The 230985-nt window shown below is 46.0% G+C and overlaps 5 protein-coding genes across 15 annotated transcripts; 4 read left to right on the forward strand and 1 right to left on the reverse strand.

The window, feature by feature from the left end:
- Positions 1 to 86067: 86067 nt before the first annotated feature.
- SMPD4 (sphingomyelin phosphodiesterase 4) lies at positions 86068 to 136822 on the forward strand. 2 transcript variants are annotated; one of them, XM_087705934.1, is made up of 19 exons: positions 86068 to 86216; positions 88873 to 88959; positions 90341 to 90483; positions 90728 to 90803; positions 91860 to 91968; positions 92840 to 92892; positions 93613 to 93764; positions 94385 to 94517; positions 95019 to 95090; positions 97135 to 97215; positions 99188 to 99333; positions 114272 to 114362; positions 115622 to 115722; positions 116185 to 116348; positions 116601 to 116806; positions 132027 to 132260; positions 132631 to 132762; positions 135876 to 136004; positions 136322 to 136822. In XM_087705934.1, exons 1-19 carry the CDS (start codon positions 86142 to 86144, stop codon positions 136640 to 136642), a joined length of 2505 nt encoding a protein of 834 aa, XP_087562060.1. In that variant the 5' UTR covers positions 86068 to 86141; the 3' UTR covers positions 136643 to 136822. The 2 variants fall into 2 exon arrangements, with proteins under 2 accessions (XP_087562060.1, XP_087562061.1); XM_087705935.1 differs by lacking the exon at positions 97135 to 97215.
- A 1545-nt stretch (positions 136823 to 138367) lies between these two features.
- Positions 138368 to 144955, forward strand: CCDC74B (coiled-coil domain containing 74B). Of its 3 annotated transcripts, none has more exons than XM_014060616.2 (8): positions 138368 to 138753; positions 138831 to 138875; positions 138954 to 139049; positions 139512 to 139650; positions 142403 to 142619; positions 142704 to 142786; positions 143769 to 143819; positions 144446 to 144955. In XM_014060616.2, exons 1-8 carry the CDS (start codon positions 138504 to 138506, stop codon positions 144600 to 144602), a joined length of 1038 nt encoding a protein of 345 aa, XP_013916091.2. In that variant the 5' UTR covers positions 138368 to 138503; the 3' UTR covers positions 144603 to 144955. The 3 variants fall into 3 exon arrangements, with proteins under 3 accessions (XP_013916091.2, XP_087562067.1, XP_087562066.1); XM_087705940.1 differs by having other exon boundaries at positions 138374 to 138753; positions 144464 to 144955; XM_087705941.1 differs by lacking the exon at positions 138954 to 139049 and having other exon boundaries at positions 138370 to 138753.
- MED15 (mediator complex subunit 15) lies at positions 144907 to 182824 on the reverse strand. Of its 4 annotated transcripts, XM_087705937.1 has the most exons (19): positions 182685 to 182807; positions 181349 to 181437; positions 177604 to 177691; positions 176757 to 176808; positions 176137 to 176166; positions 175612 to 175827; positions 166493 to 166752; positions 160387 to 160692; positions 158713 to 158850; positions 153982 to 154101; positions 151600 to 151742; positions 151386 to 151513; positions 150514 to 150648; positions 148563 to 148626; positions 147705 to 147771; positions 147250 to 147410; positions 146322 to 146488; positions 146044 to 146142; positions 144907 to 145622 (listed from the first exon to the last, which is right to left on the reverse strand). In XM_087705937.1, the coding sequence occupies exons 3-19, from the start codon at positions 177679 to 177681 to the stop codon at positions 145486 to 145488; spliced, it is 2301 nt and encodes a 766-aa protein (XP_087562063.1). In that variant the 5' UTR covers positions 177682 to 177691; positions 181349 to 181437; positions 182685 to 182807; the 3' UTR covers positions 144907 to 145485. The 4 variants fall into 4 exon arrangements, with proteins under 4 accessions (XP_087562063.1, XP_087562062.1, XP_087562064.1 ...); XM_087705936.1 differs by lacking the exon at positions 181349 to 181437 and having other exon boundaries at positions 182685 to 182824; XM_087705938.1 differs by lacking the exon at positions 181349 to 181437 and having other exon boundaries at positions 177604 to 177686; positions 182685 to 182801.
- A 47-nt stretch (positions 182825 to 182871) lies between these two features.
- Positions 182872 to 212868, forward strand: KLHL22 (kelch like family member 22). Of its 5 annotated transcripts, none has more exons than XM_087705943.1 (7): positions 182872 to 182941; positions 183370 to 183733; positions 185220 to 185385; positions 198406 to 199124; positions 203285 to 203477; positions 209915 to 210148; positions 211504 to 212868. In XM_087705943.1, exons 2-7 carry the CDS (start codon positions 183507 to 183509, stop codon positions 211879 to 211881), a joined length of 1917 nt encoding a protein of 638 aa, XP_087562069.1. In that variant the 5' UTR covers positions 182872 to 182941; positions 183370 to 183506; the 3' UTR covers positions 211882 to 212868. The 5 variants fall into 5 exon arrangements, 4 of the variants coding, with proteins under 4 accessions (XP_087562069.1, XP_087562070.1, XP_013928216.2 ...); XM_087705944.1 differs by lacking the exon at positions 182872 to 182941 and having other exon boundaries at positions 183008 to 183733; positions 211504 to 211816; positions 212486 to 212868; XR_015695549.1 differs by lacking the exon at positions 182872 to 182941 and having other exon boundaries at positions 183009 to 183733; positions 211504 to 212004; positions 212486 to 212868.
- A 467-nt stretch (positions 212869 to 213335) lies between these two features.
- CRKL (CRK like proto-oncogene, adaptor protein) lies at positions 213336 to 229847 on the forward strand. The gene is made up of 3 exons (XM_014072740.2): positions 213336 to 213768; positions 218461 to 218920; positions 226496 to 229847. The coding sequence occupies exons 1-3, from the start codon at positions 213428 to 213430 to the stop codon at positions 226628 to 226630; spliced, it is 936 nt and encodes a 311-aa protein (XP_013928215.1). The 5' UTR covers positions 213336 to 213427; the 3' UTR covers positions 226631 to 229847.
- Positions 229848 to 230985: the final 1138 nt, after the last annotated feature.

Below are 230985 nucleotides of genomic sequence, written 5' to 3' on the forward strand. Positions count from 1 at the left end.
TAATTTTATTACAATTTATTAGAATATTCAGACAAAAGGGATGCCTCATTCAAAGAGGGAACCCCGATTTTTAGCTGCATCCCCTTTTATAGTTAACATAACAAAGAAACCTGAAAGAGGAAAGTTGATTGGATGGGATAATAGCATACATTGTAAGGAGAAAGGTTGTTTAGGGTTCACAAGAGATAAGCCAGACCCCAATTTGTACTAACAAACTTTTCATATCAGGAACTAGTCTCCAGCTTGTTTATCAGTTTAGGAATGTTAAAGGCTAATAAATCTTGAACATCACTTTAAAAGAAAGAATATAAATCAGATTAAAATACAAACTAACTATGTGAGTTAACAAATAACAAAATTATTTTCCCCTCAGCGCTCACTATTGCAGTGCATTAGTTGCCAAGAATCCATTGGCAATTGTGGTGAGATACAATTTGATGGATAAATAGATAGTAACCAGCATTGGCAGGAACAGCCTTCCGAGAGTGTCTCACCATGGCCAACTTACCACAGCCAATTTGCCATGGCCAAATCAGTGCAGGACAACTCACCATAGCCAACTCACCGCAGAACAACTCATTCCGGGAAAAGAGTTACACAAATATCAAAGAAATAGTGGAATAAAATCATTAAGGAAATGATGCAAAATGAGGGACAGAATGAAACATGCATGGCAAAAATTAAACTAGTTTTTATTTATTTTAAATAATTAAATAAAATTGTTCAATTGTCCCTCTGGGAGTTGTCCCATGGCGAGTTGTCCCATTCCATTCCAGGATCCTGGCTGGCTGTGCCCAGAATAAAAGACTCTGAGGGGCAGGGGGGGGTAGTCCTTCCAGCAGCAGGACTCTTGGGGGGCGGCTCTGGTTATACCCTCGACCGAAAGCAGGAGTTCCAGGGCAGAGACCGGAGAGGCTGGCCAGCCTGCCTTTCCCTCCCAATCATACAGAAGACAGAAGATCAGACCCACCAAAGGAAAGAAAGTGTGACAGATTTGCTAGGGTCTAAAAAATAACCTTTTAAGCAGGAACTGAGATTGACCTGAACTGTCTGGAAGAATGATGCAGCTGGTCAGCTGGAGATAGAAGGGAAGTATAACCAGAACTGACAGGTGCCAATCAGACCTCTAAGGAGAAAACTCGCTGGAGACCATTTTAGGGCTCCTTGGAGCACAGATTTGGAAGAGGAGAGCTTTCATCTTGGACTGATCCTTTGGACTGGCAAATCTACCTGGGAAAGATGGAATCTACACAAGGATGCCCAAGAGTTCAAGTTTTAAAAATTAGACAGGGAGGAAGGAAGGACTCAGGAAGGAAGGAAAGATTCAGCCTAATCTTCCTTTGCAAAAAGAAAGAACAGATGAAATGCCAGAAGAAGGCAAAGATTTATGTCTTTATTGGCTTTATGTTCTGCCTGCCCTTTAACAGCACAAGGCAGAGAATGGCTCTCCATCTGCATCTCCCCCACACACCTCACCCTGGCAACAGTCCTGCAGAGTAGATTGGTCTAAACTCAGACAATGAACTTCCATAGTGGAGGCTCAATTCAAAAGTATATTTTCCTGCTCCTGGGTCAACACCCTACCCATTACACCATACTACCTTAAGAGAACAACAGACATCCAGCGTATGACAGGCTGCTCAGTTTGAATGCAACACCTAGAAAGTTTCCAGGGCTGATCATTAAACCCCCCCCTACCCTACCCTCCAGCTTATAAGGACATGGGTGGAATTGTAATTACTAGAAGTCAGTGTCAGTTGTCAAGATGGAAAAAACTATTTTGTGGTCTTCTGCATCAGCCTGGAGGTCGGGCCAGGGAATGGGTGGGGTGTCAGGGCCTTTCTCTCTGAAGTGGCAGCTGTGATTGCTTCTCTTCCATTGGGTCACAGGACAAGATAGAGGTCTGGTTGCCCATCACCTTATCTGGGGGCTTGCTCTGGTGGAGCCCCCTAGCCAGCCTAGTGCCCTGAGGAGTTTCTTGGTCTACTGAGAGCCTCTGGGAGGAGAAGCAGCAGAAGGAATGGCACAACCTAGCATAGCCAACTCGCTGCAGGACAACTCGCCACAGGAGAACTTGCTGTGGGTCCATTGAACAATTCTATTTAATTATTTAAAATAGATAAAAAATATTTTAATTTTTGCCATTCACATTTCATTCTATTCCTCCTTTTGCATCCTGTAATGATTCTCTTTCACCATTTCTTTGATATTAGTGTAACTCTTGTCCCATAGAGAGTTGTGCATGGCGAGTTGGCTGTGGCAAGTTGTCCTAGATGCAACAAAAATGTCTTAGCCATCATTTTGGACAGTTATAGGAGAGGCAAGTTGTCCTGCAGTGAGTTGGCCAGATGAATTGTCATAAGCCCAATCGGCAGAAGCCATGCCTAGCATGATGGGGTGGGGGCAAACCCATCCCCCAAACAAGCAGGACTATGTACTCTGTCCCTCTTCATCCTTCTTAGTTTTATTTTAATAGAATTTTAAACTTATAATCCTTATTTATTATTTTAATATTTTATAGTGCACTTTATTGAATGTCAGTAAGCCACCTGAAGTTGTCTCTGGCAAGATGGGCAGCACACAAGTTGAGCCAATAAACAAAGAAGAGATTCCCACCAGTGGAAAGGAGGAAAATGTCCAGAGAGCAACTTCTCCTCGACTGGGCTCTGCCTCCATTCCTGACTTTGTGGAGCTTTAATATGAGGAAGAAGCAAAAGGGAGAAAGAAACATCCAAGCAAGGAAAGGCACAAAACCCACAAGGCAACCGGAGGCTGACCACTCCCCTTCAGCCCTTCCTTGGAGGAGCCCAATTCACTCTTAGACTGGTTGCTCCAATGAGGTACTCTAAACCAAAGGGTGTTGCCATCAGAAATAAGGAAAGTGGGGCTGGCTGTCCCCCACTGGCTGCAAATTTGGAAATTAGTTTTGGGATCATTCCATTCACTTTCTTTGGATTTGATTATAGAATCCTTAAAAGTTGACTTTTCAGTTCTGCTGAACAAACAGTAGATGCTGTTGCCAATTCCTGTTTATTTACCGCTCAATCATAACAGTCTTATACAGATTAATGGCAATTTCTGAGGAACAGAGAAATGTTGTTACAGGATGTTAGTAAGAGAAACCAGAAGGGTTGTGGTAGCTCCTCCCAACTTTGCTCTGACACAGGTGACCAGGCAGAGCAGAGACCCAGCTGCCCAAATGATTTCAGAATGACTTCCTCCCACATTGCACAGGACAAGAATTCTCAACCAAGAATGCTTTGCCACCTAAGCCAATTTGGCTAACAGGCCCTATGGTGGTGAGGGCACTGGAAAAACAAGCAAGCCATCTTCTCACTCTCTCTCGGGTTTTATGTTGTCCTCTGCAGAATATCAATTTCTCTCATGATGAAACTCTTCCCAGCAGATCACCTACCAAAAGACTTTGGATTAGGGGACTGGAGGCTAAAACATTTGAAGAACAATGGCAGGTATGTCTAGTTTAATGAAGAGAAGGACTAGGGGAGACATGATAGCAGTCTTCCGCTATCCGAGGGGCTGCAACAAAGAAGAGGGAGTCCTTCAGAAGTGTCAGTGTATATAGTTCATGAACTGGGATAGACATGGCAACAGGTCAGCCATTGGGGACTGGCTGGAATAGGACATAGTAACAAGGTCAGCCAATGTATAGGCATTGCAATTAAGTAAGCCAAGGAGGGCTGTTTGGAAACTGAAACAGTTTGGAGCCAGGGCATGGCTTAGCACTGCAACTCTGAGTCTGTGCTGAGAACCAAACTAGTCTAGTCTGCTCTCTGAACTGAAACTGAAAACTGTTCTCTGCCTGTTGGTATTGTATATTTACTTATGTGTTATTATCAGGGGTGGGTTCTGCTTTCTGTTACTGCCGGTTCACTCAGGGACATGCTTTGGATGTGCATGCTTGATGTGCGCTATGCACACATGTGCAGTAGTAAAAAATTGCTTCTGTGCATACGCAGAAGCTAAAAACAAGATTGCGCCCCCTAAGCCACCATCAATAGAACCAGTTCAGGAGCCAAATCGGTCCGAACCGGTAAGAACCCACCTCTTGTTATTATGTATATAAAGAGAAGTTATGAATCCTGCTGAATCAATTACCTGTGTGTACTTTCTGGATTTGATTGCTGCAACAAACTCTGACAAGAAGCAATAAATGGAAACTAATCAAGGGAAGAATGAACCTAGAACTTCATTTTCTTCTTGTGCCATATCCATCATCGGACGATGGCGATCGTGTTGGTGATCCTATTTTTATCAACATGAAAAAGTGCTGCTGGTTTTTATCCAAACCGGTTCCTTAGGTTTTGAAGCCATGATGTTCTTGTTCTGCTTGGAACTAAACCTAGAACTAAAGAGAAATTTCCTGAAACAATTGACCAGTGGAACTGCTTGCCTCCAGAAGTTGTGGGTGTTCCATCAATGGAGATTTTTAAGTAGAGATTGGACAGCCATTTGTCCAGAATGGTATAGGGTAAGGTGACCAGACATCCCAATTTCAGCGGGACAGTCACGATTTTTAACAATTTGTCCCGTGTCCTGGGGTGTTTTCAAAAAGTCCCGATTTTCTGGCTTCATGTTGAAAGCCCAGTGGATTTGCTTAAAAATCCTAACCGGGGCAAGACAAAAGACACCCTGTCTAATCCCTCTCTCTGTCTCAGTACTTTCATTGAAGATATTAAAACATTAAAGCAAGAAAACGGACCCCCCCCCGCCCCTTTTACCTCATTTTATAAGAAAAGATGACCAAGTACCATAGAGCTCCAGGAAATACTTGGCTAGAGAGGTAGCAAGTGTTCCTTCCTGGATTTTCCAGAGAGGAGGGGCACAGAGGTTGGAGGTCGGCTCATGTGGAAAAAATGGTGGCAAAGTTTCTTTGAAAAATATTTCCCTGACTAATTTCACAATTTTAATTTGCTTAGTTCTTTGTATTAACATCTACATCATTCTGGATTGACTTGGAGTGCTCACTTGTGCCTGCTGTAAGTGAGCTGGGTTTTTTTCTTTTATTTTTTTAATGTATTTTAAAATAATATTTTATTTATTGTGCATAGGATTTTTAAAAATTTATTCTGTGTGGATTCTTTTTTTAAATTGTCTTAGACTATTTAAAAAAAGATTCTATCCAAAATAAATTGAAGTGAAACCATTTTTAAAAATTCTATGCACAATACTTGGAAATATACTGTGCATAGAAAGAATAGTTTGAAATGTTTTACTTCAATTTACTCTGTGTGGATTCTTTTTTTAAATTGTCTTAGGCTATTTAAAAGAAGATTCTATCCAAAATACAAAATACCAGCTACAGTTATTCACTTAAGAATGTGGCAAGAAAGGTGGTATAATGGGCTTAGTGACCAAAGTTACAATGGCATTGAAAAAAGTGACTGATGACCATTTTCACACTTAGCGACTGTTGCAGCATCCTCATGGCTACGCGATCAAAATTTTGATGTTTGGCAACAGATTTGTATTTATAATGGTTTCAATGTCCTGGGGTCATATAATCACTTTTTGACAAAGTCAAATGGGGAAACCAGATTCACTTATGTTACTAACTTATCAGCTGCAGTTATTCACTTAAGAACTGTGGCAAGAAAGGTGATATAATGGGCTCAGTGACCAAAGTTACAATGACATTGAAAAAAGTGACTGATGACAATTTTTCACACTTAGCGACCATTTTCACACTTAGCGACCATTGCAGCATCCTCATGGTCACGGGATCAAAATTTTGATGTTTGGCAACAGTTACAATGTATATTTGTAAATTGTAGTTATGTTGAAATAAAAAAAATATTACAATACTATTTTTGCGTTATATGAAAATTTTTGTTGCTCCGTATAAAATTTTTAATCAAACCCCCCCCCCCAATCAAAGGTGTCCCTCTTTACCAATCTGAAAATCTGGTCACTTTAGTATAGGGTCTCCTATTTGTGCAGGAAGTTGGACTAGAAGACCTCCCAGGTCTCTTCCAATTCTATTATTCTGTTATTCTGATTTTCTGCCACCAATTTACCATCCCGGTGCACCAATTATGAATGCCACCTTCTTTTTCAATATTTCCACAAAAGGAGCTTTCAGAATTTCCCTATAAAACTTTTCCCTCGGCAAGACGCCTTTGCTTGCTCCTGCTCTGGGAAAGCAGCAAATTCAGCACTAAAGAGAGTTTCTCAAGGTCTATGAGGAGTCAAGGTGGGAGATAAGAAGCCATAAGAAGCCCTGCTGGGAAAGATAAGATGCTCAGCCTTGAGAGGCCATCTTTGCTGACTCATTAAGAACCCTGCTGATTTATCACTTCGGAGAGCAGAGAAAGGTTTCTTCACATTAGCATGTGAACATATGGGGCTGCAGAGGTACATCAACACGCTACATCAAAAACCTTGTGAAATGTCCAGCAAACTTGATGACTTTTAAAGACCAGAATAATCCAGAAAATGTCACCATAGCAAAGGTGACGTCTTTTTAATCCCAGAACTCTAAGATTTATGAAGCAAGGAAGATCCTTCCTTGTCTTGGATGAGAGAAAACAACAACAGAATAAAGAGTTGGAAGGAATCTTGGAGATCTTCTAGTCCAACTTCCTACTCAAGCAGGAGAGCCTGTATCATGTCAGAAAGTTTTAATTATATCAAGAAAAACTATTTGGCAGGCAGCAGGAGAAAGACAGATGGATCAGCAGATCCTCATGATCATCTCTTCCTGATCAGAACATAAGTCACTGCTCCTTCCTTCTTTCCTTCCAGGTTCCTGTAGGAGCCATCAGTTTTGGAAGGTCGCCCCACCAATTCAAGCTTGCCAATGACCTCAGGGCATCCCTTTGAGGAACGTTCTGTGGCTGCCAATGACAAAAGATCAATCCCTCCTAAGATTGTTTCTTTCTGCAGAGCTTCCTGCATCCAAACCCCAGAGGTGGGTTGCTTCCAGTTTGGACCAGTTCGGGCAAGCCAGTAGTGGTAATTGGGCCTGGGTCGCCCAACCAGTAGTGACAATTAGCTGGCCACGCCCCCGAACTCACCCTGCCTCGCCTTCGCCATGTGCATCCACAGAATTGCCTCCTGCTGCCTACACACAGGTAAGGATTTGTGCTAGCCTAGCCCCCCCCCACCAGCCAGCATCTCCTGAAGCTGCCGCCATTGCAGCTGCGGTGGGGACGGGGGCAGCATGCTGAAGAGGGTGGCGGCACAGGAGAGGGCAGTGGCAGGAGAGGCCAGTGGTGGTGGGAAGAGAGGGCAGCAGTGGGAGGAGTGGGTGGCATCCCAAGTGCTGCAGTAAGAAACCGAAAGAGATGCCTCCCTTGCACTCCACTCACTCCCTGCTGGAAATGTCCAAGTTTAGTTTGGATCTAGGGCCCGCCAAGGAGCAACTCGGCTTCATCAAATTCCTGCAATGGGTAAGTTGAGCTGTGGTGACAGGAGGCGCCCAGCCAAGCAGGGCCCGGGTGGGCTGCGGAGTGCAAAGCCAGGATGCCGTGCAGGGCCCTCCCTCCCTCACTGCTTGCACAGTCCAGTGCCTCCACCTGCATTTGTTCCTATCTCCCATCCTTTCTTGCGTAGCATCTTGTCTCTATGCTCCGCAACCCACCTGGGCCCTGCTTGGCTGGGCGCCTCCCGTCATCACAGCTCAATTTACCCATTGCAGGAATTTGATGAAGCCGAGCGGCTCCTCTTCTCTACCCGAAGGCACAAAAACAGAACGCCAAAGGAGAAACCCAGGGGTGGAGGGTGGGGTCCACGTGTGACTGTAGGGCACAAGTCCGCATGTGCAATCCAGGCTCTGTGATTTCCCATGGCCCCCACCACGCCTGGGGTGTTTTGGGGGGTTGCAGCCAGTTCCTCCTCCCCCCTTGTCCTGAGCCAGGATCAGATGAACTTTCCTCCCTCCCTCCCTCCCTGCTTGCACAGTCCAGTGCCTCCACCCTTTCCTTCCCGTTGTTCTCTCCCCAGGATTTATAAACACAGGTGTGGCCTCCAAGCTGCAAAGTTGAATGCTTTGATTCCTTCTAGGAAACCTATGGCTTTTCCATACCCTAAATCCTCCAGTGATCTATTTTTGGGCGGTTTTCCCTTCTCTTCCCCCCCCCCCTTTCCCTGTCAGAATCCCAATTTTTTTGCCACCATTTCGGTAGGCGTGGCTTGTTGGTGGGGCCATGTGAGTTACGTCAAGTTGGCCATGCCCACTCAGTCACATGCCCCCCATCTAGCCATGCCCACAGAACCAGTAGTAAAAACATTTTTAGAACCCACCACTGCTGAACCCCCAGTGGAATTCCCATTCCAAAATAGAAAGAGGGAGGCTAGGAGGATTGCATGCAAGCAGTTGGTCACTGCAACCCCCTCCAAAAGTTCAGCACTTTTCTGGCGCATGATTGCATCTCATTCATGGCAGAAGCACCTCGGTTCAATTCCTGTAGCAGTTTAAGAAGAAGACCGGGCATTGTCAAGAATGAATCAGCCATTGTCATATTAGATTTGGATGTGGTCTCTGCTCCAGGGGATCCGGGAATCAGGACACAAACATCAGTCAGGAAAGTCAGCCTGCAATTCTGGCTTTGGTTTTTTTTGTTCATTGACTGGGCCACCCGTGTTCCTAAATTTGGGGAGAAGGGTAATAATATTTCAATTTATTTCTCACTTCAATTGTCTCACCTCAACAAAGGTGAAAGATAGCTGACCCCCCAAAACCAAATACTTAGCCATCTTAAGTATCAGCTGTAAGTCAGATGCTGGACCTCCGTATGAATGATGATTCTGAAAACCTTCTGCTAGTGTTACAATTTGGCTTTCACAAAGGCTTTGAATGGAACTATCTGGCAGAAAAGCCCACCACCAACCTAATCTACCTCTGTGTGGCATGAGTGTTGATTTTAGAACCACATGAGAATGGCCTGTGATCAGCAGCTACAAGGGGTTTTGTCAGTTTTAGTTCTCATCTGAATTTCAGTCACCTGAAATTAGAGAGACCAAAGATCTGGTAATTAAAGCATTTACGCCTCTCAAGAGTGAGTTGCTTACAATCTGCCCCCCCCCTTTCCCCTAAATAATCTTGCATGTTGTCTGCTATTATGCCTGTGATTAATTTAAGCCTTCTAGAGAAGAATGTTATTGTCTTATTGTTTCCTGGTATTGTCTTTTTATAACAGATAAGATCTGCCAGTTATTAACCAGTTGCTCACATCTCTTTTATGAATACTTCATTAAGATGTTTAGCTATAATTGTGTGGAAAGTTATCACCCAGCCCTCTCCCAGAGAAATGAAATATCCTAGGAAATGTTGAAAAGGCAGAATATTTTATTTCCCTGGATGTGAAAGGGAGAAACATTTTAAAGAGAAACTTCCTGCAGCTTCCTGCCTCCCCCCCCCCGCTTTTTGTCAATAGGCCATTAAGAAGGCCAAGCTAGTCCCTTTACATAATAAAGAGTTCTCCACCAGCTCCAGGGGGATGGGATTAAGGCATGATAATATCGTTACCCGACAAATGCGTGAATGACAAAAGCGTGCTGACAAAACCGCGGCACTAAAACCGCGATGTCAAAAGCGCGCCGACAACAGCGTGCCGACAGAAGCGCGATTTAAGTTAAGGTAAGGGTAAGGGTTAGGGTTAGGGTTAGGGTTAGGGTTAGGTTTAGGGTTAGGTTTAGGGTTAAGTTTAGGGTTAGGGTTAGGGTTAGGGTTACAGCGCGCTTCTGTCGGTGCGCTGTTGTCGGCGCGCTTCAGCGCTCATTCGTAGGCGCGGTTTTGTCAGTGTGGTTTTGTCACCGCGGTTTAGTCAGGCGCGCTTTTGTCATTCACGCATTTGTGGTGGAACCTGATAATATTGGCCCTTTACTCAACTGACCACCTGGCATCTGAGAACTCAACCAAACCTGGATTCAAAACGCAGCCTAGAGAGTTGCCTCTGCATGGCTCCATGGGAGTCTGACAACCAATCAGAATACAAGATCAAGATCAAAGGCCAGAGAGGGCATAAAACCAGGGACTCTCAGCATCTCAGCCCTTCTTTCTCTCCCTTCTCTTTTCTCCACCAACATTGAAGCATGTGATCACCTTTTCTGTTCAGGGCTCAAGCCATGTGGTCCTGTCCAGTTCCACCACAAAACCGCGCTCGACTAAACCGTGCACGACTAAACCGCATTGCTGACATCATCAACAGGGCGACAACAGCGCAGAGACAAAAGCACGCTGTAAACCCTAAACCTAAAATTAACCCCTAAACCTAAACCTAACCCCCCTAAACCTAATCCTAAACCTAACCCTAACCCTAAACCTAACCCTTAACCTAACCCTAAACCTAACCCTTAACCTAACCCTAAACCTAATCCTAACCCTTAACCTAACCCTAAACCTAACCCTAACCCTTAACCTAACCCTAATCCTAACCCTAACCCTAACCCTTAACCTAACCCTAAAGCTAACCCTAAACCTAACCCTTACCTTAAGTTGAATCGGCTTGCTTTCAAAGCGCTATTTAAAGCGCCCTTCTTTCTCCGCGCTGGCTGTTGTCGCCCTGTTGATGACGTCAGCGATGCGGTTTAATCGGGCGCGGCTTAGTCGAGCGCGGTTTTGACGGGTCACAGTCCTGTCCACCAATAAACCATCTTTCCAAGCAGCCTCCATGTCTCCAGTGTCTTTTTCCCCACTTGGAGCCGAACCCAGAAGGACATTTCTTTCATCAATTGGCGACCCAGATGGGACTCCAAGCTAGCCTAACCAATGAATATGGCCCAGGTAAGCCTCCCATGCCGGCACAGACCGCATTAAGTCTGTGGATGGACTTTATCTTGGCCTTAACCATTTGGATCTAGGTTTTAAAGGGGTTTTGAGTTTGAGCTCAAAGGCTGCCTGGAAAGAAGGTGAGTACCTCTAAAAAAATTTTTTTTGAATTTTTATTTTATACACATAAGCACATCAACAGAACACATCAACACATTAACAAAAATAACCACATGACTTAAAAACAACATAGGAACAGTAAGTTCCATCGTATATCATACAGCAGTTCCGAATCGGTTTCTTTGCAGTTAGTGTTTTCCCTTCTATACATTTCTATCTTGCATTCATAATCTCGTTATTCATTATCCATTTTTATATACATTTCTTTATTTATTTATACTTAGCTACTTATGATCAAGTATTATTTACCTATATTGTGCTTTATATTTTTACTGTCATTTATTCTCTTACATACAGTTCTAGGTATACATTCACATAGTTATTCTTTTTCTTTGCCATTCTTATATTATTATTATTCCATTTAAAAGGATATAAGGTATAATTTGGAATGTATTGTTTACCATCCTTCACACCTGCTATGACACCACCTTATTTTCTCTTTCTTTTCTTTTCTCCCTCCCTTCCTTCTCTACTTCCTTCCTTCCTCCTCCCCTTCCCCGTCTTCCTTCCCTTACTTCTCCCCTACTTCTCCCCTCTTTCTTCTCCTTCCTACCCTATCTCCTTCTCTTTTTCTCTCTTCCTCCCTCCTCTCCTTCTCTTTCTCTCCCTTCCACCCACCTCTTCTTACTTCTTTCTTCTTCCCCTACCTCTCCTCCACATTTCTTCTTCCTCTCCTTCTCTCTCTTCCACCCTCCACTTCTTTCCTTTCCTTCGTCCCTCCATTCCCTACTTCCTTCCTCCCCTCCTTTCCTTCTTCCCTTCCTTTCTTTTTCTATTGTTATAGGTGTCTCTTTCAAATCCAGTTTATGTTTTCTTGAGGGTGTTATTTCCACAAGTCCATTTTTTTTATATCATTTCCTTTTTTCTCTATCATTCTACGGTCTATATGCCAGCTATCATCCTGATTTGATTTCACCAATCATGACCCCTTTGTTTTACTCATAATTATTATTTTTGAGAGTTGTTCTATTCTTTCATTGCTTTTTATTTCTTTGCTCCAACCATCTATACCAATTAACTCATACTTTGAATTTCTTAGGACTATTAAACATCTGGGCTCTTTTTTTTTTAGTGCGTTCAGTCCATTCAAGTTTATCGACATAATTGTTATTTCTTAATCCATCTTTAGTTGAGATTGTTTCTTTTACTTCTAGTTTGTATCTGACTTTTCCCTCTCGCGCCTTCCTTCTCTGCTCTCTCTCTTTCTTGCTTCTGTTCTTTTCTCCTGCTTCTTCTGCTGTCTTCTAATGTTTCTTTCTCTTGACCTCTGCATTCTAGTTCCTCTTTGGTTCCTTGTTCTCTTTCCCTATTGCAGTGTTCTTCATAGAATTTGTGTGCTTCTTCTAAATTCTCTATCTTATATCTTTTTCCTTGCCAAGATACCAGAACCCCTTCTGGTACCAACCATCTGTACATTATTCTATTTTTATTTAACTTGTTTGTTAAGAATTGGTATTGATCTGTTTAAGGGTGGTCAGCTCTTTTCCCTGTAGTATAATCGTCTCTTCTCTAGTTTTTTTGTACACTTCATCTCTGGCAGTTTTCTTAGCAAACCTTACATGCACTTCTCTCAGGAGTCTATTTCTTCTTGCATAGTTAGTATTCACCCTGTAAGCCTCATCAATATTCCCTCTCACTTCCTGTTCTTTTTTTTTGCAGAAATTCAGTGAGGGTATTAATCATTTTTTTCTTTCACATCTTCCTCCTTCTCTCGTATGTTTTGAAATCTTAAGTAGAATGCCGCTTTTTCATTTTCAAGTCAGATTATTGATAATTCTAATTCCTTATTAAGTTGTCTATATTCTATTTCCATCTTTCCCATCTTCTGATCTGAGTGTTGTATTTTTTTCTTCCATACATTGAATTTTCTGTTCATTGATTGCTAAGGCATTCTGTATCTTTTCGACTTTATCATCTACATTCTTGATAGTTCCTTTCAATTCTCCCATTTCATTTTTTAATTCTTTATGATTCTTCCTTGACTCTTCTTGGCTTTTTGCCAAAGTCTCCTGTATCAATTGGAGCATTGATTGCATGTTCTGCATCGTTGGTGCTGGTCCCGCTGATTCTGCCATCTTTTCAGCTTTCTCCAACCACCACGCACTCTCGATTGACCTTTGGTTTGAGGGAGGAGGATGTTGCTGAACTCACATTGGGTATGGTCTTTTTCCCTAATTTTACTGAGGTTGCCATTTTTAACCCCCTATTTGTCCTTGCCCACAATTGGCTATAACTTTAACCTTGTTTATACTTTATCAGTAATATCAATAATATAAGTAATTGTATAATCCACTATTCAGCAACAATTCAACTATTAACTTTCCTTGATATCACCTTTCAATACTTAAAACATTACTATGTAGTATTCTATTTAATTAATTTGATTAATATATATTATAAATTTATATATCACACTCTTATCTTATATCAATAAATGTTTCTCAATTTTATTGGTTATACAAGTATTCACTTCTGATAATTAGTCTCTCTATGTTCTTTTACATCAAGCTTCACCATTCAAATTTACAGTTCACTAGGTGTCACTCTCTCCTTAGAATCACTGTTAATATCCACGAAGCAAAAGTCTATTTCCAGACAGTTCCAAGCTCCTAGTCAGATAAATATCAAATGCTTAAAATACTTAAAAGTTCAACACAGCAGCAGAAGGACTGGTGAGCAGAAAGAAAAGGGAACTCCGTTTACCAACCCGCCTATTAAGCAGTCACTTCTTTGAACCTTCCAACTCTTTTCAGCAACTTTTATCTTCTGGAGTCCATGTCAGGTTTTCGTTCTTACTGTGGCTGATCTTTAGGCTCTTCTGGCTGTCCCTTCCTGTCCGTTCTAACACAACGTCTCTGCTCCGCTCCTTCTCGGCAAAATTGTACTGTAAAAACAGCCTCTCTCCCGACTACTTCTTCTTCCAGCACACTCTCTCTGCCAGTTTCGTGTTGCACTCCTCTCTGGATTGTCAGCATCCGATTACAACTGCTTCTATCTCTGTTCTTCCTTCTATGCGGCCGCCATTGCTAAGGTCCTAACCAAAAGGTAGGATATTTCTTCGCCCGTTTAGGGGATTTCTCCTATCCGCAGGGAATTTGCCTTATAACCCCAGCGTCTACAGAGTATCCCCTTTGATCTGCTGATCTCTTCGGGATCAGCAGTGCTCCAAAAAAGAGCCCAAATGAAGAGGTTAGAGTTGGGGGTTAGGAGAGTTCCCTTACCCCACTCTAGGCACAATGACATCACCACCAGAAGTCCGAGTACCTCTAAATTTTAATTCTCTAAAATTTAATTTTAAAGCATGGCAAAGCATGGGAAATGTGTGTATGCCTGCATGTGTGTGAGTGATGAAAACTTTCTCCCAATCACAGCTGGATCTTGGTTCCTCTGTGTGTTTTACCAATAGAGCCTGGAAAGTATTAGGGAAAGAGCACAGGACCTTCTGTTAGTGTGTGAAAATGGATGGAAAAGTGAATGAAAATTTTGTTGTTGTTGCTTTTGTCCTGTGAAAGCAAAAAAAGCAAAGGCCCAAAAGAGTAGAAAAGAGTGGAAAACAGTAGAGGTGCCTGGTACTAACTGCAGAGGGGGATAGGTCCTCAAGGATTACTTTTTTGATCCGCAAAACCCAGGTGATTCCCTGAGAGGAGGGGCCGAATACTTCGTGGGGGAATCGAAGTCCTTCCCAGAATCTTTTTTTTTCCTGAAACTTACGGTGGGTGGCACCCAGCTAGGCCAAAGTGAGTCCTGCATGTAAAGGGTCATGGGAAGTGTTAGCTCATGGATGGTCAGAAGTACCCTCAGAGATTTCCTTAGATGCCAAGATTTTGGCTGACACAAGTAAAAAGAGAGTAAGGAAATTATGTGAGAAATGGGCTTTGCTGAAAGATGATACAGGAAAACTAATCTGGCTAAATAAAGGTACTTAAAAGAAAAGGGAAAATGTTGTGGTTTCTTTTTTCTCTTGTCTGTTTGTCTTTTTCTCTGTCTTCTATGCAACCACGTGGTTTGTTTGTTAAGATTTGTGCCTTCCCTAATTTAACAGATTTGTGCTGGGAATGACTAGGATGTGTAAACCTGAGAGTTCTCTCCCCCCCCTCTTATTTTCTCCTTGTTCTTGTGTAAATGTGTGTCGAAGTCTTTGTGTACCCTTAAGGTAATTGTAACTCAGATGTCTCCAATCCAAAAGACAAGAATTTTAAAGTGTTCAAAGAAAGAAAAGAGTAAACTGGCAGAAATTGCCTTCGCTCAGTTTGTTGGGCCCAGAGTAAAGAGAAGTTTTTTTTTCTATTCCTTCCTTCCCTATACCTTAAAGTAACAACCCAGGAAATGTTTTAAGTTCATTTATAAGAAAAGTTTCACCCTTGCATTTATTGTGTGTTTAAATGATTTTACCTGTTCATTTCTTTCCTGAAGCAAGTGAATCCAGACCCCATTTCTCATCTGTGATATCTCCATAATGTTACCAGTTTATCTGTTTAGTAACTGATGGTGAGTGCATCCTGATAAAACCTGATATGAGGAAAAAACTTAGCCAAGCCTGGGACAGACTCTACCAAGCCTGACTGACCATTCTTACCAGCAAGCCAAGCCTAATGCCATCCAGCAGACATGAAAGAAAGAACCCTAAAATGCACAAGAAAGACCAAAAGACTCTCTTCTATCCCCAGAGGACAGCTGTAAAGACTATGGGGGAGGGTGAAAATTGATTGTAAAGTTTTCTTTTTTTGCTTTCTTCAGAGAGATTCATTGTAAGGTTTTTTCTTGTCTCATTTATATTGTAATCACTTTAATGTATTCATGTAAGAATCATCTTTGAGAATGGCTAGCACAGCAAGTTCTGAACACCTTAGATTTCTGTCTAGTGGGAGGGAAAGTTTGTCCAAAATGTCTGTATTTTCTGTATTGTAGAAGCAACTACACAGAGAGAGAGAGAGAGGGAGAGAGAGACAGACAGAGATAGATAGAGAGATAGATAGATAGATAGATAGATAGATAGATAGATAGATAGATAGATAGATAGATAGAGAGAGAGAGAGAGAAAGGGGGAGAGGGAGAGAGAGAGAGAGAGAGAGAGAGACCTCATTCAGAATTAGATTGAAACTATCTCCTTGACTTAACTCCACACAAAGCTTTTCCTGGCAGAAAAGCCTAAGCAGTGATATCTCCCTTTTAATCCCATGGGAGAGGATCAATTCTCCTCAGATAATTCCCCCTGTCAAGGTGGCATCCCTCATTGACCAAGAAAGAAACCATTCAACTCCATTTTGCAGAATTAAGGGTACTTTTACTGGTCATGAGTAGATAGCAGCTAAGCAAAGCAAGATCTAAGGCAAAAGCATGCGTAATCATAGACATCATTATGTGACCCAGCCCCCTCCCCCTGGTAACCCCATCCCATAGTCCAATCCGCACATCCCACAGGTGTCATGTGGGAGACATCTTCAAAAATCATCATCAGGTTGGTATGCCAGACAGTTGGCCTTGGCGGCAAATCCTCTATCTGCAGCATGTGCAGTAGATGGTGAGAACAACTCCCTTTTAACAGTCACTCCTGCACTGAATATTTCCTCCACCCAAATATCATGCCCCCCTCCGTTTCAATGGCAGCCAAAAGCAAGCAGCAAAGCAGAGGCTGACATCTGGCCCTTCGTCAGGAAAGGAAGTCATCCCTGCAGGAAAACAAACAAACAAACATACGAAGAACACAAAACAGGAACAAGGAAAGGGTGAAATGTAAAAGTCAATTCGGGTCACGGCTTATCGGGATAGGCAGAGTAGAATTTAAGCAACAGTCTAGGAGCCCTAATGTGGGACTTATCGACCCATTCAGCTTGGGAGGGGGAAAAATGTTTCCAGGAGACTAGATATTGCATTCGATTTCTACATTTTCTAGAGTCAAAAATCTCCTTAATCTCAAAATGTTGCTCTCCTTCAATGAGAAGAGGGGCAGGTGGTGCAGGTAGAGGAACCCGCAAAGAGGAAGTGTGTTCTGGCTTTAAAAGGTTTACATGAAACACCGGGTAAACATGGTTAAGATACTTTGGTAGTTCCGATCGCACAGAAACAGGATTAATGATCTTCACAATAGGAAACGGACTGACGTAGTTAGGACCCAATTTCTTAGACTTATGGGTGGTTTGGAGAAACTTGGTAGACAAAAACTCTCGATCTCCAACTTTGTACTCTCTTTGTTTCGTTCTCTTCTTGTTGGCCTATTTCTTGTGTGCTTGATGAGCAGCATCCAAATGCCTTGTGGGTCAAAGGCCAGATTCGCCGGAGCTGGTCACTCCACTTGGAGAGGGACAAAACTTGTGGTTTTTCTCAGGGCAATTCTGGAATAGGTAAAAAAATCATGGCCAAACACTATCCTAAAAGGGGTGAAACCGGTGCTGCTGTGCACAGAGTTGTTGTAGGCCACTTCAGCATGTGGTAACAACTCAGCCCAATTATCCTGCTGATAATTAATGAAACACCAGAGATACTGTTCCAAAACAGAATTAGTCTGTTCACAAGCCCCATTATGTCAGCTCCTCTCCATTAGTTAATTAGGAAAGAATGACCATGAGACTCCATGCGTAGAAATCAAATGTACTTTTACTAATTAAAAATGGTTAAAGGCGAAAACAGTTGATATATAGAATAGCCCATTCCCCACCCCTTGGCATCATAGACCCAGTCCAATCATAAGTCTTCCAAATGTCAGGTGCAAGATAACTTCAAAAGGCATCACGAAGATGGAATGCCGGTGCCGTTAGAGCTGGCGGGAAACACCCACGCATGCGTAGTCCAATCAATCGGTAGACTCCAGAAACTTCCACCAGCACAATGAGTAACCCCTCCCAAATACCATGCCCTCCCTCCCCGTTTCATGGCAGCTGAAGCGATAGCAGAGCAGAAGCTGACATCCGGCCGTCCCCCGAAAAAAAGGCGATCAGGCCTGCAAAACGAACAAAACACAGACAGACAGACGAACAACAAACAAGAGAAGAAAAATCGGGGGGGGGGGGGGGTAGAGAGAAAATTAAGGCTTGTCAGGATAAGCAGCATAAAACTTCCGAAGTAGTCGGGGAGCACGAACATGGGACTTGTCAACCCATTCCGTGTGGGAGGGGGGAAAATGTTTCCAAGCAACCAAGTACTGGATGCGGTTACGCCGCCTGCGGGAGTCCAAAATCTCACAGACTTCAAAGTGTTGTTCACCATCAATCAACAATGGAGGAGGAGGAGGAGGAGGAGTATCAGGCGGACGTAAAGTTGAAACACGAACTGGCTTAATGAGGTTAACGTGGAACACGGGATGAACACGATTGAGATGTTTAGGCAGTTGCAAACGAACGGAAACAGGATTGATGATCTTGAGGATGGGGAAAGGACCAACATACTTAGGCCCCAATTTTTTGGATTTTTGAGTGGTCTGAAGGAACTTTGTGGACAAGTAGACCAAGTCACCCTCCTTGTACTGATAAGGCTGAGCACGCTTCTTATCAGCTTGTTTCTTATGAGCGCAATGAGCAGCATCCAACGTAGCAAGAGTCAAAGGCCAAACACGGCTGAGACGCTCACTCCAATCAGCGACGGAAGAAACTTGCGGCTGGTTACGAGGCAACTCAGGAATAGGAACAAAGTCCTGACCAAAAACAACCCGAAAAGGGGTAAAACCAGTGCTGGTATGAACAGAATTGTTGTAGGCCACTTCAGCGTGCGGCAACAAGTCCACCCAATCATCCTGCTGATAATTAATGAAACAACGTAAGTACTGTTCTAGAACAGAATTAGTCCTCTCACAGGCCCCGTTAGTCTGAGGGTGGTGGGTGGAGCTAAGGCCCTGGGCAGAGCCAATGCGTTTAAGATATTCCTTCCAGAAGGTTGAGGTGAATTGGACCCCTCTATCAGAAACGATACGATCAGGCACTCCATGCAACCGGTAAACGTGGGAGATGAAGAGTTTGGCGAGAGCCTTAGCAGAAGGAATCTTGTGGCAAGGTATAAAATGAACTTGTTTGGAAAATAAGTCCGTAACGACCCAAATGACAGTGTGTCCCTGGCTCTCAGGAAGCTCGACAATGAAGTCCATCGAAATTTCCTTCCAAGGGGCGACAGGTCGTGCCACAGACTGGAGCAGCCCCTGTGGTTTCCCGGGCGGCCTCTTTTTTTTAAAACAGAACTTTTTTATTTTTCTTTAAAAAAAAGAAACACAAATATGTCCTCATTTGTCAATCATTAAGACATTGAAATACATTTTTTTTGTTGTGTGTGCCCCTCCCTCCACCCCCCACCCCCCTCCTCCTTCTCCCCCCCCCCGACTTCCCAGAACCCGTACACGGTATGGATTTTTAACTAACACAGTCTAAAATCTATTGAGAAAAAAGAAATAAAGAAATTAATGACATTCTACATTGACCTTAGCTTCTTCTTACTGAACTGACTTTTAACAGTTTAAATCATTTCTGATCTTAAGCATAGGCTAACTGGAATTTCTTAGTCCCGTATTTATTTTGTATATAGTCAATCCATTTTTTCCAGTCTCGTTTATATATCTCATTTGAATGATCTTTGAGATATGCCGATATTTTCGCCATCTCGGCTAAGTTTGTTACTTTCAATGTCCATTCTTGGATTGTAGGCAAGTCTTCCTTCTTCCAATATTGCGCCACCAACAGTCTTGCTGCAGTTATCAGGTGCAGAATCAAATTGGTCTCTACCACTGTAAAGTCAGTACATATACCTAGTAAAAATAACTGAGGAATAAACTTTATCCTTCTTTTAAAAACATTTTGCATGACCCACCATATTTTTATCCAAAATGCCGTAACCTTTTGGCAGGTCCACCATATATGATAATATGTAGCATCGAGAGAACCACACCTCCAACATTTAGGCTGTACATTCGGATACATAGAAGCCAACTTTTTAGGATCTAAATGCCATCTATAGAACATCTTGTAAAAATTTTCTCTCAGATTTTGAGCTTGTGTAAATTTCACATTTCTTACCCAGATTCTTTCCCATGTATCCAACATTATTGGTTCCTCAATATTTTGAGCCCATTTTATCATACAATCTTTAACTAATTCTGTTTCCGAATCCATCTGTATTAATACATTATATATCCTCTTTATATGCATTAAGCTTTGATCTCTTATTTGTTTAAACAGATTATCCTCAACTTGGATAAAACCAATTTTTTGATCTATTTTCCACCTAGCCTGTAATTGCCCATACTGGAACCATGTTTGAACTACCTTCTCCTCTTTTAATACCTCTAAAGATTTTAATTGTAATACCCCCCTTTCCGAGGTAAGAAGCTGTCTGTAAGTAATTCTGTCCTGTTTTTGTGCTGTATTCATATTTTCAATTGCGTGTCTAGGAATTGCCCACATGGGTATCTTGTCATTTAATTTATATTGGTATTTTTTCCAAACCCGCAATAAAGCATTTCTTAAAATATGACTTTTAAAATTCTTATCCAATTTTTTGTTGAATAACAGGTAAGCATGCCAACCAAATACCAGATCGTGTCCCTCAATATTCAATATTCTATCATTGGTTAAATGAGTCCAATCACTAATTACAGATAAAGCCACTGCATCATAATATAGTTTTAAATTAGGTAGTTTCAATCCTCCTCTCTCACGTACATCTTGCATTATTTTCATCTTTACCCTCGGCTTCTTTCCTGCCCACACAAATTTGTTGATACCCTTCTGCCATTCTAAAAGGTTTGCATCTTTTTTAAGTATAGGTAACATTTGGAAAAGAAATAAAAATTTTGGTAAAATGTTCATTTTTACTGCCGCTATCCTACCCAGCAAAGATAAGTGCAATTTCTCCCATTTTTTCATCTCTGTCTGTATGCTATGCCAAAGTGGTTCATAATTATGCTTATATAATTTCCCATTTGAACTTGTTTGGAAAATAAGTCCGTAACGACCCAAATGACGGTGTGTCCCTGGCTCTCAGGAAGCTCGACAATGAAGTCCATCGAAATTTCCTTCCAAGGGGCGACAGGTCGTGCCACAGACTGGAGCAGCCCCTGTGGTTTCCCGGGCGGCCTCTTAGCGGCAGCACAAACCGGGAAACTGGCCACATAAAGTTCAATGTCCTTTTTCAAAGAGGGCCACCAGAATTGCCTCTTGACTAGATGTAAGGTTTTGACGAATCCAAAGTGACCCGCCAACTTGGAATCGTGAGCCCGTTGGAGAACGACGAGACGAAGAGAGGCGGGCACATAAAGCTTGGCGCCGATCCACGGTAGATCGTCCCTCACAGTGCACTCATCTTGATGTTTCTGGAACCAGTCGTCCTGGGGAAGGGCGCGTTTGAGGTCAGACAGAAAATCTTGAGGCACCTCCACTTTCGAACGTGCTTGCTGGCGAGTGACCACCGGAGCTGCCAGGCTGGAACTGGGAACAACAGGTTGAACAACACTCAGTTTGGAGCAGTTGTATTGGGGAAGTCTGGACAAAGCGTCAGCCATGAAATTTTTCCCTCCAGGGATGTACTTGAGCGTGAAATTGAAACGGTTGAAATGTTGGGCCCACCGCATTTGTTTAGGGGATAGACGGCGCGGGGTCCTCAACGCCTCCAAATTTTTGTGGTCAGTCCACACCTCAAAAGGGTGTTTAGCGCCCTCCAGAAAATGGCGCCATGTGGTCAGGGCCCATCGCACCGCAAACGCCTCCTTCTCCCAAACGGCCCAACGTCTCTCAGTGTCTGTGAGCTTGCGAGAGGTGTAGGCACATGGTTGTAAGTCACCGTGGTCATTGGCTTGTAGCAAGACGGCCCCAACGGCGACATCACTGGCATCAGCTTGGACGACGAAAGGCTTGTCCATGTCGGGATGTCTGAGGACAGGCTCCGCAGCGAACAGGCGATTTAGTCTTTCGAAAGCAGCTTGGCATTCCATGGTCCAATCCAGTGGTTTGCTAGGTTTAGGTCTAGGCCCACCCTTGGACTTCAACAAATTTGTGATAGGAAGTGCAATTTTGGCAAAAGAAGGAATGAACTGACGGTAGAAGTTAGCAAAACCCAAATTTTTTTGCAACTGCCTGCGTGTTCGGGGTGCTTCCCACTCAGTGACCGCTTTCACTTTTCCAGGGTCCATCTCAATGCCAGCGGGAGAGATGTGGTAACCGAGGTAGTCAATCTTAGCCTGGTGAAACTCACACTTAGACAATTTGGCATAAAGTTCCGCGGCCCTGAGTTTCTTCAAAACAGTGCACACCAGAGCGACGTGGTCGTCATAATTGTGAGAATAGATAAGGATATCGTCCAGATATACGATAACGCCTTTGTAAAGGTGGTCATGCAAGATTTCATTTATTAATTGCATGAAAACAGCAGGCGCCCCCTGCAGGCCAAACGGCATGACCCGGAATTGGAAGCAACCAAGAGGGCAGTTGAAAGCAGTTTTCCATTCATCCCCTTCCTTTATACGGACCCTGTAGTACGCCTCCCTGAGGTCCAGTTTAGTGAAGATGCAGCCCTTCCCCAAGTGGGCCAACATGTCCTTCATCAAAGGCAATGGGTATAAGTTTTGGGTTGAGATGGCGTTAAGGTTTTTAAAATTAACACATAATCTCAGAGAACCATCTTTCTTCTCACGGAAAAGCACAGGAGCAGCGACTTTAGGGCGGGCAGGTTCAATGAAACCCCGCTCCAAATTCTTATCTATGAATTTTCTCATCTCTTCCATCTCTCTAGGAGACATGGAATAAATCTGGGGTTTTGGCAACTTCACCCCAGGCAAAATGTCGATTGAACAATCAGTAGGCCTGTGGGGCGGAGGTTTGTCGGAAGATTTCTCACTAAAAACTCCCCTTAGGTCCCAATATACTTTCGGAATTCTGTCCTCTCCTTCTATCCGCTCCTGCCCTCTAGCGGCCAAATCAGAACTGCAGCCAACAGGGTCTAAAGAAGGTCCCTCCCCTTCCGGAGGTGTGGCCGTGCGAATCCGTAACCAACCCTCCCTCCAATTTATGCGAGGGTTCCATTTTCGAAGCCACGGGAGGCCCAAAATGAGTGGTCTGTCCATTCCAGGAGCCACAATAAAAGAGATTAGTTCTGTGTGGGATCCCATTTTCATCTCTAAGGGCTCAGTGAAGAAATGGGCGGGTCCCCCCCTGCAATGGACCCATCTATCTGGCAAAAAACAATAGGGTTTTCAAAGTTTTCAACTTGAGGCCCAGTTTTTCCACCATAGCAGGATTGATCATTGAGCGGGAACAGCCTGAGTCAAGGAGGGCGGGAAGGCTTTCGGACCCCCCATCGGGCAGAACTCTTAACTCTACGGGGATTAGCATAGGGCCTTTGTTTGAACTCACCCAGCGAGGCGAGGCGTCGTCATCGGAGCTGGTGGAGACATCAGAGGAGCTGGTGGAGACATCCGCTTCTCCCTCCAAAGCCTGGGCGAATTGGGGGGGGGGGTGGAATCAACGGCGAATGCAGCTTCTTTCTTTTTCTTATCTGAGGCCTTGGTGGGTTTTCCCTCCCATTTGGAAGGGGTTAGGGCGGCCGTGGGCAGCTGGGCGCGGCATTCAGGGGCGCGATGGCCGATTTTCCCACAACGAAAGCAAGCAAATGGTCTGGATTTCCCAGAGGGGCCTCCCCTTTCTTCGCCTCTGCTTCCGAAAGGGGTTTTGCGGCTTGGGGGGGAAGATTTCGCAGCTTTCTCTTTTTTCTTCTGCCTCTCCTCCCTAGCACATTTGAGTCTCATTAAATCCAGTTCAATGTCTGCCACGTTTTCAAACCAAACAGTCAAGCGTTTGGGAAGGTGGCGATTAACACATTGTTGATAAATATCTTCATCCAAGCCCAAAGCAAACTTGTCCAAAAGGGCTTCTTCTCCCCAACCTCTCATGTAATTACATAGGTGTTGAAACTCCTGAATGTACTCGGACACTGGCCTGTCCTCCTGCGCGAGGGTCATAAATTTCAGTTTGCCCCGTTTCTCAGTCAGGGGGTCATCAAAACGTCTCTTGAAAGCTCCCATAAACGCATTGAAATTCCTCAGGAGGGGGGAATTTGATTGGTGTAAGCCTGTGCCCCAGTCAGAGGCTTCTCCGTCTAATGCAAGTAAAACCATGCATATTCTCAAGGTATCTGATTCAAAATCGGGCCCATAGATTTCCATGTAATTATAAACCTGCATGATGAAAGACCCCAGCTTCTTAGGGTTTCCATCATATTTCACAGGTAATGGGGGAACTTTAGCCATTCTGCGTCTTCTGGGGAGGGGGGCTCCTGGCCTGGCAGCACCCCTGGCAGGGGGGGTGAAGCTGCTCGTGGGTTTTCTTGCTCCCATCCCCTCTCGGGCTCTTCACCTTCCCCAAATCTTTGCCCAGAGTACCTCCGTTCCAAGTAATCAGGTTGATCTCTCTCCTGGGGTCTTCGTTCGGCTCCCGCCTCGAACGGCCTTTCCTGGTGTCTTCTTGTGGTAACGGCCGCATCCCAGTTTGCCCCCTCCTCTCTTTGTCCCACCGACATAGACCAATGGGGGGGACTAGCAGGGCTCGATATCTCCAGCTGAGCCAATTCTTCAGGAAACAAGATATCAGTGGTTTCTTTGTCCTTTTCTCCATCACTAGCTGGTGAAGACATCTTTTTTTTTTCCTGTCTCCTTGAAATTTTGCACCTTCCACGGTAGATTATAGTCTCCTGGAAAGGTGTTTTGAGACTTCGCTACCTGCCAGCTCCTCTCCATTAGTTAATTAGGAAAGAATGACCATGAGACTCCATGCGTAGAAATCAAATGTACTTTTACTAATTAAAAATGGTTAAAGGCAATGCATAGCGAAGTCTGGTTAATTAGGCGCGAAAACAGTTGATATATAGAATAGCCCATTCCCCACCCCTTGGCATCATAGACCCAGTCCAATCATAAGTCTTCCAAATGTCAGGTGCAAGATAACTTCAAAAGGCATCACGAAGATGGAATGCCGGTGCCGTTAGAGCTGGCAGGAAACACCCACGCATGCGTAGTCCAATCAATCGGTAGACTCCAGAAACTTCCACCAGCACAATGAGTAACCCCTCCCAAATACCATGCCCTCCCTCCCCATTTCATGGCAGCTGAAGCGATAGCAGAGCAGAAGCTGACACATTAGTTTGAAGATGGTGGGTGGAGCTTAGCCCCTGGGCAGAGCCAATCAACTTCAAAAATTCCTTCCAGAACAGGGAAGTGAATTGGACCCCCCTATCCGAAATTACGCGTTCCAATACACCATGTAGATGGTATACATGCATAATAAATAATTTAGCCAAGGATTTAGCTGACGGGATCTTGGAACAAGTGAACTTGTTTAGAAAACAGGTCCGTAATGACCCAAATCACGGTATTTCCTTGACTTTCTGGCAATTCAACAATTAAATCCATTGATATCTCCTTCCATGGAGCTTCAGGATGGGTCACACCTTGGAGCAGGCCCTGGGGTTTTCCTGGTGGGCACTTGGTGGCAGCACATATGGGGCAACTGGCCACATAGGACTCAATGTCTTTTTTCAATGAAGGCCACCAAAATTGTCTTTTAATGAGATGTAGAGTCTTCACAAACCCAAAATGGCCTGCCATTCGCGAATCATGGGCCCGCTGTAGAACAAAAGCCCTCATGCTAGCAGGAACATACACTTTAGCCCCTATCCAAGCTAGATCATCTTTCATGGTACATTCATTTGAATGTTGTTTAAACCAGTCATTGGAGTCAAGGCCTTCCTTGAGTTTGCAGACGAGGTCCATCATGACCTCAAAATTAGAGTTGCTTTGGCTTCTGGTAACCATCAGAGCCGCAAGACTCTTCGCTGGGATAACTGGGTGAACCACACTAAGCTTTGAGCTGTTGTATTGTGGGAGTCTGGATAAAGCATCTGCCATAAAGTTCCTCCCTCCCAGGATGTACTTCAGGGTGAAATTGAACTGGTTGAAATGTTGCGCCCACCTCATCTGTTTAGGAGATAGTTTTCGAGGGGTTTTCAACACCTCCAAATTCTTGTGATCAGTCCATACTTCAAAAGGGTGTTTAGCCCCCTCCAGGAAATGTTGCCAGGTCATCAAAGCCCACCTGACAACAAAAGCCTCCTTTTCCCATATAGCCCATTGTCTTTCTGTCTCAGTTGGTTTTCGAGAGGTATAAGCGCAAGGCTGCAGGTTTCCATCAGTGTTCGTTTGTAGTAACATTGCTTCCACTGCTACATCACTAGCATCAGCTTGGATGATAAATGGTGAATCCATGTCTGGGTGTTTCAAAACTGGTTCAGCAGCAAAGAGTCGCTTCAGTTTTTCAAACACGGCTTGACATTCCATAGTCCAATTTACTGGCTTCCCCAGTTTGGGTTTGGCCTCCCCTTTAGACTTTCGTAATGGGTAGGGCAATGCTGGTGAACAAGGGAATAAATTGACAATAAAAATTTGCAAATCCCAAAAAACTTTGTAATTGTCTGTGGGTGCGGGGGGGGGGGAAGCCCATCAGTGACAGCTTGGACCTTTGCTGGGTCCATCTCAATGCCATCATGGGAGATGCAATACCCAAGGTAATCAATTTTCCCCTGATGAAATTCACATTTAGACAGTTTGGCATACAGTTCCGCTGCTCGGAGTTTCTTGAGCACTGAACACACCAATTTCATATGTTCTTCATGTGTTTTCGTGTAAATAAGGATGTCATCAAGATAGACCATCACACCCTTGTACAGGTGCTCATGCAAAACTTCATTTATCAGTTGCATGAAAACAGCTGGTGCCCCCTGTAAGCCAAATGGGAGTACTCGGAATTGGAAACAACCAAGTGGGCAGTTGAAAGCAGTTTTCCATTCATCTCCCTCTTTAATTCTGACTCTGTAATAGGCTTCTCTTAGGTCCAATTTGGGGAAATCTTCCCTTTACCCAATTGGGCCAACATATCCTTCATTAAAGGTAGGGGGTAGACATTTTGTATACATACAGCATTCAGGTTCTTGTAATTAACACAGAGATGAAAGGAGCCATCCTTCTTTTCTCGGAACAACACTGGAACAGCCACTCGGGGGCTAGCAGGTTCAATAAACCCACTTTGCAAATTTTTGTCAATAAACTTTCATAATTCATCCATTTCACGGGGGAGGGGGGTGTCATCAAATAGATCTGAGGTTTTGGAAGTTTTACCCCAGGGAGGATATCAATGCTGCAATCAGTGGAATGGTGTGTGGGTAATTTATCAGAGGATTTTTCACTGAAAACATTTCTTAGGTCCCAATATTCTTTTGGAATTTTTTCCTCCCCCTCAATTTTCTCTTGCCCTGTGGCTGCTAGGTTAGAGTCAGTGTTATTATGTTTGGGAGCCTCCCCTCTCCCTCAGGGGGTGTAGCAGATTGGATGTGCAACCATCCTTTCCTCCAATTGATGCTTGGGTTCCATTTACGTAACCGGGGTAAGCCTAATATAAGAGGCCGGTCCATCCCTGGAGCTACAATAAAACTTATTGTCTCTTGGTGAGTTCCCATCCACTTGTCTATTGGCTCAGTTACAAAATGGGCAGGGCTCCCTCCAGCTATTGAGCTGTCCAGCTGGCAAAAAGCAATTGGGACTTTGAAAGTTTTCAGTTTCAGGCCCAATTTTTCCACTACTTTGGGGCTAACGATGCAACCCGAATCTAAAAGGGCCAGCATTTTTTCTTGCGCTCCAGTAGAGGGCACTTTAAGTTCAACTGGGATAGTCATAGGGCCCGATTGGGAACTTACCAGATGTTTGTCATCAGATTCTCTGTCTTTCTCTCCCCCCTAGCAGAGGGCTTTGGGCTCATCTTGGTGCAGCATTTTGCTGCTTGGTGCCCCTCCTTCCCGCAACAGAAACAGATGATCGGCCTGGCTTTGCTTGCAGACCCACTTTTCCCTCCTTTAGGAGCTCCTTGGGGGTGGGTGGGAGGGGTAGCCTTCTCTTTTTCACTATCTTCACGGTAATTGTCTCGGGCTAAATCAATCTCCACATACCAAGGCTGCAATCTGCGGGGGACCCCCCTGTTTACACAGTTCTGGTATAAATCTTTATTTAACCCATCCATAAATCCGTCCATCAAAGCTTATTCGGACCAATCCCGCATGTAAACAGACAATTCACGAAATTCTTGTATATATTAAACAACTGGCCTGTTCACCTGGGTAAGGGTTTTAAATTTAGTTCTTGCTTTTCGCTCTATGAGTGGATCATCAAAGCGTTTTCTCAGGGTGGCCATAAATCTATTATAGTCTCTCAGTAGGGGGGAGTCAGCATTATGCAGGGCCACCATCCAAGCAGCTGCCTTATTTTCCAACGCCATCGTAATTATTGGCGATGGAGTTGGCATCCTCAGTTGGTAGATCGTCTCCGAACTGTTGCATGTAATTCCATACTTGAACGAGGAAAAAACCTAAATCTTTAGATTCTTCCCCAAACTTCACGCCCAATGGGGTAACTTTAGCCATCCAGCATCTGCAGGGGGGGGCTCCTCCCCCTCTTGGGATGTTTCTGGCGGCTGCTGCTGCTGGGGTCAGGGCTGGGTCATCTTGATCAGTTCCACCTTCTGCCCCCCCCCCCCCCGGTTCCTCTCAGGCAGAACAGGCACTGTTCCCTCTAAGGTGCATGATTGCGCGGCCGCTCACATGGCTGCAATACCCTGCGCAGTAGTTTCTAATTGTCGTGCAGAGGCACGTGAGGCACGTTAGGTATCTGGACACGAACTACAGAGTGATCGCAATCAAAACCTCCTCCAGCTGAACCTTTTCTACTGCAGTACATTGCCGCCCGACTTCAGGATTCTCTAATCAGTGTAGGTTGAAAAGAAAAAAGGGAAAGGGGAGCTTAAAGATTTAAAACACTGGAGCAAATGCTTCAGAGGCAACAGTTTTCACGGGGAATTAGAACAGTCAGAGAGCCCTGCCTGGAGTTTTGCTCCCCCCCCCCCCCCCCAACTTCAGACCTGCTGCAAGATCAGCTAATTTGCTATTGCCTGGGCTGGCTCTCCCCGGTTACATTTAGCAAAAATGTAGCTCTTTTGAGCTCTTTTTCTCCCTCCTCGCTTCTCGGGGCTCCACCAATGGGGGAGCAAAGCCCAGCGCCAGGCTTTGGGCTAACACAGGGGTCTGCAAAGTTGGCTGTTTTAAGACTGGTGGACTTCAACTCTCAAAATTCTGGAAGTTGAAGTCCACCAGTCTTAAAAGAGCCAGCTTTGCAGATCCCTTGGCTAACATGATTGATGCCCTCGGAGTTGGAAAGAGGCGAGAGAGCCCGGTCACATGAGTCATGACACGACATCAGCTTTGTGACCACATTGCTGAGTAATAAAAATTCCAGTCCCACGTTGTAATGAAGGAGTACCTATATTTGATAACTCATTGGGATTTTCAAAGTCATTGAGAATATTTTTGCTTTTAATCTAATTAAATTTCCTATCTGACAGTTTAAAATAGTGACTTCTATAGAGCAAACTAAAACCACTATTTTATAAACAAAAGGAAGGTGTTTTTTTCCTCTTATTTGGTTATGGTAGAGCCATTTTAACAATCTATTTATATTTGCAAGTAGTATACAGTTTAGAAATTAGTTTTGCAGTAGTAGTAGGTTACTGAAACCCTCTGTACAGAGAGGAGCAAATTCCCACAAATTTTTAAACAATCAACAAGCATTGTTGAACATGCAGGCAATAAATACTTGAGTTTACAAATTAATGATGGAAGAACACTCTTAGATGTGAATGAGACTTTAATTATGGTGATTTTAATAATTTTACTCATTTAAAATAGCAAATTGCATATAATACATTCACAGAAGCATACAGTGTATAGACAACTTTTGCAATTGAATGTTAACTCATTAAAATGAAGTATATCAAGTGAAATTCATTAAAATGAAGTATATCAAACATTTACTATTTTAATATTAGTGGTATTAAGTGCCATTTATATATTCATTTCAAAGCTCTTTTTTATTTAATCCAAAATGAATTTGAAAAGATAATTGTAATAATTGATAAACCCTAACCCTATAGGTACATCATCAGTCAGTGCTGATGTCAAAACGTAAAGCTGGAGTAAATGTTGTTACGAAGAAAAAGTGCAGCTGGAAGTTTAAACTAGAATGGTTGGGACTCAGGCATGAAAATGTGCCGCTCAAACACTATACTTTTCCGCCCACACTGAAAGAAAAATAGAGGGAACATTGCCCCTCAGATATTGGAACATTGCTATCATGTCCCCCCCTAGTCCTTCTTTTCATTAGACTAGGCATGCCCAATTTCTACAGCATTCATATGTTTTAGCCTCTAGACTCCAGTCCCCTAATCATTCTAGTTGCTCTTCTCTGCACTCTTTCCAGAGTCTCAACATCTTTGTTATATTGGGGTGACCAGACTTGGATCCATTGTTTTCCCTAGTGGTGGAGGCAGCATCCAGACTGGGTTAACCTTCATCCACTCATCTCGAGGACTGGGTCTGATAACGTTGTTTAACCACGTCCCTGCTAGGTAGACCAGCTTTAGCCCTCGATGAGGGTGGCTGCGTCATCGCTTTCTCCGGTCTTTAAACAACGTTGGATGTGGATTGAAAAGAGTTGGAGGCTCAATTAAGGCGTTTGTGAGTAATAGGGAGTGCCAGAAAGTGACCCCAGTATCAAAGCCCCTCGTGGGACAGTGGATTTGGAGGGGTCAGAGCCTCAAAACCCTGTCAGGATAGATAGACTGTCGCTTGGGCAGAAGCGACTCAAACGGCGTTAATCAGCTTCCAGCACTTTGTGACAGCCCACTGGCTGTCAGCTTCGCTTTCCCTATTTAAAACGCTTATCTTCAGAAAAGAAACTATTTGGCTTCCTGCTGGGAACACGCTCCGCCACAAGCAGTTGAGAGGCCAACCGCGACAGCCTGTGGCTATATAAATACAAAACCAGAGGGAGTGTTTCTGAGTAAGAATAAAAGGGCAAAAAGCCGCTAGTGTGGCTGAGCCTCAGGGCGAATTTTACCTTACTGTTTAGCGCGCGCTTCGTGACAGTTTAGAAAAGGCGCGAATCGCCATTTTGAACGCCTGTCAGTTGCTGTCAGTTGCTGTCAGTTGGTGACCTGGAGGCTGCGCTTAGTGCAGAAATCTCCATACCGGCTCCTGAATTTCCTGCGGAGGCTCAAGTATCCAACACACCTGAAGCAGCCTCAGTGCCTCATTCCTCCCCGCAGCCCTCTACTTCTGATGGCAGGGAAGCAGCCAGGGCTAGCAAAAAGACAGCACAAGCCTCAGTTAAAGAGAAAAAAAAATCAAAGAAATCTTCCAAGCCCAGTTCAGGCTATGAGAAACAGAAGGACAAAGCCTTAGAGAGAATTCCTAAGAAGGTAGCCAGTAAAAAGGCTTCTTCTTCTACTCTGCCATCTGATCAGACACCTCCAGCTCAGAGCCACCTTTCACTGATGCTTTCCCCAGGAGGCAGGCAAAACAGAGAGCCTTTTGCTAAGCCAATATGATGTCTCAAATATCTGGTGTCTACCTCAGGGGCCCCAAGCCCCTCTACCTGTTAAAGATGACATACTTCCACCAGCTGTCCAAAGGATGGATGCAGCTATTATGGGGCAGACAGATCCTATGTATTTGCCTAACCTTCAAGATATTATTGCCAGTGCCATCTCACAGGGCATCACAGCAGGGTTGCAGCAAAGGGATGCCCTGACACAAAGGCAGGCCTCTGCCCCTGCAACAATACCACCAGCTCAGGCTCCAATAGCGCCCTCTGCAGGGCAAGTGACATCTGATCAGGAAGAACAGGGTGACTCCTCTGAATCAGAGGAGGGTGAACTTAAGGAGGATGAGCTTTCAGAGGATGAGGGCAGGGAGACGAGCAAAAAACCTTCTCAGGCCTCTTCCCTCTGACTCTTTTCCAATCCCTGCTCTACAAGGCCAAAGTAGTCTCAAAGATTGAGTCTCAGCCAACGGCTTGAACCCCCAGGACAACAATTATCTGCACTGAATCTTTGTATTCAGAGCAATCTCTTCCAGCAGAAACAGTACCTATGCCAAAAATATTCGTGGACTTAATTCAATGTCAATGGGCAAGTCCCACATCTGGGCCAAGGCCTTCAGCTTTAGATTAAAATGTTTCAATGTAGCTAATGAATTGGCTCAGTTCATGTCCACCCCTTTGATTGACGCTCCTGTAATTGCACTATACACTCCAGCTCAGATGCCAGGAGCCCCAGAGGATGTCCTGAAGCCAGAAGAGAAGAAAGCAGACCTCACACTGCAGAGAGGACATCAGGCTGCTGCTTCTATCACAGCCTCCTTTTTCACCTGCCCTTGTCTTCTTTGGCTTCGTGACCTTCAGTAGTGTATCCCAGTCGCGGATATACGTGCGCACCAGGATATTGTGAAGCTAGTGGCAGTGGTGCAATTCGCCTGTCATCTGCAAGATTTACAGCTAGTGTCATGGCCTCATTGGTGGCATCACGCAGACTGCTGTGGCTGCGGCAGTGGCAGGCCGATGTGCGCCATAAGCGGAGACTGGCTTCTGCTCCGTTTAAAGGCAGTTCCCTCTTTGGCGATGCATTGGATCCCTACCTGGTGGAGAATAAGGAGAAGAGGAAGGTCCTCCCTACCGCACCTAAAAAAGGCTTCAATCGTCCAGCTCTTTATCCCAGGCGTCCATCCTTTCGAGGGCAAGACCTTGGTTCGTCCTTTCGTAACCAGGACTATGGTTCTTCCTTTCGGGGGGACTATGGAAACCAGGGATATAGGCAGCAGGGAGGATACTCTGGGCAATATTCCCTCTAAGGTGCACCGCTGCGCACGTGGCAAGAAAACACCATGCTTTCTAATGTCACAGGGTCCGGAAGCTGAGGGGCCTCAGATTTTCTGCCCTGGTTAGGGTTAGCGGGGGGGGGAGCGGTGGCAGGAGCTTACGGCACGGGCAGTCTCCTAGGATGTCCTAGGTGCCGGCCACGCTCACTCAAACTACCACCAGTTGCCCCGTGTTCAGCAAAGCAAGCCCGGGGAGGTCCTTTGTGGGTGGTCAGTCCTAGCCTGGATCTGCTCCATCTTTGATTTTTTGACCGGGGGCAGGGCCGCCGCTGAAGTGAAAACCCAAAGCCCCCGCCACCACCGGAATATCTGCTGCCGCCTCCTCCTCCTCCAATAGCACTGCTGGATTTGCCTCCCAAGGCTGCAGTTGAGGTGAAGCCGCCAAAGCTCCTGCCGGTGGCCCCACCCATAGCAGCGACGCCTCCCCCACCACTCGGAGCACCTGAGCTGGGCACCGCGTTACCCCTGCCCCCTCCTCCTCCGCCGTGCTTTTGAGGAGCCATGAGGCGTTTTTTTTCCCTGCAGGGCGGGAGCTGGACGGCAGGTGTGGACCGGGAGGGGAAAAGGGTGCCAGAGCGCTGGCAAAGGTGAGGTGGCGAGGAGGAACCCGACGGTGGCGCCATCGCGGGAGCCAGTAGGAAGGGGGCGAAGGGGGCGGGAGCAGGAAAAAAAGGCCCCATGGCTTCTCAAAAGCACGGCGGAGGAGGAGGCGATGGCAGGGGTAACGCGGTGCCCAGCTCAGGTGCTTCAAGTGGAGGGGGGAGGCGCCGCCCCAGCGCCGGGCAGCAAATGCGGTGGTGCTGTTGGAGGAGTCCTTCGGGATTGGGCGGCATACAAATCTATTAAAAGTTGAAAGTTAAAAAGGTGGAGGCGGCAGCAGTTATTCTGCTGGCGGGGTCTCATCGGCATCTTCAGCGGCGGCCCTCCCCTGGTGAAAAAACTGAAGATGGAGCAGATCCAGGCTGATGACGTCGCCGCAGCTGCCAGGTCCCGACGGAGGTAGCCAGAGGCGAAAGAGCAACATGAGTGGAGGAGGAATTTTGGGAGTTGAAGTCCAGAAGTCTGAAAGCTGTCAAGTTTGAACACCCCTGGGGGTTTTTGTTTCTAAAGGGTTAGGGGTGCAAGGGTCTTGACAGCTTTAAGACTTGCATGCTTCAAATGCCAGAGTTTCTGAGCCAACATTTTGGTTGCTAAGCAGGAGCATTGTTAAGTGATAGATATTATATAACACTTTTAATTAAGCGGGTCCCTTGAATAAACATAACTTTGAGTTTCAAATAATACTGATTTTGTTGTTGTCTTAGGTGACATCTGTGAAAAAAATTCAGGTGCTCAGGCATGAAAATGGAAGGATCGCCTCTCCCAAGCCTCTTGAAAGAGTTTCATAGCCTGGGACATCATAAGGTTCTCCTCATCTGCCTCCTGCCAAGCAGCTGCTGGTCGTCTCTGCCTCCTCGTGGTAACTCCAGCTGGAGTTTCCTCAGGGTCATACTTCTGTCCCACTCCCAACGTCCATGTGGGGCGAACGGATCGTTCTTCCATTCGCTCCGTTTCCAAAGGGCACGAGGGCACAGCTGCTCCCATATCTTCCTCCTGTTCGCTGCCTTGGTAGGACATTCTTCAGGGATTTTGGATTTTGTTGCACTCCCCTTGGAAGTTGTTAGCTCTGGGATGAGCGTGAAACTGAGATCTTGCTTAATGTCTAGGCAGCCTCCCTCAGTGACCAAGAAAGAAACCATTCAACTCCATTTTGCAGAATTAAGAGTACTTTACTGGTCATGAGTAGATAGCAGCTAAGCAAAGCAAGATCTAAGGCAAAAGCGCGCGTAATCATAGATATCAATATGTGACCCAACCCCCTCCCCCTGGTAACCCCATCCCATAGTCCAATCCGCATATCGCACAGGTGTCATATGGGAGACATCTTCAAAAAGCATCATCAGGTGGGTATTTATTTATTTATTTATTTATTTATTTATTTATTTATTTATTTATTTATTTATTTATTTATTTATTTATACGATTTATAGGCCACCCAATCCTGGAGGACTCCGGGTGGCTTACAATGAGGGGGGGAAAAAGAAATAGTAAAAAATTGAAAATAAAACAGGTTAAAATCAACACACATACATTTGTTTTGATCGGTGCTGGACCTCAACAATGAGGTCAACAGCCCCAGGCCTGCCGGAATAGCCAGGTTTTAACAGCTTTTCTGAAGGCCAGGAGAGTGGGTAAGGTCCGGGTTTCTGGGGGTAGCTCATTCCAAAGGGTCAGAGCAGCAATAGAGAAGGCTCTCCTCCGGGGAGCCGCCAGCTGGCATGGTCTGGCTGATGGCATCTGAAGGAGGCCCACCCTGTGGGATCTTACCGGCCATTGTGAGGAATGTGGCAGTAGGCGGTCTCACAGGTATGCTGGCCCTAAGCCATGTAGGGCTTTAAAGGTAATAACCAACACCTTGAATTGCATCCGGAGACCAATAGGTAGCCAGTGCAGCTCGCGGAGGATAGGTGTAACATAGGTGTACCTAGGTATACCCAATATCGCTCGCACGGCTGCATTCTGGACTAGTTGCAGTCTCCAAACACTTTTCAAGGGTAGCCCCATGTAGAGCGCATTGCAGTAATCCAGCCTTGAGGTGACTAAGGCATGAGTGACTGTTTGGAGTGCCTCCCGATCCAAGTAGGGCCGTAATTGATGCACCAGGTGAACCTGGGCAAAGGCCCCCCTGGTCACAGCCGACAAGTGGTGTTCCAGTGTCAGCTGTGAATCCAGGAGGACCCCCAAATTGCGGGCCCTCTCTGAGGGGTTTAAGTTTTCACCCTCCAGGATCAGGGATGGACTGTCTGGACTGTCCTTCGGGGGCAACATCCACAGCCACTCAGTCTTGTCGGGATTGAGTACGAGTTTGTTTACCCTCATCCAGATCCTAACAGCTTCCAGGCATCGGCACATCACATCCGCCGCTACACTGAGCTGGCACGGGGAGAGAGATACAATTGTGAATCATCAGCATACTGATGGTACTTAACCCTGGGCTGTCGAATGATCTCGCCCAGCGGCTTCATGTAGATGTTAAATAGGAGGGGGGACAAGACCGAGCCCTGCAGCACACCACATTTAAGGGGCCTAGCGGTCGACCTTTGTCCCCCGACCAACACCGACTGCGACCTGTCAGAGAGGTAAGAGGAGAACCAACATAAAACGGTGCCTCTCACTCCCACCTCCTCCAACCGTCGCAGAAGGATACCGTGGTTGATGGTATCAAAGGCTGCTGAGAGGTCAAGAAGCACCAGGATAGAGGAATGTCCTCTATCCCTGACCCGCCAGAGATCATCGGTCAGTGCGACCAAAGTGGTTTCTGTGCTGTACCCAGGCCTGAAACCAGACTGAAAGGAGTCTAGATAATCTGCTTCATTCAAGGTCCGTCGGAGTTGAAGCGCCACCACCTTCTCAACAACCTTTCCCAAAAAAGGAAGGTTGGAGACAGGACGATAGTTCTTAAGAATAGCTGGGTCCAGAGAAGGCTTCTTAAGGAGGGGCCTTACCACCACTTCCTTTAATGGTTGCAGGAAAGACCCCTCCTGTAAAGATGCATTCGTAATCATCTGGAGCCAGCCTCGTGTTACCTCCCTGCTGGTCGAAACCAGCCAGGAGGGGCACGGGTCCAGTAAACAGGTGGAGGCACTCATCGCTCCCATGGCCTTTCCACTTCCTCAGGGGTGACAAACTCGAACTCATCCCAGCAAATCTGACTAAGACTCTCCCTCGGCATCTCAGCTAGTGCTGCCCAAGTAGAGTCCAGGTCTGCCCGAATCTGAGTGATTTTATCCGACAGAAACTAAACGAATTCCTCAGCTCTTCCCTGCAGGGGTTCCCCCACGCCCTCACCTTTCAGGAGGGAGTGGGTCACCCTGAACAGGGTGGCTGGGCGGGATTCTGCGGATGCAATAAGAGCGGAAAAATGCGTGTATTTTGCTGCCCGTATCGCCACTAGGTAAGTCCTAATAAAGGCTCTTAGTAGTGTTCGATCAGATTCAGAGTTACTAGTCCTCCAACGTTGCTCTAGGCGTCTCTTTTGGCGTTTCATCTCCCGGAGTTCCTCGGTAAACCAAGGTGCCCTCCTGGATCCACTGATGTGGAAAGGCCTCAAACGCGCAATCTGGTCCAGTGCCTCAGTCGCCGCAACATTCCAGGCAGCGACTAAGAATTCGGTCAGATTGCGGGCAAGGGAGTCAGGTATCTCTCCAAGCTCCCTCTGAAATCCCATCGGGTCCATCAGGCGCCTGGGGTGGAACCACTTAATCGGTTCCACCTCCCTGCAGTGAGGGAGTAGTGTCCTGAAGTCAAACCTCAGCAAGCAGTGATCTGACTAGGACAAGGGTGAGGTCTCTATTCCCCTTAATTCCAGATCACGTCTCCACTGCCCCGAGAGAAATACAAGGTCGAGTGTGTGTCCCGCTCTATGAGTTGGACCCTGAACTACTTGGGTCAAGTGCATGGTTGTCATGGAAGCCATGAACTCCTGCGCCCCATCAGAGTGTTCACCTAGGAATGGCAGGTTAAAGTCCCCCAGTACCATTAGATTTAGATTTAGATTTAGAAGGTTTATTTATATGCCGCCCTTTTCCCTGGGGGGACTCAGGGTGGCTCACAATCCAAAGGAAAGGGGGGGAAACAGACTTTTTACATATAAGACAATACATAATTAAAACACAACATTCATACCATTCGGGCGGGTTACAATCTTAGCCCCAGGCCTGACGGGATAGCCAGATTCTGAGGGCTGTGCAGAAGGTCTGGAGGGTGGTGAGGGTATGAATCTCCATGGGGAGATCGTTCCATAGGGTCAGAGCTACCACCGAGAAGGCTCTCCTCCGCGTGGTTGCCAGTCGGCATTGACCAGCAGATGGAACTCGGAGGAGGCCTAATCGATGAGATCTAATAGGTTGTGTGGAGGTAATTGGCAGTAGGCGGTCTCTCAAGTACCCAGATCCACTACCATGGAGGGCTTTATGGGTGACAAGTAGCACCTTGAAGCATACCCGGAGATCGACAGGTAGCCAGTGCAGCTCGCGGAGGATAGGTGTTATGTGGGTGAAGCGAGGTGCACCCACAATCGCTCACGCGGCTGCATTCTGGACTAGCTGAAGTTGCCAAATACTCCTCAAGGGCAGCCCCATGTAGAGCACATTGCAGTACTCCAGCCTAGAGGTCACAAGGGCACGAGTGACTGTTGTGAGAGCCTCCCAGTTCAGGTAGGGGCGCAACTGGTGCACCAGGCGAACCTGGGCAAATGCCCCCCTGGTCACAGCTGACAAATGGTGTTCAAAAGTCAGCTGTGGGTCCAGGAGGACTCCCAAGTTGCAGACCCTGTCTGAGGGGTGTAATGTTTGACCCCCCAGCCTGAGCGATGGAATACTTGCCAAATTGGTGGGAGGGAAACACAACAGCCACTCGGTCTTATCTGGGTTGAGCACGAGTTTGTTAGCCCTCATCCAGTCCCTAACAGCTTCAAGTCCCTGGTTCATCACGTCCACCGCTTCATTGAGTTGGCACGGGGCGGACAGATACAACTGAGTATCGTCCGCATACTGGTGGTATTTTATCCCGTGCCGCCGAATGATCTCGCCCAGCGGTTTCATGTAGATGTTGAAAAGTAGGGGGGACAAGACCGAACCCTGCGGCACCCCATATGTTAGGGGCCTAGGGGTGGATCTCTGCCCTCCAACTAACACCGACTGCGACCTGTCCAAGAGGTAAGAGGAGAACCACTGCAAAACAGTGCCTCCCACCCCCACCTCTCGCAGTCGTCGCAGAAGGATACCATGGTTGATGGTATCGAAAGCCGCTGAGAGGTCAAGGAGAACCAGGATGGAGGCATAGCCTCCGTCCCTGGCTCTCCAGAGGTCATCGGTCAATGCGACCAAAGCGGTTTCTGTGCTGTAGCCAGGCCTGAAGCCGGACTGGAATGGGTCAAGATAGCTAGCTTCCTCCAAGGACCGCTGGAGCTGAAAGGCCACCACCTTCTCAACAACCTTCCCCACAAAGGGGAGGTTGGAGACTGGACGATAATTGTTAAGAACGGCTGGATCCAAAGATGGTTTCTTCAGGAGGGGTCTCACCACCGCCGCTTTAAGTGTAGGGGGAAAGACCCCCTCCCGAAGGGAGGTGGTAACAACCGCCTGGATCCAGCCCTGTGTCACCTCCTTGCTGTTAACAACCAGCCAGGAGGGGCACGGGTCCAGTACACATGTGGAGGCACTCACAGCTCTCATGGCCTTGTCTACGTCCCCAGGGGCAACATCTTGAAACTCAACCCAGCGGTGGTCTACCAGATTATCCCCTTGTGCCTCGGCTGGATCTGCAGAATCGGAGTCCAACTCCGACCGAAACCGAGCAACTTTGTCCGCTAGGAACTGGACGTAATCCTCAGCCCTACCCTGCAGGGGATCCCCCGTATCCCTCCTATTTAGGAGGGAACGGGTTATCCTAAACAGGGCGGCTGGGCGCGACTCAGCGGAGGCGATCAAGGTGGCAATATAAGTTCTTTTTGCCGTCCTAATTGCCCTGATGTAATCCTTGATGCACGATGTTAGAAGTGCTCGGCTCGATTCGGATTTGTTGGATCTCCACAAGTGCTCTAGGCGTCTCTTCCGGTGCTTCCTCTCCCGGAGTTCCTCGGTGAACCAAGGGGGCCTCCTGGATCCACAGCCTCGGAGCGGCCGTAGTGGCGCAATCCGGTCAAGAGACTCCGTCGCTGCCGAATTCCAGGCAGCAACCAGGGTCTCCACCAGACTGTGGGCGAGAGTATCAGGAATAACCCCAAGCTCCGTCTGGAACCTCAAGGGGTCCATAAGTCACCTGGGGCGGAACCACCTGGTCAGTTCCTCCTCCCTACAGTGGAGGTTTGGCCTCCAAAAGTCAAGCCTCAGTAGGCAATGGTCTGACCACGACAGGGGTATGATCTCACTGCCCCTCAGACCAAGATCACAAGTCCACTGCTCCGAGAGAAATACGAGGTTGAGCGTGTGACCCGCTGAATGGGTTGGGCCCCGAATTACCTGGGTCAAGCCCATGGATGTCATGGAAGCCATGAACTCCTGCGCTCCGTCAGAGTGTTCACCGAGCGTAGGTAAATTGAAGTCCCCCAGAACCATAAGCCTGGGGAACTCAACTGCCAGCTCGGCTACTGACTCGAGGAGCGAGGGGAGGGCTGCTGCAACGCTGTTGGGAGGCAGGTACGTTAACAGCAAACCCACTTGACCCTTGAGGTCCAACTTCACCAGCAGGGACTCACACCCGACAAGCTCCGGAGCAGGGATCCTACGAGGTACTAGAGACTCTCGGATAACAATAGCCACACCTCCACCCCTTCCCTGGGCTCTCGGCTGATGGAGCACCTGAAAACCTTCTGGACACATCTCTACAAGGGGGACTCCTTCCTCCAGGCCCAGCCAGGTTTCAGTAATACATGCCAGGTCTGCCCTCTCATCTAAAATTAAGTCCCAGATGAGGGGAGCCTTGTGAACTACAGACCTGGCATTTAGCGACAACAGCCTGAGACCAGGGTCCTGATTACTCGTGCCATCTGGCCTTGGAGTGGGACTCATAGGGCCGGAAGGAGGGATCTCTGTGACATAGCGAGCCCTCCTTCCCTGGTAATGGCCAGCCCTAAAGTCCCCGCCATATCTGCCCCTCCCTGTTACGACCGTGATGCTCCGGCCCACTCCCGTGTCCGTGGTTCCCTCAACCACCCCTATGGCTCCCGCGTTCCCCGGCAGGCCCTCCGAATCAAACACACTCATTTGTTCACTCAGACAATCCCCACGTGATAGTTAAAACACATAAAATACAACAATAATGGAATAATAAAAAGTGGGCCATTCATTCAATCACAAGCAAATCCCATACACTCACCATACCAGTTAAAAATTGTGCAGTTGTAATGTGTAACAATGTGAAAAGGAGGGGGGGAGAGGTACTCCGCTCCTCTCCCTTCCTATGTCCTGGGGAGACGTCCTTGGCCACCAGATCAAAAGTGCGTAGTATATAAGGCGGCCGTATGCAGGCAGGATAAGATGTAAAAGTCTAATGTTCATCGGCGGCAACCGTTCAGTCTCACCCTTCCAATGAAGGTCAGCGGGCTGTATGCCTAGAAATCTCCTTCCTAAAGATGAGTAAGGGCCCCAATCTGGGGGGCCAAAGTTTGGAACTGACCTGAGCCACTCTAGCAGAGGAAGAGGGGAGTGCTGATGTTTTCGAAGCCCAGTCCTCGCCACTGCGACCGCCATCCTCTATTGCTCCCACGCCAACTCAGCCACAATCCTACTCCTCCTAATGGCTGGAGCAGGAGGCAAGGAGCAATGTCCGGAGGAGGCCACAATGACACAGGGCTCGGTTCAGGGCGTCGTCCTCTTCCCCACCCGAGCAAGTACACCAGTCAGTCAAGGACGGCCAGGTCTTTTCCTAGGGGCCGTAGGAGCAAGGCAACGGATAACAGGGTGAGCAGAAATAGAACCGGGGGGGGGGGCGTCTGGGGCGGCGGCAAACACAGCCATTCAATCTGCCGCTCCACGGTCTCAGTACAGCTTCCGACGACCCCCTTTTTCAAAATGGAAAGTTAAGTTGAAATTAAACCCTCCGGGCTCACCAGTCACCAGGGCTCACCAGTCACTCGGCGCAAGCAAGCTCAAGCAGGCTGGCCAGGGAAGAGGCGTCCAAGATGTAAAATGCTGCGGATCAGCTGTTTGGCGCCGCCATTTTTCCCTCCACGTTTTCCCTCCGATTTCAACCGCTGCCATTCCGCTGCTCAGGAGACGACTGCCAGGAACCAGGAGCCAACAGATGAACAGACGAATCCTTGTCAGGGGGCTCACCAGGTCGGGCGGGCAGCACCAGGGACACCCAGGCATCTGAGAATGCTAAAAAACGCCGACCGTCAGTGCGTCGCCGCCCTCACGCAGCCGGGTGGTTCAAGGCTGCTAAACGTTGCGAGGGCTAAAAGCCTCCGAAAGTGATAGCCCCCAGCTATCTGGATTCCTTCAGGTCCCGCAGATCTTAAGCTCTCCCAGGGACCCTTTCCAAAAGTTCTGCGGTCCATTTGGAAGGCTTCCCAGCGCTCTTTCGCCAAGTTTGAACGGAGCGAAAGAGCCCAGTCGCCATTCCAAACCCGCACATGCGTATTAGTCTGGGGAACTCCACCGCCAACCTGGCTACCGCCTCTAGGAGCGCAGGTTGGGCTGTTGTGACGCAGCTGGGAGATAGGTACGTCAGAAACAACCCCAATTGAACCCCTAGGTCCAACTTCAAGAGGAGAGACTCACACCCCATGATCTCTGGGGCAGGGATCCTGTGAGGAGCTAACGACCTTTGGATAATAACTGCCACTCCCCCACCCCTTTCTCTGGTGTCGTGGTTGGTGTAGCACCTGGAACCCATCTGGGCACATTTCTGAGAGGGGGACTCCTCCCTCTTGGCCCAGCCAGGTTTCAGTTATACATGGCAGGTCTGCCTCTCCGTCTAATATTAAGTACCGGACGGGGAGAGTTTTATTTACTACAGACCTGGCATTTAGCAGCAGCAACCTGAGACCAGGGTCTTGATCTCCTCTGCCACCAGGCCCTTGAGTTGAGCCAGCAGGGCCAGAACAAGAAATCACTATGATGTAGTGAGTCCTTCTTCTCTAGTAATGGCCAGCCTTACAGCTCCCATCATATCTTCCCCTCCCGGTCGTAACTGAAATGCTCCGACCCTCCCCCATCCCCGTAGACCCCCCCCTCCCATGGCCCCCATTCTTCCTGACAGGCTCCGCTCATCATTCATTCCAGGACGGGGGGCAAATCTGGGCCCCCATTCACTTCTGCATCTGCACTCAGTGGAGGGGGCTCCAGGTCGCACACCCGGTCCTATCATACACAACAAACAGACACTCCCCTCATACACACCCCACAATAATCATTAAAATACAAGATAATAGTATAAAAATTAATCAATTTAAAAGGTGGGAACATTCTCTCTCACATTCATACATACATACACTCAGCAAACAAGGTAACGCAGTTCTTAACCTGCAAAGGCGGTTAGCGCAAATTTGAAATGGGTGGAATTGGTAACAGTTTGAGAGAGGGGGGTTCCTCGCTGTCACTCTTCTCCCCTGCGGAGTCCAGAAGAATACAAGAAGTCTGAAAGTCTGAAGTGGCTGAGGGGCTTGACGCCAAGTTGGGGGGGCAGGCTCCCTGTCCCCGTCCTCCTCGTCCCCCGTCCTCTCTTTCTGCGAAGGTTGTGTATCACAGAATGAAACGCAAAGCTATCGGTGTGCCAAAGATCTCCATGGCCGCTGCAACAGCCGGAGTGTGGGGCAACAGAATGGCGAGCAGAGAAATCCCTCACGTCAGCATTGTCCAAAGATCGAAATGGAGGAGAAGAAGAGGGAGGGAGGGGCCGCACCAGAAACCAGGAATAGTGGCGGCGGAGGAAGACGGCTGCTTGATCTCAGGTGCCCCAGTTCCCCTCAGGATGGCAGCATTGAGGGCGATGGCGGCCGGAGGATGAGGGCGGCTGGAGAGCAATGTAGCCTGAAGAGGCATGCCCAAGACAGTGGCAGATGGCAGCGGCAAACAGCAGCGGGAAGCCGGTCATAGCGTCTAAGAAAAGCTGAGGTTGCAGAAGCCGTAGTGTGGGGCAAAAGAACGAAGGCCCGCAGCAGTGGTGGCAAAAAGGCAGAAAGGCCGTGATGGAGAAAGAGGGGGGTGCACCCGGGACAGCAGTGGCGGCGGTAAAGAAGACAGGCCGCCCAGTCCTACGACATCCCAACACCAACTGACCAACCCCCTGAGGCTGTAGAGGCTGTGGAGCACAAGTGAAGCTGAAGTCGATGCCCCAATACAAGCCCAGCAGCGCCCCGCAGTAGCGAGCCGCGGCAATCAGAGCTGGAACTGCCGTCCACGAGGAGCAGCAACACCGTCTGAGAGCCGTTCGGAGCAGCGTTCATCTAGGTAGTTGGCTTTCCGAAACCCTCTTGCCTTGGTCTTACACAATCTTCACTTTCGGCAGATTCTGGCTTTGGCACAGGTTAATTTTTTGGTCATTTCTTCTCTCTCAGAACCTGAGCGGCAAGCTCAGGCAGCCATCTTCCTTGGCGGCAAATCCTCTATCTGCAGCATGCGCAGTAGATGGTGAGAACAACTCTCTTTTAACAGTCACTCCTGACACCCCCACTTGAAGAGTAGCAGAAAGGATCTTCAAAACCTGAGCCCTGACTGACTCAAAAATGATGCTGTCCCATTGCCCAGTAAAGCAGGATATGTTGCACTGGTGGATCTCATGAGTAGGAGTCCCCAGGCTCATTGTGTGTAATTTTAAAAAATACTAAATAGCCTGGATTGCACACTAGCTAAACTCAATTTGTCCTCACAAAAATAAGCTAGGGCAGGTTCAAGAACCATCCCTTCGAAATGGGCAGCCTGTAACTTAAAGGGAAAGCATGGCTATTAAGAATTTTTGGATTTTTGCTTGCTTGAAACATGTCTGGAAGCTCACAGAAAGTGATATCTGATACTAATTGGCATGGAAAATTGGATACTGTAAAATTTTTTCCAGAAATTGTCCCCTGATAGCTAGACCTTCATGGTTGAAAGCTCTCTGGGAGCCACTGAAGAGATCATTTTGCTGTCTCTCTCAATGCCTTTCCATCAGAAAATTTAAGTCTCCCTGATCTGACCAACTTTAATCTTTTGTCAAGAACATGTGCGTTCCACTCACATGTTTTGAAAAAAAAAAAGGAGGGATTTTGGAAAGTTATCAACCAGCCCTCTTCCAGATAAATGAAATATCCTAGGAAATGTTGAAAAGGCAGAATATTGTATTTCCCTGGATGTGAAAGGGAGAGAAGGAAAACTTCCTGCAGCTTCCTGCCTCTCCCCACCCCTTTTGTCAATGGGCCATTAAGAAGGCCAAGCTAGCCCCTTTACATAATAAAGAGTTCTCCACTTCAGCTCCAGGGGGATGGGATTAAGGCATGATAATATTGGCCAACTGACCACATGGCATCTGAGAACTCAACCAAACCTGGATTCAAAATGCAGCCTAGAGAGTTGTCTCTACATGGCTCCATGGGAGTCTGATAACCAATCAGAATACAAGATCAAGATCAAAGGCCAGAGAGGGCATAAAACCAGGGACTTTCACCATCTCAGCCCTTCCTTCTCTTTTCTCCACCAACATTGAAGCATGTGATCACCTTTTCTGTTCAGGGCTCAAGCCATGTGGTCCTGTCCACCAATAAGCCATCTTTCTAAGCAGCCTCCATGTCTCCAGTGTCTTTTTCCCCACTTGGAGCCGAACCCAGAAGGACATTTCTTTCATCAATTGGATGTCAGGTATTTGAGCCAAAAGCCATTGATCATTTCCAGGAAATTCCAAGTTTTAATTCTTTTCACTTATTTTTTAATCATTTCTGTTGTTATTATATTAATACTATTAAATATTTTTTCTATTTGAGGTTACTAAATTCATTTTTAATCCAGCAGGTTTTTTTTATAGACGAGTTTCCCATAGATCTTTCTAAAGGATCTATGTTTCCTTGTTGTTTGACTGTGGAGATTCTCAGTCATCCAGGTCATGGTTGTCTGAATGATGGAAGGAGAACATGAAGATTCAGCATCTATTTTAACAGGCACATGTTTGATGTGGAAGCCCCCCGCCATCTCTGTACTGCAATAGTTCAAGGGGGGGATTAACATATGATAGCATTTTCCTGTATTTGAGGAGCTGTCACAGCAACCTAAGACTAAGCTGGCAGGACTAGCCAACACCCTAGCGGAGAGGCTCAAGATTCAGATGGATCTTGACAGACTGGAACACTGGGCCCTATTTAACAAAATGAAATTCAACTCAGCGAAAAGTACAGTCTTACACTCAAGCAAGAAAAACCAAAAGTACACATATAGATTGAGTGAAACTAGGCTTAATAGCAGTAATTGTGAGAGGGATCTTGGAGTGTTAGTGGACAACCAATTAAATATGATCCAATGGTGTGCAGCAGCAGCAGCCAAAAAAGTCAATGCAATCCTAAATTGCATTAACAGAGGAATACAGTCAAGATCAAGTGAGGTATTAATACCACTTTATAAAGCCTTAGTAAGACCACACCTAGTGTCAACTTGTAAAGTGTTTCCATGACTATTATCAAGTTGACATAGAAAAGGGAGGAGAATTCCATGCATACTTTCGACCAGAGTCAGAACTCATATTTCTGTAGCCGGTGTGTGTGGTGCAAAGTTCACAGCCTGATGAAGAACCTCGGTTGGTGGATATGATTTATGACACAGACTGAGGGTAGGGGAGACACAGGGGTAAAGTGCAAGACCATTAACTGGAATCAGTTTCGGCTCCGCAGAAGAACATACCAAAATGTTTATCCTAATAAATGACTGGATTTCTTTTGAGCTTTGTCTCGCGGCTCGTAAATTAATTAGGTCATCTTTTGGAAACTTCACACCTAGAATACTGCATCCAGTTTTGGTCACCAAACTATAAAAATGATGTTGAGACTCTAGAAACAGTGCAGAGAAGAGCAACCAGGATGATGAGGGGACTGGAGGCTAAAAAATACAATGAATGGTTGCAGGAATTGAGCATGGTGAATATGCGCCTAGTGAAATGTCTAGTGAAGAGAAGGAGCAGTGATGGGAAGATTCCCTTTCCACCTAACATTAGCATCCAGTGGAAAAGCAGCACCAGTTGATCATCTTAAAGTGTGGTGGAGGAGGGCGGAATATTGGCATTCCCCAGGTGCTCTGGGAAAGTATATGATGGCTTAGCTAATTCTCCCAAACAGCTGGAGTTTCATACTGATGACCTGGCTAGAAGATAATGTGTTGATTGCACGTAAGAACTTCCTTCCTTCCTTCCTTCCTTCCTTCCTTCCTTCCTTCCTTCCTCCCTCCCTCCCTCCCTCCCTCCCTTCCTTCCCTCCCAATTCAACAGCTTAGAAAATGCAGTCTCACATAGCCCCCTCTAGTCCCCTCTAGTCCCCCCCTTGATTTCTTGGTTTTTTAAGGTTTTTTTTACATTTATATATTAAGGTGACCAGATTTTCAGATTGGTAAAGAGAAACACCTTTGACCGGGGGGGGGGGGGGGCAGCTTGATTAAAATTTTTATACGGAGCAACAAAAAATTTTATACAATGCAAAAATAGTATTGTAATATTTTTTTATTTCAACATAACTACAATTTACAAATATAAATTGTAACTGTTGCCAAACATCAAAATTTTGATCACGTGACCATGAGAATGCTGCAATGGTCGCTAAGTGTGAAAATGGTCGCTAAGTGTGGAAAATGGTCATCAGTCACTTTTTTCAATGCCATTGTAACTTTGGTCACTACTAAACCCATTATACCACCTTTCTTGCCACAGTTCTTAAGTGAATAACTGCAGCTGGTATTTTGTATTTTGGATAGAATCTTTTTTTAAATAGTCTAAGAAAATTTAAAAAAAGAATCCACACAGAATAAATTGAAGTAAAACTATTTTTAAAAATCCTATGCACAATAAATAAAATATTATTTTAAAATACATTAAAAAATAAAAGAAAAAAACCTGGCTCACTTACCAGCAGGCAGGCACTCCAAGTCAATCCAGAATGATGTAGATGTTAATACAAAGAACTGAGTGAAATTTTTTCAAAGAAACCTTGATAATGAGAGGAGCCACCATTTTGCCCACACCAGCTGACCTCCAACCTCCGTGCCCCTCCCTCCAGGAAATCCAGGAAGGAACAGTCACTACTTCTCTAGCCAAAATATTTCCTGGAGCTCTATGGTATCAATGTTCCCTCTAATTTTTTTTCAGTGCCTGCGGAAAAGTATAGTATTTGAGCAGCACATTTTCATGCCTGAGCACCTGAATTTTTTTCACAGATGTTTCACAGAGCAATTGATTTATAGGATCTGAATTGGAATGGAGAAAAATGGTTTTGTGCGTGTGTGCGTGTGTGTGTGTGTGTGTTTGAGTGAGCGACGGATCCAGTAAGGGAACTGCGCCTATTTAGGAAAGAAGGTGAATTATTGCAAAAATGATCAATCGAAGATAAGTATGGGGACAGGTTGGGCAGTAGAGAGAAAGTGATAAAAGAGTGGGAGAGAGGAAGAAAAAAGAGGGAAGAGAGACAGAAAGAGACAGAGAAGGAGAGAGAAAGTGACAGAAGAATGAAAAAGAAGGAGAAAGAGAAGAGAAACAAAGAGAAAGAGGATGAGAGAGACAGAGAGAGAAGAGAGGAAGAGGAAAGAGTAAGAGAGAACATCTCATTTCAACCCTGAGGTGCAAATATTCTCTTTGATTGGTAATTTTATTTGTCCATTTGCTATCCAATACTCTCATTTCTCCTTAAGTTCATCAAGAATTCCCTTTTTTATTGAATTTATCACAATACCATGAGAACAACTTTTTCAGCATAGCTTTACAGCTATTTAAAATACATAGTAATTTAGGTCAGGTTTTCAGAACATTAGTCTATTTATGTCACTAAGTACAAAGAAACAGAATTCAGAAAGTTGGCTTCCCTTTTTGTAATTGCCTATTGCCTGCTTAATTTTCTACCTACATTTTTGATAACTGATACTCACTCTTCACCCAAGAAGCCCATCGTAGAAAGAAACCCTCCCTAAGACCTTTGTTGGGTTTCCATGGAATGAAGTTTGATCTTTTTCTCAACCATACAGTAGCATATTCTTTCTAAGGAGGATATAATCAAGATAGTCCATAATTGCCTATCAATCTAACAGGCGATTGACAATCTCTTTATATTTCAACTCTAACTCTTTCAGTCTTAAAAGGTTTGGGGAGGAGAAATCCAAAAATTCTTTTAAAGAGGAAAAAAATGCTTGCACAATTGCATCCATGGAGACATGTATATATACACAACACAGGGAGAAACAAACTTAACAAAGTGCTAAGCCTGCCCACCAACTAACTCTCATTAAGAGAGAGAGAGAGAAAGAGAGAGAGAGAGAGAGAGAGAGAGAGAGAGAGAGAGAGAGAGAGAGAGAGAGAGAGAGAGCATATCCCTCCTTCTTTCAGACCAACACTCTTGCTGGCATCCCGGCCAGATGAGAGGGACTGCAGAGGGTCTCCTCGAGTCTAGGCCAGCGAGTCACTCGATGGGAAACTTGCCTCTTGGAAGGACTGACCTGGCTTGGCTCCCACTTTCAATCTGCCGCCCAACAACCGAACAGAGAATTGAAGAGGCAGGAGAGACGAAGCGGGAGCCAAGCGGGTCATTCCTTCCAAGAGGCAATTTTCCCATCAAATGACTCGCTGCCCTAGACTCGAGGAGACCCTCTGCAGTCCCTCTCGCCTGGCCAGAATGCCAGCAAGAGTGTTGGGCTGAAGGAAGGAGGGATACACACACTCGCGTTCTCCCCCTCCCTCCCTCTCTCTCTCTCAAATGGCAAATCCGAGCAGCCGCTGCTGGGAACCCGTCCCATGCCTTCTCCCAATCCCCACACCCCTTCTCTCAGCTACTTTCTGTCTTGTGGTCCTAGAACAGATTGCTGTTTCCAGGCTGGCTCTCCTCTCCTATTATCCTGGAAGGCGTCTCACAAAAACCACTGGGCGGCAGTTGGAAACTGCTGTGCGGTGTTTTGTTGCCACGTGCGTGGCTGCGCACCCGCGCATCTTAGAGGGAACATTGTATGGTACTGGGTCATCTTTTCTTATAAAAGGAAGTAAAAGCTTTCAACATGAAGCCAGAAAATCGGGCCTTTTTAAAAACGCTATGGGATACGGGACAAATTGTTAGAAATCGAGAGTGTCCCACCAAAATCGGGACGTCTGGTCACCTTAATATATACTATTATGTATACTTTATATAGTTATCATTCTAGATATTTTTAAGTTTTTGTAACATTTTATTGTTATATACTAGTGTGGAAATTTACCACCAAGCCCTCTCCCAGAAAAATGAAATATCCTAGGAAATATTGAAATGGCAGAATATTATATTTCCCTGGATGTGAAAAGGAAGAAACATGTTTTAAAAAGACAGAGTAGCTCCCTGCAGCTTCCTGCCCCCCACCCCCTTTGTCAATGAGCCATTAAAGCCTGAGCTAGTCCACTTTACATAATAAAGTAGTATCAGCTTTTCACAGAAACTCACCACATGGCATCTGAGAACTCAACCAAACTTGGGATTCAAAACACAGCCTAGAGAGTTGCCCCTGCATGGCCCCATGGGAGTTTGACAACCAATCAGAATACAAGCTCAAGATCACTTCCTGGGGGAGGAGCCTGTCGCCGAAGGAGCTCAACGGAGCCCCTCTCAGAGTTCTGGTCTGTATATCTAATTAAGATCAATAGATATCACCCCTTTCTGGCAGAAAGGGGCAGGCAGAAGCTCAGGTGCTAGGATTTATTCGTAGTTCACAGCCCCCTTTCTTTTTTTTTTGGGCTGCGAACGGAGAAGAGATCCAGCGTAACTGAGCTCTTATCTCCAGCCAGTTCTTCGCAGCTGCCTTTTTGCAGCCCTAGACAGCGATCCCCCCCCTCAGGACAATGATAAATTGCTTAAAGCAACTTAAGGCTAACACGAGCGGGTCTTACTCCTGTGAAGTTTTTTTTTTTATAACTATCTAAACACCAGCCTTGTTTTTCCTTTGAAACTTCTTTGTGCAACCGGGCTACAAAATGGCGTTTTTACTGTGTTGGTGATTGATGATGTAATTAACCGGCTTTATCGCCCCGGAGACTGCTACTCATTAACAAGCAAAATCTACAAATAATTTATTGAGAACTGACCAGGCGAAGACACTGTTTATCTGTTTATTCTCAGCTTTTATCTATAATGCCTCCCAGGTCTAAGCAGGCAAAAAAATCCCCCCCGCATGTGCTTAAAGAACTTGTTAGTAAATCGCTGCCTTTGCCTCCTACACCCCCTACTGGAGATTCCTTGACACAGGAGCTTTTTTTTCAAATACTCAATGACTTTAAACAAGAAATCAAAGAATTTGTGCTGGATTTATGCGATAAAATACAGACTAAAATTGCCCAAATAAAGGCGGATATGTTTGAAGTTACGTCTACTTTGACAGATTATATCGAAGAAATGGAGACTAAACTGGAAACTTTGGAGGAGGCTAATTCTAATTTGACTTTCAACATCCAAGCATTACAACAAGAGATTAGAGATACTCAAACACAACTTATAATGATAAATTATAACAGAAAGGCGTTTGCAATAAGAGTCAGAGGACTGCCCGAAAAGAAAGGAGAGAACTTGAAACAGACGTTTGTAGAAGCTTTCAGCCAAGCGGTGGGAGGTCCGGGATTTAATTTTGATTGGAATATTCGAAAAATCTATCGCCAGAATTCGTGTGTAGCAGAACAACGACAGCTTCCAAGAGACATAATTATATACTTTTTCACAAGAGAATCCAGAAATGCGATCACCCAAAAGTTTTACAACAACAGGCTCTGAATCGATGGCCATGATTTGTTTGTCTTTAAAGAAATCCCGCTCCAGATGCTGCAAGCAAGGAGAGGCTATACTTTTTTAACCCAAGAACTTAGAAATCGTCAAATACAGTATAAATGGGAAGCTCCAGTTGGAATCACAGTTACACTCGAAAATCAAAGATTTCGTATTAATTCTGTTTCGGAAGCTCGGGACTTTTATTATAAAACTCTGAAGGCGGGGCTTCTTGACTCACCCGGAAATGCGGAAGGACAAGGTGAAGGAAAGACAAGCAGCAAGTCACTTGGTTACAAGAAGGAGGGAGTTGTTCTCCCCCTACTGGAGAGGCAGAAGAGCGGAAACTGAGGATTTAGTCATATTTTCAAAGCAGCGGGACACGTGGTTATAAGGCAGAGGGTTGCCTTCTCTTTCCGGAAGGGCAGAAGAGTAAAGAATATAGATCCAGCGATGTCTTTAAAATACTTTCTAAGCTCTTGGACTGATTAAAACTTTAGGATTTCTGTTTGGTATGAAATGGTAAAGCTGTGTACCGATGAGGAATGGAAAGAAGCATTGCTTATTTTGGACAGATATCTTACGGGACTTTTATAAGACTTATTTGAATCTCAATCCAAACTGCGCATGAATTGTTTTCTGTGAGGAAAGCGGGGACTAAGATTTATTTGAATTGCAGTTTGGGATGAATGGAGTCGGGAGGAGTGGGGCAGAAGGGAAGGTGGAGCGGGATATCGAGGAAGGGATCTTGGGATTGAATGAAGTGGTATGGATTTTGGGCACACATTTTACGGATTTACATGCTTGAAGTATAACATAAAAAGCTCAGGATTTTAAAGTGAAGAGCGAGATCCTAATCTTATGGAATTTGGGTTTGGGAGGAATGGAGATGAGAAACGAAGGGTAGGAAGATGAGTAGCGAAAGTATGATTAGACTGCTCTGTATTTGAAGATAAATTGATTTTTGTATAAACTAATATTTGAATATAAGGTTAAGAAAGGCTATCTGGAGAGTCTACAGGAAGATGGGGGTAAATATCAAAGAAGTAAGGGACAAGGATAAAATATAAATGGAATGATTTACACTGTTTAAATTTTAAGAATGATGGGAGGCTGAGCATAACGCAAAAGATTTTTTTATTTTTTTTTATTTACTTTTTCGTTTTTTTTCTTTTTCGGAGTGTTCTTTTTATTTTATTTTCATTATTATTGTTAATAAGATATTTTAGAAGGTGAATGGTATTGAACTGTGCCGGGTGTGGGACCTGGGAAGTCGGAGGGGATTAGGGAGGGGGGTTCATTGGGGGTGGGTGGGTGGGTGGAGATATAGTTTCAATATATAGAATAAGAAGAATACACTTGTATACTGTTGATCCTTATCTTTTCTTTTTATTTTTCTCTTTTTTTCTTTTTATTTTTTTCCCTTCTTTTTTCTTTTTAGCGTAACTGAATAGATTAAGGAATAGAGAAATCCACCATAGTGAGAAGTAGAGGAAAGGAAGAGGGAGAAGTAAGGAGGGAGGAAGAGGGGAATGTAAGGAGGATGAGAGGGGAAGGAGGGTGAGCAAGGCGAGAAAGGAAGATAGGAGGGGAAAGGGAAGTAAGAGGGGTGATCGTTGGAGGGAGAAAGGAAAGTTGGAGGGGGAGAAGAAGGGGTGTATGAAAGTGATAGGTTGGGTTTATGAGGTTGGGGTTTTTCTTTTCTTATTATTATATTATTATTATTGCAAATATTCAGTATATAAGTGGATGTACAAAATTGAAAATGAAAATGAATAAAACATTTAAACATCAAGAATACAAGCTCAAGATCAAAGGCCAGAGAGGGCATAAAACCAGGGACTTTCCGCATCTCAGCCCTTCCTTCTCTTCTTCTCCACCAACATTGAAGCATGTGATCACCTTTTCTGTTCAAGCCATGTGGTCCTGTCCACCATTAAACCATCTTTCCAAGCAGCCTCCATATCTCCAGTGTCTTTTCCCCCACTTGGAGCCAAACCCAGAAGACATTTCTCTTGATCCTACTCTATATAATACCCCTCAATTTCTTTGGTCTGCTCATAAACTTGTCATTGAAAAAAAACGTTCTTGGTGTGTTGATATCTCAAGAGAAAACCATTCTCCCATTCAGAAACATGCCCTTGTGTGGCCAATCTGAGGACCTTTTCAGCCAGAATGAGGCGTGTCCATAGCCTTTGATGCCAAGCTGAAGACCTAGCTTCCTTCCAGCCCTCCTACCTTTGATGCTTAACTTCCCTTGCGGGAGGCCCATAGAGGCTGCAACCTGCACCGGTCAGGTCTCCCAATTTTTGCCCCTGGCTGGCAGGGACTTGAAGCTCCTCCTCGCTTCACCCACCCCTCCCCGTGGTCCTTGGCAGTGGTGGTGGCAGCTGCTTCGTTGCCACCAGGAGCTTCCAGGCTGTTTCCTCATCCATGTTCGCTTGGATGGGCGCTGCTGGAACTTGGCTGGATTCCTGCCCTCCCTGGCTGCTTCTGGAAAGAGATGAATCATCTCCTTTTCCTGTCTGCCTTGTCCAGAATGTCTCTGTGTCTCTTGCGTGCCTTGTGACTTTCTCTTCTGAAGTTATTTTCACATTGGGCACATTGCCAGGACTGATGATCTGGTTAGCATGTGTGGATAAAGAGTGACAAAACTGACAAAACATATCAGTTTTGTGTTCCTGGAAGAGCCCCCCCCCTCCTATTGTACAAGCAATGCATCTGGGAGCAATTGTGTAAGCCTTGCAAATGCATTCCTCCAAATGGTGTCAGAAATCCTGAACTCTTCTGGTAAAACGTCTGACTTATTAGAGCTGCCTGCCAGTGGCTGCCAAAGAAATCTGATTAGCGTCTGGCATCATGGCAGCTCCCTGGCTAAAGTAGGGAGAATTCATGCCTTATCTTTCTTGAAGGATAGAACAAGATGAAATGAGCAGCAATTCCAACACAGATAGAAACACACATCAAAGCAATTTAGCAGATGCCTTCTGATTTCCCCATTGAGATAATCCACCCTCATTTGTTTCTTGCTGGTCTCTCACCCAAGAACAAAATAAATCTTGCAGCAACAGAAAACACTTCAGTGACGGTGCTGATTCGTTGTGTTATCTGCTGTCAGAAAAGAAGAATATAAGAAATAGGGCTGCAAACAGAGAGGCCAGCGTCACAATGCCCTCACATGGATCCCTGGTGCAACACATCTGGAACACTGTGTGCAGTTGTGGTTACCGCATCTCAGAAGGGGTCAGGTAGAGCTAGAGAAGGCCAAGAGGAGCAGAATTAAGGAGGCCAAGGGGTGGAGCGGCTTCCAATGTTCCCTCTAAGCTGCGCGGGTGCGTGGCCGCGCATGTGGCAGCAAAACACCGTGCAACAGTTTCCAACTGCTGCCCAGTGGTTTTTGTGAGATGCCTTCCAGGATAATAGGAGAGGAGAGCCAGCCTGGAAACAGCAATCTGTTCTAGGTCCACAAGACAGAAGGTAGCTGAGAGAAGGGGTGTGGGGGTTGGGAGAAGGCATGGGATGGGCTCAGAAGATGGCAGCAGGGACACTTGGGCACCCATCTTGTGTGCCAGCTGGCTTCCCAGTTTGATTCCAGGTGCTGGGTGTCCTTCAAAGACCTTTGTGGCTCGAGGCTGGCAACCACCTCTCTTGGTTGCTTCTGGACACCTGGCAGGACCTGGCATGGTCCAGCTCCCATCAGCAAAATGGGTGGGACTTCCATCTCTCCAGCCTTGAATGCTATTTAAGGAGAGCTTTAAACTTGGGCCAGGGTGATGGGTGATATTTCAGGCCTTCTGGCATTTTCCTGGTCTGCGTGGGAGGGAGGGAAGGAAGGGAGGGAGGGGTAGTGTTATATTTTTTGAGTTGATTGCAATTATGTGGGACTGACACGAAAGGAAGGGAAGTGGGGGGAGGGCGCTAACAGAGGGGGCCATCTGGGTGTTTTGGACAGCCTCCGTCCTCCACAAGTGACCCACAATGCTCCTGCTTCACTGGGCAGCCCCTCCTGCCCTCTGCACCAGAGGGTCTAGTTATCTGCAACATTTCCCTCCCCAACTCATATTAGGGAGGGGATGGGGGATTGATTCCCCATCCCAGTCTGCAAAACCAGCCATTGCTTTCCTTAGCAGGACCCTCCCCAAAATTCTCAGTCTTGCTGGCCTCCTTACTGAGATGGATTTGAGCTTTGCTGTTGGCACAGAGCAAGCAAACTCTGAGCATGGTTGAGGCCACATTGCAGCATGCAGAAATCATTTCTACAGCTGTCTGGATGGGCTCAGTGAGATCTATAGTAATCCTTGGCAGACCCACTTCACCTCCCCCCCACCCTTGCAGACAGCAGCTGAAAGAGACCAGGCTGCATTCAGATTATTGTAAGCTGGTTTTACAGTGTAAACAAAGATTTTTTTCTTCCTAGAATGGGGAAAGTAGGGGAAAAGATGGTTTGTAGTTTGGGGGACAGGGGATCATTTTCCTTCTCTTATTTCAAGGTTATTCTCAGCCTTGTAAAAATATAGTATATATTCTTTCACCAGAAGATGGCACCATTGCTTACAATTTCAACATTACACAAAATCTAACAGCTGATTACTGTTCTAATTTTCTTCAAGCAATTCCTTACAATAATCAACCAAATATTCCCAGCATTTTAAAATACCTTTTCAAAATATTACCAATAAAATATTCAAGTCCAATCTTTCTATATTTTTAAACTGTGTTCTCTCTTAGGTTTCACTTTTTTCAGGTCTTTCTCTCAGTGTTTATTTGCTGCTGCTTCACCACTTTAGAGAGTCTTTCTTTTGGAATTTCTTTTCTTTGGGATTGGATCTCTAGTATAGAAGTTGAAAATCACCTCATCCAGTTCCAGTCCACTGTTCACGAACCGCTCCAGCACATTTCTTTCTCCAGTTGTCCCAACTTCATGGTGGCCATAAGGCTACCTCTCCTCTTTGTTTTGGATGGTGGGGAGCCTCAGATCGAGGAGAAGAGCCGCTGCTGTCTGTGATCTGCAAGGCGCCCCTTCTTTCTTTGTCACACCTACAGGGTGACTTTAGCTCCTTAGGGGCTTCCAACAATGAGGATTTATCATGGGTTTATGGAGCCCCACTACCCACGACCGTCTCACAGCAACGTCAAACTGGACGTGATACAAAAAAAATGTTGAGACTCTGGAAAAAGTGCAGAGAAGAGCAACAAATATGATTAGTGGACTGGAGGCTAAAACATGCCAATCATTAGTGGCTCACAGACTCTGCAGGTTGGCAGCAAGGACAATTGCCTTTGATCAGCTTGGTCAGCTTTTTATCAGCAAGCACCTGAGTGCTCTCCAGAAGGGGATGGGCCTTCACTCTCTGGTCATCCAAGGACAAGAATGGAGATCTCATGTCATTCATCTACCCCTGTGTGGACTTTTTCCTGGACAAAATCAATGCTAGTCAGACTTAATTCCAACTAACACTCATCCTATGATGGATCTGCTGGCATTAAATATCCAGATTCTTTCACTATCAAATCTGGGATGAAATTCCCTCTAATCCAGTGGTGGGTTGCAGGCGGTATGCCCCAGTATGGGCATACCGGTGTCTGCCGGGAGCACTGGGTACTGTTCCGATACGGTGCTCTGGAGGGCCCACCTGCCCGCCCTCCTTATCTGTATTTGTACTCTTCGGCACTTCCACACACGTGCACGGAGTGTACGGCACCTACATGATGCTCCACCGAGCAGCTGGAGCATTGCAGGAGGTAAGGACACATGCACACGCTGCATGCATGCACGTGTGTGCTGCACACATTCATGTGGTGGACGTTGGGCCCCGTTGCACCGTACCGGTTGCAATGGGATCCAGAACCCACCACTGCTCTAATCCCTAGCCAGAAACCCCAATCCCGTGAACCAGCTAGGTTTAGTTTCTGGATGCTCAAGAACTGCCCAGGGAGCTTGCAAGTCCTGAGAGATTCACCCAACACAGGCGGCAGCAACACACTATGGCAGTGCTGGGTGTTGCATGGACACGAAGTGCAGCAGCCATTCTCCAGATGATCACGAGGTGCCTTCCTTCACAAAAGAGACAATCTCTCCTCCTTCACACTGAGGGATAAACCAACACTTGGCACCCCTAGTTTGCTTATAACTAGATTCTCATTGGAAAACAAGAGTATTTGCCAGAATTCTTGTGGTATTCACTGAACCTTCTTCTTAATAAATGTTACTAATTAGAGCTGGGAAGTTCTTTGGAATTAACTATAGGCAGCCCATGTTGCTACAAGCAGTCATCTCCACAAGAGGAGACTCGGGGAGGGGAAGTCAGACTCTGATGATGAAGCTGAGTACAAACAGAAATCAGGTAGATTGCAGGGAATGACACCTTCACACACACACTTTCATGCCCCAGTCTTTAATGCTTCTGACCTTGTCTCATCAGCCTGCCTTTCTTTTCAAGCAACCTATGGTCCTTGGCTCCAACGCAACACTCCTTTGGCTCTTGGCTCCTTCGACACTTGCTTTTTTATCATTGACAACTTCATAGGGTCCTTGCCAGAAGATATGACATCATCTGCTCTTGCTGAAGCCAGATGTTTGCCTATCCTGGACTGGGTCCTCCCATTCTGTTGGCAACATCTGCAAATCCAGTTTTCTGTTCAAGAGCTGGAACAACTGCCATGCTTCAGAGCCAACTTAGGCCCTCCTGGGATTTGTGGAACTCCACAGTCCACATTAGTCAGGAGTTGTACCCTGGGGGGTGAAGCTCTCATTGAAGCCATTAATCTTGTGCAGCTGCATTCTCGTATTATGACACCCACCCACCCTGATAAAGAGAGACTTATGTTGAACCCAAAAGGGCCACTCAGGAAGCAAACTGATGTTTCTACAGGGAGAACTGAGTTCTTCCCTGGGTTAACAATTACATGGTTACACTAGGGGTGGGTCCCCACGAACCGGTTGGTCGGAACAGCGAAGGGCCCACCCGCGCTCCTTACCCGGTTTTGATGAGTTCTGCGCTTCCACGCATGTGCAGGACACATACAGCGCCTGCGCGATCCTCCAGGAGCAGCTGGAGCATCGCACAGACGCTAGTACGCATGCGTGCACTGCGCGCGTGCACGAGGACACCGCCGGCCCCGTTCCAACCGAACCGGTTGGAACAGAGCGAGAAACCCACCCCTGGGTTACACCAACATTGTGCAACAAAGGAAAGCGGAGATGTTGCTTGAGTTCACCTTGAAGCTGATCCCTTTCTTAGTAGGAGACCAAAGATATCAGCAAGATGAGCCAATGTTTTTATTCCCACTCCTGGCTCTTAATCCCATTACCCAATTCTTGAGAAAAGAAACAATCATGTCAAGCCATCCATGACTTTCCAGGATCTTTGCCAAACAAAAGCTTGAATATCATCAGCCTTCCATTTGGACATCAATGCCAGAGAGCCTGGCAGATATTTTGCTCTGGCTCTAAAGATAGGACAAGATGTGGTCCTTTAAAATAGCACAAAGGGGAGAAACGGAGCTTCCCTCAGCCGGCCAGCCCTCACTCTGCCCCTGAAGGAGCTGCTAACGTCACAGTGGGGCACGAGGTTGGGATCTGGGGTGGAATCTAAGGTTCGGGTCACTGGGCCCTTGCAGTGATACTGGGAAGCCAGTCAACAGCCAGAGGAGAAGCTCTGGAGGAGGGGGGTGAAGGGCAGAATCCAAAGAGATGCTCCTTTTCATCTGGAAAGAAAGAGCAGAGTTGGTCTCCATAGGGCGTGCCTGGCCCTTGGCTGCCAAGGGGCCCAAGGGGCAATGCTGATGCTGCCCATCCACTCCTGTCCCATTGCTAGGATGTCCCATTGACCATCTTGGGACACACTTCTCTTTCCTGGGTGGGCAGTCTCCTTCCTCAACAGATCTTTGGTCTGCAGCCACCTCCGATTTTTATTTTTAACAAAGGATTTCTTGTTAAAAGGAAATGCCGGAGGCTAAATTTGGGGTTTGCTTTGCTATTTCCATTGGGACCGTTTTAAATTTTTCTTTTTCTTTTTAAAGAACTTAGGTCCATAATGTGCAAAACAACATGTTGTGATAAGAGTTGATCTCAAGAGGCTTAACTTCCAAAAGTCATAGACATCCCAGAGTCAGCAGTGCTGATAGCCAGTACTTTAAATCCTAAAAATTGGTTTGAAATTTAATTTAAAAAAATATTTTGGTTAAAGCAAAAGGCTCTCATGCCTTTAATGATACCCCCGCCCCTTGGTTGGCATAAGAAGTGACTGTGATAGCATCTTCCAAAGGAGCTGAAAGTCTCACGAAGGCTTTCAAGCACAGCAGGAAGCTTGCATGGTTCTGGTTTCAGCAGCTGGATCAACTGCAAAGCCATAGGAAGAACAGGTGGCCTCGCCCATCCTTTGCTGCTCTGGTAATCTCTGAGTTGGGCAGCTTTCACTGTGGCAGCCCTAAACAGTGAAGAATCCTCAGCTGGAGAGGCTGAAGGTGCTGAGAAGCTCAGCTCATGACATCAAAGAGGCTGACAGGCAACTCTCAAGAGAAGGAGAGGGAGCAAACATGGCAAACATTGAGTGGTCAGGAAAGGACTAGTTCCGTGATGGTAAACCTATGGCGCACATGTACCATCTCTGCGGACATGCGAGCTGTCGCCCAGGTCAGTTTTATTGTGCATGCGTACACACCTTCCTGTTTTGGGTCTTTGCTGGGAGAAGCGCATGCATGCATGGGGTGGGGGTGGTCATGCATGCAAGCATGGGAGTGGGGGAGATGCGCATACGTGGGGGGCACACACCCCATTTTTGGTTCTAGGAGGCTTCAGGGAGTTCTGTTAGCACCACAATGGTCGTGCATGCATGCGGGGGGGGCGGGGGGAGCATGTGGGTCACACAGGCATGTGCGGGGGTGGGGCCTGTGGGAGGTTTGTGTATGTAGCACACACATGCATTCCTTTCCCCAAATGCCTTTCACAGTGCTGAGTGTGATGCTCGGAACTGGGCAAAGAGCTTGATCAATGCAGACTAAATTGGATCTATCACTCATAATTTGGAAATTCTGCTGCAGCTAAACACAAGCTTTGTCTTTCTGGCCATTGTGTGACACTGACTCAGAGGTATTCTGAATTTAAGTGCAGACTGTAAAAAGTTTGGGAAAAGATGGATGGATAGTGCAGAAAACGTCCTGTTTTTGTAAATCCATGCTGACTTGGAGTGATGACTGGCACATGCTACTGTGGGGAGGAGTCATTACAAATAAAGCAGCAGAACAGAGGCAAAGGATTCCTCAAAGTTCCTATTTATTAAAAGAGCCATGTTGGCACATCACAGAGGCCAGTCAGCTTTAAACTTCATGCTTTAGGATTGGTGTCTCTCAGATCAATTTATTAACAGGAATTCTTAGTAGTAAACATACAGTTCGATATTAAGATACATCTGGCCTTGATCTGTCCATTGCGCGATGTGAAAAAATTATGCTTTTCCATTCCTCTGGTGAGGAAACATGCTTTTATCCCATTGTTCTCAATTAACACCAAAACTCTTCCCGGAGCGTCCGGTCATAAATCAATTTTCCCGGGGTGGGGAGAGGCCCGGTATCCAATCAGGGAACACAGATGTGGTCACATGTCATGGAACTACATTTCCCACAAGGCAGTTCTGTCTACATTTCCCATAAGGTAGTTGTATCTCCCATGAGGTACTTTCTTAAAGGAGACAGTTCTTAATTCTTATACTAGCTATATACAGTTGAATCAGCACACTCCCCACCTGGAATTATAAATTCCACTACTTACTAACTTTTAACTAAAGGCAAATAAAAACATGGCATAAAAAAAATGCAAACTTGACTATCTAATTAACTGAGTTTCACAATGGCATAGCATGACTATCTAATTAACTAAGATAATAAAGGCATAATATCAAACATGCAAACTTAGATAACTGGATAGCTGAGTTACACAAAGCATAATATCAAACATGTAACTAACTGACTAATTAACTGAGCATGCAAACCTAACTGACTGATTAACTGGGTTACACAAGGCATAGCAACAATGCAAACAATCATGTAAACACAAAGCATGCAAAGCTTAAGGTTCAATTTTCTAGTTCAGTCTTTTGTAGCAGCAGTTCTGGGTTGCTGATTGGTCTGATGTAGAGTTTCTTGGTGGAAATCTGCTTTGCGACCTGAGATTTCATCTGGCGAGCTAGTTCATCATTACTAGGTAGGGCTTGATGCACAAGTCCCATAGGCTGTGAGTTCCAGTGGACACAAGTCCCTTAGGCCATAAGTTCCAATACATGTCTTTGGGAACGAAGTACCCTGCTGGTGCTGGCCAGTCACCTGTCTTCTGGGTCAGCAAGGTGGCTGGGGTGAGGACAGTTGGTTTTTCAGAATCCAAAAACTCTGGAACCAAAACTTGAGAGTTGCTGACAGCTGCCCCCTCTGCCGCGAGGGTGGTGAAAAGAGAGTTGATGACGGCTGCCCCCTCTATCACGAGGATGGTGAAAATGATCACTGCTAAGCCCAGCCCGTCTGGAGAGGTGTTTGAAGTGAGTTGGTTCTTGGGACTGGTTGGCGGGTAGTTGTGGTGCTAGTTTCACCATTCCCATGATGAGACTGATGTTAACGTTGTTCTCCCCACAGTAGATGATGTGGGCATTGTTCTCCCTGCCGTAGTGAATGTTGTTCTCCCCGCCGTAGACAATGTGAACATTGTTCTCCCCGCCGTAGACCTTGATGTATCCTATGGCTGCTATTGCCTTCGTTGTGGCGGTAGGCAAGATGGGGACGTACTTGTGCTGGACAGGAACGCTTTGGAGACAACTCAGGGAGGCATGCCACATTTGCCATTCTTGCTTCCGTTGGTTGTGCTGTTTGTCATTGGACCACATGAAATATAGGTAGCTTTGATGGTCTTCTCAGATAAGGAATAAGTAGAACATCTTCTAGATGTTGTCCAGGATGGCTATGGCTTCCTTTCTGAAGTGATTGAGCATGCTGAGCAGACTGTTGGTGAGGTCAGGACCTTTGAGAAGCACTTTGTTCAGAGAGGGGCCTTGGGATTGCACTCTGGTATCAAAAACTGCTCGAATCTGGCCTGGCTCTTGTGGTTGCTACTTTTTAAAGGATGGCAGGTGCCAGCATTCCTCATCAATTCTCGGAGGTGGAGCAAGTTCTGTGTGTCCATTCTGGACTATGTTGTATGGGAACTCCACTAAATGAGCTTTCATGTTTATGATTTGTCTCAGATTGAAGAGGCGAAAGAGAGCTTGCTCATGGTTGTTTGGAAGCCATTGTCTTGGTATGCAAGAGGGTATTGGAGCCATCCAATTCTTGGTGGCCTCCTGTTGGAATTCCTTGACCATGAGCCTCAGAAATTCTTTGTTCTCTATCGACAAGATCAAGTTGTTGTCTTCTTTGCTGGTCTGAAACACTATTGTTCCTAGAACTAGTTTGACTGACAAAGTCGAGAAGTGTTCTTCACATGGTCTCGAGTGGGATGTTGTCCCATTACTAAGAGTAAAGGTTGTGAAGACACTTGCCTAGGTTACCCATAGCCTATCTACACATACTGTTCCAAAGATGACCCAACCAAGTCTTGTCTTCTGGGTGAATGGGGCATGCATTGGGCCCTCGACTACTTACTGCGGAAGAAAGGCTACAGAGACGTCTGCTCCCAGCAGGAGCAGGATTTTGGCTTCAGGATCTAGGGGGGAAGGCGATTGGCTATGTGTTTCAGGTGAGGTATGTTGTTCGCTAACTCTAAAAAGGCAGGGCTTAGCAGTGTAAAGATGGACTTTCAGGCTGCTCCTGAATGTCTATCTAAACCGGATCATCTGGATGGTTCTTTTTGGACCCAAGCTGTCCCGAAGAGACAGTGAAAAGTAGTGGTCCCAGAGACATCCGCAAAGTCTCTGGGGACCCAGGAAAAACTCTTTTTGCCAGTGACTTCCGGATTAGCCGCAAGGCTACTGAAACTGCTGACAGCCCTAAAGAGACTGGATAAGAACATGTTGTTTGGTGAGAGCTTTAAAATCTTTTTTTATTGGAAAGAGAACACTCTAAATTTGGAAACTTAGTTTAAAATAAGGCTGACTAGTGAGAAAAGCGGCAGGTATAAGCTTTGCCAATTGAAGGATTATTTTTTATTTTTTCTGTTTCTCTTTTTATCTTTGGAAACCGGGCTGGACTTTCTTGCAATTCAAATCGGCTTTCTGTGTTTTTCTTTTTACCGTTGATATCTTTAACTTTGGACCTTGTGGGGACATTGAATTTAAACTTAAAGTGCTTTGAAGATCTGTTTCTTTTTTTAGCTTTTTGGTTGTGTTTCAATAATTAGTAATTTTCTGTAAACAAAGAAGTTACAGAAGCTTTAATACTGAGTTAATGCAAGCTAACAAGTTAATACAAGCTAATACCATCTAGCAGACTTGAAATATTGTTACCAAAATTTCCCCTGTAATCTATCTGACTTTAAAAAAAATGAAGGCTTTATTTACACAGCTGCTGCTCTTCCTTATCTGGAGCTTTGTCTCAGACTAAATAACAAAGCAGCAAAGGAGGCTGAGAATGACCTTGGAAAGACTTTTATCTTAGGGGGGGGAAGTCTGAAAAGACTATTTGTTTTAGCTTGGTGGCATTTTTTTAAACACTACTTTCATATTATTCTGCTGGGGAGATATTAATATTGACTTTTTTCTTTTTTTATTATTATCCTTTTTGACTTTTTGACTACTTACATTCTTTTTCTTTTTTTGTGGCTTGAAGCATCCTTGTTTTTTTCTTTTTTGTGGGTTTTCTTTTCTTACCTTATGTCTTCTTTTTGCACTTTTTTTTGAAGACATTGGGACATCAATAGATGGATCACCTTAAATTTTGAGCAAACTAGTCTGAAGAGTCTCTTTTTTCTTTCTTTCTTTCTTTCTTTCTTTCTTTCCTTATGCTTTCACTAGCTCTCCCTTTTCTCTCTCCTTCTTTCATCCTCTTTCTTAAGTCAGATTTCCACTCTCCCCCCTTCTTCTGTCTCTTATGCCTTTTTCTCATCGTACTTATAATCTTACACCTTCCAAAACTTGCTGACCATGAGTAGAAAAGTAGCCCCTGTTGGCTCTACAACAACTTCCACCCCCTCACCTGCGGGAGGCCAGAGGACAATACAGCTAATGCTTCAGCAAGAAAAAGAGAAAGGAGCAAGCTTTGAGACAATCATGCAAGCAATACAGAAAATGCAAGCAGGACTTGACAGTAGGGATGACAAGCTAGACACCATTGTAAAGAAGTCTGAGAGTATGGAAAAAAGAATGGAGATAATGGAACAACAAAACCAAAGCATAGTACAAAAAGTTGATAAAATGGAAGGGAAAATTGAAAGTATGCATAACTGGATGATGAAATATGAAGACAGGATTAAAAAAATTGAAGATAAAATCCAAGAAGGAGAGAAGAAAACCGAGAAACTAGAGAGCAGACTAAGCGATGTTGAAAGAGAGAGTAGTGGAATACTAAGATGGGAGATGGATAGGTCTGAATTTTTCTTAAGATTTCAAAACATAAAAGAAGAAAAAGGAGATAACTTAGTACAGATAATATCCAAGATCCTGATAGATGTATCAGAGATATACAAAGATAAGATGATAGATATGATAGACGAAGACTTTCGAGTACATACAAGATATGCAATGAGAAATGCTCTTCCAAGGGAAGTGCATGTAAGATTTACTAAGAAAACAACCAAATTACAAATTTTACAGAAAGTGAGAGATAGAAAATTAGAATACAAAGGCAAGGAGATTGTAGTTCTCAAACAAATCCTGAGAGAGGTGAGAGAGAGGAGAAGAGAATACCAATTCCTGACCAAAGTTCTGATTAAAAAAGGTGTTAATTACAGATGGCTCATACCGGAAGGTCTACTATGTACATGGCAAGGACAAAGACACAGGATAGATACAACTGAGAAGGCAGAAGCTTTTTATGCAGAATTTTTTAGAGAAATGGCTGAGAAAACTGGGAAAGATGACTCTGTGGCACAACTACTGGAGTCACCTACAACTGCGACTGAAAAAATGGAAGGGAATTGAGAAAGAAGAAGGTGCGGTGGGGGATGTAAACTGTAGAGAAAAACGAGAACCCAGATCTACTAGAACTATAAATCCTGTATATAAAGTATAAACATGAAAGAAAGAAAAATGATTACAATTAACATTAATGGACTTAATTCGGTAACTAAAAGAAAGAAAACATTTCATAAATTAGAGAAGTTAAAACTTGACATAATTTGCCTACAAGAAGTACATATCCAAAAGAGATATGAACATCTACTAATTCAACCAAAGTTTGGGGAAATGTTTTCAACACTGGCAAACTGCAAGAAAAGAGGAGTGATCTTCTATATTAAAGGCAATATTCCAGCAAAACTAATTTATGCAGATGAAGAGGGAAGAATTCTGATGGTGGAAATTATGGATACTAAAAAAACACTCCTAATTGGAATTTATGCCCCCAATGAAAAACAAGACGAATTCTATAAAAAATTACATAAAAGAATTTTAGACTTAGACTATGTTGATATTTGTATGATGGGAGACTTTAATGGCATCGTGAACCAAAATATGGACTATAAAACACATAAAACAAAAAAGTTACATAGAAAGTTGCTGCCGAAATCCTTCTTAGGAGGATAGATGAAGTAAATCTAAAAGATATATGGAGAGAAAGAAATGTCAAAAAAGAACAATACACTTTTTATTCAAATAGACATTCATCATTTTCTAGAATAGATATGATATGGGCTTCAGCAGAGTTGAGCTGCAATGTACAAGAAATTGAGATTGGAGCAAGCACTTGGGTAGACCACAACCCAATTTCAATTAAATGGAAAGGCCAAAGGGCAAGATCCAGATGGACATTAAATAATACCATATTGATAGAAAAAGACTTTGTACAAAAAATGGGAAAAGAGTTAGTCCTTTTCTTTAAAGAAAACAGGAAAGAAGATACATCAATGCAGAATCTTTGGGACACAATGAAGGCTGTTACTAGAGGTCTGATAATAGACTATACAAGGAAGAGAAACCTAAAGAAAAGACAAATGCATAAAGCTTTAGATAATGATTATAAAATACTTGAAAGAGAATTACAGAGATCGCCACAAAAAAAAGATGTCAAGATAAAAATGGACATAATTAAACATAAAATGGACCTACTGGAAAAGAAAGAACTGGCGCAAAAAATTAGAGGTGCTAAACAGAACTATTTTGAAAATGCAAATAAACCAGGCAGGTGGTTGGCATATAAGCTGAAAAAAGAGAGAAAAAACAAAGAAAATATTCCAATTAAGAGATGAACAAGGACAAATTCAGTATGGAAATATTGAGAAAAAAAATATTATACAAGACTACTATGCTAAGCTCTACGAACAAGAGAAGGTGGAGGAGGGAGGAGTCAAAAAGTACTTACAGGATGCCAATCTTCCCCAGATATCAGATGAAATTAGAACAATGCTAGAAAGTAAAATAACAATGATGGAGCTAACAGATGCACTTAAAAAACAAAACAATGGGAAAGCCCCAGGATCGGATGGACTATCTGTGGAATTTTATAGAACATTTGAAGAAATTTTGATTCTCCCACTCCTACAAGTCATGAATGAAGTGATGTTTGAGAGCAAAATACCGAAGTCATGGTCAGAAGCATATATTACATTGCTACCCAAGAAAGAGACTGATCTAACACAAATTAAGAATTATAGACCAATTTCTTTATTAAATTCAGACTATAAGCTATTTGCATCTATACTAGCAGAGAGACTTTAAAAATATTTAAATGGCTTCATCCACTCAGATCAAAATGGCTTCTTACCTAAGAGACAAATTAAAGATAATATGAGAATGATTTTGAATACTTTGGACTATTATAAGGTTTACCCCGATGCGCAGAAGGCTTTTGACAATGTGAATTGGCAATTTAGGTTTTTACAACTGGAGCAGATGAACTTTGGTAAGAAATTTACTCAAACCATACGAATGATATTTCAGAAACAAGCAGCAAAGATAATGGTAAATGGAGAATTAACAGATCCTATTGAAATAAAGAGAGGTACGAGACAAGGCTGCCCATTATCACCATTACTCTTTGTCTTAACATTAGAGGTCTTAAACAGAAAGATCAGAGAAGAAGAAGAAATAAGAGGAATGAAAATTAAGAAAGAAGAATATAAGATACAAGCTTTTGCAGATGATCTAGTTTTTATTCTTTTATTCTTCATCTATCATTAGAAACAGCACCCAAACTGCTAGAAAGAATAGAGGAATATGGAAAAGTAGCAGGCTTGAAAATAAACAAAGACAAAACAAAGATTATGAAAAAGAATATGCCAGCAACACAAAAGGAAGAGTTGTCAGAAACTTTGCAGATTCAAATTACAAGTAAGGTTAAATATTTGGGGATATACTTATCACCTAGATGCAGTACTCTTAAGGAGGACAACTATACTAGACTAAAACAACATATAGCGACTGATCTGATGAAATGGGAAAATTTGCATCTATCAATGATGGGAAGAATTTCTACAATTAAAATGAACATTTTACCTAGAATTTTATACCTGTTCCAGACAATCCCAATCAGATTAGGTAAGGACTTTTTTCAAGATTTAAACAAAATAGTTTTGAAGTTTATTTGGCAAGGGAAAAAAGCTAGAATAAAACTTAAATTGTTACAAGATGCTAGAATTAGAGGAGGATTGGGCCTACCTGATTGGGAGCTATACTACCAAGCAACAAACTTGATGTGGATTAAGGAGTGGATATCATTAAAAAAATTCTAGATTATTGAATGTAGAAGGTCATGATTTACTGTTGGGATGGCATGCTTTCTTATGGTATAAGGAAACTAAAGCACATGAAGACATTATATAAGGGAGGCGTTGTTATTAAACTGGGAAAAGGTAAAAAGATTACACTACTTAAACATTCCAGTCTGGATATCAACAATTGAAGCATTTTCATATCCAATAATATATAAAAAGGAACAAACAGTTAGATATGTTGAAATATTGAATGCAGAGGGTGAACTCAAATCTATCCAAGAGTTGAAACAAGAAGGGATAGAAATGAACTGGTATTCATATGTACAGATACAATCTAGATATAATGAAGATAGAAAATCCAAAGGTTTTTACAATAAAATGACTGAGTTAGACAAAATTTTAACAGGTACTGATGAAAAAGTAATTAAAAAACTATACGGATATTTATTGGAGGTTAAATTACAAGAAGAACAAGTCAAAGAAACTATGATAACTTGGGGGGAAAATTTTAGGTATGGGATTGATTTAGAGAAATGGCAGAAACTGTGGTCTCAAAATTATAGATCCCTGAATTTTGTAATGAGAAGATGTGGCTTAGAGACCTAACAATGAGGAAGGAAAGAAAAAAGTTGAGCTGTGAATGACTGTCACCGCGGGGGGGGGGAGGGGAGGGGGGTTGTATGTTTAAAATTGTATTTGTATTTGTATGTTTTACTCTTTAAAAATGTATAACTAATAAAGATTACTTTAAAAAAATGATAAAATGACAATGTCTACTGCATAGAGAGAAAATTTGTATAAGATGTTCTACAGGTGGCATTTACCCTCAACCAGAATTGCAAGAATGTCCAAAAATAAATCAGAAAAGTGTTGAAAATGTCATCAGATACCGGGCTCATACTACCACATGTGGTGGACTTGCATTGAAGCTAAAAGATACTGGACTAAAATCCACATGTCGTTGGAGAAAATGACACACAAACAAATAGACTTTAAACCAGAGGTCTTTTTATTGGGGATCATACCAGAAATTTATAACAAAGACTTAAAATATCTGATTGTAAATGTGTTAACAGCAGCCAGAATCGTATTTGCAAAAAACTAGAAAAATGAAACAATACCAAAACAGGAAGAAGTTATTCGAAAATAATGGACTGTGCTGAAATGAGTAAATTGACACTTGAAATTAGAGAACAAGAGGATGAGCAATTTTATAAGATATGGGACTTGTTTTATCAGTGGCTGGGGAAAAAACTTGGAAATGAAAAATGTTTTATTCATGCTCTAACTGAAGGAGTTAAATGATAAAATAGCAGTAGCAGTAGACTTATATACCGCTTCATAGGCCTTTCAGGCCTCTCTAAGCGGTTTACAGAGAGTCAGCATATTGCCCCCAACAATCTGGGTCCTCATTTTACCCACCTCGGAAGGATGGAAGGCTGAGTCAACCCTGAGCCGGTGAGATTTGAACCGCTGACCTGCTGATCTAGCAGTAGCCTGCAGTGCTGCATTTAACCACTGCGCCACCTTGGCTCATATCATGCTGTGAAATAAATTAACAATGATACAGTGAAAAACTAATATATCTATGAATTGAATACTTTAGAATTTTTTGCTTTAAAAAGGATAAGGATAATAATGATTTTATGTATACTTGATAGAGGACTGGTGATATAATGTATAACGTTAAGAACATATTACAATGATATCTTGTTGTTGATAAATAATTTTAATAAGGGAATAATTGAAAATTGGTATATATATGTAGCGACTATTTAGAATATCTTGTTGAAAAATGAAGGAATAAGATTTCTGTTTGAATGTATGATGTATAAGGATAATAATGAACATAAGCATACCTGATAGTTGATTGGTGGAATTATGCATAATTGAAAATAGTGATATACAAAAATAAATGGTTGGTAAAAAAAAAATTCTATCACATGGGATTATATAAAGGTATACTGTTATCAAATAGACAATCAAAAATGTAAGGGAATCATGATTTACTGGAAAAAAAAATAATACTAATTGTAACTGAACATATACTGTACAATGAAAGTGAGGTATTTAGTTATACTAGATGAAAAATCTGAGATGGTAAATATTATTCGAGAATATGGATGTTAAAACACCTGTAACCAAACGACATGCTGTATGTGATGATGGTTTTTTTTTTTTTGTTTTTTTAATGTTGTGTGTATGTCTTGTCTATGTAATAAAAATAAAAATTTTAAAAAAAGGATCTGGGGGGGAAGGCGATTGGCTATGTGTTTCAGGCGAGGTATGTTGTTCGCTAACTCTGATGTCGCAATCTGGTTGTGATCATTTGGTAGGTCGTCCCATTCTAATAATGGCGGCAATGGGAACTGTGCGCTTCCGTCTAATGATTCTATGCAGAATCCATTGACTTCCCTCCCCAACATGCGCTGGGACCCAGTGCACACTGATATTGTGAATTCTCTATCTTCGCTTTGGACGTCAAAGAGATCAAAAAATGCTGACCTTGCTAACGACCTGGTGCTTTGCCCGTCCAGAATTACATACATCTTCACGGCCTGTTCTGGGTATGTTGCAGGATAGACTTTGGCTAGGCAGATCTTATGGCATGTGCGAGGGTTGGAGGAACCACCACGTACTGTGGTACACTTGTATTAGCTTCTGGGTGCGTTTCAGCATCTTGTGGAGAATTATTGTTCGGAGGAGGGTCAGCCGTTGATCAATGCGTCACCGTGGAGTTTGGATGCAGGGCGCCAGGGTATCTGTTACTCTTGCAAAGGTGACATTGCACCTTGGCTGTGCACGTTTTGGCTATGTGCTCTGTGGAATCACAACATTTAAAGCAGATTTGGTACTCCCTGATTAGAGCTTTCCTCTCTTCCATGGGCTTCATTCTGAACTCTCTACATTCGTTCAAAGAGTGGAAAGTTTCGTGGAATGGACAGAATGGGACTTTGTTTGTTGTTGATGGTTTAATTGGAACTGCCCTTGGTAGTAGCACATCTGGCGTGTTCCTGGTGGAGTTGAAGACTTGGGGTTTGTAGGCAGATGCAAAGGTTCTTTCTCTTGTGTCTCATATGGGACTGTTAATCGGTCCGTGGTTCGGAACACATTTTTTGCTTTCTGGGGACACTGGCCTTCTAAAAGCTTGAGTTTGGGAATCAGCATACATCATTGTTTGCTGTTGGACAAAATCTGCAACGACAGCAAAGGGGGATCTTGTCTTTGATTGTTCGCCTTGTAACGTGAATAAACGTTGATCCATTTTTCAATTAATGGTTCTGGTAACTTTCGAATGATATGTATTGATCGAGGCGTGACATACTGTTTAGTTTGGGGTCCTGTTGAGCTACCCATAGTTGCTTAATGAGTATGGAGAATGACCACAACTGGTCATGGTTGTGCCGACTGATATTAGGGAAATTGTTGATCTCCTTCAAGAGTGTTTCTTCGGTCATCGCAGATGTGCCATACCGCCGATCAAGTTCTTCCCAAGCCTCTTTACAGGCTGTGACCGGATCCTTCAGATAGGTGTGGTAGATACCTGTAACCATTTGTGCAGACTTTGGGCCTAGCCAGGCCATCATATGTATGATCTCTCCGTCTGGTTGTACATTTTCAGCACGAACAGCCCATAGGGAGATGTGCTTCCATATTCGATAGGGTTGGCCTGGCGTGTCAGAGAACTTCTGTGTTCCTTGAGATCCCAAGTCCACCTTCCTCTGGCAGGACTGCCATTCTACTCCGGTCTTGTATGCTGGGGGAGACAGTACGGTGTGCTCCAGGACTTTGATGGGTTCAGGACCAGCGGTGTGGACAGAGGTTGTTTTTGATGTTGCTCTGCCGGTTGTTTGTGTTGATTACTCTGTTGGTTGATGTTCAAGTTGCCTTGGAGTATTGGTTGGAAATCCTTTGCTTCGGCATTGAGCTACTTGCGGCTACTTGCGTGCCTACTGGTTGAGGATTATTCACCGTCGCTGGGGAATTGTTGTGGGTGCCTCGTGTGCCTGGATTTGTCGGGGTAAATTCTCCCATTACAAGGGATGGGTCGAGTGATGCAACTTGAACGATGTGATCCACCTCATTAGTTTGTTGTTTTGGTGATTGTCCCTGTTGTGCTGCACATTGGTCATCTACGTAAGCTTTCACACGTGTGTCAGGGGTTTCTTCCTCTAGATTTCCAGGATCAAAGTCAGGGAAGCCGCCATTAGCCTCAGCATGTAGAGCTTTGGCCCGTATTAGTCTTCCTTTCACTTCCCGCTCGCATTGAAGATATTCTAGTCGAACCTGAACTTTAGCTTTCTCAACCACCCTCTCTGCTTCCACAGCTGCTCTCTCTGCTTGAGATCTGGCTTCCAAGGTTGCCATCTCTTCCTTCAGCAGCTGCTCTTCTTTAGCTGTCTGTAGATCTACTTTGGCCAACTCAGCTTCCATTTGTGCTTCTGCAACTAGAGATGCCCATGACCTTTGATTGTAGTGGAAAGATTGCTGCGAGATGCTGCTAACCACTCGAGATTGGATTGATTTTGCTCAGAAAGATGAGGCTATTCTGGAAATGTGGGAGGAAGCTGCGTGAGACTGCCGTAGTGACCTGTGTGAATGATGAGATAATACAGATGTGGCCTCCTCTCCTTGTGTATCCTTGGGACTAGATGAGGATGCTTCCTTAGAAGCGTGAGAGGAGGCTTTATGTGACTGCTGAGATGATGCATGCGAAGGATGAGACACATCGGACTCAGCCTTCTTGCCCAGGATGGTCTCCCTCCTCAGGCTGGTTTGGATAAGGTCTTTGCTGTATCGAAACTGCTTTATTTTATTTATTTATCTATTTATTTATTTATTTATTTATTTATTTATTTGTCTTGTATGCCGCCCACTCCCGGAGGACTCCGGGCGGCTCACAAAAGACAAGGGAAAGGGGGGAACGAGACAAAGACAACATATTAAAAACAAAATCAACATTCACAATTTCCGTGGAGGTAGATGCTTCTCAGCTCCCCCCAGCCTGCTGGAACAGCCAGGACTTGGTGGCTTTGCGGAAGGCCGGGAGGGTAGTAAGGGTCCAGATCTCAACAGGGAGCTCGTTCCAGAGGGCCGGAGCTGCAACAGAGAAGGCTCTCCCCCGGGGAGTCGGCAGCGGACATTGGCTGGCAGATGGAATCCGGAGGAGACCTAACCTGTGCGATCTAATTGGTCTGAGAGAGGTAATCGGCAGGTACCCAGGTCCGATGCCATGTAGGGCTTTATAGGTAGCGATCAGCACCTTGAAGTGGATTCGGAGACTAATAGGTAGCCAGTGCAGCTCGTGTAGGATAGGTGTAATGTGGGTGTACCTTGGTGCACCCACAATCACTCGCGCGGCTGCATTCTGGACTAATTGGAGTCTTCGAACACTCTTCAAGGGCAGCCCCATGTAGAGCGCATTACAATAATCCAGTCTTGAGGTCACAAGGGTGTGAGTGACTGTCTGAAGGTCCTCCCAATCCAGGTAGGGTTGCAATTGGTGCACCAGGCAGACCTGGGCAAAGGTCCCCCTGGTCACAGCCGACAGATGGTGTTCTAGAGTCAGCTGTGGGTCCAGGAGGACTCCCAAATTGCGAACCCTCTCTGAGGGGCGTATAATTTCGCCCCCCAGCCTGAGAGATGGAACAGTTAGACAATCTTTGGGAGGGAACATCAGAAGCCACTCGGTCTTGTCTGGATTGAGTGCCAACTTGTTTGCTCCCATCCAGACTCTAACAGCCTCCAGGCACTGGCACATCACTTCTACTGCTTCGCTGAGTTGGCCCGGGGCAGACAGATACAGCTGCGTATTGTCTGCATATTGGTGATACTTAATCCCGTGCCGGCGTATGATCTCACCCAGCGGCTTCATGTAGATGTTAAATAGGAGGGGGGACAGGACCGAACCCTGCAGCACCCCATACTTGAGGGGCCTTGGGGTCGATCTCTGCCCTCCGACCAACACCGACTGCGACCTGTCCGAGAGGTAGGAGGAGAACCACCGCAAAACGGTGCCTCCCACCCCCACCTCTCGCAACTGTCACAGAAGGATACCATGGTCGATGGTATCGAAGGCTGCTGAGAGGTCAAGAAGCACAAGGATAGAGGGGTGACCCCTATCCCTGGCCCGCCAGAGATCATCGATCAGCGCGACCAAAGCAGTTTCCATGCTGTAACCAGGCCTGAAACCCGACTGAAAAGAGTCTAGATAATCGGCTTCATCCAAGGACCATCGGAGTTGCGAGGCCACCACTTTCTCAACAACCTTCCCTACAAAGGGAAGGTTGGAGACTGGACGATAGTTGCTCAAAATGACTGGGTCCAGAGACGGTTTCTTCAGGAGGGCACCGCATCCTTTAGGAGGGGTGGGAAGATTCCCTCCTGGAGAGAGGTGTTCACAATTGTCTGGATCCAGCCGCGTGTCACCTCCCTGCTGGTCGAGACCAGCCAGGAGGGACACGGGTCCAGTATACAAGTGGAGGCACTCACCGCTCCCATGGCCTTGTCCACTTCATCAGGAGAAGCCTGTTGAAACTCAATCCATAAAGCATGCTCAAGACCCTCCCCCGGTACCTCGGCTGGTATCGTGCAATTGGAGTCCAGCTCTGTCCGAATCCGAGCAACTTTATCCGTCAAATACTGAACAAATTCCTCAGCTCTACCCTGTAGAGGGTCACCCGCGTCCCTCCCTTTCAAGAGGGAGTGGGTTATTCTAAACAAGGCGGCTGGGTGCGATTCAGTGGATGCAATAAGGGCGGCAAAATGCGAACATTTTGCCGCCCGTATTGCCACGAGATAGGCTCTAATAAAGGCTCTCATCAGTGCTCGGTCTGACTCAGATTTACTGGCCCTCCAGTGGCGCTCTAGGCATCTCTTTTGGCGCTTCATCTCCCGGAGTTCCTCGGTGAACCAAGGAGCCCTCCTGGATCCGCCGCCTCGGAGAGGTCGCAAAGGGGCAATCCAGTTTAGAGCCCCCGCCGCCGCTGTATTCCAAGCAGCGACTAAGGACTCCACCGGATTGGGGACGATAGTGTCAGGTATTTCTCCAAGCGCCGTCTGAAACCCCATTGGGTCCATCAGGCGCCTGGGGCGGAACCACCTAATCGGTTCCTCCTCCCTACAGTGGGGGATTGGCTTCCGAAAGTCAAGCCTCAGCAGGAAGTGATCGGACCATGACAAGGGCAAGGGTTTAATGCCCTTCAACTCTAGATCACATCTCCACTGCTCCGAAAGAAATACAAGGTCAAGTGTGTGACCCGCTGAATGAGTCGAACCTCGAATTACTTGGGTCAAGTCCATGGCTGTCATGGTTCTCTTTAAGCCCCCTTATTCTTAAAGCAAATTCCATCTGCCTATACTGCAGCATTGTGATTTCATTTTCTGCATTGTAAATCTTGCTTTGGACCGCATCCATTTTAGTTTCCAAATTAATATTGGATTCATTAACATCTTCCACTTTATCGTCTAATGCAGATACATGGCCAGATAAGCATTTAAAGGCTTCTAAAATATCTTCTCTAATTTGTTGATTATGAATCTGCACCATCCCCAACACCACTTCTGAAATCTCCTTGAAAGCAGCAGAAATCTTTTCCTGCATTTTAATTTCCATCACAGCTGCATGGTCTTTTAAAGCATCATTTAAGACTCTTTGCAATATTTCTTGAGTCAGAGGTTCTCCAGCAGGAGGGGGTGTTGGGGGGGCAGCAAAGATTGTAATTTAGTTGTTGGAGCAGGGGAACTCCCTGCACTCTTTGAAGTTATAGTTGGTTTAGCTTGCTTTGAAGCCATTTTCTCAATAAAACTTATCTTGCACCCAATTAATAAGTCCAGACAGACCGCTTGTTCCAATTATTACTCTAATAAATCACTGCTGATTTAGTGATCTTTAAGTAATTTTTAACTCTGTGGTGTTTTATAACATTACTGCACAATCCCGCCTTCAAAGCTCTTTGGCGCCATCTTTTTCTTTCTGCCACGTAGTTTAATAGAAGGAATTTTTAGAAAAATGGAGTTAAAGTCTGTTAATACATACAATTGGAAGTTCTCTTGTATTCCTCTGCCTGTCTTGGATTCAGGTATAAATCAATCGTTGAACAAGATGTGTCTTTGTTTCTGCAAAAAGGCAGAATGAGTCCTGGACGCGGAGTTCGCTGAGTTACAGGGGGGTTCACACCTTCCACTCCCCAGATTTATCTCCTGGGGGAGGTTAGTGGAGCACTTCCCAAGCCCAGCTGCTCACCCCTCCTTCTTTGCCCGAAGAAGAGGTAATCAATCTGTTAAATAGCTGATGGATGCTGTTTAAACAGCTTAACGCAATCTCGGGGCTGGAGCTGCTGAAAAAAGCAGCTCTTCAGACGACACGTCCAAACCGGAAGCCACTTCCTGGTCCATCTTTAGATGGGGGTTGTTTTTTTTGTTGCTTCTGGTTTGTATCTGACTTTTCCCTCTCGCGCCTTCCTTTTCTGCTCTCTCTCTTTCTTGCCTCTGTTCTTCTCTCCTGTTTCTTTCCTTGTCTTCTGATGTTTCTTCCTCTTGACCTCTTCTTTCTAGGTGCTCTTTACTTTTTTGTTCTTCTTCCCCTTTGCAGTATTCTTCATAGAATTTCTGCACTTCTTCTATATTCTCTACCTTATATCTTTTTCCTTGCCAAGATACTAGTACCCCTTCTGATACCAACCATCCGTACATTATTCTGTTTTTATTTAACTGATTTGTTAAAAATTGGTATTGTCTATGTTGTTCACAAATTCTCCGTGGAATCTGTTTAAGTGTGATCAACTCTTTTCCCTGTAATTGTCCCTTCTCTGGTTTTTTTTTTACACTTCATCTCTAGTTGTTTTTTTAGCAAATCTTACGTGCACTTCTCTTGGGAGCCTATGTCTTCTGGCATAATTAGTATGCACATGGTAAGCTTCATCGATATCCCCTTTCAACTCTTGTTCTTTTCCATGTAAAATTTCGATTAAGATTTCAATCATTTTTCCTTTCAGATCTTCTTTCTCTTCTGGTATGTTTTGGAATCTTAGGTAGAATGCAGCCCTTTCATTTTCAAGTTGGATTATTGATAACTCTAATTCTTTATTAACTTGTCTATATTCCAGCTCCATTTTTTCCATCTTCTGATCTGTTTGTTCTATTTTTGTTTCGATGTTCTGGATTTTCATTGATTGCTAAGGCATTCTGTATCCTTTCAATTTTGTCATCCACGTTTTTGATATTTCCTTTCAATTCTCCCATTTCATTTAAAATAATATGTGTTGATTTTGTAAGTGTTGTAAACCCAGCTTACTGTAGTGTGATCCAAAATACTCCTTTTTTTGTTTGTTAAGAAAAATGTCATTTGGAACTTTGTCAAAACCTTTGTTGAAATCAAGGGAGAATACATCTTTGTCTACCACAATCAAAGGAACAAAAATTGTCTCCTGTGATTTGTTTTTGGCCAAGCCAGACTGACTATTTGAAGTTGTGACATTGTTTTCAGTATCCTTACAAATGTCCTGTTTCATTATCTGCTACAACATCTTCCCTGGGATTGAAGTTTGGCTCAAAGGTCAAGAATGATCAGGATCCTGTTTTTGCAAAGCAAGAAATTTGCCACTTTTGTTCTTCCTCATCCTTTGGCATATCTCCAGTTCTCCAGGACTCCGTGTTTCCAGGTCTTGCAATTTTCCGGAGATTTAGATTGCAATTCTAATATGTTAGACTGGGAAAAAGTGAAAGGATTTAGAGATATTTAACAGTGGTCAGAAGAAAATTGCAAAATTATTTCTCCAAAAATTGGAGGATTGGACAGGGTGAAATTCCATCTTTACAAGACTAGTGCTAGCTGTGCAATATGCTGCCGGGGATCAGTCAACAAAGCCAAATGAGAGATTTAAAGCTGAAGAAACAAAGGATGTCATTAGTCTGTAGAAGTCATTTTCACACAGCTTTTCGCACAACTTCAAAGTGGATTGCATAAAGGTGTAGAGAAGAGGCTGAAGAACTATTGGTGCTAGAGGCTCAAAATTAGTTCCAAGTGGAGGTCAAAGAAGATTCTCAGCATCCAGGTAGAATTGCCTGAAAGGTCAGTCATGGCAACTGGACTTTCCTTTTTTTATTTGAAACATTTCACTATGGATAGCAGCAAACATTTCAAACCCAAGAAACAGACGTTCCCTAGTCGGCAAGTCTCCAAATCCCATAATCATGACAGGCAAGAATTACAGGGGAGTCATAGGTCTTCGCTCCTCTTTATAAGCACCCTAGAAGCACCTGGATAGCCGCTGTGAAGAACAAAGCACCAGGCTTTGGACTGAACGGCAACCCATTGTCTCCTTGATAGAGCCCACTGTGCCTGTTGTTTTGGCAGAAATAGACATTAGACTTGTGGGATTTTTCTTTAAACCAACCAGAATATGTTTCTGTCTCATACAGCCAGCAATGGCTTCCTTTGTGCATTGAAAGTCTTTGCCTACAGAGGGCCACATTGTTCAGCTCATTTCAGAACTTATGGTTGTTAAGCAGTGCAGAATTGCAACATATTAACTTCCATTAGAGAACAAAATGTACAGATTACAGATGCCAAAGAAGGCTATTTCCCCAACTCATTTCAGCTGTTCTTCATTCAACTCTTGATTGATTGCAACCAATGGAGAGCTCTGCCAGTTCCTCATGTTCACAATGCACTTTTTTGGGATGTTCTGTCCTTACTGTTGGACCAGAGGGGCATTAAGATAGTGTTGGCATTGTGCCAGGATCTTGAGAAGGGCAAACAGGGTGCACTATTCTATTGGGGACCTGCGACATCTCATCTAGCACTTTCTGTATTTCCCCCTGCCAGTCTTCTTTCCTTTGTCTGCACCCAATCAGACGACCCACATGGTGAAGGCACTCTTCTTCTTCTGTGCTCAGCTGCCAGGCAGCTGGGGAACAACATGGGCAGCTGACTCCTTGCAATAAACCTAATGTTTGACACAGGCTGCTGCTTGAGCTGGCTGTTTTAAAACTGCATTTAGAAATATGCCCTTCCTTTCCATCCAGAGCAAAAGACAGCATTTTATATTTAGGTTCAGTATCCAGCTGCATCTCACCCCTTTCAACACCAGAACAGCCTGTCAGCTTCTGCTTTGCTATCACTTCAGCTGCCATGAAACAGGGAGGGAGGCATGGTATTTGGGAGGGGTTACTCATTGTGCTGGTGGAAGTTTCTGGAGTCTACCGATTTATTGGACTGTGCATGCGTGGGTGTTTCCCACCAGCTCTAACGGCACCGACATTCCATCTTCGTGATGCCTTTTGAAGTTATCTTGCACCTGACATTTGGAAGACTTATGATTGGACTGGGTCTATGATGCCAAGGGGTGGGGAATGGGCTATTCTATATATCAACTGTTTTCGTGCCTAATTAACCAGACTTCGCTATGCATTGCCTTTAACCATTTTTAATTAGTAAAAGTACATTTGATTTCTACGCATGGAGTCTCATGGTCATTCTTTCCTAATTAACTAATGGAGAGGAGCTGACAGGTAGCGAAGTCTCAAAAACACCTTTCCAGGAGACTACAATCTACCGTGGAAGGTGCAAAACTTCAAGGAGACAGAACAGAGAAAAAAATAATAATAATATGTCTTCGCCAGCCAGCGATGGAGAAAAGGACAAAGAAACCACTGATATCTTGTTTCCTGAAGAATTGGCTCAGCTGGAGATATCGAGCCCTGCTAGTCCCCCCCGTTGGTCTATGTCGGTGGGACAAAGAGAGGAGGGGGCAAACTGGGATGCGGCCGTTACCAGAAGAAGACACCAGGAAAGGCCGTTCGAGGCGGGAGCTCAACCTGATTACTTGGAACAGAGGTACTCTGGGCAAAGATTTGGGGAAGGTGAAGAGGCCGAGAGGGGATGGGAGCAAGAAAACCCACGAGCAGCTTCAACCCCCCCCTGCCAGGGGTGCTGCCAGACCAGGGGTCCCCCTCCCCAGAAGACGCAGAATGGCTAAAGTCCCCCCATTACCTGTGAAATATGATGGAAACCCTAAGAAGCTGGGGTCTTTCATCATGCAGGTTTATAATTACATGGAAATCTATGGGCCCGATTTTGAATCAGATACCTTGAGAATACGCATGGTTTTACTTGCATTAGACGGAGAGGCCTCTGACTGGGGAACAGGCTTACACCAATCGAATTCCCCCCTCCTGAGGAATTTCAATGCGTTTATGGGAGCTTTCAAGAGACGTTTTGATGACCCCCTGACTGAGAAACGGGGCAAACTGAAATTTATGACCCTCGCGCAGGAGGACAGGCCAGTGTCCGAGTACATTCAGGAGTTTCAACACCTATGTAATTACATGAGAGGTTGGGGTGAAGAAGCCCTTTTGGTCAAATTTGCTTTGGGCTTGGATGAAGATATTTATCAACAATTTGTTAATCGCCACCTTCCCAAACGCTTGACTGTTTGGTTTGAAAACGCGGCAGACGTTGAACTGGATTTAATGAGACTCAAATGTGCTAAGGAGGAGAGGCAGAAGAAAAAAGAGAAAGCTGCTAAATCTTCCCCCCCAAGCCGCAAAACGCCTTTTGGAAGCAGAAGCGAAGGGAGGGGAGGCCCCTCTGGGAAATCCAGACCATTTGCTTGCTTTCGTTGTGGGAAAATCGGCCATCGCGCCCCTGAATGCCGCGCCCAGCTGCCCACGGCCGCCCTAACCCCTTCCAAACGGGAGGGAAAACCCACCAAGGCCTCAGATAAGAAAAAGAAAGAAGCTGCATTCGCCGTTGATTCCACCCCCCCCCCCCCAATTCGCCCAGGCTTTGGAGGGAGAAGCGGATGTCTCCACCAGCTCCTCTGATGATTCCGATGACGACGCCTCGCCTCGCTGGGTGAGTTCAAACAAAGGCCCTATGCTAATCCCCGTAGAGTTAAGAGTTCTGCCCGATGGGGGGTCCGAAAGCCTTCCCGCCCTCCTTGACTCAGGCTGTTCCCGCTCAATGATCAATCCTGCTATGGTGGAAAAACTGGGCCTCAAGTTGAAAACTTTGAAAACCCCTATTGTTTTTTGCCAGATAGATGGGTCCATCGCAGGGGGGGAGGGACCCGCCCATTTCTTCACTGAGCCCTTAGAGATGAAAATGGGAGCCCACACAGAACTAATCTCTTTTATTGTGGCTCCTGGAATGGACAGACCACTCATTTTGGGCCTCCCGTGGCTTCGAAAATGGAACCCTCGCATAAATTGGAGGGAGGGTTGGTTACGGATTTGCACGGCCGCACCTCCGGAAGGGGAGGGACCTTCTTCAGACCCTGTTGGCTGCAGTTCTGATTTGGCCGCTAGAGGGCAGGAGCGGATAGAAGGAGAGGAAAAAATTCCGAAAGTATATTGGGACCTGAGGGGAGTTTTTAGTGAGAAATCTTCCGACAAACTTCCGCCCCACAGGCCTACTGATTGTTCAATCGACATTTTGCCCGGGGTGAAGTTGCCAAAACCCCAGATTTATTCCATGTCTCCTAGAGAGATGGAAGAGATGAGAAAATTCATAGATAAGAATTTGGAGCGGGGTTTCATTGAACCTGCCTGCCCTAAAGTTGCTGCTCCTGTGCTCTTCCGTGAGAAGAAAGATGGTTCTCTGAGATTATGTGTTAATTTTAAAAACCTTAACGCCATCTCGACCCAAAACTTATACCCATTGCCTTTGATGAAGGACATGTTGGCCCAATTGGGGAAGGGCCGCATCTTCACTAAACTGGACCTCAGGGAGGCGTACTACAGGGTCCGTATAAAGGAAGGGGATGAATGGAAAACTGCTTTCAACTGCCCTCTTGGTTGCTTCCAATTCCGGGTCATGCCTTTTGGCCTGCAGGGGGCGCCTGCTGTTTTCATGCAATTAATAAATGAAATCTTGCATGACCACCTTTACAAAGGCGTTATCGTATATCTGAACTTTATGCCAAATTGTCTAAGTGTGAGTTTCACCAGGCTAAGATTGACTACCTCGGTTATCGCATCTCTCCCGCTGGCATTGAGATGGACCCTGGAAAAGTGAAAGCGGTCACTGAGTGGGAAGCACCCCGAACACACAGGCAGTTGCAAAATTTTTGAAAAGTGAACAACACTTTGAATCCTGACAAGCCTTAATTTTCTCTCTACCACCCCCCCCCATTTTTCTTCTCTGTTTTGTTGTTCGTCTGTCTGTCTGTGTTTTTTTTTCGTTTTACAGGCCTGATCGCCTTTTTGGGGGGACGGCCGGATGTCAGCTTCTGCTTTGCTATCACTTCAGCTGCCATGAAACGGGGAGGGAGGGCATGGTATTTGGGAGGGGTTACTCATTGTGCTGGTGGAAGTTTCTGGAGTCTACCGATTGATTGGACTGCGCATGCGTGGGTGTTTCCCGCCAGCTCTAACGGCACCGACATTCCATCTTTGTGATGCCTTTTGAAGTTATCTTGCACCTGACATTTGGAAGACTTATGATTGGACTGGGTCTATGATGCCAAGGGGTGGGGAATGGGCTATTCTATATATCAACTGTTTTCGCGCCTAATTAACCAGACTTCGCTATGCATTGCCTTTAACCATTTTTAATTAGTAAAAAGTACATTTGATTTCTACGCATGGAGTCTCATGGTCATTCTTTTCTAATTAACTAATGGAGAGGAGCTGACACAGCCACTTCCTGCCTATATTTCAGTAGCAAAGGAGGAATATAGGAACAAGACAGAAGAGTAAGGGATTTCCCTCAATGGTAGCATCTCCCTCATAAAATGGCAATCACACTCAGATCTTGTTCAGTTCCTGTGTGTGCACATGGCTATTCTCTCATCCCCCTGCTCTCCTCAGAGATTTTGAATGGTATTGCTATGGAGCTATCACAGATATGTCAGTTATAATGGATCCCCTCTTGCTATTGTCTCTTAGCCAGATACATGTAAAGGCTAAGGTGACCAGATTTTCAGATTGGTAAAGAGGGACACCTTTGACCGGAGTGGGGTGGGGGCTTGATTAAAAATTTTATATGGAGCAACAAAAATTTTCATACAACGCAAAAATAGTATTGTAATATTTTTTTTATTTCAACATAACTACAATTTACAAATACAAATTGTAACTGTTGCCAAACATCAAAATTTTGATCACGTGACTATGAGGATGCTGCAATGATCGCTATGTGTGAAAATGGTCGCTAAGTGTGAAAAATGGTCATCAGTCACTTTTTTCAATGTCATTGTAACTTTGGTCACTACGCCCATTATACCACCTTTCTTGCCACAGTTCTTAAGTGAATAACTGCAACTGATAAGTTAGTAACATAAGTGAATCTGTTTTCCCCATTGGACTTTGTCAAAAGGTCACAAAAGGCTATTGCGTGACCCCAGGACACTGAAACCATCATAAATACGAATCTGTTGCCAAACATCAAAATTTTGATCGCGTGACCATGAGGATGCTGTAACGGTCGCTAAGTGTGAAAATGGTTGCTAAATGTGAAAAATGGTCATCAGTCACTTTTTTCAATGCCATTGTAACTTTGGTCACTAAACCCATTATACCACCTTTCTTGCCACAGTTCTTAAGTGAATAACTGCAGCTGGTATTTTGTATTTTGTATAGAATCTTTTTTTAAATAGTCTAAGACAATTTAAAAAAAGAATCCATACAGAATAAATTGAAGTAAAAAATTTCAAACTATTCCACACAGAATAAATTGAAATAAAACTATTTTTAAAAATTCTATGCACAATATATTTCAAAGTATTACGCATAGAATTTTTAAAATGGTTTATTTCAATTTATTTTGGATAGAATCTTTTTTAAATAGTCTAAGACAATTTAAAAAAAGAATCCACACAGAGTAAAACTATTTTAAAAAATCCTATGCACAATAAATAAAATATTATTTTAAAAATACATTAAAAAAGTAAAAGAAAAAAACCCGTCTCACTTACCATAAGGCAGGCACTCCAAGTCAATCCAGAATGATGTAGATGTTAATACAAAGAACTGAGCAAATTAAAATAGTGAAATTAGTCCCAGGGAAATATTTTTCAAAGAAATCTTGCCACCATTTTTCCCACTCGAGCCAACCTCCAACCTCCATGCCCCGCCCCTCCTGCAAATCCAGGAAGGAACAGTCGCTATTACTCTAGCCAAAGTATTTCCTGGAGCTCTATGGTACTGGGTCATTTTTTCTTATAAAAGTAAGTAAAAAGGGTGGGGGGTCCGTTTTCTTGCTTTAACGTTTTAATATCTTCAATGAAAGTACTGAGACAGAGAGAGAGGCTAGACAGAGTGTCTTTTGTCTTGCCCCGGTTAGGATTTCTTAAGCAAATCCACTGGGCTTTCAACATGAAGCCAGAGAATCGGGACTTTTTAAAAACACCCCAGGACATGGGACAAATTGTTAGAAATCGTGACTGTCCTGCCAAAATCAGGACATCTGGTCACCTTACTAAAGGCTCAATTGCAGAAGTGGGGAAAATGCTAGCCTGTTAATTTATTGCAGAAAACGACAAAGTTTAGACTTCTCAGGATACAGGAAAAGTTTATTTGGCAGTCAGGTTCAGGAAGTTAGCGAAATGGCTAACATTGCAAATTCTGAACAATCTTTATTATCGAAGCACGCATTCTTATACATTCTCAAAGGCAGCGTAACACGGAAACACTTAATTCATTTCTTATTGGTTACCTTGAGGAGAAAGCCTTATAAGGAGATGGGGTCTTACTTCTCCTTTTGTTACAGGTATGGACTACGTGTCATTAATGAACTTTATCTGAACCTTGTGGTTTGGACTTTTGACATAGGGACATTGGCTATAACATCTTGTGGTTAGAGAATGATGGCATTTCTTTTAAGCAAGTTTCTAACTATCCTAAGAGCCGAGGTGGCGCAGTGGTTAGGGTGCAGTACTGCAGGCCACTTCAGCTGACTGTTATCTGCAGTTCAACGGTTCTAATCTCACCGGCTCAAGGTTGACTCAGCCTTCCATCCTTCCGAGGTGGGTGAAACGAGGACCCAGACTGTGGGGACGATATGCTGACTCTGTAAACCGCTTAGAGAGGGCTGAAAGCCCTATGAAGCGGTATATAAGTCTAACTGCTATTGCTATTGCTATCCTTTTTATGCTATGTCTTCATTCTTATATTTTTAATCCATATTTTATTCTACTTTAAATTGGTACAAGTAAAAACCCTTTAAAGAATGAAGGTCACTTTCTTTACCTGGCCATCTTGATTTCCCTTCCTTTAAGAGAAGAAGTCTTGCCATTCCACCACTACTAGTGGCACAGACCTGCTGGATATTGGGAAAATGATTCTCTGGAGTGCAAGAGGGAGCAGAGAGAAACCCCAGAACAATAGATTTCCGGTAATTTGTGCGGTGATGGTCTGACACAGGCTTTTAACAAGGAGTGTGTCCAAAATTGCCTGTATATTTTATGCTTCTATTTTTTTTCTACAAGATGCCCCCTTTTAATCACTCCAGCCCTGGCCTCTCTCAAAGGCATTGTGGCACTGAAGCTTAGGCAGCCCAAGTTAGGATCTATTCTCTGAATTTGGGAGAAAGACTTTTACACCATTGCAAAGATGTTTTTTTAACCAAAATTAAAAATCAAGTAATCCAGGCAAAGCAAGAAGAGTTTATTAATGGGGATCAAGTCATTTTCCAGGGTACAGAAACAAATGATACAGACATTTGGTATGTACGATAGGTCAAAAAGCGAATTATTCAGGCACTGAGCAACAGAAAAACCCCATTCCAGTTCATAGCCTCTTTCTTAATTTTGTTGTCAGTGTATTCAGGGACTTCCGGAATACGCCCCCTACTGTTGCTGAACGGAGACTTTTCCATTTGTAAAAATGGCTTTGGTTAGTTACCAGTGTTTCTCAACCTTGGCGACTTGAAGTCCTGTGGACTTCAACTCCCAGAATTCCCAGACTTCAAGTCGCCAAGGTTGAGAAACACTGAGTTAGGCAAAAGGAAGATGTCCCGAACTTCAGAAGGAAACGCGGCCACCTGGCTGAAACGCCAACAGCTCGCTGAAGGGAAAAGGACCAGGCAGGCGGAGGCCCCAGCCGTCGACCCGCCCAACCCTGGGAATCCCTCTCCCCTCCCCTCCCCCCTCCCCTCCCGGCAACGGAAGCGGAGCGCGCGGGCAATTGACGTCACCGGGGCGCGCGGGCAGTGACGTTTCTCCAGTGCGCCGCAGAGGGCCAGGCGCCGTTCCTCCGCCATGAGGGTCGCGCCGAGCCGCGCCAAGAGCCCCGAGGCGGCCGCGCCGGCTTTCCCTATGTCTAGCTACCTGCTGGTAAGCCGCGCCCCAAGAGGCCCGGGGAGGCTCGTGGCCCTGTCCTCGCGGAAGCACCGGCTTCTCTTCGGCCGCGCCGCCGGTCCCGCCAGGCTGGCTTTGGTGGTGGGGGGCTTATGCAATGCAGGCTGGAGCCGGGAGAGCTGCCCGGGGCTGTTGCAGGCCGCTCTTGCCGCACCGAGTTGTGTCTCCGCCACCCGTTTCAGGCCTGCCCTCCTGGCCAAGAAAGGAATCCTCTCTGGCGTCTCCTCTCCGAGAAGGGCTCCTTCCGCCGCCTCTTTCTCGGTCCGGAGGGAGCCAGTTCCCTCCGCTGCTCTCCCCACGGTTCGGCATTTGCTCTTTCCAGCACAGACCAGTAGCCTCTTTCTCATTCACCCCAGTAGACCCGCAGCCTGGGACCCGCAAAAATATCCTTTCAAAATTCAGACATTAAAAATGAAGCAGAAGCCCTTTTCCTTCTTCACCTTAAAAATGCACCGAATAGAATTCATACATATAAAATACTAAAAAAAACTTACATGCAAAATAAAAGTTACCAGCTCATTCATTTCTTGTCTCAAGATATTGACAGCCTCTTTCCTTTTGTTTCTGATGCACCCCCCAAAATACTTTCTCACAAACCTTGGCTAATACAATTCCTATAACTTCTGGTAACCGCCTTGTGTTTTTCTTTTGTTATTCAGGCTGCCTTTTGTTGACATTTAGGTCTAGGATTTTGTAAATGAAGTTGTTAGGAGAGTAGAAAACTTCCTCAAACCTCAGACTCTTGGAATCAGAACTTGAAAGGAAACTTTTAGCTTTCTAGTCCAACCCCCTGCTCAAGCAGGAGACCATATACCATTTGGCAGAATTGGATTCCCAGCAGATGTTAGGAATATTGCAATCTAATTACATTTGGAAAATATTTGTAGCTCAGGGTTGAAATTGGGGGTTCTGAGTGTTCTCTGAGCTAGGTTGTTATCATGTAGATGTTTAATTACCCAAGCTAGGTAACACCATCAGTGCTAGTCCCAGAGAGCAAACCTCACTCCCTTTTACCACTGATGATGTTACCTAATTTGAGTAATGAAACGTCTGCAAGAAAACAGCCAAGCTCAAGAGAGAAGGAGTCCTCATACTAGAAACCCCCCCACGTGTCTCTTTGAAGGGTGATCATCCAAGAAAGGCCTTGCTTTCTATGGGCATTGCAACCCTGCCCCCTTCCCCCTTCCCTCTTTCTGCTAATCTTGTTTTTTAAGAAACAAATTGTAACCCTTGATGATTGTGTTCCAGTCAAGTGTCATATCAACAAGATTCAGTTAAAGCCCGCAACCTATTTGTTTCCTCTGTCAGGATTTCCAGTTCTCTCTGTTCTGCATATTGTCTATATTGCTGAAGAAACCTTTGAAATTGTGAGTAGTGGCCCCTGTGTATTTTTTTAAGTCTCCTCACACCCTCAGATTTCTCCCTTTGTCTCCTATGTTGTTAATCTCAGAACACAAAATGTTTGGCAATTGAGTTTGGCACCAGATTTGGGTCTGGGGTCTGACCATCCTTATTTTTTGCTCTGGTTTACTATCTATCTAGTGAAATTGGGGGAGCACTTGCTGATCCAGAACACTTTTCTGGTCTTTGTAAAGTGCAGCCTGTCCATTCATATAAGTAACACCACCCATAGTGAAGATGCAACCATTCTTGGCTGCACTGAGAAGTAATGCAACTGTGCAACCAGTTGTTACTTTCAAGATCTGGTCCTTCATAAGCTATTATTCACAACCGAAAGGATTGACAAAAACTGTCCTTGCGCTCTCAGTTCCCCCTCCTTGCCCAGGGCCTTGTTGTCTGTAAAGATCTGTGTGAGTCACCAGGAAGGTTTGAAGAGTTGAGGCAGCCTCTTACATCCTGGATGCAGACTTCAAAGACATGATTTCTCCGGTCAGGTCAGGTCTACAAGCTGTGGCATCATCTTGGGCACATTTCCCCCCTGAATTATATGCAGCTTTTTATTTGGCATCTAGATAAGCTAGCTAAAAAGCACTGCTTCTAGCAAAAGTTGTCTTGTGTCTCTCGCATAATATTAGGTCGCACTTCTTCCTTTACTTTCAGACAAAGTAAGCAGCACACTTTTCTCTGATGTCAAGTGTTTCTTTTCTACTTTGTAAAAAGGGGAGGCAGAAAGTTTATGCATTTGCTGGCTCACAAGGAGAGTGGACATGGGTCTCGGGCAGAGGATTATCGGCAGGACATTTTGACGTTTATGGTGTCCCCTACCCCTTTGCCAAGCTGTAGGTATGATTGCCTTAAACCAACCCCTCAATTAAGACTTAGGTTGTATTCCAACAGCATATTTAGGGTTTATTTACCAGAGCTTAAGTGGTTTCTTGTAGAAAAGTGGAATTAAAATATAATTCTCTGTAAAATTCTGTTTCAATTAAGAGAAATAGAATTGCTGCTACAGTTCTCAGTTGCAGGTTGCTTGCATGTTGAAATCAATATAGCAATTGTGTTGATATGAACGAAACCTTTACCAAAGATTTAAATAGTTTCATTGTTTTATCTTAGAAAGGTGAATTGATAGAGTCTCCTGCTTCAGCAGGGGGTTGGACTAGAAGACCTCCAAAGTCCCTTCTAGCTCTATTTTGATTGATTGATTGATATGCTTTTCTATTTGAAACAGGCTAATTTAAAGGCTGACTGTCTGAACAAGCCTTTTGCTCAGAGGTGCCATGATCTCATGACAATCATTGAAGATTTTCCTGCCAAGGTAGGAAGCCATGTTTGTTTTCCTACTTGAAAAAAACTCAGCATCTTTTTCTAAGAAGCACAAACTTTCAGCAGTTCTGGAAGGAGCAGTGAGTGGCAGTGCTTCAGTCAGCAGGAAAGGGCAATTGTTCATTAGGTGTAAGACTATAATTGTGTGTGGAAATCAGCTTGGACACCAGAGGCAGAACTGCAGACTTGACAGTGGTCAGGTAAGAGGCAGCTGAGCCTGCAGAAGTAGGGGAGGGGAGGTATGCCAGACATCTCAGAAGGGGCCCTTCCTAGGTTCTTGGACTATGAAGGCAAGAGGGGTGTGTGCAACTTTCAGACTTGCTTCTGTTAATGTAACCTTGCCAGTAAAGTTATTACTAGTTTCTCTTGGGGTGTTTCTTGTCTGGGCTACCTTACAAGGCAAACAAGAACAGAAACTGACCCTGCAAAAAATTCTCCATAAGTTAGGTTGATTCCTGCCCCCCCCCCGCCCCTCCCCCTCCATTGGCTTCTGAATAGTGTTCCCTGCAGGGAAGCAGGATCAGGGACTTGACCAAACAATTTCTAGAGCTTTCCACTGATGCGTGCAGAGACAAATGATACTGCAAAGAATCAGAAATAAGCTCAAGAGCCTGTAGGCTTAAGTGGTATTTTCATCCGCTCTTCCAGGCCATGAAAAAGAACCAGAAAGGGATTTTTTTTAAAAAAACTGTTTTTCAGAGGGTTGAGGAAATCACAAGGATCCTTCAAGTGATACTAAGGGGAAAGTTTCTGGCAGTGGAAGTAGCAGGAACTTTGAAGAAAAGGACATCCGTGGTGCTTTAGATCTTGCTTGTCAAAACAAATGGGAACAATATAAGCAGGTGACTTGGACTTCAAAAGACTGGATTTTAGCCAACTCAGAGCAGTAGGATCCTAGGGGAAAAGGGGCCCAGGGAATTCTCAAAGAAGAGGAGAAGAGGGAGGGCAGCAGAAAAAAGCCAAGAAAGAGCTTAGTGAAGTTCTGAAGACAAACATGGACCCATGCAGGGAGTCCTCATTATAATTTCCATCCCTAAACAATGTGGTTGTAAAACATGACATGTTGTAACATATCACTTAGCAACAGGATCCCAGCAGTCACCGTTGCTATGAACCAAATCCTGTCTGTCATTAAGTGAGGATCTTTGCATGTGTGTGTGATTATAATTATAAATAAAAATGAAGCCAGAGTTTGAAGTGACTGTCAGGATTTGTCTACCTTCTGCAATTGCTCTTCTGTCCACTAGCAAGGAGAGCCTGGATCTCCCTGGCGCAGGAAATGGTTCAGGGTATGAGAGGCAGGTCTGGGGAAGCCATCGTTGTTCTTCTGGTTCCAGCGGTGGCTTTTCTGACAGCTTTTCTCTTCCACAAAGGAACTGCATGCCGTCTTCCCTTGGCTGGTGGAGAACATTTTTGGCAGTTTAGATGGTGTCATTTCCGGGTGGAACCTCCGCTGCCTGCAAGGCAGAACAAACTACACCGAGTACAATGTGGCCCTGGACTTCCTGTCCCCTGGGTGAGTTGGCTCAGCCCTGTCACCTTGTCTGTCAGCCTGTTTGCCGTTTGGAGCCCCTTCTGGAGAATTGGGCACTAATTTATTACATCTGTGACTGAAATCATCCACTGGTTTGATTAGGTGACAATGCTAGTTGAAAAGACACCAATGTCCATGTGGAACAGTAACAACATTAAAAGAAACATCATTGTGGGAGATCCCCAGGGATCCATTTGACTTTCTTCTTTCCTTTCTTTCTTTGCAGAGGCCCCATGATGAAGCTGGTCTACAAGCTCCAAGCGGAGGAATACAGATACGAGTTCCCCGTCTCCCACCTTCCTGTTAGTATCTGGAAAGGAGGTGATGTTAGAGGGAGGCTGAGCTGAGTACAGCCAGTCTTCGGCTTACTACCCCAATTGAGCCCAAAGTTTCTGTTGCTAAGTGAGACATTTGTTAAGTGTGTTCTGCCCCACTTTACGACTTTTCCTGCCACAGATGTTAAGTGTATCACTGCAGCCCTTAAGTTAGTACCATGGTTCTTAAGTAATCTGGCTTCCCTGTTGACTTTGCTTGTCGGAAGGTCACAAAACTGGGAAACTGTGACCGTCATAAATGTGAGTCAGTTGCCAGTTTGGCTCACATGACCATGGGGATGCTGTAAAGGTTGTAAATGTGAAAAATGGTCGTATGCCACATTTTTCAGTAATGTAACTTTGAATAGTCACTGAATGAACTGTTGTAAGTCGAGGACTAGCTGTACAGAGGTTTGAGCTTGGCAGTCTTGAGTTCTTAATTCCTTGCATGGAAATTCTATTTGTCGATGAACTTTCTGAACTGCTCTTCAATTCCCCCACCCCTCCACCTACCTATCTCCCATCCCCCATTTGGCCACTCTGCACAGTGCCACTGGGCAACAGTGGTGATGCCAGCAGTACTGGGGCTGAAGTAGCAGCCCAGAGCCTTCAGCAGCCTCAGCCAGCCACTGTCCCCTGGGCTGCTATTCCAGTGCTGGCACAGCCACAGCTGCTGAAGAGAGAGGCTGTGCAGGGCAGGCAAAAGGGCAGAGATAAGGCAAGTCAGGGAATTCAAGAGGGGGCAGCCCCATCCCAAGGCTCGGAGGGACCACACCAAGAACGGTAGGATCAGAGCTGGTCCTCCCCTCACAGCCAGTGCCATAGGATTAATAACAGGAAGTGCTGGGATTGCCATCATTAAGTGGTGGGGTCTCACATAACATTGTGCTTTGTGACTGCTTTGCTTAGTAGAAATACTGGTCCCAAGTACCACCGTTAACTGGAGACTACCAGTACAACTAAGGGCGATCCTTAGCCTGTACATTATGTATTTTCATTATATTGCATCTTAGGAGGCGTGTGTGTAATTGTTTACCCTTTCAGGGCCCAGTGAAAACTTCAATTCAAGAACGGATTTTACCAGAATGTTCATTATATCACAACAAAGTCCAGTTCCCTCCCACTGGGGGCCTGAATTTGAACCTGATTCTTAGTATCCTTTGGCCTTGTGAGTGTGGAGCAGTTTCCCTGCATGGCAGTGAGTGAGCCAGTGTGGTGATAAGTTGGAGGGGGCAGCGGCTGCTGCCCGTAATAGAGGAGAAGCCATCCCCTTTCTCCCCAGATGCCTAAACTTTGCTGGCACCACCCATTTGTGCGCCATGCTTCTCTCGCTGCTGCTTTGACCAGGGAGCTTAGCAGCCACTTGGCTCTTGCACGGATGTAACTTGCAGACAAGGGAGTTGCATGCTGGGACTAGGAAGACAATTGGCAGCTGCTTTTAACCACAAAGCAAGTTCCCTCAAAGTCTTTAAGGGAAAGGGGATTATCCCACAGCAATCTTGCAACTCTTTAGCACTTAATTTTTTCTAAGCTTATAATGTTGATGAGTTGTGACACTTCCTTGATGCTAACTACCTGCTAATGCATTGGGTGATGGCTGCCTGCTTTTCTGATAAAGGAAGACTGTCCTGTGTTTGCAACAACCAGCAGATCCCTGTGCTGTTCCTGCTTTAGGGAAGGCCATTGTGTTGCGTTCCCTGCTATGAGGCCACTAGAATTCTCTCTCCCCTCTGAATAGGCAGAGAGCCTTTCTCCTTCCCTGCTTTCATGGGGAAGGGAGTTCTTTGGGTGGGCACGGCTTGCAAGCCACAAAGTTTCCTGCGGGTCAAGATGTGGCAAGCAAGATCAGCTCTCTTGGAGGTTCCTCCTGCTACTTAAGGTGCGTGTGAATCTTTTGCACTACAAATGAAGTCGCCGTGATCTGAAGGACTGTGTAAAACTGGGGTCCGTCAAATAAAATAGCAGCTGGCCTGCTTTTCCCTTCTTGCTTAGAGGAAGTTGCTCCTTTGACTCTCTCCTGCCAGATCCGTATGAATATTACATGTTCTGCTTTGCCATCAGCCTCCTTACCCAGAGGGTGAGTACATGTCGGCCTTCCTTGATAAGGCCGCTCTTCTTCTTGATAGAGTAAAGGAGGGGAGAAGAAGCCGGAGCACCGTTGATTTACCTGGGGGGGCTTTTAAATCACTTCATTATTATATCAGCTCTATTTTCTTGTGGGAAAGCCAGTAGGTCTCTTCTAAAGCAGGGCTCCCCAACACCCAGTCTGCAGCCAGGTACTGGTCTGCGGCCTCTTGGAAACTGGGTTGCGCACGCACTATGTGTGCACGGAAAACCATTCCCTCTCCCCCACCTCCCCCCGCCAGTCTGCAGAGCTGGAAAGTTGGGGGCTACTGTTCTAAAGTGCCGGAAATATTGCACCCACTCAGGTCTGTGATTGTTTCATGGCTCAGCCAAAACCTCTGTGGTATTTCCAGTTTGAATAAATTATTCTGCTCATCAAAGGGAAGTTTGCATTTTGTTAATCTGCAGGAGTCCATCACTTTCAGCACTGGCCTGTGGTTTCTCAAAGTTGCCATTTGGTGATTGTTGGTGAATACCAGGTGGGGTTATAAACTTGTGCATGCAGTGGGTCATTTTACATGGAGATGAAATAGTGGCTTGTTGTTCCAGGTGGAAAGTTACCTGCCCGATCCTAGGTGTCAAGGAAGCTTAAAGCACCTTGAGTTTTGGCCTCCTGTAGATTGGACTGTGGAACCCCTTAAGCCCAAGACGACTCTTTCTGTTTGTACTTCAGGGCATCTCCAGCACCTGCCCCATCAGCATGTCGAACAGCGCTTACTTCATCCTAGTGGACCGGTACCTGAAGTGGTTCTTGCCCATAGAAGGGAGTGTCCCTCCCATCCCTTCCTCAGAGCCTGGAGGGGTGGTCCCTTCACCTGCTCCCCGGTGGGTGTTTGCTGTCCTGCTGGTTTCAGCTGTAGAACAGGCAGTTCTGGGGGGAGAGGGGGATATGTGGAATGAGGTTGCAGATTAGGACTTCACTCTGCAAAGAAAAGGCCTCCAGTGGCTTTCAGGATGCTAGTAGGAATTTGCAAGGTGGGATGCTGACAGTTGGCGAAAGGCTACAAGTGCACCAAGTGTGTTATGTGTGTCTGCCATCTTCAGTTACCAATAAAGTAATAAAAATGGGATTAAGTGACAGCAACAGGAACAGTGCTACAAAAGGCCATTTCTGAAATAGTTCCTGTTTTTATTTTCTGCAAATAGGAATAAATAAATTGACTAAAATGTATTCAAGGAACGATGGAGATTTAGCAGCACACTGAACATGCTCTTTGGCCTTTTTCAATAGTGCCGACTAGAATATTTAGCAAATAATTTCTAAAATTGGGAGCCAAAGTCAGTGTATTCTTCAGTGGGTAAAACTGGAGGGGAATCAGCTGTTCTGTTACGTGTCAGAAGAGCCGTTCCCAATCGGTTTGAGAACTGCTTGCTTGCCCCGGCCTTGAATTTCCTCCCGCTGGTGTGTCTGGATGCTCTCTTGACCTGCCTTCTCCTTTTCAAAGCTCTCCCACAATGCCTTTCACCTCCTACGGGATGCATCCCACCAGTCTTCTGAAAAGGCATGTCGCTCACCAGACTTCGGTGAACGCAGACCCTGCTTCCCAAGAGATCTGGAGGTCGGAAACATTGCTTCAGGTGAGTGGCCTCAAGAGTGGCCGTGGGGCTCTTTTCTTGGCCCAGGAGAGCAGAGGGAGCTGCCCCCTCATAGCGACTGCGCCTGGGGCCACAGGGCCCCTAGTGCTGGTTACATGGCCTTTCTTTTAGAGCTGAGGGCCCCTTTGCGCTTCATGGAGAGTTAATCCTAGTCGTACCGGGCCCACAAATTGAAACACAGCTATCCTTCATTCTATATATTTTCGGCGGGTATGATTCGGCTTATTAGGGCCAATAATTGGGGCAAATTATACTTACATTGGGGGGAAAAGCCAAACAAAAACCATGTTAATGGCAAGTGTTGCCTACTTGCATAAAAACTGAAGTGTGCCTTAAATTGTATGATTAATAAGGAATGCAATAAACAATCATAGGCTTGGAAAGATGGGGAATGATGTGGCAGATCGGTCCCTCTTTGTCCCTCCCTGGGGTGGCTTGTTTTGGGGTTCCCTTCAGCTCCTGATTGAGTCCCTTCTTCCTCAGGTCTTTGTGGAGATGTGGCTCCACCACTATTCGCTGGACATGTATCAGAAGATGCAGTCTCCCCACATCAAGGTAAGCAGAGGGACAGGGCTTCCTTTGGGGGGGTGGGAGGGAAGGAGCTGCCAGACCTGGCCAGAGTCAGGGGATGGAGGGAGCTCTTCTCTGCAGGGGAGTGAGAAATTGCGCCCCCTTCATGAGGCAGAGATTTTCCTGGAATTAGGAAATGATTTGGTAAGGCTGGGTGGCACGAGTTGCTCAAAGGAAGGGCTTTGGTTGCTGTAACCACTGGAGTTCACTGCCAGACCCACTGGAAGGGCTTCAAAAGGGGCCCTACAGAGTCATGGGGGAGGAGAACCTTCTGACTGCCAGCAGCCATCCCAGGGCCAAGAGGCCTGTCAGCCTTTGGCCAGGAGAGCAGATGGTCTCTGGCAGTCCTGCTTTCCACCTGTTTGACCGTGGGGAAGAGTGCCAACCTTGGGCATCTGACAGGGCTGCAGGCCTCCAGGTTAACATGTGGGCCTCCTTTCACCTCCTTGGACCTTGCAGAGCCGTTAGTAGCAGGAAGTGCAGGCAGAGCCACTGTGGTTCCTGCTCAGCCTTTTCATGCAACCCGAACCCTGGGCTAGATAGAGGCCGGTGGAAAGCGTCGGAGGGATAGACCCACTAGTGCCAAGCCGATGTTTGGAAAACTCTAAAGAGAGTTGGCAATTGCAAGCTGAGATGTTACAGGAATTGGACAGCGTGGCATTTCTATAATCTTTCTATTAAATTTGAGTTAAAATAGGACTGCTCAGTGAAAGCCTGGCGAATGGAATTGCCTCCAAGTTTCCTGAAATAGAAGAACATTTGCCTCTTTCTTGCTAATAAGAAACAGAATTTTCCTTGCACTTTGGGGTTCAGCAGGATCAGCTCTTGTAATAACCCATAGGGCTATATGTTCTTATCCATAGCCTGCAATGGGGGCTGAGAAAATGAGTCTCTCTCTTGATCCATATAACAGCAACAAAGAACAAAGAGATTTCAGATCGCAGGACATTCCCATCAAACACGTTGAAATACTCCTAGAAATACAGAATTATTTAGAGTCTCACCTTGTTCCTCAGTCCTAGGCTTTCCCAGCCAGCAACTCCTGTTGTGTATGTTGTCATGCTAAGACTCCTCTGGAATTGAGGACATGAAGAGGAGGAAATGGCTTGTTCGGGACTGAAGCTGAGCAGGATCAAAGGGCGTTTGTCCCAGTGAAGCCCCTCAACAGTTGTTCCCCGCTAGATGCTTCCCCTCTCCTTGCCTACTGAAAGAGGGAGAGGGAGATGACTTTGCTGGAGGAATCAGAGCTGCCTGGGAAGCTTTGAGGTTTGCAGCACTGCTCTACAGGGCTGTGGCCCTTATGGCCCTTTCTAAGAAAATAGGAGCTTTTGAAAGATCTGCTCCCTTCTGTGCCTGGGCTCCTGCACAGTCCGCTTGCTTCTAGTTAGTGGTTTCAGCTGATTGCTGCAACGGGTTGTTTTGCTTGTTCTTCATTAGGCTTTTGTGCTGCCCCAGCTTCTGTCCCCCACTGCCTTCCGTGACTGGCGGCCCTGGTGCTCTGGGAGGCTTGCGTCACTGAGACAATCTGCCAGCTCAGAATCCCAGAGAGATTCACTTCTTTTCTATGTAGTCACACAGTTAACTGAAGGAAGGCTTCACATGATTGTAGATGCATTTTCTCCTGCAAGAAATCCTTGGAGGGATCCAGTGATTTTCCCAATCCCACCAAGAAACCCACCCTCGTGTGTGACCTCCAGAAATCTCCTTCCTTCTTTGTAACAGTTCTGCCTCCTGCCTGTTTTGAATATTCAGAGGCAAGAAGCAAGCTAGGATTAACTTCCAGGCCAGGACGGTGCAAATTGAACATGGTTAGGGCTGGTTATGATAGGAACGTGGGTGTGTCAGAGTTTTCCTTTACAGGCACAGCTGCCACAGTGCTCTGGCTTTGTAATGGTTGACTCCATGGGACTCATCCCTTGTCTTTCATCCCATCTGCCTGAGTCCATTCTCACTTTTGTTTCTTTGTTTCTTTCCTTTTTCATCTCCCTCCCCTCCCCGCTTTCCCCTCCCTTCTTCTGTTGTCTCTCAGCTGGAGGTTCTCCACTACCGGCTCTCTTTATCCAGCATCCATCCTGTCCAATCCAGCCACCAGGCCCTCCATACATATCAAGTATTTCCACCTTTTCATTTCATTTTCTTTGTAAAACACCTGTTGAAATGGAGGCCCCTAAAACCTGCAAGGCAGAAAGGAGGCAAATAACTCTCCCCTTTCCCCATGGCAGCAGCAATAACTGGGGGGTCGCTCTCCAGAGACTCTCAGGAACATGAGATAGTGCCAAGGGTCTGCAGCCTCCACTGCACTGATAGTTGCTGCTGTGGTGTTAGATAACCACCCAGCCAGATTAAAGGCCAGGAGAATTAGGGTGGTATGGAGGCAGCCCAGCCACAACAAGAAGTCTCTGGAATCGCCACAGCTTAGGAGAAGCTCAGAGCAAGAAATGGGCCCTGCCAGCCTTTGTTTGGCTGAAGGCACCACATGCCCCCACCCCTCGAGGCTCCAGGGAAGAGAAGGCGAGCAGCCCAGGCCTCTGGGCTCAAGAGATGTCTCCATGGGAGGGATACCAGTTCACTTCTAGCCAAAGCCAGCTGCTCACAGCTAACAATCCTATCCCATCCTAATTGGTGTGATTCTGAGGAAGAAGCCCTGTGAATGCACAGACGATCCTGCTGGGATCAGATTCTCTGCATCCTTTAGTTCTTCCTTTGTAACATCTGTGGCCAACATCTGTGGTTGTCTTGAGAAAGAGCATTTTATCTACCACTCGGTGCCATGAACTCTGATTTATGGCTTGTACTAGAGTGGGCTCTGTCCCCTCACCTGCCACAGTTTTCAAGCCACATTGCTGTTTACACTAAGCCCAAACCAAACCAAATTCATTTTCCCCCAGTCTGGTAGGTGAGCCCAGCCATTCTGAATGCTGGATACCTTTTATTCTTTATGCCAGAGTCTCTGCGGCTCAGAAGTAGGGACAGCAGCCCTCCTTGTGATATGCCCCAATTGATAGTAACAAGCTAGCAGTGATGGTAATAGCACATAGACTTATATACCGCTTCACGGTTCTTTACAGCTCTCTCTAAGCGGTTTACAGAGTCAGCATATTTCCCTCAATAATCTAGATCCTCATTTTTCTGAACTCGGAAGGCTGGAAAGCTGATCCAAACCATTTAGGGTATGTTCTATGTGATTGAGTCACGGAGATGGTTAGCTAGCTCAAGTCAAAGAGGTTTGATAACATTTTACATCTTGATTGTATATTTAAAAGAAAAGGTGTACCTCAAACTCCCCATGTGTTAGGGTGTGGCTGTATGATAGCAGTAATCCATAAGCCTGAACTTATCTGACCCAGAGGTCCCTTGTTCTCCTGTGTGAACTATTCAAAACCCCAAACTTCTTTGCAAAGTCCTGTGAATTCCTCACATGGTAAATTTCCCCTCCTAAAAATTAGTTTGTAGGTACAATATTTTGATCCAGGAGAAGGTATCCAAATGAATTCAGTCGGTTGGCTTTTGCTAATTGGCCAAATTCCAAGGCCCCAAGGAGAGGCTGGGAGGGTGGGGGTCATTTGCATGAGGTACCTTGAGCCCTCTTCCTCCTGGCCATTGGCTTTCAAGCTCATGTTCAAACAGAAGGTGGGTGAGAGCCAAGAGAAGGTGCTCGTGAGGAGACGTAGAAGACCTCTTCCTTGTATTTGCTCTACAGAGATTTACTTGGTCCTTCCCAGCGACCCTCCTTGTCTGTTCATCCACTGGGGCTTGTGTGTCCAGGAAGTAGAGAGAGCTGGCCAAATCCACTCTCCCTTGGCCAAAAATTGCTCCCTCCTTAGTAGCAGCCAATTTTTCTTTCTGAGCTCAAATTTTTGGAATCAGTTTGCCCCAGATGAGGTTCAAGTATGTGTGTGCATGCATGTTCTTGGTTCGGGTGCATTTTCTGTGCCACTTCTGGACTACCTTTGTGGTGGGGACCTAACTTTATTTTCCTCCTCCTCCTCCTCCTCCTCCTCCTCCTCCTCCTCCTCCTCCTCCTCCTCCTCCTCCTCCTCCTCCTCCTCTGTCTTTGTCTCCTGCTGTTGCTTTCAATCTAGGAGTCTTTCAAGCCCACCGAGGAGCACGTCTTGGTTATCCGGTTGCTTCTGAAGCACCTACACGCCTTCAGCAACAGCGTAAAGTCAGAGCCGATTTCTCCTTCAGGGCATTCCCACACCGCCAGTCCACTAGAGGAATTCAAAAGGTCTGTACTTAACAGAGAAAATAAAACCTGGGTTTGTTGGGAGATTGGCTAGAACAATGTTTCTCAACCTCATTAGGCTGGTGGAATTCTGGCAGTTGAAGTCTTTAAGCTGCCACGGCTTAGAAACACTGGGCCAGAAACAGTATTGATTTTCCTGAGCTTTGAATAAAAGATGTTTAAATTCAACAAAAAACAGTTTTCTGTACTGCCAAGTCCCTCCACTTGTTCTCATGTAGGTGCCTCTTCTTCAGTGGTGTGATGGCAAATGTGCTTAATGATGTGAAAGCTAAAATGTCCAGATTTTGTATATTACGCTGTACTTCAGCAAGCATAGTTTACGTCTGTGCAGCCAGACCACTTTACCAATTTTATGTGCATTGGGAAATTTCAGGAAAAAATTAATTTCAGGAAAAAAATCAGTTTGAAAATATAAATTTACTGCAAGCTGAGCCTACAAATTAACAACAACAACAAAAATAATAATAATAATAATAGCAGCTCATCAAACAGAATAGAGCTGGAAGGGACCTTGGAGGTCTTCTATTCCAACCTCCTATACCATTCGGACAAATGGCTGTCCAATCTGTTCTTAGAAACCTCCAGATTTAACCAATTTAAAGAGTTGGAAGGGACCTTGGAGGTCATCTAGTCCAACCGCCCCTGCTCAAGCAGGAGACCCTAGACCATTTCTGACAAATGGCAGTCCAGTCTCTTCTTGAAAGTCTCAAGTGATGAAGCCCCCACAGCTTCTGAGGGCAAGCTGTTCCATTGGTTGATTATTCTCACTGTCAGAAAGTTCCTCCTTATTTCTATTTGAATCTCTCCTTGCTCAGTTTTTTAGATGCTTGATTAGCTCTTAGGTCCTTGATTAGAACTTGAACTGTTAAGTTTTTACCCGTCCCAGACTGAATCAAATTGAAGATTAAATCAATAACTAATAGTAATAATAATAATAAAACTAAAAAATAAACTAGGAACAAAATATATTTTAAGAAGGTACTTGGTTGATACCTAGGACTCTGGCAGCAACTCGTATCAACCATTAGTCAATGGTATTTGTGACATCTTTAAATGTTCACTTGACTGAATTTCATGTTTAATGAATAAAAGAAATAATAATAACCTGATCCTGCCTTCCGAATACTAAAGGGAAGTTGGACTCCTGTGGCTGGGCCTGGACTGCTATCCGGTGCGATCCCTATGATTATGGGATTACCGCCTTCGGATCAGTAATGGCTTAGCCTCCGTGAACCAATGCAGGCACCTACCATCACCAATGATAAGAAGAAAACAATGAAATTCCACACCGGATCGGTTGTCGCCTGGGTCAACAAGGGCTGCATCAGATACTATGGTCCTGGACATCTGTCAAAAAATGGGCTACAGGGCTCAGTTGTTACTACTGGGGAACCGGGGCATACAACTGTAAAGTGACTGGAACAAAAGCACAAAACTTGGACAACCAAAGAAAATCAAGAAATCATCAAATCATCAGGCAAAACCAACAGCCTGGAGATTTAAAAAAAGAATGATGCAACTGTGGAAGGAAAAGCATCTTGAAAGTGACAAACAACAATTAATGGATTAAAGATGTTTCATTATCCATAATAAAGTTTTTACAGATAGGGAAATGCAACATCTAGAAACATTGCCTAAAAAGAAAACAAGTAATGGTGAACAGACAGAAGAAATTCTTCCAACACCTGAACAAATTGACCAACCAGTGGAAGAAACCAACATACAGGATGAAGATCCTCCTGTGCAACAACCCGAAAGTGTAGAGCTAAGTGATCTAGCGAAAATGCTGAAAGAAAAGATTGAAAACCACATCAAAGAAAAAAAAAGACTGCCTGCCATTCACGAAGTGCATAGCAAAGGAATGAAAGATCTACTAACTGCTGTGAACAACATTTTAACTTCCATCCCATCCAGCACACTATATGAAACCAACCAGCTAATGAAGGAGGAGCTGACGTCGCAACGACACGACGTGTGATCTTGGAGCTCCAAGTCAATATGAAGAGACGGTGACAGGGAAGAGTACGTCCTGCTGACCTCAGGGACACTGCAAAGTCCCTGATTGATTCAGGAGAATCTTTTTTTTGCCGGCGACAGAAGCGCAGCCATTGAAGCTGCTGACGTTGGGACAGCTCCAGAACGGGAGGAAAATGGAAAGAGAAAGTGTATCCATCTAGTGAGGAAATCTTATTATTATAAAAGAGACTACCCCCCAAAAAATTAAAGCTAAATTAAATTTGAAAACAGAAGAGAACAAGCGGTGAAATTAAGCTACATTAGACAGTGTGTTATCTTTTTTTTAAAATAAAGAATATCCTATTCTTTAAATTGAATGGATTAGTTTTTCTTCTTCTACTTTTTATATTCTTTTTTTATACCTATGGATTAAAATCCTTTTCTTTATTTTTATAATGCTGGATTGGATGGTGGGTTTTTTTGTGTGCTCCATTTAAGAATTTTGTTTTCTTTAGGCCTGGAATATAAAGAAGATATAAAAGGAATACAAAGAGGGCTGTAATAACAGGGAAAGAAAGTAACACTGCCATTTGGAGGTTGGAAGCTTGGAAGGCTTGGAAATATTGTCTTTTCTTTTTTCTCTTTGATCATTTGACTTTGCATTTCAAGATTCCTCAGCTTGTTTACAGAGAGTGATAGTGAGAAGAGCATGGGTTGTTTATGCAGGTGCTCTTCAGCAGCTGGAGTGGAGTGAAAACAAAGCCTTGTCTTGAAAGATTATAAATGAACTTGCTTTAAATTTAATAAAAAGTTTTGAATGCCAGAGTCGCAGTGTTAACAAGTTGGAAGAATGGCGCAACATGAAAAAGAAACCTTAACATTGTAAAAGATTATGTTTGAAATTCAAAAATTATTAGAAGTAACAGAGAAAATTGAGAAGAGATTGGAGAACGTAGATCGTAGAACAGTAAAATTTGATGGAAAAATTGAGGATGTTCATCAAATGAAGAAAGAGGAGGTCAGAGTTCTAAAAACTGAAGGAAAAAATAAAGAGACAAGAAAATTGTTGATACTGACAGTGAACTGAGCATGGTTGGAAATGGAAAGAGTGGAATATGGAAAGGGGAGATAGATGGACTGGAGCTCTATCCCAGATTTCAAAGTATAGAAGAAGAAAAGAGAGAAGAATTGATGGAACTAAGGAGAGATTTTGTCAGATGCACTAGTGATAACCAAAGATAAGCTGATCGAAGAAGCAGATGGAGGGTTTTGAGCTTATACAAAATATGCAATAAGCAATAAGTTGCGAAGAGAAGTCCATACAAAACTTACTAAGGAAATAATCAGAATGCTAATGCCACAAATGGCAAGAGGCATAAGACTGCACTATTACTGGAAAGACATAGTTTGATGTAATGAAAGCTTATAATAAAAGATTAAGTCAAATTTAGTTAAATTTAGAGCATTATGTATAAAATGAAGTGATAATGGGTACAGTTAAATAATTGATAATGATAATAATGCATATATATGTATTGGTTTGATAAGAGGAAATTTGATATAAATTGCAAATGGTGATTACGAAAGGAGGTTTAGAAACTCTGTTATAAAATATAACCAATTTTTATTTGGAACATATTATAAAGATGTAATGTTACTGGATGATATTGGGAAGAGCTAATGGAATGCCATTATGTGGTGTTGCTTTAAATCTGAAATATTTTATGTAAAAACAATTATAGTCAAATGAAGGTTGAGGTATGATGATAGTAATATATATAAATATATTTGATTTAAAATATATGATTTGATATGAATTGTAGGTGATGACTGTGGAAGAGATGCATGGAAGTTTGTGTAACCAATCGACACACTTTCTACAATTTGTAATGGAAGATGGTTTTGTGGGTTTTTTTGTGTGGGTTTTGTTTGTGTTTATTTAAAAATTTAAAAAAATCTTTATAAAAAAAAGAAACCAACAAACTAATGTATAGCACAGCCGCTGTTATAACTAGAACTGGGTTATAAAATGCCAAAAAAGAAACACACTGAAACACCAAAGTGTTTGACTTGAAAATAAAATCAAGAAACTAATGTATAGTAATAGGATAGGATAGGGATAGATAGGGATAGGATAGGATAGGATAGCCTTTATTGTCATTGTTCTGGACCCATTGTTCTCAATTAACACAGAAAACTCTTCAAGGAGCGTCTGGTAATAAATCACTTTTCCCGGGCAGAGTACCTCGCTGCCCAATCGGGGAACACAGATGTGGTCACATGTTATGGAATTACATTTCCCACAAGGCAGTTCTGCCTACATTTCCCATGAGGTAGTTTCTTAAAGAAGACAGTTCTTAATTCTTATACTAGCTATATACTGTTGAGTCAGTACACTCCCCGCCTGGAATTATAAATTCCTCTGCCTACTAACTTTTAACTAAAGGTAAACAAAGATATGACATAAACAATGCAAACTTGACTATCTAATTAACTGAGTTACACAGGCATGACTATCTGATTAATGCATAACATCACACATGTAACTAACTGACTGATTAACTGGGTTACACAAAGCATAGCATCAAACAGTGCAAACAATTATGTAAACACAAAGCATGCAAAGCTTGAGGGTCAGTCTTCTAGTTCAGTCTTCTGTAACAGCAGTTCTGGGTCGCTGACTGATCTGGTGTAGAGCTTCTTGGTGGAAATCTGCTTTGCGACCTGAGCTTCCATCTGGCGAACTAGTTCATCATTACTAGGTAGGGCTTGATGCACAAGTCCCATAGGCTATGAGTTCCAGTGGACACAAGTCCCTTAGGCCATAAGTTCCAATACATGACTTTGGGAACAATGTTCCCTGCTGGTGCTGGCCAGTCACCTGTCTTCTGGGTCAGCAAGGTGGCTGGGGTGAGGACAGTTGGTTTTTCAGAATCCAAAAACAATATGTAGCTGTGTTGCGTATTGGTCAAGGCGTAACATATCGCTTAGTTCGGGTTCCTGTTGGGCTACCCATAATTGCTTATTGAGTATGAAGAATAACCACAACTGGTCATGGTCGTGCCGACCGATATTAGGGAAATTGTTAATCTGCTTCAAGAGTGTGTCTTCGGTTATCACAGATGTGAAAAAACTATCAAGTTTTTTGTCCGTCTGGCTGCACATTCTCGGCACAAACAGCCCATAGGAAGATGTGCTTCCATATTTGATAGGGTTGGCCTGGCATGTCAGAGAACTTCTGTGTTCCTTGAGATCCCAAGTCCACCTTCCTCCGGCAGGACTGCCATTCTACTCCGGTATTGTATGCTGGAGGAGACGGTACGGTGTGCTCCAGGACTTTGGTGGGTTCAGGAGCAGCGGTCTCCTGTTGGTTCAGGCCGTTGCAGTCTGTGGGTGTAGACACGGTTGCCGGCAACAGCTGATATTTTCCTTCAAAAAGGTTCTGTGTGGCTTCATCTTGCCACAGCGTGGGCAGAGGTTATCGATGTTGCTCTGCCGGTTGTTTGTGTTGATTACTCTGTTGGTTGATACTCAAGTTGCCTTGCAGTATTGGTTGGAAATCCTTTGCTTCTGCGTTGAGGTTGCTACTTGCGGCTACTTGCGTGCCTACTGGTTGAAGATTATTCACCGTCGCTGGGGAATTGTGGGCGCCTCGTGTGCCTGGATTTGTCAGGGTAAATTCTCCCATTCCAAGGGATGGGTCGAGTGATGCAACTTGAACGATGTGATCCACCTCATTAGTTTGTTGGTTTGGTGATTGTCCCTGTTGTGCTGCGCATTGGTCATCTACGTAAGCTTTCACACGTGTGTCAGGGGTTTTAGATTTCCAGGATCAAAGTCAGGGAAGCCGCCATTAGCCTCAGCATGTAGAGCTTTGGCCCGTATTAGTCTTCCTTTCACTTCCCGCTCGCATTGAAGATATTCTAGTCGAACCTGAACTTTAGCTTTCTCAACCACCCTCTCTGCTTCCACAGCTGCTCTCTCTGCTTGAGCTCTGGCTTCCAAGGTTGCCATCTCTTTCTTCAGCAGCTGCTCTTCTTTAGCTGTCTGTAGATCTGCTTTGGCCAATTCAGCTTCCATTTGTGCTTCTGCAACTAGAGATGCCGGTGACCTTTGACTGCAGCGGGAAGATTGCTGCGAGATGCTGCTACCTGCTCTGGATCGGATTGATTTTGCTTGGAACGATAAGGCTATTCTGGAGATGTAGGAGGAAGCTGCGTGAGACTGCTGTAGTGACCTGTGTGAACGATGAGATACCACAGATGTGGCCTCCCCTCCTTGTGTATCCTTGGGACTAGATGAGGACGCTTTCTTAGAAACGTGAGAGGAGGCTTTGTGTGACTGCATGTGAAGGATGAGGCACATCGGACTCAGCCGTCTTGCCCAGGGCAGTCTCCCTCCTCAGGCTGGTTTGGATAAGGTCTTTGCCGTGTCAAAACTCCTCTACGCATTCGTCTTTTAACGTTTGAATGAACAGCATTTTATCCTGGATTTCTTCATCATCCTTTAGTCGACTCTGGATGTTGCAGAGGTGTTCTCCATATATTGCTCCTTGTGTGTAGCATACGTCCATGTCCTCACTTAAGGTTCGGAGACGTTCGGGTGGTAGATCGTCTTTGAGTTCGTCGCAGATGCATTGCAACCTCTCCCAACAACTCTTGTACCTTTGATAGAGGCTATCCCATTCCTCCAAGAGGTTTGACCGCTTAATCTGTGTTGGCTTTCTGTACTGCCTTAGGTCATAGGATATCTGAGCTGCCTCTAACCCTTCTGCTAGCTGGACATCTAAATCTGAGCTTTGGTTGACTAATACTGAATCTGTATTGAATTCAAGCATGGGGTTTGGCAAGTCTGATCCCTCTGCCATGACTGGAAAGATTCAATAATTTTATGACCAGGATTAATTCAGACGCAGATGCAATTCACTTAGTAAACACTAGGGTGCGTTGCGGTACTACTGTCTGGAGTTATTGGCAATGGCGTTATCCCTTCTGAGGCTCACCCAGCTCCTCTCCAGTTTTGGCATTCCTAAGGGATTTTCACCCAAACTCGGAATCCATCTGGTGACCTGGCTGGATGTGAAACTTCTCAAAGGGCTTGACCTTCTTCCAATAACTCATAAACAAAGGGTAGCAAAATAACAATAACATATTTCAATCTCTTCAGCGGAAGTTGCATTTGCTTACAGCTTGTACTCAAAGATAAACTGTATTTTTGGCTGGACTGCAATTTGCAGACGGCCCACTGGAGGTCACTGCTTGCACACACAAATTGAATTGTCTTGGAAGGTGATGGGCCCCTTTATGGGTTTCGTTGCCTTGACAACATGCAATAAAATTTCAAAGGAATTTGGTCTGGCTGACCTCTCACTCATTCAAATACCGTTTCTATGGAACCTTTCCAAATGCTTTGAAGCAGTTCTTAATTCTGTAGGAAACCCTCAGTAAGACATACAGGCTTTTCAGGTTAAATTGCTCTTGCTTTGTCATGCAAACTAACACATTAAAGTCTCTTGTCTCACTGCCATCAAGATGTTTCCCTGAAGCTCAATTTATTGCAGACCGAGCTGATCCTGTGAAGGCATCTTTGTTGCACAGGCAAAGATTTTTAACTCACGCTGTTACTTTTGCTTTACTTTTGCTTCGAGAGAAGACGGGGGGGTTAGAAATAACAGTCTCTCTGTTCTCAAGAAGGGAGCTGTTGAAGATGGGGGAGGACTTCCGTTACTGGGGGAACTTAGCTACACAAGAGTCCTTTTGCTAGAGGAGATAGTTTTGATTCATAATCTTTTCACTGTTCTGGACCTGGCGTGTAACCATGCCAGGGGCCAGTCAGCTTTAAACTTCATGCTTCAGGATTGGTGTCTCTCAGATCAATTTATTAATAGGAATTCTTAGTAGCAAACATACAGTTCAATATTAAGATACATCTGACCTTGATCTGTCCATTGTGCAATGTGAAAAAACTATGCTTTTCCATTCCTCTGATGAAGTGGAGGAGAGGATACATGTGTTTAGCCCATTGTTCTCAATTAATACAGAAAACTCTTCAAGGAGCGTCTGGTAATAAATTACTTTTCCCGGGCAGAGTACCTCGCTGCCCAATTGGGGAACACAGATGTGGTCACATGTTATGGAATTACATTTCCCACAAGGCAGTTCTGCCTACATTTCCCATAAGGTAGTTACATTTCCCATGAGGTAGTTTCTTAAAGGAGACAGTTCTTAATTCTTATACTAGCTATATACTGTTGAGTCAGCACAGTCATTGTACATCATGTATACAACAAAACTGGTTTTAGCCTCACTGGTGCAATCCATGATAATAACTACAAACAACATAAATAGTATAAAGAATAACCCCTATGCAAATAATTAGGAAAAATAATAACTAGTCATACATTTCCGCATGTGCGTGGAGTGATTATGGTTGTGGTTTAACAGTCTGACAGCCAAGGATAGAAACTATCTTTAAACCTTTTTGTTCAGCTGGCTATACTTTGATGCCTTCTGCCTGTTGGTAGAAGTGCAAAGAGACACTGACCAGGGTGTGAATCATCTCTGAGTATCTTCCTTACTCTGCTAAAGCAGCAAGATCTGGTGATGTCATCCAGTGGTGTCAGAGGGCAACCAATGGTTTCTTGTGCCGAATTGATCACTGTCTGTAGTGCCTTCCTGTCCGCAGCTGTTAAATCAGCATACCATACTGTAATGCAATATTTGAGGACACTTTCTATGGTGGACCGATAGAAAGATGTCATCAGCCGTTTGTTCCACCTGATTTTTTTGCAGGACTCTAAGGAAATGAAGTCTCTGTTGGGCCTTGCCAATCACCAGGAACATGTTGTTTTTCCAGGTGAGGTCTTGACTAATAAGCACTCCCAAGAATTTAAAAGAGAAAACCCTCTCCACACAGCCCCCCTCGACATACAGTGGGGCAGGTTCCTGTCTGTGCTTCTGGAAATCTATCACAATCTCCTTTGTCTTACTAGTATTTAGATGTAAGTTGTTTCTTGAGCACCATGCGGATACCTTTTGGACTTCTTCCCTGTAGGCTGATTCGTCCCCTCCAGTTATGAGACCCAGCACCATTGTGTCATCTGCAGACTTTATTATCATATTGGATGGATTAGAGAATATGCAGTCATGTGTATACAGCAAGTACAGGTAGGGGCTGAGCCTGTGCTGAGCTTCAGGGTAGAAGAGAGTACCTAGCCCTTACTGTTTGTGGACCATCTGTCAGGAAGTCTTTGATCTAGTCACAAGTGAGGGGAGGGAAATTTAGGTCAGTCAGCTTTTCAGTGATAATGCCTGGTAAGATGGTATTAAAGGCTGAGCTATAGTTTATAAAAAGCATTCTGATATAATTCCTAGATTTCTCCAGATGGCTCAGTGCAATATGTAGAGCAGTGGCAATGAACTTCATCACTATAGACGTCAGTGCAATGAGTCTATGATCATTCAGGCTGTTTATGGCTGCTTTCTTCGGAACTGGGATAATTGCGGCTGCTTTCAAGCATAATGGGACTCTAGCATGTTGCAGGGAGATGTTAAAAATCCTTGTCAGGACCCATGTTAATTGGTCAGCACAGTTTTTTACCACTTTCCCCAACACCTTGTCTAGACCTGCAGCCTTGTTGGGATTTATAGCCTTCAGCTCAGCTCTCACTTGATGTTCATCCAGGGTGAGTGGCTGGAGGCTAGAGGGCCTGTGGGCTAGAGCCACAGAGACAGGTCAAACCATTGACCTCAAAGTGGGCAAAGAAGCTATTTAGCTCCTCCACCAGCAGGGCATCAGCATTGGTTATTTTTTTCATATTGCCCTTATAGTTGGTTAGATGTTGCAGCTCCTGCCACACCTGTCTTGGGTTGTTATCTTCCAGATGCTTCTCTACCTTTTGTTTGTACTTCAAGGGGATGTCAGCAATTTGAAGTACTTGAAAGAGGGAAAACTAAAGTACAAGAAGCTGAAAAATAGTTTACACAAAAAATGCAACCTGGAGGAAAAAACATTTACAGAAATAATGAAAGAACTAAAACAACATGTAATAGCAACAGCAAAGAAAATAGAAAGATACAAAGAACGAATAAAACAATATCGTGAAAATGTCCAGTTCAGAAGAAACCAACACCTCATCTACCATCATTTGTTGAAAATCGAGTCCCAACTAATGTTCACCCATGTAAAAGAAAAAACTTTGATGTTTTGGAAAGAACTATGGGAAAGCCCAGTGGAACACAATACATCTGTCTCCTGGATCAAAGATCAAAAACAAGCAACACAAAACAGAATGGAGAATATTGTAATAACAATAGATATGATTGCAAAACAAGCAAAGACAGTCAAGAACTGGAGCACACCTGGCCTGGAGGAACTGCATGGATACTGGCTAAAACTCCTAACCAGCCTCCATCACTGCATGGCCGCTCAATTTGATGAAATGCTTCAAAATGCAACAAGTGTAGAATACTTGATAGTGGTCGAACATACTTGATAATGAAAGATAATGAAAGGGCACAAAATCAGGCAACTATCGCCCAATTACTTGTCTGCCAACAACGTTCAAACTTTTTACAAGGATACTGGCAAATTCAGTGTTCAGTCATCTGATGGAAAACAGTTTGTATCCAGTAGAACAAAATAGAAATTATAAAAAAATCAAGAGAAACAAAAGATCAGCTGCTCATTGACAAAATGGTACTAAAAATTGCAAAATGAAAAATAAATTTAAATATGGTGTGGATTGATTAAAAGAAGGCATTTGACTCATTACCCCACAGCTGGATTAACACCTGTTTGGAAAACTTTGGAATCAGCAAAAACATTTGTACATTTTTGAAAGCAAATATACAAAAATGGAAAACAGTTTTAACAGCAAATGGGGAGAACATTGGTCAACATCAGAAAAGAAATCTTCCAGGGGGACTCACTTTCACCACTAATGTTCAACATCGCATTAATTCCACTGACAATAATCCTACAAAACACACAACTGGGATACAAAGTCTCAAATCAACAAGATAAACCAACCATACATGGATGACTTAAAATGTGTGTGAAAAGCCCCACTGAATCAATACTCAAAACACAGTTCAACTGTTCAGCAGCAACATCAAAATGAACTTTGGACTTGAAAAATGTGCTATATTATCCATGCAGCAATGGAAAAAGGAAAAAATAGAAGGAATAGAACAGGGCAATGGAAGGATACTGAAAGCATTAGCAGAGGATGATGGTTATAAATAGCTAGGGATATTGGCAGCAGATAACATCTTGAATGGAAAAGTCATGGCAGGAGGGTCTGCAAAATATTAAAATCAAAGCTGAATGCTGGAAATATTAAAATTAAAGCCATTAATACATGGGCAGTTCCAGTGATACGCTACTCAGCTAGAATCATCAACTGGACTGGCTGAACTGGAAAACTTGGACTGGAAAGCGTGCATATTGAATATGTACCATGCTTTACATCCACGAAGTAACATCAACAGGTTGTACCTGCCAAGAAATATAGGGGGAAGAGGGCTATTGCAAATCCATCAAACTGTAGAAGAAGAAAAATGAAGTTTGAATGACTGTGAATTAAAGTACAGAAAAATTGCTGAAGGCTATGAAAATGGAGAACATTATAAAAACAACATAAACAAAGGCAGGATATAAGGAAAAACATCTGGATGACAGATTAAATGGATGGAAAACCAAAGCTTTGCATGGATAGCACTTGAAAAACATTGAAGGGAAATGTAATGACAACTTGACATGGGCATGATGTCAGCCTCTGTTTTGCTGCTGGCTTTTCGGCTGCCACTGAAACGGGGAGGGAGGGCAGGCATGGTATTTGGGTGAGGGAAATAATCTGTACAGGAGGACTGTTAATTGGGAGTTGTTCACACCATTCTTTTGCGCATGTGGAAGAAGGGGAGTTTACCGCCAAGACCAACTGTCCAGCATACCAACCTGATGATGATTTTTGAAGATGTCTCCCACCTGACAGCTGTGGAGATACACGATTGGTCTATGGACTGGGGTACCAAGGGGAGGGGAATGAATCATGTATTGATATCTAATGCTTTCACGCTCTTTTGCTCAGATCCAGCTTTGCTTAGCTTCTCATTACTTATAATCAGTAAAAGTACACTTAATTCTGCAAAATGGAGTTGAGTGGTTTCTTTCTTGGTTATTAAGTGAAGGAGCCGTGACACATGGCTTAAAATGGGAACCATCAGGAAAGAAACGGGTTTAATACTGACTGCTCAAGAACAAGCACTACAAACTAATGCCATGAAAGCGAAGATGCAAAAATCCACTGACAATCCAAACTGCTGACTTTGCAATGACAAAGGCGAAACTATTTCACATTTAATATGTGAATGCAGCAAAATCGCACAAACTGATTACAAAGCTAGACATAACCGAGTTGCTAAATTAATCCACTGGTCATTATGTAAAAAATATGACTTACTGTATTTTTCGGAGTATAAGACGCACTGGGGTATAAGACGCACCAAGATTTTGAAGAGGCCATTTTTTAAAAAAAAGTTTTTGCACTCTGCAGACCTCCCAAAAACGGCCCGTTTTTCACGAAAATGGAAAAGGACAAGGATAGCCTTTAGGAGGATTGTAGAGTGCTTCTGGAGGGTGCCCCCCCCCCAAAAAAACAAGCAAAAAATGGCCTGTTTTTCATGAAAACAGGCCCAGTTTTTTTCCAAAAAAAGGGCATGAATAGCTTTTAGGAGGCTTATAGAGTGCTCTGTTTTTTGCTCATTTCTGTCCTCGCCAGCCCCCAGGAGCTCTCTGAAAGCCTCCTAAAGGCTATGCACAGCCATTTTGGTGAAGTGGGTGGGATTTCAGAAAGCAAAAAATTCTGTATTCAGTGTATAAGACACACCCAGATTTTCAGCCTCTTTTTTGAGGGAAAAAGGTGCGTCCTATAATCTGAAAAATACGGTACCTGTATCCAAAAAGTCACGGGAACATAAACTGGAAAAGGTTATTGAAAATGAGGACGGATCGTCATTTGGAACACAACATGCCAGATATCACAGTTGTTGAAAACTGAAACGTACAATTTATTGATTTAGTGGTACCAAGAGATGCCAAGAGTCGAAGAAAAAGAACTAGAAAAAAATCATTAAACTACCATTGAAACTACATAATTATGATAAAACATTTAACAGTGATATCCATTGTCATCAGGGCACTTGGTACCATGTCCAAGAGTTTTATAAAACACATCAAGAAATCGCAGCTTCCTGCAATAACACTAGTGGAACTGCAAAAAACTGTGCTACTAGGAACATTGCACATCTTAAGAAGGTATTTGGTTGATACCTAGGATGCTGACAGCAACCCGTATTAACCATTAGACCCAATCAATGGTATTCGTGATGTGTTTTTGAATGTTCAGTTGTAGTATATAATAATGATCATGATGATATATTACTATAAATAAGAAGCAGGATGTATTTCTTCTAATGTCTGGGACACTTGGGTGCTACAGAAAATGGAGACAGATTGGAGGAAAGATTTTCAGGGATTATGGAAGGTAGCCAAAAATTAGAAGTTATTGGGTGTATTTTGTCTGAAGCATTTAAGGGGTGTATGTGTTTGTGTGTGTGTCCTTTATAAGATATTAAACATCTCTGACTGAAATCAAACTGCCTTGGCATACAGCTTGGTTGATGGTTTGTTGTTAAAATGGTCTCTGGGCTGAGGAAATTCCGGGCTCTTGAAACTGTGGAGGAACCCTCCTCCTGCTATCATTTTGAGTCAGTAGTCCAAAGTAGCAGCTCCCCGATTCAGTATTCATCAAAACTCAATTCTGCTCTTGGAAGAGAAGAAAAAGGTCATCCCCAAACTTGTAAAGCTCTCTTTTCCAACTTTCCTTTCCCTCTGAAATCTTCAGCATAAACCAAAAGGTTAAGTTTTTGGTGTTATTTTTCTAGGAACTGTAGAACTGGATCTTTCAATTAGTCTCTTTAAAATACTTGTTCGGATGGCTTGGCAGGAAGCCAGGCACTGGAATAATCCCAGTGATAGCCCTCCAGCCTGTCCAGCTGCTGCTGGAATTCCTCTGGCAAAAGAGGCCCTGCACCTTTTGGGGTAGTTGGTACTTTGTCAAATTGGCAATTGGCAATTTAATAAATTTATATGCCGCCCAATCCCGTAGGACTCTGGGCGGCTTACAGAAACAAAAGTAAAAGTTAAAATAAAGAAGAGATACAATTTAAAAAAAACACACCAAACATTTCATTTAAGTGGGGCTGGACCTTGATCAACAGCCCCAGGCCTGCCGGAACAGCCAGGTTTTCGTGGCTTTTCAGAAGGCCGAGAGAGTGGGAAGGGTCTGGATCTCTATGGGTAGATTGTTCCACAGGGCCGGAGCACCTACAGAGAAGCCTCTCCCCCGGGGGGCCGTCAGCCGGCATTGTCCGGTCGACGGCACCCGGAGAAGGCTCAACCTGTGAGATCTTATTGGTCTTTGGGAGGTATGTGGCAGGAGGCGGTCTCTCAGATATCCAGGTCCTAAGCCATGTAGGGCTTTAAAAGTAATGACTAGCACCTTGAAGCACGTTCGGAGACCAATAGGAAACCAGGGCAGCTCGCGGAAGATGGGTGTAACATGAGTGTATCTAGGTACACCCGATATCGCTCGCGCGGCTGCATTCTGGACCAACTGTAGTCTCCGAACACTTTTCAGGGGCAGCCCCCATGTAGAGTGGGAGAGAGATTGTATCTAACATTTAATCAGAATCTTCTTTCCTCCAGTTGGGATCACCGTTTCATGGGTAGTACTTTGCTATTACAACAGACTGTACACTTCCTGTGTGCGGTGTCAGTTAGGGCACTTGTAGAAAGCTGACAGTTGAAGTGTAGCTGTCTCCTCTGCATCACCTTTCATTGGGGCAAAGGGCTTTTTTCCTTATAGGGAGCGGATGGCTAACTTTGTGGGGTGTCTTTGCAGGATTGTGATCCCTCGGTTTGTTCAGCAGAAACTCTACATATTTCTTCAGCACTGCTTTGGTCACTGGCCTCTGGATGCATCTTTCAGAGCTGTAGGTACCGTTTGAATGTTGGTTGTGCTCATATATGTCCTTTCAGGCTGAGGATTTGAATTTCAGGGCATTGATGGAATTAGTGCTTCTAATTTCTAAGAAGTCTTGGAAGTTCTGTCATGCCTTGCAAAGCAGGATCAGGTTGCACAGCCTCAGTCAGTAAAATAATAGTGGTGCTTAAAAAAAACAACCCAAGATTATTAAAAATATCACTCTTAGCTTCTACAGTAAATTATCCTATATAATACTAACAATAATCAGTAGTAAAGTTATTGATATTTATCACATAAAGAAAAATTATTAAATTACATATCAGCTGATTATTCATTAAAATAATACGTGATCTATATGCCATAAATATAATTGAAAAGTCCAAAAGAGGAAAAACTAGCAAGTTTTGTATTGGAAATTAAGATGAGGGAATGAGAGAAATGACTCTTGAAAGTGCAGCTAACAACAGTGAACAAAACAAAGAAGAGACCCGAGGAAACGCAATAACTATCATGGCATATAACATTTGCAACCCAGATTGAAACAATTAATTAAATCTTGGCCCTACGGAAGGGCAGTGTGAAGTCTTTCCTTCACATTAGTAGATTGTCCCTTAGGTGGCATAGCAAGTCCAAATTTATTAACAGATAGATAAATTCCAATGTTGGAAATATAATTGAACAAGATTTTGACATAGTCAAATGATTTTCAAGAGCCTACAATGAGGTAATCTAACACGGGGCAGTTGTGAGAATAACTCTGAGGGAGAGGAGAAAGAGAGGAGGCACATAAGAGGAATCTCAGGCCAAAGCATGAAAGCCGCTCACTGCTTCGTTCTCTAGGGTGAGGGCAGTGGAGAAAGTCCAGGATCCTGTTACTATGGGTCTAGGACAATACGGATGGCCAACTCGTTGCGGGATAAGAGTTCCATTAATATAGAAGAAATAATGGAATAGAATCATTAAAAAAGGAGGGACAAAATGAAATAATGACAAAACTTAAAATAATATTTTTAATTATTTTAAATAATTTAATTGCATTGAATTGTCCCATGGTGAGTTGGCCACAGTGAGTTGTCCTATTCCATATTACCATAAGCCTACATGTAATAAAAGTAGTTTCAGTGTTCATAACTTCTGGTGTCCATATCTGATTTACCTTGTAACTCCATCCACTTTGTGCACTGGATGTAGGTGTCTTTGCAACATGGTTGATAAAGAAAGCTTTAAGTGCAGACATAGATTTAAACACCCCATTTGTTCCCACAGGTTCTGGAGATGTGGTTAAGTTACTTACAGCCTTGGAGATATGCACCGGAGAAGCAGCCACCAAGCGCAGAGGCCCCACCTCGTAGTGTATCAGAGAAATGGTGCGTCCTGGGCTGGGCCCTTGGAGCCCCTGCAGATCTGGCCAGCTACTTTTGCTCCCAGCATAAGGCGGGTTGGGTAGAGGGGGCGTGCAGGGGCCGGCCCTTCAGCGGCTGCCTGGGTGAGCTCCTTCAAGGTGGCTGGAGGCAGCAATGGGTGTGGCTGCGCTGTCTTTGAGTCACAGCAGGAGGGTATGGGGGCAATCGGGTGCTTTTCTGGCCACCCTTCTCTCCAGCCCTGGCCGTTGCTGCTTACGTGGGGGCATTGGGGCCCATGGAAATGTCCCTGTAGTGTGAGGGTCTTTCTGCAGCCCTATTCAGCTTTTCAGGTGCCCGGTCGTCTCTGCAGTGCCAGGAAGGGCCACACCTGTGTAACACGGATTTGCTGGAGCTGATTGTCCTGGGTGCCTGGGAGCTGGATAGGAAAGCAACTGACCATGCTCTCCGCTGGCTATTTTTTTAAAGGGAGCCTTTTATCCAGGAGAACCTGCTGCTCTACACAAAGCTCTTTGTCAGCTTTCTGAACCGAGCTCTCCGCACAGACCTGGTCAGTCCCAAGAATGCCTTGATGGTGTTCAGGGTGGCCAAGGTTTTTGCTCAGCCCCACCTGGCTGAGATGATCCAGAGAGGTAAGATATACCCCCACCCCACCTTCTCTGTGGCTGCAACCAGGGCAGCGCCAGGAGAGGGCACTTGGGGGCTCTTCAAGACCCCTTTCTGATAAACGCTACCGCAGAGCCCACCTAGACTGCAGGCCAGCAACGCCAGAGCTTGAGCCCCTGCCAGCTCCTGGGGGCTTGGAAGCAGCCCCATTCCATGGTGACCAGAATAGGCTTTCCCAGTCCTGAGACTGGCCGGGCCATTCCCATCTCTCTCTGCAGCAGAGCAGCTTTTCCTGGAAGCCGATCTGAGCCTTCCCCACCGCCAGCACCGCCTTTTCCTGACTCCCTCGCTCGGAGGCAGCTTCCTGTCAGGCCGGGCTCTCACCATCACGGACGCCTCCTTTAAAGTGAAAAGCCACGTCTACAGCCTCGAAGGGCAGGATGCCCAGTACAGGCAGATGTTTGGGACAGACGTCAGAAACCTGGTAGGTTGGTTGGTGCTGCTGAGTGGACAGGGAAGCCCCTCCCTCAATAGAACTATGGCCCTTTGGCATAAAAGCTGGGCACCAAAGCTCCCCCCCCCCAGGGCACAGGGCCAAATTAACTTGGTGAGCCTTTTGTCCGCCAAGACAAGCCCACCCTACTCCTGCCGGCAAAAGAAGCCTGCCGAGACCCCGTTGGTCAAGGAACTCTGACTGACGGGATCAAAGAGAAGAGCCTTCTCTGCTGCACTACTGGCCCTCTGGGACGCCCTGCCCTCCCCAGGTGAGGTTTGTTGGCTGTCCTTCCGCAGGAGCCCGAAGGCCTGACTCTGCTCGTTGGCCTGGAGAGGCAACAGGGGAGTCCATCACTGGAGGAGGCTGCTGACCCAACCGCCCCCTCTGCCCATCTTCTTTAATTTAATATTATTGTACTTCCAGTGTCAATTTTTATTGTTTTATTCCTTTGCTATTGTTATTTTTACTTTTTTACCATTTTATTGTTGTGAGCTGCCCAGAGTAGCCCCCTGGTGAGATGGGAGACAAATAAATTTTAATAATTATATTATTTCTTTTATTCATTAAACATGAAAATCAGTCAAGTGAACATTTAAAGATCTGTCATAAATACCATTGACTAGTGCTAATGGTTGATACGGGTTACTGCCAACGTCCTAGATGTCAACCAAATACCTTCTTAAAATATAAGATGTTCCTAGTAGCACAGTGTTGTGCAGTTCTGCTGGTGGTATTGCAGGAAGCTGCAATATGTTTGTTTTTTGTTAAATTTTGGGACATGGTACCAAGTGCCCTGATGACAATGGGGTTACATGTTTCATCCATAGCTGTGTAGTTTCGATGGCCAGGTCGCAGTATTTTATGATTTTTTTCTAGTTTTTTCTCCGACTCTGCATCTCCTGGTATAGCAATATTAATAAACTGTATGCTTTGGCCTTCTACAACTTTGATATCTGGTGTGTTGTGTTCCAACCTTTTGGATACAGGTAGGGCATATTTTTTATATAATGACCAGTGGTTTAATTTAGCAACTCGGTCGTGTCTAGCTTTGTACTCAGTTTGTGCAATTTTGCTGTATTCACATATTAAATGCAAAACAGTTTCGACTTTGTTGTTGCAAAGTTATAATTGTTGTTGTTGTTGTTATTGTTATTATTAATCTTTGGTGAGATTCACAGCCTTTGGGGCTGGTTGATAGCTCAACAGCTCGAGTCCTAACCAAGGACCTAGGAACTGTTATAAGGTAACGTCGAAGGATATAAACTGTTCCAAGTAGGGTGTTTTTTTGTAGAGTCAGAATGTTCAAATCCATAAATTTAGAATTTTCAAATAGCAAAGCAGCCCTTTCGGCATTGCTCCAAGGGCTCCAATTACAATTGGGACAACACACGATTTCTTTTTCCACAGTCACTCAACTTCAATTTGCAAGTCCCCGTACTTTGTGATTTTTTCTTGCTGCTTATCTTCAATTCGCACATAACCAGGTATTGTAATGTCAATGAACCATACTTTTTTCTTTTCAACTATTGTTATGTCAGGTGTGTTGTAGGCCAAGTCCCTGTAAGTCTGAATTCTGAAGTCCCACAAGAGCTTGACTTTTTCATTTTCTAGAACCTTCTCAACCCGATGTTCCCAGTGGGTTTTTTTGGTTGTTGTATTATTATTATACAATTGTATCACAGAGGCCAGTTGTTTCGCCGGATTTGGCATTTGTTACTAGTCGGGCCTCACCCAGGGGCCTAGGACGTCATAACGTATTTTCGTAATATGCGTGCAGATCCAAGCAGTGCAGCTTTTTGCATTTGACTGATGGTGATTTTGTCAATTTTTAACTGTTTTAAATGTAATTCCAGTGCTTTTGGAATAGCACCCAGTGTGCCAATTACCACTGGAATTACCACTGCTGGTTTGTGCCATACTCATTGAATTTCAATTTTTAAGTCCTGGTATTTTGCGATTTTTTCATGTTCCTTCTCGGCGACCCTGCTATCACCTGGTATTGTGATGTCTATGATTGTGACCTTATTTTTCTCAACCAGTGTGATGTCTGGTGTATTATGCGCCAGTATTTTGTCTGTTTGTATGCGAAAATCCTACAAGATCTTGACCATCTGATTTTCGGTGACTTTTTCAGGCTGATGTTCCCACCAGTTTGTTGCTGTTTTAATATTATAATTTTTGCACAAATTCTAATGGATCATTTGTGCTACTGAATTGTGCCATAATTTATAATCAGTCTGCACGATTTTTTTACAGCAGCTGAGTATGTGATCAACAGTTTCAACAGCTTCTTTGCAAAGTCTGCATTTGGCATCATCAGAGGATTTTTCAATTTTGGCCTTAATGGCATTTGTGCGGATAGCTTGTTCTTGCGCAGCCAGGATTAGTGACTCTCTTTCTTTAATGTACCTGTTGTTAACCATAACCAAGTTTGTTCACTGTCCACTTTATCTTTTATTTTTTCCAGAAATTGGCCATGCAGTGCTTTGTTCTTCCAATTCTCCATTCTTGATTTTATCACGTTTTCTGTATTCTTGTTTCGTCTGTTGGGCCTTCAGTAGTTTTTTGTTCTTTACTTCAATTAATAGATGTTCTTGACTTTCTTTTAAATAATCAGCCAGTGCATGTATTATTATTATTATTATTATTATTATTATTATTATTATTATTATTATACAATTGTATCACAGCGGCCAGTTGTTTCGCCGGATTTGGCATTGGTTACTAGTCGGGCCCCACCCAGGGGCCTAGGACGTCGTAACGTATTTTCGTAATATGCGTGCAGATCCAAGCAGTGCGGCTTTTTGCACTTTATCTTTTATTTTTTCCAGAAATTGGCCATGCAGTGCTTTGTTCTGCCAACTCTTCATTCTTGATTTTATCACATCTTTTCTGTATTCTTGTTGTTGTTGTTGTTGTTGTTGTTGTTATTATTATTATTATTAGTTAATTTTTGGTGAGATTCACAGCCTTTGGGGCTGGTTGGTAGCTCAACAGCTCAAGTCCTGACCAAGGACCTAGGAACTGTTAAGGTAACATTGAAGGATATAAGCTGTTCCAAGTAGGGTGGTTTTTTGTAGAATCAGAATGTTCAAGTCTGATAAATTTAAAATTTCCAAATAGCGAGGTAGCCCTTTACAGGTTTGTTGTAGGCCAAGTGTCAGTCTGAATTCTGAAGTCCCACAAGATCTTGACTTTCTCGTTCTCTAAAACCTTCTGAACCTGATGTTCCCAGTGGTTTTTGCTGTACTCAAATCCAATCTTTCGGTACAATTTCCAGTGAATGATCTTAGCAGTGGGATTGTGGTGTTGTAGGTAGTCAGTTTGTGAAATTTTGCTGCAGCCCACTGATCAAGTGGTCGACTGTCTCGTCTTTCTCATTACAGAGGCGACATTTGCTGTTGGTGGTAACATGTTGAATTTTTGCCTTCATGTAGTTTGTGGCTAAGGCTTGTTCTTGAGCTGCCAAAATAAAGCCTTCTGTTTCTTTTTTCAGTGCTCCTGATCTTAACCTGTTCCAAGTTAGCTTTTGGTCAGCTTTGCCTTCAATACTTTTCAAGTATTGGCTATGCATAGCTTTGTTTTTTCCAATTTTCAGCTCCCTTCTCAATTACTTCTTCTTATATTCAGTTTTTGACTTAGTTGTCTTTAAAAGGCTTCCTTTATTTACTTCCTTAATCATTGGTTCTTCACTTTTCTGGATATAATCATTCAAGCTGTCTTCTTCCACAGTCTGTTTTACTTGTAGGAGTCCTCGGCCACCCTCTGCTCTTGACAACCTCTGTCAACATCACTTTTAGGGTGCAAAGCATGATTCATTGTCATAACTTTCCTTGTTTTTCTGTCCAAATTGTCCAACTGCCTCTGGGTCCAGTCAATTATTCCTGCAGAGTTTCGAATCACAGGTATAGCCAAGTATTTATGGCTTTTATGATGTTTCCTCCATTCAGTTTGGAATTTGAGAATTCGTTGAATGTACTTGGCTGGAGTTAATTCCTTGACTTTATTATACAGGGTGGGGCATAACCTTTTCCTAGGGGGTCACAGCAACACTTGTAATAACAACACAAATAATTCATACACCATTCGAAAGCCCATCAAAAACTGAGTTTATTGACACGATTTAATAGTCAGTATGACCACCATTAGCCCTTCGAACAGCATTCAAACGAGGTGGATAAGAACACAACAAATCTTCAAACAGTTCCGTTCGATTTTCCAGATTTTTCAACACAGTTTCCAAATTCATTCTCAAAGTTTCAACCGAATATCGATTTTGACCTTGCTCCTGAATCATCAGAGCTTCCACTTCATCCTTAATTATGGCCCCAATGTTCTCTGCCGGATTGAGATCTGGCGAATTTCCCGGCCAGACGTCATTGCCCCAAAATTCGACATTGTTTTCCTTTAACAATTGCTGAGTCGCATTTGCACGCATGCAAGGAGCTTTGTCATGAAGAAAGACAGCCTCACCAACCACCAAGACATTGTCTGGATCACTGAGAAATGGAATGACATTCTCCAATAAAATTTTCTCACGGAAATAACTGCCATCCCAGGATTCCCCTTTATCCTTCAAAACCCAATGCAGTTTCTTGGCTGTGAAAATGACGAAAATCCCGATGCAAGTTGGATTGCGAACGATTTGTCGATATCGTTCATGTTTGGCGATGTCGTCGACGTCTTTAGCCCAAATTCGATCGTTCTGGAAATTCGGTTTTCGAATGGCATAAACGAAGAATTCGTCAGATGGCGCCAAATGAAGAAAATCTTCCTCGGTCCATTCAGACAACCAATCGCACAACCAAAGCCGATCTTGAACGTGTGTTTGAGTTTTCAATGGTTTGCAAATGACGTGGAATGGCTTCAAACCTTCTCGTTCTCGATATCGGCCGATTGTCCTTTGATCAACTCGTTTTCCACGAATTTGAAGGATTTCTTGGGCCACTTTTCGGTTTCCTTTTCGTTGTTTGCGACTGCCAGTTGCAATGATGGCTTTGCTTTCTTGGGACAGTTGCAGAGGACGCCCTTCTCCAAATTTTGTGAAACATTCTTGGGCTGTTTTGTTCCAATTATCAGTAACCCAATCCGGATGACGTTTCAATTTGTTTGCAATCCATTTTCGATTGATAAACGTCGCTCCAGCATCGCGAGCCTCTCGAAAGGCAATGCATTTTATTCTGTCAATGATCCTTTGTTCTTCCGAATCGAATTTTCCAGCCATTCTTAAAGCAAATTTAACATTTAATAGCTCATTCAATTCAGTTTTTTATGGGCTTTAAAATGAGGTGTCGCGGAAGTTGTAAACTGCTGTCGATCTTGCTGTGACCCCCTAGGAAAAGGTTATGCCCCACCCTGTACATTAAGTCAGAGGCCTCTAAAATCCCCAAGTACTTGTAGCCTTCTTCCTTACTGCCTTTATCATTTCTTCATTCTCAAGTTCTATTCCATCATCTTCTATGACCTTGCCTACTTTTGTTGCCATTGTTGCACATTTGTCAATTCCAAACTGCATACCAATATCTTGGCTAAATTCTTTTGTGCTTTCAATTAATAAATTCAGTTCAGCTTTTGTTTTACCAAACAGCTTCAAATCATCCATGTACACCAAATGCGAGATTTTCAGTCCTTTCTTTGCAAGTTCATATCCATAGTTCATCTTCTTCAAAGTGATTGTCAGTGGTAGCATTGAGAGTATAAAAAGTAGGGGTGAAAGAAAATCGCCCTGGAAAATGCTTCGTTTAATTTCAACTTCACCCAGTACTTCTTCATTAGCTATAAGCTTTGTTTTCCAGAGGTTCATTGAAGTTTCCATGAATTTTTGTATGTTGCTGCTGATGCCAAAGATTTTCAGGCATTTCTTGATCCAGCTATGGGGAACTGAATCAAATGCTTTCTTATAGTCTATCCAAGCCATGAACAGGTTTGTTATGAATATAATCTAACCGTTGGGTTGGCAATATATAAATCATGTAACAATGCTATACCTGTTTCTTTAAATCATACTGTAAAATGTGATTGGTGGCTGTTTTCCTCAATCAGCCATAAGAGGGAGCCAGAATGACTGTTAGCTCTCTGTTTTGTTAGATGCTGGACTGATCTGATCTGAGTGTTTTGGAAGCTGGCTGTTAGAAAGTGCCGTGAGCTATTGTAAGTTTTGCAACTGCTAGCAAAGTTTGAGTACCAGACTGTTTGTATGATTATGGACTATGTTATTTGGATTATCCCTTAACTGAAAGACATTGATGACTGACTGTCTTATCAGTGTATGACTTGGACTGTTTGATGGACTCTGATACCTCTATTTTCCAGAGTGGGAGGAGGGAATGGTCACACGTGGGTTTTATCACAGCCTGATTGGTCCAAGTCTGAGAGGAAATCTATAAATACCGGTGCCTGTCCATTGTTAGCCCAGATTCTCTCAGTCTGGTCCAAGTTCTGTAGAGTAGTTTGTTAGGATTCTACTTGTTTTCTCCTTTTGGGTGAGTTCTATGCAATCTGATTCCTACTTGGCTAATTGGGCACTTTAAATCCTTTTAAATTCTAAATTGATCTGCTGTGGCCCCAAGGGACAGATCTCTGCCTCGGGCGGCTGGGGGAGGGCCCAGTGGGGCACTAGTCTCCCCCCCCCCCCGCAGGCCAGGAGCCTTAGCCTGTCCCCGGGTACGGGGGTGCGGCTCCTTTAAGCTGCTTAGAAGTGGCCGTTTTGCAGCAGCAAAGTTACAAGTGGCTTCGGAGCCTCGAGGAGCGAGCGGCCCGCCTTACAGCTGATTGCTCCGTAGGGGGCCTCGCTGCAGGCTCCTTTGTTTGTGTTGCCGTGGGGACAAAAGAGCAGGAGTGAGGAGAGCGTGTGTGTGTGCCGTGTGACTCTCCCTGCTAATTTTAAAGTAACGCCGGCTAGAAAAGCCTGGCTGGGCTGCTGGTGATTATTTCCAGCCCTTTTCTCCCGCGCACGGAGTTCCGGTGGCCATTTTGGAGGCTGCCACGTGCGTGAGGCCTTGCCTTTATCGACAGGCCTAGTGTGGCCTAGTGAGAGGCCTTGAGGCTAGGTCTCCCCACAGGCTTCAGGCCCTGGTCTCAGGTGGGACTTTGAAGGCCGATTCCTGCTCCTTTTCGTCGGGCACGTGAGTGGGGCATGGACGAGGGAGCGGAGATTCCCCAGGGCCAGGGGGCGGGCCCAACTGGGAGTAAGAAGGCCTTGGATCAGGAGGTGGGGAGGGGGGCTCCCCCTCAGAGATCCCTTTCTTCAAGGCGCCCCTCCAGTTCTGTCTCTAGGGATGAGGCAGCTCGCCATAGGGCGCTGGAAAAGACCTTTGCCAGGGCAGAAAGGCAGGCCCAGTCCTCCAAGCCTTTATCTAGGGACAGATCCAGGTCCCCTCTTAGGCCCATTTCAGAGAGGTCACCCCTTAGGGGTTTTAGCCCGGCTTCTTCAGGCAGCTCCCCTGGTAGGTCGCGGGCCTTCTCCAGGAGGGGACGTTCTCCATCCCCCATAGATGATCCTCTGGAGGGCACGTCCAGAGGCCCCTGTTCCCCCCAAAGGTTGGCCCCCCAGGGCCCGGCTTCCACTTATGGGGATGTGGAGGATCTGGATAATCTCCCTGAAGGGATTAAAAGGCTTATTTCTGCAGCCATCACTCGGGGCATTGCCCAGCGGGACAAAGGCTCCCTTTACTCTAGGCATGGGGGGCTGAACAGGGCTCAGTGTCGGACTTCCTCCCCTTCTATGATCAGTGAGACTTCCTTCCTGGGTGGGGGGGAGTTACCCCAGGAGATGGGATTCTCAGATGATGAGAATACCACTGTTTCGGAGGAGCCTTCTTCCAAGGTCCTATTTATGCCCGCCTTGTTTAAAGTTCTCTTGGATAAGGCGAGACACACCACCAAGGTCGGAACTGGGGATCCCTCTGTGCCCCCCCCCCAAGGGATCCCAACATGGTCAGGTTCTCTGCCACGGCCACCAACAAGGAAGAGATCCCTGCCCCTCCCTTGTTCCTTGAGGTTCTGACCAACCAGTGGGCTAAACCTTCCAATTTCTCTTCTCCAGGTAGTACCGACCGTCGGCATTATAACGTGGAACAAACCTTTGCTCAGGCCATTCAGCTCCCGACGGTTGACACCCCTGTGGCCGCATTGGTGTCCTCCTCCCCGGTGGTGTCGGGTGATGCGGCAGATAAGATGAAGCCGGAGGATAAGCGCGCAGAGCTTACTTTGCGGAAGAACTTCAACGCCACAGCGTGGGCCATTAAGGCGGCGGCCTCAGCTTCATACTTTAATCGTGCCACGGTCATGTGGCTCAAGAAGCTGCAGGCACGCATTCCCATACAGGAGGACCGGATCCATCAGGATCTGGTCAAGATTCTGGCAGCGTGTCAGTTCTCAGCTGACGCGACCTTGGATACGGTCAAGTTTGCTTCTAGCGCCCTGGCCACCTCGGTCACCTCCCGTAGGCTCCTGTGGTTACGCCATTGGCAAATGGACAACAAAGCGAAATGGGATTTGGCGGCTGCCCCCTTCAAGGGGCCCGATCTCTTCGGGGAGGCCCTTACTCGCATCCTAGTGGAGGATAAGGACAAAAAGAAGGTCCTCCCCTCCACGGCTAAGAAGGCCGAGAACAAGTCACGTCCTTTCCGTAGGCAACGGTATAGGGCCCCTAGCTTCGGCTATAACCAGCGCTTCTCTTCTTTCTCTTCTGACAGGCAGTTCTTGGGGCAGCCCTTCCAGGACAGGAGCCGATTCCAGGGCCAGGCTTGGCGGCCCTTTCGTGGGGGAGGCGGCCGTCCCTTCCGCAGGGGGAAGTGACTCGAACCCGAGTCATCCCATCGGCGGCCGCCTCGCTCTTTATGCGGACCGGTGGGACGACATCACATCGGATGCCTGGCTCCGAGCCACGGTTCGTTACGGGCTCAGGTTAGAATTTCTCTCCACTCCTCCAAATCTCTTTTGGTCGTTCCCTCCATCCCGGAGTTGAGAGCGCCGCCGCCTGATGAGTCAGGCGATCGCCCACCTCCTCGAAATCCAAGCGGTGGGGGCGGTTCCCGCAGGGGAACGGGGCCTGGGCCACTACTCAAATCTCTTCGTGGTCCCGAAGAGCACGGGGGGTTGGAGAGCAATTCTAGACCTCAAGCGCCTGAACAGGTTTCTGGTCTACAGGCGGTTCAAAATGTCATCGCTCAAGTCCATCCTTCAGGGCATCAGAAAAGGCGATTTCCTGGCCTCCGTGGATCTCACGGAGGCCTATCTTCACATTCCCATCCTGCCCGCTCATCGCCGGTTCTTGAGGTTCTCCCACGGGTCCCACCATTACCAGTACAGGGCTCTTCCCTTTGGCCTGGCCTCGGCCCCGCGGACCTTCACAAAGGTCCTGGCTGCTCTGGCGGCCCATCTGAGATCAGTCCCGGTCCACCTCCAATGTTATTTGGACGATGTCTTGCTTCAGGCGGGCTCCCTGTCTCAGGCCGTTTCAGATCTTCGGCTTACCATTCGGAGCCTCCAGGCCCTGGGGTTCTCGGTAAACGTCGAAAAGAGCCATCTCACTCCTTCCACTCGCATTCTGCATCTGGGGACAGTCATAGATTCCAAGTTGGGGGAGGTGCGTCTGTCTCAGGAGAGGCAGGTAAGCCTTCGTCGGCTGGCGGAGAGCGTTCGCACAAAGAGCTCCGTTTCCATCCTCTCTCTGTCGCAGTTATTGGGCAAGATGGTCTCTTGCATAGGGATTGTCCCGTGGGCCAGGCTCCATCTTCGGCCCCTTCAATGGGAGCTTATCCCCTATCAGAGGGGACGAATGAGCAGTTCCCTTCAGACTCTCCGCATCTCGGCGGGAGTCCGTGCATCCCTGGCGTGGTGGCTCTCCCCGGCCATCCGGCGGGGGTGTTTGTTCTGGGAGCCGAGCAGGGTGACTGTCACCACGGACGCAAGTCTGTTCGGGTGGGGGGCCCTGGTGGGCTCTCGGATGGCTCAGGGCAGATGGACGGCCTCGGACCTCCGTCACAACATCAATTGGCTGGAACTGAAGGCCGCGCGTCTGGCACTGAGTCACTTTCGCTCCTTGGTGGAAGGGAGTCATGTTCTCCTGACGGACAATGTGGCCACCAAGGCGCACATCAATCGTCAGGGTGGGACCCACTCGAGAGCCCTCTGGCTGGAGGCTCTGCGATTGGGGTCATGGGCGGAGAAACACCTGCAGTCTCTGGTGGCAGAGCACATCTCGGGACTCTCCAACGTCCAGGCGGACTGGCTCAGTCGAGCAACTCTGGACAACGGCGAGTGGCAACTCCACCCGTCGCTGTTCCGGGAGATGTCGTCGGTTCGGGTCCCCCCGGGTGGACCTGTTTGCGTCTCCCGAGAACACACAACTCCCGCGTTTCTTCTCCCGTTTCCAATCCAGCTCGGTGGAGGGCACGGATGCCCTCAGGAGCCGGTGGCCCCCGGGCCTTCTCTATGCCTTTCCCCCCATTCCACTCATCCCGGGGACCGTCAGGAAGGTGGTGACGGAAAGGGCCCTGGTCATTCTGGTGGCCCCGTTTTGGCCCAGGAGACCCTGGTTTGCGGACCTGGTTCAGCTGTCAGTGACTTCCCTGTGGAGGATCACGCAAGGGGAGGTGGTCTTACGGCAGGGGGCCCTGATTCACCCAGAGCCTCAGTGGCTTCAGCTGACCGTTTGGCTCTTGAACGGCGGCTTCTAAGGGAGGCTCATCTGTCTTCCGGGGTCATTTGCACCATCGAGGCGGCCCGCATTTATAACTCCACCTGGGCAGCGTTCGTCCGCTGGTGCTCCCCCAAGGGCATCTCTCCCGACAGAGCCACCATCCCCAACGTCTTGGATTTCCTTCAGAAGGGCCTGGAGGACGGGCTCTTGCAAAACACCTTGCGACGCCAAGTGGCGGCTCTGTCCTCGGTCTTGGGGGGGGCAGGGTCTTCTTCTCTTTCCCAGTCTCCTCTGGTCAAGCTGTTCCTCAAGGGGGCGGCAAATCTCAGGCCTCCCCCCGTTCATAGATTCCCCACGTGGGATCTCCCACTTGTCCTCAAGGCCTTAACGGGAGCTCCGTTTGAACCTCTCCGCTCGGTGCACTTGCGCTTCTTATCACTGAAGGTGGTCTTCCTGGTGGCCATCACTTCCGCCCGGCGTATATCCGAGCTGGGCGCCCTGTCTTGTAAGGACGACCTCTGTCATTTTCACCAGGACAGAGTGGTCCTTCGCCTTGACCCGGCATTCGTTCCCAAAGTAAATACCCCCTTTCACAGGGCTCAGGAGATCGTCCTGCCCGACTTCTGCCTGAGTCCGTCCACTGACAGGGAGCGTCTTTGGCATCGTCTGGATGTCCGCCGTGCCTTGCGGATCTACCTCCGGCGGACCAAGGATTTCCGCAAGTCGGAGGCCTTGTTCGTCTCCTTCCTACCTGGAGCTCTGGGTTCGAAGGGTCCTCGGCTACCATCGGCCGTTGGCTGCATCAGGCCATCTCAGAGGCCTACGTGGCCTCAGGGCGGCCGGTTCCGTCGGGCATCACGGCGCACTCTACCAGGAGCGCGGCAACCTCGGCAGCGTGGGCCACGAGGGCCCCGTTTGAAGACATCTGCCGGGCGGCTACCTGGGCCTCTCCAACCTCGTTCATCCGACATTATCGTCTGGATGCTTTTGCGTCTGCGGACGCGTCTTTCGGTCGTAGGGTACTACAGGGGGTGGCAGCTGAGGCTCCCCTTGGGCCCTAGAGTTTCTGTTCTCCCTCCCTGGGACTTTAGCTTGGGTATGTCCCACGTGTGACCATTCCCTCCTCCCACTCTGGAAAAAGGACGTTGGTCTTACCTGAACGTCTATTTTCTGATGGGAGGAGGGAATGGTCACAACCCGCCCTGAGTTCTGGCTGTTGGGGCCAAGGGGAGGGCCCGGGGGGTGTTTCCCGGGGTTGTTGTGTTGTTGTTTCTGTTTTTCAGTTGTACCGTTCATGTTCGAGAATCTGGGCTAGCAATGGACAGGCACCGGTATTTATAGATTTCCTCTCAGTCTTGGACCAATCAGGCTGTGATAAAACCCACGTGTGACCATTCCCTCCTCCCATCAGAAAATAGACGTTCAGGTAAGACCAACGTCCTTTTCCACGAAAGTAAAAGCCTATTTAAACTGCAGTGTCTCTGTATGCTTGTTTGTGTGTTCTCCAACACAACTCTCACAATGCTTCTCTGAACGCACTTGCTCTCCCAATGGGGAGCTTACCTAACAAGGTTAGTTCATATTTTCTTTGAATTCTTTAGGATTAGCTTGTCAATTAGCAGTTGGTCCTTTGTTCCTCTTGAATTTTTGCAGCATCCTTTCTGTTCTACAGGAAGCAAGTTATTTCTTTCCAAGTATCCATAAATTTGGTTTGTAAGTAGCTTGTATGTTGTTGGCAAACAGGTGATTGGCCTATAGTTTCCAGGATCCTTTCCTTTTTCTTCATCTTTTTGGATCAAAAATGTCCTTCCAGTTGTCATCCATTCATCATTTTCAGGTGTTTTTAAGATCTGGTTCATTTGGGCTGCCAATCTTTTGTGCACACTTGTAAAGTACCTTTAACCAGAAGCCATGTAACTCATCTGGTCCAGGTGCACTCCAGTTCTTCATTTTTCTTGACTGTCTTTGCACCATTTCTTTTGTTATTTTCACATCCCATTTTAGGCACTTTAATAGAATCTTCAATCTGTTTAATCCATTTTGCATTTCTGTTGTGCTTCTTGTTGTTTTCCCACAAATTCTTCCAGAATTTCAAAGCTTTCTCTTTATCAGGCTTTTCATTTGTTGTTACTCCATCTCCACTTTCTAAGCTCTTACAAAACTGGTGCTGATTTGCTCTGAACTTTGAGTTTTCCTTGAATTGAGTTACCCGGTTTTCATATCTTTTAATCTTTTCAGCAACGGCAACAACCCTCTGCTTCAGCTCTTCAATTACTATCGCAATCTCTTTATTCTCCAAATCGTATCTTGCTTCCAGGTTGCTTTTGACCTGCTTGTTCTTTAGCTGACCTTGCCTTAGGTTCTTCAAGTTGCTCAAGTCTCCACGAAATTTTTTGATCAATTCCAACCGAATTTTCCATTTAGGCTTCCTCTTCTTGCCTCTTTGGTTCTTTTGTATTTTCAAACCCAATTCTTTGGTGATTATGAAGGCTGCTGCATACATCAGCTGGTTTATTTCAGCTAATGTAGTGGTTTGAATGGTTTGTACAGCCTCATTGACCTTTTTAGTACTTTTCTCAATTCTTTCTGGTTCACTTGGTTCAGCTTTGGCAAACATGTTCTTTCAGTATCTTCCATTTGATGCTTTATTTTCTCAGCTAATTGAGCACTATCTGTTGGTGTTTGTTCTTCAGTGCTTCCTTGTTCTTTATCTTCATCCATTTCAGCATCATCTTCCTCCCTTTTTGTACAGTTTGCTTTTGAGTCTGCAAATCATTCTTGATGTTACTCTTCTTTGTTGGTATACTCAGACCATTAGTTGCTTTCTCTTCGATTCCTATTAATTCTGCTGTAGTGAAAAATTTGTGGCTTAGAATTACACATCGTTTGTGGCTTAGAATTACAGCCTTTGTTCACTGATATCACAGTCCGTGTTGTTCACCTTCCAAATATAATACATTCATTTTTGAAATCCACGTTTTGCTGGCTCAGACTGATAGTAAGCTTTCATAATAGAGATGTTTTCTTCCCTAGTCCAGATTTTTTGCTTTTTCACTTTTTCTTCCAGTAGCTTGTCAGCTCCATGCCCTGGTTGCCTAGCAGAGAGAGCTGAGCCCTCTAGCTCATTTTGTGCAGAATGCCCAAAAGCCATAGCATCCAACAGAATTAATCCGGGCGATGGTTCAGCCAGCATAAATTTCATTTTTTTTCGTATTCACCATATTTGAATGGGTTGTGGAGCAAATTTTGTCTGGCCCTTCACCTAAGACCTGTCTGATATGGTTGTACCTGTTCAGCATATCCCTCAGGATCATTAGAGCGCACAAGCCCTTCCACCACGACAAGGTAAAGCTCCTCGGAGGGGATTGTTGTTGTTGTTATTGTTATTATTATTATTCAATTGTATCACAGCGGCCAGTTGTTTCGCCGGATTTGGCATTGGTTACTAGTCAGGCCCACGCCTAGGACGTCGTAATGTATTTTCGTAATATGCGTGCAGATCCAAGCAGTGCAGCTTTTTGCATTTGACTGATGGTGATTTTGTCAATTTTTAACTGTTTTAAATGTAATTCCAGTGCTTTTGGAATAGCACCCAGTGTGCCAATTACCACTGGAATTACCACTGCTGGTTTGTGCCATAGTCAATGAATGTCAATTTTTAAGTCCTGGTATTTTGCGATTTTTTCATGTTCCTTCTCGGCGACCCTGCTATAACCTGGTATTGCGATGTCTATGATTGTGACCTTATTTTTCTCAACCAATGTGATGTCTGGTGTATTATGCGCCAGTATTTTGTCGGTTTGTATACGGAAATCCCACAAGATCTTGACCATCTGATTTTCGGTGACTTTTTCAGGCTGATGTTCCCACCAGTTTGTTGCTGTTTTAATATTATAATTTTTGCACAAATTCCAATGGATCATTTGTGCTACTGAATTGTGCCGCAAATTATTATTATTATTCGCAACAACAGAATTGTATCACAGTGGCCAGTTGTTTCGCTGGATTTGGCATTGGTTACTAGTCGGGTCCCACCCAGGGGCCTAGGACGTTGTAACGTATTTTCGTAATATTCATGTAGATCCAAGCAGTGCGTTTTTTTGCATTTGACTGATGGTGATTTTGTCAATTTTTAACTGTTTTAAATGTAATTCCAGTGCTTTTGGAATAGCACCCAGTGTGCCAATTACCACTGCAATTATCACTGCTGGTTTGTGCCATAGTTGTTTATTATTATTATTATTATTATTATTATTATTATTATTATTATTATTATTATTATTTGATACCTAGGACGCTGGCAGCAACTCATATCAACCATTAGCACCAGTCAATGGTATTTGTGATGCATTTTTGAATGTTCAGTTGGCTGTGTTTCCTGTTTAATGAATAAAGTATATAATAATAATAATAATAATAGGTGCAGACATACAGAAATCAGTCATTTGGGAAGGGGAGCTGCATCTTTGTTTCCTCCCTATCCAAAAGGGGTTCCTTGCTCTTTGCTTGGCCTGAGGCTGTTTGTCTTCTGAGCTACCCTGACTCTGCCATTCTCCCGTCTAGGTGCTGCGGCTGGCCCAGCTGATCGGCCAGGCCCAGCAATCAGCCAGGTCCCTCTCAGACCGTTCAGCGGAGGCCGGCCCCAGCCACTCCTTCCTCTCCTGGTTCTGGTTTGGTTCAAGTGACTTGAACGGCTCCTACCTGGGGAACGACATGGACGAAATGGGGCAAGAGAGTATACGAAAAACGGACGAATACTTGGAGAAAGCCCTGGAATATTTATGTCAGATATTTCGGGTAGGAATCAGAGTTCTTTAGGCTCTTTCTAGATCCCCAGTCTGCTTTGCCTCCCCGAGCTCCTGGGCCTTCCTTGGTCTGTCCTGGGAGGGGGAGGGCTGCCCCTTCTCTGCAGGTGAGGGGCTGCTAAAGCATCCCAGCAGAGACGCCTCCCTTGGGCTGCACTTTGTTTTTCTTGCAGCTTTTTCAGTTTAATTAACAGAAGGGATTTTGAGAAGGAACTCCATTAAAGCTCCATCCTTCTGAGGTGGGTAAAATGAGGACCCAGATGTGAGAACGACGACATCTTGTGTTTAGAGGCCTCCCACATTTGCTCATGTAACAATGCAATTAACATGTGATAGGGGTGTCCTGTTTTGGTTATTGCCAGTTGAACGAAGCCCAGCTGAGCCAGCTGATCCTGAACAGGGGAGGGGCTGCAGAGGAGAATGGGAAGATGCTGCTGCCAGACTGCATTGAGGATGAAGATGGGCTAACGCTCACACCTCTTGGGAGATACCAGGTAGGCCAATGACCTGCTCAGGAAGTTGTGCAAAGCAGCAGTGCATGTAAGAATGTAAGCAGGGCTCTAATAGATTGACCCTGACACATTCGGTCCAGCAGGCTGTTCTCCCAGTGGTCGACAGCCTTACCAGGTAGACCAGGCAGAAAAAACCACCAGGTTAGTTAATTCTACTTGATTGTAAGGTTACATTAACAGAACATTGCAAGTGAGAAAGTGCAGTTCCTCTTCCACCTCCTTCTCTGTTTTGATCTGTCCTGCTTCTTCCAGGATTCCCTGTCATTAGTTGACCTCTGGGAAGGGAACCCGACTACTCCCCTTTATCCACACCATGTACACCTCCATCATCTCTCCTCTCTTTCGACTCAAAAGCCCAAATGCCACAGCCTTTTCTCCCAGGGATCCACTCCACCCCTTGGCCTCCTTAGTTCTGCTCCTCTTGGCCTTTTCTAGCTCTAACTGACCCCTTCTGAGGTGCAACAACCATAACCGCACAGTGTTCCAGATGTGTTGCGCCAGAGATCCATGCGAGGGCATTGTGATGCTGGCCTCTCTGTTTGCAGCCCTGTTTCTTATCCCTCCCATGTTGAGGGTCTTTTCTGACAGTAGATGCCCCCTGAATCAGCACCTTCATTGAAGTGTTTCCTGTTCCTCTGAGATCTCATCGCTCACTCCTAGCTCACTCCATTGGTTTGGATGACTAGCTGGAATTTTGGGTGCCAATATGTACCACTTTACACTTGCCTATGTTGACTTCCACTTTCCAACATGCAGAGATCCCTGTGAAGCTCTTCATGGTCCCTTATCGTCTTTACCACCCCAAACAATTTAGCTTCATCAGCAAAGTTGGCCAAATAATTTGTGAATAGGTTAAAAGACGCCATTCAGGATGTCCATTTGTCCCTCTTGGTTTGCTAGTCACCAGCCACTTGCTTACCTGCCCTTATCTTCCATGGCTGTTGAGCTTCCTGGGGAGCCTCTGATGGGAATCTTTTTTAAAGGCTTTTTGAAAATTTCAGTCAATGATGCTTAGTAGCTCACCACCCTTATCCACATGATTTCTGATACCCTCAGAAACTCCTAGTAGTTTAGTTAGACCGTGAAGGTATTCTTCAGCAAGGTCCACAGATGGAATGTGGCCAGGGTGGTCCTAGGCTGCATTAACAGGGATGGAATCAAGATCATGTGAAGTGTTTGTACCGGTTTATAAGGCCTTGGTAAGGCTACACTTGGAATCCGGCATCCAATTTTGGTCACCACAATATAAAAAAGATGCTGAGACTCTGGAAAGAATGCAGAGAAGAGAAACAAAGAAGGCTAAAGCATAGGAAGAACAGTTGCAGGGATTGGCTATGTATGCTCTAGTGACAAGAAGGACTAGGGGTGGCAGATTGTACTGTTCGATATTTGAGGGGATGCCAGAAAGAAAAGGGGATCAGTCTATTTCCTAAAGCACCAGAAGGCAGGACAAGAAACAATCTATGCTAAGGAGGAATTTCCTGACAGTGAGAACCAGTGGAACAGAAGTTGCCTTCAGGAGTTGTGGGTGCTCAATCACTGGAGGCTTTCAAGAAAGATTGGGGCAGTCATTTGTCTGAAATGGTGTAGGATCTCCTGCTTGGAGCTTGGAACTAAAAGACTCCAAGGTCCTTTTTCCAACCCTACTCTTCTGTATTTAGTAATTATATTGATTATATCAATTTCTGCCTAAAAATGTTTGTGTCTCCCCATAAGCCAATTCTTAAACATTCGAGTTCCTTTCTGGTCTTCAATTGCACAGGCAGGTTGTGTATGGTGGTTAGGAAGTGCACAATTGCGGCTTTCAACTGCTTAATAACTCTCAGTGGATGCCATCAGAGCCTCGTGAGGTGTTGATATTCAGTTTGTCACTGAAGCCAAGCACGTTTCCTCTTGTTGCCCTCTGCGGTTCAGTTGCTCCGATTCCATCCCTGAGGGAGTCACGTTTCCTTTCTTCCAAAATGTTTTATGTGCCTGGTAAAATTAATACATTTATTAGTAACTATGTAGATGGTTTGTTGCGTTGAAAGGGCTCAAGAACAAACATAAGAAAACCACATACATTTTGACATCTCATGGGAAACAAATTATTCAGAAAATAGTGTTTTCCAGCATGTCAGGCAGAAATTTGGCTACCACCAGAACTACCAGGAGCCCAAAGTGAGATGAGAGAATGCTTGAATATACTTGATTTAAACATTCTGGTTGAAGCATAAATAAAGATTTGTCTCAAATCAGTATACAGTCCACAAACTATACCTGTGATGGCAAACCTATAGCACACGTGCCCAAAGTAGCACACGGAGCTATGTTGCCTGGCACGTGTGGCATTGCCCACTCCTCTTCCGGGTTTCTAGTGTACACACGCACGTGACAATCAGCTGACCTTCATGTGTGCGGATGTGCTGGAAACTAGAAGAGCTGGTCCTCCATTTTCTGGCCAGCTGATCACTGCACGCGCCAGAGATTGGAAGACTGGCACTAATGCACATGCTGGAAACTGAAGTTATTTTCCGGTGCAAGCATGTCCCCTGGGCAGCTCCTCTTCCGGGTTGCGGCCTGGATGAGTGCTCAAGCTCCCTTTTCAGCACTTGGTGCCAAAAAAGTTTGCCGTCATTGAACTATACAATAATCAGTATCATCTTGGGACTGAATATTTTCAGAGTTCTGCTGCTACAAACATCTCTGCACACATAAAACACTGTTGAAGGGTGAAGAAAGCAGGGAATAGTTTTTTTAAAAAAATCACGGAATTGTGGAGAGTTGACCTTTGCTGGAAGAGAAGATCTGCCCTGCTGGAGGTCTAGGTGGGCAAGGGGGCCAGTAACCTATGATGCCATTTGATCTAGGGCTATTTGGAGATTTGAGGTTGCTTTATAGGAAGGTTTGCCATTTTTTAAAAAATAATTTCACTGGAAAAAGTACGGGAAAACTTGTGTGAGGAAGATGTGATTAATTTACACAGTTGTCAAGCTCAGCTGGGTGGCCGAGTTGCAGCAGCACTCCCGCAGGTTCTCTCTAGGATGGACGATGGGTCCCCAACAGCTGTCTTTGTGACTCGGTCTCAAGATCCAGGGTTTTCCTTCTCGCACTAGATCATCAACGGCCTGCGCAAATTCCAGATAGAGTACCAGGGCGATTCAGAGCTTCAGCCAATCCGAAGTTACGAAAGCACCAACCTGGTCCGGCTGCTTTTCCGTCTGTCTTTGGCCATTAATGAACGCGTAAGTGGACCTCCCAGGCCATCGAGCGGCCCTTCTTCCCTTTGCATTCACATTCCACTCACCTCTAGATTGGCCTCTTCCCAACCGCCAGGGTACAGATAGCGGAGTAGATCTACCTGAGGCTGGCATCTCATTGTGACGACTAGAAGCCCTTGGCGTGTTGGACAAGACCATGGGGGACTCTTTTTGGTTAAGTGGTTTGCTGTGGCAGTAAATTCTGTAATTAGCCATCCCTGAGCGAGGGGGTTTGGCTTTTGCACTAAGGATTCAATCTCATTTCCCCCAACTTGATTTGATTTCATCTTGGTCCCTTTTAGTTTGGAAGTCAGATGGAGAGGCTCTGTGCCAGAGAAGATTTCCTTGGCGGTTTCTGCCGGTATCATCTTACCAACCCGTCTCTGGTGGCCAATTCCCAGCGCAGCACACACACCAAGTGGCATTCGGGGCGGATTCAGCAGCCCAGAGTCAGCTTGAGGTTTCTGGCCAGCTACAGGACTCTCTTCTCCATCCTGATAGTTTACGTCATGGCCGCCTGGTTCTGCCTTGGGCCAGTGGCCTGCACCTTCGTGCTCTTCTTGGTATACCTTCTCTTTGCCTGTGTGATGACTGTCTTGACTGAGAAAAGGCAGTTTCATTGACAGCAAAAGTTGCCCAAGTAAGCCCTGTCTTCATCTGGGGGTAGACTCTCCTCGGGGCTGAAGGTCTTTTAAATCACTCACTGAAGGTCTTTTAAATCACTCACTGTGTAATTCTATGCCTGTCAGACTGTTGCTGTTTATACATTCTATTTTGATAAAAGTTTTTTTAAAATAAGAAAACACTGTGATCTTGGGAGACTCCTGGTGGCGTGGGGAAGTCAAAAGAAGCAGGGGCCCTGAGATGCTGTGGTGTCCCCAGTGTGGCAGGGCTGCTTGGGCTGTGCCAGCTTCTGCAGCCGGGCCCCCATCCAGTGCCCAGGGCAGCCAGCTGTTGTGTCCGTGTCCTTGCAGATCAGCAGGCTTCATTTTGCCCTTTGAGGACCCATTCACTTGCACAAGTGGTGCTGTGGCTCGCAGTAGAAGCGTGAGGGTACTTTGCTGAATGGTGGGGTCCATCTGTCGGCTGTCCCAATGTGGTCAGTTACAAAAGATTGTAGGCCCATAAGAAGTGAAGCTGGATTTGAGGTTTCCATGTCCCCCATCGAGAAGTGTCCAGTTTTAACAGATTGTTTTGGGAAACAGTCCCTTGTCTTTGCAGTTGGCATTCCAGTGTTTCTCATGAGACAGCCTGAGGCTTGATTTCATTTCTTCATGGTATCCCCTGGCAATCCTCGCTCTCATACACCCAATGCCCTCCACCCCCTTTCAATGGCAGGCTGCCAACAGCAAACGCGATGTAGTCTAGCATAACGGCACCCTCATTCGTCATAAGGAGAGGGGGCTGAATGAAGAGAAAATAATTAGTGACTGAAAAAGGGGCAAACCATGGTGATCATGAAGAAGGAATTTTTTTTTACATAAATTCTAGGCTTCTGTTTGTAGAACAAGCATAGAAACAAGACTATTTTTTTAAAAGTCTTTAAGGCCAGCGGGCAAGGTGTGGCAACAGCATTCCTCACCACCACCACCACCTACCCAGAGAAATGAAGGTTTGATTGCCTGGTAAGGCATATTGTTTTCCTCTTTGGCTCAGAGAGAAGGAAAGTCTCCACAAGTGCCTTCACAGGTCTAAAGTAATTCTACCTGGAGCAGATCATCCAAAGAGCTAAGCAGGAGGGGCCATGGAGGCTCCGCAGAATTGCAAGCCTTGGAGGGGTGCAACTGCGGAGTTGCCCTTCACCTGTCCGCACCTGGCTACAAACCTGCATGAAAGTGGGTTGGTCCAGCCATGAAATGAGGCTGTGGTTGCAGTTGAACATCAGCCTGCAAGAGGCCAAGAAGGAGCAGAGTCAGGCAGTGTCCCGGACAATGGAGCTGCCCTTCCCTGGGAGGACAACCTGAGCCAGGGTTGGACCCCGAGGCTTTCTGGGCAGCCCTTTTCAGCTTCAAGGGCTCCACCTAAGACCTCCTTCACCTCGGCTGCACCCGGGCAGGGAGTCCCGCCAGAGGTTTTCGGAGCAGGGAAAGGCCAGCGAGGAGTCTTGGCCCAATTGGCAGAGGGGGGAAGAGGCTCTTGGGGGGGGTGGATCCTCTGCCTTGGCGGGCGGGGCTACTCTCTTCTCCAGCCTCCGCGGGCCGTCCAGAGCAGCGGATAGGCGGCCGAGACTCCTGGAGCCGCTGCTCCTCCAGCGCGGAGCTGCCCGGGGACGGCGGGGCGCCGGGCTCCCCTGCTTGGCGAGCTGGCAGCGGCTCCCGGCCGAGGCCGGCAGCGGCTGGGAGGCCCCGCCCCTCCCCGCAGACCCCACGCGCGCCCCCGGTCTCCTTGGCGACGGGGACGCGGCGGCAGTCGGGCGAGGCAGCGAGCGAGCCTCGAGCGGCGCCTGCTGGGCTTCGCGCGATGCGCCCCGAGCGGTGGTAGCGCATGCAGGGCTCGGGCTTCCCGCCGCTCGGCCACCTGCCGCACTGGCCGCGCGCGGGGCAGCCGGAGCGGCCCGGACGGTCCTTCGCGCCCGCCGGGCCCGGGCCGGCCGAGGCCCCGCCGCCGCACACGCCGCCCTCGAGGCGGGCGGCCCCCGAGCTGGAACGCAGCCTGCAGTTCCTGCAGCAGCAACACGGCGAGACGCTCCGGCATCTGCACCAGGAGATCGAGCGGCTGAAGCGGCGCAACCAGGGTTCGGGAGGGGGAGAAGGGGCGGGGCGGGGCTGCCCCTACCCCTACCCCGCCCTGACCCCGCCTCTCTCCCTGCAGATCTGCAGTACCGGCTCATCATGCAACCGCTGCTTCAGCAGGCAGGTAGGTGGGCGGGGGAGCGGGCGTTCGGGGGCCAGCGTGGCGTTGCGGAGCTTCCCTCGCCTCTCCCGCTCTCGCCAGGCTTCCTCTCCGCGGACAGCGAAGGCGCCTCTGCTGGCAGGGCCAAGGCGAAGCAGGCCGGCGGCGGCCGCAGGGAGTCGGAGGGGCGGCTGGAAGGTAGGCGCGGCGGTTACCCGGGAGGGGAGATTTCAGCCGGGGGCGGCCGGCAGATGAGCCGAGACGTAGCTGCCCCCCTCGGAGCAGTCCCGGGAGGCCGCCGATCCTCTGCCGGGGGCGTTCGCGGGTCAGGCTGCTCCCTCCAGGGGCTGCAAGGGGGTCCCTGGCTGGTCGCTCAGCCGGACGCCGCGAGAGGAGCCGCCGCGGAACAGCCTCGCCTCTGATGGGGCTGCCCACCTCTCGACCTTCCTCGGGAGGTGCCGCCCTGGAGCTCGGGTCCGTCGAATGCCGGGGCCTGCCCGAAACACGGCCGGCCTTCGCGCCCGGAACTGGGCCGCTCGGGGTCCGCTTGCCTTCGGCCTGCCGGAGACCGCAGGGGGCTTGGTGCGGGCCGGCCATGACTGGTGCCCCTGGCCGGTTTTGCGAGCGGCCGCCACGGCATCTCCTCCTCTTCTTTTGCAGATGCGGAGCCGAAGGGCGGCGAGGACGAGGCTCCGGCCGAAGAGGAGGATGCAGCGGAGGGGAGCCCCGAGTGGGAGAGGCACGCCGAAGGACTCACTGCGGAGCCCCAGGAGGCGGCGGCGGCGGCAGCCCCGGCCAGGTGGGAGAGCCGGCCCAGCCGCCGCATCTCTCCGGGCCCCGTGAGCAGCGGAAGGGGGGAAGCTTGGCACGCCGGCCAGGAGCCCTTGAGACCCTCGCGACCGTTCCTGGCACTGAGGAAGGGGCCCTGCTGCCCGCCTGGAGTCCCCCAAGCGGGGGGAGATCGGGGGCGGCTTTGCAAGGAGCCGGGTGGGCGTCTGATTCTTCTGGGCCGGGGAACTTCTGGCTTTGTCCGTGGGAACCGAGGCTTCTGAGCCAGCCTCGACTAGGCTGCTGGCCGGGAGATGCTGCCGAGAGCCGCCCCGCTTCCTCTCGGCCCGCAGAAAAGGAGCTCCGGTGGCTTTCGGCCCCTCGGGGGGGGGGGGGGATGTGGCCGGCTGGAAATTCCAGGCGGGACTTTTTCTTTATGCCTTTTCTGATTATGAAAAAAAGAGATATGCAGATATTATAGAGAAGAAACAAAGAGAAAAGCATTTATTCCCATATCTATTCAGTGAATGGAAGTCATAGTGCATCATAATCATCCGTAGCTGATCCAACACATTCAGAAATCACTTAATAACATCAACTCTGCAGACCGTTAAGTTAGCTGTTACAAGGCTTTATTGAAAAGGATCGCCTCTACTGCCATTATTAGCTTAATTGGAAATATTTTAATACTAAAAAGGGAAATTAGCTTTTTTTCTTGCATTTAATTCTCTATATACCTCCGTTCACTACACATTTCTGCCCTTGATGGCCATGTTTTTTTTCAAACCATCACAAAGGAACTCCAGCCTTTGTTTCTTCAATCAGCCTCTGTAAGTCCAGAAAGTTTCCTTCCATTTTGAGAACAGGTGGATTTTGAGAACAGGTGGAAGTCTCGTGGTGTCACTTCTGAGCTGTGTGGTGGATGGAGGAAGCCATCGAGATGCAAATTTGTTTCTGGGGTGGCTCACCAAGCCTGAAGCCTGGCATTCTGTGGCATAAAATTTAACTTTCCTTTGCAAACTCTGTTTAACCATTATTTCAAAGTTTTGAGCCATAGAGTTTACAACTCTGAACTGATAGAGGTGTCAGATTCAGGGAATGTATGTGATGAACACCATCTGTCTTCTCAAAAAGTATATAATCCTGATTTCTCTCCCCCCCCCCCTTTACATGAAGCTTCATGATTGAATTCCATGGACTTGCATTTTGTTTGTGGGTCCTAACAATGATCCCTTCTTTTGTCAGCTGTTACGATGCTGTGAAGAAATTCCTCACCTTCATTTTTATAATGTGACATAATTGCTCACTTCAAGCTTTCGTTTCTGTCATTTACATGTGAGCAATTCAAATGCACAAACCTCCCCAATACTGGAGAACATTAGTAACGTAATCTGTAAATTCCTATGAAATCCCAAGCCTGAGAGCAGATTCCTGTTGAATGATTTTCTGAATCAGTTCATTACCTTTTCTTATGTGGAACTGATAAGGTGCTATCAGAGATTATCTACTTCATTCTTTTTCAAACCCATATATCCATCTTTACTGCTTTGGATTAGAGGGGAAGAGGATTCATGTCCTCGCCATAAGCAACCTACATTCAGGTCTATGACAACTCTCCACGGCCATTTTGCCACAGGACAATTCGCTGCGGGACAAGAGCTACACTAATATCAAAGAACTGATGGAATAGAACCATTAAAGAAAGGATGCAAAAGGAGGGACAGAATGAAATGGGAATGGCAAACATTAAAATATTTTAAATTTATTTTACATAATTAAATAATTAGATTGTTAAAAATTTCCTGCAGCAAGTTTTCCCAAGGCAAATTGACCGTGGTAAGTTGGCTGTGGCAAGTTGTCCCATTCCCCCTGCATTCAGTGATGAAGTTTAGCTGGAAGTGCTCCGACATCCAATTCTGGCACAATGCTTAAACTCACTGCAGGCTTCCATTCCAAAGATTGGAGCAAGCATTATTTTCTCCCAACAAGGGAAGAACTCCCTGGAGATAAGCCTTGTTTTATATATTGAGTAAAATGCATGGAATATTATACAGAAATGGAGTAGCTACAGGATAAAAAGGATTGAATTCCACGGATTTCTGACAACTTGAAAAATTTCTTTTTTATGTGAACACGATGGAGCTAAACAACATACCTTTTGTCAAAGTAGACATCAACTTTCTACTAAAGTCTTTGCTACCATCAATGTTTTATTTGATGTTAGCACCTTCCACTGTCCAGACAAAATAGGATTTCTCATTTTTTTTTATTTCATTCAACCATTAAAGCCACCATATCTCCCCCAGATACTTCTGAAGAGTAATTGTAGGTTGCCAAAGAATTTAATTGACACTTGATTATGCTTTTTGAAGGATGAAAATGATGCATGTTCCAATTAAGGTGCTCGGAGATGCTGTAATGGCTAATGCGGGGCATTTGTCCTTTGCAGCAGAAAATCCCCCAATGTCTTCTACGTAGATCATTCTTATTGGTTACCTAAATTTGATTAGATTTAATTTTTAATTTGAGCCCTCTCTTCTAGTAATACAAGAAAACTGAAATAATTGTACTCATTTTAAGCTGCTGTTTTTTTGTATTGTGGGGATGTTATTAACATTTAGTTTCCATTATTTACCACACATTGTTGTTCTGCTTTCACATTTGTAAAGACGATTTTTGTGAGAAAGGAAGTCGTCTACATTTTGGAGTCCTGACTTTGAGTGCCTCCTGGAGGCTGTGATTGACACTTGCCAGCGCTAATCCCGCCCCACCTGACATTGCAGAGACGCTGCTGTCTGCGACCAGAGGACGTCACCGATGTCTGTGCTTCATCTGCCAGCAAGCCAGAGCAGGGCTGGAGACGTGAAAATCCCCTCTGCATCTTCCAACCCTTTCTTGGTGAACGTACTGCCTTCCTACATGCGGAAGCCCCCCAGCCTGGAGGAATGTGAGGTGGTGATTCGCCAGCTGTGGAACATTAACCACATGCAGATGCAAGAGGTGAGGCCTTTGCTCACTGGTGGTGCCACAGATGTGCTGGGCAGGAGGGCTCTGCAAGAGCCATTTTCTCTTCTCTTCCTGCAGCTGATGTACTTGAGATCATGCCTGGATGATATACACAAGACCAAAAGAATTCCTGAAGATTACATGTTAGCTGGTCAACTTGGGTAAGTGGACTTCAGAGATGAAGGTTGGCGGGTCCAGCACACACGCTTTTCTGGCCCCAAGGGAGAGCCTGAAGTCAGCCTTGTGCAGTTACTCCCCCACACCCCAGGGGGTTGATTAGTGAAAGTCAATTGCCTTCTCAAATTTTAGAAAATACTCCTCCTCCGACACAGTCCTCGGATCCTAAGGAGACCCCTGTGGTCTCTCACTGGCCAGAGGTTTTTTTCCCAGGGTCCTGAATTCGGTACTGAAGGAAACAGGATCTCTTCTCAAGCAAGAAGGCAGATGCCGCATCTACTTGCCCTGTAACTGATTCTGCTCTGCTTCACAGTCCCAGAGAACCAACCTGATTGAGAAAAGCCTTGGCAGATGGTCTGGCCAATTCAACCTTCCCTGGCCAATTCAACCTTCCTAGTCCAGGGAAATCCATGGCCAAGGAGAGGCTGGAACTGGATCCGCCGCCCTAGTCCAGCCTCTTCACCACTGTTCATCCTGCCTGGCCCTTGTATTGGGAGCTGAGCAGCCTAGAGACCCCTTGGGAGCTCCAGTGGTTATGGCTAGGGATCCCCCTGGATCATGCTGGCTCTCTTGCGGTAATTTCCATTAGTGTTTGGAAAAATACGGCCACTGGATTCTCTTCGTGGGAGTTGTTTAGTGAGATCAGGATGAAAAGTCAAAGATTGGATTCTGCCCACTTTAATGCCAAGTTCAGGGCAGGGCGCACACACAACGCATGGGCTTCTTTGTGAAGTACACTCAATGATTGTTAGCTATTCTTGATTGTTAGATAGTTGAGGGAAGAAAATGCCTCCCCACCCCCCACCCCCCCGGCCTACCTGAGCCTCCAATGGTCTCTGGCATTTCTTGCTGGAACAAGAGCCACGGCTGACCACAGGCTCCATTCAGCTAGCTGGATGGAACTCTCTGCTAAGGGGCCAGGCAAGAGGTCTCTCTTTGAGAACTAATCCGAGCCCTTTCATTTAGGAGCCAGGAGAACACCAAGTTGCCCAGAGTGAGGAATGCCCCAAAGAAATGGTAAGCAGCCCCCTTTTAATATTCCCCCTTTATTAGGGTTATGGTTAAAATTCTCAATTGCATGCTGAAATATCTCAATTCAGCAACAAAAATACTTCCAATTCTGGTCTTGTAGAAAAATACCAAATATAGGCAATTAAGATCATAGAAAAACATCCAAATCTGTTTTGATTACAACTGGGCAAGATGAGACACACTGCTTTACTTTGTGCCTCTTGGGAATATTAATTCGGAACTTAAAAAAAACTTCAGACTTTAAAGTAATGGAGAAAATTAGAAACGGAGCTGGGTTGCTTGTTTGGAAGTGTGTACCTGTATGCTTGGTCTGCACAGCTGAAAGCAGCTTTTGACCAAGTCTTTCTTTCCTGGTCCAATTGGCATGTTTCAAAACATGTTAATGCTGACAACCCAGTATTCTTGATGTAATCCCAATACAATACCAATTTCATTGTATTTAAGTACAATGACAATAAAGATTATACTTATAATAAAAATGTATTTTTGAGCATTTTCCCTTTGTTAGCTGAGAGAGGCCAAGAGAATAGCTGCTTTTGCTTGAAAACGAGTCCTTTACAAGTCCTTAAAGAAAGGCAGCCCCCTTGAAGTCTCCTTTCGGCCATCAACAGGCCCACTTTGTTTTCCAGCCGGATCCTGACCCCGCTGCCTGCTGCCGAAAGAGCTGTGCTGCCCGCCCTGAAGCAGACGCTGGGGAACGCTTTTGCCGAGAGGCAGAAGCGAGCACAAGCCGTTCAGAGGAACAGGCTGCACAGGACCGCCCTGTAGCCAGGAGAACCCCCACAGCCGCCTCTGCAGCCGGCTGCCTTTGGGACCCCCCACATGAGCCCCTCAGGCTGCTTCCAAGGCCTTTTCCCCTCATTTTTGTTAGACTTTGTATGTTCATGCTCGCTGCACTACAGACAGCCACAGTTCTAGTGCTTAATTGCTAAGGATGCTTTTCCTTCCAAAGAAAGCGGTCTCCTCCGGCTTCAATAGCATAATTGGAGGCCCAACACAGGCGAGCCTGTTTAGATCAAAGGGATTTGTGAAAATGTAAACGTGGGTTGGCAAAAAAAGGCTGGGTGTTAAATACTGTAACAATAGATTTATTACAATAAAACAATGATTTGTGTCTGAAAGATTGCGCCTGTTATACTACAATTAATCAGCATCTTGCAAAGTAATTACTTGAAAATCTTCAAAATGACAGAGTGCTCAGAGATTGAAAGAAGGGGCAGCATCCAAAAGGCTGTCTTAACAATGCCAACTTTCGGAAAGGTGGAGAGTCCCATTCCTGAAACTGAAATGTCAAGAGGCATCAGCTGGAGTGCTGAAAGCAGGCTCTGCCTGAACTTGCGCTCCGATCGTTGGCAGACCCCTGCCAGCCCCCACTTGATGCCTTGGGAGAAGCAGAGCGCAGTGGCTCCTCCTGCCGACTGAGGGCAGGGCTAACACTGGACCAGCTGTCCATCTATCTACGAGGGACCGAGTTGGCTTTCCCAAGCTCTTCTTGACAAAGGCCTTTTTAACCCTGCCCTGAAAACTGCAAATCCCTGTGGACATCAAGAGTCTGGCCAGCCGCCAAAGGCAGAAGCAGCGCAAGCAAGAAAGCCAGGTCCAAGCCCACGAAGGCTCTAGCTTCTGGTTCCCAGCTGGCGAGACTGGCTGGTCAAGCGGCAGATAAGCAGGCCTGCCGGATGCTCTGGGCCCAGGTGTTGAGAAGGGCGGTGACAGAGTGCTTGTCCGGCAGCTGCAACAATTTGGACATCATGTAGCGATACACCGACTGCAGGAAAGGGTTTGCTTCTGCAAAGGGAGACAATGTTACAAGAAGAAATAGTATAGGTCCTCCTGCTTGACCAGAGGGCTGCATTAGAAGACCTCCAAGGTCCCAGCTCCATTCCAATCCCTATTCCTATTAAGAAGCACAACAACTGTGTGCGTCGCAGTGCCCTGAATAATCAGGAGTAGAAACTCAGAAAGGCTGTTCTTCCTTCTTTAGAAATGAAGCATTAATCTGTGGAAGCAATTTATTTGCCCAACCTGCTCTCTGCCCCTCATCATCTGCCCCACTCAGATTCCTCCTCCCCTCCTGCATCATATGGATTCTGAATGGTCTTGGGCTCAGCAATGTGATTCCAAGATTTTCCCCCACCAGCTTAGGGTGTAGCCAGAACGGGGGTTCGAAGTACAGAACCAGACCGAGTGCCAGCTGCCAACGCCCTACCGTATTGATGAGGGTTGTCAATCCAGAGGGGGCTCTGGTCTGGGTAGTCGGCTGGGACACTGAGCTGCAGCGGGGGGACGCTGGGAAGGTTCTTGTCATCTGGAATCAGAGGTGCATGTGTGGTTTTTGGGGGGAATCTTGCAAAAACAACCTGAAAGCTTTTTTGCACATCAACCCTCCTTTCTTACTCTACTGTTGTCCCCTGCAACCTCAGTTGCCACCTCTCAGAGGGTTAGACCCTGCAGTGGGCCCACCCCATAGCTGCCTCTGCCACTCACCTATCTTGCATATGAGATGGACTGTGCCATTGTTGCTGCAGTGGGCGGGATCAAGGTTCACAAGGAACTTGGGGTTTAATCTTGCCACCTCCCCTTGCAGAACATTTGGGATGGTCTGCCTCTCGTCGTCTTCGTACTTCCGCTTCCGAGGGGAAGGCACCGGAGTCCTGGGCAAAGATAGGTCCATCCAGACAACCCAATGTTTATGGCTTCATCTGGATATACAGATAGTCCTTGACTTACAACAGTTTAAGAGGACCCAGATTGTGGGGGACAAGATGCTGACTCGGTAAACCTTTGAGGGCTGAGAGAGGCTGTCAAGCCCTCTGAAGTGGTAGAGAAGTCTAAGGGCTTATACTGACCTTTCAAAGTTACAATAGCACTGAAAAAAGGTGACTTATGACCGCTTTTACAACTTACAACCCTCGCAGCATCCCCACAATCATGTGATCAAAATTTGGCCATTTGGTGACTGGCTCATATTTATGACGGTCACAGTGCCCCAGGATCCTGTGATCCCCTTTTGCGACCTTCTAGCAATCAAAGTCAATGGAGAAGCCAGATTCACTTAACGACTATATTAATAACTTAGCTACTGCAATGATTCACTCAACACCTGTGGCTAGAAAGGTCATAAAATGGGACAAAACTCACTTAACAGCTGTCTCACCTAGCAATGGAAATTTTGAGCTCAATCGTGGTTGTAAGTCAAGGACTATCTGTAAACGTCAAAAGCAAACTTGATTTTTATTTTCCTTATTTTTAATGAAGGGCTGCCAAGTCCTGGGAGCTGAACAGGACATGTTTTTAGGTCACATTTATGCAAAAATGTGGCAAATTCCTAAGGATTCCCAAAGGCCTTTCCCACAACCTTCCCACCGCTGGAATTTGCTTGCTTTGTCCCAAAGAGTTGAAAAAGGAGACTTACGTGATTGGGGGCCCATGGATGGCGGTCACGGCTGGCATGAAGGTTCGATACAGGGAATGATTGAAGACTGGTGAGCGGATGTTGGCAAGGACAGCATCCAGCAACGGTTGGCACAGATATTGCTGCTTTGTGGGAGGCACTGCAGGGGGAGGAGGGGTGGGCTGGCATACAACAGAGACACCAATTACCTGCACAACAGGAATCTTTCCAATCGGGGTTTTCCACCGGCTGCCTCGGCCCCAACCCTCCCTCCTCTGCTTGGCTCCGGGCTAACTGATCCCTCCCCGCACTCCACCATCTACTGCACCATCAATTTGGACTCTGCACAGCCATCATGTTGTCACCTGCAACTTCAGGGCCTGACCAAGGGGCAGAACCCGAGGCTCCGAGGAATGGAGAGGCTGCCATCTTATGGCATATTAGAAAGAGGAGAAAATCGTCCTCCCTTCACTTACCACGGCCATGTCGTTCTTGAGCTTCTCCAGAGCAATTTCACATTTCTGCAAGGTTTTCAGAGGACATCTAAATAGGAAAGAAGGGACTCTCAGACTTCCATCTTGGGGAAAAGGAGGCTGCACAAGCTCACTCATTCCCCAGATCTGCTTGGCCAAAGCCACAACCAGGATGTTTGGCTGGGGAAATGAATGTGGCCCCCGTTTTAAAGCAGGATAAAATGTGAATTAAAATATAAAACTAAGATGTGGCAAAAGGGAGAGATAAAATCCTGCTTGTAAGACATGTACAAAAACAGGAAAATGTCAAAAGCCCTAAACCTCAGAGTCCAGTAAAAGTTGCAGTAAAAGTTCTTATGTCAAAAGCCCTAAACCTCAGAGTTCAGCTAAAGTTTGTTCAGAGACATGTAGTCAGTACCTATGGCCCAAGACAAAAGGAGAAGTAAGACAATATCTACTTATAAGGCTTCTTTCCTCAAGATAACCAATAAGAAATGAGTTAAGTGTTTCCGTGTTACACTGCTTTTGAGGATGTATAAGAATGTGTGCTTCGATGATAAGGGTTGTTCAGAACTTGCATACTAGCCTTTGACTAGTTTTCTGAACCTGGCTGCCAATAAACCTCTCCTTGATGCCAAAACGCCTAAGTCTTGTTATTTTCTGCAACAGTTTCTCATGGGGCTGAGAAGAACCAAAGCTGCAATGGGGCTGCTAGTTGCTGAGAACACCTGACTGATCGTAGCCATGAGGGGCAGGTGGAAAGCCAGGCAGCACAGCAGAGCTCATGTGCTCCATTGCAAGGGAGGATCCCCACGGCAGCAGAGACTCACAAAGGGAAATGTGCAACCACCAATAATTTACCGCTTCTTAGGATCTGTCAGAATGTCCAGCAGGCTCTTCATCTTGCTCAGGTCCTTCTTCCTGTCTGAATGGGAAAAGGCAAGAATGCTCAAACTGTCAGAAGAAAACAATGGGGGCCATGACTATTGAGAACCAGAGGTGGGATTCAGCAGGTTCTCACCAGTTCCGGGGAAGTGGAAGCAGAACTTTTGAGTAGTTCGGAGAACCGGTAAATACCACCTCTGTCTGGCCCCGCCCCCACCTATTCTCTGCCTCCCGAATCCCAGATGATTGGGAGGAAAAGGGGATTTTGCAGTAACCTTCTCCTGTCATGCCCACCAAGCCACGCCCACAGAACCGGTAGTAAAAAAATGTTGAATTTCACCACTGCCTTGCAGAAAGAAAATGTAGAACAACAGGGTCAGAAAAAACAGCACCCAAAACGTAATCCCACCATCGAAGGCCTGGCTTCAAAGAGAAAACCCACCAGATCCAGCACCACAAACATCAAGAGCTCCACTGGGACTGAGGAGATCTCCCTTGCAGCCAGCCAAAATGGTGAAGAAGCCAAATTTAATATCCAAGTTTGCGAGGGAACAACTGCAAGAGGGCTATTATAATAAGATTGTAACAAAGAAAAAGGGACAAGGGGGTGGCTGAACAGCAGTCAACAGCAGCTTAGGTAAACCACTTTCCAAAGCTGCCTTATTTATGACTCTTCCGGCAGCAGGTGGCAGAAAAGATGGCCCCCAGCTCCCTGCCAGGCAGAGGCCAAGATGGCTGCAAGAGGCGGATGGCTCCTTGGTGGGACCTTGTCCACCTTCATCTCCGCAGCTCTCCAAGTAACTACAGTCCAGCTTCTTCCTCTTCCTCTTAACCCCCCAAGCTGAACAATAGGAGATGGCTGAATGCAAGCCTGATTCTGCAAGGTCCTTGAGTAAGAATCTGTGATCTCAGATCACCAATGCTCTCAATAGACCCAGGGACCTGTTGGGACTTTTCCAGTATTTCTGTGGCTATAAATGGACAGGGATTCTGGGATTTGCACATTTAGCAAACAAGAAAAAAAAATGGATTACTGCCTTTTTAAAGAAATGAGAGAACTTTTAATGGATGGAACTTACCTATGTCAGGTACGCAATTCCACCCTCCAATTCCACAATAGATTTGCCAACTGGAGATGGGGGCTTTATAGGAATGTTTCCCCCCCAACTCCCCTGCACTGATTGGTCTGGATTAATAATAAAAAGTACCTAGAGAAGTTTCCTATTACCTCCTTTCCCCCTCTCTGCTTTCAGTGGCTTTGTCAGATGAAATGTACCTTTCAGACACTGGGGGTTGCCTTTGACTAATGGGTGTTGACTATCATGGATTTATAAGCAAAGGCTGGCTAATGACCATGGATGTGAAAAAAATCACAGCATCAAGGAGTGGAAGAAATTGTATGTTTTAGATTCAGGTTTGACAAAATTACATTTAAAGTGACAAAATTTATAAAGTCTAAATTTGAGACTCTAGCAAAGCAAAATGACAAAGTGAATAAAATTATTGATAGTGCTAAGCCAAGTGGATGACAGGGTGGACTTTTTAGAAAATAGTGGAAACCACTTCTGCACTTTTCACTTGAAACTGAAATAAATAAAACTTTAATTTTGGGATTTGATTATTAAAACTGTTTACAGATTACAAAAATACTGTGCACTATTGAATTTTTTTAAAAAAGGTTACTGCTTTTTAAAATTTTAACTGTATTGTAGAAAGTCAGAAGTTATTCTATTTTCTTTTCTTTATTCTTTGCACTCTCCATTTTCTTCCTTTTAATTTTTTTCTCTTTTGTAGAAATTCAATAAAGTGTGTATATGTGAAGAGAGGGGGGGGGGGAGGGAGAGAAAGTTCCTCTCCCACCCCAATTATTGAAAGGACAGGGGACACACACACACACACACAAATCCAAACAAAAAAGGATCCAGACCTTCATTTTTGTCAATCTTGTTGATCATCCTGCGCAGAGGCTCGATGTATTTGGACAGCTGCTTGAGCTTCTCCAAGTACTGCTGCTCCTCAGACTGGCTGGAGCTGGCCGGGCTCATGACAGAGCTGGGGTTGCCTTGGGGGACAAAAAGCAGCATGTTCGAGGGGGAGGTCATCTTAGCACAGCTTCCCCCCTTAGCTTCAGGTGTTGAGGATTCAGGAGCAGGAGGAAGGGGTTGACCTCATCCTGAAACAGCCCCGTTTGCAGGCCAGAGCTATCACACAAAGCCAATGCACAAGGAGAGGCATCCGGCAGAAAATTAAAGTGTTGAAGTGAGGTATTAAATAAAATTAGTCTCCTGCCACTAGGTAATACTTTCCTCTCTGTGTCATGTCCAAGGACAGAAGCAACCTAGAACTAAGGAGAAATTTCCTTAACAGCCAGAACAATTAATCAGTGGAATTAATCTCCGGAATGGGAGAGGATAGTGATGGTTAACCTTTTCAGCACATGCATGCACTCACCAGAACCCGGAAGAGAGCAGCCGGCTGGTGCGCATGCACGCAGAGGAACCCGGAAAAGCCACTGGAGATGGCGCACATGCCCACAGAGAGGGCTCTGTGTGCTACCTTTGGCACTTGTGCCATAGGTTCGCCATCACGGATATAGGGTGTCCTGCTTGAGTGGGAGGTTTGACCCCCCCCCCTTCCAACTCTGTCCTTCTGTTATTCAACTCCCAAAGTCTCTGGGCTCCTTCTCTGACCTGGCCAGGTTAAAACATAAACAAAGCCCCTCTGCCAAGAAACCTCCTTCTGAAGGAATCCTCCATGGAAAGTCTTGTTTTAGAAGGAGCCTCAAGCGATGCAAGTTACCTGGGGTGTTGAGCGGCCCTGGAGAAGGGACGCTGAAGTTCTGTGGTGTGCGGGCAGCTGCCGGGCTCTGTGAAGGCTGGGGAGACGGACTGGGAAGGAAGCTGCTGGGAGATGGGGCTGGGCCAGAACTGGAAGAGGAGGAAGAGGAAGGTTTACGCCCAGAGCAGAGACAGGCCAGCAGCTGCTGCTTTCCTCAAGAGAGAGCAGCCCTCACCTGACATTGGAGTTGGGCTGGGAGTTGAGCTGCCCAGACTGAGGAGAAGGCTGTGGTTGAGGCGGGGGAGGCATTGGCTGGGGTGTCTGGGCTTGCTGGACGGGAGACGGAGAAGACATCATGCTGAGACTGCTCTGGCTGACCTGGAAAAGAAAGTCCGTCTCTGGCAAGAGAGGCCTGGGCAGGACAGGCAGCCTCTGAGCCCCACGTGCAGACCAGCAGGGGAAGGGGCCTAAGGAGCCCTTCTCCTTTGGGTCTTTGTGGCAGAGAGCCACAGGCAGGGGCCATCTCAGCAGAGCCCCAACTTTATGAGGGGACTCAGCTGCACAAAGGCTGAAAATCCTTGCAGAGGAAGGAAGTTGGCCAATGTATGTCTCCTATGACCCCTGTTGCACTTCCTGGGCTCTCCCAGTAATTAACCCGAGGAGGACTGGGATAAACTGGTATCAGAAAATGGGTAGCCTTCAGTCAGCTGACTGACATGCCAATTCACAAACTGCCATTCATCGAGTGCAGAATTAGCCTCGGCCGAAGGTTCCCAAATCCTACCCTCTTTTTAAAGTTTTCCTCATAATCCACAACTGAAGAAGGCACCACTCCAGCACCACCGAGGTTAATTGACAACTAAAGGAGTCTCTTAGGACCCTCGGAGACAAGATCAGCCAGCCAGAGAAAGCCCACCAACCCCTATTTCTACCAGAAACAGCAGTCCAGGGCTCAGCTCCCCACTAACCAAGAGCCTCCAGCCTGAACTTACAAAACTTGCCAATCTTAACTCTCCTCTCTCAGTAAAGTGATTGTTTCGAGCGCAAAGTATGTTCAAATGAGAAGCTTCCTCATTGAGGCCTCTCGGCTGCCTTTACAAGAAGCAACTTTCATGAGCAAAAGCCAAGAAGCCACCCCTGAAGAGATCCGTCCTCCATCCTCACCATGCAACAACGCCAGGAGTCGGGAGCTGCTCTGGGGAGGGAAAACTCTCAAAGAGGAGGAGTGAAGGGGATTTGCTGCAGCTTCTTCTTAGCCCAGAAGGACAGAAATCGCACTTGCCAGAGGCTCCTGGCAGCCCTGATGAGGCATGGAGGGCCGGCCAGGCAGAACATTCAGCAGGTAGAGCCAATGGGAGGCCCCAGAGCCTGCCAAGAGAGTCAGAGGAAGAGAAATGCCACGGGGGAGCCACTGTCAACCAGAAGTCTCATTTTGCCACACGGAACCCTGGCTGACACACGGGGCCTGCATGGAGACATGGACTCAACACATCTGTTTCAGGTTAATCCACTGCCAGGTAAGTCAAATGCAAGATTTGCTGCAGACTAAAAATGGCTTTCAAGGCCTGTCTCCATCTTGCCAGCAAAAGATGACTAAACCTGAAAGTGAGTTCCCCTCCCTAGCCTTGTACCGCCTTGGGGCCACTTTCACCACCTATCTGGGGCTCGGAAGCTTAATCTCTGCCTGGTAGAATGGGAAAAACCAGAGGAAGGGAGAAGGGCTGCTGCTGCTGGGTGTTTGTGTGTGTGTAGGGGCAGACTAGCCAGGTCTAGCCAATGAGGCAACTGGTCGCAACCTGATGGCTACCCAAATGAGGGCGGAGGAAGGGGCTAGGGTCTCAGCACTGGCACGATAAGAAGGCAGAAGCAGAAGGGGGGGGGGTCAATGAAGGAAGCCTGGGGAAGCCCCCCCCCCAAGGGCTTTGGGGAGAAACGAGCCCAGAAACAGCCCAATTGACAAAGCCCTTCCCGGCTTTCTCGTGGTCTCATTCACAGGAGACCCAGGAGAGAGGAGACAGAGAAGAGGAAGCAAAATTGGAAGCTGCTCTTGGCTGATCCTCCTGGGGCCTTTTCCTCCCCCACCCCTGGAGATCAGCTACAGCTTCTGCTAAGATCTCAACTGTAAGGATGAAAACCTGAGAAAATTACTTTTTTAGCTCTAGGAGCCTGAAATGTGTAAAATTCTCTTATTTTCCTTCCAACATTGAAAGAAGTGACAATGGGGCAGAGGCTGATGCCAAATCTTGGCAGAAGGGATGAATTCCAGGGTTTCAGAGGAGATGGAGGAGGGGATCTGGAGCCCAGGAACAACTTGAACGGAGGTTGGGGTGGAAAAGATTCCCTTCCCTCACAGCCCTTGATGAAAATCCCGCCCCCAGGACTCCCCCCCCCCAACTGGTCATGCCTGCTTTGAGGATGCCAGCATCACCGTCTCACACGGGAGCAGGTGCAGTCTCTCACCTCACCTGTGGGCTCCGGGCGGCACCTGCCCTCAGTCTGATGTGCCTCTCCCCCTCCCAGTCCCTCCCTCCACCAGTGCAGGCCAAGGGTGGGAGATGACCAATAGCAGCCAATCAGCCCTCACACAAGCCACAACCCACTCCGCTCCACGAAGTACCTGAGGCATTTGTGGTCCACCCAAAGGCATGGTGCTCGGAGGCGTGGCAGAGACAGCGGTGGTGGGCGGGAACCGTGGTCTTATTGGCATCCCACCTCGGGCCATACTTGCGGTGATCATCTTGGGAGGACAGAGGGACAGACAAAAGTAATCGCAACACGAGAAATGCAGCACATTGGCAGGATAAGCAGCACATGCAGCCTCTGGGGATCTGGAAGCCAAGCGCACCTGTCCCAGGAAGGGCCCTGGCAGCAGCCGGCTTACGGAAGCAGCCTCCTCCAGCTACAGCTAATGCAGTGGGAGGGGGGCAGCTGCAGTCCTGTCTGTCGCAGGAGAAGGGTACATCACTGCACAGGTTCACATCTAGTGGAGGCCTGGGGGCCATTGCGTTTGCCTCCTTCTAGAAAGGGGTCATAGGCCTGGAGTTGGATGGACGTCCCCCACAGCACTGTCACTCCGTGGCTGGATCAGTGCCTGACGTGCACTCAACTAAGTAAGCCTAAAGGCACTGGGAGTGTCGGCACCAATTGGCCGGCCTCTTTGGGGAGCCACCAGTAAATTAAAGACTGCAGCGGCCACAGCACCCATTTCAGGAGGTCAGGGCTGGCAACAGCCACTGCAGAACAGGCGCATGCAGGCATCACAGCCGAAGGGGAATGGGGCATCTAATGAGAGGGTCACAGTTAGTTCATGGGCAACAAGGAAGCTCCATTCCCAGCCTGCGCTGGGAGGAGTCGCTCAGCAGCAGCCCTGGGCAGGAGACACGGATCGCATGCACACAGGCAGCCTCCACCGCATGCAGGGGAAGGCCAGGAGGAGGAGAAGCACGACACCACCAACAAGCAGCAACACCAGCTGCCAAGCGAAGGCGGAGAGATGGGGAGGGAGGGGAGACAAGGGGGGCAGTGGCAGGTAGAGTCCCTCCAGGCATGCCACCCGGTAGGGCTAGCAATACTGAGGATGCCACAGCTCAACCAAGCGGACCGCCTCAGCTTTGCCTCCTGTCACGCCGCCAAAGGGAAGCCAGCAGGAGCCAGAAGGCAGCCCTGACTCGGAGCACCACCACCACCACCATCAGCACCACCAGCGGCCTCCACGAGCAGCAGCCTCCCTCAAGCCGGAGGCTCCGGCAAGGCAGCAGCCCCACAGCTTCCACAGAGGGAGGCAAGCCCTCAAATCTGCCCTCAAGCATCTGTGGTGCATGAGCCACAAGGGGGGCTGCTCAATGCCAGGTCAGGCAGAGCCAGGGGGCCTTGGCCTTCCAGCCGGGCCCAGGGGAGGGGAGGCCTGCGCTTCTCCCTTGCAGAGGAACGAGGGGCTCAGATGCTGTCTCCGAGCAGGGAAGCTGAGGGACGCAGGCCCTAATTCAGGCCCCTCCCAAATGGACCGGCCAACCGGACTGAAAGAGCGGGAGAGATGATGCCCAGAGTGTGTTGGGATGGGCCTCTCCAGCTGTTCTGTGAGGCAGGCAGGGCTTTCAGGGCTGCTGCTCCCCAGGTGCCCCTTCCTCGCTTCAGCCACCAGGTGTGCTCAACTGAAGCGCAGGGCCAGGAGCCCATCACAGGCCTAGCCTCAAGCGGCTCTTCTCTGCTCCAGAGATCCCACGGCACATAGTAAGAATCACCTCTGGAGAGATGTGGAATTATCAAAAGGGAGAGGGGCCAAAGTTGCAAAGACCCGCTCAGCCCAGGAGCACATCGTCCCCTAGAAAAGACACTGACGCTCAGCAGTCGCCCCCGGTGGCTTCGGAAGGAGAAAGCGGCAGCCAAGGCCAGAAGCCCACCTGCAGGTGCTTGGCTCCCCCAGTTCTGGCCAGGCGGCTGCTGAGGGACAATAAAGTGAGATGCCCCCAATAGTTTCATCCGAGGGAAGGTGAAGAAGCCACTCCTCCTTCCCCCACTCTCAAAGCTGCCCCAGGGGGCCTTCTGGTCAGGGTGGAGGCCATTTTGGAGCCAACTGGGCACACTGGAGCTTTCAGCAGATTTGGGGCTCCCTCTCAAGAGTGGGTTGCTCGGTGTAGCTTTCTACCCCTCCAGCTTCTGCCCTTCTCTCCTCCCGAGATGTGTCCAAGGGCTGGTGTGTGTGTGTGTTGTGTGCGCTGTTGTTGTCCCCCTTTCCTTCCCTAAGCATGCCAAGAGGCTTTCTTTAAAAAGGCCAAGTAGAGAGGTTGTACTTGCTCCGCAGTGTCCCAGCCTGCCTCCTGCTCATTTTAGGAAAGCAGGTAAAAGAAAGGAAAGGGGGAGGGGAGGCCCCAAGCACAGCGCCTGCTGGCAGCCCTTGCCCTCCTTTTACTGTCTCCCTCTCCTTGGTGGCCTGGGGAGCCCCTCCTTATGGTCATCGGTTATTTCCGGAGCTGCAGCTGTTGGCAGCTGGGGCTCTTCTACTCCCAGCCTTCCCCCGCCAAGGCTCTTATGACCCAGTTAGACCTATGGCGGCCTCTAACCAAATAGGCTTCCTTGGAAAGGGGAAACGGCATGGAAGCAGCTCAGGGAGCTGCATGGCACAGTCCACGTTTCCAGGAAGGACCACAGGACACGAAAAGCCATGCAAAGATGCCAGTGCTGGAGAACGGGATCGCTTGCAAAAAAGTTTTCCAAGAACACAAGCCGGATGAGGGAGCAGAGCCAGCCCTTCGGCTCCCAGAAGCCTCTCCTTTTATTTTGTTAGGATTTTGCATTATCCTTCATCCCATCTACAATGTTTGAGATGCAAGCAGCCCTTTGGCCTCTGCCAAGCTCCTTCCTTTGAGACCCTTCCTCACTCTGCAAAAGCAACCAGTCAGCCACTATGAGCTCCTTGCGAGCCCCCCCCCCCCCAATCAGCTTCCCGTCCCCCAGCAGAGGACAGGCCAGGCCCCCGCTGAGCCCTCTGGGCCTGATGCTCTGGATGCTTTCCCCAGAGGAATCCAGGGAGGGCTCCCTTCTCAGATGGCGTCTCTCTCGCTGCTGCACAGGCTGAAACTTCACGTGGGGGTTTCTGAGGGGTAGGAGAGACACCCCCCACCCCAAGACACATGTTTGATAGGACAAGCCAGAGAGGGGGGGGGAGGGAGGGAGGGAGGGAGGGAGAGAGACATCCAGGAGGCTCTTCGTTTGAACACCTAGGGGCCCATCCAAGCCAGAGCCGAGTAGAGGGAGGCAAGGAGAGGCAGAGACAGGCGGTCACCAACTTACGGCCATTCATTTAGTGAGTCCTTGAGGTTACAACGGCACTTATAAGTGACTTATGACCACATTCCACCATTGCAACCTTTGCGGCATCCCTGTGTCATGTGATCAAGATTTGGCAAGTGGCCTGTATTTACGACCGTTGCTCTGTCCCTGATCCCCCTGTGCAGCCTTCCCAACCAGCTTCAGACAAGCAAAGTCAACGGGGGGAGCCGGATTTGCTTAATGAAAGATTCATTTAACAATTGCAGTGATTTGCTTATTGACTGTGGCAAAGACAACTGTAAAATGAGGTGCAATTCATTTAACCCCCTGCCTTGTTCAGCAATGAAAATGTTGGGCTCAATTGTGGTCGTAAGTCAAGGACTACCTGCAGCCCGCAACCCAGAAGGGGACCTCGCATCTCCCCATTCAAATCTGCTCGCAGGCATTCAAAGAGCAACTGGCCTCTTAGTCTTCCTCCCATGTCTTTCTCAGCCTCTGCAACTTTAAGATGTGTGGACTTCAACTCCCAGAATTCCCCAGCCAGCATGGCTTCAAGTTGCCAAGGTGGACAAACACAGAATTCGGGGTTTTAGGTTAAATCCCCAATGGAAGCCCCTTGGCTTCTCTTTTTTAAGGGAAGGATTTCTGCAGAGCTCTGAAAATCCCAGCACTCTCCTCCCTGCTCTCCACTTTGCGCAAGAGGGGTCCAGCCCTCCCCAAGGCCCTCCTCTGCTTGGCCCCTTCCTCAAACTACCCCCGCCTGGCCTTCCACGCTTCCTGAGAAAAGCAGAGGGGCCTCCCTTGAAGAGGCTTCTGAGGGCCAGGTGGAGGTAACAGTTTATACCCGATGCCAGCAAAACCGAAGCCTTCTGTTGAGGGCCCGTGGCCAGGATGCTGGGAAGGAGAAAGAGTCTCCCCAGGGACCCCTCCTCCTCCTCCTGCTCCTCGGAGCCTCTCAGGTCAAACGCCACCTGAGGAAATGATTTCCAGGACTGGCTCTCTTGCCAGCCATGGGGCCACATCTGCTGTGGGCCAAGGCCTTCAAGAGCCCCTCCAGGAAGAACTCCGAGTGAGCCAGGAAGGGGAAGGCTGCACAGGGATCAGTTCCAGGAATCTCTTCCTGCTTCCAGCCAGATTCTTAGTTGTCTTTTCCTGGAAGAACAGCTGGCATATGAGGCAGCATGCTGGAAATGAGTCGCCAGCCTAGCACAACAGGGCCACGATCAGTGCCACATGCAGCTGGCTCTCTGGAAGAAGGCGGCCCCTCAAATTCAGGTTATCCAGAACAAAGAAGGGGGAGGAGCATCCAACCAAAGCTTCTGGTAGGAGGAATGGCGCTCTCACTCAGGAACAGGGAGAAAGGGGCCACCAAACCTCTTTTGGGAAAATCCAGGAAATCCCTCTAAAGCGGCCTGGGGGCCTTACCAAGCACAGGGCAACAGCGCCTGCTTCCCCCACTGCAGCAGGCAGAAACTGCACTCCAAAGAAGGGCAGAAGGGAACTGAAGTGGCCTCCTCCTCTCCACAGGACTAGGAAAGGGGCCCCATCCAGCCTGCAGCTTCTGCAGCGAGCAGCTTACCTGGCTCGATGCTCCCATCTGGGCAGCCTGGACTTGGGAAGCCACCTGTTGCTGCTGCTGCTGCTGCTGCTGCTGCTGCTGCTGCTGCTGCTGCTGCTGCTGCTGCTGCTGCTGCTGCTGCTGCTGCAAAGCTCTGGCCTTAAGGAACAGAACCAAGAGTGGATCCCACAGTGCTCAACCTCATGGCTGTTTCTCCAACGTGCAGGGACTCCCGTCCGTCACTTTCCCATCTGTGCCGAGACATGGCCTGATTCCTGGGGAGCCTGGCAGCTGCTTCCAAGACCCAGCTGAAGGATTTCTTTCAGGCCTGCTACAAATTTGGGGATCCCACAGAGGGAGCCTGGATGGGGAGCATGCTGGCTCCATGCGCAAAAATGCCGAGGCTGCCAGGAGAAGCCTAGCAGGGCCTCCTCTGGTCTGCTAGGCTTCAAAACACTGAGAATTGCCCAAGTTTGTGAACTGCAAACCCAGAAACTGTTGCCCACAAACATGAATCTGATATTAAAGCACAGGCATATCATTTCACACCCATTACCTTTCAGACACAAAGAAAAAAATTAAAAGACAGGAGATAGAAAAAAAACAAAATTAAGTTACATCAGCACTAGTTACTGAATTCCTCAATACTCTCTATCTTGCAAAGCAATCTTGGTTTTACTATACGTTACCTGATAATTTTACTGTTCAAATGTCTCATCTCTCCAGCAAAATCAATTTTCTTGGACTTCGTTTTGGTCCTCATTATTTCTCTATCTATGATCAAACTATCACAATATGCTTACTTCATATGGTCACTTGCTTTTCACCGGGATTTGCATTTCTTCATTTACTCACTTAGAAAAAAAATTGTCATCTATTTTTTGTTTTATACACACACGGAACTGTTTGCTTCATTTTCCCTGAAAAACACATTTATCCCACTCTTTGATACATTAATTTTCATATCTTTTATTCCTTGTTGTATTGTATTATCTATTAAAGATTTGCTGAAAACCAGGTTTTAACTAACAAGCTATACATTTTTGTCTCTCTACACTCCATCACCACAAGCATTTTACATATCTTTAATCCACAATATATTCTTCTAAGCAAGGGAACATCATCTCAGTGCTAAACATTGCCAGGCATCTCATCTACATTTTCATAAATTTTATTTTCATCAAATGCAACTTTCAATTACAATCAACAAAACTCCACAAGAATGTGGAGTTTCACATTCTTGCAAAATTTTCTGAATTCACAACTATTCATTTATCATGCTTTAACATCCCTCAATATACACCGTCTAAACTTACAATTGTTCAACAGCTTCATTTTTACCCTTCCTTTTCATCATTTTTAAAACCTTAACATTTATATCATTATCCAGCTCCTGAAATCAACAGTATTTCCTTACAACTTCTAAAAAAGTTATCCCCAGCTATAGTATCTCTGACCTGAGCTGCATTGCAAATAATTTCATACGTTTCAGTTTCATGCTTTCTGTTGAAGACTTCCTTAGCCTTTTTTCTTCGTTTTACAATTAATTTTTATTTCCATCAAAACTGTCCTGCATTTTCGCTACTTCTGTTAATCTTAACCATTTCCCTGTTTTCTTTGACCATTCTATGTTACTTTAGAGGCAACTGGAAAAACGGACACGGGCAATGAGAGGCAGCCATCCTGACCCCTTACCTGCATGGCTTTTAGTTGCGCTGGCAGGATGGCCATGGACATGACCTGGCCAGGCATCTGTCCCGGAACAGTCTGGGCCTGGGAGACCATGGGCTGAGGAGGAAGCGACTGAGACGGGGCCTGGGCCACCTGCTGCTGCATTGGTTGTGGGGGTGGCGGCTGAGGTGGTGGTTGCGGTGCTGGCTGCTGCTGCTGCTGCTGCTGCTGCTGCTGCTGCTGCTGGGCTTGAGCAGCCTGAACAGCCTGCTGCTGCAGCTGTTGCATCTGAGCAATTCGCTGCATTTGCTGCTGCTGCTGCTGCTGCATCTAAAGTCAGAAATGCAAGAGAAGGAAGATGGCAGGAGCCGCAAAAATGCCCCAGAGAGCATAGGAGAAGAAAATATCAAAGATTTTATGGACTATGAAATACTATTTGCAAAACATTTGATACCACTGCTGAGAATTAAAGACAAGCTGATAAAGGAAACAAAAGGAGGGCGTCAACATTATATGAGAGATTATATGATATAGTTTTGGCAATTGTAAATGAACAGAAACAGGATTGATTACCTTCACAATAGGGAACGGGCCAACATATTTGGGTCCCAACTTCTTTGATTTCTGCGTAGTGTGCAGGAATTTTGTGGGCAAATATACCAAATCTCCAGTCCGGTATTCATAGGGCTGAGAGCGCTTTTTATCTGCTTGTTTCTTATGGGCCTTATGTGCAGCATCCAAAGTGGAGAGGGTTAATGGCCAAAGTCGACTGAGACTCTCACTCCAGTCCGCAATTGAAGGAACTTGCGGTTGGTCACGAGGCAATTCGGGAATAGGAACAAAATCCTGACCGTAAACGACCCGAAAAGGGGTGAAACCCGTGCTGGAGTGAACCGAGTTGTTGTAGGCCACCTCAGCATGTGGTAACAAGTCTACCCAATCGTCCTGTTGATAATTGATGAAACAACGTAAATATTGCTCAAGAACGGAATTAGTACGTTCACAGCCGCCATTAGTCTGAGGATGGTGGGCGGAGCTAAGGCCCTGGGCGGAGCCAATGCGTTTGAGAAATTCCTTCCAAAAATTAGATGTAAATTGGACACCACGATCGGAGATAATACGGTCGGGCACTCCATGCAAACGGTAAATGTGGGAAATGAACAGTTTAGCCAATGCCTTGGCGGAAGGAATTTTGTGACAAGGCACGAAATGAACTTGCTTGGAAAACAAGTCAGTGACCACCCATATAACAGTATGCCCCTGGCTTTCGGGAAGCTCAACAATAAAGTCCATAGAAATCTCCTTCCAAGGGGCAACCGGCCGAGCGACAGACTGGAGCAGTCCTTGTGGTTTCCCTGGCGGTCTTTTGGCGGCAGCGCAAACTGGGCAACTGGCCACATAAAGTTCAATGTCCTTTTTTAAAGAGGGCCACCAGAATTGTCTCTTCACTAGATGTAAAGTTTTGACGAATCCAAAATGACCCGCCAATCTGGAGTCATGTGCGCGACGAAGGACCACGAGTCGTAGGGACGCGGGGATGTATAATTTAGCTCCAATCCACGGCAGATTGTCTCTCATAGTGCACTCGTCCCGATGGTTCAGGAACCAGTCGTCGTGAGGAAGAGCTTGTTTGAGGTCAGAAAGTAGATCGTGAGGCACCTCCTTCTGTGCTCGGGTCTGTTGGCGCGTGACCACTGGAGCTGCTAGGAGCGGTTGGACGATACCCAGTTTAGAGCAATTATATTGAGGTAATCTGGACAAGGCATCCGCCATGAAGTTTTTGTCCTCCCGGGATATACTTTAGAGTGAAATTGAAACGGTTGAAATATTGGGCCCATCGCATTTGTTTGGGAGAGAGACGACGTGGCGTTCTCAACGCTTCCAAGTTCTTGTGGTCAGTCCACACCTCAAACGGGTGTTTAGCGCCCTCTAGGAAATGGCGCCACGTAGCTAGGGCCCAACGGACCGCGAAAGCCTCTTTTTCCCAAACCGCCCAACGTCTCTCCGTGTCAGTGAGCTTTCGGGAGGTGTACGCGCAAGGCTGCAGGTTACCTTGGTCGTTGGCTTGCAGCAGAATGGCCCCCATGGTGACATCGCTGGCATCAGCCTGGACGACGAAAGGCCGGTCTAGGTCAGGATGCTTAAGCACTGGCTCAGCGGCAAAGAGGCGTTTAAGTTTTTCGAATGCCGCCTGGCATTCCATGTTCCAGTCTAGAGGCTTATTAGGTTTAGGTTTCGGGTCTCCCTTCGTCTTGAGCAAATTAGTTATAGGAAGAGCAATTTTAGCAAAAGAGGGAATGAACTGACGGTAGAAATTAGCGAAACCCAAAAATTTTTGTAACTGTTTACGAGTTTTGGGTGCGTCCCATTCAGTGACCGCCCTCACCTTCTCAGGGTCCATTTCAATGCCGTCTGGTGAGATGCGATATCCAAGATAGTCAATTTTAGTTTGGTGAAACTCACACTTAGACAATTTGGCATAAAGGTCAGCGGCACGGAGTTTTTTCAAAACAGTGCGCACAAGAGCGACGTGTTGGTCATATGTGCGAGTATAGATAAGGATATCGTCCAAATATACGATAACTCCTTTGTACAGATGATCGTGCAATATTTCATTAATTAGTTGCATGAAAACAGCAGGAGCCCCCTGTAGGCCAAAAGGCATGACTCGGAACTGGAAGCAACCAAGAGGGCAGTTGAAAGCAGTCTTCCATTCGTCTCCTTCCTTTATGCGGACCCTATAGTAAGCTTCTCGGAGGTCCAATTTAGTAAAAATGCGGCCTTTCCCTAGCTGGGCCAACATGTCTTTCATCAACGGGAGTGGGTAGAGATTATGAGTTGATATAGCGTTAAGGTTTTTAAAATTGCAGCATAATCGAAGAGAGCCATCTTTTTTTTCACGAAAAAGTACAGGGGCAGCTACTTTGGGTCGAGCCGGTTCAATGAAACCACGTTTCAAATTTTTGTCAATGAAAGAACGCATTTCCTCCATTTCCCTGGGTGACATGGAGTAAATTTGGGGTTTTGGCAGTTTAACCCCGGGTAAAATGTCTATGGAGCAGTCAGTAGGCCTGTGGGGGGGCAGTTTGTCTGAAGATTTTTCGCTGAAAACCTCCTTAAGATCCCAATACTCTTTAGGAATTTTCTCCTCTCCTGCAATCCTCTCCTGCCCTCTAGCGGCCACTTCAGGAGTGTCAGTCATAGGTTGCTCCGGAGAGCCCTCCCCCACTGGAGGCTCCTTTGAGCGAACGCGTAAGCGGCCTGTCCGCCAATTTATGTGAGGGTTCCACTTCCGGAGCCACGGTATGCCCAAAATTAGCGGTCTGTCCATGCCAGGCGCAACCACAAAGGAAATTAGTTCAGTATGGGTACCCATCTTCATCTCCAAAGGCTCCGTAAAGAAATGGGCGCCCCCCCCCCCCCCCCAGCAATAGATCCATCTATTTGGCAAAACACAATCGGGGTTTTCAAAGTGCGTAATTTGAGGCCCAATTTTTCCACCATGGCTGGCTTGATCATGGACCGGGAACAGCCCGAATTGAGCAAGGCATGAAGGGTGGCTGGTTGTCCTTCAGGGGGTACTTTTAACTCTATGGGGATTAGCAGGGGCCCTTTGTTAGAACTCACCCAGTGAGGCGATGTGTCGTCATCGGAGTCTTCAGAAGAAGAGGAGTTGGCGTTCGCGTCTCCCTCCAATGCCTGGGCGAAATGAGGGGGGTTGGAGTCCACAGCGAAAGCAGCTTCCTTCTTCTTTTTCTCGGAGGCTCTGCCAGACTTTTCCTCATGTTTGGGAGGGGGTTGAGCAGAAATGGGCAGTTTAGCACGACAGTCGGGGGCGGTGTGCCCCAACTTCCCGCAACGGAAGCATGTTAAAGGTCTGGAGAGGCCTGAAGGTGGCCCCCTCCCTTCCCCCCGTCGTTTGAAGAGCGATTTCCTGGCTGGAGGGGGGGGGTGGACTTAGCAGCTCTCTCCTTACGCTTCTTTCTTTCCTCTTTAGCATAACGGAGCCTGGTTAAGTCGAGTTCCGCATCCGCAGCGTGTTCAAACCAAGTGATCAAACGTCTGGGCAGGTTACGATTGACACATTGCTGATAAATGTCTTCATCTAACCCCAAAGCAAATTTGTCCAGGAGGGCGTCCTCCCCCCAGCCTCTCATGTATTGCGACAGACACTGAAATTCCTGGATGTATTGTGCGACAGGTCTATCGTCCTGCTCAAGGGTTATAAATTTCAATTTGCTCCGCTTCTCCGTCAAAGGGTCATCAAAGCGTTGGCGGAAGGCCTCCATAAATCGGTTGAAATTCCCCAAGAGGGGGGAACCAGACATATGTAAAGCCGTGGACCACGTGGCGGCTTCACCGTCCAAAGATAAGAGAACCATTCTGACCCTCATGCCATCAGTCTCAAAATCACGGCCATAAATTTCCATGTAATTAAAAACCTGCATAATAAAAGAGCCGAGACTAGCAGAATCACCATTGTACCGCACAGGCAGGGGAGGGATTTTAGCCATCCGGTGCCTTCGGGGAGGTGGGCCCCCGGGTCCAGCAAAACCTCTAGCCACAGGGGGTGAAGCAGGTCGAGGGGGAGGGGGTGACGGCGCGCGTGGATATTGTTGCTGCCAGCTCCTCCAGTCTCTTTCATCCTCCCCACTCCTTTCCCCAAAGTACCTTTGACCCCAATAATCAGGTAATTCACTCCTCTGGGGTTTTCTCACGGCTCCCATCTCCAGCGTTTGTTGTCGGGGTTGCCGTTGGGTGATTCCTGCATTCCAGCTTGTCGCTTCCTCTCTTTGTCCCACCGAAGTGGACCATCGTGGGGGTGGAAGTTCAGGCTGGCTGGAAATTTGTAGTTGAAATAAATCTTCGTGCAGTGAGAGGTCGGGAGGTCCGGGCTCGTGAAGCGACAGTTCGGGAGGCCCGGCTCCGCTGGTATCCACACCGCCAGCGGCCCCCTCCTCTTCCCTGATCGGTGAAGACATTCCTCCCTTCACGGTAGACGTAAATCTCCTGGAAAGGGTTAAGTAGACTTTGCTTCTTGTCAGCTTCACTCCATTACATAATTAGGAAAGAAAGACTAAGAGACTCCATGGGTTGGAAATCAAAAGTACTTTTACTAATTATAAATGGTAAGCGAGCAGTTGCGAAGCAAAGTCTACTTAATTAGGCGCGAAAGCGATTGATATATAGAATAGTCCATTCTCCACCCCTTAGGATCATAGCTTCAGGCCAATCATAAGTCCTTCAAGTGTCAGGTGTGAGATAACTTCAAACAGGCATCACGAAGATGGAATGTCGAGGCCGTTAGTCTAAGCGGGAAGCTCTCACGCATGCGCCATCCGAGCATCTCGAACATCCTAGAACATTCCTCCAGCACATCAATTAACCCCTCCCAAATACCAGCCCTCCCTCCCCGTTTCATGGCAGCTGAAGCAACAGCAAGGCAGAAGCTGACAATATAGTTAAATAAAGAAAGGATAATGATAATAAATTATATACATGGAGAATTAGAAAATTTTGGTATTAAATATTATGGATGTTTAGCTAAAACAGGATATGAGGACTTAATGTTAATGGAGGATTTTATAAATAAGTAAACGAAATGCCAGCATGTGGTTATGGGTTGAATCTTGGTATACTTAAGGATGAAGGATGTTTAAATAACTATAGTCAAATAAAAGTGGAGGTATGATGATGTTAATATAGTAAATTTTTGAGTTAAGATATTTGAATTAATATGAATTATATTTGATGACGGTGGAAGAGATGCACAAAAGCTTTTTGTAACCAGCTGATAAACTTTTTACAATATATGTTTGTTTTGAAAATAAATAAATAAATAAATAAATTTGTTTAAAAAAAAGGCCCCAGAGAGGTTCTGCTCCCTGTGTGCTGGAGAGACAGAGGTGGCATCAAAGTCCACCTGGGTCCATTTTTCTGCTCTCAGCAGCGATCCAAAGAGCCCGTTATGAAAGGACCAAGCCCTCTTTCCCTTGGGCCCAGTCAGACTGACGGCCTCAGGGGAGCCAGCTCAGCCCCTTCCCACCATGCCCACAGGGGCCACCAGAGCTGTCCTGTCTCCAGGTGCTGGGCAAGAGGGAGAGGGTTACGTTGGAGCTTTTGCTCTCACCTGCTGCTGGCTTTGTTGATGCAGCTGCAACTTGAGCATTTGCTGCTGCTGCTGCTGTGCCACCTGCATTTGCTGCTGTGCAACTGCTGCTGCTTGCTGCTGCACCTGGAACTGCTGTTGCTGCATTGCTGACTGCTGGGCCTGGAACTGCTGCTGCTGTTGCTGCTGCTGCTGTTGCTGCTGCAGGGCGGCTTGCTGCTGCTGCTGCTGCTGGAACTGCTGCTGCTGCTGCGCAGCCATCTGCTGCAGCTGGAGCTGGGCTGAAGAGACAATCACAAGGGGCCACATGCTGAAAGTGCCTCAAGACTGCCTCGGGGGGGGGATCTCTGACTCTGCACAAGGGGGACCCTCCGACATGGCTGCCATCACCTCCCTGGACCTCACAGTCTTTGGGCTTCCAAGAGGCAGGGAAAGTGCTTGGCGAGAGAAGCAAAGCTTCGATGTTGATGGACAAAGGGGCAGCCGGAGGGAGACCTTTACTCCCCCAGGATTATTATCAGGTCCTTGGACTTCACAAGATGTATAGTTACACTGGCATGCTCAGGAGCTTTGCTTTCAACGGTGCTCACAAGGGGAGTAAATAAATATTCTTGATTGATAGAACCTGTGCCTATGTTCAGAGAGGCAGATGTTGAAACAGCCCCTTGGGTACTCCTGGAATGCCCCAGCATCCCTGGAAGAGGAAGCTAATGTCTCATCTAATGGTAATTTAGTCTCTCTAATCCCAATTATGTGCTTCCTACTATATGAGCAGAATCTCTCTAGAAAATAGCTCAACATTTTGCAGTGGAAACTGCAGTTAGAAATCATGGGATTTGAAATAACCTACGTACAACATTTGGCAATAGCACACGGCTTCACATTGCTTTACAACCTTAAATGGTTTACAGAATCAGCATATCTGAACCTCAACCATCTGGGTCTTCATTGAACAGCGAGTTAGCCCTGTAGCACTGCATTGTAATCACTGCGCCACCACAGCTCTATATGCTTAGCTTTTGCTATGAAGAGTTCTTATAAGCTAGAAATATATTTTAATTAAAAAAAAAACTGCAGTTGTATTCAGCAATGTAAAACGAGAGAACACACATATAAAAATACCCTTCTCACCCATAGGGTAGCCTTGTCTTCCTCAACCTCAGGTCCTCTCCCGGGGGCCTGAGGGCTCCAGGGTTCTGTGCAGGATCTTAGGAGTCCCTGCCCAAGTGCTCCTGCCACCCCTGGGACCACACATGCCTTGACTTTCCACATCCTTTCCATTTCCCCCTTCAGGCCTTGGTCCTTCTTCCTGAAGTTGCTGCCTCTTGACACTGCTCCATCTATCACCACTGTGTCTTCTGGTCTACTAGCAGGCTAGTACTTGGATCTGGTAGTCCCACAGGACCTTGGCCTTCTTGTTTTACACAATGTAGTCCACTAGTCCAGCTACTTGGTTTTGCCTCCCCCAGTGTACCTGCCTGCATCTCACTCCCTGCCATTGTGCGTTGCCTCTCTCTGAGGACTTTCTGCATCTGGACTGCATCTTGGGTCCTGTCTTCTGTGGTGGACCCCTGACTTGTACTCTTTGTGAGGCATCGTTTCAAGATGGCACAGCTGACAGCAGCCTTGTTGAAATGCTCTCTAATAGTTTTATTGTTTTTCTATTATTCTCCGGAATTCACTTTGTATGTCATATTCAAGAGATCAAGTAATATTTTCTTAATGGGCAGCTTTCTGTGACTATATTGAAATTGCAGAAACATCCGGGCAAAAGAAGGGAGAGGGTCTCTGCTTTTATATCAACAACTGATGGTGTAAAAATGTAACTACACTAAAGAAATTCTATGATGTGTGATGTGGACTTAAGAGATATTAATTATCAATTGCAAGCCATTTTATTCTCCATGAGTGTTTTCTGCATTTATTCTATTTGCAACATAAATTCCTCCACATGCTTGCATAAACAATGCATTAAAAACTCCAGCTGACCAGTTTATGTGGGCTCAAGAGATACTCAGATGGGAGATTTCAACAGTTCTAACTTAAGTCAAGAACCTTTCAGCATGTCAACTGTCTTACTGGAGGCAATGGGAGATGGGAGGAATCTTCCTTGGTGACAGTGGCTGATTGGGCCACGTGATGGACATGTGAGTGCTGGGGAAGGGTTTTGAACTTTCAGCTGGGTGGGGAAAACCTGGAAGCTTTCAGATTCGGGGTTTCCCAGATGTGCCAACATGGCTCTTCTAATAAATTGGAATCCTTTGCCTCAGACTTTTATTTTATGGAGGATGCTATTTGGAACTCTGACAGACTGCCGAGATTGGAACATTTTCGAAGATACCTCTGCAGACTTGGATAAGCCCACAGATACCGTAACATCATATATCAGCTTCTGTGAAGACCTATATGTGCTTGCCAGATACATGCAAACACACAGTAATAACAAGCCTTGGTTCAGAGCTAAATGCAAGCAGCTACGTTGTGCCAAAGTGGAAACCCACAGGAAAGGAGACAGAACGCTGTACGATCAGGCCAGAAAAGTCTTCACAAAGGAGACCAGAAGAAAGAAGCTACTCTGAAAGGCTGAGGAATCAGCTCTCAACAAATAAATCAGCAAGTGTTTGTATGGGGGGGGGGGTGAGGGGGGGATATCACTGGTTATAGCAAACCTCCTTTCCATGCTGAAGGGGACAACTGGGAGATGACCTGAATGTGTTTTACTGTAGAATAGAATAGAATAGAATAGAATTCTTTATTTGGCCAAGTGTAATTGGACAAACAAAGAATTTGTCTTTGGTGCGGAAGCTCTCAGTGTATATAAAGAAAAATAAAATAAAATGCATTCATCAAGAATCATAAGGTATAACACTTAGTGATAGACATAGGTTACTAATAAGCAATCAAATCATACTAGGAAACAAATAAAACAATATAAATTGTAAAGATACAAGCAACATGATTATAATCATAAGTGGGAAGAGATAGGTCCTAGGAAGGATGAGAATAATGATACAGTCTTGGTAAATTATTTGACAGTGTTGTGAGATTGCATCTCAAAAGATCCCTCTGTTAAAGTACTGGTTTACAGATGATACAACAGTGATTGGTCTCATTCGAGACAACAACGAATCTGCATACAGATGGGAAGTTGAACAACTAGCCTTGTTGTGCGGTCAGAACAATCTTGAACTGTACACCTCAAAACTGTAGAGATCAGAGAAGCCCTACTATTCTACCATTTTCTACAATACTAGACAACACAGTATGAACAGTAGAGACCTTCAAGTTTGTAGGTTCTATAATATCTCAAGACTTGAAATGGACACATAACATTAGAGCCATCATTAAAACGCACAACAAAGAATGTTCTTCCTGTACCAACTTAGAAAGCTCAAACTGCCCAAGGAGCTGCTGATAACAGATCTACAGAGGAATTATTGAGTCTGTCATTTGTACCTCTATAACTGCCTGGTTTGGCATTGCAACCAAACAGGCAGACACAGACTTCAACGGACAGTTAGGATGGCAGAAAGAACCACTGAAACCAGCCTGCCTTCCACGGAGGACCTGTATACTGCACGAGCCAGAAGGAAGACTGTGAAAGTATCTACAGACCCTTCACATCCTGGACATAAACTGTTTAAACTTCTTCCCTCAAGACAACACTATAGGGCACTGCACACCAAAACAATCAGTTTGTGTGTGTGAGTGAGCGAGCTTCTATACACAACATAGTATATAGAGGTGGGTTCCTACCGGTTCAGCCAAACCAGTAGTGGTATGCTAGCCTGGGCCATGCCCCCAAATCAGTTCCCTCCGTCACCATCAATGTTCCCTCTAAGCTCCGCGGCCACGCACTTGACAAGAAAATGCCGCACAGCAGTTTCCAACTGCCACACAGTGATTTTTAATGTCACACTGTGCTAGGATCGCACGTGTGGCACCGTTCCACTTGGGATGGGGGGCCGCCATGGGTCCTTCCTTCCTTCCTTTGGGATGGGAGCGGCTTTTCGAGCTTCGCCCCCTCCCCTCTCCTCCCAATCGCTGCCCACCACCCCTTGGCGAAAGCCTCACCTTTGCTCAGCCAAGCTGGCTGGCCAGCCCGACCATGCAAGCCAAATGCCCGCAGACGCGCCCAGCCTGGATGGTTGCCCCCCCCTCCCCCATTCCTTGAGTGGGTGTGGAAAGCGCAGCCCCCTCCCCAGTGAACGCCATGCAATATTTAACAAGTTGAGATCTCTCCACGCCACCAAGGGTCTTTCCCTCCCCCTCCCTTCTGCCCAGCAAAAAAAAATCAGGTGCTCAGGCATAAAAATGTGCTGCTCAAACACTATACTTTTCTGCGCACACTGAAAAAAAAATTAGAGGGAACATTGGTCGCCACTGTCATTGCCATCTCAAGTGACAGTCGTAGTGCAATTAATGCCGTGGCTGGCCCCGCTTTTGGCACCCTTCTTTTCCTGTCCGCTATAAAGCCTGCTGTCAAACTACACGCACTGCTGTAATAGGCGGAGGGCACTGTCCCTAAAAAAATCCCGCTAGAAGAATGAAACCTAAAGCTCCTGAGCAATCTATGGTGGCTAGTTGTTACTAGAGTCACAACTCCCTAGTCCAGGTCAATTGATGGCTAGCTGTCAAAAAGTGGCCTCAGGCTCTTTCGGCAAAAGTTGCTTTTGCAATCAAAGGAAAAAAGACGCAAAGCCTTTGACAGCGTTTTAATGGCTGCCTGAATTGAGCGTGAGACTCAATGGCTGCCTCTGTTCGTTGGCGGCTAGCGGGGAATGAGGGGCTGGATAATAATGCTGCTAGATGTTGGTGGCTAGATGGCCCCCAGGAGCGTTATGCTCTCAGTGTTGCAGTCCTTCTAAATGACTTCTAAAGAACGTGAAGCGGCAGGGTGGCTTTCTTATTCCCCGAGTAGAACGTGGAAGCTCTGGTGACAGAACGAAGAGCGCTAGACTCCCCCAAACGCTCGATGTCACAGGCCAGCAGGCTAATCCAGCTGCACCGTCACAGCCGCTGGTAGCGAGGGCCGAAGCCCTTCCCTGGCATTGGACTGCGGGCATGTTTTTTGGCTGGAAAAGGGGGCAGAGAGAAACAGTCCTGTTGCCAAGATAAGCAACAAGGGGAAAAAGAAATTTCAACTTCCTTAACCAGAGAAAAATGAAAATAAGACCGTATTGTAAATTTAATCTCTTAAAAACCTTCTAAGCCAGAGCAGCAGTGTTTGTCAGCTGGAGATAATGGCACAATCTCAACAGCAGAAAGAAATTTTAAGCCTGCAAAAGATATTGTTAGAAATTCAGAAATTATCAAATACATTTGAGAGAACGGAGAAGAAGTTGGAAAACCTAGAGCATCTAACAGTAAAATATGATGAAGAAGTTGGAGGTGTTTATTAAGTGGAAAAAGTGGAGGTTACAGTCCTAAAAACCGAAGAGGAAAATGACCATAAATTAAATCAGCTGATATCTATGGTGATTGGTTTGTGTCTGGAAATGGAAAGAATGGAGGAAAGAGGAATTAAATGGAGGGGAACTCTACCCCAGATGGCAAGATACAGAAGAAGAGAAAACAAAAGAATTTATGGATTTAAAGAGAGAAATTTTATTGGCAACATCATTGATAACACCACTGACTATTAAAGATAAGCTGATTAAAGAAACAGAAGAAGGGCATCAAAATTACATGAGAGGCATAATAAGCAATGAGTTGCTAAGAGTCCATACAAATTTGATTAAGGAGATGATTAGAGGACTGATACCACAAATGGCAGAAGACATGAGACTGTTTTGCTACTGGAAAGATACAGGTTAATAGATGGAAGTGGATAATTTAAAACTAGTTAAACTTAGTGAAATTTAGTGACAATATAGTCAAATAAAGAATTGATAATGATAATAATATATACATATGTATTATTATGATAAGTAATAATTGGATGTGAATATTTGAATGGTACCCATGAAAGGAAGATTAGAAATCTTTTTGGTATATATAAAGGCTAATAAAAAGAACTGTTAAATTTAGTTAAATTTTGATTATTAGAGGGAAAATGTTATGATACAGGATACAGTTAAATAAAAGAGGGATAATGATACAAAGGAAAATATATATGTATGGGTACAACATAAGGAAACTGGATGTAAATTGTGAACTGTGATTTGGTAAGGAGGATTAGAAATTTTTGTTACTAGATATTATGGATGTTTTGCTAGAATAGGCTATAAGGATTCAGTGTTATTGGAGGATTTTAGAAATAGCAAATGAAATGCCAGTATGTGGTAATATTTTAAAGCTTGATATATTTTATGATGAAGGACGTTTAAGCAATTGTAGTCAAATGAAAATGGAAGTATGATGATGGCAATATGCGTAAATATCTGATAAAATACTTGAGTTAATATGAATTATGATTGATGACTGTGGAAGAGATGCATGAAAGTTTTTTATAACCAACTGATACACTTTCTACAGTATGTAAAAAAGGAGGATTCTCTGTTGTGTTTGTTTTGAAAATTAAAAAAAAATTTAAAAAAAGAAATTCCATCTTCAGCCTCCTGGTGCAGCACAAGGCTTTGGGTGAAGGCGGGAGGGAGGTTGAGAGGAGGGCAGCAACTGTTTCTACATGGCACTGGCAGCGGTGAGAAAAAGTGACTCCTCAGCATGTGTACAAAGGCCGTCGAGTGAAAAGGGCGGCAGAAAAACAAAGGGAGGGGAGAGGGCAGGGCGCCCATGCACGGGTGCCTCTCGGACTTTGCCTGTATATGCTGCCTCTAAAGTTAAAAAAACGAGGGGAGGGGAGGAAAAAAGGCGGTCTGTCAGGGCAAGCCAAGCAGCCACTGCTCTGGAAGGACGTGCGCCATTTGGTCGCTTTTGCTTCTTCTCCGTTACAGCCATTAAAGAGAAAGAAAAGGGGAAAGTCTCGAGCCCTGCACGCGCTGCAAGGGAAATGGCAAGCTTGTGGGGGAGGGGGAAAGAAGAAGAGAGTGCAACCGCAACAAAAGTGGGGGCGGGGGAGGAAGAGCCAGTTGTGATGTTGGCGCTCAGGGCCGCGACACATCCTGTGTCAGGGAAGTGGATGGCTCTGTCCACTATGAGGCTTGCGCGCATGGGCGCGCACACACACAAACACACAAGAGAGGGGGGGGAAGAGAGTGATGAGAAACAGAGAGAGAAATGGAGGGGGAAAGAGAGAGATGAGAAAACACTAACACTAAGAGAGATGGAAGGAGAAAGAGAGAGATGAGAAATGGAGTGGGACAAAGAAAGAGATGAGAGAAAGAGAGAGACCTGTTTAAGTGAATCTTGTGGTCATTAAGTGAACCTTGTGGTCATTAAGCAAACACTGTGGTTGTTAATCAAGTCCATTTTCCCCAATGGGCATTTTTAACCAGAAACCAGAAGGAATTGTTGGAAACTGGCAAAAAACGTAAAAAACCTCAGTCACATAACTGTGTGGGATGTTGTAACTGGTCATAAATATGTGTGTGTGTGCACGCGTGCATGCGTGCATGGCTGTCAAAACTCCAAAAACAGGTCAGGTAGCTCTGGGGAAGTGAATTGTAAATTAGAACACTTGCTAAGCAACCGGCCCTTAAGCGAGGACCACTTGTATTTGGTTTGCCTTAAGGGTCCAGAAAGCTGTATGGAATCTGTGGGTGGGTGGGTGGGTAGGTAGGTAGGTAGGTAGGAAGGAAGGAAGGGAAAGAGGGAAGGAAAAATGAATTCATATACTGTAGTTTCATGGATGAATGGATGGATGGATAGATACATAGATACATGAAGGGAGAGAGGAAGGAAGGGGGAGAGAGAGAAAAAGGAGAGGAAGAACCACAAACCCTGGCACTAGAGGTGGCTTCAGAAGACCCTTTGAAACAGCACAACTGTTTCAGGGCTAAAAGGGATCTCGGAGATCATCTAGTTCAACACCCTGCTCCAGTAGAAGATCCTTACAGAATCATAGAATAGCAGGGTTAGAAGGGACCTTGGAGGCCATCTAGTCTAACCCTCTGCTCCAGCAGGAAACCTTATATTGTCTGGATTATTTTTGTGCCTCTAACAGGCTAAAGAAGAACATCTGAAGACGTATGTAATGTTTTAATATACAGAAGTTATAGTTAAATGTGTAGCAGAAAGTGGACTCTGGGTGTGTTTTTCCCAATGCAGTAAATGAGGTTGAATGGTATAGTTTTAGAAGAACTCAATGTGTGAGTGTACATACACATACAGTATATATAGTACGTAATGTATATTTTTGGGTGCCTATACACACTCTGTATTATGTAATATGTATGTATACATATGGCATATATATAGGATTAAATAGTATATTTTGGATGTTCAAAAGTAGTAAATAAATAGACAGAGAAATTGTATCTTGTTGAGACCTTTTGAAATGAGGAGAGGCCAGGCAAGGTGCCCCTTGACGTGAGTGACCACACCCAATCAGTCACATGACCAACCAGCTCTACCCACTCAATCACATGACCAACCAGCTACGCCCATCCAGTCACACGACCAACTAGTCACATGACCATGCTATGCCCGCCCTGTCACATGATGAACAAGCAACACCCACAATCAAATGACCAAGTCACACCCACAGAACCAGCAGTAAAAATTTTTGAAATCCACTCCTGATAGTATATGTATGCACTGTATATAGGCCTATGTTTATGTCCACCTTAAATAAATGGCACCATACTACTTTGCTTAATCTATTTAAGCCAATAATTTCCCAGTTTTTTTCCTTTCTTCATAATGCCTAACATATTTATGCAATGATAATCAAAATATTATTGTTAATATTTTATAAGATCATATTTAGAACAGACTGAACATCTCTATTGATCTGGAAAGAGACAGAAGTTGTAATAAAGGTGTCCTAATTAACTTTCTCCTTTGAAAATTTATTTGAACTCATCTTCCTTTCAGATGACGTGTAAGCAATAACATGACACCATATCAACGCTTTTGGAGTCCTATAATGAAGAGAGGGACAACTTTGTGTTTAAAAAGACTCTCCTGTCTTTCTCTACAGAAGTGAAGTGTTTGTAGTTCCGGGGGAGCCCCCCACCCAATCCCAACGCCATCAGAGGGAGCCTCCCCAAGGCCAAGGGTCATCCTCAAATACTTACTTGGCTGGCTGGTGGCAGAGATGTTGGGGATGCCGTGAGGGGCCATCCCGGCAGGTCCAGGAGGCTGCTGCCCTGGGAGATTCATTGGCTGTCCCATGGGGGGCCCAAGCCCACTCATCCCGGCCAGGGAAGCTCCCTGAGGACGGGAAGCCATCCCCATGGCCCCTGGTCCTGCTGGAGGAGCCCCAGTCAGGTTCTGCAGCGCATTCATTGGGTCTGGGAAGAAAAGAACAGACAGGTGTTCTGCCAACTCAGCTGAAGATGCAGCCGCTCCCTCCCTCCCCCGGTCCCAGACCCTGCCCCGTCTTCCATGAAGCAGAGTTCTGATTCTGGCAACCCTGGAAGAGCCTGAAGGGGTGCCAGAATGCGTTTTTCAGAGCCATTTCCTCTTTCCATCCAGCAGCCTCTGGGACTCCAGGAGACCTACCCCTCCAGGCTGGCCTTCACTTTCTGGCCATGGCACAGCGGAAAAGGCCCTGGAAGCATCACTACAAAGGAAGGGGACAAAGAAAAGGGTCTCCTTACCGTTGACGGAGGCCAGAGACTTCTTGTTGTCTAGGAAAAAAAAAGGATAACAGTTGCACATATACAGATTTACCGAACAACCTGAGTTGGCCAACAGGGCTTCTGCTGGGAACATGGGACTTTCCTTTAAAGTAGGAGATCTTTTAAATCAATAGCTGAAAATGCAAAAGTGGGGGGCTGGAGCCCCTAAAATCTTGGGCTCTTCCTCCAATGGGCTTCAAAGGATTCATTTTCAGGGGGGGGGGAATTAGGCCAACCGAAACGAGCTGAGTGTTTACATTACCACTATTATTATTACATAGGAACCTCAAAGGTTAAAGGAGAGAATACACCTTCCCATCACAGCTATGGAAACCCTTCAAAGGGAGGACTTGGGAGACTGGGCCTGGCTTTTGCATCTCTATCTCCTTGCTTCTTTCCTTTCCTTCCCCCACTCCCCTCCCTAGAGCTTACAAAATTCTCCTGGACCAGGCCCAGCTACAGTGCTTTCTCAGCTGTTAGGAACCTGGCTCCAAATTCCAATTGGGGAAGGGTTGGGTGCAGCCACTTGGTGTGAGCTCCCCACTCTGGCTCCTTCCCAGCCAGGAAAAATGTCCACAGAAACACAAAGGGTTACTTACGAATATCCCGGAAATGGATGATGAGTCTTGCCACGAGCGAGAGATATTCATCCTGGAATTAGATAAGGAAAATGTGCTATGGAAGGCAGCAGGGAGGCAGGCGAGGGCTCACGGGACTTCCTGCCTCATCAGGCTGGGCCTGCAGGCCTTTGTGAAGCAGGGGAGAAAGGCCCCGAGGGTGGGAGGGTGGTCCAAGCAGGAGCAGCCACCAGCGGAGCCAAAGGGCCTGGTGGACTCCAGGGGTCTCTCCTTGGATCCAGTGGGACCTGGCTGTTGCTCTCCTATCTCCTCGATCCATGGGGCACAGAAACCCACGGTCACGCCTTCCCCAAACCCTCCTGCACTGCGTGCCATACAGTCCCGGACATCTCTGACCACAGAACTGGGAGGAGTAGATCATCAATTCACTCTAGGTTACAGTGACGGAGGGGAAGCTGGCTGAGCTGGGGGGAATGGGGCACCGTCCCTACTCTGACCCTTCAGCTTCCCATCCACTTGCAGTCCCCCTGCTTCTAGTCCAGCACCTTCACCACTAGGATATGCTTCCTTTTGGCCTGTGGTAGGGAGGAGGACCTCTTCTCCTTTAAGAAGGGTTTCCAACATACAAGCAGAGGCTCCTTTTCAGAAACTTAAATTCCATCCTGCGCAGATCTCCTCCTCCTCGTTGTCTGTGGCCCCAGGCCGAGAGCAGGAACCCCGGCAGGCAGGGAAGAGCCACGGCTGATGCCCCCCAGAAGGAACCCCTGCGCTGGGGGTCACCTCGACTGCAGGACCACTGGCCAGTCACTTCTCCTTGCAGGGAGCTCCCTCCCACCTGTCTCCTCCAGCAAGGAAAGGAGCTGCTTACCCGCGTTTTGGCCTTCATGAAAACATGGTTTTCCATTTCTTTGCTGGTCTTACTGTGAGCAACGCCAGCCTTTCTCATGGCATCTTCACTGCAAGAAACAAGAATCTGCTCAGGTTTGCAGGGGCAGCCTGAGACAACTGTCCAATATTTAGAGTATGGCTCTTGGGTTTCTTTTTAAATACTTGGGTTTTTCTTTTAATACAAACATTTCATCATTCATTAAACAGTGTGTCATAACAGTTAAAGCTTATCACCATATTCATTATTTATATCTATTCTTATTTTAGTACTAGTACTTAAAACTTAACATGTCTATTGTAACCTTTCTCTTGTGAATGGGCCTGGCGCTCTACCTGCTTCTCTTCACAACTGCTATAAAGAAAACACTCGGAAAACAGCTGTGGATTTTGTTCAGTAGATTCCCCCCCACCCCACCCAGCCATAATGAACTCCTGGGAAGATTGGTGGCCCCTGTCAGGGCCTGGATCTCTTTCCTTTTTTAAAAATGCTTTTTTATTTTATTTTGGACCACTGAATGGATGCCCGGGCTCTCCTGCACCAGCCCCATTCACTTCCCAGGTAGCACAGCCCACGCTCTGGACTCAATCTGGTCACCATGCAGAAGTATGCTTCCTTGCCTAAAAGCCACAAGAGGCTGGGACATATCAGGAACTGCAGCTGCACAGCTCACTTGGACCAAGAAGCCATGACACTCACCATTGTTCACTGAGATAAAGTCTTCTCTGGCAGGAGGAATTCTGGGTCAGGGCATCTCAATGTTTCGGATTGGGGAGGGTGGATCAGAGGAAACCCCCTACCCCAAAAGCTGAGGATACTGGACTCCTCTAATTAGAGTTCCAAGGGTGAGAGACATAAATATAGGCAAATTAACCCAGGAACAGAAAGGTCTGTACAACTACGCACAAACCATTCAACCCAATGGCTGGCTCATGGACATCCTGGCACGAAAACTTCCAAGGCTTTCTGGACAGTCTGAGGGGGAAGAACATTCCAAAACACATGCCTCCCTCGTGCCAGAAGACCACACAGCCCACCTACTTATGTCTTGCTGGACAGGCAGATTCAACTGAAAACAGGCAATCCTGCAAACAGGATGGCTCTATGTCATGCAGATGGCAACCAGCATGTTTGACTCCATCTGGAAGCCCACCAGTAACCACTTCCGCTCACACCACTGTATTCTGAATGAGCTGTGTTTTCTGGATAGTCTCCAAGGGCGCATTCATCCATTGTTAACATCTGTTCTCTTCTATCAGTACATGTCACAATTCATAAAGGAAGTTGACTAAGCTATGAGTGGTCATGAATAGGGTACCATGATCCAAGAAAAGGCACAATTAGTACACAGATAGATCTGTGCAAAGCCTTTCTTGGCCATAGCTGCTATCTGCTTCCTCAAGCAACAGCTACTATTCCAGGAAGAAAACCAAACTGCACACTGCAACATGGGGAAATGCAACTCCATTTAAAAATGATATTAATAAATTCCTGGAACAAGATGGTCTTGCTCCAGTTCAGCTTCAATTTCTTTCTTTCCATCCAGACTGAACAGCCTCTAGAAACTGAGACAACATACTGCCCTCACTCTGTTTTGTCTAGATGAATACCATGATTGATGGTATCTAAGGCTGCTAAGAGATCTGCATTTGATGTGAATTTGGAGTCGGTCAAACCACAATCGTTGCACCATCCCTATTCTGGCTCCATTACAAATGCAATCTATTTATTTATTTATTTGTTAAATGTAATTGCCACCTATCTCCCCATGGGACTACTCTTGGCAGCTTACAACAATAAAATGGAGGAAATGAAAAAAGTATAAACAGAAAATAGAATAAAAGAAAGAAAAATAATACAACAAGAATACATCAATATGATAACCAAAAGATGGGTGGAAAGCAGAAGTGGGGAGGGGAGGGGGAGTCTGCCATAGATCCAGCAGCCAAATGGCAGAACGAGGTCTTCAGGCTCTGAATGCCATCTCCATCTCCATGCTACAAATAACTCCATGCTACAAGCAGGATTGAAACTGGACTGAAAAAAGACAGCTAATCCACTTCTTCCAGGGCCCTCTAGAGCTGCAATGTGAATGCCTAAGGCTCAACAACCTTCCCCCAAAAGGGAAAGCTGGAGATTGGATGGATATTAATACTGCTGGTTCCGGAGATATTTTTAAGGTGGACTTCTCCATCAAGGGATCATCCCCTTACTAAAAAACAAATTTACCACCAATTGGACCCCACCATATCCTACTTCCCAAGAGGCCTTAACTCAGTCAGGGGGGGGGGCACAGATCTAACATACATCTGACCATTTACAGTCACATGAATCAGTTCCTCAAGAGTTAGAGACTCCAACTCTTCCCAGAAAACAAGCAATAGCCAGCCTTGATTAACCAGACTGGAACTGCTGCAGGTTTCCCTATAATTATCAGGCACTCCTCTCAAAGATCCTGCCCCCTGTAGCATCATGCCATCCTGCTTCTACACCCTTTTTTACACCTCTAGCTGACTCCAAGATGCCTCAAAAATGTGCCAGTCTGGAACAGGGGTAGAAACCTTTTTCATTCTTCAAGGAATTGGCAGGAAAGACATTTTAGATAAAACTTAAGGATCAAAACTGGTCTCTTAAATAAGTAAGGAATACATTTTACTCTTTAATCCACCTGCTTTCCAGAATTTTGGAGCCATTCAATACAGGAAATAGGAACTCTGGTGGTTGTATTGGGAGGATAACAGATATCCCTGTCCAACCTTGTTTCTAAAATGGTCAGCATCATGCCTGAAAGAGAGCCTGTCCATGTTGCTGGAATCCTGTGGCGCCATGGCTGCCCTGGGCAGACAAGTAGGTCATGGCCAAGAGGACCTCTGGAAGCTCCAGCCTGATCTAGAGCGAGTGAGCGCTGCAATAGGAACTTGCATTTTCATTGGTGCTCAGTTAGTCCAATGCGCTCTGAATGGGGCTGTCTTTACTGACCACTGGAAACTGAAGCTGGTGAAAGTCATGTGCTTTTGGCACAAGGCTCCTTAAGCACACATCATTTGCCAACAGGTTTGCAGATGTAATTTTAAAGTCTGGTTTTACCTATGCTCCTACCTGGCCGAGGTACCTTCAGGACTGCCTGCTTGAAGAACGAACAATCCATTTGAGAAGCCCCTCTAATTTGTGATGATGGTGTCAGTAATTGTCTCTCTCTCCCAATTTCTCCTTAAAACCACATGAACTTGTGCATTGAAGGGAAATTTCATTAATATGGGGAATTAAAGGTATTTCCACTGTAAAGTTATTGCTGCAACTGATCATTTGGCTCTGAAAATATCAACCAGAGCCAAGAAATAGGCTTCATTAGCTGCATCCCTCATCATTCATAAAACCAAAGAGAGGAAAGGAATGGGGGCTGATTTACTAAAAATCATGCCATGCCAACTAAAGGCTTTGAAGTTAATCCAGTAATCCATCTTCAGGCATTAAGTGCAAAGAAAGAAAAAGTTGGGGAATCAATTGTAAGCCCAGAAAATGTTTGCTAATGACAAAGTCTTGTATAACTATTTTAGTTTTCTAGAATCCCGAGTAAGCAGAGAACATCTGCATGTCACCAGTATTGGAGCTATTCTTGCTCTTTGGGGAGAGTAAATCAGAAAGTTTTAGAGCTCTCTTTACATTGCTATCTGATTTAATTGAAATTGAGCACATTAACAGAATGCTCTGACATAAATATTGATACCTGCTTTAGTGTCATAGTGAAGCCATCAGACTAGAAATGGAGAGATGGTGAGTTCTAGTCCTGCCTGGGCCAGTCACTTTCTCTCAGTCCTACAAAGGAGGCAATAGCAAACCACTTCTGAAAAACCTTGCCAAGAAAACTGCAAGGATTAATCCAAGCCATCTCACAGAATCAGACATGGTGCAACGGAAGGGGGAAAAAACCATAAACATCAAAGGCTGGAATCACTTTGATTACTGCCACTGTTGTTTGCTACTACAAAATAAAATATTCTGTGTTGATTCTGACAAGATTCGGTGAACTCTGTTAGAATGGGATCCCTGCAACTGAAGCATAAAATACCAACTTCTACCAAAGACTAGCACAAATGTGCTTTTCTTTTATGTGCTGCATCAACTTCCAAGGGGAAATTTTTAAAATTGTTTCACTGTTGTAAGCCACCCAGAGTAGCCCTTTTTGTGTTTTGAGGGAAATGTAAAAAATACCAGATGTGATTTATAAAAATTAATTGGAGTCCTGACGTCTAACTCCTCCTTAGAATTGCCAGCTGAATAAGAAGCATTTGGGAGTTAAAATCGTATCATCTACAAATAAATTTAAAAGATGCCTACCTCTTATCTCCCACTTTCACTCCACAAATCTGATTATTGGATCAGAGTGCTATTACAATGCTTCTATGGCTAAGTTAAATGATAGCGGTGATAAAAGAGGCATCTCCTTGATGCCGCTTAAAATAGTTAAGGGATATGAATCATAGCTGCTTAATCATATCTGAGTTTGGCCTATAAATATCTTCAATCCTCTTTAATTTAATATTAGTTTTACATATAGTATTCTCAGGGAATCAAGAGCTTTAGGTTTATCTAAGGAACAAATGACCAGGAAAGTTTAATTTGACTAAATTGTAAAATAATAATTTCTTGGGGGTTTCTACAGAAGTAGGAGGAAATCTTTGGGTTACCATGAGAGATTCTGCTCCTGTCCTAAAAACATTGTTTCACAGCAAGACTTCGCAACAGGCCTTCACCTGAATTCGAGAGGGGCGGGCGACCTTTTCAGGTATCTTGGCAGGTCTGCCTGCAAGACGGGCCAAACCTCACCTGCCGCCACTTCCCACCTGGCCGGGCCCCTCCCTGTAGGTAAGGCGCGGGGGGAGGCTCTGCGCTGCCTCCCACAGGGCCCCGGCAGGCAGCTCTTGCCCAGCTTCGGCCTCAAGCCGGTCAGCCGCCAACTCGGCGCCCCGAACTCGCCCCGGGCCGCCCTTCCCTCGGCCCAAAGGTCGGGCCACGCGGGGCTCCCCCGAGCAGCTCCGAAAGGCCAGGGCCCCGCCACTCACATCTGGCTGACCAGCTTCTGCCGGAAGTTGGCGCTGCGCCACTCGCTCTCCTCCATGCCGCTGCCGCCGCCGCCACAACGGGCGCCCGAGCCAGAGCGCCTCCGCAGAGCCGCGGGAAGTGGGCGGGCGCGCGCGCGGCACGCCGGGAAGTGGAGTTCCGCAACCGCGCTTCTTGCTTCCGGCAGGGCCGACTCCGCGGGTGGCGGGCGGAGCGTGTGCGGCGCTGGGCGGGCCCGCGGAACCCCGTCTCCGGCCAGGTAGGCGCGGCGGGGGCGGTGGGTTGGCGGCTGTGGGCGAGGCCGGCCTGTGCAAAGAGCCTCTGGCCGGGGCAGGCACGCCAGTGGGGCCGGAGAGACGCGGCGCTTGTCGCTGGGGGCGGACTCCCCCAGGAGGCTGGAGGAGCCGCCAAAGTCCCCGCGGCCCTTCCAGGAGGCGCCGAGCGATGGGCCGGCCGAGCGCGGGTCTGCCCTCTCAATCGCTGTCAATTCTTGTACCAGCTCATCTTCCCTCGCAGATTCAGACTCCGACGGTGACATGACAGGCTGTTACAGATGCTTCTTCTTTGAACAGGCCAAAATGGGGGGGGGGGGCAGGCGGCAGGCAGCAGGGTCCATTGACTGAAGATGGAAGCAGCCTAATGTCATTCCCATAAAAGATTCCATAATCTTTTTTTTTTTTTTTGTAGATAAGAATCTGCAATTTGTGTTCATGGTAATGGGCAACAAAGGTTTTGAATGAGGAAATCAGCCTAAGTGAAACCAGTTGCTCCTCAGGGAAGCCCAGGTGCTGTGTCCTCTGATTCCCAAGGAGGTTCTGCCCAGGATGGCAGGTCAGCAGGAGGAGATGGAGCCCCTCAAGATCCCCCTGGAGCCTTTCACCAAGAAGTGCTCCAGGAAGACCTACCATAGCGCTGGGCACTCCCAGACCCTGCTGAGTGGCCTGGGGGCTCTCCGGGACCGCGGGATCCTCTTCGATGTTGTTCTGCATGTGGAGGGGAAGACCATTGAGGCTCATCGCATCCTCCTAGCTGCATCCTGTGATTACTTCAGGTCTGTGCCTGTAATAAAATTAAAATCTGAAATTGCTGGAAATGAGCAATGGAAAAGTAAAACACGGCTGTTTGAAACTGGCAAACTCTGACTTTTATATGCTTGGTGATTAAGCAAAGTTGCATCTAATTTAATCATTAGATTTAATCAAATGTAATCAAACCAAATTTAGCATTTGTCTTCCTGCTTCTTACCTGTAATGCTCTTTCTGCCTGTTTAAGGAGTATTTGCAAAAGGTGGATGTTGCTTGGTCCATTGCTTTGGCAAGGTTGTTTTTGTGTCTTCCTTTACAAAATTCTGCAATGGAATCAGTCAAAGGGAGCATGAAGAAGCCCATTCTCTTTTCAGTGCAGGATGCTGACATGGCTGCTCAGCTTATCATTAGAAGCTTTACCTAGAAAAAACTTCAAGTAACTAAATCAGTGTTTTCTCTTACATAAACAGCTCCCACAATGGGCATCTAAAATTGCTGTGCGCGTTCCTGAAGTTAGTTGTAGCATATTCCCTGGAGGAAACAGAGCATTTGCTCCCTTCCTTCTCCAGTTGTGTGGGCTGTAATTGTGCCTCCCTTTAATCTGTAGCTTGGGGAGCGTGGGAGCTTAGTGATTAAAGATGCTGAGGTTGTCAATTGGAAAGCTGGCATTCTGGGTTCAAGACCCAAGTGCTGCACTATGGAGTGAGCTCCTGTTACCTGCCCCAGTTCTTGCCCATCTAGCAGTTCAAAAGCACACAAATGCAGGTAGATAAATACCATAGGTACCATTTTGATGGGATGGTAACAGCATTCCATGCACCTCACTGTGTGGTCATGCTGGTCACATGACCATGGAAATACTTTCAGATAATGCTGGCTCCCTCGGGCAAGAAATTGAGACGAACATCACCTCCCAGATCTGGATATAACTGGATAGGGGAAACCTTTATCTTTACCTTTTAATCTGTAGACTAAATATGCTCCCTTCTTCCCATGACTTAGTTTCCAGGTGTTCTCTCTCCACCACAATCCTGGCAGATCTTCTCTTATGCGAGGGATGAGATTCCAGATTCTGGAGAACCTCACCTGCACAGAATAGAGCCAAGCTTTTGTTTCCTGTAACTAGAGCATTGGGCATCTGTTAATGCAACCTGGCTTTGAATTGAGCTCAGGTTCAGGTTCTCTTTATCTTTCTACTAAGGCCACGGATTCCCATTCTTTTGTGCTGTGTTTCTATCATCCTGATCTCGCTCGGGCTTTCTGCTATCACTTAGCTCAGAGAGAAGTCCCAGACGTGGCAAGCTAGTTGTGTGCAGAGGAGGCGGAACCCAGCCTGACATATCATCCCATGCATGCCTGAGTGGACCATAAGAATTGGGTCCTCCTGTCAGCACAGCTCGCCTTGCCACTTCTGTAGCAGCGCAAGGATGAATTTAAAAACTGCATGATGGCATGTTGTCTTTATACTTTTGATTGGGAGAAGTAACTGAAAGAAGATCTTTCCTTTTGTAGGGGAATGTTTGCTGGGGGACTCAGAGAAATGGAACAGGAAGAAATTCATATTCAGGGCATATCGTATAATGCCATGTGTAAAATCCTGAACTTCATATATACTTCGGACTTGGAACTTGGCCTAAACAATGTGCAAGAAATTCTAGCTGCATCCTGTCAGCTACAGGTGAGCTTTGGCAGCTCTAAAAGATGTGAGATGTGTTGGGGAAGAAAGGCAGCTTCTTCATTTATTAAGAGAGATCAGATAGTTTTCTTGGCCTGAAACATGGCACACTTCTCAAGAATGGCATTATGAGCCCTAGGTAATTGAGACCGCTAGGGATCTGTCTGACATAAGTGCTAGTGGTGTGATAAAAATTGCTTTAAAATTTTTGGAACTTTGAAATTCCTTTACATGCTAAAGTAATAATAAAGACCCCCGAATCCCCTGGATGGTAGTGAAATCTGTTTATATATCCTGAGGGTACCCTATCTCTATTTGTAGCCCATTTTACAGCCCTTCCAGCCCCTCCCATTTTGGATCTTGCTGCTTTCCCACATGGTAAAAGAAAAAGTATCCCAGCCTCCCAAAGGTCACCCTTTCCTGCTCTTCAGGAGGGTGAACAAGCAGGGCATCCACAGTGGATCTCAGCCTGTGGGCAGAGAACACCATGCTTTTGGCATGTAAGCGTGCCTTCAGTTGAGCATGAACCCGGGTTTGCAGCTGGTAAAAATGTTGTGCTACGTCTGGAGATGCCGGCCCTTCTCTAGAGCGGCCCACTGCTGAAAAAGCCCAAGCTGTGTCCGTAGTCAAAGGCTTTGTAATCGTCCAGCTTGGAGAGAAGCAGCGCAGAGGCTTTGTAAGGATTGGCAGAAGAATGCCTTGAAGTTGGAAGGGCTCCTAGACCTGAGGAAAAGTGGCTCATGGAGGGATGGGGCAGGGAGTCGCATGATTTCAGGCTGAAGGCGATAATGGTGGGAAGATGCATGTAGGGCCTTTTCTAGCTCCCTGGGTTCAGCCCTGGAGCAGGTCAACCGATCCTCGGCTCTAAATACCAGGTCATTTTGCAACAAGGCCTCCCTCATCCAGGACCTTATCATAGATGAGAGAGTCAATTTGACATGCCTGAATGAACTGGGATGGACACTCCCCTCTTAGAAGATGCTTCTACCTGGGTTTCAGGTGTGGCATCAGCAGCAACTCCTGGCAGCAGTGAATTATTATCGTCTTATGGCAGTCCAAGGCCCCACCATTTACTGGTTCTGAGATCCCACTCGTGAGCTTGGGCTCCAGGGACCCGATGAGATTGTGGCTACTGCAGCAGCCTCTCTGCGGCACAGCGGCTTCCCTTCCTCCGTTGGTGGCAGAGGTTCCCAGTCTTGCGATGCTGAGAGACTTTGTATCCCTTGGCAGCTCAGGCATTCATGGCCACCTTGGATGTGATTCATCTCCTTCCCTTTTTGAACTGAGCAGCGATAGAAATAAAAGAAATAAAGTTAATATTGACCTCTTGTCATGATCAGACCATTTTCTGGCTGTTCTGGATCACTTTGGTGTGGCTTTGCACGTTAGGGAGGTGATCCTACTCAGCTGGCCTTCTCCAGGTCCTGGAAGACTCCGCTGGGTTTCAGAGGAAGTTCCCTGAGGCTCTACTGCAGAATTCAACCTGAGGTCTTAGTCACTACCTAGAATGAGAGGGTGACACCTCTGGGCCTCTCCCTGTTTAGGGACCTCATAGGGTTTGCTGGTTTTCAAAACAGCTTTTGGAAACGAAACAAAAGAGACATCCAGAACACCACTAGAGAGAGATGAGGGAATCTATAAGAGTCTACATTAAGGACGGCATTGTAGTAATAAAGGTAACAAGGTAATTATTTTTCCACTCTTATTCCATCTGCTGAGGGCTAGCCAACAGCTCTAGTTAAGGTGACCTGATCTGAACTAGGAAGAAAAGGGTGAGAGGAACATCTGCAGAACTGCTGGGAGGATTAGTCAAAGTCCTTGATGAATAATCCCTTGGGTCCAGTCTAAGCGTGGCCCCAATTATGCAGGTTCTCTTGGGGTGACTGAGATACAATCTGAGCAAAGCATGAAGTCTCGAGGTGAATGGGGTCCTCAGAATTGTGTGTCTGTCAGTTAATTAGAGCCATCTCCCCCATGGTTGGTCAAGAGATAATGAATGGTAGAACCCAAGCAGTGATGGTTTTATTCTTCAGTGAGGGAAGAAGCAGTGGTCCATCTCTCCCTCAAAAAAGGCATCACTGGACCAACGGTACTAGAAAGTCACACAGGGTCCTAGAGGTACCAGATTATCTGGATCCCCTAGCCAGTGCCCGGGTGTGGCATTAACCATACCCTACCTATCAATGTCATGAAAGCAATAATGAATCCCTTCTGGAGATTTTTCACACCTGGACCAACTTGGGGTGCTGGGAGTGGGGCATGTGCACCAGTTGTGCCTGTTTTGGGGATAAAAAGCTCCACAATTGGGCTGTTGCAACCCACTGTGCATGAATCTGCCTATAAAGAGATTCAGAAGCTACAGCCGGCCTAGAATGTGGCGGTACAAATGGTTATGGGTGTACTTAGGTGTGCACACACAGCACTGCTAGTGCATAAGCTGCACTGGATGCCATGTGCAAGCCAAGCTGCTGGTGTTCAGGCCTTCATGGCATCCAGTATGTTCTGACAGAATGGGCATGCTTCTGATCCTGTCAATCAAATGACACCACTTTATTGGAACCAGAGAGCCAGCAATTGTCAGGCTAGAAACCAGGCTTCTAACCCTACCTCAGGTACAAAGCCAGCTGGGGGACTTGGGGTTGCTCTTATCCCTCTCAGCCTGAGGAAGCCACTTGCCAAATGGCCATTGAGGAAGCTTGCCCTTTTCCCAAGAGCAGAGCCAGGAAGTGAGGTGAGCCTGCTGTACATGCTTGTTTCTTTTTCTTTATTACATTGTATTAATGTTTTCCTTACACTGGGTGATCTTAATCCTTGTTACCAACTCAAGAGTTGCCTGGCAACTGATAACACAAAATTGTTTCAAAAGCAAGACATGACATCCAACAAGGTTATTCTTCACCATATTTCAGACTAGTTGTTTTTTATTATTATTATTATTATTATTATTATTATTATTATTGTTATACAATTGTATCACAGCGGCCAGTTGTTTCGCCGGATTTGGCATTGGTTACTAGTCGGGCCCCACCCAGGGGCCTAGGACGTCGTAACGTATTTTCGTAATATGCGTGCAGATCCAAGCAGTGCGGCTTTTTGCATTTGACTGATGGTGATTTTGTCAATTTTTAACTGTTTTAAATGTAATTCCAGTGCTTTTGGAATAGCACCCAGTGTGCCAATTACCACTGGAATTACCACTGCTGGTTTGTGCCATAGTCGTTGAATTTCGATTTTTAAGTCCTGGTATCTTGCGATTTTTTCATGTTCCTTCTCGGCGACCCTGCTATCACCTGGTATTGCGATGTCTATGATTGTGACCTTATTTTTCTCAACCAGTGTGATGTCTGGTGTATTATGCGCCAGTATTTTGTCGGTTTGTATACGGAAATCCCACAAGATCTTGACCATCTGATTTTCGGTGACTTTTTCAGGCTGATGTTCCCACCAGTTTGTTGCTGTTTTAATATTATAATTTTTGCACAAATTCCAATGGATCATTTGTGCTACTGAATTGTGCCGCAATTTATAATCAGTCTGCGCGATTTTTTTACAGCAGCTGAGTATGTGATCAACAGTTTCATCAGCTTCTTTGCAAAGTCTGCATTTGGCATCATCAGAGGATTTTTCGATTTTGGCCTTAATGGCATTTGTGCGGATAGCTTGTTCTTGCGCAGCCAGGATTAGTGACTCTGTTTCTTTCTTTAATGTGCCTGTTGTTAACCATAACCAAGTTTGTTCACTGTCCACTTTATCTTTTATTTTTTCCAGAAATTGGCCATGCAGTGCTTTGTTCTGCCAACTCTCCATTCTTGATTTTATCACATCTTTTCTGTATTCTTGTTTCGTCTGTTGGGCCTTCAGTAGTTTTTTGTTCTTTACTTCAATTAATAGATGTTCTTGACTTTCTTTTAAATAATCAGCCAGTGCATGTTTTTCTTCTTCAACTGTTTGCTTCACTTGTAATAATCCTCTGCCACCTGATTTTCGGGGCAGATATAGTCTATCAGTATCACCACGTGGGTGTAAACTGTAGTGCATTGTCATTAGTTTCCTGGTTTTTCGGTCCAAAAGGTCCAAATCAGCTTGTGTCCAGTATTATTATTATTATTATTATTATTATTATTATTATTATTATTATACAATTGTATCACAGCGGCTAGTTGTTTCGCCGGATTTGGCATTGGTTACTAGTCGGGCCCCACCCAGGGGCCTAGGATGTCGTAACGTATTTTCGTAATATGCGTGCAGATCCAAGCAGTGTGGCTTTTTGCATTTGACTGATGGTGATTTTGTCAATTTTTAACCGTTTTAAATGTAATTCCAGTGCTTTTGGAATAGCACCCAGTGTGCCAATTACCACTGGAATTATCACTGCTGGTTTGTGCCATAGTCGTTGAATTTCGATTGTTAAGTCCTGGTATTTTGCGATTTTTTCATGTTCCTTCTCGGCGACCCTGCTATCACCTGGTATTGCGATGTCTATGATTGTGACCTTATTTTTCTCAACCAGTGTGATGTCTGGTGTATTATGCGCCAGTATTTTGTCGGTTTGTATACGGAAATCCCACAAGATCTTGACCATCTGATTATTGGTGACTTTTTCAGGCTGATGTTCCCACCAGTTTGTTGCTGTTTTAATATTAAAATTTTTGCACAAATTCCAATGGATCATTTGCGCTACTGAATTGTGCCGCAATTTATAATCAGTCTGTGCGATTTTTTTACAGCAGCTGAGTATGTGATCAACAGTTTCATCAGCTTCTTTGCAAAGTCTGCATTTGGCATCATCAGAGGATTTTTCGATTTTGGCCTTAATGGCATTTGTGCGGATAGCTTGTTCTTGCGCAGCCAGGATTAGTGACTCTGTTTCTTTCTTTAATGTACCTGTTGTTAACCATAACAAAGTTTGTTCACTGTCCACTTTATCTTCTATTTTTTCCAGAAATTGGCCATGCAGTGCTTTGTTCTGTCAACTCTCCATTCTTGATTTTATCACATCTTTTCTGTATTCTTGTTTCATCTGTTGGGCCTTCAGTAGATTTTTTTTCTTTAATTCGATTAATATAGATGTTCTTGACTTTCTTTTAAATAATCAGCCAGTGCATGTTTTTCTTCTTCAACTGTTTGCTTCACTTGTAATAATCCTCTGCCACCTGATTTTCGGGGCAGATATAGTCTATCAGTATCACCACGTGGATGTAAACTGTAGTGCATTGTCATTAGTTTCCTGGTTTTTCGGTCCAAAAGGTCCAAATCAGCTTGTGTCCAGTTAACTATACCAGCTGTGTATCTTATAACTGGTATTGCCCAGGTATTTATGGCCTTGATTGTATTTCCACCATTCAATTTAGATTTCAAAATTTTCCTAACTCTGTTGGTGTACTCTCGCCTGACAATAGTTTTTACTTCTCCATGCTTGATGTTATCCAACTGCAGAATGCCTAAGTATTTGTAGGCTTCATTTTCTTTGCATTTAATTAATTGGCCATTGGGCATTTCAATTCCCTCACAGCAGTGATTTTGCCCCTTTTTATGGATACAGTGGTGCATTTTTCCATGCCAAACTGCATTGAAATATCGGTGCTGAATACTCAGACTGTGTTTGTCAATGATTGGATTTCTATTTCTGACTTTCCATAGAGTTTCAAATCATCCATATATAGTAAATGCGAAATTTTTTCAGCTTCTTTGGCTGTTTGGTAGCCTAATTTCATTTTTTTTAAGACTACTGATAGTGGGATCATTGCGATGATGAAGAGAAGAGGTGAAAGTGAATCACCCTGGAAAATTCCTCGCTTGATATTAACCATTCCGTAGATCTCATTCCCTACTGCCAACTCAGTTCTCCATTGTTTCATCGCCTTTTCAGTAAAGGATGTAATATTTTTGCTAATGCCAGTTGTTTCTAAGCATTTTATGATCCAACTATGTGGCAGTGAGTCAAATGCCTTTTTGTAATCAATCCAGACCATATTCAAGTTTGTTTTTCTGTTCTTACAATTTTCTAATATCATTTTATCAATTAGAAGCTGATCTTTTGTGCCCCTGCTCCTTCTTTTGTTGCCTTTTTGCTCTACTGGCAAGATGTTGTTTGTTTCCAAATAATCCATCATGTTATCTGCAATAATGCCTGTGAGTAATTTGAAGGTTGTTGGCAAGCATGTTATTGGTCTGTAGTTTTCAGGTGTTGTTCCTTTAGTTGGATCTTTCTGAATCAAGTATGTTTTTCCAGTTGTCAACCATTCATCAATTTGGCCCTTTTGTAAAATTTCATTCAGTTGCCTGGCCAATATTGCATGTAAACTGGTCAGATATTTGAGCCAGAAACCATGTAATTGGTCCTTTCCAGGTGATGTCCAATTCTTTACCTTTTTAACTCGATTTTTGACCATCTCAATTGTTATTTCTAATACTTGCATTTGTTTGTTGCCAATGCTTTTCTCAAAGTCATGTATCCACTTTGCTTCCTTGTTGTAGTCCTTTGCATTTTCCCACAATTCTTTCTAGAATTCAACTGTGGCCTGTTTTTCTGGTTTTTCACTTTTGGTGTCACCATTCACATTAAGACTTTGATAAAAACGCCGTTGGTCTGATCGAAATTGCTGATTTTGTTTATATTGGATGATTCGTGCCTCATATCTTTCAATTTTTCTAGCTGTTGCTGTTATCTGCTGTTTTACAATCTCTACAGCTTCATTGATGTTTCTTGTATCCAATCTATATCGTCTGATTAGCCGATCTACGATTTTGTTGTTTTTAAGCCGTTGCTCATGCATGTTCTTTAAGTTACTAGCATCTGCCCTTAATTTTTTGATTTTTTGTTCTAAACGGATTTTCCACTTTGGCTTTGATGCTTTTTCTCTTGTGTGACTAGGTACTTTAATTTTAATGCCTAGTTCATTAGTGACTATTACAGCTGCGCTGTACATTAACTGGTTCGTTTCCAAGATGGATCCCGATTCAATTGTTGAAAACACTGCATTAACCATTTTCATGATAGGGGCCAAAATTTTCTTAGGCACAGTTTTTAGTGATGGTAAACGTTGCCTTTCCACATTAAGCAGAAAATGCTCCATGATCTTATCCTTCAATTCTTTTTGTTTTTGACTTAGTTCATCAGTTGATTCAGTGATAACTGGTTCTAGTGGTGGTGGTGTTATTTCCTCCCCGAGAGCTTCTTCTGGGAGTTCTACTATAATGTCTTTAGTTGTGTCTTGAATATCAGTTATTTCCGCTTGTGATATTGTTTTTTGGGTTTTGCAATTTGCCTGAATTTCCTCATGTTCAACTTCACTTTAATTATAAATTCACTTTAATAATAATAATAATAATAATAATAATAATAATAATAATAATTATTATTATTATTATTATTATTATTATTATTATTATTATTATTATTACATAGACAACACATACCCACAACAATGAAAAGAAAACAAAAACAAAAAACAACAAAAAGAAAAAAACCCATCATCACATATAGCATGTTGTTTGGTTACAAGTGTTTTAGCATTTATCATTCTTATACATTTAATAGGTTTGGGTTACTTTATTTACCATTCCTTCCTCCTGTTATAACACCACCTTATTTTCCCTTTCTTTCCTCCCTTCTCTACTTTCTTCCTTCCTGCTCTCCCTTCCCTTCCTTCTTCCTGTACTTTTCTCCTACTCCTACTCTTCCTCATCCCCTTCCTACCCTCTCTCCTCCTCTTTCTCTCCTTTCCATCCTCCTCACCTCTTCTTTTCACCCTCTCTCCCTTCTCTACTTCCTTCCTTCCTCCTTTCCTTCCCCTTCCTTCTTCCCTTACCTCTCCTTTGCTCCTACTCTTCATCTTTCCCTTCCTACCCCCTCTCCTTCCTTTTCTCTCCCTTCCATCTTCCTTTCCTTTCCCTTTCCTTTCTCCCTCCCTCCCTTCTCTACTTTCCTCCTTCCTCCTCTCCTTCCCTTTCCTTCTTCCCGTGCCTTTCTCCTACGCCTACTCTTCCTCTTCCCCTTTCTACCCTCTCTCCTCCTCTTTCTCTCCTTTCCATCCTCCTCTCCTTACCTCTTTCTTCTTTCCCCCATCTTCCTTTCATTCTCTCCTCCTTTCTCCCTTTCTTTTTCTACTATTATTGGTGTGTCTATTTTAAATCTCAGTTTATATTTCCTTGGGATGGTTTATCCCAAGGAATATATTTATTTCAGTTTATATTTCCTTGGGATGGTACTTCCGCCAACCCAAATATAATTTAGTATCATTTCTTATTCCCTTACTTTTGCTAATCTATCCTAACTATATTTTCCCCCACAGACACACATTGTATCTCTCTATTATGTATATATAATGTATATATAAGAGCCAAGGTGGCGCAGTGGTTAAATGCAGCACTGCAGGCTACTGCTAGATCAGCAGGTCAGCGGTTGAAATCTCACCGGCTCAGGGTTGACTCAGCCTTCCATCCTTCCGAGGTGGGTAAAATGAGGACCCAGATTGTTGGGGGCAATATGCTGACTCTCTGTAAACCGCTTAGAGAGGCCTGAAAGGCCTATGAAGCGGTATATAAGTCTACTGCTATTGCTATATTGCTATTGCTACTTATATATTTGATTAAAAAAAACACAAAAAAACACAACATACATATGTTATAAAAAAAGTATATCAGCTGGTTACAAAAAGTTTTTGTGCATCTCTTCCATTAATTCATATTAATTCAAATGTCTTAACTCAAATATTTACTATATTAACATCATCATACCTCCACTTTTAGTTGACTACAATTATTTAAACATCCTTCATCCTTAACTATACCAAAAATTCAATCCCTAACCACATGCTGGCATTTCATTTACTTATTTATAAAATCCTCCATTAACATTAAGTCCTCATATCCTGTTTTAGCTAAACATCCATAATATTTAATACCAAAGATTTCTAATTTCTAATCCTCCATGTATATAATTTATTATCATTTTCCTTTCTTTATTTAGTTATATCCTATATCATAGCATTTCCCCCCTATTAATTAAGATTTAACTGTATATAGTTTTATTTTTTTATAATAATTATTATTGTAATTAATAATCTTTTTTTATTTAAATGTTTTTTAATTTTAGTTTGACACGGGTATAGCATCTTTCTTAATATATCAATCGATTACAAATAAGTTTTGATACATCTCCTCCACAGTCAACCAACATAACTCATATTAACTCAAGCATTATTATATATCCATTTTCATTTAACTGTAATTATTATTTTGGAGTATTGGTAGGAGTAATAATCTTGAACAATACCTACCCACACCGATGGGAAGGGAGAGAAATCAAAAAAAAAAGAAAAGAAAAGAAAAAAGAACAAATAGAAAATAAAAATTAAGATAAAAAATAGTAGATAATACAAAAAAGACAAAAACAATAATCAGGGAAACAATACAAAACACAGGTGTCTGTTATGAAAAAAAAAGAAGTATATCAACTGGTTACAACATGTTTTGGTGCTTCTCTTCCATTAATTCATATTAATTCAGATATCTTAACTCGAATATTTGCCATATCAACATCATTATACCTCCAGTTTCAATTATTATGGTTATTTAAACATCCTTCATCCTTAGCTATGCTAAAGTATTAATCCATAGCACATGCTGACAATTCATTTACTTGTTTGTAAAATCCTCTATTGTCATCAAATCCTCATATCCTATTTTAGCTAAACCTCCATAATATTCAATTATATCATATATCATAACATTTTCCCAGTATTGATTAACATTTGATTGTATGAATTTTATTTAGTTTTTTTTAATAGTGCTAATTATTATAGTTAATACTCTTTATGTATAATCTAAAAGTGTTTTTTCATATCCAATTGTCAGTTATCATATCAACTCCACATTATATACATTACTATCAGTATCCATTATTATTCAGCAATATCTGTTACAAGAGCGAGCAATTAGGTTTAACTAGTTTTCAATTATATTCATCAATCTATCAGCCAGTTCCAAGTTATATATATTGCTATCCATATCAGTCATTATTCAGCTAAATCTATTACAAATTGAAATAATCCGATTTAGCTAATTTTTGGATGTATTGTCCCATCTGTCAGCCTGTGTCCCTCCAACAGCTAGATTTCCTCAGCCCAGTAGCCATTCGTTGGATAGATTTACCAAATGTTTCCATAAACAAATCCAGACAAAAATATTTCGGCACCTTTAGATTCTGAATGTCGGTGATGAAATAATAATGTTGTCTTAGACTTATAAAATTTCCCATATTAACTTTAATTCGCAAGGGTGGATTCTCCATTCCTCCTGCACTTTGTCTCTTTAGATGAATCTTCTTTATAGCTTCCCCCTCCCTTTCTTCCTCTGAGATAGGCCAGACACCATTTCTCACATTTTCCATTTGTGTTTCAGGAACATTTAAGCATTCAACGATCTCAGTTTTAACTTCAGATTTTAGAATCAGTTGATCCAGGGTTCTTTCCAATTTTTGGTAAGAATAAAAGAGTCCTTTACACGCAGAGAAAAGAGCCTGAAATGCAATCTTGGAAGTATTTTGGGACGCCATGATGTGTCGTAGTTAAATATTAGAAGCTTTTTTTTTCCCCCACAGGCTTCAAAGCGCTTTTTTTTTTTTTGTCTCTTACAGGCTGTCAATCTTATCTAGTTGTAAACAGACCTAGGTAGTAAAGTAGTAAAAATGTCGAATCGTGACGGGCTAATTAGGAGATAAGTTTTACGATCCACTTAGGGAGATTCAGAGGGGGGAGGATGTCGCGGAGTTTCTTGAAGCATTTAAGAAGTAAAGTAACCACCAGTCATAAATCCATTAGAAAAGCCAATTCGCCGCTAAATCTTCTTGTTGTTTGGTTTTCAATTAGCTTAATTTTTAACACAAACAGTCTCTCTTGGATAATAAAATCAGCTTACCAGATGACATCACTTCTTCCATTCTTAGGGGCAACCTGCAGTTTCAGTTAGCACGCAGCTAATCCAAAAAGGAATTGGCACGGGGAGTTAATACCCTCCCCCAGAGATTTGCGGATATCTCTGGAGTCCTGGGTCTCTCCCCACCTTCACTGTCGTCTCCGAGACAGTTAGGGTTCAAAGAACCCGTCCAAAAATCCTTTGGTATAGAGGAATTTCAGGAGTAGCCTGAAACTCCATCTTCTCACTGCTAAGCCCCGCCTTCTTCCGTAATTAATAATCTTTATATATAGTCCAAAGATATTTCTAACCTTCCCTTCTCATATCCAATTATTACTTATCATAACAACTCAACATTACATACATTACTCTCATTATCAATTATTATTCAACTATACCTATTGCAAATGAATTTAACTAGGTTTAGCTAATTTTGAATTATACTCTTCCATCTATCAGCCTGTATCTCTCCAATAACAGAACAGTCTTATATCTGCTGCCATTTGTGGGTCCAGTTCTCCAAACATCTTTATGAGCAAGTCCATATGAAGAAATCTTTGCACCTTTTTGTTTGTAGAGCCTCTCATATAATGTTGCCGCCCTCTCTTTATTTCCTTTATCAGCTTGTCTTTAATTCTCAGTAGTGGTATCAAATGTTTTGCAGATGGTATTTCATAAAGTATGAATTCTTTAGTGTTTCTCACTCCTCCTGCGCCCTGTCTTTTGAAATAAATTTTCTGTGTGTCTGCCTCCTCTTCAAACATTCCATTCTTTCCTCCCTCATTAGTAAACCAGTTGCCCCGAATATCAACAAATTCAGAATCTTTATCTCCGACATCCTTGTTTTGTATTTGAAAAACATTCTCAGTTTTTTCCTCGTACTTTGTTGCCAAAAACACCAAATAATCCAATTTTCTCTGAATTCTATCTTGTGTGTCAGACAATTTCTGTAGTGCTGAAGAAATCACTTGAATAGACACTTGAATAGACATCATGTTTATACGCAGTTAGTATTTTTTCTTAACAGCTCTGAAGTATTTACAAGTAAAAGCAGACTGAAAGCTGTACAATCTTATCAGATCTTAAGCCAATACTGCCAAGCAATAAAAGTGTCAAGATGTAAACAGCCAAATTATAATGAATTGGTTTACAGCCCATTTGCGGAAGATCAGAGGAGATGTTGGAGTAATCTATCCATTATCCGTGTGAATAACATTTAAAACCACCGTCCAAAGCCATTAAAAGGATCAAAATCACTGCTAGATTCTTCTGTTCTTTAATTTAAATTAGTTTAAATTTTTAGGTGGTGCGTTCTCTCTAAATAATAAAATATCCTTACCAGCTGAAAATACTTTCTTTAGGGTTGCCTGCAGTTTCAATTAGCCTTGTGGCTAATCCGGAAGTCACTGGCAAAGGAGGTTTTTCCAGGTCCCCAGAGACTTTGCGAACGTCTCTGGGACCACTGGGTCTCCTCCTACCTTTCACTGTCTCTCTGGGACAGCTTGGGTCCAAAAAGGGACCGTCCAGATGCTTCGGAATAGAAGGAGATTCAGGGAGATCCTGAAAGTCCGTCTTCTCACTGCTAAGCCCCGCCTTCTTCCTTCCACCATATTTCAGACTAGTTGACTTCCCAGCAGTATTCAGAATCTGCATTATGTTTGCATTTGTTTTCTCATATAAATTTAGTGTTGGATATTTGGTGTGTTTATTATCTGAGCTTTTGGTAATAATTTTGCAATGTGTTTAGGGTTAATATAGATATCAGAGAATTGGTTCCATGGGAACCTGCTCTTAGATTGGATCCAAGAAGCTCTCCTCATGTTCTTGCTGATCCCTGTTGCATGGCCCTCATGCTTGAAATGGCCGCTTCTTGGGAAAAAGGATTGTCTTTTTCTTGCATGAATGTTCCATAGCTCATAAAGGTTTGTCATTAGTCTGATCTCAACCCATCAAACAGATGATTTTAAGTGAGACTTACAGATTAAGTTTATTTTGATCCAATCTATGAATTTATGAGATATGTGCAATTATAATGATTAGGTATATTATTTTGAAGACCTAGAATTGCTCCTTCTCATATCACTTTCATGCTTTTCTCCTTTGTAGATCTCTGAGATCATTAAGTTCTGCTGTGATTTCCTCATGCTTTGGGTGGATGATGAGAATATTGTGGACATGTATAGACTGGCTGATCTCTATGATTTGTGTTACCTGACAGAGAAGCTGGATTCCTACTTTCTGAAAAACTTTGTTACCCTCTCAAAGACAGAGACATTCCGCCAACTTCCCCTGGAGAAGGTCTATGCCCTCCTCAACAGTAATCTCTTGGAGGTGAACTCTGAGAATGAGGTCTACGAAGGGGCCCTCCTTTACCATTACACACCAGAACAACTGGAGACAGATCAGGTTTCACTGATGGAGCCTCCTAAGCTGCTGGAGACAGTCCGTTTTCCTTTGATTGAGTTCCAAATTCTGCAGAGACTTCACAACAAGTTAAGCTCCTGTCCGTTAAAGGAGACGGTAGCTAATGCTCTAATCTACCATAAGAATGAGTGCCTACAGCCGGTGCTTCAGAACATGCATACACAATTGAGGTCTGAGTTCCACTGTGTGGTAGGCTTTGGGGGCATGCATTCAACCCCGTCTACTGCCCTCAGCAACCAAGCCCGGTATTTGAACCCACTTTTGGGAGAATGGAGGCATTTCACAACAGCCTTGTCTCCAAGAATGTCCAACCAGGGAATAGCTGTTCTCCACAATTTTGTATATCTGATTGGTGGAGATAACAATGTCCGAGGTTTTCGAGCAGAATCCAGATGTTGGAGGTAAGATAATCCCTTTCAGAAATGCATAAATATTCCCAGTGCTGCGGTGTCTTCAGCTTCGTGCAAAATAGGCTCTGGGCCCTCTCAACTATCCCAGAGCTGCCTTAAGGCATGGTTCAGTTACTTTAGCTGGCTTCTTCAATACATCTTTTCAGGTGGGGAACATGATTTTGGTAATGGAAAGATTGCAAACATAACTGTTTTGGTACGGCGCTGTTTGAAGAGAACAAAATATAGGGCGGCTGTTGTGGAACAGGAATGATTTCTAAGGAGCCGTTGATGGTGTCTAACCAGACTGGGGTGGCAGCAGAAGAGAACACAAAGACAACGTGCCACTGCCAGTTGCTCAGTGGGAGACAGTTGTGATTTGCATAGCCAGAGTCCAAGAAATGCTGGTGGCGCCCATAAGTCTCTTAGTGAGAGGGTGGAGATCAGAGATGTGCTTTTAGGAATGTAGTGTGAATGGTATGCTTGGTTGATGTTTGCACCCACTTTTTTAAAATTCATACCGTTGTATTTTCTGTGTTTAACTTATTTCGTGGGGACTGCATGGGTGAGTGGCTGCGTGTGTATGAGTGGGTTGAGAGTATTGCCTGGTGTCTCCTCCACTGAGTGCCACTGCAGAAGTGGTAGGGGCCCAGACTTACTTCCCGGCCCAGAATGAGTGTTAAAGATTGCCTGCTGGATGGTGCGGGAGCTGTGGGAGGGGTTATGGGGTCTACGGTAGCAGGGGAGGGCCAGAGCATTACGGTCACTATGGGGAGGGGCAGGTATGACGGGAACTTCAGGGCTGGCCATTACCGGGGAAGGAGGGTTCGCTACATCACAGAGATCCCTCCTTCCGGCCCTGTTAGTTCCACTCCAGGGCTAGGTGGCGAGAATTGTCAGGGCCCTGGTCTCAGGCTGTTGTTGCTAAATGCCAGGTCTGTGGTTCACAAAGCTCCCCTTGTCCGGGACCTAATTTTAGACGAGGGGGCAGACCTGGCATGTATTACTGAGACCTGGCTGGGCCCAGAGGGAGGAGTCCCCCTCACTGAAATGTGCCCAGAAGGTTTTCAGGTGCTTCATCAGCCGCAATCCCAAAGAAGGGGTGGGGGAGTGGCTGTCATCGTCCGAGGCTCTTTAGTTCCTCGTAGGATCCCTGCTCCGGAGTTTGTCGGGTGTGAGTCCCTGTTGATGAAGCTGGACCTTGGTGGTCAAGTGGGTCTGTTGCTAACGTACCTACCTCCCAACAGCGTTGCAACGGCCCTCCCCTCGCTCCTCGAGTCAGTAGCCGAGTTGGCGGTGGAGTTCCCCAGGTTTATGGTTCTGGGGGATTTCAACCTGCCTACACTCGGTGAACGCTCTGATGGGGCGCAGCAGTTCATGGCTTCCATGACAGCCATGGACTTGACCCAAGTAATTCGAGGTTCGACTCATTCAGCGGGTCACACACTTGACCTTGTATTTCTTTCGGAGCAGTGGAAATGTGATCTAGAGTTGAAGGGCATTAAACCCTTGCCCTTGTCATGGTCCGATCACTTCCTGCTGAGGCTTGACTTTCGGAAGCCAATCCCCCACTGTAAGGAGGAGGAACCGATTAGGTGGTTCTGCCCCAGGCGCCTGATGGACCCAATGGGGTTTCAGACGGCGCTTGGAGAAATACCTGACACTATCGTCCACAATCCGGTGGAGTCCTTAGTCGCTGCTTGGAATACAGCGGCGGCGGGGGCTCTAAACCGGATTGCGCCTTTGGGACCTCTCCGAGGCGGCGGATCCAGGAGGGCTCCTTGATTCACCGAGGAACTCCGGGAGATGAAGCGCCAAAAGAGACGCCTAGAGCGCCGCTGGAGGGCCAGTAAATCCGAGTCAGACCGAGCACTGATGAGAGCCTTTATTAGAGCCTATCTCGTGGCAATACGGGCGGCGAAATGTTCGCATTTTGCCGCCCTTATTGCATCCGCCGAATCGCGCCCAGCCGCCTTGTTTAGAATAACCCACTCCCTCTTGAAAGGGAGGGATGCGGGTGACCCTCTACAGGGTAGAGCTGAGGAATTTGTTCAGTATTTAACGGATAAAGTCGCTCGGATTTGGACAGAGCTGGACTCCAATTGCACAATACCAGCCGAGGTACCGGGGGAGGGTCTTGAGCATGCTTTATGGATTGAGTTTCAACGGGCTTCTCCTGATGAAGTGGACAAGGCCATGGGAGCGGTGAGTGCCTCCACTTGTATACTGGACCCGTGTCCCTCCTGGCTGGTCTCGACCAGCAGGGAGGCTGGATCCAGACGATTGTGAACACCTCTCTCCAGGAGGGAATCTCCCCACCCCTCCTAAAGGATGCGGTGGTGAGACCCCTCCTGAAGAAACCGTCTCTGGACCCAGCCATTTTGAGCAACTATCGTCCAGTCTCCAACCTTCCCTTTGTAGGGAAGGTTGTTGAGAAAGTGGTGGCCTCGCAACTCCGATGGTCCTTTGATGAAGCCAATTATCTAGACTCTTTTCAGTCGGGTTTCAGGCCTGGTTACAGCACGGAAACTGCTTTGGTCGCGCTGATCGATGATCTCTGGCGGGCCAGGAATAGGGGTCACCCCTCTATCCTTGTCCTTCTTGACCTCTCAGCGGCCTTCGATACCATCGACCATGGTATCCTTCTGCGACGGTTGCGAGAGGTGGGGGTGGGAGGCACCGTTTTGCGGTGGTTCTCCTCCTACCTCTCGGACAGGTCGCAGTCGGTGTTGGTCGGAGGGCAGAGATCGACCCCAAGGCCCCTCAAGTATGGGGTGCCGCAGGGTTCGGTCCTGTCCCTCCTATTTAACATCTACATGAAGCCGCTGGGTGAGATCATACGCCGGCACGGGATTAAGTATCACCAATATGCAGACAATACGCAGCTGTATCTTTCTGCCCCATGCCAACTCAGCGAAGCAGTAGAAGTGATGTGCCAGTGCCTGGAGGCTGTTAGAGTCTGGATGGGAGCAAACAAGTTGGCACTCAATCCAGACAAGACCGAGTGGCTTCTGATGTTCCCTTCCAAAGATTAATAGCAGTTAGACTTATATACCGCTTCATAGGGCTTTCAGCCCTCTCTAAGCGGTTTACAGAGTCAGCATATTGCCCACAACAACAATCCGGGTCCTCATTTTACCCACCTCGGAAGGATGGAAGGCTGAGTCAACCCTGAGCCGGTGAGATTTGAACAGCCGAATAGCAGAACTGCAGTCAGCTGAAGTAGCCTGCAGTGCTGCATTTAACCACTGCGCCACCTCGCCTCTGTAGATTGGCTAACTGTTCCATCTCTCAGGCTGGGGGGCAAAATTATACGCCCCTCAGAGAGGGTTCGCAATTTGGGAGTCCTCCTGGACCCACAGCTGACTTTAGAACATCATCTGTCGGCTGTGACCAGGGGGACCTTTGCCCAGGTCCGCCTGGTGCACCAATTGCGACCCTACCTGGATCGGGAGGCCCTTCAGACAGTCACTCACGCCCTTGTGATCTCAAGACTGGATTATTGTAATGCGCTCTACATGGGGCTGCCCTTGAAGAGTGTTCGAAGACTCCAATTAGTCCAGAATGCAGCCGCGCGAGCAATTGTGGGTGCACCAAGATACACCCACCTTACACCTATCCTCCGCGAGCTGCACTGGCTACCTATTAGTCTCCGAATCCGCTTCAAGGTGCTGGTCGCTACCTATAAAGCCCTACATGGCATCGGACCTGGGTACCTGAGAGACCGCCTCCTGCCGATTACCTCTCTCAGACCAATTAGATCGCACAGGTTAGGTCTCCTCCGGATTCCATCTGCCAGCCAATGTCGGCTGGCGACTCCCCAGGGGAGAGCCTTCTCTGTTGCAGCTCCGGCCCTCTGGAACGAGCTCCCTGTTGAGATCCGGACCCTTACTACCCTCCCGGCCTTCCGCAATGCCAAGTCCTGGCTGTTCCAGCAGGCTAGGGGGGGCTGAGAAGCATTTACCTCCACGGAAATTGTGAATGTTGGTTTTGTTTTTAATATGTTGTCTTTGTCTCGTTTTCCCCCTTTCCCTTGTCTTTTGTGAGCCGCCCAGAGTCCTCCGGGAGTGGGCGACATACAAGACAAATAAATAAATAAATAAATAAATAAATAAATCGAGACCCCACTCCTGTAACCTCTTGGAGAGCTGCCCGTCTTGTTTCTTTGCAAGGTATGACCCAAGACACAACAAGTGGCTCCAGATCCAGCCTTTGCAGCAAGAGCACGCGGATCTCTGTGTCTGTGTGGTGGGCGGGGTGATCTATGCAGTGGCTGGACGCAACTACCGGCAGGACCTTCGGGAGGTGGAAAAATACGACCCCAAAACCAACAGCTGGGAATATGTGGCTCCTCTCCAGAAGGAGGTAAGCAGGGAGGGGCAGACAAAGGGTGGCAAGCAGATCTTTGGGCTGAAGGGGCCTCGGAGATAATGCCACACCTAGTTAAACTGGCAGGGAACACCAAGGCGGTTTGTGGGAGTCGTGGCCAAAAAGCTCTCTGAAGGCAGCTCTTGGATGGAATGGCCCCACTAAAAGTGGATGTGTCTCTGATCTGAACAAGGCCGTCACTAGGGGTGTCGGGGGCGGGGGAAGCTTTGGACTCCCCAGCCCTGCCCACCATGGAACTTCAGGTCTTACCCTATTAGTGGAGGACCAATACTGGATGCAAAAGCAATCTGGGGGTGTTTGTCTCTCGGAGGTTAAGTGCTGACACTCAGGCCCAGGATAATTTGCCTGGCCAAATGCAAAACTGCTTCTCTGCTTTTTGTGGAGGGTTTTGAGTCTTTGCCCTTTGCCAGCTCTCAGAGGGCTTAGAATAGAGCCGTGATGGCAAACCTATGGCATGCATGCCAGAAGTGGCACACAGAGCCATTTCTCCTGGCACACAGAGCCATCACCAGTTGCTCTTCTGGGTTCGGGCACAGCAGCCAGCTGGTCTTAAGGCACATTGGCGTGCTAGAAAGCAGAAGTGGAGCCGCCCAGTGTGCATGTGCACGCCAGGAAAACGATCTTTTTGTTTCCAGGGTGCACATGGAACAGGAAGAGCAACGGCTGAGCGTACCAAAAGATGCGGAGAGGGGTTCCCGGCCATTGCTTCTTAGCGGAGTAAAGCTGTGGTCGGGGTTTCCCTCCATCCCCGCCTGAGCGGGCTTCTTGCATGGCCCCAGCCCTCCAGGCTGTGGCTCATCTGTGGTCCAAAGTGCCTGGCTGTCTCGGGCGTCCCAGAAAAGCAGCGGCAGCGGCAGCCACAAGGGGAAGGGCAGGAGTGGCCGGCCAGACCCTGCAGCCACTCCCACACCAGCCAGAAGTGGCACTGTGACAGCCGCCAGGGGCAAGGGGGCAGCAGCAGCAAGGATGGGCTTTCCTCCCTCCCCACTTGAGCCGGCTACTTGCACAGCACCAGCACTCTGATGAGGCTCCACAGTCTGGAGTGCCTGGCTGGCTCGGCGCCCCAGAATAGCAGCAGCTGTGGACAGGAGCAACCAGGCAGCCATTGCAGCTGCTACCTCGTCAGCGAGCCAGGCCCTCGGTGACGTCTTTATGAGGGTAGCTCACTTCCCTGCCAGCGAGCTTAGCTCCTCCAGCGTCCCGGCTGGAAGCAGCAGCGCAACAGTCGCCGTTACCAGGGGCGAAGGGGTGGCGATGCCAAGAACAGGTGACCGCCACCCCTTCGTCCCTTCCCCAACAGCGACTGTTATGCTTCCACTTCCAGACAGGATATTGGTGGAGCTGGAGCTGTGCAAGAAGGCTGCTCAGGCGGGGGGGGGGGGGGAGGGAAACCTGGGACCGCTTGTCATCGCCATCCCTTCGCCCCTAGTAACGGTGACTGTTGTGCTGCTGCTTCCAGCCAGGATATATTCTGCCAGGCTCTTGGCGGCGTCCCGGTACCAGGGGCGAAGGGGTGGCAGTGGCGAGGACTGGTCGGCCCGAGCTCTTCCCGCCCCCACCCGAGCGGGCTACTTGCACGCTCCAGCCCGCGGCTCTGATGAGGATCCGCGGTCCGAAGCACTGCCACTTCCAGCCAGGATATACAGTGGGGCAAAAAAGTATTTAGTCAGCCACCAATTGTGCAAGTTCTCCCACTTAAAAAGATGAGAGAGGCCTGTAATTGACATCATAGGTAGATCTCAACTATGAGAGACAAAATGAGAAAACAAATCCAGACAATCACATTGTCTGATGTGGAAAGAATTTATTTGCAAATTATGGTGGAAAATAAGTATTTGGTCACCTACAAACAAGCAAGATTTCTGGCTCTCACAGACCTGTAACTTTTTCTTTAAGAGGCTCCTCTGTCCTCCACTCATTACCTGTATTAATGGCACCTGTTTGAACTTGTTAGCAGTATAAAAGACACCTGTTCACAACCTCAAACAGTCACACTCCAAACTCCACTATGGTGAAGACCAAAGAGCTGTCAAAAGACACCAGAAGTAAAATTGTAGATCTGCACCAGGCTGGGAAGACTGAATCTGCAATAGGCAAGCAGCTTGGTGTGAAGAAATCAACTGTGGGAGCAATAATTAGAAAATGGAAGACATACAAGACCACTGATAACCTCCCTTGATCTGGGGCTCCACGCAAGATCTCATCCCGTGGGGTCAAAATGATCACAAGAACGGTGAGCAAAAATCCCAGAACCACACGGGGGGACCTAATGAATGACCTGCAGAGAGCTGGGACCAACGTAACAAAGGCTACCATCAGTAACACACTACGCCACCAGGGACTCAGATCCTGCAGTGCCAGACGTGTCTCCCTGCTTATGTATCGTGAGATTTTGAGTGTAAACCTCCTTCCATCAGCAAGGTCATTGAAGATAGAATGTGGCTGGGTCTTTCAGCATGACAATGATCCCAAACACACCACCCGGGCAACGAAGGAGTGGCTTCGTAAGAAGCATTTCAAGGTCCTGGAGTGGCCTAGCCAGTCTCCAGATCTCAACCCCATAGAAAACCTTTGGAGGGAGTTGAAAGTCTGTGTTGCCCAGCAACAACCCCAAAACATCACTGCTCTAGAGGAGATCTGCATGGAGGAATGGGCCAACATACCAGCAACAGTGTGGGCCAACCTTGTGAAGACTTACAGTAAACGTTTGACCTCTGTCATTGCCAACAAAGGATATATAACAAAGTATTGAAATGAACTTTTGAAATTTACCAAATACTTATTTTCCACCATAATTTCCAAAAATATTCTTTCCAAATCAGACAATGTGATTGTCTGGATGTGTTTTCTCATTTTGTCTCTCATAGTTGAGGTCTACCTATGATGTCAATTCACTGTATTCTGCCAGGCCCTCAGCGATGTCTTTATGCGGGTAGCTCGCCTCCCCGCCAGCAGCTCCTCCACCAGCATCCCAGCTGGAAGCGGAAACGCAACAGCCGCTATTGGGGAAGGGACGAAGGGGAGGTGGTGGCCCATTCTCGCCACTGGCAGCCCTTTGCACCAGGTAACGGTGACTGTTGTGCTGCTTCCAGCCGGGATGCTGGAGGAGCGGCTGGCAGGGAGACAAGCTACCTGGATAAAGATGCCGCCAAGGGCCTGGCAGAATATATCCCGGCTGGAAGCAGCAGCGCTCCGGACCGCAGATCCTCATCAGAGCCACAGACTGGAGCCGTGGAAGTAGCCCGCTCGGGTGGGGAGGGAGGGAAGCCCTTGCCCATCCTTGCCACCGCCGCCACCTCGCCCCTGGTGGCTGTCACAGTGTCGCTTCTGGCTGGGATGCTGGAGCAGCCAGAAGAAGGAGAAGCCACCATGGGGGAGGTGGGCAGGGCAGTCATTGATTGCAGATGCTTCTGGTGCATCTGATTGAATAGGCGGAATGACTACTGGGATCTGAGGCAGCGGCGGCATGGATGTAGGCAACATGCCCGGCAGAGGCAGTGGCGGCAACAGCATTGTAGGGGGCAGAGGATAATGCCCAGGGGTTGCCCCATAACCCAGGTCGGGAACATGGAGCCAGGAAATGGGTCTCCTGGGGCATTGGTTGGCCAAAGCGCGTGCCTTCGCAGGCCGCAATAGAGACAAAGTCTATGCGCTGGGCGGGGTGATCGCAAGGCTTGGGGCCCAGCACGGGCCAGCTCAGTCACCCCAAGAGGAGCGGTTTCCTCTGTTGCCTCCAAAGGCGGCGGGGAGTGACAGGCGTGGCTGCTGTAGATGTAAGTGGAAGGTGCTGGATCCATTCCCTCCAAAACGGCCATTATATTCTTCCCTGTGCTCCATCTCCCGGGCAAGTGGAGCAAGAGCCCAGAGCCAAGCCCATTGGCCACAGCCTCCATTTCCAAGAACAGGCTGTTCAGTCACCCCCAGTGCAGTCCAGGAGACAGCAAAGAGCCTCAGGAGGGCAGGGGAGGCTGTTTTTGCCAACCCCAGGCTCCTTGAAAGCCTCTGGAGCCTGGGGAGGGCGAAAAACACGTCTATTGTGGGCCAAAAGGGAGGTCGCGCGCATATGGGCATGCACAAGGGGAGTCGTGCACATGGCATTATGGGTATGGCACGCCCAAGTACAACCCCCTTGTGCTCCCCCCGCTTTTGGCACAGGAGCCCAAAAAGTTTCACCATCGCTGGAATAGAGTCATAGTGCAGTGAAACGCACTGAAAGGATATGAACCATGGACCAAGAACAGAGTTAAACCATCTGCTAATTAGGAAAAAGTAGGCTTTTGCCTGGTACCTGAAGGTGGCACAGTATGGCATGGGGCAGGGTTCTAGGCAGTCCTCACTTAACAATAGCAATTGGGACCAGAGTTTCCCTCACTTAGTGATAACAATTGTAAAGTGTGATGTCATTGTGAAGGAAAGTCTGGCTCTTCCAGTAAGCAAATGATAAGCAAATCAGCCTGGGCTGATAAGTGAGAATGGCACCTAGTCATCATAAGCCACCTCCAGCCAGCTTCCCTGTTGACTTCGCCTGCTGGGCTCCAGCAAAGAAGGTTGCAAATGGGGATCGGGGCACAGAAGTGTGAGGACTATTCATTAGCACCTCTTGTTCAGCACTGGGCTAAGTTCGGACAATTGTTGAATGCATGGTTGTTAAGCAAGAAAGGCTACCGAATCTGTGCTATCACAGAGAATGGTCCATCTAGACCTTCACGGCCTCCAGGCACTGTGAGAGGGCAACAGTCATTTGGGTCATCCAAGATAATGTCAAAATTGAGTCTCATCAGGTTACTGATGGTACCTCGTCCCATGGTGGAGAACAATTATGCCCTGAGGCTTCATGCAGATGTTAAAAAGGAGCAGCGAGTACCAAGCTTGCAAACAGCAGTAGGTTGAACCTCTCATTTCCTAGCAACACCGACTGGGACCAGCCTTGGAGACAAACCAAGGCAGGACTCCCCTGCCACCCCAAAAGATACTATGCTTAATAGTATTGACAGCTGGCGAGAGGTTATGGAAATCAAGGATGGAGACACTAGCCCCATCCCCAACCCTTTCCCAATTACTGATTACTTAGCACCATTCATTCATTCATCTTCATTCATTCATGGGTTTGTGTGTGTGTGTGCACTGCTACCCTCAGAAAGATTCCCAGCAATTTACAACACGGGTGTCAAACTTGTGGTGTCATGTTGCCATCACATGACGTATCACAATGTTTTTCCCCTTTGCAAGGATGGGATGGGTGTGGCCTGCGTGTGACGCATCCAGCCTGCAGGTCGTCATTTTGACACCCCTGACCTACAACATCAAAATCAAAGCACTCACAAAGCAAATATTCGTAATAAAGTTGCCCTCATTCGTGATTTGGTCCCCCAGCCTTGTTGATTTCAGGATAGCTCAGTTTTCATGGCTCCATGGCAACCACGGATCTATCACAAGTGATCAGTAGCTCACCACCTGTCAAAAGCCACACAGTAGATCTGGTGTATGTCTGAGGCAGTTGCAACATGATCAGGTAATGTGAGATATGAACACCAGTCGTGCCACGAGAGAGAGAGGTCTCTGATTGTTTTGAACTCACTAATATCTCTCTCCCCCCTGCAGGGAGTTAAGGCTACTTGATCAACCCCTCCACATGAATAAGGAACCCCATGGATTTCCAGAGGAAGCTTGGTGGGTGGCTTGGCTGAGGCTTTAGGTACCACCTGGAACGGGGGCCTTGGGGCACATGATCCCTTCACTTTGAGGAATATTCCAAGTTTCTTGGAGTTGGACTCTAACTGGGCAAGTCTAACTGAGGTTCCTGGGGCTCAGCCTTGTGGCACAATCTGGGATTAGCCAGTGACTCTTGTAGAAATAGTTTATGAACTACCAATTTGGTCACATGCTTGTTAGATCTTGGCTTCTCCTGGATTGTAAACATGCCCCAGGATGTGGGACCTGAGACTGTGGTGTTGCTCTCTTTGAAGATTGTTGAGGTGATGGTCAGACTTCAGCTGCAGAGAATCCTGGCAGTAGTGAGTAGTGAACTTCAATGCATAGAATGGCTAGACTACTGTAGGATGTAAATTGGGGTGCAGAAGGGGGTAGGCTATGCAGATGTAGGTTTCAGATGTTATCAATTGACAATTGTGATGTGCTAAAAACCCATTGTATTGATTGGGACTTTCTGAGCGTATGCCTTTTAATAAAGCACGTTAATCAGAAAAGGGGTTACCAGACTTCTGGGGGATTTTTTGCTACCAAGGCTAACATGGCTGCCCTCCTGTGTTTTCCAAGAGTAGCTAAAGGTCCATAAGGGAACTCGTGAAAATCGTGAAAATTAAGGAACTTTGCAAGGGGCATGGTAGGGGAGAGAAAACCAAGAGTGCAGTCTCTCTCTCTGCTACTTCTTGCTTTCTGTCCCATTGATACAGGTCTATGCCCATGCAGGAGCAGAACTGGAAGGCAAGATCTACATCACTTGCGGGAGGCGAGGAGAAGAGTACCTAAAAGAGCTGCAGTGCTACGATCCGGCCACCAATCGCTGGGACATCTTAAGTGAGAGTCCCATCAGGAGAGCCTGGCACGGGATGGCTGCGCTGTTGGGAAGGCTCTATGTGATTGGAGGCAGTAACAATGACTCTGGCTACAGAAGAGATGTTCACGAGGTGAGGCAGCCTTTGGCTCGGTTAATGGTGTTTTTATTGCACGCTGCTGATATTTAGAATACTTGTGTAACAATGACCCAATACAAAAGACTTGCATACATTACTTGAAACTATTAACCAAATAATCATCCAATCCCCATCGCATCCAGTCATTCCCCAAATGCCCTTTTAAGAAAGGCCTCACTTCTACAGGGAACCTTCCTAAGTAAAGATGCCATGTCTGAAGAACACATGTTCTGGCTTCAGGTATAAAAGACACAAAAATGGAGGTAGTAGAAAACTCCTGCTTGCTAGGTTCAGCTTCAAACCTGTTTTTTTCCCATCCAGACTTGAGCAAAATCCCAGGATAAAACAGCACTTACAACTAAATTGGAGGGGGGGGGGAGTGGGCTCCATGAATTTTCCTTCCTTGCCAAATTTGCAATTGAAATAGGAATGGAGACATTGTAGGCCCATGACCCCAAATCCCAGCCCTATTAGGCAGTTGGAGGTGAAGAAGCAATTAAGGAGAAACTTAATAGTGATAGTGAGAACAATTAACCAGTGGGACAGCTGGCCTTTAGAGGTTGTGGGTGCTTCATCACTGAAGATCTTTAATAAGAGACTGGACAGCACTTGTCTGAAATGGTATAGGGTCTCCTGCTTGGGCAGGGGGCTGGACTAGAAGACCTCCAGTCCTTTCCAGCTCTATTCTGATTGATGGTTAACAATATCAAAAGCAGCTGAGACCAAGTTGACTGAAAGCTGCCAAGATGAACTTGTTAACCTGTGATGAGCACTTTTTAGGTAAGTGCTTAGAGCCTCTTAAGATAGTTTATGCCAGTATTTCTCAACTTTGGTCCCTTGAAGATAGGTGGAATTCAGTTTTCAGAACTCCCCAGCCAGTCAAGCAGTCAGGTTTGAGAAACAGCCTCTCCTCTCTGCAAGGAAGAAAATCTATGAAAGGAGAAAGGGAGGGGGGAAGGAGGGTGGTAATTGGGAGTTAGGCAGTCAGGCACAAGACACTCTCGGCTCCCCAACTGCTCCAGGGGAAATATGATCATCTGCTATGTTGGGTCAAATATTTGGGACAAGCCTATAGTCAATGAAGAGGCCAAGCATTATGTAGCTTTCACAATCCCAGTGTATGGAAATTGGTTATCTGGTGCCAAAGCGTCCAGCGTCAGTCCAAAGACCAGAATGGTGGCCAATGAAAGTCGTGTTTAGACTTTTCTGTAGTCCAGAGTAAAGCAAATTGCTGGCTTTCAGAACTGGTTTGGCAACTTTGTAGGATGTTTCCAGTAACCAGTAAAATTTGGGCTGTTCCCAAATGCTCTTCCTAAAATGACCTCTCTTTTAATGTTGTTTTCTATCAGGTTGCTTGTTATACCCCAAGCAGTTCTCAGTGGACAACTGTCCGTCCTCTTCATGCCGGGCATGGTGAGCCTGGCATTGCTGTCCTGGGCCACAGGATTTACGTCTTGGGAGGGAGATCTCATAACCGTGGGATCTGCATGGACTATGTCCACATCTACGATGCTGAGAGAGACTGTTGGGAAGAGGGTCCCCAGTTGGAAGATGACATTTCTGGGATGGCGGCCTGCATCCTTACTTTGCCAAGGGCGATTCTCACAGACGGCGAAATGGATGTGTCTGACAGACAGCGCAAGAGAATGCAGGATTACTCAGGTGTGTCTGCTGAGGTCCTGAGAATACTAGATTGGGAGGAATTTGAGAGTATGAATGACAATTAGATATTATTTTGGGATTGGCTTTTCTTATTTGGCTGCCATCGGAACTCTACTAACCTGGAAGAAGCCTGATGCCATTTAATAGTAATAGAGCAGAGCTAAAGCCATCGCAAGAAGCCTTTTAAGGTACAGTTCATTAAACTGATGAAGGTTCTTTGATGAGAAGCTAAACATCTTTTTCCTTAAGGAAAAAACAGCATCCAGTTGCCTTTTGCAAAAGGCAACCATGACCTGGATGACTGAGAATATCTCCATAGATATATAGCTCATTGCTTGGCCAGTGGAAAACCGCCAGAAAAAATACAGTATATATCAGTCAGTCTTCAAATTATTTGCTGACTAGAACAAACCTCAGAAATTTAACAGTAAAACAGATTGCATCAAATTAACTAGGTTAACTAAAAGCTTATGTTCTGCTGAATTCATCACAGAATCTGCATTAAAGATTGTTTGGCATAATATTTTGGCTTTGGTGCCCGTGACTTCACGTTTTTCTTCTCTCGGAACCGCTCATGATAATCACTGCATTTCATACAGATGGGAAGAAAAACAGCCTGTATTTTTTTTCCATATTTATTTTATTTTTTTTAAAAAAATGCTGCATTAGGTTTCCAGTGCACCAAAGTAGCCTTTCCTCTGGACTAGCAAGAAGAGGAAGCTACCAGGATAAGACAAAGGATCCTAAAAAGTCGTTTCTGGCATCTTGGAAGGGAAATTAACGTCTCAGCAGAAGAATCTCAGCAGAAGGTTTCTCGGACAGTGCCTCTCAGTGAAAACTGGCTTTGTAAAGAATTATTCCTTGTTTTCAGTCATTTCTTCATCAGAATCTGCTTGGAGGGTTCCAGAAAGTAACAGCTCAGCTCTCGTGCCACCTTCCTCTCCTTCCTTCCTCCCTCCCTTCTTTCTTTCCTTCCTCCCTTCCTGGGGAAACTTAACCTCGGTTGCTGTTCTTCCTACTAATAAAGGCAGTTGCTGGTTGGCGATTCCAAATGCAGCCCCGACGCCTCTTTTGTGAACCTGTCCATGTTCAAATTCTCCTCTGGCGCCGGGCCATAAAGCCACCTGGGCGAAAGGAAGGCGGGCGGCATCCCCGGGGTCAGGACGGCGGCCTCAGGCTCGCTGGGGGTAAAGTCCAGGAGCCCCCGAGCGCCGCAGTCCCGTTCCCGCCCAGGAGCCGCTTCCGAGACTTTCATCTCCTGGCCGGAGGCGTCGGCCTTGCAGCTTCCTCCCCGCCGCGCTCTTGCGGTCCCGCGAGCAGAGCACACCCCCCCCCCTCCGGAATAGCGGGAACAGGGCCCGGAGAACCCGGGAAAGCCCTGCCCCCTCTAGGCACAGGGCGGGGCCTCACGAGGAAGCCCCGCCTCTCCTCGTCGCAAGGAGCCTCTCCGGGCGGAAGTTCCAGCGGCCCCCGAGGAAGAGGCTGGGCGCGGCTGCGCAGAGCGTGTCGCGCTCCGTCTCCTCCTCCCGCTCCGTTGCAGCGCCATTTTGGCGCAGGCTCCGGCGGGCGCGGCGGCAAGGCCGGAGCAGCGGAGCGAGAGCCCCGCCTGCCATGATGTCGTCGCCGCCCCCACCACCGCCCTCGTCGGGGCGCCGCTTCGACGCGTCGGACCGGGCGGCGTGGTACGCGGGCCCGCTATCGCGGGCGGAGGCGCAGGGCCGGCTGCAGGGCCAGCGGCACGGGACCTTCCTGGTGCGCGACTCGTCCACCTGCCCCGGCGACTACGTGCTATCGGTGTCGGAGAATGCGCGCGTCTCGCACTACATCATCAACTCGCTGCCCGGGCGGCGCTTCAAGATCGGCGACCAGGAGTTCGAGCACCTGCCGGCCCTGCTGGACTTCTACAAGGTCCACTACCTGGACACCACCACCCTGCTGGAGCCCGCGCCCAGGTCAGCCGGCCCTCCGCCCTCGGGTGGGATCGCCGAATGGGAAGGGGAGCAGTGAGCCCTTCCTCGCTTCGGCCTTCAGCGGCTGGATTTAAAAAGGCTCCTCGCGTGAGCAGCTTTTCAGGGAAATGAGCCCATATAACCCTCCATCCCTCCCCCCCCACCATTCAGGCCCCGGGGCTCCCCGAGACGGGCCCGTCTTTAACTGTGATGGAGGGTGGAGAAGGACTCTGGGCAGCCCACAAAGAGAATAAAAGCCCCTACAGTTCAAAAATACAAAGTCAGAAAAATACCAATAATGTAAAGACCAAATAAAAATCAAGAGAGCAGATCTGGCCAAGCACATAAAATCCCCCTGTCAACTAAACTCCTTCCCAAGGCTGGTGTGCACCGTCCCAGTGAGTCAGACAGCAAAAGAAATTCCGGGGACATTTTTGTAACCAAGAGTATAAAACTACTGAAGATTCCTATAGTGCCCAAGTAGAAAAGCCAATTCTGACGATTTCGCTCCAAGGCAGCAAAGGAAAACTTTCCCCTGTGGACTTCCCATTGTCCACCAATGGCTTAAACTCTCTTTGTTTTGGGACGGGTCTGTCTGTCTCGGACACCTTGAGGTGTTGGGTCTGTCTCAGGCTGCCAGCTGGCACACTTGCATTCCAGATTTCCCTCTCAAACCTCCCTTACATTCCAGTGCCTTCCCACCCCCCTCCCGTTACAATTGTCTGGCTGCAATTGTCTGGCAGGCCTTCGGAGAGAGTCACCCATGACAGCCAGGGAGAAGAGCCAGGTCTTTATAGCTCTCCCAGAATGTCATAAGGGTGAGGTGGAATTTCATTCCAGGTGGTGGGCTGTAAAACAGAAAGCATGCCCTGAGCCCCAAAAAGTGTTACTGTTGTTCAATGGCGTCAACCTTGTTGGCTCACATTAGCCAAGTACAAATCAGCACTGTGTCATGTAGGGCTTTATTGGTGATAACCAGCACCTTGAATTGCACTCAGAAGGAAACAGGTGGCCGGTGTAACGGTGTCACGTGTGCATATGAAGGCATGTCTATTATTGCTCGCATCACCAGATGCGGGACTACGTGAAGTTTCCAAGTGTCTTCAAGGGCAGTCCCACTTTAATTATGGAGAGCCATTTGGCTCGATCTGGACTCGCTTTTTAACAACGTAATAAGTGCGCAATTCTATTTTTTTCTTCCTTTTTCTATCTTTTGCTATCTTTTTCTTACTGTGTTTGGGATACGTTAGGAGTATGTATGAGATTGAATGAATGATCCCACTTTTTATCATTATTATTGCTGTATTTATGTGTTTTAATCACCATGTGGGGATTGTCTGAGTGAGTGAATGAGTATGTATGATTCGGAGGACCTGGTGGGATTTGCGGGGGCCACCGGGGTGGTTGGGGGAACTACATCCACGGGAGAGGGTCGGAGCATTGCGGTCATAACAGGGAGAGGCAGATACGGCGGGGACTTTAGGGCTGGCCATTACCGGGGAAGGAGGGTTCGCTATATCACAGAGAGCCCTCCTTCCGGCCCTATGAGTCCCACTCCAAGGTCAGATGGCGCGAGTAGTCAGGACCCTGGTCTCAGGCTGTTGTCGCTAAATGCCAGGTCTGTTGTTCACAAGGCTCCCCTCGTCCGGGACTTGATAACAGACGAGGGCGCAGACCTGGCATGTATTACTGAGACATGGCTGGGCACGGAGGGAGGAGTCCCCCTCGTAGAGATGTGCCCAGACGGATTTCAGGTGCTTCATCAGCCGAGAGCCCAGGGAAGGGGTGGCGGTGTGGCTATTGTTATCCGGGAGTCTTTAGCACCTCGTAGGATCCCTGCTCCGGAGCTTGTCGGGTGTGAGTCCCTACTGGTGACGCTGGACCTCAAGGGTCAAGTGGGTTTGCTGCTTACGTACCTGCCTCCCAACTGCGTTGCAGCAGCCCTCCCCTCGCTCCTCGAGTCAGTAGCCGAGCTGGCAGTTGAGTTCCCTAGGCTTATGGTTCTGGGGGACTTCAATTTGCCTTCGCTCGGTGAACACTCTGATGGAGCGCAGGAGTTCATGGCTTCCATGACAGCCATGGGCTTGACCCAGGTAATTCGAGGCCCAACCCACTCAGCGGGTCACACACTCAACCTCGTATTCCTCTCGGAGCAGTGGAGTTATGATCTTGGTCTGAGGGGAAATGAGATCATTCCCCTGTCGTGGTCAGACCACTGCCTACTGAGGCTAGACTTCCGGAGGCCAAACCCCCACCGTAGGGAGGAGGAACTGACCAGGTGGTTCCGCCCCAGGCGACTTATGGACCCAGTAAGGTTCCAGACGGAGCTTGGGGTTATTCCAGATGCTCTCGCCCACAGTTCGGCGGAGACTCTGGCTGCTGCCTGGCACTCGGCAGCATCAGAGTCTCTGGACCGGATTGCGCCACTATGGCCCCTCCGGGTCAGCGGCCCACGGAGGCCTCCTTGGTTCACCGAGGAGCTCCGTGAGATAAAGCGCCGGAGGAGACGCCTAGAGCACCTGTGGAGGTCCGATAGGTCCGAGTCGAGCCGGGCACTGTTGACATCTTGCACCAAGGAGTATGTTTGGGCTCTAAGAACAGCCAAAAGATCACACATTGCCTCCTTGGTAGCGTCCGCCGAGTCCCGCCCAGCCGCCCTGTTTAGGATAACCCGCTCCCTCCTAAATAGGAGGGAGACGGAGAACCCCTTACAGGGTAAGGCTGAGGAGTATGTACAGTTCTTGGCGGACAAAGTTGCTCGGTTTCGATCGGACCTGGACTCCACTCCTGCAGATCCAGCCGAGACACAAGGGAATGATCTGGCAGACCATCTCTGGGTTGAGTTTCAGGATGTTGCCTCCGGGGATGTGGACAAGGCTATGCGAGCTGTGAGTGCCTCCACCTGTATACTGGACCCGTGTCCCTCCTGTCTGTCAACAGCAGTGAGGTGACACGAGGCTGGATCCAGGCGGTTGTTACCACCTCTCTTCGGGAGGGCCATCTCCCCACCGCGCTGAAGGCGGCAGTGGTGAGACCCCTCCTGAAGAAACCGTCCTTGGATCCAGCAGTTCTTAACAACTACCGTCCAGTCTCCAACCTCCCCTTTGTGGGGAAGGTTGTTGAGAAGGTGGTGGCCTTCCAGCTTCAGCGTACCTTGGAGGAAGCTAACTATCTTGACCCCTTCCAGTCTGGCTTCAGGCCCGGTTACAGCACAGAAACCGCTTTGGTCGCATTGACCGATGATCTCTGGAGAGCCAGAGATGGAGGCCATGCGTCCATCCTGGTTCTCCTTGACCTCTCAGCGGCTTTCGATACCATCGACCATGGTATCCTTCTGCGACGACTGCGGGAGGTGGGGGTGGGCGGCACTGTTTTGCAGTGGTTCTCCTCCTACCTCTCGGACAGGTCGCAGTCGGTGTTGGTGGGGGGGCAGAGATCGTCCCCGAGGCCCCTTACTTGTGGGGTGCCGCAGGGCTCGGTCTTATCCCCCCTGCTATTTAACATACATGAAACCGCTGGGCGAGATCATTCAGAGGCACGGGATAAAATACCACCAATATGCGGACGACACACAGTTGTATCTGTCCGCCCCGTGCCAACTCAATGAAGCGGTGGAAGTGATGAACCGGGGCCTTGAGGCTGTCAAAGACTGGATGAGAGCTAACAAACTGGTGCTCAACCCGGAAAAGACCGAGTGGCTGTTGTGTTTTCCTCCCAATAATTTGGTTAATGTTCCATCAATCAGGCTGGGGGGACAAAATTTATACCCCTCAGACAGGGTCCGCAACTTGGGAGTCCTCCTGGATCCACAGCTGAGTTTTGACCATCATTTGTCAGCTGTGACCAGGGGGGCATTTGCTCAGGTTCGCCTGATGTGCCAGTTGCGGCCCTACCTGAACCGGGAGGCACTCACAACAGTCACTCGAGCCCTTGTGATCTCCAGGCTGGAATACTGCAATGTGCTCTACATGGGGCTGCCCTTGAAGAGCATCCGGCGACTTCAGCTAGTCCAGAATGCGGCCGCGCGAGTGATCGTGGGCGCACCACGGTTCGCCCACATAACACCGATCCTCCGTGAGCTGCGCTGGCTACCTGTTGATCTCCGGGTGCACTTCAAGGTCCTACTTACCACTCACAAAGCGCTCCATGGTAGTGGATCTGGCTATTTGAGAGACCGCCTTCTACCAATTACCTCCCTGCGTCCCATCAGATCGCACAGGGTAGGCCTCCTCCGAATTCCATCCACCAGTCAGTGCCGACTGGCGACTACGCGGAGGAGAGCCTTCTCAGTTGCAGCTCCGACGCTATGGAACAATCTCCCCGTGGAGATCCGCACCCTCACCACCGTCCAGGCCTTCCGCACGGCCCTTAAGATCTGGCTATCCCGTCAGGCCTGGGGATGAAAAATGTTAGTTTGTCCCCTCCCGAATGATGAATGAATGTTGTGCTCTATTTTTAATATTATGTATTGTCTTATGTTTTTTGTCTTTTTACCCCCTTCCCCGTGTTTTGTAAGCCGCCCTGAGTCCCCTCAGGGAAAAGGGCGGCCTATAAATTATAATAAACATTCTAAACATTCTAAACATGTAAGCTTTTCAGAATAGTTGAGCAATCGGGTGACTGAACAACAAAAGATAGTGTTATGAGGATGTCATTGTTTCATAAGAGATTGAGTAATTCCCATGTTGTCTTCAGGTATCCACTGATGGGTTCTGGTCCTGGCTCTGGTGCATCAGCTGCAGAGGAAAATGTGGAATATGTTCGGACTCTTTATGACTTTCCTGGTAACGATGCGGAGGATCTACCATTTAAAAAGGGGGAGATACTCGTCATTGTAGAAAAACCCGAAGACCAGTGGTGGAGTGCCAGAAACAAAGACGGGCGGATTGGGATGATCCCTGTTCCTTATGTTGAGAAGCTTGTGAGATCCTCACCTCATGGGAAGCATGGAGGCCGGAATTCCAATAGCTATGGGATTCCCGAGCCCGCTCATGCCTATGCTCAGCCTCAGACCTCGAGCCCTCTTCCCAGCGCCACTCATACTCCTGGGGCTGTCATCAACCCCTTGCCTTCGACCCAGAATGGACCAGTCTATGCCAAAGCCATTCAAAAGAGGGTTCCCTGTGCTTATGACAAGACTGCCTTGGCATTAGAGGTAAGCTGTTCAGCTGGAGCAGGTTCCATGCAGCTTAGTTCAGTTCCCTCATCCGGTTGGAAGGGCCTATCTCAAACAGGGCTTTAGCTTGTTCTCTCTGCTTTCTGGTTTTCATGAACTGGTAAACAATTGAATGTTCTGATCCCACCTCCCACGGTCAGTCTTAAATGTGGAGCCCCTGGTAAAACTCTGTGCCTCTTTGTGATCAGGCTTAGTGATTAGGCTTGGCGTGGGGGGTGCAGCTGACATATTCAGGTTTTGCAATCCATGGAGGCCTTTCAGCTGTTAGTGAATCTGCTTCTCTACTGCAGAATATTAAAATTCTTTGAATGTTAATGAAAGGATGACTGTTCACATTCTAAATATTTAAGCAAAGTAGCCTTGTTTATACTCTATGTTCATTCCATGTTCATTGTACTCCATGTTCATTCCTTCTGCTGAACCTGAGCTGTAGGTCCTAGGCCGCTGTCTGCAACCTGCAGCTCCGAGGCCGCATGTGGCCCTTTGGACCCTCTGCAGTGGCTCCCTGTCAAGTGATCCTACCACTGGCTGGCCCCTCCCCTCCCCTCCCAGTCACTCCTTGCCTGAGAAGGTAAGGGCAATGGCGGGGGATAGAGAAGCGGCTGGGGCTGATTCTCTGGCGCCTCACTCGCTGGAGCTTCTTGTTGGTGCGGGAGGTGACTCAGTCGCTTGGGGAGACGCGAAACCTGGTCTCCACCCCCGAGATACTGGCTCAACCTGGCTGCGACCGATGCTGGCTTTGCTAACACGAGTGCTTGCAGGGTGGGAAAGGGATCCGGGAGGCGGGGACGATGGAAAGGGGGATGGGCCCACAGAGTCCAGCCGCAGCTTTAAAAGTTGCACGGGGGACTTTTCACCACCCGGAGGACGCTTTTCAATGAAAACTGGCAGCGGCACCACTCCACTGTAGGAGTATAGAAGCTCAGGGAAGTGGAAAAGGGACTGGCTCCGCTGAACGTTGCATGCCCACCCCGGGGGTCAGACTTTGAGGAAGCCCAGACTTTGAGGTAGCTGGAGAGCCCACCGGGTCTCCCCCCTCTGTTACTGTGTATCTCTTGTGTGTTTCCTCTCTCTGAAAGCTGAGACTGGGCCAACCCGGCAAGCTCTCCTTGGGGCTCTTTGCTACTCTTTTTCTTTCTTTTGGCAACTTATCTATAAGATATAGGCTTATAGCCTAAGCTTGCTTTCACAATTGTATTCCTTAATCCTTTCTATTTCTTCTTGAAAAATACAGTAAAAGCCCCAGGCACTTATCCTCTTTCTGTAACTCTTTGGTCAGGTTACCCAGTTGTTTTTATCATGTGCTTTTTCTGATACCTGATTACTGTTGCGGTGGCCTCTTTAATTTCTCATTGAACAAATGCCAATATTTTGAGCTTTAAACATTTCCTCCTGATTGGGCAATTATAGAAAATGCTTTTTGTGGTCCACTTCAAAAATGTCAAGATACTTTTGCTTTTGTTTCCCTTTCTTGTTCCTTTATCTAAGTTATTATTAAACTATGTTGTTTTCAGTTGATTGATATAGGTAGAATTTGGCTTTTACTATCTGCATCTTAGCCAATTCTCTTATGTTTGAAGAGATTTAAAGATTTCTTCAGAAAGTCCTTACTTTTTATGAGGGAGTAAAGAATTGCAAGCAGTATGCAGCACCACAGTATCCTGAAGTTGTATTGCCAACATTCAGAAGGCAGGAGTTAATCCTCTACCATGTAGTGTATTGAAACCCTCCAAACAATTAACTGTATCCCTGATGCAATTGCCTTAGAAGTGGACAATTGAATTTAGAAGTGAAGAAAAGAGTTGGATAATGAAAATATTATTTTCCAAATGATATTTTGGAACTTACAGGGGATGGCCCCTAGGTTATGGTGCCTTGATATTCAAATTCAGTTTAAAAAAAATTAAAGGTCAAAAGTGGTGTTTTTCCCCTTATAATTGACAAGGTAGGTGGTACTATTCATACTTAATTTTGTTCTAGCGCCTAGCTATATTTTTCAAGTGATGTCCCTCTCTGCTTCTACATCATCATATCATACCCAGAGCATCCTCTGCTCATTTAGTGCTGCTCATGATAGCAATTGCTAGGAAGCCACAGGGGAGGAGCTCTTTCATACTGCAGGTAAGGCTGAGCCACTTCCCAAAGATGCACACTTGCCAGTTGTGCAAGGTGGCGTGCTGGGCTAGATCAGAGCCTGATCCCACCAGGCTCTTCCTGTGTCTTGGTAGCATCTGGAAGCCTGAAAGGTTGGATCGGACTGATGAGCCAAGGTGGTGCAGTGGTTAGAGTGCAACACTGCAGCCTACTTCAGCTGACTGCTAGCTGCAGTTCAGCAGTTCAAATCTCACCGGCTCAAGGTTGACTCAGCCTTCAGGGGTCATGAGGCCCCAGATTGTTGGGGGCAAGAGGCTGACTCTGTAAAACGCTTAGAGAGGGCTGTAAAAACACTATGAAGCGGTATATAAGTCTAAGTGCTATTGCTATGAGCTGGCATTTAATAGATGATGGGCTGTGCATTAAAGGAAGTTGAATGGAGTAAATGGAGAAAGAGAAAGGGAAATCAAAAGGGTGGGAGCACGTGGGATAAGCGGCAACCAAATCAGGGCATTGTTGACCCATGAAGCAATTCCTGACAACAGAGGACCCGTTATTATTTATTTAAAGCTTTTATATGCTGCCCAATCCCAAAGGACTCCGGGCGGCTTACAAAGAAAATATAAAAAAACATAAAACAATACAATTTAAAAACAACTCTCCCTCATAGGAATTTCCTTGGCCTACCTTGGGTTCGTCTGGGGATGTTTTGAAGAGGTGGCATTCAGTCACTGTCAATGGCTTATGGGTGGAGATTTTGGGTGTTGGTTTGGTTTGTCATGAGAAGCTAAACATGGACTGACTTGGTACTAATTTAATGAGATAGGAACCCCCTCCCCCACAAAGAAACCTTAAAGCCATAAACTGCTGAACAGGAGATTGGCGAAAAATCTCAGATGACAGCAGTGGCAAACCACTTCCTGCCCAGAACAGCACCCAGATGTCCCTGTGAAGTTTTGCTCAGTTTCAAGGATATTTTGCATTCCTTTGCTTAGGTGATGCTGAATTGGGGGGGGGGGGGATTGTCCATGGAGGCCAGGCCTGGTTTGTTGGCACCTACCTATTGCTGAGTCTTCTAACAGCTTTGAGGCTGCTCATTGGAGCATCTTCAGGCTTCTCAAAGGTTACAAGTCAGTTCCCTTATTTCTTCTGTGAAATTCAGTGAGCTGCGAGGGGTGGTAACATATCAGTTCGGCCTCAAAGAGTTGCCGATATGAATGGATTTCTGATATTTATAAGGCTTGGTAGACTCTTGGGATAAAATCAGAGGAGGTCTATGAATTCTGCCTTAGGTTCCAGAATAAATCTTTCTCCTTATGGATAGCAACACCTTAATGAGGGCTAGGACTTTTCCCCCAAAAAAACCTGATGTGCAGACAAAGGACCAGAGAGCCTTTGTCCATTCAGCCTGGTTTCTCAAGACTGCCTTGGCCCTGCCTCCCGAGCCCCTCTCGCAGCTCACGTGTCCCTTTGGCATGGAAGAGAGGTGGCTGGCTCCTTGGTCTTCACAGCACATTCCTCCTCCCCGAGAGACAGCTGGTTTGGCAGAGAGAAGCAGGCTGACACTGTAGCCCCCTCCCCCCTTAGTCCAGCCTTGTTTGTTTTTTTAAAGCAGGCCATCAGTTAACAAAGAGGCCTTACCTGGCCTGGAAGTGCCCCATGGTCTGTCTGCCCCTTTTTCCTGGCCTATCTGGGAAGGCTCTCCCAAAGTTGCATTTGCCTTTGTGCTCCAGCCAACACAGACATCCTTGAGAGGCCTGACTGCCAGCCTTGTGTGTCACTGAAGGGGTGGGAGTTTCTTTCCCAAAGAAAAAGAGATGGAAGTGAGCAATCCCTTGGCTTGGGGACAATCCCTTCTGCATTGGAAAGAGCAGCTGCGTGGAGGTGCTCTCCTGCAGCCAAAACTTCCACAGACCTCTGTCAAAATCTTGCACAAGGAGGAAGCAAAAAGTGTTTATCGCTGCTTATTACTGTCATATTTGTGAATGGTTGCTATCCAAGGCAATTGCTAAATGAGACTTGGCTGTTAGATGTAAAACTGCAACTGACAGTTATAGACACACATGCACACTGTCCATATTGGGGTTGAATGCCATGTGGGTGTTACCTGCCGCTGCAAAAGGATTTAAGTTGAACCCACGTTAATCAAGCTGAATCCTAAAAATCAAGATGCACCATCAGGGGGATGATGGGGATCTGCCCCTTTTCAATTCTAGACTTCTGTTCCCCAACCTGGAAACCAATTCGTAAATATATTATTTATACCATTTACTTTCACAAGAACCTTTGACCCATGTATCTATCCAGCTTTTGTAAGTCTTCTGTCTGGTCTTTTGTTTTGCTCTGTCTACTGGCATAAATGGAATTGCATGTCCAAATGGACTGTTTGATTGTATAATTTTAAAGAGGAATTCTCCAATTTTCTGTGACTAAAGAAAATCTCAACATTCAACCTTTTAGCATTAAAAAATGAAACGTTTCCATTTTCTGACACTTGCTATACTGCATTTTAGTCTCACAATACCTTAGAATTTTATCTAATTATATCATTTTTAAGAATTTAATTCAAAGTCTGATAAAATAGATTTATACTCTCCTGCATGCTTGCAGATTTTACTCAACAAATGAAGGGTAAGCATTATCAGATTATCAGTCTCAGATGACCTCTTTTGCCGAACTTGCATTTCTTTTGACTATGCAAAACATGATCTGTGGATTCCCCCATTAATGTGGTGGTAGCTTTCTTACATAAACTTAATGGAAGGGTAAGTAAAACTTGGTGAAAGAAGAAAAAAAAGTCCCTATAAATTCTTTATATAAATGCAAATCTTTAGTGGAAGGACATTTTAGTATAGTGGTGAAGGAACTAGTCCCGCTTTCTGCACATAGCCAGCTGAGAGACCTGGGGCCAGTCAGTCTCTCTCAGCCTTAGGAAAGAATCAATGGCAAACCACTTCCAAATCTTGCCAAGAAAACCGCTGGGCCATGCCCAGGCAGTCACCAGGATGACTCAAAAGCAACTCTTTCGAAGGGTCTCTGAAGGACTTGGCATTTCCAAAGATGGACCATTTTCAGGTTGTCATTTTTTCCACATGTATATCATTTGAATTGATTCATAGTAGGAGAAGGAGACTTCATTTTGTTGGCTTGAAGGCAGGAGAGCTGATCGCAAGGAATGAAGCAACCCATCATCATCATCCACCATGAGAGATTCTCTGGTTAGCTTCTCTTTGACCTCAGCTTGAGTGGACCAGGGAGGTTGCGTCTGCAGAGTGAATGGTGGGATGGAGACCTAAAGGATCCTCCTTGTCATAACAGAGTCCTCCAGATTTGGCTCTTCCAGCCCTGCTAACCGCTGTGTGATTGTTCTGTAATTGGCTGCTATATACTTGCTTTTTCCTCACTAACACAGACCCCTTTTATTGCTGTTTATTACCGATAGTCTTTTTCATCCACTGGATACCACCCAAAGCCAGTGAAGGACCCAGGAAAGGGCTTAAAATTAATTATAAATAAAAGAAATGATTGATTCCCATTGATGTTTTAGTGAACAAGGGGATCCTTGTTACCTGCACTTAATGCCATTGGATGCATATGGAAAGCCTGAGTTGCAGGAACAATCTTAATTCTTTTGCTCAGGAAGGAGGTACTCTGATTGTGGGACAATTCAGGTTTTTGTTTTTGTTTTTAAAATGGGAAATTCTTTGGGCGAATGGCATTAAACCAGCTGCCTCATAATAAAATATACTTTGAACTAACAGTTCCAAGAAATTGGCTTTTAAATTTTTCACATAATCCAAAGGTAAGACTGATTTACTCGCATTACCAGCTTCCTCTTTAATTCTAATGATTAATCTGCGTAATCCTGATGGCATTACTCTTTCTTACATTTGCAGGCAATTGGTGGCAACCAAATGTGGCTTCCAAGCCCGGAACCTTCTTTTTAAGAAAAAGCCAGCTTGAGTGTCCTGGGCTGCTAAATTAGCAGGGAATTGTTTTAAATAACATGAAATTAATTCCCTACAATCTAGTAGTGCAAAAATACTTGCGTATTATCTGATATCTCAGAATATATAATGAAGATTGTTTGCAGTCCACTCACTGGGAAAGCATGTTAACTCCTGGGATTTTTCCTTACCCTGAAGGGCCAAAATCACTGGGTTGTTTATACGATTCAATACTGTATATGCAAGACACAAAATCTTGGTTGTGTTGTTGGTGTTTGGACATAATTAAGACAGCAAGGTTTTATGGATTAAACGAATTACAGATAGTCCTTGGTTTATAATTGGGCCTAAAATTTCTGTTGCTAAGCAAGGTAGTTAAGGAAGTTGCACCTCATTTTATGACCTTTTTTGCCATGATTGTTAAGAAAATCACTGTGGTCGTTAAGTAAATCTGGCTTCCCTATTGATTTCGTTTGTTGGAAGTCAACTGGGAAAGTCACGAACGGCAGTCACCCAACACCGGGATGCTACAATCATTATAAGCACCTTCTGGTTGCTAAGCGCCTGCATTTTGGTCATGTGACTATAGGGATGCTGCAGCAGTTGCAGTACAAGGACCAGCTGTCAGCCATCTTTTCAGTGCTTGTGAAACTTGGAATGCTTGTGAAGCAAATGGTAGTAAGTCTCCCAGTACGGAGAACGGGAAGGAGGAATCCTGGGGTTAAAGCAATTATTGATAACAGTACCTTGGTCAACTTTCTGCAAATTCTTTTTTAATAATAAAGGCACATGGAAAAACAGATCTTTTCCCAAATAACAATTTTTCAGGCTTTCTCATTTTTTTAATCTTATTAATTTATAGTAAAACATTTTATAATTTATATTCAAAGATTTCATTGTTTACACTAGCTCAAAAATCCAAAAGTATAACAATGGAGGCATCGCAGGCGTAGAGCTGGATTAGTCTATGGCAGCCAAAAGTCAAGAGGAGAAAAGAAAGGATCACCACAAAAGATTTTGACTAGAGAAGAGTGGAAACTTGGTAAAAATGGCAACCTTATAAACAACACGGAAAGAAAACATATTTTTGTCTTTCATATGCGATGTTAGAATTTGAGATCATTCATTGAACCACAGAGAAAGAGAGATTTAGAGTCCCCAGAAACAGTTTGACATCATCAGACCCTGGAATTTGCTGCCGGCCAGTTTGAGTAATTTCAGAAGAGAAGGTTTGTGGAGAAAGTCATTCTACTTGCTACTGAGGCCATTGACCTCTTGGCTCGAAGATGGCCTGCTTCAAGTAGGGGTGCCTGGGACAGCTCAGATGATGAGTTTCCCAAAGGCACCGAAGATCGGCTGAGGTCCTGATCTGAGGAGCATTGCCTTTTGGGGGGTGGTTGTATGCAGATCACTTGAAGGAATGTAAGAATGTTCTTGAAATGCAATTCTTGTAGGAAGAAATAGAACATCCCGTGTGTCTATGCAGTTGTATTTATTTTTTTCTTTTTTGCAGGTTGGTGATATTGTGAAGGTCACAAGGATGAATATCAATGGTCAGTGGGAAGGAGAAGTCCATGGAAGAAAAGGGCTCTTCCCCTTCACACACGTCAAAATAATCGATCCTCAGAATCCTGATGAAAATGAATGATCTGCTGGCCCATCTCTGCATTGCTGCTTCCTTTTTCTGGCTATCTTGAGCATCATTTGAAGTGTGATGGTTGCTGATCGCACATCCTATGGATTGCCAGTCGCTCATGTTTCCATCTTGCAATGATTTAACAGCCTGACCATGTCTCTTTTGGGAACGCACCTGGTAGTCCGGTATTTGCAGTTTCTCCTAGAAGGTTTTTTGACTGTGAGCTGATTGTGGTGCTATCTAGGCAGAGGGGGAGGGATCAAGACATCCAGCTGAAATGGATATTTTACTCAGAAAGAGAATTCTAAACAATTTTGTCTAAATCCAAATTTATGAGGCATGGAAGATGAGAGCACATAATCATGTTAAACAATTATGTCTTTAGGGAATTATTGATGCATCTGTGCTACAAAGAAGGGTTTATTTGAGTCAGCCATTGATTTAGAATAAATTGTAGCAAACTCTTGAAAACTACATTTCCTCATTGTCATCTTTATAACCATGTATAATTGATTCATTTGCCATATACCTGCCTAAACCTCTGTTTGATTCAGATTTATTTAGATCTGAAATGATACTTCAGGCACTAAATACTTTTTAGAAGAAACTTATGCAAGCTATGATGAAACTACATTTATCCCTTTAAAATCTTTTTTTAAGCAAAAACAAAGCATTGATAATCAGTTACATAGAATGCAACAATAACGCAAAAGATACTCTTGGGCCTTTGTTTTCTGCATGGGGGCGCAGGAGTACAAAGTCATGGCAAAATCATTTCTCTGCGCTAAGTCTAAACACAATGAAATATGATAATGAAGAAACTTGAATGTTGGTTATAGCATGTGAAGACCTTGACTCCCTGAGTGATGTTTTTGAAAGTTCACTGATGCTGGTCTCTTGAGCGGTTGGACCTCAGGAGTGACACGTCTAACTTAGTATTCAAGTGCCTTAATCAGAGGATGACAGGTGCTGAAGGGGATGGCGGTTGGAGCAGTTTGGTCTAGAGAAAAACCTTTTCAGATCAGCAGCAGTGCTGGGCTGATGATCTGGGGAAAGGACTGTAAATTAGACTTGCCTGGATACTTTGTAATGGACCATAATGTGGTTGTTCTATTAAGTTCCTGGGCACATTTGAATGACTGTCATACTACTGAGCTTTGTGTTAGGAATATTTAACCTGTACTAAACATTCATCTGCCATACAATAATTCTGCCGCACAGCTGGCCTAATTCTATGAACAATCCTTCAGGACATTACCTCAGCCGTGTGTGAAAGTTTTGCCTCAATGAGCTGCAGGGTGAGCAAGGACATCTGGAGTTGAGCTAGTGATGATTCTGCTGGGCTACCTGTGAAACAGCCGACACTTTCCCTTTTCTTTGGCTAGCTCCCCCCTCAGTTGCTTTCTTGCTAAACGGAGGTTGAGATTTGATAGACAACTGTGCAATTAAGTCTTGAGCAGGAGAAGCCGGCAGTCAGTGGCCTTCACACCCATCAAGAGTAGACTTGGAACAGCTTTGATCACAGCTGGGAAAGGCAGTTCAGGTGCAGTTTACTAAATTGATGGTACATTTCAATGACATCCAGATGTTGGCTCCTTTGCTGCTTTTTTCTCTGTCTTGTTCTTTCCTACCTAGAGAGGTTGGATGTGTTTCTGATTGTGAATGTCACAAAAGATGAACTGTCCTTGCTGTTTGCTTAGGACTATTCAGAAACGTTCAGAGAGCCTCCTGTGGAAACCAGCTACGCTCTGCATAATTTTGAAGATTTTTTCTGCCTGTGCTTTTTCATGTAAGGCATTGAAAGCCTTGAAGTGGAATCCTTGTACTCAGAAATTAGTTTGCTCTTTGAGCAGGAGGATGCATACCGTGCCCAATGGCTGCGGAAGGTCTTCCGTTTCTTCATTGCAACAATTGATGCCTCAGGTTAGCAGGGAAGTCCTAAGAGCTCTCCCTCGCCAAGAAAGTCTGGACTCAGATCAAGGAAGGTCTTGCAGGTTGTCTTCTTCGGGAGTGGAAAGCATTTGTTCTGATATTTCATATATGTTTTTATTTTACTTTGCTGGTGGGAGGGGGGATGAAATATTGTAGAATGAGAATATTTGAACACTGGTTTGGCTGCCCCGCCAGGAATACATTTTTCTGGTGTCTCTCCAACTGAAGGGGATAGCTGGTTGCCATTCTGTGGCGGGAAAGGGTAGTCTGAAGTTCACACATCTTTTAAGTCAATGAAGCATCATTTGAATTCTGGGCCGTTTGGGGTGGCGGCTCCCTGGGAAGAGCTGGGGATGCCTAGCTGAAATAGGCAGTATAATGATATGTGGGAAAGGCCTCGGGGTGAGTGTATGTGAGATGCGGACTAGGGACAGGATAAACCACTGGATAACCCAGCTGCACGGGTGGAGCAAGAGGTTTAGAAGGCTCTCCTCGCTAATTTATCAGTCTGTAAAGGAGACAGTGGAATATTTGTACTTTCAGACTTGCAAGATTCTATTAACGTAGCTTTACAAGGTTTTTAGGCCCAAACCCAAAGATGACACAGTGAAATCCTATTAACTCCAATCCTTTATTATCTACTTCTAATGGCAGAATCTTGCCAAACTAAAGCTATGACTTTCTACCTTAATAGGGTGGGTGGACTAGAAGACCTCCAAGGTCCCTTCCAACTGTTTATCCTAAGAGATTCTTGGTGTGGATACCCTGAACCACTTCCTTACTCCCTGGCAAAGCTCTGCTTCTCCAGGTGTACATTCCACCACAGATAGAATAAGCTTATTTGGTCATGTTTCCTGTCTGGTCTACCAATATCTAGCTTGCAATCTTCCTTCCATCTCTCTACAGCCGAAGAAATTAGGGAGATTCCCTCCCGAGCCTCTTGCTCTGCCCTCTGTTGCCTGGGCTGCCTCTCCTCCCTGTGCCTCAAGGTCCTTCTCGCACACCACTGCAGGCTGCCAGTCCACTTCTTTGGGCCGAAAGAGGTGGACTGAGGCTCTTGCTCACCAGGGACCGACTCCTGAGATTTGTGGGCTTTGAGTCCCGAGAGTTTGTCAAGGATTTTTATTTTATGCTACAAATTAACAGTATTAAATATATTTTTAGAACACGTGAAATGTGTTAAAATTAGTGCCTTTTTGTTTTCTTAATATAATTCACTACTGGTCCCACATCGAGCAAAGGAGTTCCGTGCCCTGTTTGTATTACTTTCAATAAAACATGCATCCTGTTTGCAGAACTCTTGTCCCGTTTCTTTCCTCGGCAAGTTGTCATCCAGCCCTGAGTAAAAGGTAAAAAGCGAGGTGGTTTTTTTCGTGCCTTGAACAGCAGACCTTTCCCTACTGGCTGCTTCTCCCTTATGGGCAGGGGGCTCTAAGGCAGAGGTCCCAATCCACTGCCTTTCTCCCCCCTCCAGCCTTGGTGCAATCCAGGCAATTTAATTTATATGTGGATTGAATCGGTTTTTGTCCTGAGCTCATCCCAAGGTACCACAGAAATGCAGGCAGAGCATTTTAAACAGTATTTTATGAACTCCCATCACCAAAGAATAGTTGGACAGAACAAATAGAGGAACTATTTTGTTACACACAAAGGTGTGCCAGGCCAAAACAGAACAGCCACGTCATAGATTGACAAGAACGTGGCAAGTGTGTAGTGGCATTCTGAGAGGCCTTGAAATGTTGCTTCCTGCAGACAGTAGTCGGCATGAAGGAAAGCCACACTTTGTGGGGACTCGGATCTTGTATTCCAAACAAGTGGCCAGGAAAAAGCCTCACGTTTTTCCAGATGCCAAGAGCAGAGAAGAGAACGAACCCAATATGCCACTCAATTCTCAACAGAACTGTTGCCTTTGCTGCCAGCCCTGAAGTGAGTGGCAAGTTACTCCCAAAACATGGGGTCTCGTGTAAGGGGAGGGGTTGTGCTCCAGTGTTCAACTGTCCAATGAATACCCAATAATCCTCTGGTAAGATGTGTTAGGCTTTGTGGGCCTTGTCACCTTTGCAGAAGGTATCTTTGGGATGCCTCCTGCCCATATTCAGCACCCCTCGGGAAAGGTGCCTTCTCACCAACATGCATAAGGGAACAGAGGGCATTGGCTCCAGTCTGGCCTGCCCCCGGCGGCAGATCCTGAGCCCCCTGCAGAGAAGGTGGCATAGCTTCCAGCCCTCTATTCACTGGTTGGGGGAACCACCCACTGGCTGAAGCTTTGTTCTGGAGCATAAGGCGCACAGGTTAGTCCTTGGGATTTGGATTTGCCAGCTGGCTCTTTGGCATGTCCAGTCACCCCGGTGTTGTCCTGCCAGAGTGGAAGGAGCGGAGTGGCAGCCAAACTTCCATGAGGCTTGGGGTCTTGCTTGGGAGCCATGGGGAAGTCC

This window comes from Thamnophis sirtalis, unplaced genomic scaffold (genome assembly GCF_051295495.1).
Source record: "Thamnophis sirtalis isolate CommonGarterSnake01/CBP01778 unplaced genomic scaffold, rThaSir2_p1.2 scaffold_2, whole genome shotgun sequence".
NCBI classification, from domain to species: Eukaryota; Metazoa; Chordata; class Lepidosauria; order Squamata; family Natricidae; genus Thamnophis; species Thamnophis sirtalis.

Excerpts from the sequence above, each read along its gene's own strand:
- SMPD4 (XM_087705934.1), top strand. The coding sequence starts at position 86,142 with ATGAGGGTCGCGCCGAGCCGCGCCAAGAGCCCCGAGGCGGCCGCGCCG. Across the intron at positions 97,216-99,187 it reads AGGCCCTCCATACATATCAA|GAGTCTTTCAAGCCCACCGA; the intron begins GTATTTCCACCT and ends CTTTCAATCTAG. Across the intron at positions 114,363-115,621 it reads TGGATGCATCTTTCAGAGCT|GTTCTGGAGATGTGGTTAAG; the intron begins GTAGGTACCGTT and ends TTGTTCCCACAG.
- CCDC74B (XM_014060616.2), top strand. The coding sequence starts at position 138,504 with ATGCAGGGCTCGGGCTTCCCGCCGCTCGGCCACCTGCCGCACTGGCCG. Across the intron at positions 139,651-142,402 it reads GCGGCGGCAGCCCCGGCCAG|AGACGCTGCTGTCTGCGACC; the intron begins GTGGGAGAGCCG and ends CTGACATTGCAG. Across the intron at positions 142,620-142,703 it reads ACCACATGCAGATGCAAGAG|CTGATGTACTTGAGATCATG; the intron begins GTGAGGCCTTTG and ends CTCTTCCTGCAG.
- MED15 (XM_087705936.1), bottom strand. The coding sequence starts at position 182,740 with ATGGAGGAGAGCGAGTGGCGCAGCGCCAACTTCCGGCAGAAGCTGGTC. Across the intron at positions 151,514-151,599 it reads CAGCCCAACTCCAATGTCAG|TTCTGGCCCAGCCCCATCTC; the intron begins GTGAGGGCTGCT and ends CTCCTCTTCCAG. Across the intron at positions 147,411-147,704 it reads TCAAGAACGACATGGCCGTG|CCCACCCCTCCTCCCCCTGC; the intron begins GTAAGTGAAGGG and ends GTTGTATGCCAG.
- KLHL22 (XM_087705943.1), top strand. The coding sequence starts at position 183,507 with ATGGCAGGTCAGCAGGAGGAGATGGAGCCCCTCAAGATCCCCCTGGAG. Across the intron at positions 199,125-203,284 it reads GCAGAATCCAGATGTTGGAG|GTATGACCCAAGACACAACA; the intron begins GTAAGATAATCC and ends TTTCTTTGCAAG. Across the intron at positions 210,149-211,503 it reads ACAGAAGAGATGTTCACGAG|GTTGCTTGTTATACCCCAAG; the intron begins GTGAGGCAGCCT and ends GTTTTCTATCAG.
- CRKL (XM_014072740.2), top strand. The coding sequence starts at position 213,428 with ATGATGTCGTCGCCGCCCCCACCACCGCCCTCGTCGGGGCGCCGCTTC. Across the intron at positions 213,769-218,460 it reads CTGCTGGAGCCCGCGCCCAG|GTATCCACTGATGGGTTCTG; the intron begins GTCAGCCGGCCC and ends TGTTGTCTTCAG. Across the intron at positions 218,921-226,495 it reads AGACTGCCTTGGCATTAGAG|GTTGGTGATATTGTGAAGGT; the intron begins GTAAGCTGTTCA and ends TCTTTTTTGCAG.